The 288358-nt window shown below is 42.6% G+C and overlaps 2 protein-coding genes across 2 annotated transcripts; one reads left to right on the top strand and one right to left on the bottom strand.

The window, feature by feature from the left end:
* The first annotated feature begins 55421 nt into the window (after positions 1 to 55421).
* VANGL1 (VANGL planar cell polarity protein 1) lies at positions 55422 to 128365 on the top strand. The gene is made up of 8 exons (XM_064282380.1): positions 55422 to 55534; positions 67689 to 67885; positions 77247 to 77379; positions 83965 to 84572; positions 113704 to 113837; positions 115237 to 115369; positions 117143 to 117377; positions 120697 to 128365. The coding sequence occupies exons 2-8, from the start codon at positions 67815 to 67817 to the stop codon at positions 120955 to 120957; spliced, it is 1575 nt and encodes a 524-aa protein (XP_064138450.1). The 5' UTR covers positions 55422 to 55534; positions 67689 to 67814; the 3' UTR covers positions 120958 to 128365.
* A 3518-nt stretch (positions 128366 to 131883) lies between these two features.
* On the bottom strand, positions 131884 to 237055 carry CASQ2 (calsequestrin 2). The gene is made up of 11 exons (XM_003409607.4): positions 236729 to 237055; positions 179573 to 179657; positions 176409 to 176509; positions 174849 to 174960; positions 167800 to 167873; positions 160685 to 160815; positions 159144 to 159189; positions 152638 to 152692; positions 138448 to 138548; positions 133552 to 133626; positions 131884 to 132430 (listed from the first exon to the last, which is right to left on the bottom strand). The coding sequence occupies exons 1-11, from the start codon at positions 236960 to 236962 to the stop codon at positions 132233 to 132235; spliced, it is 1212 nt and encodes a 403-aa protein (XP_003409655.1). The 5' UTR covers positions 236963 to 237055; the 3' UTR covers positions 131884 to 132232.
* Between the last annotated feature and the right edge of the window lie 51303 nt (positions 237056 to 288358).

The following is a 288358-nucleotide window of genomic DNA, read 5'->3' as shown; positions in this document are numbered from 1 at the left end:
TGAAAAAGGACAAATATTGTATAAGACCACTATTATAAGAACTTGAGAAATAGTTTAAACTGAGAAGAACACACTCTTTCTTGGTTACAAGAGGGGGCAGGAAGGGAGGGAGGGAGAGGGTTGTTTACCGATTAGACAGTAGATAAGGACTACCTTAGGTGAAGGGAAGGACAACACTCAATACAGGGGAGGTCAGCACAGCTGGACTAAACCAAAAGCAAAGAAGTTTCTTGAATAAACTGAATGCTTCAAAGGTCAGCGGAGCAGGGGTGGGGGTTCGGGGACTATGGATTCAGGGGACATCTAAGTCAATTGGCAAAATAAATTCTATTACGAAAACATTCTGCATCCCACTTTCAAGTGTGCCATCTGGGGTCTTAAACTCTAGCAAGCGGCCATCTAAGATGCATCAATTGGTCTCAACCCACCTGGATCAAAGGAGAATGAAGAACACCAAGGACACAAGGTAATTATTAGCCCAAGAGACAGAAAGGGCCACATGAACCAGAGACTACATCAACCTGAGACCAGAAGAACTAGATGGTGCCTGGCTACAACCGATGACTGCCCTGACAGGGAACACAACAGAGAACCCCTGAGGGAGCAGGAGAACAGTGGGATGCAGACCCCAAATTCTCATAAAAAGACCAGACTTAATGGTCTGATTAAGACTGGAAGAATCCCAGCGGTCATGGTCCCCAAACCTCCTGTTGTCCCAGGACAGGAACCATTCCCGAAGCCAACTCATCAAACATGGATTGTGCTGGACAGTGGGTTGGAGAGAGAAGCTGATGAGGAGTGAGCTTCTTGCATCAGGTGGACACTTGAGACTATGCTGTCATATCCTGTCTGGAGGGGAGATGGGAGGGTAGAGGGGGCTAGAAACTGGCAAAATGGTTACAAAAGGAGAGTCTGGAAGGAGGGAGTGGACTGACTCATTAGTGTGAGAGTAAGTGGGAGTATGTAGTAAGGTGTATACAAGTTTATATGAGAGAGACTGACTTGATTTGTAAACTTTCACTTAAAGCACAATAAAAATTATTTAAAACAAAAAAGTCAATATAATATAGGAGGTTAAAACCATACTAGGAACAACAGTGACAAAAAAAAATAACCATGCATTTTTGTTTTTCGAGGGAAACAGAAGAGTTTTTTTTGTCCTGAACTGTCAGTTTGTTCCGGTCATAATGAGAAAGCGCATATCAAAGGACAAAACTTCAGGAAAATGCATTTTATTTGGTTTGGTTTAAAACATCTGAGTCTGAAAAGAAACTATGAACTTTTAAAATTTTGGTAAATTTTGGTCAGTTTTGATGGGTTTACTTCCTTGACTTATTGCTTAATGCCTTCATCTACCATGTGAAAAGTTATTCTTTACCATCTGTGTGATCTGCCCAGAGATCAAAGATTTTGTGTCTTAACAGAATCGACCCTTTTGATTTTGCTCTCCCAAGATCAGATCCTAGATTTAGAAAATATGAAGTAAAACTTCCAGAATATCATTTATACCTAAAGCTATTCTGAGATAACTTAGAAGGCTCATGAAAAATGTCAATGACTTAATTTACCTTATAAGGGGAGACATGTTAGAAATAATTAGGTTTGTTTGCTATGTTCCATATTCCTTAACTAGCTTAACATTATTGTAAGAGTTGGATAGGAAGAATCATCAAATTATAAAAAACACTCAGTCTCCCCTGAATTAAGTTTGAATAGGTAAAATATTGCCAATGTAAACATTTCAAAAATTGCTTGCTTCATGTGAAGGCCCTGGAGATTTCTCAGTGATCTCACTGTCCATAATATATTTTTACCCTCGGAGAAAATGTTGATCAAACACTTATGAAATAGTTACATATTGCACCCTGTCTTAGTCTGGGTTCTCTGTTGTTGCTGTTAGGTGCTGTGATGGTTAAGATTGTGTGTCAGCTTGGCCGGGCCATGATTCTCAGTATTTATATGTGATCACCCCCATAATGGGATCTACTGTGAATAGCCAATCATTTGAAAGAGTTTCCTTGGGCATGTGGCCTGTATCCAAATATAAGTAGACTTTCTGGATCCTGCAGCTGCCTCCTGTTCGTCTGACCTCCAGTTCTTGGGACTTGACCTGACAGCTTACCTGCTGATCTTGGAATTCGTAGCTCTTCAGAGCCTATGAGCAAAAGCCCTGCTCTCCGACCTGCTGATCTTGGGCTCGTCAGCACCTGTGGCTACTTGAACCAAAAACTTCTATTCTGATCCATGGACTTGGGACGTTTCAGCCTCTAAAACTGTGAGCCATTCCTTTGATGTAAGTCTCTTTCTATATGTATTTATACACTTTACTGGTTTTGCTTCTCTAAAGAACCCAGCCTAAGACAGGTGTTGTTGAGTCAGTTTTGACTCATAGTGTTCCTATATACAACAAAACAAAACACTGCCCAGTCGTCTAGAGGAGTAAAACCAGTGAAACATATATAGAAATATATAGAGAGAGATTTACTTCAAGGAGATGGATAACATAATTGTGAGGAAATTGCTTACCCAACGGTGGGGGCTGGTAAGTTCCAAACCCATGGGTCAAGTGGTAGGCTGGTGTCCTCTGCTGGCTCACAGGGTTGCAGGGGCTGACAAATCCAAAATCTGCAGGTCAAGAGTCAGGCTGGAGACTGCTGCAGGCTTATGTCCCAAGCCCTGGAGGTCAGACGACAAGGAAAGTATAGTGGAGAGAAAGAGAGAGAGAAGAGGAGGGAGGAAGTGAAGGAGTAAGGAAGTAAGGGAGGGTTGGAGGGAGACAGTAAGTTTTGCCAGAACATCCTTTTGTATACTAGAGGCAGGCCACAACCCCAAGGAAACTCCCCTTTCAACCGATTGGCTGATCACATCAAATCACATAGTGGAAGGTGATTACAATATGGAAGGTCACCCAGTCCAGTGTCTACCAAACCGCTGAGATTATAGCCTAGCCAAGTTGATACATAGCATTAACCTACACATATGCCAATAAAGAATTTTACATTCTCTACATTCTGATACTACTGGTTACTATAATAAGTTAACCTTAACCTCAGCCTTTCAGTCATTGTCATCTACAAATAATTTTTCTTTTATTCTGATGCTTGCCTGAAGACCCTTTAATAAGCTACAAGCTAGGGTTTGTGTCTTCATTAAAACACAAGACTCTCCTACGAGGTCTTCACAAAGGAGGAGAGTCTCAGAGCTTTGAGGAAAGGAGTGCATCAGGGACTTCCAACTATTGATACTTCAAAGATACACCCTTGGGTACAGACTTCCCAGCTCAGACTACTTTCCATTCACAGTTCTGTGGGTCAGGAATCTTAGCATAACTCTGGCTCAAGATCTGTCACGAAGGTGCTGTCAAGATGTTGACCAAGGTGGCAGTCTCACATGAATCTTGACTAGGGAAGTTTCCACTTCCAAGCTCACTCATGTGGTTGTCAGAGGAATTTGGTTCACCACAGACTGTCAGAATATGGGCCTGCTTCCTCACTGGCTGTTGGCCAGATGATTCCCTCAGTTCCTTATCACATGTGCCTTTTTATAGAGTTGCTCATAACACGGCAGCTGGCTTCCTTCAGAGTGAGTGAACCAGAAAGAGCACCTCCAAGAAGGAAGTCACAGTCTTTTTGTAACCTAATCTCAGAAGTGAAATCCCAACACTTCTACCACATTTTACGCTTGAAGCAAGTCGGTAAGCCTAGCCCACTCTCAAGAAAAAGTGATCATGCAAAGGCATGAATACCAGGAGGTGGGATCATTGGTGATCATCTTAGAATCTACCTACCACAGACCTCAGAAAGCTTTTATACATTTGAGTTATACCTATCAATATTATCTGTATTAAAAACTGATAAGGAAATTTTAATATATTTATTTATTAATTGATTCATTTGAAGATAGCAATAGTAAATGCATTGCACTTTATCATAAATAATATCTCAGCATTATTCTGAAAATAGTTTTCATCTCATGGGCCCTTGAGAGAGAATAAAAAAAGCCAAACCAAACCCACTGCCCTCGAGTCGATTCCGACTCATAGCGACCCTGTAGGACAGAGTAGAACTGCCCGATAGAGTTTCCAAGGAGTGCCTGGCGAATTTGAACTGCCAGCCTCTTGGTTAGCAGCCGTAGCACTTAGCCACTACGCCACCAGAGAGAGAATAGATATCCTAAAGAAAAGCATCAGTTTGTTCCAGAATATGAAAGAGCATAATGAAGGACAAATTTGGAAACTTAAATTTATTTGCCTTAGTTTAATACATCTGTGTCTGAAAAAAAAAAAACAACAACTATGAAAGGTGTTTAAATTATAACAAAGTTCACTCAATTTTCATGGGCTTACGCCATAGTTTACTGGTCAGTGCATTTTTCTACAGTATAATGATAGAGATTCTGCATCTGACCGAAAGAATTTTCTGAACTTTATGTGGACTTTATTAAGACTTTTATGATTTAAGAAAAAAACAAAACAAAGCAAAGTTTCTTCACTTAAAATTCTTTTTGGTAATGTTACCTTCTATGTTTTATTTATTCTTAAATGTTTTATTGATATTTGGATTAAACAGGTCACGAAGAACTTTTTCTTAGTCACCGATGATTCTGTCTTCAAATGTCCACATCTCCTCTTACACCTTTTTTTTTTTTCACTCTCAAAACTGGATCCTAAATATACGAAAAACATAAAACTTTTCAAGATCTCTTTTATTCCTGAAATTATCTTTTCAGTTCCCTAGAAAATCACAAAGATTCATTCTTTTACCTTATAAAAAGGAATACTTAGACTAGGCAAATGTTAGGGGCGACGGTTTAACAGTGGTTACCAGAGGTGGGAGGGAGGGAGGACGGAGGAAATCATTGACTAAGGAGCAGTGAGTTTCTGTCAATGGTTCTACAACACAGTTGATGTGACTGGTACCACTGAGTTGTACACGTGGAAATGTTGAATTGGCAAACATAGTATTACCTATATTTTAAGAACAATGAAAAAATGTGTTTTTAAAAAAAAGAGTACTAGAAATAAATAGGTGTATTCGATGTGCTCCAATTGTCAGTTACATGGGAAGAAGAGTTGTCAAGTCAGAAAACACACCCACACACCCAGGGTTGCATTTATAGAGGTAAAATGTTATTAATATAAATATTTCAGAAATTATATGCTTTATGTGAAGTCCTTGGATATTTGCCAATGTCTTCGCTGCCTATAATACAGAATGCTTTTTCCCTCAGTGATAACACTGATCAAAACTCTAATGAATAGTTCTGCTGCATTTTCCTATATTTATCAGAGTCCTAGAGGTACTTTGCCTGATATTAGGCAATAACATCATGTTATCAGCAATATGTTCACATATTAAAATTTTTCATTGGCCACAAGCTTAATTCTCTAATCTGCATTTAGCCTCTTCTATCAGTGAAAAAAAAAAAAATTTTTTTTTTTTTTATCAGTGGCTCTTGGAGCCCTGGTGGCACAGTGGTTAAGTCCTGGTTAAGTACTATGGCTGCTAACCAAAAGTTCAGCATTTCGAATCTACCAGTCGTTCCTTGGAATCCTTATGGGGCAGTTCTACTCTGTCACTATGAGTTGGCATTGACTCGATGGCAGTGGGTTTGGCTTTTTGGTTATCAGTGGCTCTCAACTGGGGATGTACATGACTGACTTACCCATGGAGTTCAGCAAAAATCCAGGTGTGTAGGCCCTACTGCAGTCTTACCAAATCTCTTAATATTCTTGGAAAAAATTATGCTTTGGGATTGTTATAAGTTAACCTCAGAATTTTTTATCTTTATGTGCCACTAAAACAATCAAATTTACTTGACAGTTGTGTTTTTCATATTATGAACCTTCATCAGACCTTTCACATTTGAAAGTTATCTGTTGTAAATTAACCACAACCATTAATCTCTGTCATCTAGAGATGGTTTTGTTTTCACTCAGATACTGGCTGAAAGTCTCTGCTGTAAGGTATAGCAGAGTCTGTGTCCTCAACAAAGTATACCCTCAGAGCCTGACTTATACAGAAGGACTGGACCAGGTCCTGCAAATTATTGACCCTTCAAAGACTGGTCTCTTAGGTACAGGCTTCTGTGCTGACATTGCTAGATAACTTTCAGTCCGTAGCAACGGGCTGAGTCAGAATTTCCAAACTGTTTTAGAAACAGATGACTTCACAAAAGCAGACTGTTAACTCAAGATCCAGCAGAAGGAGAATTAATTACGTAAGATTGAATAAGCGATGAGGCAGCTTTCATTGTGGCTATTTTGGATATTGCTGATATTGTTTTAAGCGTCTAGTTTTTTACATATATGGGAAGTGCTTCCTCTTCCTAAGCTATCTGTAATCCAAAACAATTTAGTAAACTCTACCTTTGTAAACTGAAATAATACATTTAAAAGTGATATCCGATTATCCTTGAACCCAAATCAGAAGTTTTAAATTCCAAATCTCTTTATTGTCATGGCAATATTGTTATTTACATAGGTCCTACCAGGATATAAATGGACAAAGTGATTGTACAACCAAGGCCTTAGCTGCCCTACTGCATTTGAGAATAAGCCTCACTGAACTAGTATGATCAGACAGTTTTAGGAACAAGGGTTGAGTTTATTTAAGGAGCTGATGCCTACAAAGATTTCCTGGGAATATGGGCTGGGTTCCTAGCTTATAGGGTCCCATTCTCACAGGTGGTAAAATTTTCACAAGATCAAAATCGTGTAGGAACTCACAAGCTTTATCTGCAATTCATGAATTGGGAAGCTTCTGGTCTGGAAGTCAGACCAGAGAGAGAGCTCGGAGATTGGTACAAAGCACAAGGGTTTTATAGACACAGATACACAGGAACGAGCAAGCTACACTGGGCAATTTCAGGTTGGCTGATGGGCATTCCCTTTCCTTATTTGGGATTAAGGGGAAATTTTGAACCCGGTAAAGTTGAGCAGGCAAGTCCTGATTGGTTAACTTCGGTTCGGCTTCTGGGAAGGTCAGGCATTTACAGGAAATGCCTTAATTAGGTTTCAGTTTGCTTAGCACAAGTGACTCCATCTTGGGCCTAGTATAGTCAGGTTAACAAAGGTCAATTCCCTGAAGGCCAGAGCCCTTCGCAAATTCAGGGGACCTTGAGAAGAGAGGGATTTACTCAAAGTTATAAACAAACAACAACAACAAAACTAAACCCATTGCCATCAAGTCAATTCTGACTCATAGCATGCCTATAGGACAGAGTAGAACTACCCCATAGGGTTTCCAAGGAGCACCTGGTACATTCGAACTGCCAACCTTTTGGTTAGCAGCTGTAGTTCTTAACAACTATGCCACCAGGGTTTCCACTCAAAGTTATAAGTACTGTGAAATCTGGTGGAGAGTTTCTCTCCGTGCCGTTTTCCCTACTAAAATCCCTACCTCCACTTCTCTGTCTGAAGAATCCCACGCCAAACCAAGCAACCCTAGCATCCAAGCTCAAACATTTCCTCCTCAGGGAAGACTTCTCTAGGCAGAAAAAACATCTTTGTCCCATATTCTCAAAGCACTTGCAAATCTTCATGCCCAGGGCAAAATCCAGAGTGTCCACAACATGGAAGCTGAAAACATAACTACTGAATGAACCATTAAGTGATAAATGAATGAATGAAGAAATGGCTTGCAACTAAGAGGTAATAGCATTTGAATTGAGATTTCAGAGATAGCAGATTTTAAAATCAGGGGTGAGGGTGGTCTTGAGGACGCTACTTAACATTGGCCCACCCCTGTCCATCCCAGAGATGGGGGTGTGAAGCCCTAGTGTTAAAACCTTGGGAGACAAATCTGATCAGGAAACCTCCATCCCTTATTCTTATCTGAGCCAGCAAATTACCTAATCTTTCTTAGCCTTCATTTCTTCTACGGATTGAGAAAAACAATATCCATATTCTAGGACGGCTATTAGGATTAAGGCAGATAATGTCTGTAAAACATTTAGCCACTGGCACCAAGTAAATGGTAGCTATTGTATTGTTATCATCATCATTTCCTCCCTCAAGGCTTCCCAGCAAGCACTATATTAGCAAGTTAATAGGTTGCCTGACCTAATTGCTCTCCCTTAACACATTCTTAATCCCTGGTGGCTGCATGTACAAACCAAGGCTTTTACCTCTGGAGGTCAGCGTTCACAATTAGTAATTCCTCCCTGAGAGGGTTGTGTGTTTCTGGGACTCTGTGAGGCTCTGGATGCTCAGGGTGACCTCACCCAGCCTGCGAGTTAGTTCCCTGAAAAGGTCTCTTCAGCGTCCCATGCCTGCTCCATGTTTGTGGGTTTTGGCAGCTGCTGCTGAGGCCAGAGAAGCTAAGCTGTGAGGCCAGGCCTCTCTTGGGTGGATCTCAGGCTCAGTCCAGAGTGCTAGAGAAGAGCTGGCCCACCCACCTAGAGGAAACAGAGGGAAGGCTGGGGAGCCCCTCGAAAACTCTGCTTCAGACAGAGCAGAATTTACTTTGTAGGCTTCTCCTAACTCAAGAGATTCCCTTGGAGAGAAGGGAAGGGGATGGGATGGGAGGTAGAACTCAGGGATACCGGCACCTACATTGTTTTAGATACTCTTGATCCTCTTGAGCAGGTCGTTTCAGAGTTTGAGAGAGATCCAAAATCTTGACACTTTCTGAAGCTTCTTTCTGTTTCTTGAAGCTTCCGATAAAATTAAAAATAAATATAAACCTGACTATACTAAACCCAAGATGGAGTCACTTATGCCAAGCCCCACATCAACAAACTGAAACCTAGCTAAATTTCTATGTTTTGTGAATGTCTAACCTTCCCAGGAGCGAAAACCCAAGTCAATCAACTGACTCTCCCAGAAACAGAAACCTAAGCTAGCCGGTTATGACCAGCCTGCTCAGTTTAACCTAGTTCAAAATTTCCCCTTGATACCAAATAAGGAAAGAAAATGCCTGGCAGCCAGCCTGAAATTTGGTCCAGGCCAGTATAGCTTCCTTGTTCCTGTGTGTCCTTCAGGGCCGGATTAAGGCATGTGAGGGCCCTAAACGCTGGTAATGTGTGGTGTCTCCTCATCTGCTTACTCACGCATTCCAAAGGGATATGTGTGTTATGTATATACATGTGTATAGCTATAGGGTCACTATGAGTTGGAACCAACTCCACGGCACCTAACACTAACAACTATGTCTATATCTATCTATCTATCTATATATGTATATGTATGTATGTAAATGTATTTTTTTGGGTATTCGCAATGTTAGTATTGTTGTAGGGTAAAAAAAATCACAAAGTTTAGTAAAGCAAGAAGAAAGTTTTATTCAGCATGTATTCAAAAAGGCAAAAGTGGAAAGTGGACAAGCATGCTGCTAGAACCATGTCTGCCCAAGTCCAAGAAATATTACAGAATAAGCAAGAATGGGAGAATGGACAGGCACACGGCCACAGCCATGTCTGCCTGAGTGCAAGGATGTTACAGAGACATTAGTATATATCAACATTACAAAATGAACAAAACCATTGAAAGGTTCATCTTTTCACAGATTGGCTAGAGACTGTCATCCTACATTTTGAATTGCCTTTCTTAATCATTACTACAGGTTTCAGTAACAACAGTCAGGAGGGTCTTCATTGGTCCAACAATTTTCTATTCACTGATAGAAAAAGGTAAGAGTGGAAAGTCTTTTGTGTTCTGGCTTATGTGAAAGTTTCCCCAAAAGATATTTCCCAAGATTATCCTATCTATTGTCTTCATACCTCAGGGCCCAGCTGATGTGTCCTTGTGAGTCCTTGTGAGCCCAGCTCCAGCTAGGTCACGTTCTCTACGCTCAAGCACAGAGAATAATGACTCCAATATTAGTTCCTAAATCAGTATTATAGTAAATATATGCTAGATTGTGTCCGCATATATGCCAAATATATTTTGAAGTTAAAATTATAAGTATTATTGTTTATAAAACTTAAGACATAACTCTATGTAAATGCTATACATTTAAAAAGTAACTTGATTGAATTTGTTGCATTGGTCAACTTATTCAGGTTCCCTTGCTTTTGTGTGTCATCTGGAATAGGAGTTCCCGTTGGTTGTTTACCAGGATGTGCATACGAGCATACCCTTGTGTTTGTATTATGTGAGAGCACTTCAAAATACGGGGTGCTTGCCATAACTAAATGGCTAATTTCAGACCTAAATTAACTTCATTTGAAATTAAACTGCAGCCTGACCAAAGTCTCTGCCTCTACTGTCCTGAAGAGGCAATTCAGCTTCTTGTAAAAGTTTAACACAAAAGAAGTAAGGGTCAGAATTTTTTTTAGCTTGTACTAAGAATTGTTTGTTAAAAGGTGTTTGTCAAGGATGTTTACGCAGCTTGTCCTAGGGAAAAATAGTTCAGTCAACATGAGGTTAGAAAATAAAATTTGATAATGCTAAGTAGAGATGAAGCCCTGAAATTGTTTCCTAACTGTAATGAAGATGAAGTAAAAGCCAGTTAACCAAGTCATAATCTAATCTACTAACCCTCTCAAACCAGACTTTATTCACTCACTGAGACCTTGGCCCCATTTCTACTGACTTCTTGTAAAATCTATAATTAAGGTAGAAGTATAGCTTGTTTTCTTTAAGATAAGAGGAAAAAGTAAACATGCAGAAAGCTGACTCAGTTGTTCCCCAGGATGTTAACTAATAGACTTGCTGGTGTTTAAAACAATGTTTTGTTTGGTCAAACATATTCCAAGAAGTTAGAGATAAATGTTAAGTTACAGATTGATGTAAAGAAAGGTTGCAGTTAACAAACCTCTTTGTAACTTTTTTTCCTCCTTTCTGAAACCCTGCCTGCAAGCACTAAGTCTTCGTTTGCTCCATCTGATAAAAATTTCACTGTTCTTCCTCCAATTTGGAACACTGTAGTATCCTGCCTGGATACTTGTGTGTCTCCCAGTTTTCCAAAGGTTTTTATCCTTTAATAAAACTCTTGATTTTTATTTCTCGGAGAGTGTAAGTCTGATGTTTCACTACAACAATACCATGGCAAAGAGCATTGCTAGCCCTTCCTGGCTGGATTTGCCGGATCAGCAGTCGTGGATGTACAAACGGTTTTCTCAAAATGGATTAGAGGCCCGTAATCTGTTAATATAATCCACCCTTGCCCAGTAACCGCTCATGTTGGATCCAGTTGCGTATTTGGAGAATGTAGCAAGAGTTAGACATGACAGCCCACCTCTACCTCTTGTTTATTAGAAAGAAAGAGCATGCTCCCAAGGGACCAGCCAAGATAAGGAGTTTCAATTACACAGGAGTGGATCATAGGAGACAGATGCCGATGAAAGTGTTGAAGTGGTAGGGGCCTCATAGTTTAAAACACCTGGTGCGTGGGCACCCTCGTGACCCCAAGCGAACTTTATTTCGGGCCGGCACGTTCTCACTTACCGGACAGCGTCAGTACCAATTTCATTTAGTGCCCTGCCAGTTCCCTTCCACTGTGGCGCTTGTTTATCCTTGTGTCCTGTCTGCTTGGCATCTATGGGTCTTTGTTTTGAATAACCAGTGCACCTGTTTTGTTGCTGGCCTAACCACATGCTTATTGGGCAATTCATCCCCAGTATCTGTGCTTTCAAAAACCCCTCCACTTTGTACCACACTTCTGAACTTTTATCTGACTCTCAGACCAGATGTTCCCCAATTCATGAATTGAAAAATAAAGCTTATGAATTTGTACACAAATTTAATATCCTGGAAATCTTTTAACATGCCTATATGGAATAAGAATGTCAATTTATAAATTTTGCATTAATGCTTTTAACAAAAGTAGCGTAACAACTGAAGAACCACATTTTGAGATAATATCAGAGTCAAATATCAGGCTTTTTGTGAACAGGAAACCCAGGCCCTCCTGATCCCACCCCACCAACCCCTCACCCCCTCATTGTGCCTTGCTGGTCTGGTGTGTGGTGTGTGTCCGAAGGGAGCAGACTGAATATGAAAGGAAGTGAACTGGTGTTCAAGTCCAAGGCTGGTGCTGGGTATGGAGACACAGTTTCCCCTGACCTGGGTATAAGGAGGACCAGAGGACCCCAGTTCTTCCTTCAGTGGCTCTAATAGCCTTGGAGCCAATCCAATCGAGTCTCCTGGCACATTCACAATGACCATTGTGGATGGTCATTTCTTCGACCCTGGGAGCACTGCCAAGTCCCCTTGCTGCAGGGCCAGTTTCCCATACTCAGCCCTGGGCCCCAGGAGTACTGCTGGGCCTGCCTGGGCTCATGGGGGTACTCACTGGGCCTGAGAACCGAGGACAGGAGTGGGAAGGCACTGGGGGAGGGGGACGGAGAGAACACTACAAAGATAATCATAAAGATTCAAGGCTGCCATCTCTGGAGGAACAGAACTAAAGCCCTTGGTCTTTGTGTTAAAGAAACAGGTTGGGCACAGTTGTGCGGAGCCAGTCTAGTTTGTCCAGGCTGAGAGCTGACCTGCTGCCTCAGTCCCTGCAGCTGTCCTTGGTCCAGAGAGTGCAGCAAGAGCCCTTGTGCTTGTCCTGGGGCCCAGTGAACAGGCTGAGGGCCGGCTTGGGTGGGCTTCAGGCTGCTGGGCCTGGCCACGGGAATAGAAGCCTCTGGCAGAACCATTGGATTCCTGGGTGTCTAATAAGTACAGGGCAAGAAGAGGGACTCTGCCCAGGGTTCCTGCATCCCCCCATGGCTGAGACCAGGGTAACGCCAAAGGGCCATTAATTAATTCATGTATCAAATTGTCAGTGAGCACTGCCTCTGGGCAAAGGTTTTGTATTTTGCTTATCACTCAGAGAGGTGAGGCTGCTCCTGGGTTGAGGGACATGTAGAAGGAGAGCTTAGACTTCGCTGCCTGATTCTTTCCTCCACGCCTGGAAAAGGGATGTCAGCTGTCTCCTCAGCCTCACGAAACCTCCATTCTACTTTTCAAAATAGGACAGGAAAATGCGGCCTGAAGGGAACCTAGCTGCTGTCTCTCTGGAGAGGCTGAGGGGTGAGAGACAGCCATTTGTTCCCTTAGAATAGCAAGGCACAGAATGGACGGGCCAGGGTGTGAGGAAGGGAGGCCCAGACAAACCATCTCCCAGACTCCCTATATTTATTGTAAATCACAGAAGCAAGCAGAGGAACAAGGAAAGGGAAGAAAGGGAGAGGTGTCTAACATGGACTGAACACCTATTATTCACTGTATGCAACTGCTTTTTTTGTAGCTCAAAAACAATCAGATATCAGCAATTTCATATGGTTTGAACTAATATGCACCAGACCCATTATTTCCCTGAATCTGTACAAAACTTGGAAGCTACGCGCTGTTATTCCCATTGGTCCATGTTAGGCATTAAGGAATCAGCCCAAAGTCCACAGTGGAGGAAGTTGTAGAGCTGGGCACAGGTCCCTCTGGCTCCAAAAGCCCAGAGCTGGCCCCACTACAGCAGAATGAACTTGTGAAAGACTGAATATTAAAGTCTCTTTCATGGTTCCAGCTTCCTACACTACATATTCTCTACCTGTTCCTCCAGATGCCTAGTCCTGCCTTCTCCATTCTGCTCTCTGCCCCAAGCTGAACTTCACGTGGGTCTGGCCAATGGCAAGCGCCAATGGAGGATGCTGAGATGGGGGATTTACTCCTCTGGATCCCTCCGGTCTTGCTCCTGTAGCTATAGCTCCCCCACCAGATTCCAGTAAATGCTTCTCCACTTGACCTCTGGGCCCAGGGATGGCAATGGCTCTCTTCTCCCCTCTTGCTAGCACCATGGTGATTCATCACCTCTTGATGGCTTTCCTCGTCCTGTCCATTCCCTTGTACCTTGTTTCTTCAGGAAACTCTCATCAGTCACCCTGTCAAGTATGGCTTCTTTTTCTCATAGGGTTCCCAACAGATACACTCAATGTTTTTGCTCCCTTTCCCCAGCTGTGATACTCTTGCCTCCCCACACCCAGTACCCAGTGGCCTTCCAGGTCTCTTCTTCACTTCCCAGTACCCCTCTTTTAATAATAATAATAAACAGTTATCATCAGATAGATCCAACTCATGGTAACCCCATGTGTTTCAGAGTAGAACTGTGTTCCACAGGGTTTTCAGTGGCTGATGTTTTGGAAGCAGAGTGCCAGGCTTTTCTTCCAAGGCTCATCTGGGCGGGCTTGAACCTCCAACAGGGGCTCCAACAGTCTTTTGTACCGCAGGGCACAGAAGATGGAGGTTCTTGGATGCTAAGCTCAGTGGTTGAGACTTCTGAACAGTAGAACTTAAAGAAGCTCTAATAGCTGGATGTAGGCAGGCTGGAAGGGAGATCATGGAGAGTACATTCAAGTATGAGGCACCGAAGACCTAGGGTGACTGCACGTGGGTGGAAAGGAAGGGATGGTTCCTAGTTGTGTTAGAGGCTTGCAGGACTGTGTGGATATGGAAACAGAGGTAGGAGGTGTGAACGTTTTGAGCCTGGATATTAGAGAGGACTGTAGTATCATCCGGTCCCCTAGGAAAGGCAGAAGGAGGTACTGTTTCTGAGAAGAGGACAGGGTGTGTCTGGTTCTGGGAGTACAACCCAGGATTTGTGTCTGACCCCCAGACTTAAAGCTTCACCTCTGCCGGAGGCACATGCCCACGCTGACTGGGTGGGCTGGCAGTCTGGGAAAGGAGCCGGACCCCTGAGTTCTCCACCATTCTACGTCTTGACAGGGTCACACCATTACTTCCCAGAACTGCCTGGTGAAACAATGTGTGGGCCAAGAGAGCCAATCAGCAGAACATTTTACTTATTTGTTCCCTGCCAATATCGTTAGCCTTCTCTGGGCGGACCTTAATTGGGGTGACTGAGAGTGCCAGTACAGCCGTTGCAGCCAGCCTGCGGTCTTTGTCTTCCCCTCAGTGTAGGAGGGATTGGAAGAAATCCTGCCTTTTACAAACCCTTTTTAATTCTGATGGCGAAATTGCAGAATTACTGTGAGTCTGGCGCCATCTATTGATTGATTCAGGGTCCACCTGTCACCCCGTCCAACTGCTCTCCTCAGCAGCTGGTTTGCCTTCTTAATGCGCAGAGGTTCTTAGACTTTGGTGTGTGTGAAAATCACCCGGGATGCTGGTTAAAAATGAAGGTGCCCATACAGATCTCAAGGTTTTAATTTACTTTGTCTGAGGTGGGATCCAGGAATCTGCTTCTCTAACTAGCTTCTCAAGATGATTATGAGGCAGGATGCTGGACCGTATTTAAGAATGTATCTAATGTGTCTTCTGTAAAGTGACCTGTTCTGCATGGATAATTATGTACATTTGCGTGGTTCTGAGAACGACACTCCTCACTCCTAAATCTGTATCTTCAGGCCAAATCACAAGGGTTTTAGGTTATTTGCTTAATATTTCCAGAAACAGACCCCACATACTCAACATGGCCATTTCTGAGTCTTAATCTCTATACCTCATTCCCAGCCCCCAGATAACTCTTTATTCCTGATTTTAGTTCTTTTAGGCACTACCATCTTTCTAGACACCAAATCAGAAAACTGGGACATATCTTTAGTCTGCTGTCCTCCATACTCGCCCATAGCTACTCAGTCAGGATTTTACGCTGATTTTGCCTCATAAATTTAAGTCCTCTCTTCTGTATTCCTACTACTACTTGGGTTCAGGCCCTTATCTACTCTTTTGTGGACAATTCAACAGCCTACTAAGTGATTTTATTGGTTCTCTCTTCACCGCTCTTAAATCTATTCTAGATACACCAACTGGAGTGATGTATGTGTTGCCTCTCTGTTTAAAACCCCTCAGTTGTTTCCCATCTCCTAGATTGCAGTTTGGCAAACTTATTCTATAAAGGGGCACACAGGAAATATGCTAGCCTTTGTGAGCCATATGGTCTCTGTCACAACTACCCAATTCTGCCATTTTAGAACTAACAAATACAATATTTGAAAAAGAAAAACTCGCTGAGTGGGCTGAATGAATGGGAGAATAGAGACAACAGGGGAGAGAATCAAACTTGAGAATCATTCTGGAGAACTGAAAGAAAACAGATTTTATAAAATGAATAGAGTCGCAAGTACTGATGAGACAACTTAAAAGGCCTAACATTTGTATCATTGGAGTGACAGAATGAGGGAGAAAGATTGAGGAGAAAAATGAAAAAATAATGGCCAAAAACATCCCCAGTTTTGTGTGTATGTGTGTGCTTTAGGTGAAAGTTTACAGAGCAAATTAATTTCTCATTAAATAATTAACACACAAATTGTTTTGTGACATTGGTTGTCAACCCTGTGATGTGTCCACACTCTCCCCGTCTCTACCCCGGGTTCCCTGTTTCCATTAGTCCAGTTTTTCTGTCCTTCCTGCCTTCTCCTCTTTGCTTTTGGGCTGGTGTGCCCCTTTAGACTCGTATTTATGATTGAATTATGAAGCATCCTCTTCACACGTGCTATTGTTTGCCCTATAACCTAACCTAACCTAACCCATTGCTGCCCTATAGACCTGTCTAATCTTTGGCTGAAGGATGAACCATGGGAGTGACTTCAGTGCTGAGTTAAAAGTGCATCCAGGGGCCATCCTCTTGGGGTTTCTTCTGCTCTGTGAGACCAGCAAGTCTGGTCTTTAAAATGTCCCAAATTTGATGAAAGACAAACCTTCCGAAAGTCATATGTTGAGTGAACATAAAGAAAAATATGCCCAGACACATCATTATCAAGCTCCTGAAAGCCAAAGATTAAAAAAAAAAAAAAAAATCTTGAAAACACCCAGAGAAAAATAGTATATTATCTATAGGGGAACGATGGTTTAAGTGACTACGAATTTTTCATTAAAAGCCACAGAGCCCAGAAACAGGGGAACAACATCTTTGAGTGGTAAAAGAAAAGAACTGATAACCTGGAACTTTATATAGAGTAAAAATATCCTTTAGGAATGGTAGCAAAATAAAGACATTCTTAGGTGAATAAAACAAAGATCTCTGTCACAAGCAGACCTGTTCTAAAAGAAATGCTAAAGAAAGTTCTTCGTGCTAAAGGGTAATGATAACAGAAGGAAATAAGGAAGAACAAAAATAGAAAATATCTGAGTAAACACAAAAGATTATTTTTCTTAAGTTCTCTAACATGTACATGACTGTTGAAAGCAAAAATTACAACACTGGCAATCTTGTATGTCATTTAAATATATATGAAAAATATAAATGATGGTAAAGAGATATATGGTTATTAGGCTCCTATGTTTTGCTTGAAGTAGTAAATACGTTAACTCTAAGTAGGCTTAAAAGGACATTTTAAATATATATGCTATATGTGTTTCTATACACACACATACATACATACATATATATATTTCTAGAGCAACCACACAGAAAAAATATAAAGAGACATAGCTAGACGCGAAAGGTCATATATTGTATGCTTCTAAACCCCATTGCCATCGAGTCGACTCCAATTCGTAGTGACCTGATAGGACGGAGTAGAACTGCCCCATAGGGTTTCCAAGGAGCATCTGGTGGATTTGAACTGCTGACCTTTTGGTCAGCAGCCATAGCTCCTAACCACTATACCACCAGGGTTTCCATGTATGCTTCTAGCTATCTGAAATGTCCAGAATAGGCAAATCCTTAGAGACAGAAAGTAGGTGAGTATTTGCCAGGGGCTGAAGGAAGTGGGGAATAGGGAGTGGCTGCTAATGGTACAGGGTTTCTTTATTTGGAGTGAGGAAAATATTCTGGAATTAGATAACGGTGATTGTTGCATGACCTTGTGAATATATTAAAAACCACTAAATAGTTAAAAAACAAAAGTTGCTAAAAAAAAAAAAATACATCACAATCAAGCAGAACTTATCCCAGGAACACAAGGTTGGTTGAACATTTGAAATTCATTTTAATGTATCATATTAACAGATATCATAATTAATCATATTAACAGACTAAAGAATCACATGATCATCTCAGTACATGCAGTATAAGCATTTGACAAATTCAAAACACATATATGATTTTTAAAAAATAATAAAACTAGGAATAGAAAGAAATTCACTTTACTTGAAAAAAAGGTACCTACTAAAAACAAAAACAACCAGTAACATCATACTTAATACTTTCCTACTAAGATTGAGCACAATTCTTGTCCTACAGGATCTCCAGAATCGACTCAATGGCAACGGGTTATTAAAAAAAAAGACACCTTTTCCTCAAGCACATGTAAAATCAATTTTAAGAAATGATGGCTTTAAAATCCATATATTTGAAAACTTAGAAACATGCTTCTTAATAATTCATGGGTCAAAAAATTAATCATACTGGAAATTAGGTATTACTTATATTTTGGGAAGCCAATCTGTGTGTCTTCTCAGTCTCTTAACTATCTTCTTTCTCTTTCTTGGTCAGTGGCGCACCCACACCAGTTTGCCTCTACATTTTGGGCTTTGTTGGAACACCTCACTGTGGGGTGTGGGATTAGAATCCTGAGCAGTCAGTGAATGACCTGGTGATTTACCCTGGAAATGTATGGTAATGAATTTCCCATGAGATGAATCTTGACCAGTTGGAACTGGGAGATGAAAGGGAGCTGGGAAGATAAATTCCTCTTCTTTTTTCTTTCCTACAGACTACCCTCAGGTGAGGCTCCTCCTTGTAACCTTTCTGGAGAAGTCCAACACACTGAATGAACACCGCTGCTGAGCAGGTAGCTGCCTTCACATTGTGAAGTAGTATGTGGCACAAGAATGTATTGTTATCACATTTCGTTGTGTGTTCCCTTGTCTCATTTCTTTTTCTCTCATCTTTCAAAGAACATGTTAACATCTTAATCTTTGCCTCAGACTCTTGCTTTCTAAAGGGCCTGGATTAAGACAACTTAAATGTGAATAATAATAAAAACACAATATATCAAAACTTTTGGAATACAACTCAGGTTATTTAAAAGGAAACTTTGTGCTTTATCTATATTAAGAAAAAAGACTGAAAACTAATGAGTTTTCTTTGCAATTGCCTTATACACCTACAAAAGCTGGACAATGAAAAAGGAAGAGAGGAGAAAACTGTATGCATTGGAATTGCTGTGTTGGACTGTCAGAAGAATGAACGAATCAGTCTTAGAAGAAATACAACCAGAATGTTCCTGAGAAACATTCTGAGACTTTGGCTTGTTTACTTTGGACACATCATCAGAAAAGACGAATTGTTAGAAGAGGACATTGTGTTTGCTAAAGTAGAGGGTTGGTGAAAACAAAGAAGCCCCTAATGAAAGAGATTAATACAATACTCACAACGATGGACTCAAACTTACCAATGATCATGAAGGTGACTCAGGACTGGGCAATGTTCTACTCTGTTATACATAAAGTCACCAAGAATTGGAGCCAACTCAACAGCGAGTAACAACAACTGCCCAATTAAGATGGTTGTTGTTGTTAGTTGTCATCGAGTCAATTCCAGCCTAAGAAGGAATAAAAGAATAAATCCAAAGGAAACAAAAGGAAGAAAATAATAGCTAAGAGAAATAGTTAATAAAATAAAAAGAAGATGGAAAGAACATACAGAGTCACTGTACCAAAAAGAATTGGCTGATGTTCAACCATTTCAGGGAAAAGCATATAATCACAAACTACTGGTACTGAAAAAGTAAGTACAAACACACTAAAAAAAAAAAAAAAAAAACACTAAAGGCATTGGCAATAAACAGAATACCAATTGAGATGCTTCAACAAGCAGATGTAATGCTAGATGCGCTCACTCATCTATGTTAAGAAATTTGGAAGACAGCTACCTGGCCAACCAACTGGAAGAGATCCATATTTGTGCCCATTCCAAAGAAAAGAGAGCAAACAAAATGCAGAAATTATCGAACAATATCATTAATATCACATGCTAGCAAAATTTTGCTGAAGACAGTTTAAAAAACAGTTGTAGCCTTATACCAACAGGGAACTGCTAGAAGTTCAAGCCTGATTCAGAAGAGGACATGGAACAAGAGATACATTGCTGATATCAGATGGCTCTTGACTGAAAGCAGAGAATACCAGAAAGATGTTTACCTGTGTTTTATCGACTATGCAAAGGCATTAGACTATGTGTATCATAACAAATTATGGATGACATTAAAAAGAATGGGAAATCCAGAACACTTAATTGTGCTTGTCCAGAACCTGTACTTGAACCAAGAGGTAGTCATTTGAACAGAGCAAGGGGATACTGTGTAGTTTAGAATTGGAAAATGTGTGTGGTAGGGCTGCATTCTTTCACCTCACTTACTCAATCTATATGCTGAAAAAAATACTCAGAGAAGTTGGGCTACATGAACAAGAACACTGCATCAGGATTGGAGGAAGACTAATTAACACCCTGCGATATGCAGACAACACAACCTTGCTCGCTGAAAGTGAAGAGGACTTGAAGCCATTACTGATGAAGTTAAAAGACTACAGCCCTCAGTATGAATTGTGCCTCAACATAAGACAAATGAAAACCATTACAAATGGACCAATAAACAACATCATGGTAAATGGTGAAGACACTGAAGTTGTCAAGGGTTTCATTCTTCTTGGATCAACAATCAATGCTCATGGAAGCAGCAGTCAAGAAATCATACAACGTATTGCATTGGGCAAATCTGCTGCAAAAGACCTCTTTAAAGTGTTAAAAAGCTGTCACTTTGATGACTAAAGTGTACCTGACCCAAGCCATGGTCTTTTCCATCACCTCATATCCATGAGAAAGCTGGACGATAAAAAATGAAGACAAAAGAAGAATAGATGCATGAGAATTGTGGTATTGGTGAAGAATATTGGCTATGCCATGGACTGCTAGAAGAACAAACAAATCTGTCCTGGAAGAAGTATAGCCAGAATGCTCCTTAGAAGCAAGAATGCGAGACTTTGTCTCACTTAGCCTGGGCACTTCATCAGGAGAGATCAATCACTGGATAAGGACATCATGCATGGAAAAGCGGCCCTCAATGAGATTATTGACACAGTGACTGCAACAATGGGCTCAAACATAGCAATGATTGTGAGGATGGTGCAGGACCAGGCAACATTTCATTCTGTTATATATATGGTACTATGAGCTGGAGTCAACTCGATAGCACCTAAGAACAACAGATGAATATACCCAAAAGTTGGTTCTTTGAAAGTAAAAATACTTTAGAAAAACCTATGATAGGATGACTAAGAAAAAAATTGAAAATCCAAAAATTATAACTCTGTCAGTTATGTATGTCATTTAAATATATAAAGGCACAAATAACCAAAATAATAATGAAGAGAGGGAAAAAACTATAGTAAAGATTTTTTTAATAAGCTAATATTTTTAATAAACTTTATGTCAGTAAACTGTATTTCAAGATAGGACAATTTCCTGGTTATAACTTCAATACTGACTCAAGAAATAATATGAAACTGCAATAGAAGGTGAATCAGGATTCCCATAGGATAATGGCAGCCACCAAAAAGAGGATCTCTACAAACAACCTCCAAAAACCATACAGAAAAGTAAGGAGAACTAATAAGATTACCCTCAATCCACATGTATAGGGAAAGACAATTTACATATAAATGAGGAATAAACATATGCCATGAGCAGTGCCAGCTTTAGAGGCCACTCAGGAATGAAGAATCCAGCAGGTATTTTACAGAAGAGAGATGCAACAAGATCCAGAGAGTGGCAGAAGATGAAGAACCTCAATAGGAGTACATCATCAGAAGGAGAGGTTTTCATCCTGAGTGGAGAAATACTAGCAATAAGTTTGAGATCAAGTGGATCAGAGCAAAACAAAGGTCCCACTTTAGGAAGAGAGGGAGGTAACTTGAAAGGAGGAGAAATCGGTATGCTCAGAAACAAGATAGTATCACAGGAACGCAAGGCATGCCACAGACGCTACACTCATGGATGCCCACGTACACCTACACACACAAACACACACACATTCATTAAAGAAATTGAAATTCATCATTCCAACAGAAGAGGGCACTGTTGAATTAAGAAATCCAGTAAGCCAGCAGTCCCTTAGCCTGGGTTTTCACAAAAGCGGAGCTTGGGACAAAGGGCTTGCATGCTGATAATTTAACTTAGGAAGTGATCTCAAGAAAAAGGACTGAACAAAATCTAAAATGATAAAGATCATGGAAGAAAAAATAGGGACAATGCTAGGAGCCCTAACACGTGGCATAAACAGAATACGAACCATAACTAACAATGCACAAACCCCAGAACGAAGTTAGGTAACTGGGAGTTACTAAAAATCAAACATTCATGCTCGTCAAAAGACTTCATCAGAAGAGTAAAAAGACAACCTACAGACTAGGAAAAAAAAAATTGGCTGTGACATATCTGATCAGGGTCTAATCTCTAAAATCTACAAGATACTGCAAAACCTCAACAACAAAAAGACAAATAACTCAATTAAAAAATGGGCAAAGGATATAAATAGACACTTCTCCAAAGAAGACACCCAGGCACTAATTTAAAAAACGCAAAATAATAAATGTCGTAGAAGTTGTGGAGAGACTGGAACACTTCTACACCACTGGTGGGAAGGTAAACTGGTACAGCCCCTTTGGAAATTGATTTGGTTCTACCTTAAAAAGCTAGAAATAGAAGTACCATACAATCCAGCAATCCCACTCCTTGGAATATATCCCAGAGAAATAAGAGCCATCACATGAATAGATATATGCACCCCCATGTTAATTGCAGCACTGTTCACAATAGCAAAAAATGGAAACAACCTAGGTACCCATCAACAGACAAATGGATAAACAAATTGTGGTACACACACACAATGGAATACTATGCAACAGTAAAGAACAATGATGAATCCAAAAAACATCTCACAACGTAGATGAATCTGGAAGGCATTATGATGAGTGAAATTAGTCAGTCACAAAAAGACAAGTATTGTATGAAATCCCTATTATAAGATCTCAAAAAAAAGGTTTAAACACAGAAGGAAACATTCTTTGATGGTTATGAGGGTGGGGAGGGAGGAAGAGGGAACTCACTAGCTAGATAGTAGATAAGAATCATCTTAGGTGAAGGGAAGGACAACATACAATACAGGAAAAAAAAAATATACAGGGGAAGTCAGCAAAACTGGACTAAACCAAATACTAAGAAGTTTCCTGAATACAACCAACATTTTGAGGGAGAGTAGCAGGGACTGGGGTCTGGCAACTGTGGTTTCGGGGAACATCTAGGTCAATCAGCATAACAAAGTTTATTAAGAAAATGTTCTGCATCCCACTATGGGGAGTGGCGTCTGGGATCTTAAAAGCTTGTGTGCAGTCATCTAAGATACATCAATTGGTCCCAACCCACCTGGAACAAAGGAGAATGAAGAACACCAAAGACACAAGGAAAATATTAGCCCAAGAGACTAAAGTGCCACATAAATCAGAGAGACTCCATCAGCCTGAGACCAGAAGAACTAGATGGTACCCTGCCACCACCAGTGACTGCAATGACAGGGAACACAATGGACAGTCCCTGACAGAGCAGGAGAAAAGTGTGGAGCAGAACTCAAACTCACATAAAAAGACCAGATTTAATGGCCTGAGACTGGAAGAACCCTAGAAGCCATGGCCCCCAGGCCTCTGTTAACCCAGAACTAAAACCATTCCTGAAACCCACTCTTCAGACAAAGATTAAACCGGGCTATACAACATAAAATAATACTCGTGAAGAGTGTGCTTCGTAAATCAAGCAGATACATGAAACTAAATGGGTAGCTCCCGTCCAGAGGCAGGATGAGAAGGCCAAAAGGGATAGGAGCTGGTTGGATGGACACCGGAAACATGGGGTGAAAAGGGGGAGTGTGTTGCCATATTGTGGGGGTTGCAATTGGGGTCTCATAACAATATGTGTAAAAATTTTTGTATGAGAAATTAACTTGAGCTGTAAACTTTCCCTTAAGGCACATAAAAAGAAAAAGGGCTGAGGGGTGGTGAAAGGTCAAAACAGAAGGAGGGAAGTCAAGACAAATGTATATTACTGAACTGCTGTGGGCAACTAGGGCTTACTCTTGCTGGGGACCCTTTATGGAGCTGTGCAGAAGGCATAATTGTCTGCCGTAGGGTTAGAAGCAAGAAATCAAACCAGCTGCTGTAGAGTCGTTTCCGGCTCATGGTGACCCCATAGGTTTCAGAGTAGAACTGTGCATAGGGTTTTCAATGGCTGTGACTTTTCAGAAGCAGGTTGTCAGGGCTTTCTTTTGCTGTGTCTCTGTGTGGATCTGAACTACCAACCTTTTGGTGAGTAGTCAAGCACTTAACCATTTGTACCACCCAGGGGCTCCTTGGGAGAGAAGAGGGATAGAAGAGGGGAGTATTTAATCCACTGGTTCCACCTCCACTGGTTACTAGCAGTCATGGAGGTGTGCTGCTGGAATCTTCCTTCAAGAAAGAACTTGCCACTTAGCTACAAGAAGTACACTTAGCCAAAAGTCTCCAGCTTCAGTGCCTTCAGGATATGCCATATCCTTTTGGGCCAAGGTCATATTCTTCTGGGGCAACACCCAGTTAATGAATGTGAATGGCGGGGATCCTAGAGCCTTGCCATTTCTGCCCAATATGGGGTTCCTCTAACAGGCAATCTTTGCTCCAGAACTCCCTGTTGAGTGGGCTAAGACTGTCAGATCTGCATGGCCATTTGACGTTCTCCCTGTCCAATCCTTCTCCCTCCCCCTTTCCTTTCACAGGTGTCAGATCAGTAACGTTGCCTGAAGATTTTTCCTGGCCAATTCTGCTCCTCCGTTTTTACCTTTCATAGGAGTTATATGGAAATAACCCAACTGCGCTGCTAACTCCATCTCAGCTTTGCTATCTGATGGAGTCAAGGATTGCCCCACGGGGTATTAATTCCCTCCTACTTCCAGGTTTGTACACGTCTCAGAATGGCTGAGTGGGTTCACCCAGGCAAATCACATGGTGGTGCCAGAGAAACCCCCAGGGAGAAAACTGCAGAGAGGCAATGCAGCTAAGGCAAGATTTACACCTGTGCTGGGCTGGTCACTGCAGCAATGGCTAGAGTAAAAAGGTGAGCTGAGATGATGTGAAGCCAAACATAACAGGATCTGATACAACCAGCCACCCTTTGCATCACACAGATATGTGCCTGACATTAAGCCCAAACTGTTATAGAGCCTACAGGTTGTGGCCGGACTTAATACCCAAGATTCAGCAACATAAACTAGAGTCATCATGTCCCTCTTCCTGCACTCATTCTAGATTTTCTTTCTGCTCAGCCAGGTCTTCAGTGGGTCTGGGTTGCTTGCCTGGTGTGGTGATTCATCTCAGAGGGGTTAGAGCCCTTGTTGAGCCATGGTTATCACTAGGCCTGAGAAGGATACTCCAGGAAATCCCCTGGTTTCCAGATGCACTTCCTCCCACCGCCACCATGTAGCACCAACCCTAGCTCTTCATGGTAACTGGGGCCAGTCATACCAACCAACATTGCAACTCCTTTCTTTGCCAAAAAAACCCGTTGCCATCAAGTAGATCCCAACTCATAGCGACCCTATAGGGCAAAGTAGAACTGTCCCATAGTGTTTGCAAGCCTGTAAATCTTTACAGAAGTAGACTGTCCCATCTTTCTCCCTCAGAGTGGCTGATGGGTTGGAACCACCGATCTTTCAGTTAGCAGCTGAGCATTTTAACGACTGCACCACCAGGGTTCCTTTACTGGCACAAAGACACCAAAATGGCCAGGTATTAATTATAGTTTCATTTGCAGTGGAACCTTACTGTGCCCCCTGGTGGAATTCACACAACCCTTTCTCTATCATCCACCCCCTTAGTAAACAATCAGCCAGGTTAGTAAAATGTCACTCAGTCCTCCCCATTTTCTAAGAGTGGCATTCTTTGGGCTCCTCATGTTTGGCTTGGTGGTAAGGGACTCCCCTACTCACAGGGAAGAGGAGAACCCTTGTGATGTTCTCCATTCCTATCAGTTCCCTTTTAGGATCTCCTTCCTTCTTCACTGACTCCCTGCTGTCTCTGTTTACACAGGAGATGGGAGGGAATCTCTGTACCAGTTTGCCCAGCACTTAGCAAGTCCTGGAGGACCTGTCCTGTGCCTCTCTTTAGGATGCGGTGGCATTTGTCACCTGTTGTTTTTAGCTTTGAGGCTTCAGCAGAAATCTTGAGACCACCGGAAACATCTAATTCAACACGAAAAGATGTTCAACCCAACTGTAGTCATGGAAATCTGAATTAAAGCTTTAATGAAATGTCACTTCTGCCTCATAAGGTTGACAGAAATGAATAAGAGCAATAATACAGGCAGCCCCCTTAAAGGCAGCCTGTGTCTTTAAGTCGAATTTGTAGGTAAGTCAGAACAGGTTCACACTGGTCTTTTCTAGCCTTTTCAGTGATTCAAAAGCTGCACGTGCAGCAAGTGAAGGTGATTATGATGAAGAATTTATTGCAAGTAGGGGTTGGTTCAATCATTTCAAAGTGAGAGCAAATTTACATAACATCAAAGGACAAGTAGGAGTTGTCTGTAAGTCAGATATCAGTAACCCAGTGTAGCCAGCGGTGGGCAGGACCTGTAGCAACTCTGCCAGAGCTCCCGAACATGTGGCTATATTTATTTTCTTTCTTTTTCTCATATGGGGAAAACCACTAATTATAGTTAATTGTTTTTTTTATCTAACATGCAAAATGTTCAAGTTATAATTTTTAAAACCTAATTTATCTTAAGCCTTTAAGTTCAACGTCCAAACCTTCTTGCTCTGTTTACAAATCTAGTCATTAAAATGAATTTCAAAAATTTCTACCTACTCTTTGATCAATGTTCCACTAACTTTAGTTCAATAGATTAAATCCTTCTTAAACATTCACTCCGCTTATCTTTTAATTCATCACATTTTCTTAGACACTAAAACCTACAATCACAAACTCAACGTATGTGATCCTTTCAAGCAATCTAATGCCTGTGGGGGTAAACTTAACAATCAAAATTATTCTTGGCAATTATACTACTTTTGTAAATCAATAAATCAAATTTGTAAATGTGACAAGGCAGATTCTCTTCCCATTTCAAACATTATAAAAACAGAAAAGGGGAGAAAGCATACACAGAGCAGCCCAATGATTTCAAGCTTTGTTACCACTCCCATATAAACACAACCCGCTTGAAAGAATCAATTCTGTATTAGTTTTTTATCATCTCCATTCTTATTCCTATACCTGCCTAGCATCCTAAACTACTCCCCCAACCAAGGGAAACAAAATTACAATCTCAGCAGAACGATCCTATCCTAGATGAAGGTTGAAGTTGCCTAATTTTACTACCTTTTTTGAGAGGCTTCTGCACCCTCAGTCTCTTATTACTTGTTCATCGATCTCATTGCCTACTTCTGCTTTTTTCTACAGTCCTGTGTTACCATGCACAAGTGAAAAGACTGTACACGGAGCGGTCATACAAGCCAACTAGGCCTCTTTAGTAACCACAGCCTGGTTTACAAACCTTGGATTTACACATCCTCATGGTTAGAACGTAACCTCTCCTCCACACCAAAGATTAAATGGGAATATGTTAGCCCACCTCTCTAGAAAGCATCTTCCTATCTAGAGTAACAAGGTTCCAAAACAGGTTTCCGTCTTTATAAAATGTAACTCTCGCTTCAAAAACAAGTCCTTTTGTACTCAGCCAAGAAGCACCAGGTAGTGGTAACACTTCCATTAATGAATCTTCTGGAAACAAAACCCTTTCATTTCAAAATTAGTCATGCTTGAAGCACACACCTACCCCACACCCAAACACCTCATAAACTGTGTTGCCTATCATATAGTTTGGAAACTCTGGTGGCATAGCGGTTAAGTGCTACGGCTGCTAACCGAGAGGTCGGCAGCTCGAATCCGCCAGGTGCTCCTTGGAAACTCTGTGCGGCAGTTCTACTCTGTCCTGTAAGGTCGCTATGAGTCAGAATCGACTCAGCAGCAGTGGGTTTGGGTTTTTTGTTTTTTTTGTTCCCGATCATATAGTTCAGCAGCAAATTGTCTGCTTCTCCCTTTTCTGTTTATCCCAGATAGAGTCACAGATACCCTCCTCTGCCTCTGCTTCTTCCTAGCTGTCCCACTCCCTTGCCTAGAGAACTGAGAGTATGTTCTGTTTACATGGACCCAACAGTTGCCCACCGTGAAGAGCTTGCACAGGCACAGTTGAAAATCTGCTCCTACTGCTGCCTTAAACCCTCCCTTAAATTCCAGCCTCCATGGCTGGCATCCTCCCCTCCTTAACCAATGTTTCTTCAAAGCTGGTCCATGGATCACTTGAAGCAGAATCACCTGAGGTGCTTGTTAAACCAAAGCGTTCCAAGCCACATCTCAAACCTGCGGAATCTCTTGGGATGGACACGGGAATCTGCCAGTTTAAAAGGTGACACTTAATTCATAGCCGAATTTGAGATACTTGCCCTTTATCATTCTTGTCTACACCTTCCCTTACTTAGGAAAATGAAGGCTGCATCCTATTCCTGCTGTGAAGGAGTTAGAGCTAATACCTTGTTGACCCTCTGATTGTGGGCTTCATCTCTTATGAGTGCGACCGTTGCCATGAGCCACTCATTGAGTGTAATTCTCAACCATTTGTATTTAAATCCCAGCAAGCACTACATCCATGCCCTGACTTATATTCAATTTAACTTGACTATTTTTGTTTTTTATTTAATGACTATTTGTTCCATAAGTCTCTCTTTTGACAACTTGAAACACTAATAACACTCTTTAATGTCTTTCTTGGATAAGTGAAGTTTCCACCTCGTCAGTATTGGGGGCCACCAATCACAGAGTAGAGAGTTTTGGGTCCAAGACCTACTTCCCTCTGTTAGCTGTAGAACTGGAAGACTGCACTGAATTGTGCAACTCCGATTGTGATGCAAATAAGGAGACAGCCCCCTTTAAGAAAGGCAGTGATTTCTCTCAGGAGGCTGGAGCTTTCATGTTTGAGCTGCAAAATGAACAGGGTACACAACTGCTGGCATGGTCAGGCTTATAGAACGTGAGCCTGGGAAGCTGACTCCAAGAGCAGCTCCAGGCAGCTCTGCGGCCCATCTTCTGCCCTCTTCCCCTCTAAAGCGCAGTGCTCCACATGCTTCCATATGGGCCCTCACCCATCTAACACTGTGAAAACAAAAATCATGCTAAGCCAATAATAGAAATTGATTGAAGTTTATTTAAGATATGATTTGCAAATCCTCACTCCACTCCAGGTATCCTGACATACTTGTTGTTCCTCGGGAGGTATAAGTATGCTACAAGCTCAGGACCTTGATGTTTGCTCTTCCCTCTTCCATCAACTCTCTCTCTCCAGATCTCTAACACATGCTCCCTGGCTTCCTTCACGTCCCTGCTCAAATACCACTTCATGAAAGTGGCCTTCTTGATTACCCTATATAAAATTGTAGTAATGACCCTTCACCTGGACTTCCTTCCTCTGCTTTTTCTCCAAAGCACATAGATAGATCAATAGATAGAGCTGCCATTGAGTTGACCCCAACTTGATCCTATGTACAACAGTACAAAATGTCAGCTAGTCCTGTGACATCTTCCCAATTGTTGCCATGTTCGAGTCCATCGTTGCTGCCATTGTGCCAGTCTACACCACTGAGGGTTGCAGCAGTGTGATAGATCACTTTTGTGTGGACCTTCTCGCCATAGTCTTGTAACTCCCACCCAGGTGGTTGGGCAGGACTGTGTAGATAGGGTAATTGTCGCCCACCAAAGGGATTGGTCAGTTTTGCCATTCCACAGGACTTAAAATAAGCCGCCCCAGAGATGGGAAGGAAAAGAGCCCACCACCAACAAGGAAGAATAGCCAGGAGCCAGCATGTACTTTGGACCCTGGTTCCAGCTCTGAGAAGCTACTGGAACCAGGAGACACAGAAAGAGAGAGCTGTGGCCCTGAAGATGGCAAGAAGTGGTGACAGGAGAGACCAGCAGAGATGGCATGGTGGGCTTCTCGGCCCATGGAGCAAGAAAGCTGACTGCCTGGTTGCCTCTGGGGACTAACTGGCAGGGGCTTATTATAGAAGGGCTTTGTAACACTTGCCTAAGCAGGGCAGAGGCCTAGGGCCAGACAGAGGTGAGCCTGTGAGCACAGCTGAAAAGAGGCTTTCCTGATGGAAGAACTATATCCTGAGATTTCCTGAGCCTGAATTGTAACCTGCTACTTCCCTAATAACCCCCACAATTGAGTACTGTCTGTGAGTTCTGTGTGACCATTGCAATGAATTATCGAACCCGGCACAAAAGTAGAGAGTGCCGCAGGAGGGACGGTTGGTGTCAGAATTGGTAAAGATGGCAGAGAGAGGAGGCATGTCTGACCTCTGCCTCACAGGAATCAGCCTTGGGCCGTTGATCTTGATTCTCCATCTCCCTTGTGAAGTTAGAGGAGGTCAGACACCGCCCCATGCCATATTTACAGTTGCCTTCTCCCTTGCTGGCACTCTACTTCACCAAACATGATGTCCTCCTCTAATGATTGATCCCTCCTGATGACGTATCCAAAGCAAGCAAGTCAGACAGTGTTTTCTTGTGATCTATAATGTTTTCATTGGCTAATTTTCTGAAGTAGATCACCAGGCCATTCTTCCTAGTCTGTCTTAGTCTGAAAGCTCGGCTAAAACCTGTCCACCATGGGTGACTTGCTGGTATTTGAAATATCAGTGGCGTATCTTCCAACATCACAGCAATACCCAAGCCACCACAGTGCAACAAGCTGACAGACAGGAGGTAGTCAAAGCATTTACCATCTAACATACTCTGTATTTACTTGTTTATTTATTTTCTAACATCCTGCTGTAGAATGGTGCCGTGGTTAAAAGCTCAGCTGCTAAGCAAAAGGTTGGCAGTTCAAATCCACTGGCCACTTCTTGGAAACTCTATGAGGCAGTTATACTCTATTCTATAGGGTCTCTATGAGTCAGAATCGACTCAATGGCAACAGGTTTGTTTTTTTTGTTTTGGGTTTACTCTGGAATATGAACTCCATGAAAATGGGGAATTTTCAGCATGTAGAATGGCACCTGACACTTAGTATCTGATCAATAAATATTTGGTGAGTGAATGAACAAATGAATGGTTCTTGTGGCAGACACTGTGCGAGGCATTTTATGTACATTATCTCATTTATTCACAGCAAACCTGAAAGAGGGTATTATGGGTTGAATCGGGATCCCCAAAAGAGATCTTGAATCCCATCCCCTAGCACCTGTCGATGTACAGGATGGAATTAGTAACATGAGGTCATACGGGAATAGATTGGACCCTAACCCAATGGCCAGTATTCTTTTAAAAATGGAAGAGGAGACACAGACAGACACAGAGGGAAGCAGGCCATGTAGAGACAGCAACAGACATTGGAGTTATGCTGCCACAGCCATGGAATGTCTGGGGCAACCAAACGCTGGATGATACAGGGAAAAAGTCTGCCCTAGAGCCTTTAGAGAGAACATAGCTCTGCTGACACTCTGATTTCAACCTCCAGAACTGAGAGAGAATAAATTTCTGTTGTTTTAAGCCACCCAGTTTGTGGTAGTTTGTTATGGTGGCCTGAGGAGACTAACACAGATAGGTGTTTTTATCCTCACTTTACAGATGAGGAAATGAAGTCTCAGAATGGCTAACAACTGAAAACAAAGATTCACAGTGCTTATGGCTGGTAAGTGGTACAGGCAGTGATTGAACTCAATTCTGGGCTGTTTGAACTCAATTCTAATAGCCTATGCTGTTAACAGAAACTCAGCCCAAAGGAATAAAGCATATTACCCTTTGTCTTAGGCTGGGTTCTCTAGAGAAGCAAAACTAGTGCAGCATATAAATATATATGTAGAGAGAGATTTATATGAAGGAAATGGCTCACAAGTCCATGGGTCATGCTGGAGGCTTCTCCAGACTCACATGGTAGCAGGTGCTGGCAAATCAAAAGGTGAGATAGCATGCCTCTCGTTCACAGGCTGTGGAGGCTGATGAATCCCAACATTGGAAGGTAAGATGGCAGGTAAGCTGCTAGCTCAAGTCCCAAGAATCAGGGGTCAGATGAACAGGAGCCAGCTGCAGGATCCAGTGCAAGCAAAAGCCCAAGAGCCTTGCCAGAAAGTCCACCTATGTTGGATGCAGGCCACACCCTCAAGGAAACTCCCTTCCACCCGACTGGCTGCTCACAACAGATCTCATCATGGAGGTGATCACATTAGATCATATTTCATGTTGTAGGTGATTACATCATTTTGAAAAAGCTGTCAAGCTACATCATAACTGCCATACCACTGAGGGTTATCGCCCAGCCAAGTCGACACACAACCTTAGCCCTCGCATGCTTCTTAAGTAGATTTGCATTTGAAAAGACACAAGATGGAGAACATGCTAAAGTACGGAATCTCTAATGGTGGAATTTCATATACTCTGGCACTAGACCTTCCCTGGCCCCTCAAGCCATCTCACAAAGGTGCCTCCACCCTTTCTTCTCTCTCTGTCTGCAGAGTGGGGAGCTTCAACATGCCCTTCGTCATACAGCTAGCCCAGATGAACATTCCTCTTCATGTGGGCAGATTTCTGCAGGATATCAGAGACACCTGGGGCTATGAAAGGAGCACTGGATAGATCCATACTCAGAACATATAGACTCAAGGTTCTTCTCTACCATGTGTTCACAGGGTGACCTGGGCAAGACATGAAACTCCTCTGAGCCCAGCCTTGCTCAGTCCACTTCATAGGGTGGTGATGAGGCTAAAAAGAGGACACCTGGGCAGATGTCGTGCAAAGCATTGTCCCAGTGCAGGCTGCTATTATACCCTACTACAGCAATTCTGTTTCACTTGTACCTTACCTGAAAAATGAGTGCTGAGAGATGAGACGCTTCTTTCCAGTTCCTCTAAAATTGCAATAAAATTATCATTTCTATTTGTGCCTACCTTTTTTTTTTCATTTGAGTGCCCTCTGGGGTTGTCTCATGGTTTCCTTCGTTGGTGTACTCTCCTTCTGCCTCTGACTCACTCTCACACCCTTTCTGTTATTTCACACACATTATACGCATGGTTGCTGCCTCTTCCTCCTTCATTTCTTCAGTCTCTTGCTAAGTCTCTCTGGCCATGTTTTTAGTTCATTTACATGCCTCTATTTCTCAGAAAATTCCACTACTTGATGCAGCTTGCTTGGCACAATCCGTAGCTTTACCTTAAAATTCTGGTTCCCTTGTCTTTAACTGTTGCCCAGAACAAGAGGAAATTTGGGGAAACTGGTTTAGGTGCCATGTTGACATTCAGGATAACCTTTCAGACCTAATACATAGTAACTTCCCCACCTCTGGGTAGAGTTCAACTGCCATTTTCTGAACACACAGTGCATGAAGTTATATGCAAACCCCATTGTGCCTGCATGGTATGATTAAGAATGTTGTTGATGTAACTTGTATGAACTTTCTACCTGTAAACCGCTTAAAAGTAACCTTTCCCCTCGCCCTCGCTGAACAGTCTTGGCGGCAGTAGCTCCCACTGTTCCCTTTCCATGCACAATGAAATAAAGGTGCCTTTCCACTCCCACACCTTGGTCTCTCATTTATTGGCTAAGATGAGTCTCACTGAGCAGAACCTGGGGTTTCCACCTGGCAACAGTGGTGCAGTGGTTAGGCGCTTGGCTGGTAACCAAAAGGTCATTAGTTCAAACCTACCAGCCACTCTGTGGGAGACAGATGTGGCAGTCTGCTTCTGTAAAGATTAGTCTTGGAAACCCTATAGGGCAGTTCTACTCTGTCCTATAGGGTCACTATGATTTCATATCAACTCGGCAGCAATACAGTTATACTGTCACACAGACACGCAGACACACACAGAGCTTTTATCCCCCATCCTCTCCTTTGGGTAGGAAGAACTGCTGGGGAGAGGGCAGCCTTGTGGAGGTAGGATGGGCATTAGAGGTGAGGGAACACCTTAAAGAAGGCCATAATGGGAGGAAAGGAAAGGCGTGTTTAAGAAATGGCTAGTAGGCTATCGTGCCTGCATCATGAATGGCAGGGGTGGAAAGAGTTGGGAGTACGGTGGAAAACACAGGTGTAAGGTTTGGAGAGCCAGATGGTGGAGGGCGAAGCATTCATCCTTTATCCTGTATGCAGTGGAGAGTCTTTGTCCTTTATCCTGTATGTGGTGGATCAGTATGGCAGATAAACCCATCAGAGTAATCTAAAAAAAAAAAAAAAAATTGCTGTCGAGTCAATTCTGACTCATGGTGACCCCATATACGTCAGAGTAGAACTGTGCCCCATAGAATTTTTAATAGCTGATTTTTCAGAAGTAGATTGCCAGGCCTTTCTTCCAAGGTTCCTCTGGGTGTACCGGAACCCCCAACTTTTTGGTTCACAGCCAAGTGTGGTAACTCTTTGCACCAACCAGGGATTCCACAGTAATCTTATAAATCCTCCTTTCCCTATCCTGTGTGGTTAAATTCCCAGCCAGGGATGTTTAAAAAAGATCCAGATTAAAAAAAAAAAAAAAAAAAAGCCTCAGATGCTTTTTCTTGGTTGATCACCAGATTTTTCCCTCTGGTAGAGCTGTGAATGTCTCACCCCCAAGGCAGTCTCTATTTCCCATGCTCTCTCACCTCCCAGGACCCTCAGGCTTTCTGCTTGTAAACCCACCTCCCCCATCCCAGTTAAGACCTCACAGTTTCAGTAGCATGGGAATCCTAGTTTCATCGCCAACCAGTCGAGGAGTATAACCTCTCCTGAGTCCTTAATTTCCTGTGTATAAAATGGGAAACACAATTCTTGTCTTTGAGAAAAAGAGAAACTTCAATGATAAGAAAATGGGGCTTCCTCTGAGGATGAAGAAAGCTGGAAAGAATGTTGTTCCCACCCTAACAATGAGTAAAAGCTGGATAAGCTACAAAACTGTAACTTTCATGGAGCCCCTGAGAGAACTGAGATCACAAGGCAAGCCAGTAAACCAAATTCCAAAGAGGGACAAGCCCGTCAAGGGAGAGATGGGGCATACCAACTGTTTCTCCTTTGTCAGAGTATGGGAGAAAGAGCTGCCTGCCAAACAAGGGAGTAAGAAGAGCTAAACTAAAATGTTAACAAATTCTTAAAGGCCAAGCAAGTATGGGCTAGAATGTCAGTTCGGAGTAGCTGGGAGTTATAGTCACAAGGAACACTTGCACTTGCAAACTCTTTTTCATGAGCCTCCACTGGGTGCTCACAAGAAAGATGGGGGGAGGAGGGAGTGGGGGAGAACCTCATACCACCAAGAAAGCAGCACCAGGAGCAGAGCACATCATCTGAACACGGAGTCCCTGCCCCTGAGAGGCTCCTCGACTGGGGGAAGATTGAGGACAAGGACCTTTCTCCAGAGCTGAGAGAGAGAGAAAGCCTTCCCCTGGAGCCGCATTTGGACTTGTAACCTACTAGGCTGGAAGAAAATAAATTTCTCTTTGTTAAAGCCAAAAAGATGGGGGCAGGGCAGGCAACTGAAGAGTGGCTGGTACAAGAGGGAAGAAGGTAATGGATGGCTGAGGGAAACAGGCACGAAGCCCTGCTTGCTTCTCTGGACCCCTCTCTCCTGTAAAGCAAAAACCTCAAGCCCTTGAGGGAGAGGTAGCAAATCCTCTAGATTCATAGCTTCTGGGAGAAGAGCAGAAGTAAAACCTTTCTGCCTCTGGAGAGGGTAGGACACTCTTTTTCAGGACCAAACCAAAAACCCACTTCCATTGATTCCAACTCACAGCAACCTTATAGGACAGAGTACAGTTGCCTCATAAGGTTTCCAAGGTTGTAAATCTTCACAGAATGGCTGGTGAGATTGAACCACTGACATTTGGTTTGCAGCTGAGCACATTAACCACTGTGCCAGTAGGGCTCCTTTCTTTCAGGATGCAGGCAAAGATTCATTGCTGCAGAATGAAGTTGTTGTTTGTTGTTAGGTGCTGTCGAGTTGGTTCTGACTCATAGTGACCTTATCTACAACAGAACGCAACACTGCCCAGTCCTGTGCCATCCTCACAATCTTTGCTTTACTTGAGTCCATTGTTGCAGCCACTGAAGAAGGATAGAAGCAAAAACTCTCTACCCTTAGGGGAACAGGAACCTTTTGAGCCAAGAGTCTTGCATCAATTCCTAGAAGAGGACTGCACAGCTACAAAGGGGCAGTAATTTCCACCCAAGGCCAACAACAGATACAAAGCAGAGTTTGGCTCTCACAGTGAGGAGAGCATGACTGTTGATATAAGCCTCCCCTCTGGGCTCAGAAATGAGCCTAGGTGCACAGGGCTCACCTCAGACTGAGGATGGAGCGGGACAAGAGAAAATATCTCCTGCCCCACCACTAACCCAGCATTGAATAACAAGAAATCTATTACTGGAGAAGAGGGAAAATCATGGGGAGAGATTTCCCCCTGAGGCGCAAACACTCAGAAACAGAGGAAAGTTGAGGGGGAAACAGAAACACTGAGAAAAACTCTTTAGCACTCCAGTCCCATTCTAATCCAAGGGTAATGGTGGTCCACTGCTAGGAATTTAAAGCCTGAATTAGCTCAAATCCTGCTTGGCTCAACTCAATCTGCACCTCCACCACCACTATTTATTTACCTTAGTCTCTATTATTACTCTATGCATAATGTCTGGAATGCAATAAAAAAACTGAGATAAGCAAAATAGCAAGAGAAAACATCCTATTACCAAGAAATACAACAATAAACATAACCAGAATCATAGATGATCCAGATGTTAGAACCATCTGACAGAAATTTTAACATAACTAAATAATATGCTAGAGACTCTATGAGAAAAGGTGAATAACATGAATGAAGAGATGGGGAGCTTCAACAGAGAGATGGAAACTCTAAGAAGGAGTCTCTGTTAGAAATTAAAAGCATGATATCAGAGATGAGGAAGTCCTCTGATGTGCCCCTGAGTAGAGCAGACACAATTGAGAAAAGAATGAATGAACTTGAAGAAAGGTCAAAGGAAACTATCCAAACTAAAACACAAAGGGGAAAACAAGTGAAAAAATTAGTATATTTAAGAATTGTAAAACAATATCAAATGGTCTAACATACATGCAATTCAAGTCCCAGAAGGAAATGAGGAAGAGAACAGTGCACAAGAAATATTTGAAGACATAATTGTCAAGTATTTTTCAAAAATAATGAAATACATGAAACCATAGATGTAAGAATTACAGAGAACCCCCGACAGGATATATACTTTTAAAACACCTAGACACATCAGTGCCAAACTGCTAAAAACCGATTCTAGGGAATCTCAAATGCAGCCAGAGAAAAAAAGAATAACGTATAGAGAAACGATTAGAAATACAGAAATACTCTTGTCAGAAGCTATAAAAGCCAAAAGAGAATGGAGTGATATCTTTAAATAATTGAAAGAAAAACCTGTTAAGCAAGAATTTTGTACCCAGAAAAACTATATTTTAAAAATGAAGGTAAGATAATGATTTTTCAAAAAAACAAAAGCTAGGAGAATTTTCTTCAGACATGTTTTACAAGAAATGCTAAAATTAATTTCTTCATGTAAAAGGTGTATGATAAAAAATGGAATCTTGAATACATTCAAAGAATGGAAAAGCACATAAAAAGATAAAACCACCAAACCTGTTGCCATCGAGTTGATTCTGACTCAAAGCGACCCTATAGGACAGAATAGAACTGCCCCATAGGGTTTCCAAGGAGCGCCTGGTAGATTTGAACTGCTGACCTTTTGTTTAGCAGCCATAGCTCTTCACCACTATGCCACCAGGATTTATAACATTAAGGTAAATATGAAAGACCTTCTTCTATTTATTTTTAATTGTGTAAGATAATTGGTTGACTAAAGCAAAAAAAAAAAAAATACATTGTATGAATTGTAACACATATTAAAATAAAATATGTAACCAAAATAGGACAAAAGGTTTGGAGGGAAAAATCAGAAGTATATTGTTACAAGTTTCTTATACTCTATGTGAACTGGTATAGTATTATTCATAGGCAGATGTGATAAGATACAGATGTATATTGTCAACCCAGGGCCAACCACTGTAAAACAATTTTTTAAAATAACATTTTATTGTGTTTTTGGTAAAAGTTTACACAGCATACTAGGTTTCATTCTATGGCACAGGACCAGGCAGTGTTTTGTTCTGTTGTATATAGGGTTGCTATGAGTTGGAACCAACTCGATGGCACCTAGCAACAACAACATGCATATTGTTCAGTGACATTGGTTACATTTTTCACAATGTGTCAACATTCTCATCATTTTCATTTTGGTTGTTTCATTTCCATTAGTCTAGCTTCCCTGCCTCCCCTTAACATCTCATCTTTACTTTATGGTAAATGTTGATCATTTGGTCCCATAAGGTTGGTTGTTTGTTTTTAACAGCACAGTGCTCATGGGTGATGTTTATTTTATGAGCTAATTTATCTCACTGAAAGGTGAAAGGAGAGGTTTCAGTTCCAGGTTTAAAGGGTGTAAAACAATTTTAAAAAAGTATGATTAATGAACTAACAATGGGTATAAAGCAAAATCACAAAGAAATAATTAATACAAATGAAAGCAGGAAAAGAACAAATTGAATAGTCAGAAAACAATTAGCAATGTGATAGATGTAAAGCCAATCACATCAATGATTACATTACATGTAAACAGTCTAGGATTTCTGCTCTCAGCCAGGATGGAGTAACAGTGACCAGATTTACCCTCCTGCCTGAAACAACCCCAAAATTAGGCAAATTATACAAAACAATGGCTTTTAAGACACTAATCATTAAGCAACAGATGACAGTGATCTCTGAGAGACAGGAAACAAATGAAGTGAGACCTATGATTGCCCAACATGACTGCTGTGCAGAGTTTTAGGTGGTTCAAGAAGACTACCTGAGTTGAGGACGCAGAGTTGAGATTTCAGAGAGAGTAGAGTAGTTAAAATGAGCCCTGGTGATGCAGTGGTTAACCACTCAGCTGCTAACCAAAAGGCCAGCAGTCTGAACCCACCAGCTACACCATGGAAAAAAGATGTGGCAGCTTGCTTCTGTAAAGATTTACAGCCTTGGAAACCCTATGGGGCAGTTCTACCCTGTCCTATAGGGTTGCTATGAGTGAGAATTGACTCCACGGCAATTTTTTTTTTTTTTTTATGGTAGAGTTCACAGGACAGAGTACGCGAGAGAAGTGAACTGCATGGAGAGAGAACCTCAGAGATCTGCAAAGGATCCTGTGAGTATTCTACAGGGAGAGTGCTGATGAGTGCATGAGTGTGAATCTGAGAAACTATCCTGAGACTGGGGAAAGAACCAAACAAAAGGATTATAGGGAACAGTGCCCAGCCCTTGCACTACCGAGGAATAGCGCCTTTTCCTATTAGCCAGCTTGGTAAACCTTATAATCCAAGGGGCATGGAGTAGAGTAATCAGAAAGGTCTTCCTCAGTGGTGGGATGTAATAAGCCTTAGAGTATGTGTGCCTCTAATTCTACCTAACATATCTTAAAAGTAAGACCTAAAACTATCGAACCGATTTCAAGTAACTTGCTGCATCCCAGAACAAAGCTCAAGAATATTTATAGGAATACAAAAATATCCGGTAATCAACAATGTAAAAACCACAATGCCTACCATCCAGTATAAGATTAGCAGGTATACAAAGAAGCAGGAAAATACGACCAATAATGAGGGGGGGAAATCAATCCATCATTCAAAAATGATCCAGAATTGACACAGATGCTAAATTTAGCTGATAAGGACATTAAAATACTTATCATAATGGCATTCTATATTTTAAAATTTTTGAGTAGAAACATGGAAGAGATTCGAATCAGATTTTTAAAGATGAAAACTATAATGTCTGAAATGAAAAATACACTGGATGGGATTAACAACAGATTAGACATTGCAGAAGAAAAGATCAATGAATTCATTGTGGAGAATTCTTTCCAATTTTTTGCGTCTAAAAAAAAGTATTTCACCTTGGTTTTTAAAGGTAATTCCATTGGGTACAAAAGTATACTGTATAGAATTCTACCTTAACAGCTTTTTCTTTCAGTACTTTGAAAACATTACTGCACTATCTACATGATTGCATTGTTTTCGATGAGAATTTTGATTTTGTTATTATCTTTGTTCCTATTTTTTCTCTGGCTAGTACTTTGAAGATTTTTCTGTTACTGGTTTTGAGCAATTTGATTTTGATCCGTCCTTGATATAGTTTTCTTCATGTTTCTTGTGCCTGAACCTTTTGTACCTGAGAGCTTTCATCATATTTGGAAAATTTGGAGCCACTGTTTCCTCCTTTATTTATTCTGTCCCCCTCCTGGGGGACTCTTAAGCCAAACCAAAATCCTTTTGCCATCAAGTTGATTCTGACTCATCGCAACCCTATAGGACACAGCTGAAATGCCTCATAGTGTTTCCAAGAAGCAGCTGGTGGATTCCAATGGCTGACCTTTTGTTTAGCAGCCGAGCTCTTAACCACTGTGCCACCAGGGCTCCAGGGGACTCCTAGGACATGTATATTATGTCACTTGAGGTTGTTCATGTTTATTGATGTTTTGTTCACTTTTTATTTTTAATTCTTATTTCTCTTTGTGTTGCATTTTGGTAGTTTCTATTGTCTTTAAGTTCACTAATCTTTTCTTCTGCAATGTCTAATCTTTTGTTAATTCTATCTGGTGTATTTTTTATTTCCAACATTGTAATTTTCATCTCTAGAAGCTTGATTTAGATTTGTTTTATATCTTCCATTTCTCTACTATCATATTTAACCCTTCCTTTAGTTTTTTAAATATATGAAATACAGTTAAAATTACTGTCTTAAATGTACTGTCCCTACTAATTCTATCATCTGTGTCAGTTCTGGTGAGGTTCATTTGATAGATTTTTCTCCTTATTACAGGTCATATTTCTTCTTGCTTCTGTACATGTATTTCTCCTGCTTCTGTACATGTCTTTTTTTTTTAATTGGATTACAGTTATTGAACATTTACTTTGTTAGATGTTCGGTATTTTTGTTTTCTATAAATAGTCTTAAGCTTTGCTTCAGAAAACAAACTACTGCAACGGTTTGACACTTTGAGGCCTTATTTTTGGCACAACCAGAGCAGCATTTAATCCAGTGCTTTTTTTTTTGCTCTATTCCTGAGGCAAGAATTTTCTGGTTACACCACCAAATGCCCCAGGATTATGAGATATTCCAGTCTGGCTGGTAATATACTTACCTGTATGAGCTCTAGGTATTGTTCCTTGTAATCCACTCAGGTGATTCTTTCCTCAGGCACATGTGTCGAGCAGTATTGGGTTGAATACTTGAGGGGGACCCTCTGCAGATTTCTAGAGTTCTCTTTACCTGCAGCTTTCTCATCTGTTACTCTGCCCTGCAAACTCTAGTCTCCTTGGCCTTCCTGGACTCCTAGCTCTCTCTCTCTTCAGTGCAGAGAGACCACTAAGCTCTCCTTGGGTTCTTCTTCCTGCATTACAAAAATAAATAAATGAATAACCAAACCCATTGCCATTGAGTAGATTCCAACATTACTAAACCCATGTGTTACAGAGTAGAGCTTCTCCATACAGTTTTCTTGGCTGTAATCTTTATGGAAGCAGATCCCCAGGACTTTCTTCCACAGTGCCACTGGGTGATTTCAAACCACCAGCCTTTAGGTTTAATGAGCACAAACTATTTGTACCACCTAGGGACCTTATTACAAGCTGGGGGAATTGTAGGGATCATCTCATCTGTTCCCTGTCTCTCAGTAATTACTACCTTTTGTTGCCTGATGTTCAATTTCTTGAATCCTGTTGTTTCGATGGCACTGGGTTTACTGGGTTTGGGTTGCTTCATATGTTTTGTCCTAATCTTCAGTTATTTCAGGTTGGAGTGTAAATCTGGTTCTCTTACTGTATTGTATCTGATGTTTTTAAAAAACATTTAAAACAAAGCACATATTTGAAGATTTTATCATTGAACTTAAAATGCAAAAAACATAAGTTTAAAACTTAAAGTCCTGTTTGTTTTTATAACCAAAAGAAGAAATTTTGTTATATCCTGAAATTTATCTGTCTTTTAAAAGAAAGACATTTGGGGGAAAGGAACACAACATTGCAAAGCAATAATTTTTTGAAGAAGGGGAAAGGTAGGAAGAAAGAAGAGTGGTGGGGGGTGGGATAGTCAGTGATCAACAATCAAGGAAAAAAATAAAAAATAAAGGGAAGAGGAAATAAACAACAAAAAGAAACCTGTCTCAGTTATCTATGATCAGTGTGGTGGAATCTCCTAGACCGGGTTTAGCCTTAGTTTTGTGACCTTGGGAAAGTCGCTTAACCTATTTGATTCTTTCTTGGAGTTTCTATCCCTCTGCTTACATTACCCATCTGCTGTTGCACATGGTTCCCCTTTTCCATTAGAGCTCTTTGCATTTGAATCATAGATATTTTAAATTCCCCAGTCTGATCAGTTTCTGTAAAATATCTGTGTCATAGTGTTACTAGGAAAATACCATTAAATAAAATCATAGGTAAAAGACTATCACAATGCCTGACACATCCCAAACCAAACCAAACCAAACCCATTGCTTTGAGTTGATTCTAACTCATAGCGACCCTATATCCAAAAAACCAAACCAAACCCACTGCCGTCGAGTCAATTCTGACTCACAGCAACCCTACAGGACAGAGTAGAACTGCCCAGTAGAGTTTCCAAGGAGCGTCTGGTGGATTCAAACTGCCAACCTTTTGGTTAGCAGCCATAGCATTTAACCACGACGCCACCAAGGTTTCCCTACAGGACAGAGTAAAACTGCCCCATAGGGTTCCCAAGGAGCAGCTGATGGATTTGAACTGCTGATCTTTCGGTTGGCAGCAAAGCTCTTAATTGCTGTGTTACCAGGGCTCCTCCTGACACCGAGAGTGCAGTAAATATTATTTTCTTCTATCTGGCTATTTAAATAGCTCACAACCAGTAAAGGTTCAGTAGAAACCCTGATCCCTAACATGAGCTGTGTTGTCCCACTATGTCCAGACTTGGCCTACCACCACGAAGGCTACCATTCCATAGCGCCCTTGGAGGCCATTTGGGGCTCGGGAGGGAGAGTGGATCTGCTTGTGGGCCAGAAGCATAGGCTTTCCTTCCCAGCCTGCATCTCCTCCACAGCCAGGAACCTAGTGTGCCCCGGCCAGCAATGCCAGAGGCTAGCTCACCCTTGGGAAATAATGCTACCTGATGTGAGTCCAAGTAATTAATTTAACACTGTATGTGGGGTGGGTGGGGTTTTATTAAAGTGTTTCTCATAAATAGTTCATGAATTACTGATGATGCCTCTACAGATTAAAAACAACACTGAAGAAGGACTTTCCAGGTCCCAAAAGGTATTATTAACCTAGTGCAGCCCCACCCATGACTGGCCCTGAGTGTGATCCTTTGCACTCCTAGGCAAGTGGGATGTTTTTTGGAGGAATCAAGAATCCCCGAGGCCATGTGCTCTGGTCAGTGTCCTTGTCAGGCTCTCTGCCCCTCATTGCATATCCCTTTCACTGATAACAGGGCTGCAGAAGTTCAGGGCTTGACTGTAGGCTTGGCAGTACCCTGCATCTGAGATCTGCCTGACATTAAGCGCCCTCCCAACCCCAAGATAATCACAGCCACTGGACCTGGGAGTGGGCCTGCCAAACTAGGCCTGCAGAGCTGTGTGGCCGAGGACCAGTGACCGGCTCAAGAGGGGAGTTTGTTCAGGCCCCTCCATGGGCCCGGTGGCTTTACCTAGAGCCGTGCAAAGCTATTTAAACAGAAAATACCATCTTTCAACAGCTCTTTTGAAATTTCCCCTTGAAGATTTCACCACCATTTGAATATGATCTATAATGAGGAGAACTCAACGCATCCAAGATAAAAATTCTTACACGTATAAGAGACTTTAGAGATCATGATGTCTGGATTCCTGGAAGGGCTCCAGGCTCTGTGAACAGATTCAAATTGTTTGGAAAAAAGCTTGGGGGATGTGCATTTTTCCTGTGGTTTCCATCCCATTTGCAATCAGATTCTCTAAGGGCCCCTGAGAAGCCACCTAGCTATATCTCCTTTCTCTGGTCTGAGACATCTGGTCCTGGCCTCTCAGTTTCTGTCTGAGGTTCTTGCCTTCTACTTCCTGGAGAATACCGAGATGGTCAGGGAGAACACCGAGATGGTCAGGGAGAACACCCTTGATTTCCTGAGCCCACTCAGTCAGCTCACCTCTACCTGCACCTACACAGGGCTAGTCCCTCCACCTGTGCTCTTGATCACACATCCTCCTTGTCCCCCAAATCACCCCTTCTTTCTTAAATTTTGAACCTCTCTCTTCCTGGTTTCTTCTCCCTAATCTATAAACAGAAGCCCTGGTGGCACAGTGGTTATGTGCTACAGCTGCTAATCAAAAGGGCAGCAGTTCGAATCCACCAGGTGCTCCTTGGAGACCCTATGGGGTGGTTTTATTCTGTCCTTTAGGGCTGGGAATCTATAAACAAGTTACGGGTTTCCCCTGTCCCATGCTGAAACAAAGGGACACCACCACCTGTCTCACCTCCGCATGTCTCTGTCTTATCTCTCTGCTTCACAAGTCCTACATTTCTCTACCTACCTCTTGCTCCTCTCTCTCTGCTGCATCATCAGCTACATGTACTCTCCCAAAACTCTATTTATCATCACCAGCCTACTTTCTCTCAAGTACTAAACCCAAGCTGCCAAAAAGTAGTAGGGTTTATGGATTAAAGATGTGGAATCTGTGGTCAGCCAGCCTGGGTTCAAAGCCCAGCCCCACCAGTTAGTAGTTGTGTGATCTCAGGCAAGTTACTGAACCCCTCTGTGCTCCAGTTTCCTTGTCTGCAAAATGTAGATACACACCATGAGTTGTAGTGAGGAATAAATCATACATGTAAAATACTTAGCACAGTGCCTGGCACAAAATAAATGCTCAATAAATGGGAACTGCTATTGCCTTCACCTGCACCTTCCCATAGGTACCTTACATTCAATATGCCTAAAACTGAACTTACCTTTCCTCTTTGACCTTCTTCCTCCTGGTTCCCCATTTGCGTGATTGAGGTTTGCCTAGAAGGGCAGCATTTACTCACGCCCTGGCACAGCTTCCAGCTCCCTATGTCTCACCAGCCTCCTAGTTGGTTCCCTGCCTTCACTTCCCCCTCCACCAATCCACTCTCCACACTGCAGTCAGATGGGTCTTCTGAATCCACAAGTCTGGTCAGCTCATTCCTCTCCGTAAATTACCATCAACGGCTCCCTGTTGCCTATCAGGGAAAATCCAAACTTGCAAGCCTGCCATATAAGGCCCTCTGGGCTCTGGTCTCTGTTTGCCCCTCTCTTCAGGCCCATCCCCACTCGTCTCCCACCTCCAGCCCTGCTTCTTCCCTTCTGCCCTCCATATGCCAAAGCCCAGGCAGGTGCTTTAGGAACCATCCTGTTTCAACGCCCTGTGCCTTCCTTTCTTCCTGATAACACCATATGCGTTTTAGTTCTCCTCCCTCCAGACCTTCCGTTCTACAGCAGCCTCCTGTGTATCCTCAGGGCCCCACTCCCCCCAGCTCACCAGTACTGCATACTGTCATCAGATATGCCTTTCTGGACAAACTCTGTCACACTTCTGTGTTGCTGCACGGAACGCTTCCTCCCACTTTATCTGTCAAATGCTCATCCTTCAAGTTCTGGTCCCCAGGGTCAGGGTCCAGGTGAAGCCCAGCCACCTCCGCGGGCTGAACTGGCCCTTCTCTCTATGTGCCCACAGCGCACCCTTCCTGCCTGTGGTCTCTGTCACAGCACTCTCCTCTTTGATGGCAAGGCTTAGTTTACATGGCTATCTCATCCAGTAGCATCTGAGCTCCTCCAGGACAGTGCTGTACACCCCCTACTGCACTCCCCATCTCCTTTCCTGCTTTATTCCCCCCCCGCCTTTTTTTTTTTTTAGCACTCGTCATAGTCTGACATACTGCACGTTACTGGCGCGTCTGTCTCTCCCCACTAGAATATAAATGCTCTGCAGGTAGAAACTTTTGTCAGTTTTGATGTATACCCAGAGCCTAGAATAGCAACTGACACATAGTAAGTGCTCAGTAAATATTTGTTGAATAAATTGTAGAATCACTGAGCAATGTTACGTTATCTGGCTCTGTACCCCTGGTACCTACACGTTGTCTGGCATGTGCTACCAGTTAAAGAGGTTTTAACGCTACCAGTTGCCTTTGAATCGATTTTGACTCATGGAGACCCCATGTACATCAGAGTAGAACTGTGCTCCGTAGGGTTTTCAATATTTGTTTTTTTGGAAGTAGATCACGAGGCCTTTCTTCCAAGGTGACTCTGGGTGGATTGGCACCTCCAACCTTTCAGTTAGCAGCTGAGCACTGTAAGTGTTTACAACACCCAGGAACTGTCTGGCATGTCATAGGTACTAAATGTATGGTTTTGAATACAGTAAATGAATGGATGAGTGAATACAATGTTGCTAGTCTGTTCACAACAGTTCAAACGCTAGTGTTGGAATCACAGTTCTCTACCTTCTGATCCTAGTCACTCAATTTTGAATCCCCTATGTCTCAGCACAAAGAACCCTCAAAGAACCCTAGTGGTACAGTGGTTAAAGTGCTCAGTTGCTAACCAAAAGGTTGGCAGATCGAACCCACCAGTCACCCCTCAGGAGAAAGACCTGGCAGTCTGCTTCCATAAAGATTTACAGCCTTGAAAACCCTATAGGGCAGCTCTACTCTGTCCTATAGGGTCACTATGAATCAGAATTGACAGCAGTGGATTTGGTTTTGGGTTTTATGTCTCAACATGAGCCCCTATCCTGAGTGTAACTGCTCTGTGCTGTGCCCACTGCCCATGATTCTATCCCTGGCACTGCTTTCGTTACACTCTTGCCCACACGCCAAACAAAACACTATTTACCCATTTACTCAACACAAATTTATTCAGCACTTGTCATCTGCCAGTCATTGTTCCAGTCACTGTCTTCCGTCTATGTCTATTCCATTCTCTCTGTCTTCAAGGTGAGGACAAGCTAACCCTCACCTGGGAACTTTCCCTGTCCTGTGAGAAAGTCTCCTTCGGCATTAATGACCCATAACTTAGTACCTTATCACTGGCATTATTAACCAATAAACATTCATTGCACATGTGTAGATTTACAGAATATTGACCCTTTAAAGAGTCAACACTTTTCAACATTCCAAACATTTTGGATAGAAATCTTTCTAATGTTTATTTCACACCGTTGAATAGGAAAATTAATAACAGACATCTTACTTTGATTTTAAGCTTTTTCTTTCCAGGAAGCCAAACATTTTAACCATAAAAACTCTAACCCAAATAGCAAAAGCCTGCCAGAAACTGCTCTATAGCAATGTAAATTTGTCTTATCCAGCTAGAAAAAGGATAGTTGTCAAATCATTATCTCCTAATTTAAATCTCAAAAAGCCTCAGGGGATCATTAGCCATTAGAGAAATGCAAATTAAAACTAGGATGAGATTCCATCTCACACCAGCAAGGCTGACATTAATCCAAAAAACACAAAATAATAAATGTTGGAGAGGCTGCGGAGAGATTGGAACTCTTATACACTGCTGGTGGGAATGTAAAATGGTACAACCACTTTGGAAATCCATCTGGCGTTATCTTAAACAGTTAGAAATAGAACTACCATACAACCTAGAAATCCCACTCCTCGGATTATACCCTAGAGATACAAGAGCCTTCACACAAACAGATATATGCACACCCATGTTTATTGCAGCTCTGTTTACAATAGCAAAAAGTTGGAAGCAACCAAGGTGTCCATCAATGGATGAATGGGTAAATAAATTGTGGTATATTCACACAATGGAATACTACGCATCGATAAAGAACAGTGACAAATCGGTGAAACATTTCATAACATGGAGGAACCTGGAAGGCATTATGCTGAGCGAAATTAGTCAGAGGCAAAAGGACAAATATTGTATAAGACCACTATTATAAGATCTTGAGAAATAGTAAACCTGAGAAGAACACATACTTTTGTGGTTACAAGGGGGGGAGGGAGGGAGGGTGGGAGAGGGTTTTTTATTGATTAATCAGTAGATAAGAACTGCTTTAGGTGAACGGAAGGACAACACTCAATAAATGGAAGGTCAGCTCAATTGGGCTGGACCAAAAGCAAAGAAGTTTCCGGGATAAAATGAATGCTTCAAAGGTCAGCGGAGCAAGGGCGGGGGTCTGGGGAACATGGTTTGCGGGGACTTCTAAGTCAATTGGCAAAATAACTCTATTATGAAATCATTCTGCATCCCACTTTGAAATGTGGCATCTGGGGTCTTAAATACTAACAAGCGGCCATCTAAGATGCATCAATTGGTCTCAACCCAACTGGAGCAAAGGAAAATGAAGAACACCAAGGCCGCACGACAACTAAGAGCCCAAGAGACAGAAAGGGCCACATGAACCAGAGACCTACATCATCCTGAGACCAGAAGAACTAGTTGGTGCCCGGCCACAATAGATGACTGCCCTGACAGGGAGCACAGCAGAGGACCCCTGAGGGAGCAGGAGATCAGTGGGATGCAGACCCCAAATTCTCATAAAAAGACCAAACTTAATGGTCTGACTGAGACTAGAGGAATCCCGGCGGCCATGGTCCCCAGACCTTCTGTTGGCACAGGTCAGGAACCATCCCCGAAGAAACTCATCAGACATGAAAGGGACTGGTCAGCGGGTGGGAGAGAGACGCTGATGAAGAGTGAGCTAATTATATCAGGTGGACACTTGAGATTGTGTTGGCAACTCTTGTCTGGAGGGGGGATGGGAGGATAGAGAGAGAGGGAAGCCGGCAAAATTGTCAAGAAAGGAGAGACTGAAAGGGCTGACTCAAGAGGGGGAGAGCAAGTGGAGTAGGGAGTGAGATGTATGTAAACTTATATGTGACAGACTGATTGGATTTGTAAACGTTCACTTGAAGCTTAATAATAGTTATTAAAAAAAAAAAAGCCTCAGGGCTGCAGGTGGGTGGGAGGCCAAATTATCAGCAGCCAGGCCAGAACTAACCTGGTATCAGTTGACCTCAGTAAAGGGAGAAGGCAGATGCAATCAATCCTGTTAAGACAGCCAGTGGTTGATCTCGATTTCTCCCTCTTTATAACTAGTTTCTTTGAGCCATTCATTTTTCCTGGAATCAAAATGGTCTTCCTATATGCATATAGAATAACTGCTCAGAATAAACCTTATGTTCAAATTTTGGTTATTTTTTTAACAACACTTTCCCTGTTTCCTTAAATACAGTACTGTATACAGAATATCCAGGAACCCTGGTGGCTTAGTGGTTAAGAGCTATGGCTGCAAATCAAAAGTTTGGCAGTTTGAATCCACCAGGCACTCGTTGAAACCCTATGGGGCAGTTCTACTCTGTCCTCTAGACTCACTATGAGTCAGAATCCACTAGACAGCAATGTTTTGTTTTGTTTTTTAAATACAGAATATTCATCTAACCTTTTACAACTCAGGGTCATCAGGATGGACACTAACTGTTTCTCTGTAATGTGGCAGTGTGCCTAGAGGAGGAGCAGGTAAAAGGAAAGGCATGAGGTTTGGAATGAAGCAATCTTCCCAGCAGCCCCCTTTGCAGTCCCTGCCGGCTCCCTGAGGTGATTCCTTGATTCTCCTTTAATGTGTTGTTTCTAATCTACAGTGGGTTTAGGAATCAGATGATGATGTTTATTAGAACTGTATGTTGTAAGGAAAAATACAAATAGAAAAGAAGATGCTTTAATTCTCCCTGTTGAAAATAAGGGAAGAGACTCCTATCCTCCCGTGTTCTTTCAGAACTCACTTACGGAACTTGTAACTGTAAAAAAAGAAAAAAAAAAAAGTGTTTAACTCTAAAATGCCTCCTCAAGGATCTCACAGCTACCTCTTTGAAATATAACTTCAGGTCATCTTCCCCTACCTTCCACTTAACAGGAAGCAGATTAGCAGGGCCTCAGATGGCCCAGCCCCAAATTGCAAATTACCTCCTGCCAGGATTTTTTAGAAAGATACTGGAAAACTAACAATATTATCTTGAAAACAGAAGAGTAATGGGTTATATCCAGTTAGCTATATAAGGGGTAAGTTTCCTTTCTGTCTTTGCAATCTCTTTAATAGGTTGCCTGTGCTGCCTCCTATTCTGGTTTAATGCTTATTCAATAGTAAAACTTTTCTTACTTTTCTATTTTTGTGGAGAGGTTTTCCTGGTTGGAGCCCTGGTGGTGCAGTGGTTAAAACTTCAGCTGCTAACCAAAAGATTGGCAGTTCGATGCCACCAGCTGTTCCTTGGCAATCCTATGGGGCAACTCTACTCTGTCGTATAGGGTCACTATGAGGGTGAATGGGCTCACTGGCAACAGGTTTGCTTTTTGTTTTTCATGGTTGGGAGTAGGTTTTGTTTTCAACAACTTTCCTGCAACAATGTAAACTGAGATTAAACAGTATCTAAGGGAATTTTAAGGGAGCTAAGGGAGCGCCTGAAAGATTCTCCTAGTTATAAAGTCTGTAAGCTTTAGGCTGCTACCTGAAAAGCTGGAAGTTCCAAGTCCAACCAGAGGTGCCTTGCAAAAAAGGCCTGGTGATCTACTTCTGAAAAATCAGCTATTGAGAGCCCTATGGAGCTTAGTTGTACTCTGACATACACGTGGGGTTGCCACGAGTTAGAGTCCACTGGATAGCAATTTTTTTTTCTGTTATTTTGTTAATCTAGGAGGAAAGGCCTGGCAATCAACATCTGAAAATCAGCCAGTGAAAATTCTATGAATCACAAGGGTCCGATCCATAATGAATCACAGGGATGGAGCAGGACAGGGCACTGTTTTGTTCCACTGTGCATTGGGTTGCCATGAATTGGAAACCAACTCAACGGCAGCTAAAATAAAAACATTTTGTTGATTAGAGGCTTTTCTCACTTAATGCACATTTTGGGTGCATTCAGGATTCTTGAGGTTGGATAAGTGACTTAGTAAAAAGTGTGCCCTGAGTACATTTCACATTTTATATGTTATCTTTCATTGTTAGGTACTTTTTGTGCATAGGTTTGTCTTTTCAATTAGATTGCTCTCTGCTTAGATTATTAACTTCCCAAAGGTAAGATATAGTCATTCACCCATTTGCTAGATATTTTTTAAAGCAACTACTATATAGAAAGTTCTATGATAGAAAATAAATAAATAAGACACAGCATTTCCAGATTATTGAGGAGGTAAGGTGCAAATAACTAAGACAAGGTAAAAAAGTGAGCACATGCGGGTCATTTAGGTCAACTGGCACAACAAAGTTCATAAAGAAAATGGTCTACATCCAATTTTGGTGAGTAGCATCTGGAGTCTTAAAAGCTTGTGAGCAGCCATCTAAGATACATCTACTGGGATCAAAGGAGAATGAAGAAAACCAAAGACACAAGGGAAATATTAGTCCAAAGGACTAACGGACCACAAGCACCACAGCCTCCATCTGCCTGAGCCCAAAAGAACTAGATGGTGCCCAGCTACCACCTAGCAACTGCTCTGACAGGGGTCCAGGACAGAGTGGGAGAAAAATGTAGAACAAAATTCAAATTCACATACACACACACAAAAAAAGACCAGACTTACTGGTCTGATGGAGACTGGAAGAACCTCTGAGACTATGGCCACTGGGACGCTCTTTTAACTCAGAACTGAAGCCACTCTGAAAGTTCACACTTCAGACAAAGATTAGACAGGTCTATAAAACAAACAATAACACACATGAGGAACATGCTTCTTAGTTCAATCACGTATACGAGACCAAAAGGGCAACACCCGCCCAAAAGCAATGACGAGAAGGCAGGAAGGGACTGGAAAAACAGATGGATGGAAATAGGGAATTGGGGTGTGGAAGGGGAGAGTGTTGACACACTGAGGATTCTAACCAATGTCACAAAACAATTTGTGTATAAATTGTTGAATGAGAAACTCATCTGCTCTGTAAAGTTTCACCTAAAGCACACACACACAAGGTATAATTTAGCTAGAAAGCCAAAAGAACAGAGTCACTGTTAACTACAAAAGTCAGTGACACATAAATCGTAACTGTTATAAAATGCAGGGGGAAATTACAAAATCATGAACTCAGATTTCTAATTTAGAAGCCCTAAACTTCATAGGAGCCCTTTGAAAATGGAATTTGCATAGGTCACATATCAATTAAATGTGATTCTTAGTTGCAGAGTCCTTCAACGAACTTTATGCATAATATCTTTCTGGTTGTATCTTGAGGAATATTCACACGGCTTCATAATTATGCAGAGAAGAGAAACCTTAATTTGTTATTCTTGAGTGCCTTTTCCTCCAGGTGGCTGCATGTGTTTTTGGTTCTGATTTATAGATGAAACGAGATGAGGGTCGCAGAAAGCTTTATGGTAATAGAAAATCCTCTCATCTCTCTTTTTTTGATAAAGATGTTATTTCCCCAAACCATTCATTTTCTAGGTATTTTACATAATAAATAATCCTTTTCAATCTTTAATTTTAAAAAAAGCAAGCACAAAATGCAGCGTGCTATGGGAATTCAAGTAGGGCAAAGAGACCACTTTTGGGTTTGAAGAACTGGAGAAGGCTTGGTGTAAGAGATGGCATTTAAGTTGGGTTTTGGTAGACAGAAAGAATTTTAGTGGGTGGCTTTCCAGGGATTGGGAAAGCTGTGAGGATGGGCAGGGAGGGAGAAACATATGCATGTGTTTGTGGAACATACAGTCATGTTGGAGTCTTGAGAGGACTCAATACATAGTACCCCGCTTCCCCACTTGAGTTTGGAATAAATGGATAAGTGAGAGAAAGGAGTGGCAGATGGAGCCCACAATATTACATATACTAAAAAAAAAAGGCTAAGCTGGAGGACTCTAATTTAGCTGAAAGCTAAATGAGCCTGCTCACTGAAGCCCAAAATGAGGTGACCCGTTCTGTGATAGGCAATGTGGGCCAGGGCAGGCTTTCAGGTTATACAGATTGTTATTCAGTTTGTAAGACATTGTCCAACACTTACCTTTTAGGCTTGAATACTTAACATCGTTGGATAGACAAAAAGAGCGAATGGCATTTAATGGCAAATTTATTATTTTAAAATAAGAGTTTATTTTGCACTACCCCTCTCGGCCACAAATGCCCTATATAGCCAGGTAGCTAACATAATAAAGTGAGATGAATTAGAATTACTTTCTGTGCAAATTCATCAAAGATCTGTACATCACACTGGAACTCTTATAGGGGCATCACTGAAGAGTTCAGGGAATCCCAGGCCTGTATTAATTTTGAAGGGTCTTCATTTTAAAGACGAAACCAAAATCCAAAACCGCTGCCGTTGAGTGGACCCCAACTCAGAGCAACCCTATAGGACAGAGGAGACCTGCCCCCATAGGGTTTCCAAGGCTGTAATTCTTTATGGAAGCAGACTGCCACATATTTCTCCTGCAGAGTGACTAGTGGGTTCCAACCACGGACCTTTCGCATAGCAGCCGAATGCTTTCACCACTGCACCACCAGGGCTCCTTTAAAGATGAAAGAGACGTTTTAATAAAGGTCTACATTCTCCTCCTGAGTACTGATTTGGGAGGGAGTGTAGACAACTAGCTTTACCTTCAGGGAGCTGGCTCTCTGTGGGGTTAGAGATCTCTGATTAAGGGTAGTTGGAGGGGTGTGTTTTCCCACCCTGACTCCCCACCATGCTCTTGTACATGACCCTGAAAAATTCAGCACTTCATTATATACCACTCTCACTTGAGAATTCTGTCCTGTAGGCAGCTTTGAGACCCAGCCAGACAGAACTCTCCACATGGATCTCTAAACCCTACCCACACAAGACTCTTCACACAGGCTTAACAGACAACCAAGTGTGAAGAGTGCAGATACTCATGACAATAGTTGCCAATTGTTCAGTGCCTTCTAGGCACCAGCCACTTTCCATAATTCTCACCACAATCCTGCAAGGTTGGCATTATATCCTCTCCACTTTACAGGCAGAGGAAACCCTGGTGGTGTAGTGGTTAAGAGTTCAGCTGCTAACCAAAAAGGTCGGCAGTTGGAATCCACCAGTTGCTCCTTGGAAACCCTATGAGGCAATTCTGCTCTGTCCTATAGGGTCACTAAAAGTTGGGATCGACTTGATGGCAATGAGTTTTTTTTTTTTTTTTTTTTTTGGGTTTATAGACAGAAACAATGGCTCAAAGAGGTAAACAGACCTGGTTGAATTAGGACTTGAACCCAGGTTACCTACCTTCAGAGGGATTCAAACCCAGGGCTGCTTGCCTTCAGAGATATGCTCCTCTAGCAGTTTTTTCAGACACTGGGGGCTGTGGAGGAAGGGGCAGTGTCTAAAGGGGGTCAGTCAGGGGAGGAGGAGGAAGAGGGTTGGCTGTGGTGGCTGGCTGTGGTTGCCAGGTAGGGGGTCTGTGTGTGTGTGGTTATTTGTGGGGTCATATGTGGGGTTCTGGTATCCTAGGCTCTGTGTGAGTCTGTGTGAGTGAGTGTGTAAATGGGTTGAGGATGGGTGTGTGCAGATATTTGTGGGTCAGTTCTTCGTATGTGTCTAAGAGTGTGTGTATGCGGATTTGGCCCTGGGTCATGTGAATGGGACTCCGGTGAGGGCAAATGGGCTTGAAGTTTGTGCACCTTGAGGGGGGGTATGTGTGTGTACGCATGTGTGTGAGAACTTGAGGGTACAAGCATGTTGGGATGCTGGGTGTGGTCAATCTGTGGGGCATGTGCTTATGACGTACTTAGTGTACGTGTGTGTCTGTCAGGAGAGGGTCCGTTACTGGACTGTGTGCATGTGTATAAGTGAGTGTGTGGTGAGGGTATTAGCGTGAGGTGGGAGTAACACCCTGGGTCACGTCAATGTGTGTGTTGGGGTACAGATGGGACAAGCTGGCTTGGGTTGTGTGTGCATGCGAAGGTGTGTGCCTTTGAGGCTGGAGCACCGGGTGGGTGGGGATCAGTCCGTAGGCCATGTATGAATGAATGTATCTGTGTGTGTTAGGGCACCAAGAGAGGGTCAGTCCCCGGGCCATGTATGTGTATGAGTGTGAGGGTGCATGCACATCTATGTGTGAAAGTGCGTATGTGTGTGAGCTTCAGGGTGCAGTGTGTTAGGGTGCTGAGTTGGGGGGGTGAATCCCTGGGCCATGTGTTAGTACGAGTGTGTTTGTGTGTGCGTGTGTCCCAGAAAAGGGTCATCACTTGAGTGTGTATGTGTGTGTGTGGTGGTGGGTGGGAGGGTCAGTCTCTGGGTCTTGTGTGTATGTGACTGTGACTCTGCGCGCATCTGTGTGTGCGCGCGCGTCCAGAGAGTGTCGGTGCAGGGGGAGACGCAGGCGGGGCCCCACCCTCCGCTGCAGGTGGGCCGGACCCGCGGCTGGGGCGGCAGCGCTCGCTGCTCTTGGCTCGCGGCCGCGCCGGGCTTCAGGGCTGGGCTCGAGCTGCGGGGCGGCGCCGGGACAGGAAGCGGAAAGCAGCAGTGCAGCAGCGGCGGCGGGGCTCTGCCTCTACCGGAGCCCAACGCAGGCCGCAGAGCCCGGGCTGCTGTGAGCCGAGACCTCGGGCCGCGGAGCCCGCACCGCCGGCGCAGAGGTGAGTCCCGAGAGAGGCCGGGTGCAGCGGCCCCGAGCGGCGGACGCCGGGTGCAGACCTCCCGCAGGGAGACGCCCCCACCTGGAGCTCGCGTACCCCTGCGCCCTCCTCCCGCACCGCCCGGACTCAGATCCCGGGTTCACCGCCCTCACACCGCTGGCCGGGAGCCCCCTCCCCTCCTGAGGTCCGCACCCCGTCTCGCGCTTCCCTGGACCCCACTCCTTTTCCACCTCGGCATGGTGCGCCCCTCCTGCTCCTTGCTTGCGCTTTCGGCCGCACCCCACTTCCTCGGGCCCCAGGATTCCTTTCCAACGCCTGGATTTGGGGTGCGCCCCTCGGGCGTGTGCATTCTGGGGCTCCGGTCGTGCGGCTGGCCGGCCGGCAGGGAGTGGCCGAGCGTTCCTGGAGGGGCCCGGAGCGCCTTTATCTGCCGCTGCGGGGCGGGGGCCGGGCTGCCCCTGTGCTCGGCCGGAGCACCGTTGTCCCCACCTCGCTGCGGGGCTCGACCCGGGTTAACCGCCAGCGCCCGGGGGCTGCGTGGCCCTTCGCCAGAAACCGAGACAGAGCTGGCCTGTGTTCCCACTTCGTTTTCCAAATTGAGCCGGCTCTGAAGGCCGGGGGGTGCGTCGGGTTGCGCATGGGAGAGCGCAACAGGCAGGTAGGAGTTTACTTTCAAAAACGCCGTGGCGGAGCAGAAAGCGTCCGGCAAGCCTGCCCCGAAATGTCCCTGTTTGAGGAAACCTCTCCACGCCAGGCAGCTTTAACCACGGGTGGGACCTGATTTCCTCCTGCAGTCTTTGAACTGCCCCCCAAGCAGTGCGCCCAGAGAAGTGTGAAGCTTTATAAAAATTTAAACGCGTCGGTGGTGGAGGCTGGAGTGGGGCGGAGCCGCGCGGCCTGGCGGCTCGGTGAGGAGCTGGTGAGACTCGGAGCTGGGAAGTCTTGTTTCTCACTTTTCACATCGCCAAACCTGAGTTATAAAACCCACGCCGCAAGCGTGTTGTGAGCTCGTTTAGCTGCTTGTTAACAGGCGTTTTGTTGCCGTTTGTTGTTAGTTGCTGTCCAGCCGATTCCGATTCCGATTCCTGGCGACCCCGTGTGGGTTTTCAAGGCTGTGACCTTTGGGAAGCAGATCCTTAAACCGCACTATTATGATGGTCTTGAGGATGGCATGTGCATTTTGTTAAAACCCTGGTCGGGGCTGTGGTTGGAAAGGCATGTATTTTTAGACACTTATTCCAAAAGCTAGCAAGCTGTAAAGAAATCGGGCATTTTCGCTGACATGTTTATAAATTTTACAGGGTTACTGAAAAAATATTGTAACTTGTGTCACCAATCAACAATGCTAATTAGTATTCTCCTTTCAGTGGGTGGGTTGTTTGATTATAGGGCTCCTGGGCTGTTTAAGTGAGATGGCAGAAACTGTCTGAATGAGGGAGACCTCGTTAGCCGTTTTATGTAACCACTAATTAGAGTTTTTAGAGTTGAATTAAATCAATGTCATATAGTTGGGGGCTTTGATTTGTGGGAGGAAACTGTTTTATTCTACAGTTCAAAGAAATAACACACTTTACCAATCCGTGAACATCTAGCATTCCATAATATGTCTTTCCATAATTAGTGAAAACACCTAGTGTGAAATTTTCACTGTGAGCTGATAACAGTGTTGGCAGTGTGACTGGTTGCGACTTAATTTGTAAGTAAAATGGGACAAGAATTTTTGAGAATGGCATATTTTTAAGGACTGCTTGCTTGCCAGGCAGTGCATTTTTATTGTCTCACATGTTTGAGCAATAGGATGGAAGCCATAAAGGAAATTTAAAGTTTTCTTACCAAGCAGCAATTCCATGTCACCCTTGTCTATTGAAGAATAAACAAGTGTTAAGTAAAGAAGGTGTCCACCCTGCCCCTTCTTCTTCCCCCCAACACACACAAACACTGTTTGCTGCACTAAATCTCAACAGCTGTTTGGGTTGAGCCTTTTTCACATTGTGTTTCAATCCACTGTCTTCACACTTGGGCTCTGAGCTCCTTAGGAGCTAGCACCATTTCAGGTTCATTTCTTTTCTCCGTAGACTGCACAATGCTTAGAACACCAAGCCTGTGAGCAGGATTTGAAATTGTGGAATTCTTTGGAGGTTATGTATGGCTAGGAACAATTATGATTGTTGCCTACCCCTATGCAAATAAACAATTCTGGTAATTGCTGCATTGCTATAAATTTTCCGTACTCAAGAGCCCACAGGTTCTGGAGGTAAACTATCAGAGTTCAAGGCCTAGCTCCCGCACATACGAGGTGCGTGACCTTGGTTTCCCTAACTGTAACATGAGAATAATATTTTACCTCTGTAAACAGCTTTTTTTAAACAGCTTACTGGGAACCCTGGTGGCTCAGTAGTTAAGAACTCGGCTGCTAGCCAAAAGGTCAGCAGTTTGAATCCACCATCCGCTCCTTGGAAATCCTATGAGGCAGTTCTACTCTGTCCTACATGTTCACTATGAGTGGGAATGTACTCAGTGGCGGCAGGTTTAATGGCTTATTCTAAGAATTAAGTGGAATATTACATACAAATGACTTAAACTAGTGCCTAACACATAGAAAGCACTCGATAACTGTAAACTGTCCGACTGTTAACAGCCATCATCTCTGTAAAGTGAACTAGCTATGGTTAGGGGGACTAAGCTGTGCGTAAAGTGTGATTTGGGCATTTTCTGTAAGGTGGACTAGGCAGGGTTTAGTGGACTTGGGGCTGGACCATGTTTTCAGCAGCTCTCTTGCTATCCCTGAAGCCTGATGAAAAGGTCCGCCCACACTCATTGTGCTGCTTCAGTCTCCATCAGTATCCTTCTTACTCTCACTTATTAGATGGAGCGGTCATTGGACCCAGCACCATGGGATTTACAGAGGAGGTAGTCCTCATGAAATCTATTTTTTCTGAAGCTTAGAAATCTAGCAGGGGAGAAAGGGGTCACTTGGAAACAAATATACATCATAAAACTGCAGACACCTTAACCATTACACAGCTCTTCAGAAATCCACACCCAGCTGCTGGAGGTGCTCCCGAAGTAATTAATGACTTGAGCCAGGAGCAGTTATTCTGGGAAGGTGTGTTGAAATCATGGGCAAGACAGGTAAAGTGAGGTTGCCATTTTCTTTCTTTGCAGATAGTGACCCAGGATCATTCATTGGTAAGAGCTCTGTTGTAATGAAAGAATCATTGGGTTTGTCACAAATGCCACCAGACCTGCTGATCCCCACACTGGTGACTCGGATGAGTGTTTTATGGTTTATAGGCCACCAAACCAAAACCAAACCCAGTGCCGTTGAGTCGATTCCGACTCATAGCGACCCTATAGGACAGTAGAACTGCCTCATAGAGTTTCCAAGGAGCGCCTGGCAGTTTCGAACTGCCGACCCGTTGGTTGGCAGTCGTAGCACTTAACCACTATACCACCAGGGTTTCCTTACAGGCCACAGGTTCGACAGAATGTTTTGGAGATCTTACCTCACTTCTCTGTACCCTGCCTTCCAACTCTATTGTCCTCCAAATAAACCCACTAAAACACAGTTTTCTCCGATCTCTCTGACATTCACTTATAAACTAGGAACAGTAAAAAAAAAAAAAAAAAAGGCCTGCAAGGAACAGAATGGAATCACTAAGTAACTTAACCTCAGTCAATGGTAATTAGTTAAAGGTAGCCTTGAAAATTAACCGGCATAGGCCAAAAAATACTTCTGTTCAGTTAAGATGGTGCATATGTTACTTGTGATACAAAGGTTTTCTTCCTGACTAAAGAAATTTTACTTTGCAGAATGATAATAATGGCTAACAGTTTTGAGTGCTGATTTTGTGTGCCAGGCATCTAAGTGATTTTAAAAAATTATCTTGTTAAATACTCACCACAACCTTGTATGGTAGGTAAAATACATTATTGTTGTTACAGTTAAGGAAACTGAGTCACAGAGAGGTTAGGTAACTTGCTCTTATCACAGCTGATAAGTACCTGAGCCAGTATTTGAACTGTAATAGAAAGGCCTGTTGAGCTACTTCTGAGAAATCAGCCAATGAAAACCTTGTGGAGCGCAACGGTTCCATCCCCTTGGGTTGCCATGAGTCGGGTGGGGGCAGGAGGTGACTTGAAAGTAGCTAAAACAAGTCTTAATTCCAGAACCTGTATTCTCTAGGAGAAAAGTTGATTTCTAAACAAAATTATTTAAACTGTCATTTTCCCCTTGAGTACCATATAATTAAAAATGGGTACCTTGAGAAAAAGGTTAGCTTCAAAATGCAATAAACTTTTTAATATTCTACCTGTGATAAAAATCTAGAGTTCAAAGTAATGTACACAGTACAGATCATATGTAAAAACAGTTGTACCAGAACCTTTCCTTGGGAAAATATCGGCTGGAGAGGGAGCTGAACGACTTCTTAAATTTAGCGTGTCCTGCACGCTTTGCAAGGTAACTTTCCTCCCTCTGAACTAAAAAACTTAAATAGCTCTAGGCAGAGCTGCTGATGTTTTTTATAATTTCCTTTTGGTGAAGGGTAGCTCATGTTTACCACTATCATTACCGTAACATATTATTTCCCTCATATGATTTTTCTGAAGACTGTTTTTCTTTTGAGTAAAAGTTGGTCATATTTTATATGAGCAAACATGACTTTAGGGGCAGATTCTATTTGAGGCCACTGATGTTCACTTTGCTTTCAATAAAGGGCGGTGAAGGAGGTTCTTTCTGACATTTTGCCTGGGAATTCCAGGATTTAAGATGCTGTCACTCAGATGGAAGTGTACTGTGCACCTGTGTCCACAGTGGTCTTGCTCGCCTGAGATGTGGTTTGACAAGCTCCAGGCTGCCCCCCAGGCAGTGTCTGTAGGTCTGCAGGGGTGGGTGACAGCAGAGGGAGGAGGAGGCAGCTGGTCAGGGTGTCCTTGGGCGGTGGCTGGGAGAGGCTGCTGCAGGTTTTTACTTAGCGAATCTGTAATATAAACTCGAACCACTGAATGAGGCTGCCATGCAAACCATGAGTGCAGTTTCACTCTTCGTACTTCTGACGTCCCTGCTGAATCAATCTACTCTCTCTGTATCTTTTCCCTCACCTATAAAATTAAGGAATTGAAGTAGATAATAATCTCTAACCTTTCTTCCATGGTGAATCTAGGGCCTCCATGTGCTGAGGGCTGCCACAAAACCTTTCACTTATTCAACAGTCATTTACTGAGTCCCTTTTATGTTCTGGAAGCCCTGGTGGTGCAGTGGTTAAGAGCTCAGCTGCTAACCAAAAGGTCGGCAGTTCGAACCCACCAGCTGTTCCTTGGAAACCCTATGGGGCAGTTCTACCCAGTCCTGTAGGGTCACTATGAGCCAGAATCAACTCAGCGGCAATGGGTTTAGTTTTTTTTAATGTTCTAGGAGTCCCTAGGTGGGGCAAACAGTTGATGCACTCGGTTGCTAACCAAAAGTTTGGAGATTCAAGTCTTCCAGAGACGTCTTAGAAGAAAAAGTAGCCATTGAAAACCCTATGGAGCTCAGTTCTACTCTGACACACAGGAGGTTGCCGTGAGTTGAGGTTGACGCCATAGCAGCTGGTGGTGGTGGTGGTGGATTTTGTTCTAGGTACTAGAGAGACTAATAACTGTGGTCCCTGCCCTCATGGAGCTTACAGTCTATTACAGGAGCCAACATTAAGTAACTGCACACATAAATATATCATTGGAGATTGTGATATAAAGGAAAAGTGGTGTGGAAGGGCGTAAATTTAGATTGGAGGATCAGGGCAGCCTGTTAGAAGCAGTAGTGAAACTGAGAGGGATGGGTGGTAGGAATTAGGCAAAGTGGGGTGTGTGTAGAGTATTAGGCAGATACTGGACTCTGCACAGGCGCCCACGCTGGAAAGAGTCTGGGGCCTTAGAAGAACTGGAGTAGGAGGAGGAGGAGGAGGTTGCTGGAGAGATGGCAGGGCCTTGCAGACCAAATGAGAGATTCTGTATTTTATTCGAAGTACAGTGGGACATCATATACCTACCTACCTGTTGTCAAGTCGATTCCGACTCATAGCGTCTCTATAGGACAGAGTAGAACTGCCCAATAGGGTTTCCAGGGAGTGGCTGGTAGATTTGAACTGCTGACCTTTTGGTTAGCAGCGGAGATCTTAACTGTGGTGCCGCCAGGGCTTCAGGACATCATAGAAGAATTGATTTTAAATAGGGAAATAACTCTGTCTTGTGATTTAAAAAGATCACCCTGGCTGCTGCCCACCCTGGGCCAAACCCAGTGCCGGTCATGTCAGGGGTCAGTATGAAAGACACTTAGCTTCTGAGGTCCACATTTACACCTTTATATGATTCTTCCTTCTGAGGGCAGCAGCAACATATCAGTTTATTACCCAGGGAACCTGACTCCTTTTCATTACTTTATTATCTTTGTTGATAAGGGCTCCCTTCTGACCTTATCTGAGTTCTGTCAATTTCTTGTGTATACAAAGGGGGAGGGGAGACTATCTTGTCAGTATATCATCCAGGTGGTAAGCTTCAGGGTGTGTTTTCTGTTAATTGTATGGAAGCTGTTACCTTGGCTCAAGCCCTCTTTTAAAATGAGTTCACCTGGGTTTTATTATTTTGCCTCTTATTGCTCCACCTTAATCCTCACTCAGATCTTGGACAAGAGTTGATGGCTCTGATAGACGGACATGGTGTGAATTAGTAGAAGGCGCCTTAGCTCCGCGTAGATTGGATTCTATTAGGAAACCTGGAGGCTTTTGTAATAGCTCAGCCCTGTACTGATGGGAGCCTGGAGGAAGTGGCTGAACTGAGAGAATGAGAGGAGGATCCCTGAGGCTGGGCAGAACTTAGTGATGGTTAAGTGTGTGAGTGAAGCGGCCAGGAGAGTATTGAAAATGGCACAGGGTTGGATCTATAGGATCAATGCTGTTATTGTTAGGTGCTGTCGAGTCGATTTTTGACTTATAGTGACCCCATGTGACAGAGTAGAACTGCCCCATAGGATTTTTTTTTAAATCTATATGGGGGAGTCCTGGTGTTGCAGTGGGTAAGAGCTCAGCAGCTAACCAAAAGGTCAGCAGTTCATATCCACCAGTTGCTCCTTGGAACCCTATGCGGCAATTCTACTCTGTCATGTAGGCTTGCTTTGAGTCAGAATTGACTCAAAGGCAATGGGTTTTTTTTTTTTTTAATCTATATGGGAGCAGATTGCCAGGTCTTTTTCCCATGGAGCCCTAAGCTGGCCTTGAACCATGGACCTTTTGGTTAGCAGCCAAGCGCTTACCCATTGCACCACCAGGGCTCCTTATAAGATCGATTAAAAAACAAGTCAATTCCCCATAGGGTTTCCAAAATGCGGCTTGTGGATTTGAACTGCTGACCTTTTGGTTAGCAGCTGAGTTCTTAATCACTGCACCACCAGGGCTCCATAAGATCTATAGAATGATTGTATTGACCTGGAGGAGGGACTTGGGAAGGGTAGGCCCAGACACTGTGAAGCAGTTGTGGCAGGTAATGGTAATCCCAAGTTCATCAAGAGGCATCTGAGTAGGAAATAGAGATTTGGAATTTATTCTTTCCATAAGTATTCGTTGGGTACCTACTATGTTCAGAGTATCCAGTAAGCCATAGATCCTATCTCCAAGGAGCTTATAATATAGTAAATCCACAGATAGAGAAGAATTGCAGGGTGAGTTTTGAGTCTTAAGAGAGAGCTTGATGGGGGCAGGAGGAAGAAGTGATGGGGAAGTAGTAGCAGGAGTGGTAGGTAGCATGAGTGTCATCAGATAGGATGGTAGCCAGCTGCGGAGACCTCTGTGCCTGCAACATTGCCCTGCCCCTCCCATGGGTGGATGAGTGAATATGTGGGACCAGGAACTGGATTTGGCCTTTTGTCTCTGGTTTCTGAAATTAGCTTTTGGAATTCCTCAGCGATCCAAGGTTCTCTTAGTTTTTCTGAAACAGCCAGGGGACACTTAAGCTTGTGCAAATGAGGTAGGAGCCCTAGGACCACACTTAGCTGGAGCTAACTTCAGGAAAAAGGCCTCCCCCTGCCCACCATGATGCAGTCATGCATATTCAGTGATTCAGTTGAGATCAGTGACTATGCTATCGGTGACTATGCATTCAGGCACAACTGAGGCCACAATGACTGTTATATAGACCCCTGGACCTTGGAGCTTCCCTTTGCGCTTCCAGATTGCTGACGCGTGTGGGAGGGCCAGCATGTCCCTGGGCACATGCAGCTCCACGCGGAAAACTCCTTCCAGACCTCACCTGTGCACAGGGGTGAATTAACCAGTAAGCAAGGTTCTCACATGCTTACTTGTGTTTACTTACTAATATTTAGTGCACAATTTCACATGGGTTTCACCACATCAGAGATGTGAAATTGTGCACTACGGATTAGTAAGCACAAGCTGGCCAGTGCGTATTGTTTCTTGAGTAATCTGTTCCTGCCTGTGTATCTGCTTTTGTGGTTATATTAAAAATGTTACAGTGAGTATACCCCTTTCTGTGAGTCATTCTAGCAAGTTATCAAACCTACCAGGGCCCGCGGGGGCCAGCTGGGCTTGGTGTCTACCTATTTGGGAGTTAATTTAAAGGACAGAGTCCTAACTTGTGAAGACCCCAGCCTTGGGTGGCTGGCAGACAGAAGGAGGTTGTGCAGGCATTCATTAAGACTAACTCTGCATGGTTAGGGTCAGAAGGAGAGAGAAAATGCCACATGGGTGGCTGCTGTCAGAGACGGAGAAGTCAAAGCGGGGATGTGAATTATCTTTGCATTTTGGGGATTCGCCTTGTGTCGATTATTATTAATGCAATGAATCAATGGGATAAGGAGGTCTAGGGGAAGGCGGACAGGGATGTGACCTTTGGATTTGGCTCACAGCACTCTCTGGCCAACCTAGAGTTGTTTCAGTGGAGTGTTGAGGTTGAGGGTTCAAGGTGACGACCACGAGGAAGGAGTGGCAAGGATAGGCAGGACTTATGGGAGAGACCAGACAAGGGTGGTTGGAGTTCAGTAAAGCCTTTTCTCAGAGGGCACTTGGAAACCCACGCCTTTCCTTTAAGGAACGTGCCTGGAATTGCCTTAATGGATGGCCATGGTTTTCATGAGGACAAGGAATGACATCCCCTTGGTTCGGGGGAGGTGGAGAGATGACACTCGGTTACCATGTGCCAGAGTCTTTACATAGGGAGTCTCTTTTAATCCTCATAACAACCCTAAAAAGAGATAGTATTAAATGACCTCATATTATAGGGAGAGAAACAGAGGCTCAGAGAAGTAAGTGTCTACCCCGAGGTCTCACATGTAGAAAGCAGGAAGGTAGGACCAGCCCAGGTCCTACCACAGCAGCTTCCACAGTAGCATTTAGCTGGAGGTGCGGAAGTAAAAGGAATTGGCTAGAAGTTGGAATGGAAAGGGAAATCGAGTTATGGGTTGCACTGAACTGTACATTTAGAAATTGTTGAATGGCTGTATGATCTACTGTAAGTAAATATTAAAAACAAAAGTTGGGGTTGGAAGGCAGCAAAAAGGGTAGGAATTATGAAGGGTTAATGATGAATCTGGAAGAGGGCAGTCATTTGTCTGGGCCAAGAAGTTTAGAATCTGCGTATCAGCGCTGGGAGAGGGCGAGTCAGGGAAAGCGGCTCTGGTCAGGGCAGGCAGGGCTGGAGATCTTGGCTGTACCTCTTCGTGTTGGTATCTGCCAGGTATGAAGCAGACCAAGAAACAGCAGAGCCAGGAACAGAAAGGAAGTGAGAATCTAAGGTGCTGAAAGTTCATTGGTACCCTTGTTGAGGTTGCCTGGGGACGCGGTGGGAGACCAGGTAGGGAGAAAAAAGATGAGCCAGCTCTTGAGGTCTTCTAGGAAAGTGGAGGTAGGTCTGAGAGTAAAAGGGACATTTTAAAAAATGCCTGCTGTGTTTGTTCTCACATTTAATCCTACCAAGGAGGTGGCCTTGTTCCCATTTTACAAATGAGGAAACCTGAGGCTCCAGGGGGAAAACTGAGCCGCTCAAGTACACAGCCAGATAGTAAGCTGTAGACTGAGATGTGAGCCCAGCTCTGCTGACTGCCAGCCTCATGTTGTGAAGGCCAGCACAGACACTGGCTCTCTGCCTCACTCTTTCCCAAACCTTTCTCTTATTGAGAAAGACAAGGAGAACTTCAGGGTTTGGAGCTGGCAAAGGAGTACAGTACTGATAGCCACCATTTTCATTTATCCAGCTGTTAAATGAAAGTGTTGCAAAGATAATATGTTCTGGAGCAGGTGTGGTTGCTTTCACAGTCGTTTGAACTTTTGATCCTCACCAAAACCCTGTTATTCACATTTTACAGATGAAGGTTCAGAGAGGTTGAATAATTTGGCTGAGATCACATAGCTAGTAAGTGAGTAAATTACAGGATTGGAACCCAACTCTGGATACCACATGCCCTTATATCTTCAGGTCAACCCTCTGAGGATGATGGCTGGTTGATTTATCCCCATTTTACAAATGAACAAACTGAGGCTCAAGAAGGCAAGTGGCTTATCCAAGATTGTACTCTCAGGTCTCCCTCCGCACTGCTGGCCTTGGGCTCCTGAGAGCAGAGGAGAAACAAAATGACGAGTCAGACATCCAGGACCAGGGAAGTTAGCCCTGGGTCACAGACCTTGTAAGTGAATGTTCCTCACTTCCAGGCAGAAAGAACCAGGAAGGGCAAACTCATCCTAACCGGTATTGGAGGGTGAGGAGGCTGTGTTGGTGTGATTTGCAGGCACAGTCAGTGTCCTGGCCTGATTTCCTCAAGACTTTTTGCATGTCCTTGTCGGGTTCAGGGAAACTTGTCTCCCTCCCCACAGGGGCAGGAGCATGCATTTTGCAGCTCCTTTGTTTTTTCTTCATGCTAATCCTACTGGTTGTGTTTGCGGTCACAGCTTCCAGGTGGGGTGCAGGGAGAAACTGAACTTGTGAATCTCAGTTTTCTAGAAGTAAAGGTTTAGTATTTGGGGCTCAGGTGAAACGAATGTACTTGGAAATATTTTCAATTTATTTTTATTGCAAACCAATATCCAATGAAAATGGGGAGAAAAGCCCAAGATCCTGCCACAAATAAATCACCTGCTTTCATTTTCTGATGTTTTCTTCTAATCCTCATCCTTGCAAAAGAGTTGTTAATATGACTGTAAGTATAACATAGATTCAGGGTGCGTCTACAATCTTGTATCCTCCTTTTATTTACCATTGTATCATAAGAATTTCCATTCTTCATAATTATAATTTTAAACAACTGCATAGTATTTCTTTGGGTGGGTGAACCATGTTTTTCTTACCTGTTCCTCTGTTTTTTAGGGGCATTTAGATTGTTTCTAGTTTTTCACTATTACAACGTGGTGATAAATGACTAGTTGATGTTAAGTCATTTCCAACTCAGGGGGCCCCATGTGTGTCAGAGTAGAACTGTGTTCCATGGGGTTTTCAGTGGCTGATTTTTGCCAGGCCTTTCTTCTGAGGTGCATCTGAGTGGATTTGAACCTCCAGCCTTTCAGTTAGCACCTCAGGGATTCTGTAGCATTAATAGTTGTTCTTTGAAAAAGAGATGAGACCTCTAAGATATATTCTCAGGAGTTTGGATTCCCAGATCAAAGAACTAAGCACTTCATTTTTTAAAAAATTGGCTTTTGGAAACTATAGTAGGAATCTACTCAGCAGCATCAGGTTTGGAAACTATGACCAGATCCCACAAAGGTACTTCTCCGGATATTGTTTTTACAAATCAGCAAACGGGCAGTGGGTGGCTGGGCAGTGTCCAGGGCTGTCCGTGTGGGGGGTCCCATCCTGCAGTCTCAGAGGCAGTGAGGGGTGAGGCTGTGGCCAGGAAATGGACAAGGGCAGGGGCTGGCTGCCTCCCATTTTCCTCCCGCTGTGACAGGATTGGTTTGCTCAGCTCCCATCCTGTCCCCCTCCCAGACCCCTGGGGAAGCTCACTCCTGCACTAGTGGGCCTTTAGAGTCAGATGCTTCACTCTCGCGGTCATTTGTTCATAACGGAGACCCCAGAAGAGAGGTTGCTGTGTACAGAACACTGCTACCATCATTTATATTCTGGCCCCATTTAGATTGGCTTTGAAGATTGATACATACTTTTTTCCTCTTCCCAGAATTTGTTCCTGTTGAAGAGTGGTGCCTCCTCCAATTCCCAGGGTCCTTGTGGTTTAAGAAGTCTAGTGGACGAAGTTCTCTATCTCTGAGGAGAAACAGTACCTGGTCCTTTGTTCTCCTTTGCTATGGATACCGAATCCACATATTCTGGATATTCTTACTATTCAAGTCACTCGAAGAAATCTCACAGACAAGGGTATGTAAGCTTTTATATTGTTCTGCTTTTTGTTGTGGGGAAACTTGCAGATTGGCCGTGATTTGGGCTTTCTCAACTCTTTTTACAAAAAACAGTTCCAGCTTGCAGGGCTGCTGATGGCTGGAAGTTCGAGTCCATTGGTGCGTGAGAAGCTGAGTTTAATGGCATTTAACACGCGTTGGGAGTAACTACACCACCAATTTACGTTTTATAGCTGCCATTAGAGTTGATGACCTTAATTTCTCACAATTGATTTGAAATTAAAGTTTCTGCCTGTAGTCGGTATGTTTTTCCTTTCTGAGTACTTCCCATAGATGACAGCTCTCCCGAAGCTTTACCAAGAATGCAAATGAAAGTTTTAAAAAAGAATGTCAATTTGTTGTTTTTCACCCAAAGCTACTGACTCATCGTCCATTATGCATTTGCGGTGAGGCTGGTACAGTGAACTGGTGGGATTGGCCTGCCGCCTTATTTCTCTCTGATGAGTCTTCCTGGTGAACAGGCCTGGGTTTTGAAAAGCTGCCCTGGGTGATGGGGACCATCAAAGCTTTGCAAACAAATTCCCCCTCGTCTGCACTAGTATATATCGTGCTGACTGTAGTGCAGGCCTGTAGAATGTTTGGTGAGTAGGGGAGGAAGGGAACAAATGAATGAATGAAGAGGTGGTGCTATGTGGGTTAGGACTGCCGTTGGTGAAATTTCAGTGCTACCACTCACCTAGCCTCATCTGTGAAATGAGTACAGCAATGCTCACCTTCCAGGGTTGTTGAGAGCAGTACCGTATATGAGATTATCCATGTAAAGTATTTAATACAGACAGAGTCGACAGTGTATTAATGCTGTTAATGGCTTTGGCACTTTAACACCATGTTCATAGGCACGAGCCAGCCCCAGCCCAAAAGGAAGGATCAAGCCACTCCTGGCACCCCTGTAGCCACAGCTCAGTGGGGATTCACTTACTGAGCCATGCCCTTTACAAGCAGTTGAATGGCGGGTGGGGTGGTGGGGTGAGGGTTTGTTTTGTAAAACAGCAAAAAGATCTGTATGTCTAATTTATTTATCTACACATCCCTATGGATGTACCCAAACGGAAAGAGGTGTGGAAGTGTTTTCTCCACACTGCTTGGAGCAGTCAGCCACAGGGAAGGGGCTTGGCAGAAGACGGTGACTGGCCAAACTTTCACTTTGGACCCTATTTCTGTACTGGTTCAGTTTTTTATAAGGTCGTATTTTTTTTTTTGTAATTAAAAAAATGGAATAAATGAGTGTAAAGGAAGAGTTTTCAAGGGTTATTTGATGATGTGAGAAAATGTCCTGAGACCATGTTATGAAAAACAGGATTCAAGACTTTGTACATTATAATAGTTATAATGTTATATATATTAAAAAAAACAAAAACAAAAACCCACTGCCGTAGAGTTGATTCTGACCCATAGCAACCCTATAGGACAGAACAGAGCTGCCCCATAGAGTTTCCAAGGAGTGCCTGGTGGATTCAGACTGCTGACCTTTTGGTTAGCAGCCCTAGTTTTTAACCACTACCCCACCAGGGTTTCCAATGTTATATATGATTTTATATATATATATATAAAACATATATATATATATAAAACATATATATGTGTTATATGTATTTTTTATATATGCCTATTATAATGTACAAAGTCTTGTATGTTGATATTCATCTTATCATGTATATGTATATGATAAGATGAATATCAACATATTGACCATAACTCTGAATATGGGATTATGGGTGGTTTTGCTTTAAACTGTCATTATTTTCTAAATTTGTATATAGTGCTCTTATAAAAATTTGAGAAGATGTAATCGAGCTTATGCTGGAGCCCAGGCAAGGCTTTCTAGTGAGGATGGGAAATGGAAAGGACTCAGGTGTAGGCAATGCTGACAGTGCTGTTGAGGGGGGCTGTCATGGATTGAATTATGTCCTCCCCAAAAATGTGTGCATCACCTTGGTTAGGCCATGAATCCCAGTAGTGTATGGTTGTCCTCTATTTTGTGATTGTAATTTTATGTTGAGAAGATCAGAGTGGGATTATAACACCACCCTTACTCGGGTTACCTCCCTAACCCAAGGTAAAAGGAGTTTCCCTGGGGTATGGCCTGCACCACCTTTTAGCTCTCAACAGATGAAAGGGAAGCAAGCAGAGAGTTAGGGTCCTCATATCACTGAGAAAGCAGTGCCAGGAGCAGAGCGTGTCCTTTGGACCAGGGGTCCTTGTGCCTGAGAAGCTCCTCGACCAGGGGAAGATTGATGAGAAGGCGGACAGAGAAAGAAAGCCTTCCCCTGGAGCTGACGCCCTAAATTTGGACTTTTAGCCTACCTTACTGTGAGAAAATAAACTCTTTGTTAAAACCATCCACTTGTGGTATTTCTGTTATAGCAGCACTAGATAACCAAGACAGGGGCCTTAAGTCACAAACCAGAACCAAGATCCTCAGAAGGTCAAAAACTTGCTGGTGGTGAAAATTTAGTCCAACAAGTTTAAACCGGTTGGTAAACACATCAAATTCACGATTAAGTACCAGAAACAGCTGTTTTTCAAAATATCACATCGTTGGACCTGCCTGGAGAAAGCAGTTCTCTTGTCAGTGTGCCCCGCTTCCCTTGCCCACAGCACAGTGACAGAAGTCGGAACTCAGGGTACTCTGGTGCTTGGGGATGAACGGAGGAGGGTTCTGGGAAGGAACCATCTCTCGCTCCATTTATCTATACTCACGTCCCAGCTGTGGTGCTTCAGGGCCCTTTGCTATGCTCTGTTGTTTCCTCAGGCCTCTTGAGGCCTCCAGAAATTGATACTCCAATGCTCTTGTGGTAGCTTTAAGAGACTGTAACTTTCAATTAAAATAGTGTGTGGAACTCTTAGTGCCTTCTTGCATCCGTGTGGAAAGTGCTTGGCAAACGATAATATGAGCTGAGACTTTGAATCAGTTAACAGAGGAATATTACCGCATGCCTACTCTCAGCAGAGCTCAGAGGGTGGGCATTAGATTTAGAGGTGCACTCCATGGGCTCTTTAAAAAACAAACAAACGATCCGTGTGTGGTGAATTCTGCCACTGAAGGGCATGACCCAGGCAATGTAGGGTATAGTAATTGTCTGAGTTTCCTAGTGCTGCTCCCACACAGATACCATGAGTGGGTGGCTTCTAGAGAAAAGAAATTTATTTCCTCACAGTTCTCAAGGCTAAAAATACAAATCAGGGTCTCAGCCAGGTGGATTCCTTCCTCGTTGTTAGTCCTGGGTGTCTCTTGGTTCCTTGGCTTATAGATCATCCTTAACATGGTACCTCTCTCCAACTCCAATTCACTTGTCTGTCTATTCTGGTCTTTTTATAACTAGGAAGTGATTAGATTTAGGATGCACCCTGGCATGACCACATTACCATAACAAAAGGAAAACCCTGTCTTGGCCATCTAGTGCTGCTGTAACAGAACCACCACAAGTGGAGGGCTTTAACAAAGACAAATTAATTTTCTCCCAGTGTAGTAGGCTTGAAGCCCAAATTCAAGGCAGCAGCTCCACGGGAAGGTTTTCTCTCTTTGTCGGCTCTGGAGGGAGGTTCTTTTCATCAGTCTTCCCCTGGCTGAGGAGCTTCTCAGTGCAGAGACCCTGGGTCCAAAGAATGTACGCTCCTGCTCTTCTTTCTTGGTGGTATGAGGTCCCCATGTCTCTTCTGCTTGCTTCTTTTATATCTCAAAAGAGATTGGGTTAAGACACCATCTAATCTTGTAGATCTCATCAATATAACTGCCTCTAATCCATCTCATTAACATCGTGGTGATAGGATTTACAACACATGGGGAAATCACATCAGATGACAAAATGGTAGACAGTCATACAATACTGGGAATCATGACCTAGCCAAGTTGAGAGATACTTTGGGCGGACACAGTTCAATCCATCACAACCCTATTTCCAAACAGGATCACATCCACAGGTTCAAGAGCCAGGAATTCAACACGCATTTTCTTTTGAGGGGCACAGTTCGATCCATAACGGTAATTGTGGGGTGAAGGATGTAATTTGTAGATTGTATGTGCATGGAATACTTGGTTGGGGCCCCCATAAGGATATTAAGCAATAACAGTACCCCCTCAGCAGGCTTGTGTGCAGGTCCGTAGACCCAGCCAAGCGTGTATTATATCACCCAGGAGTGACCCAGTGAAAGCAACTTTGCTTAATGATGTATCAGGAATTAAAAAAAATATTTTATTATGTTTCCCATGAAATTTTACTCAGCAAATTAGGTTCCCTTTTGACAGTTGCTGTACAGATCGTTCATTGGCATATGTTACATTTTTCACAATGTGTCCATGTTCTCTTTAATTCTTCTGGTTAGTCTGTCTCCATTACTCTGGTTTCCCTGCCCCCTTATCTTCTCATATTTGCTTTAGAGTAATTGTTGACCTTTTGGTTGTGTCAGGAATTTGAATGGAAGAGTAGGAAAGGGGAGGGACCTTGCTTTCAGAAATTTTAGTAGTAATCTGACTCAGAGGAATGATAAATTGCACTTAATTTGATATGCCTAATGACATTGTGATCATCTTTGGAGGACTGGCCGGGTTCCAGGCCGATGACAGGTGGCTCTGTTTTAACAGAGAGCTTGGTGGCCTGGTTTTATGATGCCTGCAGTCTCCAGAGAGTGTCCAGCTGGCTTGCTGGGAAAATGGTGCACCCTCCAGCAGACCTTTCCTGGAAAAGAGCACCGGTGCCCTGATTTAAATACAGCTGCTGCTGGACCCTCACAGTTATCACGTGCTAACCTCAGAGCAGTCCAGAAAAGATGGGTGGCATCCCCATTTTACAGGTGATGAAGCTGAAGCACAGAGAGGCTGCAGCGTTTACCTGCAGTTACAAGGTCAGTCAGTGCCTTAGGCAGGAATCAGGCCAGACTTCTAGCTCCTTTGGAAGCTCAGGCTTTTTCCCCTGGGGCCTGTGTGGGGTGGAGAGGACAATGGAGGGTAACTTAGGTGATGCATGTGTTTAAATACATTGTCCAAAATAGGGTTGCCTGTGGTGTGGTGGAATGGGTGCTTTTGTTCGGAGGCTGCTTTGGTTTGCCCTGTGCCCAGCCTTCCCGCCCCAGTCAGTGCTGGAGGAAGCAGCCAGCCTTCGGCAGTAGAGGGAAAGGAGAGGTAGTGGGTGGGGTAGGGGAGGAAAGGGAGGAGTAACCGGTGTGGCTGGCTTTCCCCAAATAGACAAACAGCAGAAACAGGAGTAAATAATCTTCCCAGGAAGTGCTGAGTTTATGTGAGGACCCTGTGGCAGTGACAGGGATTCTGGCTGGGGCGAGGGGGGTTTAAAGCAGCCGCCAAGGGCTCAGCTCTGGACTCATTTAAATAGAGGCACTGACACACACACAAGCAGCACGGGCGCATGCCTCCTACATGCTGTCTCTCGTTCTTGCCTCTTTCGTGTGTGCGCACATGTGTATAAATAAAAACTTATCTTTACTCATACGGGCAGATGTTATGTGGAGACAGATACAGAGATAAAAATACAGAGCTTCCTGTGCTCAGCACCCAACTGCCAAGCAAAGGCACAGAGGTGAGCTAGATAGACCACTTAGCAGGTTTGAAAACACACACGGATGCATATGTTTCTAACAGCCCAACCCTTTTGGCGGTTTGATAGCCCTTTACTCCTCATCTTCAATTTCCGTACTTTTAGACACCAAGAACTAATTGTCTTCGTCATCAGGGAACCTTCTTCCAGAGGACACTGGCAGCTGCAGGTTTTCCTTTGTGTTATAACATCTGGAGCTAGGGGGAGGAGCATTTGGGTACCTGTTGCAGCAAAGTGGCCATCCTCAGACTCAGAGCTCTGCAAACTAGAAACACTGAACAGCAGTGTTTTTATTGGACTTCACTGTTTAAGTCCTGGCTTGGCTCACAGGCCTTCCTGGAGCAGCCAGCCATTCAGGACTAGTGATTTTTATAACAGCCATATTACAGAGCTTGCTCCCAGGACCAGTACAATAAGCAACGCACTTGGGTGCTGAGTCGATAGGACCCGCCTTACATTCAGCACTTGCTGGACAGCCAGTGGAAGGTTCTTAGCGCTGGGCATCGCTCAGTCATGATTGCCAGCTATCCTGAGCCCTTCCCCCAGCCTCATCCACTTAATATTTTTATAAAGAACCCATGTCACATGGTACTGCTCAACATTATGTCCGTGGGTCCCATTATTGAGCCCCCACTCTGTATAGAGCATGGTGCGTTTTACAAACAAGTGGACATCCCAGGCAACCACTCCCAACACCCCATCCCTCTCTCCACCCAGAGTAGTTGGGTGGGGAACATTTTCTTGGACCAACTCTGCAATCTGGGTACTGATGAAAATGCGGATTCCTATTGTCACCTTTCTAGACTAATTCTTTGGTGTGGGGCCAACAAATGAATCTGTACTTAAATCCGCTCTCTCCCTCTCCCCCCATGGTTTTTCTGCATACTCAGGTTTGGGAAGCGTTAGTTAGGGTTTCAAGCTCTAGAGGGTGAGAAATGTTGGATTATCAGGTAGTAGGTCTTCTCTGGTTTGCCTCGGATGTCACCAGAAAAATTATGTAGATAATTGTTTTGTATTTGGTTGTTGTTGGCCCTTTAAGAGCTGGTTCTGGGAGTTGGGGGTTGGTCAAGAGTGGTGGCTGGCTCTGGAGGGGCTGTATCCAGCCCTAGGGGGGGCTCCTCACCTGTTCTTCTGCCCTGGTAGTGTTCAAGCTCAAGGAATTGATACTCAGTAAAGGAATTTTTGATTTCCTGTGGAGTTTTTGCTGTGACAGGATTTGACCCTATGGGGTTGGAGAATAGATAGATGTGTTAGTGAGCATGTAACTTGGCTGATGGCAGAGGAGTGGTAATTGTTGAGAGTAGTTGGGGAGAGGGGAAGTGGAGTAAGATAGAAGGCAAACCCCCATTGTCTGGCTGGAGGAGGTGGGGCTGGTGGAGCAGCAGTTCTTGACTTAGTCTAGCACTCATCCTAAAGGCTGACCGAGCAGTGGGAAATCACTCCCAAATAGTTTCTGACAGTGAGAGCCTTTTGAAACAGTGGTAGTTGGGCCCAGAGTTTTATGCTGTCTAAGGTCACTGTCCAGTTGTGACTCGTAACGGTAGCTTCAGAGGCATATTTCATAGCTCTAGTACTTTGTCAAGTATAAGAGTGTGAGGGTGAGCATTAGGAATATTTATGCTATAAAATCTTCCAGCTGCTCTTCAGCACAGCATTGTTGTTGCCATCCAGTTGATTCCAACTCAGGGCAGCCCTATGTGTGCAGAGTAGAACTGCTTTATAGGGTTTTCAGGACTGTGAAGCAGATTGCCCGGCCTGTCTTCCAAGGTGTCTCTGGATGACTTCGAACCACCAGCCTTTTGTCTAGTAGTTGAGCACTTAACTGTTTTGCAGCACCCAGGGACTCCTACACCCCTGTACTGAGCATCACATACATTATTTGTGTGGTGTTATTGGCCCCATTGAGGAAACTGAGGTTTTCAGAGGTCGAATAACTTGTACAAGGTCACATATTTGTCTAGTAGGGGAGAGCTGAGATTTGACTATAGTCGGCCCTCTACATCTGTGGGTTCTGGTTGAATCCGCGGATTGAAAATATTTGAGGCAAGTAGAAAGTTCCAAAAAAGCAAAACTTGAATTTGCTGCTTGACAAGCACTACGCTGAATGCACACGAATGAAGTAATGTGTGGGCACAGCCTGCTGTAGGCTCCCATCATTTCATAGACCCTCAGTCTCTCTCCAGCACTCCTTGTTGGAGCGTTGTTCACCTTGCATCTGACGTGTGCCGTGTAGCTAGGACTACGATGGTTGCACCTGTACTGAATATGTACAGACTTTTTTTTCTAGTCATTATTCCCTAAATGAAATAGTATAACAACTATTCACATAGCATTTACGTTATATTGGGTATTATAAGCAATCTAGAGATGATTTAAAGTATATGGAAGGTTGTGCGTTGGTTTTATGTGGATACTACACCATTTTATATAACAGACTTGAGCATCCTCGGATTTTGGTATCCCGGGGGATCCTGGAACCAATCCCCCATGGACACTGAGGGACGATTGTATTTGTCTCCAAAGTCTGTGTGTGTAATGCTTCTTCTACCCTGCCTTGGAAACCTTGGTAAAGAGGGCAAGTGATTGTAGGAAGGATATCTGATGTAAAGGCAGCCTGTGGGGATGGGGGACTGAGGGCCCTTAACTAATTCTTGGACACCAAAGCATTCCTTTGGTGGAGTCTCCTGGGTTTGCTGTTAGCTGCTGGGGGCAGGAGTGCCAGTTTCCATGGGTATTTAATGCCTAGGTTGTGACCCCTAGGCTTTGCCACAGTAATGGGTTCCTTTTTGTAGTTTCAATATTGACCCATAGAAAGGTGCTTTCACAGTCATCCAGGAAGACCACCCAGGAAGTTCATCTGGGGTAAAATGGTGCAGTAGCCTGCTTTTAGGAGTTGTGAATACCACACACACACATACACACCCCCGCCCCCCCCCCGCCCCGTGTCTTTTGTCCTAGCTTTGTTGTTCCTATGGGTGTCTTTGAGTTCAGCTAGAACCCTATGGGAATGACTTCTAGTTTTGAAGTTGTGGGAACCAAAAAGTAAATTCTCTGTACACGTTTAGAATTTCCTTTCTTCTCTTGTCCAAAAGTATAGGGTGACAATGTGTCCCAGATTTTTTTGGGCAGACCAAAGCTTTAATATTCTGTGTTTAGCATTGTCCTAGTGAAAAAGTCCTAGAACATTAGTTTCAGCAAATGATAACCAAACCACGTCAGTAGTTTTTACAATAAAGTGTGCTTTAACTACAGAAATTCTAAAATTCACAGTTTTAGACTTTGAAAAAAGAGTATCACTGTTAACAGAGGAGTGAGACAGGCTTTGTTTGCGGTCTTGGAATGAAATGGTAGAAAGAAAATACTAAGTAGGGAGGAAACATCAGCTTACTGTCCTTGCCAGGGGGCTGGGATGGGTGGGTATTGGTGCCGTGTGTGTACGTGTGTGTGTCTGTGCGCACAATTGCCTGGACTTGTAGAATTTTCATAAATTCAAAATGAAGTTTATAACATTTTGATGAAACCCACTGCCATCTAGTCGTTCTGACTCAGCGACCCTGTGGGACAGAGTAGGACTGCCCCATTGGGTTTCCAAGGCTGTAAATCTTTACGGAAGCAGATTGTCATAACTTTCTACCTCAGAGCGGCAGGTGGGTTCGAACCACTGACCTTTCGGTTGGCAGCCGGGTGCTTCACCACTGTGCCACCGGGGCTCCTTAGAGAATTAATTATCGTAACATAAATGTGCCAGCTGATTATCTTTTTTTTTTTCAGGGATAGAAATAGAGAGAGACACAAATCACCCCGGAATAAAGATGGCAGAGGGTCAGAAAAATCTGTCAGCATCCAAGCACCTACTGGAGAGCCCCTATTGGCAAATGATTCCACTCGGACAGAGGAAGTTCAGGTAAGGATCAAAGGTGTTCTGGAAGCATACTGCCACTTGACCAGTGCTCCTTTTGGGTAAATGTTTTCCTAAGTTTTGCTGCCATAGGTTCTCTAGGGTTTTTATCTTTGTTTTTCTAGCATGTTAATTAGTTTATCTATGTCCAGTGGTTTCTCTTTGGTCTAAAGACATTCTGTGCTGCCATTGGCTAGCTTGGGGATTTTTCTCAAGTGTTACTGGTTGGCTCTCTTTGAATGGTGTTGAAAAGAAGCCAGCAAGGTTGACAACAGGGCAGGGAAGGGAAAAGTTACGGGCTAGAGTCTCCAGAGACTCATTCCAAAATAGAACAGTATAAGAGAGGGAAGGAAACTCCCTCTCCAGAGAACCTAAATCAGTGTTGGGAAGAAAAGGAAAGAGTTGGGACAGCCCAGACTGAGCATCATTAATAGACAGATGAAATAAATCAGGGGCTGTATACTCAGATGCCTGGTTAAAAAAATCAGTTGCCATTGAGTTGATTCCGACTTATGGCGACTGTCAGCCTTTCAGTTTGGGAAACATATAGGTAAATGAAAAAGGCCCTGGGTAAAAAAGAAGGAAAAAAATACAGCAGGCAACCTTGGGGGTGAATTACAATCGGTGCAACACCTCGGTGTTTAGGGACATGGTTTATGGCAAACTGGAGACTATTTTTCCTATGTAAAGGGAGCAGTGGCCCCTTAGCTCCAGACACTTGTTACCACAGGCATGCAGGCTTAGTGTTACTGGGTCTTGCAATTTTTAAGGAACACTGGAAATTAGGATTTTATGTGAAATCATCAAATTTTAAAAATATTGACAGTTTATTAATTAAAAAAAAAACCGTGTGGGTTCTTCTCTCAGTTTCAGCTGGCTGGCAGCCCACCAGATTTAAATAAACATCTGAGCTACACTCAGAAGCATGTTTGCACACCCTCCACAGCTCCTGAAATAGGTGCATGTCCTGCCTTGCCCCTAAGTAAACAAAGTGATTTATGCAGCTACAGCTGTAAGGATATAGGGATATATAGATAAGCATACATTGGTACACAGCTGGAGGTGTACACAGATCTGCATTTTTAAGCAGAAATATGGACTGGAGTTAGAATTTTCAGAACACACAGGTGCTACTGGGACCCAAACTGCCATTGTGGGTCGAAGGTGGGGTTTGTTCAGTGATGAGCAAATGTCTTCAGTGCTGTTGCAGTACCTGCATAGGCGATGGGTGGAGGGATGGTGAATGGATGGGGCCAATTCTAGGATTGTGTGTTTGGACCACCAATAAATGGTTCAGGAGGTCATTTCCTTCTAGATGTGGAGTTGGAGGTACTTCTGGCCCATTGCAGAGGGATCTCTTTCTTTGCAGCGTCTATATAAGTTGCAGCTCACCGGGAAGCTGCGTTGGAAGCTCTTATGTTTATACCAGGATGATGTGGTGGAAAAAGCATTGAAATGGGCATTTAGAGGCTGTACTTCCTCAGTAGCTGTGTGACCTCGGGCAATCACAACCTTTGCAGGCCTCAGTTGCTTCTTCAAAAAACTAGGGGATTGGATTAGAGGATTTTAGATCCTTCCTGTTCTAAGAGCTTCATGCTTAAGAGGACCTTTTGGACCTTTACATTTTTTTAGTGTAAATCCAACCAAATATCCATTACGGTCGAGTTGATTCTGAGTCATAGCAACCATATATAGGACAGAGTAGAATTGCCCCATAGAGCTTCCAAGGCTGTAATTTTATGGAAGCAGACTGCTACGTCTTTATCCCGTGGAGTGGCTGATGGGTTCGAAGTGATGACCTTTGAGTTAGCAACCGAGTGGTTAATCACTGCGCCACCAGGGGTCTCCTTTTAGGCACAGATGTGCACAAATTCTTAAAATGAATAACCCAAATAAACCCATTGCCATCGAGTCGATTCCAACTCATAGCTACCCTATAGGACAGAGTAGAACTGCCCCATAAAATTTTCAAGGAGTGCCTGGTGGATTTCAACTGCCAGCCTTCTGGTTAGCAGCCACAGCTCTTAACCACTGTGCTGCGCAGCTCTGCTTGCAGGAAAAAGGGTGATTGGCTAGATCAGGGCAGTGTAGTGGTCACAAAAAGTGACCACAAGATACTAATGATAATGACTTTAACATTGATAATCAGTTGAATGCTAGGCCCAGTATAAAACATGGTATCTAGTACTTGACTTCAGTCAAAACGTTACAAAGTAAGTAATTTTATATGGCCTGTGAGCTCACCTTATAGTAAACGATGTTGTATATCTTTGGGAGCCCTGATGGCGTAATGGTTAAGAGTTCAAATGCTAACCAAAAAGGTCAGCAATTCAAATCCACCAGTCGCTGCTCGGAACACCTAGGGGACAGTCTTACTCTGTCCCATAGGGTTGCTGTGAGTTGGAATCGACTCAACGGCAATAGGTTGTTTTTTTGTTTTTTTAGTACATCTTTGAGTTTAGTTTTAAACTCCCTCCTTCCTCTCCCCCCTCCATTTATTTTTCTTTTTAAATTGAACTAAATGTACGTATGAAGAAATGAACAGATCAGAAGGGTATAGTTTGATGAGTTTTAAGAAATGCATATGCCCATGTAATGCACATCCATATCAGGACACATATTTCCATCAGTCCAGAAAGTTCTCTCATGCTCTTCTGGGTCCATACTGCCCCTACCTACCTCTATCCCTCCAAGACAACTCCTCTTTTGATTTCTATCACTGTAGGTTAGTTTTAAGGAGCCCTGGTGGCACAGTGATAAAGGTGCTTGGCTGTTAACCAAAAGGCCGGTGGTTTGAACTCACCAGCCGCTCCACAGGAGGAAGATGTGGCAGTCTGCTTCAAAAAAGATTTATAGCCTTGGAAACCCCACGCGGCAACTCTTTGTCCTAAGGGGGTCACTATGAGTTGAAATCAACTCGATGGCAGTGGGTTTGGGTTTTTTTTAGATTAGTTGCCTGTTTTAGAATTTAATATGGTTGGAATTATAAATGGTATTCTTTTTAGACATTTTCTCCCTCACCATAATAATTTTGAGATTTATCCATGTTTTGGTGAGTATCAGCTGTTCACTGTTTGTTTTCACTGGGTAGTATTCCCTTGTATGAGCATACCACAATTTATCCATTCCCCCGATGATACTTGGGTTGTATAGCTTTGGGATATTGTGAGTGAAGCTGTGAGAACGTTCTTGTACAAATTGTTTTGTGGACATATATTTTCATTTCTTTTAGGTGAAAACCTAGAAGGGGGATTTCAGGGCCAAAGGTATAGATAATTTAAATTTATATGAAACTGTCAGACCATTTTCCAAAGGGATGAGTGTCCTGGTTGCTTTTGGCTGTTGTCCTAAATAGCAGTGTCTCTCGTGGTATGGGATACTCCTGACTTCCCAAGTTGAAGAACTATTATTGTTCATAGGTTGAGACCTTCACCACTACCACCATCCCTTGCCACAGCCTATACATCTCACAAATCTATCATTTTGAATATTTCTGGATTTGAGATCATTATCCTGTTATAAGAAATTTCTACTTTGCCGATCCAGCTATTACTAACTTAAACGAAGTTTTCCTAAGTTGGTACCCTAGTCATTAATTTCACCCTACTTGTCACTACATCTGGATTGTTTTTTTCCAAGTTAAATCATATACACAAGCCTCTGAGGCAAAACCTCTTTGGACCCCATGTGAACTTTTTAGAACCTTCTTGCTCTGGTGTAGCTTTGGAGTAGTCATAGTTGCCAGTGAAATAGCAAAATGGTTTCAAATCCTAACAGTTGGATCTTGTTAAATGAATAGATTCATTGCTCCAACCAGAAACTACTTAGAAGTTTCAAAAGAGAGAGAAAGCAAGAGAAGATACATTATAGTAATCCTGGTTGTTTGTATGCCCTGGATGTTTTGGGAAACCTTTTTGAGCTATTTTGGTCACAGGTAGTTGTTTTTTTTTTTAAATTGTGGTTTGGGTGAAAGTCTATGGAACAGATTAGTTTACCATTCAACAATTTATACACACATTTTGTTTCATGACATTAGTTGCATACCCTCAATGTATCAGCACTCTACCCCCTTCCTCCCTGGGTTCCCTGTTTGCATTTGCCCATCTTTCCTGCCCCTTCCTGCCTTCCGAACTTTGTTTTTAGGCAAATGCTGCCCTTTTGGTCTCATGTAGTTGATTGTTCTGAGGAGCACATTCTTCATGGGTGTTATTGTTCACTTTATAGGCCCGTCTATTGTTTGGCTGAAGAGTGATCTCTGGGAGTAGGTTCAGCTCCAGGCTTGAAGGGTGTCTAAGGGCCATAGTCTTGGGGGTTCCACCAGTCTCTATCAGACCAGTAAGCCTGGTCTTTTTCATGAATTTGAATTTTATTAGACATTTTCCTCCCACTCTATCCAGGACCTTCTATTGTGATCCTGATCAGAGTGGTTGGTAACGGCAGTCAGACACCATTTAGTTCTTCTGGTCTCAGAGTAGTAGAGGCGGTGGTTCATGTGGTCCGTTACCCCTTGGACTAATTGTTTCCTTGAGTTTTTGATTTTCTTCACTCTTCTTTGCTCTGTGTGGGAAGGGACCAATAGTTGTCTCCTAGATGACCGCTCACTATAGGTATATTTTTGAATTCTCTTAACTTGATTAATGAGAAATGCTGTCAAAGAGTGATACTGGTATTTTATAAGTGGGTTTTGACTTCTTGAAGAGATTTTAAAAAATATACGAACTAGTTGCGGGTAAACCATTATTTGTACAATTGATTCTCATTATTCTCAGTAGTTATGTTCTATTAAGTTGCTGTAAGCATTGAATTAACAAATACTCCAAGGAATAATACAGGGTTAGTTTCTTGCAAGTCTCTGATTACAACATTTTCATGAACCAATCAGTACATTACCTTGTTTTATGTGTCTTTAAACAGAAACACACATAAAGCAAGGTAATGTATTCATTAGGAAACCCTGGTGGTGTGGTTAAGAGCTACAGCTGCTAACCAAAAGGTCTGCAGTTCGAATCCACTGGGCGTTCCTTGGAAACCCTATGGGGACAGTTCTACTCTGTCCTATAGGGTCGCTATGAGTCAGAGTGGACTGGACAGCAAAGATTTTTTTGGTATTGATTCATTAACATTGAACTCACCACCAACAGCACTATAAATTGAACAAAGCTTATTTAACACATGCATTTTCTCTGAATGGTACATCGCAGCCTTCTTGCACTTAAGAGCACTGGATAGCACTTCAGCACTATGGCTGGGGACCATTTTAAACAGCAGAATCACCAAAAAAAGAAAAAACAAACAAACAAAAAAAAACGGACACTTGTTGAAAGCTGAAACAAAAAGTTAGAGTGTCAGCTTGTTTGACCTCAGCTGGAACCATGTGTACTGGGCAAGTAAAATTTTTTGCTGCTGTGTACTTGACTGTGAAAGAGTCTGTCATGGACTGGATTATGCCCCCCAAAAATGTGTGTATCAACTTGGTTCGGCCGTGATTCCCAGTATTGTGTGGTTGCTCTCCATTTTGTGATTGTAATTTTATGTTGAGAGGATTAAGGTGGGATTGTAACACAACCCTTACTCAGGTCACCTCCCTGATCCAAGGTAAAGGGAGTTACCCTTGGGTGTGGCCTGCACCACCTTTTCTCTCTCAAGAGATGAAAGGGAAGCAAGCAGAAAGTTGGGAACCTCATACCTCCAAGAAAGCAGCACCAGGAGCAGCGTCCTTTGAACACGGGATCCCTGTGCCTGAGAAGCTCCTTGACCAGGGGAAGCCTTCCTCCAGAGTCAGACAGAGAGAGAAAGCCTTCCCCTGGAGCCGACGCCCCGAATTTTTGGATTTGTAACCTACTAGACTGTGAGAAAATACATTTCTCTTTGTTAAAGCCATCCACTTGTGGTATTTCTGTTATGGCAGCACTAGATAACTAAAACAGAGCCTGAGTATTGATTTGCAGGATACAAATCAATCTTATTGAGTAGGAGAATTAACAAATACAGAATCTGCAAATAATGAGAATTGACTGTGTATAGCCATACGTATACGTAAGTTCCTTTGTTATATGTGCCGTTAGCTCCTCAGAGCTACTGGAGGGTACAGTAAGACTCCCCGCTTACAGAAGTCGGACTCTGTAACCTTTTATAACCCAGCCATGAGTTGAGAAGAAAACGCAGAGTTTTATTCCGCAGGTGAGTTCTCACGTGGTTATTCGAACAACAGGATTGTTTATTGCAGGGCCAACAGCCCGAGGTCCCTCGGAGCTTCTCAGGGGATTTCAACACAGCAAGATGGTAATGTTATAGTATATATAGTAATGAATTGCCAAAACAAACAAACAAACAAACAGGTTATGTTATGTTTTCTCTGTTTGATCAGGTAGATACGTAACACATTTTGAAAAATGTCAATGAATATTGTTAAAGTTAAAAAAATTGTATATTTAAAGAGTTAAGCTTCCATTTTCTAGAAAGCCCCTGCTTGTGGGTTGGTTAAGTGAGGCGGGCCCTCCGTGTTCTCCTTGTCTCCAAGTGCTTGCTTTGGGGTTTTTACGAGTGACCTGCACGAGTCGTTCTTTATCCTCACTGTTTTCTCCTCATCAGGATGACAACTGGGGAGAGACCACCACAGCCATCACAGGCACCTCAGAGCACAGTATTTCACAGGAGGACATTGCTAGGATCAGCAAGGACATGGAGGACAGTGTGGGACTGGACTGCAAACGCTACCTGGGCCTCACCGTTGCCGCCTTTCTTGGACTTCTAGTTTTCCTCACCCCTATTGCCTTCATCCTGTTACCCCCGATCCTGTGGAGGGAGGAACTGGAGCCTTGTGGCACAATTTGTGAGGGACTCTTTATTTCCGTGGCTTTCAAACTCCTCATTCTGCTCATCGGGACCTGGGCACTTTTTTTCCGCAAGCAAAGAGCTGACGTGCCACGGGTATTTGTGTTCCGTGCCCTTCTGTTGGTCCTCATTTTTTTGTTTGTCATTTCCTATTGGCTTTTCTACGGGGTCCGCATTTTGGACTCTCGGGACCGGAATTACCAGGGCATTGTGCAATATGCAGTGTCCCTCGTGGACGCCCTCCTCTTCATCCACTACCTGGCCATCGTCCTGCTGGAGCTCAGGCAGCTGCAGCCCATGTTCACGCTGCAGGTGGTCCGCTCCACCGACGGTGAATCACGCTTTTACAGCCTGGGACACCTGAGGTAAGGGGAGATACTGGGGAGGCGGCAAAGGGCCACCGGTGCCTTGATAGAAGATAGCTGGTCCTCATCACATGGGGCGTGATGACTCATGCACATGCTGGGATCACCGGTGGACTCTTTCTCTTCTGGTTGTGGGAGGAGCTGTGTGGGTGTGTCTGGAGAGGGTGAGTGCAGGGGGCTGTTTATGTGCCTTGACTCACCTGACTCGTGAGTGGAGCAGGGTGGTTGCTGGCTCTCATCTAGGTTGGGGTTTTGCTGGGCCTGTTCTCAAAGTTGTTGGCAGCTCCCCAAAATGATGGCAAATAAATCTGTAGTGATGACTGCTGACCTTGCTCATGAAATTGGCCTGTTGATGATGGATAAGGTCATCGGCAGTTCCATTTTGCCCCAAATGGTACACTGGGTATACCCTGGTGTCCCAGTGTAATTTTTTTTTCTCCAATGTAATTCCTAATCACTCTGTTTTGTCTACTTTTAGGGGTGCCCTAGTTTGATCAATAAATTATATAATCACTTTAGAGACCCACCAGTAAAAAATTAAGTGCACGTTAGAGGCGCTAAACGTGCAACAGATGACTGTTTTGAAAATGTATGCATGAGAAAATGTGGTGATAAATTGGGATGCCATACTTTATGCATAAATCTAATTTTTCTTTTTTTGCTTAATTAGAAGAGTGCTAATCATTTATCCTTATTTACCCTGGGGTAAGCACTTTGTATATATTGTCATATTTAGTCGTTACAGAGCCTCGCGATGTAATCCATATGTTACAGGTGAGGAAACTGAGGTTTGAGGGATTTGAGGATTTGTATAAAATAATATGCCTAACCTCATTTAGGATTCATCCCAGATGTCATGAAGCTATGGCTGAGTTAAAGTGCCCCCAGTATATCATCTCTTACGTTGTATTTACTGATTTATTTTTTTCATCTGTTTCCCTTTACAAATGATGAACTCCCTGAGGATACAGGCTGTGTCTTCCTCCTCACTGCATCCTGTGGTGCAGTGAATTACTTAATATGGCCCTTCTAGCCATAGTCTTTGTAAGTCCCACCAAATGACTGAGTGGGACTATGCAAATGAGGTGCTTGTGGCCCACGAAGGGGATTAGATAACTTGGTAATAATGTAAATAAGATGCGTGGCACCCTTGTGGGGGAGTGGGACCATACAGATAAGGTGTATAGAACTCTAAAGAGGGGTCTGGTCAGTTTCACCTTCTGGCCAGGCTTAAAATGAGCCATATCAGAGGTAGAAAAGGGAGGATCTCACCACCACCAAAAAAGAAGAGCCAGGAGTGGAGCGTGTCCTTTGGATCCAGGATCCCTGTGCTGAGAAGCTCCTGGAACCAGGAGATAGAAGGAAAGAGCTGTAACAATGTAAGACAGTGAGAAGCAGTACAGAGAAATGGTGGAAGCAGAGGCAGAAGACAGTGTGGTGGGCTTTCCAACCCACTGAGCACGAAAGCTAAGTGCCTTCAGGCAAGAGACTTGCTGGTGGAATAGGATACCTCTAGGCACCGATGGAGCTAGGTTTGCTGACCTGCTGAGCTAGGGCTGAGCGCCTTCTGGCCGAGGTTTACTGGTGGGGGTGGGTGCCATTGGGCACTTTTTTATCAACAGTGCTAAGAGACCTTTGTAACACTTACGTGAGTAGGGCAGAGGCTGGGCTGAGACACCTACAGACCAAAGAGAGGTATGCCTGCAGGCATAGCTAAGGAGAGGCTGTCCTGATGGAAGAACTGTATTGTGAGTGTTCCTCAACCTGAATTGTAACCTTTACTTCCCTAAATAAACCCCATAATCATGAGTATTTTCTGTGAGTGCTGTGTGGCCATTGCAATGAATTCTCGAACCAGCAGAGTAGAGAGTGCCATGGGAGGGACATTTGGTGTCAGCACTGGTGAAAAGGTTAGAGGATGGAGGCATGCCTGACCTCTGCCTCATAGGAATCAGCCTTGGGCTGTTGATCTTGATTCTCTTTCCCCCTAGTGAAGTTAGAGGAGGTCAGATGCTGCCTCCAAGTCATTTTTACACATCTCCAGTGCCCTGTACAAAGTATGGCTCAAAGTCGGCACTCAGGTGGCCACTGGAGGAATGAATAATTTGGAAGGTCTGACTTGAAAGCCTTCACCATTCCTATAGGGCTCTTCTGCCTCTTTAGGTAGTATATGCGGATTTGTGTAACCTGCTTGGCATGCAGTAAGCACTTAGTAAATCGTAGGTATTACTGCTGTGATACCGTAGCAGACAAAGCAGCCAAAGTCGGCAAGGGCACTTTACTGGGTATCAGAGCAATTTGCTTTGTTGTATTTTTGGCTGGAACCCAGGAGGTGGAGTCAGGTCACACTGCCAAACCATCTCTGTGTTGGCACATACCAGCTTTCATTCCTCTGGCTCTGTCTGCACCACTTGAGGACTGAATGGTTTAGTGTTCAAGGGAGCTGCCATGCTAACCAATCCACAGAGGTAATAGGTTTTGGATTCACATGGTCTCTGCAGCAAAATCTGGTGTTTGGAGTCCTTCGCAAATGCTCACAGGGCTCTGAAGGCAAGTCAGTGCCACTTACTCGTCTCAGACACCATTCTTTCCCTACATTGCACGTTGGAGAATGGCCAGCAGACTTGTGTTAGATATCTCCTAACTGAAAGGTGAGGTGGTTCAAGTCCACCCAGAAGCAACTCGAAAGAAAGGCGTGGCAATCTACTTCCAAAAAATTAGCCATTGAAAACCCCATGGAGCACAGTTCTACTCTGATACACGTGGTGTCTTGGTCATCTAGTGCTGCTATAACAGAAATACCATAAGTGGATGGCTTTAGCAAAGAGACATTTATTCACTCACAGTCCAGTGGGCTAGAAGTCCGAGGTCAGGGTGCTGGCCCCAGGGGAAGGCTTTCTCTCTCTGTCAGCTCTGGAGGAAGGTCCTTGTCATCAGTCTCCCCTTGGTCTGGGAGCATCTCAGCACAGGAACGTCAGGTCCAAAGGACACATTCTGCTCCTGGCACTGCTTCCTTGGTGGTATGAGGTCCCCATGCCTCTCTGTTCCCTTCTCTCTTTTATATCTCAAAAGAAATTGGCTTAAGTCACTATCTAATCTTATAGATCTTATCAGTATAACTGCCACTAATCCATCTCTTTACATCGTAGTAATAGGATTTACAACACATAGGGAAATCACATCAGATGACAAAATGGTTGGCAATCATACAATACCAGGAATCATGACCTAGTAAGTTGACAGACATTTTTTGGGGACAGAGTTCAAACCATGACACATGGGGTCACCATGAATCAGAGTCAACTTGGAGGCTACTGGTACTCTGGGCATCTGGCTGGGGCTGTTGAAACACAAGGATGGCTGTCTTCAAAGCTCTTTATTTCGCAACTTGTGGAGCTCACAGTGCACTTGGTGAGCAAAGCCCAGCGCACTGCTGTGGGGGTAAGTACTAAAACATACCTGGGTACAGGGCCACAGGAACACATGAGGACGGGTGAATTTCAGACAGTGGCAGTGATAAAGCCTAGTGGGAAATAATCTGTGTCAGGTTAGATTTTGCTGAAAGTTAAGGTGGTAGAGAGAAATCCAGCTCTGGCCACGGTGAAGATGACTGATACTTGGACTCTACGTCAATATAGTGAGGACACTGGCCTATAGCGAGACCTGCTGTGTTTCTGAGCTTCAGTCTTAGTTGTGTGAATCCAGAGCTGTGGAGGTGGGAGATGGAAGAGCGTCTTCTCACCTGGTGGTTCAGGGGGTGGGTCTGACTCCATGACTCCCTTCTCCATGGGCGTCCACTTTGGTGGGATGAGGACTCTGTTGCCCCTCTGAGCCTGGTTGATTTGCCCGTGGATCAGGGTGGGGGCAGGGAGGAGAGACAAAACAGCCCCAGGAAAGCATGCTTGTGGGATGGTGTTGGCAGCAGCCTGGCGTCTCACCACGTAGCTCTGCTGGAGGAGGGAGAAGCGGGCGGGAGAGGCGGACTGGTTTTGCAGTAGGAGCGCTTGTGGTTCAGGACTTGTTGCCAAGCTCTTGGTCTGTTTGCACCATGACCGGCAACTGCCCAGTCCCTGCTTTCAAACACCAAAGCCAGCAACTCCTGATTCTGGGAGACCTAGATGGTGGCAGGCTCCCAGCAGCTGTGGGGGAGAGCGTGTGAGGGGCCCTCAGTCCTTTTTTTTTCGGCTCCTCTTTGGGGCTGTTTGTTTTTCTCCTCCCCCAGCCTTTTAATAAGGCCCCCTTTGTCCCTCACATATGGACCCTGGTGGGTTATGGGGTGGAAAGAAGACGTCACAAATGGAGCCCTCAGGCAGGGTCGGTGCCTGTGGGGCAGCTAGTCTGCGGAAGCTAGGACAGGCTTGGCATCATGCCGTCCTGGCATTGTCTTGGCTCAGGCTAAATCTGGTCTAAACCCAGCGGTGGCTGGAAGAGTCACTGGGCCAGAAATATAACTTCCAAGCACATTTTGTAAAGTGTAGAGACTGACAGGAGTGAAGGGGAAGTCGTGAGAGACAAAGGAGAGTCTTGGGAGGATCAGAATAGCAGATCTTCATCAGACCCAGGCAGAGTCGGAAGCTGCTCTTCACTGCCTTTATGTACAGCCATCCCTTGAGCAGCAACCTATTGGGCTTAGGTGCAGACCTCTGGTGAGTTCCTTTCTTCTATTTTCAAAGACGATTTTGTTGAATTGACTGAGCTATTTTTGAGAGTTGTCAAAAGAATGCCTGCTTTTTGGGTTCTTAAAAGAAAATGTGCTTCTTGTTAGCTCTCATAATGGGTACTTACCATGGCTCTGCTTGTTGGCAGGAAGTTTGGGCTTATTTGAAAATTTTCAGAAACGGAAAGGTTATTGTTATAGAAAGTCAGGTACCATGAATAGATGATGCTAAGTACTAACCTTTGCACAGTGCTTTAGGGATTACAAAGGGCTTTTCATATGTTTGATATCATTTCTTCTTTTCTGCTGCCCTGGGAGGGTCAGGGCAGGTGGTGTCCCCGTTCTACAGTTGAGGGTCCTGAGCTCCAGGTTCAGGGGCCTGCTCAAGGTCACAAGATACCAGCACCATCCTGTTCATCACACCCTGGTGTCTCGGCGTGTTTGGTGCATAATCCCCTACACACTCCTCACCTGGCATTTTTCTTGGACCTGTTCTCAAACTGAGTTGTGAACTTTTCTCAGATTGCATGTAAGACTAGTGATTTACACAGATGTTAGAAATCTGACTGTATCTGGTGCTTGGAAATGGGGAGGAAGCCAGAAGAATGGTGAGAAGAGACTAAAAATGACAATTAATTATCTTAATTTCTTGGTTTTGAAATCTTTAAAGGGAAAGAATGTGAATCCTGGAGCATAGATGCTCCTGTAATCAGCTGATTGAATCTGAGATATACCACAATAGAAGAAACAAAGAAAAGCTTCACAACTAACAGTTACGTAGTCCTTACTCCATGCCAGGTACTTGCTAAGCTCTTAACATTCAACTCATTCAACCTTCAGAACAATCCATGAGGGATACCCATTTTCATATGAAGAAATTGAGGTACAGAAAAGTTCAGTAAATTGTCCAAGGCCTCACAGTTTGTCGTTGTGGGAGCCAGAACTTAAAACCAGGCTATCTGGTTCCAGAGTGAGTGTAACCATTTCACCTTCCTGCTTCTGAATAGTTCGCTGCTTTAAAAATTCCTGAACAAGTGTGTAAGCATGTTTTGGGTGCTTACTATGTGCAAGGCTGAGTGCTTCCTGTTTTTTGGTACGTTTTCTTATTTAGTCTCACAACTTCAGGCCTGGAAAGGAGTGAATGAAGATGACTGTCAGAGGTGGCTGGCTTTGTACTCTTCAGTTCATTCCTTAGCTCCATTAGCTCTTTAATTCAATCAGTCAACAAAGCCTGGTCCTTATCACCATAACAGGAGGTATTCTGCTTTGGTCAGTGGCCTTAGACAACGGACCTCTTTAAGTGTATATACTTACACATGTCTCATAGAAGACCTCCATTATCTGTTGCTGTGTAACAACCAGCCCAAAACTTAGTAACTTAAAACAACAACCATTTTATTGTTTCTCACAGTTCTGTGAGCTAGGCTGAGCTCAGCTGGGAGGTTCTTCTGCTGGTTTTACCAGTGGTCACTGTATGATTGCACTCACTTGTCGAGTCAACTGTATTCTGAGGTTCTCTCCCTTCCCCCATGGCCTCTCCTCTGGGTTCCTTCATTAGGGTAGCTGGCCTTCATACATGGTGTCCTAGTAATCTAGTGCTGCTGTAACAGAAATAACACAAGTGGATGGCTTTAACAATCAGAAATTTATTCTTTCACAGCGTAGGAGGCTAGAAGTCCGAATTCAGGGTGCTAGCTCCAGGGGAAGGCTTTTTCTCTCTGTCTGTTCTTGGGGGAGATCCTTGTCTTCAATCTTCCCTGATCTAGGAGCTTCTAGACATAGGAATCCCGAGTCCAAAGGATGCACTGTGCTCCCAGCTCTGCCTCCTTGGTGGTAGGAGGTCCATTCTTCTGTCTACTCCCTTTCACTTTTATATCTTAAAAGAGATTGACTCAAGATACAGCTCAATCCTATAGGTTGTGTCCTGCCTCATTAACATAACTGCCTCTAACCCTGCCTCATCAACATTATAGAGGCTAGGATTTACAACACATAGGATAATCACATCAGATGACAAAATGGTGGGCAACCACATAATACTTGGAGTCATGGCCTAGCCAAGTTGACACACATTTTTGGGGGACAGTTCAATTTATAAGACAGCAACTCAGGGCTCCCAAGAGCACAAAAGCAGAGGCTCCCAGGCATAATGCTTCCAGTGCATTCTTTTGATTAAAGCAAGTCACAGGCTCAGCCTAGGTTTAAGGAGAGAGCACTACACAAAGGTGGTAGGAATACTGGAGGGCATAGTTCATTGGGGACCGAAGATTTGTGACAGACTGTTACAACCTCCTCAGGTTCTCCTCCTCAAAGTCTGTTTGTTCTTACTTTGCATGTAGTTCTAAAAAATTTAATTATTCATTTCCAGAGGCACCATTACAAGTCGGGGAAAGAGCTGCTCTAAGTAGGTGCATGAGCGTCAATGAAAAGTGATAACTGAGAGTTGTCAGCAAGGAGAGAGACAGAAAGCGCAAAAGCGGATTCAGTTCTCAGCCCTCTGGAAAACTTGACTATTTACAATGACCCATTCTCTAAGATTTTCATATTGCTAGAGCTCCATTGTTCCTAATTCAGCCAAAAGGTTTTCACTGTTTGGGTTTTCTAGGCATGCTTCATTCATTGAGACTAAGAGTATCTTATGAACTGGTAGTGACCATGGGCCTTTTTAATAAAGGTTTGGTAACTGAGCACAGATCCACCTGTGCTTTAGAAGAAATGGCTCTTGGAATGCCTGTCAAGCACTCTAAGTTTATGATTGTGCGTGACTGTCACATTGTCGTGTTGAAAAAAGAGCGTAACACATACCAGGAAACCATGGGTCAGGAAGCCCAGCTTGACCCTGCTGAAACAAATCACATAATGTCCCCGTGCTCACCCATGCGTCCTGTCAGCTTGAGTGGGGACCTTGCTTCTTTTACTTGCACGTTGGTTTCCCAAACAGAAGTGAGAGTCTCCTGGGGAGGCTAAAGTGACTTCAGTAATTCTTGGGTATGACCAGCTCGCCTTGAAATCTTGTGTCTGTGATTCTGGTCAAGTAATAACCAAGCTGGCTTGGCTGTCTCATTGGGCTGTGGCCCCCCTCTCTCATGTTCAGGACCAATACCAACGGTCCTGGGAGGGCCCAGAGCCATTAATCTTGATGTCGGGGAGTGCTTCTAAATGACCATCAGAGGTTTGGGTTCATGTTATTTACGATCCTGGTTTTATATAGTCTCATTTTCAGCAATGTGTGTTTTTACTAATGTAACTGCTTTTCAATAAAGATATTTTGCCACTCACACCTCCTTAAAAAAGCAAAGGATAAAAACTAGTAAGAACTAAAAAGTTAAGAGTGTAAGGATTTTTTCCTCAGACTCTGCTGTGGGAGAATTTCTAAGGCAGGAACGGAGCTGCCGTTTGTGGTTTGGTCCTGTGGTGCTTGTTAAAATTGGCTTTAATGAGAGTGTAAGGTGCTGGACACTGGACCCTTGTGTTTATACAGCTGCCTGCTGGCAGCAGTCGCAGCTGGGAAGGCCTCCTTTGCATGCGGTCTGCCCACAAGCCTCACTAAGGCAGTGAGGAGCCGCTGCCTCACAGAGCACTGGGTGAAGAGGAAAGAGCCAGTTGGGGTAAATCTAGTTTTAACGGTCTTCCTGAGGGGCAGACAGACAGCTGGAGGTGGGTTATGCACCCTGACTGGTGCCCTTCCATTCCCTGCAGGATTTACACTGTGGACAGGGCCCGGCGCTCTGTGCACTCACCCAGGAGTTGATGAGTTTGAGGTGATGAGTGTGATTTGAGGTGTTAAAATCACTTGAGAGAGCAGATGGACAGTGTTATGGATTGAGCTGTGTCTCCCTCAAAAAGGTGTGTCAACTTGACTAGGCCATGATGCCCAGTATTGTGTGGTTGTGTACCATTTTGTCATCTGATGTGATTATCCTGTGTGTTGTAAATTCTCCCTCTATGATGTTAACGAGACAGGATTAGAGGCTGTTGTGTTAATGAGGCAGGACTCTAACTACAAAATTAGGTTGTGTCTTGAGTCTATCTCTTTTGAGATATAAAAGAGAGAATGAATTGAGCAGAGAGGAGTGGGACCTCATACCACCAAGAAAGTAGAGCCGGAAGCAGAGCTTGTCCATTAGACCTGGGGTCCCTGCACTGAGAAGCTCCTAGACCAGGGGAAGATTGATGACAAGGACCTTCCCCCAGAGCCAGCAGAGAGAAAGCCTTCCCCTGGAGCTGGCACCCTGAGTTTGGACTTCTAGCCTCCTAGACTGTGAGAGAATAAATTTCTGATTGTTAAAGCCATGTACTTGTGATATTTTTCTGTTATAGCAGCACTAGATAACTAAGATAGAAATTGACCCCTTTACCTGTCCTGGAAAACCACTCCCCAGCTCTGCTCTGCGCCTGGCCTGCTTTGGCCCCTGTGAGCAGAGGTCCGGTTGGACAGGCTGGTTAGCAAGGAGGGTTGCCTCAGACTTCAGACTCCCATTGTGTGCTCATGTAGATTTTCCCAAAGCCGGAGGTTCTGAGGTCGAGGAGTCCGAGGCTGGATTAGGGGAGGCCAGTTGGGCATCCTGGGATGGTCTAGAGTGCTCTGACTCCACATCTAAATGTACTTCTTAGAGAACCCACATCATCAAAAGTTAAGAACAGGCGGTTGTCTTTCATACCCGTGTCTCTGGTATTTATCTTCGTGTGATTCAGCACAGTAATTTAAAACCCTGAGAAAGCAGAGTTCCCACCCCAGGTTGGGGAGGCACAGCCCAGGTTGGGCTGTGCAGGGAGGTGGTGGTCCTGTGCTGAGGCCTGGGAGCGGGCTGCGAGTTCCCCAGGCAGACTGTGGTAGTGGCCAGACTGTCTACTGAGCAAAAGCATCTCTGCAGGTACCCATGGTGGGAGAAGTCGACCAGCATCTCTCTGCTGTGGGGAAGGGAGCAAGAGGGATGGCCAGCTATGGCTGGAGCACCGATCTGCTCAGAAGGAGGCTGTCTTGTCAGTGTTGCCTGTGATGACAGACACTGCACAGAGAATCCCCCTGGGGGATCACGGTGGTGTGCCCAACGGGGATGCACACAGCTGGCAGCTGTTGTTTACCACCTGAGACTGAAAGAAGCAGGTTGTTGGATGTAGCTGTTAGCTACTTCCAGTCCTCCAGACTCCTCCCAATGTTGGTGGAGCAGGCTCATCTGGGCACACTCTGTATCATTTGAGTGGGCATTTTCCAGGGTTATACTATACCTCATTATCAGAAACTTAAAAGTAGGGGCAGTAAAAAGCATGGGGAAGTCCTCTGGGGTATGGTTTCCTCCGGACTACATTTTGGGGGCCATTCCATGATCACCAACTCCTGTTGATTCTAACTGCTTTGAAGTTTGGAATTAGATATAAACCAGTTGCCATCAAATCGATTCCAACTCATATGGTGACTGATGTGTGTCAGAGTAGGGTTTTCAATGGTTGATTTTTCAGAATTAGATTGCCAGGCCTTTCTTTTGAGGCATGTGTGGGTGAATTTGAGCTTCCAACCTTTTGGTTAGCATCTAAGCCCGTTAACCATTTGTACCACCAAGGGATTCTGGGATTAGATATACTGGGGCTCAAATCCCAGTTTTCTCATCTTCCAGTGGGGATAACCTGCTTTTCCTGCAGCCATGATATTCAAAGCATAGGCAGAGATACTTCCCAGCTTGTGAATATTGATGAAAAGAACTTAGTTCCTGAATCTTCCAGGTACTGGCATGGGGCCCTGGTGAATTCATTCTCAAACTTGGGGTCTGACATGTCTGGAATCATGAGTGACCCAGGAGAAGGGCCTTCTCATGGGCCTTTCCAGCAGTCTGTCCTGAGAAAGTCCCAGAAAATCCAGTGTCTCTCCCTAGATCTTTTTGCAGTTTAACTCAAACCTGTCAGCAAACACAAGGTTATTCCAGTTTTTGCCCTTCCTTGTTCTCCTCAAGTTTCAAGGTGATCATTGCCTGTTATCTGTGTGGAACTTGTTTATACTAGCTTCCTGAAGGCAGCTGTGAGACAAACATTTTAATTAAAAGGCAGAAGGGCCAGGAGATAAAAACACTTGTGTCCTGGTTCTCAGCAGAGGCAGCGGTGTTCAGGGGGTAATTATATTTGCTTCTCTGGGTTCACGCACATATTTCTGTAAATACCCAGTTTATCTCCACATCCAGGGAACAGTGAAGCCTGCTCATCCAGGTGGATTTAGCTCTTGTTGATTTTTCTTGAGGAGAAGTAGCAGTCAGGTAAAACAGAAGTCATGAGGTGTCTCTTGTAAGTAGGGGGCTTTCACAAACAGTTGAGTCAGCTTTCATTTTGGGTCCTCAAAGATCTGGGTTTGGGCCCCAAAATGCAGTCACCTGAGCAGGCACGCCTTAAACAGTAGGAGACTGTGACCTTAGTATTCAAGCAGCGTTTGCTGCCTGCTTCACTGCCAGCTCACCTTCTCTTGGACCCACAAACTCCCAGCCCTGTTCCCACCCTCTTCCTCCCCCCACTCACTTGTCCTCTCTCTTTCCTCACCTTTGCCATTTGTCTAGAGCCTCAGTTACCTTTGACTTTAGTCCAGCCTTGCACTTTTTCTACTCCATTCTTTCCCCGAACACATGTATTAGTTTCCTAGAGCTGTGGTAACAAAATACCACAACCTGGATGGTTTAAAACAACGTAAATTTATTCTCTCATAGTTCTGGAGGCTAAATGCCCAAAATCAAGGTGTTGGCAGGGCCATGGTCCCTCTGAAGGCCATAGGGGAGATCCTTTCTTGCTGTTTTCCAGCTTCTGGTGGCTCCTAGCAATCCTTGGTATTCCTTGGCTTGTAGCTGTATCACTTCTCCAATCTCTGCCTCTGCTGTTTCCCTTAGTAACAACATCAGCTTCTTCTGATCCTGAATATTCTATTATCCATGTTGTCTTTTTATATGTATACAGGATTCCCCCGCTATCCGAAAGTAAAGTGTTTCTATGACACATTTCGTGAGCTGAAATGGCATAAAGTGAAGAACCAAAAAACCAAAGCAAACCTGCTGCTGTTGAGTTGATTATAACTCGTAGTGCCTCTATAGGACAGAGTAGAACTGTATCCATAGGGTTTCCAAGGAGCAGCTGGTGGATTTGAGCTGCTCACATTTTGGTTAGCAGCTGAGCTCTTAACCACTTCATCGTCAGGGCCCCACTAAAGCAAAGAAGCAATTACCATTAATTTATATGGGAAAAATTTTGAGTGTTCCCAGACCCAAAAAATAGCATACCAAATCATACCAAATAACACATAAGATCTGAAATAACAGTAATACATAGTAAGAGTGAGAGTGCTATGATAAATACACAGCCTATATAAAGTAGAAATAATGTTGTACGGTGTAGTTTCACTTAACCAGAATATCTGACCGCTCATCTGCCAGTTTGTCATACTGTGGTGGCTTGCGTGTTGTGATGCTGGAAGCTGTGCCACTGGTATTTCAAATACCAGCAGAATCGCCCATTGTGGATAGGTTTCAGCAGAGCTTCTAGACTAAGACAGACTAGGAAGAAGGATCTGGCGGTCTACTTCTAAAAATATTGGTCAGTGAACACTTTATCAATAGCAGTAGAACATTATCTGATATAGTGCTGAAAGATGAGCTCCTCAGGTTGGCAGGCACTCAGAATACGATTGGGGAAAAAGCTGTCTCCTCAAAGTAGAGATGACCTTAATGACGTGGATGGATTCAAACTTTTGGGACCTTCATTTGCTGATGTGGCACAACTCAAAATGAGAAGTAACAGCTGCAAACATCCATTAATAATTGGAGTGTGGAATGTATAAAGTATGAATCCAGGAAAACTGAGAGCTTGTCAGAAATGAAATGGAACAGTAAAGTTCGATATCTTAGGCACTAGTGAGCTGAAATGGACTGGTCTTGGCTATTTTGAATTGGACAATCATACCGTCTACTGTGCTAGGAATAATAAATGGAAGAGGAATGATTCCATTTATTGTCAAAAAGAACATTTCAAGATCTCTCCTGAAGTGCAGTGCTTTCAGTGATAGGATGATACCCATACATCTTCAAGGAAGACCAGTTAATACGACTATTATTCAAACTTATGCACCAACCATTAATGCCAAAGATAAGTTGACGATTTTTACCAATGTCTGCAGTCTGAAATTGCTCATACATGGAATCAAGATACATTGATAATTATTGGTGATTGGAACATGAAAGTTCGAGACAAAGAAAAGGATCTGTAGTTGGAAAATATGGCCTTGGTGATAGAAATGATGCCAGAGATTGCATGATAGATTTTTGCAAGACCAATGATTTATTCATTGCAAATACCTTTTTTTCAACAACATAAATGGCGACTATACACATGGACCTTGCCGGATGAAATAACAGGAATCAAATCGACTACATCTGTGGAAAGAGATGATGGAGAAGCTCAATATTGTCAGAACAAGGCCAGGGGCCAACTGTGGAATGGACCATCAATTGCTTATATGTAAGTTCAGGTTGAAGCTGAAGAAAATTAAGTACAGGAGATCCAAAGTTTGACCTTAAGTGTATCCCACCTGAATTTAGAGACCATCTAGAGAATAGATTTGACACATTGGACACTAATGACTGTAGACCAGATGAGTTGTAGGATGACGTGAACAACATCATATGTGAAGAAGGCAAAAGGTCATTAAAAAGACCTGAAACATGATTTCAGGGGACATCTAAGTCAATCAGCATAATAAAATCTATTAAGAAAACATCCTGCACTTTGGAGAGTGGCATCTGGGGTCTTAAATGCTAGCAAGTGGCCATCTAAGATGCATCAATGGGTGTCAACTCACCTGGACCAAAGGAGAATGAAGAACACCAAGGACACAAGGTAATTACGAGCCCAAGAGACAGAAAGGACCACATAAACCAGAGACTACATCAGCCTGAGACCAGAAGAACTAGATGGTGCCTGGCTACAACCAATGGCTGCCCTGACAGGGAACACAGCAGAGAACCCCTGAGGGAGAAAGAGAGCAGTGGGATGCAGACCCAAAATTCTCATAAAAAGACCAGACTTAATGGTCTGACTGAGACTAGAAGGACCCTGGTGGCCATGGCCCCCAGACCTTCTGTTAGCCCAGGACAGGCACCATTCCCAAAGCCAGCTCTTCTGACAGGGATTGGACTGGATAAGGGGATAGAAAAAGATGCTGGTGAAGAATGAGCTTCTTGGATCAAGTAGACACTTGAGACTGTGTTGGCATCTCCTCTCTGGACGGGAGATGAGAGGGAAGAGGGTGTTAGAAGCTGGTGGAATGGACACAAAAAGAGAGGGTGGAGGAAGGAACGAGCTGTCTCATTAGGAGGAGAGCAATTAGGAGTATATAGCAAGGGTATATAAATTTTTTGTATGAAAGACTGACTTGATTTGTAAACTTTCACTTAAAACACAATAAAAATTAAAAAAAAAAATGAAAGAAAGAAAAGACCAAAATGGATGTCATAAGAGCCTCTGAAACTTGCTCTTGGATGTAGATAAGTAGGTGCTGAGTTCTTTTCCTAGGTAGTCAATAATGTATTGAAAAAAATAAAGTTAACAACAACAACATCATCCTACATCATCAAAAAGTGTTAAATCATATTCCATTTACTGTCTTTAAAAAGGCAAAGAAAGGTATATAAAAGATTTTAATCCAAAATATCACAACCACTTTTTTTTTTTTTTTTAAAGTCAGGCACTTCAGTTATGTGTCACTGCATTTTTACTTAAGTGGAAACTCTCATTCCCTGATACTGCTAGATATGCTGAGTGTTAAACAGGCCATTTACTCTGGGTGAGGGTGCGAACAATTCTTAATGGCCTTTATAAACTTCACCCAAGACCTGTTCATCTCTGGTGTTAGCTGGTCTGCCTGGGAGGCTGGCCAGGTCCATTGTGGGTTCTGAGTCATTTGATTCCTCAGTTGAAACGAGAGCGCTGAAGAGAGGGACATCTGAACTTTTTCCCTTGTTGGGTTTTTCTGGGCTAAGGTTCTCAGGCTTTGGGAGGACTGTGAGACCCATGCAGGCAGTATCCATGGTTTCTGTCCGATGTTCCTGGTCCAGTCCCTGAACACTTGCTGGGTCTTTGGTCTGAGCTGGGCTGTGAGGTGGGCTGTAGACTTAGAGCTCTGGGCTTATGGTGCTTGCCCAGTCTGGAGACCCTCTGCCTGGGAAGGGTGGTTGGGTGTGGGACATACCCTGTGTAGGGGAAGCCTGGTGGGAGCTGGGTGCCCCTCCAGGAAGCAGGGGCCACTCTCTCTGACTGCAGACTGGAGAGGTTGAGATGTGAGACTCCAATCCAGCTATTCTCTGTCTCATCTCCCAAATCCCTGCTGAGTTAGGATGATTTCCTGGGATCCTTCTAGTGGCCTGGCTGGATAGAACAGCAAAACCCACCAACCAAAAGTGGTTTTGCTTTGAAGACAAACCTGAGAATAACCTTTGAAAACTGCCTTTTTAGTTTTTGCTTTTGATCAAGGAAGTAATTTTCTGCTGGAATTCAGGCCCCTAGAGATGTTGGCTGGATGTTTCCATGTCAGTATTTATGAGTGTGGGATAATTTTTTTTTTCTAAATATTTTATTTTTGGTGAAAATATACACAACAGAACATAACCCATTCAGCAATTTCTACATGTACAGTTCAGTGACATTGGCCACATTCTTCACATTGTGTCACCATCCTTGCTCTCTCTTCCCATATTATTATGGACATTGCCCCATGAACTGTTCATCTATGCTGTAGAGTTACTGTTGATTTGATCTGATATAGATAATTCTTTAAAACAGAGCACATGCTCAAGGTGAAGATTCTTTACTCTTTCCATTAAACTGTTGTTTAGTTTGAAGATGACTTCAGGGAATAGTTTTGGTGCAAGGTTTAAATTTTTCCTCAGGGCAACAGATTTGTGGTCCTTCTAGCCTCAGTGGGTCCAGTAAGCTTGGATTCTGTAAGAAAGAGATGAAGTAGTTTGAATCCCGTTGTGTCTCTGTGTGTAGAAAACGAGACTCCTTTCTGTGTGGAGGAGCTACTAGTCTCCCAAAAGCCAAAAGGATCTGGAAGGGCAACGTGAGGGAATGTGTGGGGGGAGGGAGTTGGTATACGTGTGTAAAACAGTATGTTGGTGATGCGTTATCAGGGAGAGGGTGGTGGGGAATCTCTCGATGGAGCAGGAGATGAAGTCTCACTTGCCCTGTTTCAGAGTATGCCACAGAAAGGGGGGGAAGGGGGCGATTGGGCCTGTGCCAACAGGTGGGGTCCACCTGGTGAGGCCATTGAAGCTTCCACAGAGGACACCTGCACAAAGACATGTAAGGACACACAAATCGCCTGTTCCTGGAAGCTACTCCTGTACCACACCGAACCTTCAACCCCCTTCCAGGCAGTTAAGATCTCTTCTCAGTGCTTACCCAGCGTGAGGGCACGTGGTCACATAGCTTATGTTCCAAGTTGTGCCTGGCTGAGGAGAAACTCCCTCCTCCTAATCTCTGTATCCCTAGTGCTTGGCAAACAATGTAGGAACTTAAATATGAGGACAATGAGTGAGCAGTTGAGTAAGTGAATGACTAGGACTTTCAAAATCTGGATTTGCTCTTAGGAATTTTATACTTCCACTCTACAAGGTTGGCCTCTCCAGATTTCTCCTGACAATGTTAATCGGCCTTGCGTGAGTGTACACAGCTGGCTTGATACTAAACTAAACACCAACTGCATGCAGATTATTAATGGAGGCACTGTTGGGTGTGTATACCTGAGAAAGGACGTTTTTCTTAAGGAAGTCAATGGATTGACTTCTAGGAAATTTTTAGACTTCATGGTAAACTCTGGAGGCAGAGCCCTAAGGGAAGGTCAAGTTGATAGTGTGTCCAGCTGAAAATTCTGGCGCTGTGCTGTTTTGGTGTGGAGGGAAGCTCCCTGAATCCCTCTGAAAGCTGTGGATAGCAGTGTGGTTACCCAGGAATCAAAGGTAGCCCCATCTTGGTGCTCAGGCCATTATAAACCAGCTTTACAAATAATCTTTGTAAACTCATCAATGTAGCTGGGAACTAGGAAGGAAAAAACTAAAATTAAAAAAGAATGTGTGGTGCTTAGCACAGTGGTGGTTGCTGACCAGCTTGGAGAGCAGGAGGCATCACTGTGCACGCTCTTAGGCAGAGGCCACGCACCACGGGGGAGAGGGCACCAGTGGGAGGTTTGTGAGCCAGACTGGAGTTCTAGCTCTGTGCTTCATTAGATGTGTGCTGTTGTGTAGGTCTTAGATTTCTGAGCCTCAGTTTCTTGTCTGTAAAGTGGGAGCGATGATAGTATCTACTTCACATGATTGTGATGGCCAAAAGAGGTGATATATGTACACACTCTGGTTGTCATTGCATGTAGCTCTTTGAAGTGGCAAGTGTCCTGCATCTAAGACCAAGACTGTGTTCTTTTGTCTGCCATACTCCTTTCTGAGGCCTGACCACCCTTCCCATGTCTACTCTCCTGTTTCCTACCTCTTTCCTGCTGTCCCAGGCTCTCCCCCAGGGCTCCAGGAGGGCATGTGGGGTCTATCTGCCATCTCAGCAATGCTGTTCAGACCCCAGCTATGTCATCCCAGCCTGGGGGGGCTTCCCAAGGTTCGGCTTCAAAGCGGACTTGCCCTAAAGGTGGCCAGCCACGCATTTGAGCAGTGGACAGAGGGCCTGAGGATAGAGCTGGGAATGCCCATCTGAAGAGGGCAGGGTGATGGAGGAGCCGTGTGTCGTTCTCAGTTTTGAGCACCTTGGTTTCAGGCTCCTCTCTTACCTGCTCCACCTCTCTGTTCTCCAGACAGGCAGCTCCTTGGTCATCTCTTCCTTCCCTCTGGCTCCCCAAGAGTGGGAATTGGGGAAAGATCCTCTCCCATTGATTGCTCTACATCAGGGTTGAGTATTGTCTGTGTCCAGAATAGAGTCAACCTAGGCCGATGGGCGCAGGGAGCCCACAGACAAGGGAAGTCAGCATTAGTGTACAAGCTGAAGTGTATTTTACAAACATGACCACTCATTTGAGCCTTTGGAATTATTCTGGGTTGAATTTCGCCTCCCCGCAAAATATGTGTAGTACATCTTAACCTCTATGCCTGTGATTGTAATCCCATTTGGGAATGGGTTGTCTTTGTCATGTTAATGAAGGAGGATTAGTGTAGGATGTATCTTGAGTCAATCTCTTTTGAGATATAAAAGAGATTAAACAAGCAGGCAGAGCAGACATGGGAGAAGAGAGATGCCAGCCCTGAAGATCACCCAGGAGCTGAAGAGACAAGGACCTTCCTCTAGAGCCAACAGAGAGAGAAAGCCATCTCCTGAAGTTGAACTTCTGGTCTCCTAAACTGTGAGAAAATAAAATTTCTGTTTTTTAAAACTATGATTTGTAGCATTTCTGTTATAGCAGCTGTCTTAGTTATCTAATGCTGCTGTAACAGAACTACCACAAGTGGATAGCTTTAACAATCAGAAATTTATCCTCTCACAGTCTGGGAGGCTAGAAGGCCAAATTCAGGGTACCAGCCCCAGGGGAAGGCTCTCTCTCTTTTTGGGCTCTGGGGGAGGTCATTGTCATCAATCTTTCCCTGATCTAGGAGCTTTTCAGCACAGGAACCTTGGGTCCAAAGGACTTGCTCTGCTCCCAGCGCTGCTTTCTTGGTGGTATGAGGTTCCGGTGTTTCTCTGCTCACTTGTCTTTTTTATATCTCAAAAGAGACTGACTGAAAACACAACCTAATCTTGTAGATTGAGTCCTGCCTTATTAACATAACTGCCCATAATCCATCTCATTAACATCATAGATGTAGGATTTATAACACATAGGAAAATCACATCAGATGTCAAAATGGTGGACAGTCACAGGATATTTGGAATCATGCCCTAGCCGAGTTGACACAGATTTTTGGGGACACAATTCAATCCATAACAGCAGCACTGGACAACTAAAACAGGAATGTATCCTACATTCTACCTCCTTCACTGTTCTTCAAGGGTCCGAGCAGGGAATGGGTTGGAGATCATAGGACATTGAGGCAGAAGTAGTCCGCCTTCATGCACCTCTGCTGAGGGCCAGAGACAGCAATCCAAGAGGTAGGAGTGTGGACCAAGAAAGAGAAAACAGCCTCAGCTGAGACTGCAGGGAGCTCCTGAGGTCTGGAAAGAGGGAGCTCAGGCTGGCCCAGGGAGAGATAGATGGGACAAAGAAGAGGAGTCAGGGCTGACTAATATCTAATGTCTGCATAAGGTCACTGGGTGGGGCAAATGGTTTATTCTCAGCTACTAACCGAAAGGTTGGCAGTTCAAACTGCAGAAGAAAGGCCTGATGACCTGCTTCTGTAAGGATTACAGCCAAGAAAACCCTTTGGAGCAGTTATTTGTAACACATGGGGTTGCCATAAGTTGAAATTGATTCTATGGTGTCATGGATTGAATTATGTCTGCCCAAAAATGTGTGTATCAATTTGGCTGGGCCATGCTTCCAGGTGTTGTATGATTTTCTTATATGTTATAAATCCTGCCCCTATGATGTTAATGAAGGAGGATGGGCAGCAGTTGTGTTAGTGAGGCAGGATTCAATCTACAAGATTGGATTGTGTCTGGAGGCAATCTCTTGAGATATAATGGAGAGAAGGGAGCAGAGTGACAGGGGGACTTCATACCATCATGAAAACAGTGCTGGGAGCAGAGCATGTCCTTTGGAACTGGGGTTCCTGCACAGAGAAGCTCCTAGTCTGGGGGAGCATTGATAAGAAGGTGAACAGAGAGAGAATGCCTTTCACCTAGAACTGACACCAAGAATTTGGATTTCTAGCCTCCTAGACTGTGAGAGAATAGATTTCTCTTTTTTAAAGCCACCCACTTGTGGTATTTCTGTTATAGCAGCACTAGATGACTAAGACATATGGCAATGAGTTTTTTTTTTTTTTTTAATTTTTATTGTGCTTTAAGTGAAAGTTCACAAATCGAGTCAGTCTCTCATACAAAAAATTTATATACACCTTGCTATATACTGTTAATTGCTCTCCCCCTAATGAGACAGCATGCTCCTTTCCCTCCACTCTCTATTTTTGTGTCCATTCGGCTAGCTTCTGACCCCCTCTGCCTTCTCATCTCCCCTCCAGACAGGAGATGCCAACATAGCCTCATGTGTCTCCTTGATCCAAGAAGCTCACTCTTTACCAGTATCATTTTCTATCTCATCCCAATCCCAGTGCCGCCGAGTCAATTCTGGTCGAGTCGATTCTGACTCATAGCTACCCTATAGAACAGAGTAGAACTGCCCCATAGAGTTTCCAAGTAGTGCCTGGCGGATTCAAACTGCCGACCCTTTGGTTAGCAGCCGTAGCACTTAACCACTATGCCACCAGGGTTTCCTTCTATCCCATAGTCTAGTCCAATCCCTGTCTGAAGAGTTGCCTTTGGGAATGGTTCCTGTCTTAGGCTAACAGAAGGCCTGGGGACAGTGACCTCTGGGGTCCTTCTAGCCTCAGACCATTAAGTCTGCTCTTTTTACGAGAATTTGGGGTCTGCATCCCACTGCTCTCCTGCTCCCTCAGGGGTTCTCTGTTGTGTTCCCTGTCAGGGCAGTCATTGGTTATACACAGGCACCATCTAGTTCTTCTGGTCTCAGGCTGATGTAGTCTCTGGATTATGTGGTCCTTTTTGTCTCTTGGGCTCATAATTACCTTGTGTCTTTGGTGTTCTTCATTCTCCTTTGATCCAGGTGGGTTGAGGCCCATTGGTGAATCTTAGATGGCCCTTTGCTAGCATTTAACACCTCAGAAGCCACTCTTCAAAGTGGGATGCAGAATGTTTTCTTAATAGATTTTATTCTGCCAGTTGACTTAGATGTCCCCTGAAACCATGGTCCCCAAACCCCTGGCCATGGTACGCTGGCCTTTGAAGCATACAGTTTATTCAGGAAACTTCTTTGCTTTTGGTTTAGTCAAATTGTGCTGACCTCACCTGTATCATGTTGCCTTTCCTTTCACCTAAAATAATTCTTCTCTACTATCTAATAGTGAAAACCCCTCTCCTGGTCTTCCTCCTTCTCGCCTCTCATAACCATCAAAGAATATTTTCTTCTCTGTTTAAACTGTTTCTCCATTTCTTATGATAGTGGTCTTATACAATATTTGTCCTTTAACACCTAACTAATTTCACTCAGCATAATGCCTTCCAGATTCCTCCATGTTATAAAATGTTTCATGGATTCATCATTGTTCTTTATTGATGGGTAGTATTCCATTGTGTGAATATTTTAAAATACACATAATTTATTTATCCATTCTTGCGTTGATGGGCACCTTGGTTGCTTCCATCTTTTTGCTATTGTAAACAGTGCTGCAGTGCACATGGGTGTGCATATATCTGTTCGTGTAAGGGCTCTTCTCTAGGATATACTGCAAGGATTGGGATTGCTGGATCGTATGGTAATTCTATTTCTAGTTTTTTAAGGAAGTGCCAAATCGATTTCCAAAGTGGATGTACCATTTTACATTCCCATCAGCAGTAAGTGTTGCAGGCTCTCTACAACCTCTCCAACATTTATTATTTTGTGTTTTTGCTGAATGCCAGCCTTGTTGGAGTGAGATGGAATCTCATTGTAGTTTTGATCTGCATATCTCTAATGGCTAATGATCGTGAGCATTTCCTCATGTATCTGTTAGCTACCCAAATGTCATCTTTAGTGAAGTGCCTGTTCATATCCTTTGTCCATTTTTTATGTAGGGTTATTTGTCTTTTTGTAGTTGAGTTTTTGCAGTATCATGTAGATTTTAGAGATCAGATGCTGATCAGAAATGTCATAGCTAAAAACTTTTTTCCAGTCTGTAGGTAATCTTTTTACTCTTTTGGTGAAGTCTTTGGATGAACATAGGTGTTTGATTTTTAGGAGCTCCCAGATGTCTAGTTTTTCTTCTGCATTGTTAGTAATGTTTTATATACTGTTTATGCCATATATTAGGGCTCCTAATGTTGTCCCTATTTTTTCTTTCATGATCTTTATCATTTTAGATTTTATATTTGGGTCTTTGATCCATTTTGAGTTAGTTTTTGTGGATGGTGTGAGGTATGGGTCTTGTTTCATTTTTTGCAGATGGATATCCAGTTATGCCAGCACCATTTGTCAAACAGACTGTCTTTTCCCCATTTAACTGACTTTGGGCCTTTATCAAATATCAGCTGCTCATATGTGGATGGATTTATGTCTGGATTCTCAATTCTGTTCCATTGGTCTATATATCTGTTGTTGTACCAGTATGAGGCTGTTCTGACTACTGTGTCGGTATAATAGGCTCTAAAATCAGGTAGAGTGAGGCCTCCCACTTTGTTCTTCTTTTTCTGTAATGCTTTTTTACTTATCTGGGGCCTCTTTCCCTTCCATATAAAGTTGGTGATTTGTTTCTCATCTCATTAAAAAATGTTGTTGGAATTTGAATCGGAATTGCATTGTATCTATAGATCACTTTTGGGAGAGTAGACATTTTTACAATGTTAAGTCTTCCTATCCATGAGCGAGGTATGTTTTTCCACTTACATAGGTCACTTTGGTTTCTTGCAGTAGTGTCTTGTAGTTTTCTTTGTACAGGTCTTTTATATCTCTGGTAAGATTTATTCCTAAGTATTTTATCTTCCTGGGGAAAACTATAAATGATAATTGATTTGGTGATTTCCTCCTCAATGTTCTTTTTGTTGATGTAGAGGAATCCAACTGATTTTTGTATGTTTATCTTGTATCCTGATACTCTGCTGAACTCTTCTATTAGTTTCAGTAGTTTTCTTGATTCTTTAGGGTCTTCTGTGTATAAGGTCATGTCATCTGCAAATAGAGATACTTTTACTTCTTCCTTACCAATCTGGATGCCCTTTATTTCTTTATCTAGCCTAATTGCTCTGGCTTGGACTTCCAGCACAATGTTGAATAAGAGTGGTGATAAAGGGCATCCTTGTCTGGTTCATGATCTCAATGGGAATGCTTTCAGGCTCTCTCCATTTAGGATGATGTTGGCTGTTGGCTTTGTATAAATGCCCTTTATTATGTTGAGGGATTTTCCTTCTATTATATTTTGCTGAGAGTTTTTATCATGAATGGGTGTTGAACTTTGTCAAATGCCTTTTCTGCATCAACGGATGAATCATGTGATTCTTTTGTTTTATTTTGTGGTAGATTACATTAATTGTTTTTCTAATGTTGAACCATCCCTGCATGCCCAGTATGAATCCCACTTGGTTATGATGAATTATTTTTTTGATATGTTGTTGAATTCTATTGGCTAGAATTTTGTTGAGGACTTTTGCATCTTAGTTCATGAGGCATATAAAACCAAAAACCAAACCTGTTTCCGTCGAGTCGATTCCTACTCATAGCAACCCTATTTGTCAGAGTAGAACAGCCCCATATAGTTTTCAAGGAGCGCCTGGTGGATTTGAACTGCCAACCTTTTGGTTAGCAGCTGTAGTGTTTAACCACTGCACCACCAGGGTTTCCATGAGGGATATAGGTCTGTAATTTTCTTTTTTTGTTGTGTCTTTACCTGGTTTTGGTATCAGGGATATGCTGGCTTCATAGAATGAGTTTGGGAGTATTCCGTCGTTTTCTGTGCTCTGATATACCTTTAGTAGTAGTGGTGTTAACTCTTCTCTGAAAGTTTGGTAGAACTCTGCAGTGAAGCCGTCAGGGCCAGTGCTTTTTTTAAATAATTTTTATTGTGCTTTAAGTGAAAGTTTACAAATCAAGTCAGTCTGTCACACAAAAACTTAAATACACCTTGCTACATACTCCAGTTACTCTCCCCCTAATGAGACAGCCTGCTCTCTCCCTCCACTCTATCTTTTTGTGTCCTTTTCTCCAGCTTCTAACCCCCTCTACCCTCATCTCCCTTCCAGGCAGGAGATGCCAGCATAATCTCAAGTGTCCCCCTGATCCAAGAAGCTCACTCCTCACCAGCATCCATCTCCAACCCATTGTCCAGTCCAATCCATGTCTGAAGAGTTGGCTTTGGGAATGGTTCCTGTCCTGGTCCAACAGAAGGTCTGGGGGCCATGACCACTGGGATCCTTCTAGTCTCAGTCAGACCATTAAGTCTGGTCTTATGAGAATTTGGGGTCTGCATCCCACTGGTCTCCTGCTCCCTCAGGGGTTCTCTGTTGTGTTCCCTGTCAGGGCAGTCATCGGTTGTAGCCGGGCACCTTCTAGTTCTTCTGGTCTCAGGATGATGTAGGTCTCTGGTTCATGTGGCCCTTTCTGTCTCTTGGGCTTATAATTACCTTGTGTCCTTGGTGTTCTTCATTCTCCTTTGATCCAGGTTGGTTGAGACCAGGTAATGAATCTTAGATGGCTGCTTGCCAGCGTTTAAGACCCCAGACACCACTCTTCAAAGTGGGATGCAGGATGTTTTCTTCATAGATTTTATTCTTCCAATTGACTTAGGTGTCCCCTGAAACCATGGTCCTCAAACCGCTGCCCCTGCTAGGCTGGCCTTCGAAGCATTCGGTTTATTCAGGAAACTTCTTTGCTTGTGGTTTAATCCAGTTGTGCTGACCTGCCCTGTACTGTGTGTTGTCTTTCCCTTCACCTAAAGTAGTTCTTATCTACTATCTAATTAGGGGATACCCCTCTCCCACCCTCTCCTCCCTCTCGTAACTGGTCTTACACAATATTTGTCCTTTTGCAACTAATTTCACTCAGCATAATGCCTTCCAGGTTTCTCCATGTTATGAAATGTTTCACAGATTCCTCACTGTTCTTTATCGATGCGTAGTATTCCATTGTGTGAGTATAACATAATTTATCCATTCTTCCGTTGATGGGCACCTTGGTTGCGTCCATCTTTTTGCTATTGTAAACAGTGCTGCAATAAACCCAGGGCTTTTTTTGAGGGGGGAGTTTTTTGATTACCTTTTCACTCTTTTCTTTTGTTATGGGTCTATTTAGTTGTTCTACCTCTGTTTGTGTTAGTTTAGGTAGGTAGTTCATTTCTAGGAACTCATCCATTTCTTCTAGGTTTTCAAATTTGTTAGAGTACAATTTTTCGTAGTAATCTGATATGATTCTTTTAATTTCAGTTGGGTCTGTTTTACCCATCTCATTTCTTATTTAGGTTATTTGCTTCCTCACCTGTTTTTCTTTTATCAGTTTGGCCAGTGGCTTATGAATTTTGTTAATTTTTTCAAAGAACCAGCTTTTGGTCTTGTTAATAACTCTTTGAATTGTTTTTCTGTTTTCTATTTAATTCTGCTGTAATTTTTATTATTTGCTTTCTTCTGGTACCTGACAGTTTGTTTTGTTGCTCTCTTTCATTTGTTCATGTTGTAGGGATAATTCTTTGATTTTGGCTCTTTCTTTTTTTTGTATGTGTGCATTTACTATAAATTGACCTCTTAGCACTGCTTTTCCTGTGTCCCAAAGGTTCTAATAGGGAGTGTTTTCATTTCCATAGCATTCTATGGATTTCTTTATTCCATCCTTAATGTCTTGTATGACCAAGTCATTTTTGAGCAGGGTATTGTTCAGTTTCCAAGTGTTTGATTTCTTTTCCCCTGCTTTTCCTGCTATTGATTTCTCCTTTTATGGCCTATGGTCAGAGAAGATGCTTTGTAATATTTCAGTGTTTCGGATTCTGCTAAGGGTTGCTTTATGACCTAATACGTCTATTCTAGAGAATGTTCCGTGTGCACTAGAAAAGAAAGTATACTTGGCTGTTGTTGGGTGGAGTGTTCTATATATGTTTATGAGGTCCAGTTGGTTGATTATGGCATTTAGATCTTCCATTTCTTTATTGAGCTTCTTTCTGGATGTCCTGTACTTCACTGTAAGTGGTGTGTTGAAGTCTCCTACTATTATTATGGAGCTGTCTATCTCACTTTTCACTGCTGTGTTTGTTTTATGTATCTTGCCGCCCTGTCATTGTGTGCATAAATATTTAATATGGTTACATACTCCTGGTATATTGTCTCTGTAATCATTATATAGTGTCCTTCCTTGTCCTTTGTGGTGGATTTAACTCTAAAGCCTGTTTTGTCGGAAATTAATACTGCCACTCCTGCTCTTTTTTGATTGTTATTTGCTTGGTATATTTTTTTCCATCCTTTGAGTTTTAGTTTGTGTCTCTTGTAGGCAGCATGTAGACATATCTTGTTTTTTTAATCCATTCTTCCACTCTCTGTCTCTTTATTGGTGCATTTAGTTCGTTTATGTTTAGCGTAATTATAGATAGGTGTGAGTTTAGTGCTGTTATTTTGATGCCTTTTTTGTGTGTTGTTGACAGTTTCTTTTTCCCACTTAATTTTTTGTGCTGAGTTGTTTATATATTGGCTTTTCCTCTTATTCATTGTTGATTTTGTTTCTGCTGAGTCTCTTTTTTTTCCTTGTATTTTGATGAGTTAAGATAGTCTCCTTTGTGGTTACCTTAGTATTTACCCCTATTTTTCTAAGTTTAAACCTAACTTTTATTTCTTTAAGTCTCCTTGTCATCCTCTTCCTATGAAAGATCTATGACTACATTTCTTAGTCCCTCTTTCTTGTTTTAATGTTGTCTTCTTTTTTGTAATAACATCGTTGTTTCCCTGTTTTGAGCGTGTTTTTATCTTGATTTTTTTTGTGATTTCCCTGTCTGGGTTGACATCTGATTGCTTTGTCCATTGTTCTAGTCTTGGGTTGATACCTGATATTATTGATCTTCTAACCAAAGAACTCCATTTAGTATTTCTTGTAGTTTTGGTTAGGTTTTTACGAATTCCCTAAACTTCTGTTTATCTGGAATGTCCTAATTTCATCTTCATATTTGAGAGACAGTTTTACTAGATATATGATTCTTGGCTGGCAATTTTTTTCCTTCAATGCTTTATATAAGTCATCGCATTGCCTTCTTGCCTGCATGGTTTCTGTCGAGTAGTCCGAGCTTATTCTTGTTGACTCTCCGTTGTAGGTGACTTTTCGTTTGTCCCTAGTTGCTCTTAAAATTCTCTCTTTATCTTTGGTTTTGGCAAGTTTGATTATAATATATCTTGGTGACTTTCTTTTAGAATCTACCTTATGTGGAGTTCAATGAGCATCTTGGATAGATATCTTCTTACCTTTCATGATATCAGGGACGTTTTCTGCCAACAAATCTCTCTGTATTTTCTGTTATCTGTCCCTGTTCTGGTACTCCAATCACTTGTAGGTTATTTCTCTTGATAGAGTATCACATGATTCTTATGATTTCTTCATTTTTTAAATTCTTTTATCTGATTTTTCTTCAGATATATTGGTGCCAAGTGCTTTATCTTCAAGGTCGCCAGTTCTGCCTTCCACTTGCTCAATTCTGCTCTTCTGATTTTCTATTGAGTTTTCTAATTCTGTAATTTTATTGTTAATCTTCTGAATTTCTGTTTGCCGTCTCTCTGTGGATTTTTGCTGCTTATTAAATTTTTCATTATGTTCTTGAATAACCATTTTAATTTTTTGAACCACGTGTGTGTTCCTTGGCTTGTTCTGTATATTGCCTGATCTCCTTTCGAATTTCGTTCCTGATGTCTTAAAGAGTTCTGTATATTAATCTTTTGAATTCTGCATCTGGTAATTCCAGGAAGGCACCTTCGTCCAGAAGAGCCATCGATTCTTTGTTTTGAGAGCTTGTTGAGGTGATCATGGTCTGTTTCTTTATGTGACTTGATATTGACTGTTGTCTCCGAGCCATGTGTAAGTTTTTGTATTAGTTTATTTTATGTTTGCTTACTGTATCCCAGCTTCTTGCTTTGTTTTTGCTTTGATATACCCAGATGGGTTGCCTGAGTGAGCTAGCTTGATTATTTTTACCTTTAAAGCTCTGATGTCCAGTTACCAGATGGCTTGAGCTGTTATCAGGTATTTCAGTCTAACAGTCCATTTGCTTTTCTTGTATGAATTCAGCTCAGGTGTCCAGGTAGCTGGTAATCAAGTGTGTGGTACAGACTCTGTCCAGCAGCCTTAGAGGGGCAGGGGTAATTGGTGTAGGTACCGGTGTCTGGTTGCAGTAGGGGATCACACTCTGAACAAGGCCGGGGGCTGAGAACCGTCCCCTGAATGTGAGGAAAGTGCTTCCCTCTTCCCTAAAGCGTACAGGTGGGTGCCTTCTGCAGACGGACCATGGGCACGTAATGCTTTTGTTTGTAATGACTGGGAGGTACCAGTTATTCTTGGACCCCTGTTGCAGGTGGCTGGGTGACCTGAGTGGAGCCACTAGTCCTTATGCCCCTGATGTGGGTAGGTGAGGACCGTTTTTAATAGGCAAAGCGGTACATATCAAACACCCACCTCTTTACCGTGCAGCTGAAATGGTTACAACCTGCCAACAAGGCCCCTAGTTAGTGGAGCTGACAAATTATCTTTTCCCCTAGTTGTGAATTTATTCCTACTCCAAGGCCAGGAAGATGGCTCCAGACACTCAACATAGCCTATCTCAGGCCCAGGGAAATCAACAGCCACCGAAGCCATCTTGGGGGCTGTGGGGGCGTGGTAAAATATATGCATGTACTTAGCTTTTGCCGAGAGCACCATTCTGCTCTGGTTCCAGAGGTGTGAGTAGGCTGTGTGGCTGGCTGCTTATCCCTGAGGAAACTGTGGTGGAACGCTACCACCAGCCCGCCACAGCCACTCCCAGGAATGGTGTCTGAGGGATCCCAGTGATTCAGGTCTGGAAACTCCTCTCCACTTCTGAACCGTCTCTTCCTGCCCCTTCCACTTAGTCCGTTTTCTACCTCTGCCATTGATGTTCAGGGCTCCTAGCTTATCATAAATATAATCATTTCACTTGTTTTTTCTGGTCTTTGTTATAAAAGGGATCACAGGAAGTATTTGGCTATTCTGCCATCTTGGCCCCACCCCGAGTTTGGATTTTTTTTAAATGTCTTCATCCTGCTTATTTTAAGTGAGCCCTGCCCTGTGTGGTTGTAATTGTCCTGATCAATATAAAACCTAAAACCCAGGATTCCTTATGCCAAGGGACAATGAGGTATAGGGGAGAAAACACTGAAGTAGAACCTAAGAAACTTGAATCTACTGTTTGTTCTTCCACTCATTAGCTCTGTGACCATCATTAGATCTCTTGACCTCTTTGGGGGCCTCAGTTTCTTCTTTTGTAAACTGGGGAGGAAATAAAGCCCATGTCATCTATACAAATGTAAGTAAGTCGTAATTTCTTCCTTTTGCATCTATAGGCTGGATGAGATGTGGCTGATGATATGTCCTGGGAAGGACTTGGAAGCCACTTGGCCACAGAAATTTTTTTTCATCTTTAAATTTTCATCCTGGAGACAGGTGTGATGAGAGACCCATTAGCCTTCTCTGTGAGAGATTATCTTTGGTATTTTATGACTTTAAAAAAAAGAAAAAAAAATTTTTTTTTTTTCTTTACCTGCCACAAAAAGGGGATTTATCATTTTGAACCAGCTTCTTCAATGGCAAAGCTTTGCATTAATTTTGTCCTCTTTTCTCAGTATCCAGCGAGCAGCTTTGGTGGTTCTGGAAAATTACTACAAAGATTTCACCATCTATAACCCCAACCTCCTCACAGCCTCCAAATTCCGAGCAGGCAAGAACATGGCGGGGCTGAAAGTCTACAATGTAGACGGTAGGTGCCTTGAAACAGTCCTGTGGTGGAAGTAGGGGGCGCGGTTCAGATGGTCACTTAGCTTAACTTTGTGGTCTGTTTGGTTCTGCCTCGTCTCAGTGTTTGTCTTCATGGTACATTCTCATTTCAGAACAATTTCTGTTTTGTTGCAGCCAGGCAGATTTTCAAAGGAATGTTGATTTACAATCTGCATATGTGGGAGGGTCCTTCATTTGGGGAGTATGTGGTTGAAAACAATAGTGGTGTGTGTCTCTCGCCTCCTACTAGGAACATCTTATTGAAAGCTATTAGGAAAGGGCTGCTTTTCAAAATTTGGATAAACTGCCCAAAGATTCAGAAAGCTATCCAAATTAGTTAAGACTAGAAATCTCTGTAGCTCTGGCATCTGGTGAGATACTTACAGGCGTTTCTCAATCCTGGCTAGGAGCTGGGTTTGAGTGGGTGACAGAAGGCCGGAGGCCAGGCGGGGAAGTCAGAGCGTTGTTTCAGGGTATCAGATGGTTTAGTGCAAGAAACAGGACACGGTATCATTTCTTCCTGGACTGTTTGGGTCAGGGCAAGAGCTTTGCAAACCGTAGAAGAGGATCATGTTGTCAGCAAGGCAAGTGATTTATAGCCAGTGTCAGTTCTGGAGGTGATAACTTCACCATTGTGTTTTTGTCTCTTTGCGGTGCGTGCTCCTCCTGAATCCTGAAGGGTTGGTAAATTTCACCAGTCACCAGAAACCTCAGTGAAAATTTCCACTAGCAAAACCAAGTCACTAGGTAGACGAAACATAAGAATGCATAAAATGTGCCTTGTCCTTCCGAAAAGTTTAGATGATGAGTATTCAGGGAATGAGAGCAGGAGTTACGAGTGTGGATTAATATATGGGCCCCTTGGCATGTTCTCAAGTATTGGTGCTTTCTGTTAACGCTGTGGCTGCCGTGATGTTCCAGCATAGCTTGTTGTCCTGTGTGTGAGCTGTGTCTCCACCTCCCTTGACATTCTTTTTTTCTCTGTCCTTGTCCTCCCCACCCCTCTCATTCTTGCTCATTGTCTTATTGCTGAAATGTAATGTTTCAGCTTGTCTTTATGGCCAAACTGAAACTTTATGTAACAGATGGTAAGTAACATCTTCAGGTCACTCTCTGTTATTTTTGGCCCATATTTTAATTGTCGAGCATTCTCCCTCCCCTTCGGGGTCCTGTTTCCGTTTCTGCAGGTCACATTGGGGCTTAGGAAGATTTACTTCCTCTCCTTGGGCATAGCGAATGTGGAGCCAGGCTATGGCTCTCCTTCCTAGGAAGTTACTTTGAGGATTTGTTGTGTGTGCTAAATGGAGATAGGTGGATGATATTGACAGACGCTGGTACTAGTTGGCACTCAAACTGTTCTTCCTTCACCATCCTTCCCAAAGGCCCCAGTAACAACGCCACTGGTCAGTCCAGGGCCATGATTGCCGCAGCAGCTCGGCGCAGGGACTCAAGCCACAACGAGTTGTATTACGAAGAAGCGGAGCATGAACGTCGGGTAAAAAAGCGGAGAGCAAGGTATGTCCCATTGCCCCCCTGCCTCCTGGACATTAACACCCTCATGGATTATACTTTTTTTTTTTTTAATGCCAGAGTGAACTATCAGTTTATAAACGTGACCTGCTAGAGTCTTTGGACTGTGTCCTGCTCCCGTGTTGCTGAAACTTCAGTATGCGTAAGCTCTGCCTGGAAGGCTTTTTAAAATACAGATCACAGGCCTCAGGCCCCACCTCCAAGATTAGTATTCAGTACGTCTGGAATGGAGCCCTAGTGGCGAAGTGGTTAAGAGCTCAGACTGCTAACCAAAAGGTCAGCAGTTCAAATCCACCAGCTGCTCCTTGGAAACCCTATGGGGCAGTTCTACTGTGTCATATAAGGTTGCTATGAGTCAGAACCGACACAACAGCCCACAACAACAACAGTGTCTGGAGCTGGGCCAAAGACATGGTTCTAACAAATCCCCTGGCGATGCTGAAGCTGCTGGTCCCTGGTCTGCACCGCCAGGCCTTGCTGGTTTTCAGGATCTGAGCATATTAGTTGAAGTGGACATGGTGGCTTTCACCATGTGTGCTGTGTCTCTTTCTTCCCCTCCTCGTTCCAGGGACTGGTGGGTGAGGGGTTGCTTGGATCAAGGGGGTTACAGCTCTAGTCCTTTTTTTTTATTTTCAGCTCTGGTTCTTTATAAGCCTGCTTCTGCACCACTGGAGGAGCCCTGGTGGCACAGTGGCTAAAGCTCTTGGCTGCCAACCAAAAGGTTGGTGGTTCAAACCCACCAGCCACTCTGTAGGAGAAAGTTTTAGCAATCTGCTTCCGTAAAGATTTACAGCCTTGGAAACCCTGTGGGGCAGTACTACTCTGTCCTGTAGGGTCGCCATGAGTTGGAATCGACTCCATGGCAGTGAGTTTTTGGGATCTGCATCACCGACCCTCTCTCAGTGGGTGCAGAGCCTTTTTTAGCAGAGTTTGAGGGCACTTAGAACACTTTTTATCTAACCACTTTATTGTAGAGATGAAAAAAAGGGTTGATGTAAGCTACCCAAGCTCATTAGCAGCAGAAATGAGACTTTATCACCCAAAGTCTAGGGCTCCTTTCCTGCTACCCTGTAGCTCCCATCCCACAGGTTATTTTTGCTGTTACTTTTCTGTCTTAGTTACTTAGTTCTGCCGTAACAAAAACATGGGAGAGTGGCTTTAAAGAACAGAAATTTTTTGTCTCACAGTTTTAGATGCTAGGAGTCTGAATTCAGGGCATCAATAAGCCTCTGTTCTTTTCTCTCTTTCTGTCAGCTCTAGGGGAAGATCCTTATCTCTTTCAGGTTCTGTAGCCCTGAACATTTCTTGGCATTTCTGGGCCTATAGGTGGATCCTATGTGGTCTCATCCCCGAGTGAGTGAGTGAGTGAGTATGTGTGTGTGTTTTTCCAGGTCTATCTACCCTTTTTATAAGACCCATTCAGAAGTGATTAGGTTTGGAACCCACCCCACTCTGATATGGCCTCATTAACATAATAAAACAATTCTATTTCCCAGCCAGGGTCACCCTCATAGGTGCAGGGGTTAGGACTTCAACATATCTTTTGGAGGACACAATTTAACCCATAACACTTCCTTTGTCACTTCCCTTCCTCTCAACCAACTGGACTGACAACTAAGGAAGCGAGCACCATAACTGGGCCTTGTGTGAGGTGGTCAGGGACTAGAGGCAGCAAGTTGATCAGGAATCATGATAACTTGTTTTTCAAGCCTGTGGTAGGCACCATGCTGATGACTGGGTTGCCATTCACCTTCCCAGGCTGGTGGTTGCAGTGGAAGAGGCCTTCATCCACATCCAGCGTCTCCAGGCTGAGGAGCAGCAGAAAGCCCCAGGGGAGGTGATGGACCCCAGGGAGGCTGCCCAGGCCATCTTCCCCTCCATGGCCAGGGCTCTGCAGAAGTACCTGCGGACCACTCGGCAGCAGAACTACCACAGCATGGAGAGCATTCTGCAGCACCTGGCCTTTTGCATCACCAACAGCATGACCCCAAAGGTGAGCTTCTCTGGGGGGGCTCTGCCGACCCCCGCCAGGTTTGTCATAGAGCTTGACAAATCACATTTTTGAGTGTTTCCACAAATGATAAAATCTAAGGCTTCTCTAAAACACCAGTTAATAAGAATTCGTGGTTCTCACTTATTTTATATTATCTTGGTACATTTTTTTAAATATGTCTTTTGAAGGCCTCTAGATTCAAGCAGCGCCCTGGTGGCGTAGTGGTTAAGAGCTCCACAGCTAACCAAAAGGTTGGCAGTTCAAATCCACCAGCTGCTCCTTGGAAACCCTATGGGGGAGGTCTACTCTGTCCTGTAGGGTTGCTGAGTTGGAGTCGACTCAACGGCAATGGGTAAGATTGAAGCAAAGGAAAGACTTTCACTTAGAGACAGTATGAGTAGTGGTTCAGGCATTCTGGAGCCAGATTGACTTGTTCCAACCTGGCTCTGCACCAACTAGCTGTGTAAACTTGGGCAAATAGCTTAATGGCTCTGTGCCTTGGCTTTCTAATCTGTAAAATGGGGCTTATACTTAATGCCTACTTCATTGGGTTGCTGTGGGAACTAAAAGAGTTAATTTATGTGACATGTTTAAAAGAGCTCCTGACTCTGGTAAGGATTCAGTAAGTGGCTATTACTATTGGCAGTAGAAATAATGCTGTCACTTTGTTAGACATTTTGAATGTTATAAAATTAGTTTTATGGAATGGTCATTTGGCTTATGATGTTAGAGATATTACAAGAAATGGCCATATTGCTAATAGAGGCGTGTGGTCAAGGAGGCAAAATAGAGTAAGGGTTTAGCAAATAATCTCTCTTCATACAAAAACCTGTTGTCGTTGAGTCAATTCTGACTCATAATGACCCTACAGAACAGGGTAGAACTTCCCCATAGGGTTTCCAAGGAGCTGCTGGTGGATTCGAGCTGCCTACCTTTTGGTTAGCAGCTGTAGCTCTTAACCACTGTGACACCAGAGCATACAAAGGTGGGTTCAAATCTTGGCCCCACCACTTAATGGGTTTGTGAGTTTGAACAAGTTACTCTACGCTTGTTTCCTCGTTTGTAAAATGGAAATAATGATAGCAGTACCCGACAAGGTCATTGTGTAAGAATCATATTAAATATGGCAACATGGCACATAAATCACCTGGTGGGGACTAAATGAACTTGACATAAGTAAATACGTAACCATTCATACATAACACCATGCTGGTGAGGTTGAAGGAGTATACTTGCGCACTGCTGGTTGCGTTGTCAATCATAACAACAACTTAGGAATATTCAGGAAGAAACCATAAAGAGTTCCATTTTCTTTGATTCAGCAGAATCTGACTCCTAGGACTCATCCTAAGAAAAGTATTCAGCATAAGCAGGTAATATCCATGAATATACATGAAGGTGGTTTTTGCAAAAAAACTGGTAATAACGCCAAACTGGAAATAACAGAGCAGTGGCTTAAAAATTGTATGGTATCTCACCTGTTGAAATGTGAGAAAATATCTGTTAAAATATTAAATTCAAGAGCAGCAGAATACAAAATAGTATGAATAGTATGGTTGCAAGTAGGCAAAATGTGTCTGAATATGCAGAAGATAGTATGTTCCATATAGAACTATACTTTAGACTGTTTCTCTGCATCCTTGACAGCATTGCGTGTTATCGTTCTTTTCTAATCATTGCCCATTTGGCAGGAGGAAAATAGAGATTTTTAAAATTTTAATTCATATTTCTCTAATTTTTATTTTTTTAATTTCCATTAATATTATTAGTCTAAAGTTTATCTTATTAATTTATTTCTCTATATTTGGAGTTTTTTTCTTACCGATCCCTAAAAATTATTTTTACATTTGACATGTTTATATGACAGATACAGCTCTCCTTTCTGCCTTAGAATCTGCCCCACAGATCAGAAATAATGTAAGTGGAAGTAGCAGTGAGGTGTGCACTGAAGGCGATACCACTAAAAAAATTATCCTTGGCCTGTGCCTAGGACAAGATTGATATAGCCCAGTATTTTTCTGTCTGTGTTAGTGGTTCATTCTTTTTCCCTCACCCCATGCTAAATCTGTGTATTTATTGATTTAATGCACATGCTCTTGAATGCCTACTATATGCAAGGAAGGCACACTGGAAATTCAAATTAAAAACAAAAACAAAAGCATGGTTCCTACGCTCAATGCTAATAAGAACTAGTGTCAGGGACGGACAGGCAAATCAGTAGTAAATGTTCAGGAAGTAAGATCTCCCACTAGAGTCATGCCCAGGGATCACAGGAGCTTAGAGGAGGCCATGGTAATCGGTCTGAGAGACTCAGGGAGGTGATGTGAGCGAAGACTTAATGGTAAGTAGCAAGAAGAGCAGCATACGTGAAGGCACAGGGCTGACAGAACTCCAAGGAGCTCGGTGCTGTTGGAGAAGAGAACTCATGAGAAGGCAGGTGGATGTTGTCTGCTCATCCCTTGGACTTGCTATGTACACACTCAGTTCAACCTGTAATAACCATCATGCAGGTTGATTGCACAGTTACTGGGTGCCAGGCATGACTGTACATGTTTTATAAGAGTTCTCCCATTTTATCCTCACAGTGGCCCTCTGAGTTTGGTACTGTTAGTATCTCCACTTCCTGCTGAGGAAACCAAGGTACACAGAGGTTAAATACCTTGTCCAAAGTCACACAGCCAGGAAATGATAGAGCATGCATTTTGAGGTGTGCAAGTATATTTGTGTATTTGTGCTCGAAGGAACTTTCAGTTTAGTAGGAGGAGACAGACCTACAAGCATGTAAAAGCAGTGATAGGCGCCCATATGACTTGAGCGTAGGTGCCAAAAAACCCATTGCCATCAAGTTGATTCCAATTCATAGCAACCCTATAGGACAGAATCCTGCCCTCAAAGAGATTCGAACTACCAATCTTTTGGTTAGCAGTCTGAGCTCTTAACCACTGCACCACCAGGGTACAGTGGGGTTCATACTGTTGGAGTGGGCTGGTGGATCAGGGAAGGCTTCTGGGCAAACATTGATCCCTGCCGTCCTACCTTCCCATTCCTCTGTGGTTACCACCACCTTCAGCCTTTAACTTGGAAAATGGCAAAGGAGACTGAGGAAACCTAAAAAGTCTTCGCTCCGCAATAATGACTCCACTGAGAGAATCCATTGGGAATTTAGTGTGATAAGCTGGGCTCTGGTATAAAGTCTCGATTTGTTTGAAAGTCATTTGTTGTCAGCATAAGAATGGATAGCTCTCTGGAAGAGATTGAGGCAGGGCTCTGCTTGGAACTGGGTGCTTATTCCTTAACCATCTTTCTCCTCTGTTTTCAGGCCTTCCTAGAACGTTACCTCAGCGCTGGTCCCACCCTGCAGTATGACAAGGATCGGTGGCTCTCTACACAGTGGAGACTTGTCAGTGATGAGGCAGTGACTAACGGGCTAAAGGATGGAATCACTTTCGTCCTTAAGTGCCTGGACTTCAGCCTCGTTGTCAATGTGAAGAAAATTCCTTTTATTATACTCTCGGAAGAGTTCATAGACCCCAAGTCTCACAAATTCGTCCTTCGCTTACAGTCTGAGACGTCGGTTTAAAAGTTCTATATTTGTGGCTTTATAAAAAAAAAAGAATATATATAGAAATATATATGTATATCAGAGGGGTGTCTTTTTTTTGGATTCTTGATTGCTGACTGAAACTGGCAGATGATAGACCAGTACCCTTTGACCATCTGCACTTTATCTGGAAGGAAGCAGGGGACATCTGCCCTGGAAAAAATGACTGACATCGTCTGACTGTTGTCAATGGGACTTCTCAAGAAGCTGTTCCCTGCAGTTTCTCTGCAGCTGTAAACCAAATTAGAGCTGGTGCATTCTTGGGAACCTTGCCTTACAACTAGTCCCTGTCTTTGCTCCATGGCCACGTCTTCCCATTGCTTCTTTTGGACCCACCCGTAGACGCCTAGGGCACACGTCTTTACTCTTTCAAGAAACCAGACACTACATGTCCACGTATATCGGTGTGCAAATGTCCAGTTCCACAGCACCTTTATGGAGCCATGGGCAGTTCAGAAAATGCCTTCCTTTATCTTTGTTCTTTGTTGCCTTAGGTTCTTCAGAGAAATATCACAAAAAAAATGTGCACTATCAGTTTATTTTTTTCCCAAAGAGAAAACCTACGTGCCCTGTTTCTTACCCCATTTCCCTACTGACAAAACAAGTAGCCCCTCCCTGTGCCTGTGACTGTCTACCACGTCTGTGCTCCATCCCACCGTCCCTAACACACGCCCCACACAGCCCCACCTGGCTAGAAGGTCTGACCAGGAGGGGTCGGTCTTTCAGGGCCTGTTGGGACCTGCCTCTTTGTGCTCTCAGGCCCTTTGCACAGGTCAGTCCTCCATATGAGAAGTGTGGAGTGCCTGCCAGGAGGACAGTGAGAGCAAGCCAGCAGGAACCCCAACCAACCCAGTTCCCCTCCCCACAGCCTACACCAATCAGGGGGAGACTAACACTGTGACCTTGGGATTGCCTGGTACAGCTTGGTGCTATCTAATTTTCCAGGGAGATAAGCTCTCACCAAGTTTAATACCAAGCCACCCTGTCAAGAGAGACCAAACATTGCCTACCACAATGGCAACTGCTGATGTCTAGTCCCTGCATTTTCTGACCACCATCATTGTGCGACCCGTCACCCCTGCTGGTTACTACCAGTGAAGGAGCTGGTTCAGCCTCTGACATTTAAATTACTTTGAGGAGCTGGTAGAGTGGGGAGAAGGAAAATGTATAGGCCGTCGAGTTTAGAGAAGGGGAAGTAGGGAACAAAGGTTTGGGTCCAGAATGATTTATACATGGTCTGTTTCTGTAATGCAGCTGGTTTCATTATGCTCTCCCCTGGCCCTGGGGGACAGAGGCTGCCCGGGGCCGGAGCCGTCCCAGAGTCCAGCAGCCACCTTGCGGGGGGCTGTCTTTGCCTCCCGCCTCCACAGCAGACCTTGAGAAAGTATGCAGTCTCGCTTTTGCTAGGTATTTAGGGAAATCAGTTACCTTGCTTTAGCGAAGGAGGGCACTGTCAAAATGCTCTGTATGTGTGCATACTCTCACTGTTCTGTGTTTTGGACGTGGTACAGTATTTATCATTTTTAAAATCAAAATTGGCTTTGGATATTTGTAATACACCTGTACCTGAAAAAGTAAACACCCTTCTTGAATAGACAGCCTACAGCTCACAAAGATATGTTGGGAAAGAAGGAAGAGGAAGTGAGTGGCTGTGGCAGGGAGCCAAGGTGTACATTAACTGCATGTTTCCGTTGATGAAAAATACATGCCATCTAACTGTGGTGCTTTTCTTCTTAGTTTTTGCCTGAGGTCCCTTCATACTGGAAGTTCCTTATGATGATGCTTTCTCAGGAAATATATTTTGGAAGATAGGGTGAATGATGGTGGAGGATGGTGAATGTGTATGAGACTTTGGCTGCATAAAGATGATAATGTCCAGACGAGAGAAGGCGTTGATGGCTGCTGCATCATGAACACAGTGCAGTTGGAAATGCCATACATGTATCTTTGTTGTTGTTGTGTGCAGTTGCGTCAGTAGCGACCCTATGTGACAAAGTAGAACTGCCCCATAGCATTTTCTTGGCTGTAATCTTTATAGAAGCAGATCGCCAGGTCGTCCCCCCACAGAGCCACTCACTGGGTGGGTTTGAACCACCAACCTTTCAGTTGGCAGCTGAGTGCTTAACCATCGCATCACCAGTTAACTACTTACAGTTAATTGTGCCACCAACTAACTACATATAGTTACTTGAGCGCAAGCATATCAAAGATCGTGACGATGGCTCAGGACCAACCAGCATTTCGTTCTGTTAGACCTAAAAGCGTCTTGAATTTGAGTGGCCTTGACAGCAGCTAACAACAGCAGCATAGTTACTGACACTGTTCATCAGTGTTTTAAAATTCTGTGCTTCAGACCCTATCTTAAATTACCAGTCCAGAAGGGGTTGAGTTGGAGCCATCTGCATTCCCGGCCTGGTGGAGAAAGGTTAAATTAAGGAATTTATTTTCTCTCTCCCCCCTCCCATCCTTTGCGTAGGAGATTGTCAGACTTTCTAAAGTTATTGTTCTGCTTTTAAATTGAATATCGATTTTTTTTTTTTTTACACTGACAATGTATTGAGTCCTTTTTGAAAGAATAACAAAATAAAATACAGGATCTTTGTAAAGCCTTTGCGCTTTCAACCTCTTAATAGCTTGAGTTACTGGTGCGCTGGGAACAGTGTAAATGGCGTTTAAAAATTTCAGGTTTCAGAAAGCTGCATCACACAGTTCAACACAATGCATTTTTATTTTAGTTCTTGAGACCAATAGGCTGTTCTTTTTAAAAGGGGGTAAACTGCCCCGAGGCTAGTAGAATATACGATCACTTTAGAGGATACAGGATTGCGTTTGCCTTAAATGTTTATAGATTTTTCCATAACTTTCAGCCGAAGTTATTAAAATCTGAGCATGAAGTGTTAGCGTAGGTGAGCTTTATGAAGAGTGTATGTCTGCAGTTGCTCTCTTCCCTGGCGATGTTCTAACCAAGAGTTTACTTTTTGTTCCTAAGCATATAGTTTAGTGAAGGTGTGAGTTTTTAATAAGCCATAAGCTGAATGTTAAAAAAAAAAAAAAAAAAAAGTCTGTGTTCCTAGAGTTGGAAAGAGTTTTAAGATTATTCGGTTCATATGCCCTTTGCATTATCAGTTAAGTCAAAATGCAGAACACTTTTGCTCAAGTTTATAAAGTAAGCCCCCTGAGAAAAACTCAACAGCTATTGTGATTGCTTGACCTCCAATTTTTTATTTTTGTTTTGCCCAACTATTGTCTCCCTTTCTCCCTCTCTGCCCTCCCCTTCTCAATCTATGTAGAAGGCAAATTTTGTACAGCAAATGGTATGAGGTAGGTGGCCCTGTTGTGTTGCGGCTCACTGGAAGTCCTTGTCAAGGGGGAGATTGCAGCTGTGCTGGTGTGTTGGATGGGAACGGGGTGCTCGCCCTTCCCCTCTGCCGTGGTTGGTGGTAGTTGAGTATTCGCATTGTTACATCTCATCTTCACCCTTGGGTGCCGCATGTATTTAGATATGGCTGTACCTCTGTGGGATGCTGTGAGCCTATTGGCTGACCAAAATTGATTGCCCTCTCCCTCCTAACCCCCAACCACAAATCCTGCTATGTAAGGCTCCCTACATGGGGACATGTATTTGTTTCCATACATGTGAACATTCTGAGTGTATGTTACCAGATAGCACATTTATACGTTAGACATCCTGACATCCTAGTTATCTGTAGCAGGTGGGCGTGTATGCCAGCAGATATTTGTGTATGTGTTTATATAGGTGAGTGTGAGGGTGTATAATTGTGTTTCTATGTATGCGCTATGTTTTAGAGACTTCTCAATAGTGCCTGTCTTTTGGGAGGTTACTCTAAAGCCAGAGCCAGTTACTTCTCCCTCCCCTCCTTTATTCTTCAGTTCCATTGGTTCTCAGGAGTAAATGGCTTTAGCACAGAAATACTTTCTGGTGAGCCAGCTACCCTGCAAGCAAAATCCATTTATAATCTATCTTTCTCCAAGACCCTACCCCCAAACAGCAAGTAACAGAAAGAAAGGTGAAGCTCTGTGATAATTACTGCTCAAGCTTGGCTACCCTGAAAGCCTTACTATATAAAATCTCACAGTATGACTTAGAAATTGTAAAAAAGCAATGATCGCTTACTCAAAGCACGGAAATGTTAACATATTTATTTAAAGTCCTGCGGTTGTAAAGTGATGTAAGTATTTCTCTGCAGAGTTTGGGCTTTTTAGGTCTTATTATAAAAAATAAATCACTACTGTGAATACTATGTAACCTCATAGTCATATTCTATTATAAATAGAAAATATCCTTAAGCCCATAGCACAGTTCTTGAATGGTGTTCAGTGCAATAGTATTTGAGATAGCTTAGACACGTCACTGAAGTTCATTGTATTGAGCTTTAACCAACTGGATGTGAAGAAAATTAGGTTTTTGAGTCATGTTTTTGACAAAGCATATTTTGGTCAAAGAGGGGATGGCTACTCACATCAGGCATTGTATGCTAGGCACTGTTGTAGGCAGCCATATTACCCTCCCAGTCCCTTCAGATAGGGGTTAACTCTTTTATGGGTAATAAAAAAAGAAACATCAAAGAGGGAGAGACTTGTCCAATGCCTCCTGGCTAGTAAATGAAATTAAAAAATCAAGGTGTTTGATTCTGAACCCTCTTCCCTCGGTACCTAGAGGTATGAACCAAAGGATATAAACGAGTTGGCATTTCGGGATGAAGTAGAGGGACCTAGCGACACTTACCATTGAGCCAGAACCTTGAGTGGGATGTTTGATGAGGGTAGAATCACTCTGGTCTTATACTTTGGGTTTGTGTGAGAGCTGTGGCCTTACTTCATAGTGCTGGCTGATTCCTAGGAGATTTCAGTTGAAAGAATTCAGAATCGCCTACTCCCCCAGGCGAACCCAGCCCTGCCAGGGTTGCACCTGATGTAGAACACAGGTGCATTGTTCCTGGCAGCTCCCCTTTGGTTTTGCCTCTACTTTTTTTACCCTGGCGTGGAAACCCTGGTGGCATAGTGGTTAAGTGCTACAGCTGCTAACCAAGAGGTCAGCAGTTCAAATCCGCCAGGCATTTCTTGGAAACTCTATGGGGCAGTTCTACTCTGTCCTATGGGGTAGCTATGAGTCAGAATCTACTCAGAGGCAGTGGGTTTTTTTTATCCTGGGCGCAGTGCACAGCAGGACTACCCCGCTGGAGTCTTGGCCACAGTGAGGTGTGCAGAGGCTTGCCCTGGCCTTCCTGGTACTGTGATAAAATCACGTCCAGCCTCTTAACTGCTAGGGGTGGGAGAGGGTCTGTGTGCAGGCCCAGCTCTAGGGAAGTTTGGAACTAGAGTCCTCTCCTCAAAATCGATGTTCTCAGCAGGAGGCTCACATTTTCACTGCTTTTCCCTACACTTGGAGTTGTGATAGAAAAAAAAAAAAAAGACGAGACATAAAATAGGACTGTAAAATGCGGTGTTTTTCTCTACTTCAGTGCCTTTGAGTTTTGATCCATGTGCATAAACTCATTTTCTCTCCCACTGTTTGCTTTCATTGGAGGACAGGAAGGGAAGGTGGCATTCACATCCCTGTGTTGCCACTCTAGGAACTAAGATAGACTTCCAAAGGGTGGATAAAAAATATCAAACTACTGAATAATATTAGATTTCAGGACACGGGTGGTCCCTTCTGCCAGGCCCTGCCCATTTTTACATGTGTGCTGTTTAGTCCAGTCCAACTCAGTGACCCCGTAGGACAGAGCGGAACTGCCCCATAGGGCTTCCAAGGCCAAAATCTTTATGGGAGCAGATCTCCAGGTCTTCTGAGGAGCCTCTGGGTGGGTTTGAATCTCCAACCTTTAGATTAGCAGCTGAGTGCTTAACCATTGTGCCACCAGGGGTCCTTTATTTCTACTTAGATAACCCAGTTGGTTTTGTTTCATTTGTAAAATAAATCTCATCAGTGGGTTGTTTTAGAATTTCTCCAACACAACAACAGATTATTAAAACCTGAAGCAGCACATTGAGGGGTAACTTCCAGTATGGCGCCAAGAGTTTACCAATTTGAAGGTCTCTCTCAGACTAGGAACATCAATATTTTATCCTGCGCCTTAGTGAAATAAAACACTTTAGTCCTAAGCCTTGAGGGCAAATGTGATAAACCCTCAGCCTTTTCTCTTAAGAGTGTCTTTGGCACTGAAATAATATTTGGATAAGAAATATTTGATTATGCAATTGTCTGGTTTTGTATGTCCCTTAGCATATCAAAGCTTCATCTCTGAGGACCAGAGACCTGCTCAGGGAATTAGTAATGGGACTCGGGGCATCTGATCTGCAGGCGACAAGTTTAGTTCAAATCATGATGATGGGGAACTTTAGAACAGTCGCACATGCCATTCCAGGGACCAGGTGGAAAGAGGCAGCAGTTGCTTTTCATTTGCCAGTGCCTCTCAGTTACAGAAGTAATGGACTATTCACTTAGTGTTGATCATAATTTTGCGTTTTTTTAAGGAACATAAGAAGACCCAAACTTTGATGATTTCTTATTTTTATAATGGATTTACTATAGGGTTTCATTAAATGACAAATTTCTTCTGGGACCCCTAAATTATGATGAACCAAATTTGATTTCCAAGCAATTGTTCATGAGTATATTGCTTAGAGCGAAGGACATTTGTCCTGGTCCTAAACCAGCAAGGATAGGAGTTAGAGACGGATGGATACTGGCTCACTGAGATGGTGAACTCAACTTGCCATGAGGACGGACCACTTCCTCAAAAAAGATGCTAGGGAGTGGGCCAGAGAGGCCTGGGCCAGGTCTTATTTGAGAGAAGTTTATTTGACAATTGCTTGAGTTGAAAGGACTTTATAGCTTTGTATTTAGAATCCAGCATTAACCTAGACAAGTTCAGTAATGAAGTTGTTTGTCTGATGGAGTCATAACTTTTTGTGCAAATACGTGACCAGGGACTTTTGTGTTCTCTCTGATTAGTTAATACTGTACTTGGTAACCAGGAGGGACAATTTTGCTAACCAGCCTCTACTCATGGCCACTGTGTGTGTATGGCAAAGCCTGAGCATGATGTCCTGCATTAAGTGGGTGATGGGCTCCATGGAGATGTTTTAAAACATGTAAATGAATGAATTATACAACCAGCAACCATCTGCACATGTATGTTCACTTACCATCCTAAGATTTATGCTATGAACCTCTTCACTGTAACTTAATAGCAATGTTAACCTCTATGACGGACATACAGCAGACCTGCATCCAAGTTATTTTGTTCTCTTTTCGGTCTTCCAGTTATAGCCCTCCTCCGTCCCAATTGACTGTAAAACATTTCACACTTTACATTTTTTATACTGTAAAACTTGGAAAATAAACTGAAATCCCAAATCATATATTGTGTCTTTTTTTCGTATGATTATTTCAATCTAAAAAATTATTTACTTTTTAGGGAACATTTTTACTCTTGCATAATTTTGAAACCCTCTTCAAGGTAACTGGTCAACTGTCTATGAGAACCATGACAATGGTTACGATAGTTGAAAGGGAAAGTTTAATTGCCATTGTAACAAAGACTACTAGGTTGTCAATCATTTTGTGGTCAAGAAACATGATTTAAATGAGTAGATTACTAAAAATTAAACTCTTAGGCTATGAAACTTGGAAATGGAGCAGGCTTTCTGAGAAAACCAGCAAGCAAAAGATCTTATGAGTTAAGTAGGGTGGGAGAAACATACCTGACACCTGGATTTGGAAGGATATTGGATCATTTTTGTGGAAGGTTTGGTAATTAAGTTATTGATTTATTTTAGATGTTTAGATATTTTTGATGCATCTATTTTAGATAAATTTATTTAAAGGGATTTTTTTTTTTTTTTTTAATGCCCTATAGGGTCACTGTGAGTTGGAATCGACTCGTTGGCACTGGTTTTCTGGGATGCTCCATAGAGGAAACCCTGGTGGCGTAGTGGTTAAGTGCTAGGGCTGTTAACCAAAGGGTTGGCAGTTTGAATCCACCAGGTGCTCCTTGGAAACTCTGTGTTCTCCTCTGTCCTATAGGGTTGCTATGAGTCGGAATCAACTTGACGGCAGCGGGTTTGGTTTTTTTGGGGGTAGGTTCCATAGGGCTTTCAATGGCTGATTTTTTGGATGTAGATTGCCAGGCCTTTCTTCTGAGGTGCCTCTGGGTGGACTCAAACCTCCAACCATTCAGTTAGCAGCCAAACATTCAACACCACCCAGGAACTACTTACCCATGATGGGGCTATAGAAATTTGGAAGAGTTTTTAATACCTCAGATGATAAGCTATCAGATTATGGAAGTGGAGTAAGGGATATTGACATGGTACCAGTGTCGGAGATGGGGCCACCCAGCAGTAGTGTGGGCATGGGTGATATCCCTGCTTCAGGAGAGACTTGGCGATTTCATATTGGTGTCAGTGTGACATACAAGCATCTTCTAGTTATAGAGGCTAATGTTGGCATGGATAACCCCAAACTGTATTTGACTTTTGGCTGTGTTCTCTGTGTTTACTCTGGACATGTTTTTGTGGTTCAAGCAGTAAAGAGGATTATGGGAAACTCACTTGAGTCCATCTCCGGACTTTCTGAGGGAAAAAAAAAAAAATCCTTTGGTTTAAGTGTAAAAATGGGGCTACATTTACATCCTTTAAAAGTGTTTGTGTGACCCTGGGAAAATTACTTGATCCTTCTCTGTCTCATTCATTTTCCTCATCTGTAAAATGGGGATAATAATAAGACCCACCTCATTAGATCTTTGTGAGGATTAAATGAGATAATATATATAAAGCATTTAGCTCAGGCATATAAAAAGTGTTCCATAAATATCAGCTTAAAATGTTTTAGATCAATAACTAACATCACTACTACTTACAGATAGTCCCAGCTTAACATCCAGTCCTTTTAATATAGAAGCACGATGTGTGATTTAGACTTAATGCATATCACTGAGGCCCCTGAGAATGAGTGAATGCTCTCACTTTCCTGATGGGCTACAGTCCTTGGCTATTTGTAAGATTAGCTTCAAGATGGCTTTGAAAATTTACTTTCCCAAGATCTTATTTAAGGTGCAGCTGGGCCTGGCTGGCTGGCAACACAGCCCAGCTTGGGAAGCATCTGCCTTGTTTTGTAAAAAAAAAAAAAAATTTTTTTTTTTTTTAATAAGGAGACACTGTAAGCTCTGATACCTGGCAGTGCAGGTGAATTATGGATATTCTGATTAATCGAATATCCACCCACCTATATCCATCCATACTCAATAAAAGAGTAATTTGTGCTGGGCAAAGTACTAGGTGCTGGGGATACAAAGATATATGTCTTGCCAGCAGGGAGCCTACAGTTTAGTGAAAGGACAGGCATACAAATGTATGTTACAGTTCAAATGATAAATGCCACAATTCAGGATATGCACAAAATGCCATGGGAGCAGAGGTGAAAGGCACACCTTCAGATAACCTAGGCAACTGGATAGATAATGATATGACTCATTCAAACTGGGACTCCGTGAAGAGGAAAAGCATGAGTTTAGCAGAAAAGATAACAAGTTTGGGTTTTGTTGTATTGAGTTTGAATAGCTTGTGCAATATGCAAGCCAAGATGTCCTGAGGCAGTTCAATGACTGGGTCTAAAACCAAGGAGAGATGTCAAGATCAGAGACCCAGATTTGAAGGTCATTAACACATAGGTGATAATTGATGCCCCATGGATGATATTGCCATGGAAGTGAGTATAGAGTTGAAAGAGACATGGAAATGGAAATGCCGAGATGCCCTGAGGTAGTTGAAAGATGGTCTAAAACCAAGGAGGGATATCAAAATTAGAGACCCAGATTTGGAGGTCATTAGCGCATAGGTGGTAGTTGATGGCCATGGAAGATATTGCCTTGCAAATGCATTGAAAGAGAAACTGGAACACTAACATTTCAAGGACAGTTGAAGGAAGTGGGGTCAGAAGGGAAACCAGAGAAGGAACAATCAGAGGTAGAAGAGGAGCCAGGATCTCTCTGAATGAGCAGGATCAGAAAAACTGAGAGAAGAGCTTCAAGAGTCTCAATGTTTTCAAAATATGAGTTTAATGGTGGAGTTAGCTACTATTCTATAAAAGGATTGCCCTATTTTCAAAGAATTTGTGCAGTGCCCTACACATGTGTTAAAAGAAAGAGAATAAATTAGAACATTATCTCAGACTACGGAGCATAATATAACTTTTATGGCAATTTAGAAGGCACTTAGGGATTTTTTTCAGCACCTCAGGGCATTATTATGAACTCCGATTATTGTTGTACTAGTCAACAGTGGGAGTGTTGGTAAATGGCGAGTGAATCGACCTCGGGGTAAAACCAACATTTACTTGAAATGGACTGGCTCACTAGCAAGGACAGAAGGGAAATCCAGATCCCAGCTCAGGCTAGTAACCCAACTGACCAAGTCAAAGACAAAAACTCATCAGCAAAATTAAAAGCCTTTAATCCTTCCAGCTCCCACCCCCTCATGTGTATATGTGAAACTTGTCATCTAGAGAGAAATTCAGAGAGCAAATCAACCCCCCCATCCCAGTATCCTAATTTGCTAGAAATGATGGTTACACCTGTACACAGGTGTTTCAAAGCCCTTCAAAAGCCATCCAAAGGCTTGGATCTGAGCTCATAATGGCCTGGCCTACATTATAAGTAATATGTTTAATAAAGCTAGAGAAGTTGATTTATAAACTTGTTTCCAAGGTTGAGCCTCCCTAAGAAGGATCTTCTTAGCTTGAGGTGGGATCCTAACTGATGTTCCAGGTGCAGGTGCTAAATGGATTAATCGTGTTTCTTTCCTGGGCTCTGATTATAAGGTCATGGCTACTTGTGAGTTAGTAAGATGTCAGTTCTGTTACTGTCATAGTCAGAAAAAAATAAATTTGAGTAGAGGTATCACGGGACTCTTCTCAAACTGCCAGACCTGGGGACTGCCATGACTCCTGATGGTCTGGCAAAGAACAAGAGCTGTTTCATGGCAGTCAAGACAGTCAACATGGGAGTAATTCCCTTCTGGCCCCTGCTGGGTGGGATTGCCGGATTTAGCAAGGCATTATTTGTTGAACTGTACTGCTCCTGATGACAGGGGGGTGGGAAAGGAGATGTTAGAGGAAAGAAAGGAGCTGGCTGAGCGTGGGGCATGGCCACCTGCTGCCACCCTTTGCTTTCTGCATGATAGTGGGTAGATGTGATTGTGTTTTCATCAGAATCATTTAAAGTCGGGGCTATTCATCATCATCACTGTCATCCTCTTCATCAGAATTATCATTGTCATCATCATCATCATTGTCATCATCTTCGTCTTCATTGTCATCATCTTCAGTGTTTATCTTTCCAGAAAGCACATCCTCAATCCAGTCTTCCAGCTCCTCGGCTGTGGGCAGGTCGTCATCATCTGGAATATCCATCCAGACACTGTCGGCCTGCAGTGAGGGACAGAATGAGAGAGCGAGTGAGTGCGTGCGTGAAGGACGAGCCAGAGTAGCGTGTTGAGTGGGCCCTGAGGTCACTTCATTTTATCAGGAATGTGTGCACATTGTTAAATGGAAATGTCAAGTTGAAAAATGGTATGTGTAGTATCCTGTTTGTATAATACGAAAGGAAATATGCATTCCGTTTTAAATATGTGAAATTTCTGGTAAGACACCCATGAAACTCCCACAATGGTTCCCTTAGGGATGGAGTTAGGGCAGCGGGAAAACTTTTCCTTTTCATTTTATATCCTAGAGTCTTGTTTTAAAATGTTCTATCTTGAGCAAATTTTGTTGTTGTTGTTATTGTCATTCTTATTAATTGAAAAAGTAGTTTACAAAATAAATGAATGGAGAGTTCTCCAGGTGATGAAGCACTGCTAAGAGCGAAAAAAGATAATGCTAACCGGCCCCCACTCACAAGAGATTCCATCACAATTTATTATGGCTCTAGCAGATCCCCTGTGACCATCACTTTCTGTCCCTCATTTGCCTGGTTGTATCTGTCATGCTCCTGTTTTGTTATCATGGACCTGCATCAGGTGTGGGGACTGAGGTCTACAATTCCTCATACTCTGCCAGCCCACCTCACTAGCCTTACCCACCCTCAGTTCAATGGTGCCTGAATGGTGGGGAAAATGCCCTTACCCTGACTCCCACATTGTTTTCTTCCTCCTTTTCTGTAGGCCTACTCTCCTGCCTGGTGTTCTGGCTGGGGGGTAGTTGTCTGTGTGGGCTTCTGAGCCACAGCTGACCCAGTACCCACTGTGTAATGACAGCTCCAGGAGCATTTACTTGGGTAGAAAGTCCCAAGTAGTCAGTGAGTTGGGTTTAGCTGGCCACATAAGTATGGAATGGTGCCCACGGAAGAGAGTCATGGAATCAGATGGGGACTGGCAAAGAGACCAGGCATGGGCCACACTAGCAATTTGCCTGAGCCTCAGGCAGGGCCAAGGGTCCTGCTGGTGTCATAAGGGGCTGAACTCTTCCACATGATCTCACAGTCTAGGCCACATGGCAGAAAACAGGGCAGGCTGACGGTGCCTAAGCAACCTTTCATGGGGGATACTCACATCTGTCACATTCACCACCCCAATCTGTGGCCTGAACAGGTCAATCTTGAAAGTCTTTTCCCAATAGGCAACGAGCTGCAACAATAGAGAATAAGGTTACATAGCAGGCCAAGAGCATTTCCAGTTAAAACCACTTTTTGTGGCTGGACCCACCTGCCATCCCATCACAGTGACTAGGTCATCACTGGGCAAAAGTTTGCAATACAGCTGTAGGCACTTAGGAAATTGAAGACTTGGACTCAGCCCTCAAGCACTTTAAACAAGTATTAAAAAAAAAAAGATGTCAGAACACAAACTCTGAAAACATGTAACATAAATACTTCTACAACTGCAATGTAAGTAAGACCATTACAGAGATAGTCCAAAGTTGTTTCTCAAATTACTAGTGGCCCTTTTATAGTTTATATATTGTGAAGGAGACATTCCTCTCTGCCTCTTTTTCAGTATCCTATTTGAAATCCTTTACTTGAATCACTCTGCTACATGAGATTGCTGGAAAAGCAATTTTGTGCCAGAAGTTGGCATACGAGTAAATAAGGTTTGTTCCCTTAGTCAGGTTTGGGTTCCACGTGGATAAATTTCTGACTGGGGCAGGACTAAAGGAGCAAGGGGCCCAGGGGCTAAGAGAACGGGAATGTTGAGTGGTAGAAAGCCTCCCAAGAACATATATGGCCTGATGAGGACTAGTGTTATTTAGGAATTTGTAAATCAGAATAATTTGAGAATTTCTTTCTTGCAAACTAAGGCAAATATGTAGGACAGGAAAACTGCAGCTTACTTAATAGTTCAGATGCACTAGAAACACAACCAAGCATAATTGTACTGTATGTGGTTTTTATGGCCGAGGCTTTGTTATGATTACCTAGAATTACAACATTGGTTTCAAGTGTGATGGAAGTCTCTGCCTTTGATTCACCACCCTTTACAGAGGATTGGGTAGTAGGACCCCTGAGATCACTTACCAGTTGCTGCTGAGTCGAGTCCAACTCATGGTGACTCCATGTGTATCAGAGTAGAACTGTGCTCCATAGGGTTTTCAATGCCTGATTTTTTGGAAGTAGATCACCAAATCTTTCTTCTGAGGCTCCTCTGGGTGGACTTGAACCGTCAATCTTTCGGTTAGCATGTTAACCGTTTGCATCTCCCAGGGACTCAAAGGAAGTAACCACAATGGGATCACTGTTAGGTACTGTCGAGCCCACTTCAACTCATAGTTTGTACAACAGAATGAAACAGTGTCTGGTTCTGCACCATCCTCACAATCGTTGTTACGCTTGAGCCCATTGTTGCAATCGCTGTGTCAGTCCACCGCACTGAGGGTCTTGCACTTTTTCCCTGACACCCTACTTTACCAAGCATGATGTCCTTCTCCAGGGACTGTTCCTCCTAATAACATGACCAAAGTTATGTGAGACAAAGTCTCACAATCCTCACTTCCAAGGAGCATTCTGGCTGTACTTCCTCCAAGACAGATTTGTTCATTCTTCTAGCAGTCTATGGAATACTCGATATTCTTTGACAACAGCATAATTCAAAGGCATCAATTCTTCTCTGGTTTTACTTATTCATTGTCCAGCTTTCACATGCATATAAGGCTACTGAAAGTACCAGGACTTCGGTCAGGTGCATCTTAGTCCTCAAAGTGACATCTTTGTTTTTTAACACTTTAAAGAGGTCTTTTGCAGCAGATTTGACCAATGCAATACATTGTTTGTTATCTTCACTGTTGCTTCTATGGGCATTGATTATGGATTCAAATAAAATGAAATCCTTGACAACTTCAATCTTTTCTCCGTTTATCATGACGTTGCTTCTTGGTCCAGTTGTGAGAATTTTTCTTTTCTTTATGTTGAGGTGTAATCCGTACTGAAGACTGTAGTTTTTGATTTTCATCAGTAAGTGCTTCAAGTTCTCTTTGATTTCAGTAAGTAAGGTTGTGTCATCTGCATATCAGGGTTGTTAATAAGTCCTCCTTCAACCCTGGTGCTGCATTTTTCTTGATACAGTCTGGCTTCTTGGATTATTTGCTCAGTGTCTTAGTTATCTAGTGCTGCTCTAACAGAGGAAAACCTAGTGGCATAGTGGTTAAGAGTTTGGATGCTAAGCAAAAAAGTTGGCAGTTTGAATCCGTCAGGCATTCCATGGAAACCCTATGGGGCAATTCTACTCTGTCCTACAGGATTGCTATGAGTTGGAATTGACTGGACGGCAACAGATTTGGGTTTTGGTTTTGCCTGTAACAGAAATACCACAAGTGGAGGGCTTTAACAAACAGATTTATTCTCTCACAGTCTAGTAGGCTAGAAGTCTGAATTCAGGGTGCCAGCTCCAGGGGAAGGCTTTCTCTCTCTGTTCGTTCTGTGGGAAAGTCCTTGTCATCAATCTTTCCCTGGTCAAGGAGCTTCTCAGTGCAGGAAATCCAGGTCCAAAGGACGAGCTCTGCTCCCCGTGCTGCTTTCTTAGTGTATGCAGTCCCACTCCTCTCTGCTTGCCTCTCTCTTTTATATCTCAAAAGTGATTAACTCAAGATATCCTGTAGATTTAGTCCTGTCTCTTTAACATAACAGCCTCTAATCCTGCCTCATTAACATCATAGAGGTTAGGATTTAAGATACATAGGATAAATACATCAGATCACAAAATGCAGGACAACCACACAATACTGGGAATTATGGCCTAGCCAAGTTCACACACATTTTGGGGGGACACAATTCAAACCATAACACTCAGCATACAGACTGAATGAGTATGATGAAAGGACACAACCCTGATGCACAACTTCCCTGATTTTAAATCATGCAGTATCTCCTTGTTCTGCTTGAATGACTGCCTCTTGGTCTATGTATGGGTTCTGCATGAGCACAGTTAAGTGTTCCAGAATTCTCATTCTCTGGTCTTGTTCTAATGGGACCACTAAACCCCCTCAATTCTGTTTAATCACAGTATGACAAGTCATGATTAGTACAACTAGTGATCATTCCTGGCAGAAGATGAAGTTATCATGTATAACCTAATGATAACTGTCTTAGGCTGAGTTGTGTAGAGAAGCAAAACCAGTGAAGCTTATATATACGAGAGAGAGAGAGATTTATCCCAAGGAAATGGCTGACATAGTTGTAGAGGCTGGCAAGTCCCAAGTTCATGGATCAGGCATCAGGCTGGAGGCTTCTCCTGACAGCTGACAAACTCAAGATCAGCAAGTCAGATGGCAGGCTGCTGTCTCAGCCTGTGGAGGCTGCTGAATCCAAGATTGGCAGATAAGACAGCAGGCTGCTGGCTCACAGACTGCAAAGGCTGATGAATCCCAAGATCAGCAGGCAATATGGCAGGCGACTAGCTCAAGTCCCAAGAACCAGGGGTCAGATGATGACAAGCTGGATGCAGGATCCAGAGCAAACAAGTGAGCTTTGCTAGAAAGTCCATGTATATATTGGATGCAGATGACACCTCTGAAGAAACTGCCCTTATAACTGATTGACTGATCACATCAGATCACATTATGGAAGATGACTACATCATGACATAACTGCCATATTATATCATTACATAGTTGTCAAACTACATCATTACATAACTGCCAAACCACTGAGAATCATGGCCCAGCCAAGTTGACAGACAACCTTAACCATCAAAATAATTAAACTTGTACTGGCTACCAGCTGTTAACGCTTACCTAAAGCAGTCAATTGATTAAGCTTTGGCTTCATACAGACCAGGGCTGGAATATTACATCCACTACTTACTAGCTTTAACCTCTCCAGCAATTAGGGTTTTCTTCATCTGTAAAATGAGGACTGTAATTGTACCTACTTCATAGGTTGGTTGTGAGGATTAAATGAGACAATGCATGTAAAGTGCCTACACTAGTTCCAGACATAAAGTATATACAGCAAGGCGTATTAGTTTGTTCATTATTATTACCACTGGGCTCATGTATTATACAAACTCTGTTTTTTCATTTTTAAAACAAAGTATAATCAAAATTTTCTGGCCATTGATGGTGGACATGAGCAAGAGTTTGGACTTTAAGTTTCTTGCACATTCAACATGTGCTAGATGCTATGCTAGGTCCAGGGAACAACATGATGAACAAGACAGACATAATGTCTGCCCTTAAAGAGCTTACTCCTTCTCTCCGTGAAGTTCTCTTAACTCTAGGCAAAATGTTCATCTTTGGTTTTGAGTGCTTAGTAACTCAGGTTGCCTCAGAATTATAGTTTCTACCCAGAAAAGGAGGGGGCAGTGGTGGTTCAGAGGTAGAATTCTCTTCTTCCATGCAGGAGACCCAGGTTCAATTCCTGGCCAATGCATCTGATGTGCAGCCAACACCTGTCCATCAGTGGGTGTTGAACAGGTTTCAGTGGAGCTTCCCAACTAAGATGGACTAGGAAGAAAGGCCTAGTGATCTGCTCCTGAAGATCAGCCAATGAAAGTCCTGTGGGCCACAATAGTCCAATCTGCGACTGACCATGGGGATGGTGTTACACTTGGTAGTATTTTATTCCTTTGTACATAGGGTTTCTCTGAGTTGGGGCCAACTCAAAGATGGCTAATAACAACCCAGAAAACAAAGAAGGTTATAGGAAGGGGTTGTGGTGGAGGGAGGGGTAGTTATGGAGCTGTTGGCAGAAGAAATTCACCCAGCTTACTTGGCTGGGCCCTTCGGAGAGTCCACACCTTCTGGTCTCCAGGGAATGAGAACTGTGACAAGGCCTTAAGTTCAAGGCTGTCCCTATGGCCAAGATTTCGATCCACAGTGGGTGAGGGTGCCCACCGGGTTTCTGCCAGCGCCCCTACCTATTTCACCTCCTCTTCCATGCTTCAGGGTCTCACATGAAACACAAACATGGGGCTGTGGAAAGAACCAAGGATGGGGCCCTGGCCTGAACCACTCACCAGAGGAAAGTCATCCGGGTCGATCCACACGATGCTCAGGTCAGGATTGTCAGTATTGTCTCGGGCAACCTGTTTCAGGATCTCCAGAAACTCGTAGCCATCTGCAAGAGGGTTTAAGAAGGTCAAGTAACCCCTGTACCCACACAGCTCCTAACGTGGAGAGCAGAGAGTACTGTTGTCTCTTGGAGGCTTCTGAGGCATACATGCCCTCAGTTATAGGATTATTTTATAAAAGGAGTCAGATGAGAACCCCAGCCACAAAACAGCTTATGCCAAGGAAATAATAACATTTTCAGTAAGAAGATTAAAAGCCCACAGAAACAGGCTGGTTCTAACTTGAAGGCATGTGAAAGCTGACCAGCCTTGGGTCAGGAAGCTCAACCCCAGAGCAGAAGAGTCCTGCCTGGGCCTCATTGCTTCTGTGCCATCTCTTGAGACAGTTAAATTACTGTTCCCTTGAATTCCCCATAACATTCACTCTATGGACCAATGGTTATGTGAGCATGTAAACTGGACCTTTAGTTTTCTGCGACCTGGAATTCTAAGACCTTCAAGCCAAGCGAGCTTCTGATTTAGTTGGTTTCATGGTAATCCCTTCCTTTGCAAGAGTGGTTAGAAAAGGCTTTGAGATAGTAACTGAGGTTTCTACCCTCTCTCACCAGTTCTTTGTATACTCTAAACCGAAACCAAACTTGTTGCTGTTGCATTGATTCTGACTCATAGCAACCCTTATAGGCCAGAGTAGAATTGCCCCATAGGGTTTCCTAGACTGTAATCTTTACAGAAACAGACGGCTGCATCTTTCTCCAGTGGAGTGGCTGGTGGGTTGGAACCTCTGACCTTTCAGTTAGCAGCTGAGCGCTTAACCATTGTGACACCAGGTCCCCTATTCAGTCAGCAATATTCATTGCCCCCAGGGGAGGAATGATTCATAGGAAAAACAGAGACAAGCCTTGTAAGCTTCAAGGACACAGACTTTTTGCTTTCAAAAGCCTAAATCTTGAATAACTGGGAACATAAAATTTATGCCAGAAAGAAATATTTTTGAACAATGTTTAGTAAGAGAAAGCATACTGTAAACCCTCAGCACTGCCCCCATCTCCCAACTAGAAACAGAGAAAAGAGATTAGATTCTGAAAGGTACCAGAGAATAAGTTCTGTGCCTGTGTGTGTGTGAGTGCATGAACCCCAGCCACGTGTGCACGTGTGTCCATATGCAGAAACTCCATAGTTTCAGGGAATCCCTGAGTAGAGGGGACTGATACTTTCAGAATCAAACTCGGGAAAATTGAAAGGCCCCAGGATACCTTAAAGAACCCCCGCAGTGCAGGAGCATGATGGCAGAAATGTCTGCCAGAAGATTTTGGCAATAGGTCCAAGAGAACTTCATAGAGGCCCTTTGCCCCTGAACACAGCACGGAGGAGGTGAAGAGTCTTAGCTCCCCCCGCCCCCACCGTGTTCTCTTGTTCTGAGAAACATGGAAGAAGCTGGGTGGGGGGAGGGCAGATCTGAAGAAGCCCTGAAGTTGGGATGGAGAAAACCAGGACATCTACTCAGGACCAGGGTTAGAGGTCAGACAGAATGACAGACTTCTTTACAGATGCCAGTGTGGATAAGTGACAGTGACTCCTACCAGATACACACACCCCACCCCTATCTATGGGCCCTGGGGATGGAAAAGCATCAATTGTCAGATGCAATTCCCACCATCCAGTGGTATACAGCTCAAACTAGAAATTAAGATTTAGTTCTAAATAATAAAGAAAGTAACATTTTGTGCACTGTTGAATTTGTGGCCTGAAATTTATACCTTCTATTATTAAGTAGTTTAAAGCGCCTGGGTGGCACAAATGATTTGTGCTTGACTACTAACCTAAAATGGAAACCCTGGTGACATAGTGGTTAAGTGCTACACCTGCTAACCAAAAGGTTGGCAGTTCAAATCCACCAAGTGTTCCTTGGAAACCCAAAAGCATCATGTAAAGAAAGGCCTGGTGATCTACTTCCATAAAGATTATAGTCAAGAAAATGCTATGAAACAGTTCTACTTCGTAACACAAGGGGCTGCCATGAGTCTGAATTGGCTCAACCGCAATTTTTTTTAAATCTATTTTTGAGAATGCAGTATGACAATTGCTCTTTCTTTGCAAAGTTTACTTCTTTTACATTTTGATCAAAGATTCCATAGAAGAATCCTGATCAAAAGCGGGAACATGTAGAACGGAATTTTAAATTCTCGTGCACTTGACTTTCTGGAGCCATGGAGACTGGATGAACCACTGACATTATTACCCTGAAATAATATTTCAATCTTAAACCGAAAATATCACCTGAAGTCATCTTAAAACCAAACAATAGTTTAGCTTAACCGGTAAAAAAGTTCTGCCTTTAGCATTTTGCTTTTTTAAGAGCTATCTAAGTGGGATCAAATCAACAACAGAAACTCAAAAGATTAGATAGGAACCTTAGGGGGCAGTGAGTTTATGTCGATGAGGAGGAAGAACGCAGAAAATGACAGTGAGAATGGCCGCACAACTCAAAGAATGTAATCAATGTCACTAAAGTGTACGTGTAGAAACTGTTGAATTGATGTACGTTTTGCTGTATATATTCTCAACAACAAAATAAATAAAATTTAGAAGGAAAAAAAAAAAGAACTCATGTGACAACCAGAATGGAATTAATAAGAATGTTGACACATTGTGAAAATTATAATTAATATCACTGAATAACTTGTGTAGAAATTGTTACATGGGAACCGAATTTGCTGTGTAAACTCTGGCCAAAAACACAATAAAATATTATTTAAAAAAGTTTCCTTCTTTAGCTGGGGTCTCAGAAAACTTGAGCTTCTTCCTGTGGCCTCTGTTTAACAATCCCCTCCATTCTCCTAGTGCAACAGCCAAAACTTTCGGCATGCTTGTCTTTGTTTGGCCTCTGGGTCAAGGTTTGTCTCTGTACTTCCTCATCTCTAATGTATCCCACACAATGTGCGTGCTACTTTTAACAGCTCATTTTTGAGTCAATGAAGTCGCCACTTCAGTTGTTGCTCATTTTTACAACATATTGTTACAATACCCGCCCCCCGCCCCCACCCCAGGTATTATAACCTGGAAAGCAGAGTAACCTCCAGTGGAGAAGGTCTTCATAGCCTGTGGCCCCTTCCTGCAGAGATGCTGGGCCTGCCTGCGTGATTTTTCAATCTATGCTCTGAGTCGTATTGCAAATTAGATTGTGTGACAGACACCGGAGATTGAGAGAGACCTGTGCCTTGGAGATCATTAATCTGTCACTGAGGGTGGAGGCCACTCCTGCTGCCACTAGGTGTGGCTGAGAGGTCCAAGCCCCTCCAGAGTGTCACCAGTTGCTGCTCTGTGGATATATGGCTCCTTTTCTGGGCACGCTGCTGAGCTAAATCCGACAAAAACCAAACCTGTTGCCGTCCGGAGGGAAATATGGCTCCACCTTTGTAACCTGCGCTCTTGTGTATCATAATAGGCCACAGGGAGCTTTCCTCTAAAACATGTATAGTTACTGCTTTCAACAGAGAAAAAAGCGATGATATTAAGTGAGGCAAATGTCAACAGTACTCTGGAGGATGAGAATCAAATCTGAAAGTGACCTCGACAAATCAGAAATTCATGAAGAGAATGACATTCAACAACACAGACACAAATTCAAGTAGAAAGTAGACTTAAGGTGCGAAAGACCAATTCACCTAAAGAAAAGGGAGAAAGGCACATATGTACAGGGGTAAGATCTGCGATCAGAATTATAAGCTGAATGTGAGGTAGCATTGCAGGTCTCTGATGGGACACACACACACACACACGCACACACACATGCAAAAAAACCCCAAATAAGTAATTAAAACACATAATGTTGGGATGTTACATACTGTACAAGAATCTTTTCTATTCTACATCCAGCAGCAGATTTAAAGATCGAAAAAGAAAAGATTGAAGGAATAAAAGGTGGGTTCCACAAGGAACAGAAGGAGCCACTGAGTGGTGCGAACAGTTAAGCACTCGACTACTAACTGAAAGGTCGAGGTTTGAATCCACCTAGAAGTACCTTGGAAGAAAAACCTTTGGAGAAGCGTAGTTCTACTCTGCACACATGGGGTCACCATGAGTCAGCATTAACTCGACGGCAACTGGTTGTTGTTGTTAATTTTCCTGCAAGAAGATTGAATGGATTCAAATTTTTATGAAAATAAGAGAAGTCAAGAGTGGAGCTTAATGCCTATTTTTAAGAATACGAAAGGTTTGCATGAGGAGAATATCCCTTGTGTCTACTGAGTAACAAGGAAAGCTCAAGAAACATTCATAGAATAACTTGATAAATGAGGTTTACATTAAAGCTGGAGAATTTTCTCCAGATCCTGGGGAAGCTTTTTGACTCTTAAGATGATGAATTCTGTAACGGGCAACTGCCTGAATCTGCAGGTAGTTTCAGGAACCCCATTCAAGCGCTCCGTTCTCCAGAGAGGCAGCACAGCAATGACTGTTAGGCACATGGACTCTGGGGCCACATGGCCTTGGTCCAAATCCTGATTCTGCCACTTATGGCGTGACTTAGGGCAAGTTGTGTACCATCTTTTTTCCTAGTCTGTAAAATGGGGATGATGATAATAATAGTACCTACCTCATTGGGTTGTTGTATTAAGTGTTTTAATATCTTTAAATTGCCTAGACAGCACCTGGGATATAGTAATTGCACATAGTGAGGGTTAGACATTATTCTCCCTAAATGATCTGACATTCTTATGCCTGAATGCAAGGAGCTGCGTGAAACCCTCTGAAACCGACCGTTTACCTGCTCATTCATCTCATATAAATTAGGTCCAGTGTTCTGGGCACAGGGGGTGGGTTAGATACAGCAGTCCTAGACCCATGAGGTAGAGAAGATACAGTCATCGAAAATCACAAGATAGTCCCTCATTGGGCGGTTCCTACTGGCTCCTGTTTCTGATTTATAGCTGAAGGCTTCAGGGATGGTGTGCCAGCTGGTGTGACTATGAGAACCTTGCTTCAATATATGGATTAGACCCAGGTTTAATTCCGTTGGTTTTAAATCATTACGCTGACTTGGATATTCCTGATTCAAGCCTCATAGGCTCTCCCCTCTCCAGTCCCCAGGTCTTGAATGAAGACCTGTTTGAATAGAATCTCATTCATCTGGGAAAGCTGAGTTAAGGCAGCTAAACAGGTCTCATGTGCATTCCGTTGCTAAAATTGAAAGTTCCAAGTTCATTTTCTCCTAGAGAGAGCTTCTGTTCCTTTTTAAAACTGGCAGCTGTGCTTGACAAGGGAAACATTCACTGTGCATCCTCCCTTTTTGACCAGGAAGGACATGTGCAGGAAATTGTATTTCACTCTGGTAATACAACGTTAAATACAGGACTAGTCCACAGTTGAAATTACATGAATGAATGGATGAAATGAATGAGTTTGAAATGAATAAACATTTTCTTTATCTGTGATATACTGAGGTTAGAGACCTTTGAAGATTGTGACCATGTGTCTTTCAGAAGAAATACCCCATAATTCAAAAAGTAGGTAGGGAGAAAGAGGGAATATTATTCAGAGATTTGTAGGCTAGATGTTTAGTCATAGCAACTAAAGGACCGTTTTCTACAATTATTAGTCAGAAAAGCATCAGTCCCCAAAGGCAGACATAACTCCCAAACATTCCAAATATCCAGGCAGGCGACTAGCTCTCCATCCAGGAAACATGCCTACCTTGGCCCTTGAATATTTCCAGGGCTGAGACCCTTCAATCTCCCTAAAGGCCCATTGTTGTTGTTGTTAGTTGCCGTTGAGTTCATACAACAGAAGGAAATGTTGCCCAGTCCCGTGCCATCTTATGATGATTGGTATATTCTAGTCCATTGTTGAGGCCACTGTATATGTGAGTACCTTCCAACTTAAGGGGCTCATCTTTCAGTAACATATCAGAGAATATTCTGTTGAGATCCATTGGGTTTTCATTGGAAGTAGATACCAGCCTTTTCTTCCTAGTCTGTCTTAGTATGGAAGCTCTGCTGAAACCCGTCCACTACGGGTGACCCTGCTGGTGTTTGAAATACTGGTGGCATAGCCTCCAACATTGTAGCAACATATAAGCCACCACCCAAAAACCCAAACCAAAGCCATTGCTGTCGAGTTGAATTCCGACTCATAAGCAACCCTATAGGACAGAGTAGAAATGCTACATAGGGTTTCCTAGGCTGTAAATTTTTAAGGAAGCAGACTGTCACATCTTTCTCCCATGGGAGCAGCTAGTGGGTTCGAACCGCTGACCTTTTGGTTAGCAGGCAAGCGCTTAACCACTGCATCACCAGGACTTTTTTACAAGCTACCACAGTATGATAAACTTACAGACAGGTGGTGGCAAGGCCGCTTAAAGTGTTAATAACCCTACCAGTCAAGAATCTTCTTATTGTATCTGACTCTTTCTTCTTTTTCACAAGAAGTTCACTTTCCAGACTTTTTCCTTTATGGACACAGGACATTGTCCGTTTTGTGCAGCCTGTAGTCATGCCTCCCCAGCCTTTATTTTATGACTATTTATTGAGAACTTACTGGGTGCCAAGTACTTTGGCTTTAAGTCTTCACATCTAGTGTTGATGGAAGTAAGAAAGATTTCATTATCTCCATTTTAAAGAGGATGGGATTGAGACCCAGAAAGAGTAAGTGACTCGCCCAGCATCACGTGATAGCAAATGGTAGAACCAGGGTGACAACTCAGGTCTTCTACCTACTCATCTAGAGCCATTTCCACCATCCTTCCTCCCTCCCCACTCCTACTAATGTTGGTTCCGTCTTCCATCTTCAAGTTTATGCATGGAATCCCCAAGCCCAGTGTGAAAACTTTGCCATCAGGGAAGCTGAGGTGGGGCACCAAGGAATAGGGGGTGCAGCTCCGTGCTGGGTGGGCTAGGCTGCTGCCTTTCCCATGGAGCAGTTGGGGTAGAACCATGTTGCTGGGCCCTGTCCTCCCACAGCCACAGTGGGATCGTTGGTTAACTCAGCAATGGTCTGAATAGAGCCTCAGAGACTCAGAGACCAACCTAAATAAGAAGAGGGACACAGAGTTGTGAGAATTGAGATTCCTTCACTGCCCCACAGGCTTTGAATCTGGAGACTCCATTACCAGGGTGGAGGGATGCACACTGAGCCAAAAGGTTTCCCACAGCAAGAGAGAGGCCTCTGGGAATTGCATCTCTGTGGGAGGGTAAACCGGTGATTATGCTGTCCTCATTCCCACCAGCTCCTGCCTGGGAACAAGACTGCACCAAGCCCTAGGGCACCAGTTCCACGCCAGTCCCAGTCATTCCAGGAGCCAAGGGCTTGCTTGGCAAAGGCACATATGTCTTAGACCAAGCAGTAGCCCAGGAGCAAACGGGGCGCTGCCTGCCCTGCCCTTGCCTCGCCTCCTTGTGACCTAATCCTGAGGGAGCTGGGTGTGCTCATTCCATTAAGGCACTGGAGGGAGCCCTCCCTGACTCCACCCCACACTGTGTTATGAGACTCAGTGACTCTTGCTCTGGGAAGAGAGGCTTGGGTTTGGGGGAGCCAAGCTCTTAGAGTGTGGTCCTGCTGTTGCTTGTGTGGTCAGCCTAGGCAGTGGGGGGCACCATTCAGTTTGGGGGTTGTGTGTGGAAAGAACACCAGGTTTGGAGTTTGAAGACCTTGCACAGGCTGCTTAACCTCACAGGCACTTCCTTTTCCTTTTCTGAAAATGGAGCTCTTGTTTACTTCTCAGACCCACTGACAATAATGAGATACTATTATTATTATTATTAATATTAAGGAGCCCTGGTGGTGCAGTGGTAAAGCACTTGGCTGGTAACCAAAAGGTCAGCGGTTCAAACCCACCAGCTGCTCCTCGGAAGAAAGATGTGGCTGTCTGCTCCCGTAAAGATTACAGCCTTGGAAAGCCTACTGGGCAGTTCTACTCTGTCCTATAGGGTTGCTATGTGTTGGAATTGACTTGATGGCAACGGGTTTTTTTTTTTGCTTGTCTATTATTATTATTATTATTAAAGACAGTGAGACACACGCAAAAAAGTCTGTAAAGGTTTCCTCTGTTGTCTTCTTTTCCCTCCTCTACCCCTAAAAAACAAAACAAACAAACAAAAAAACCAGTTGCTGTCGAATCAATTCTGACTCATAGCGACCCTATAGGACAGAGTAGAACTGCTCTACAGGGTTTCCGAGGAGCAGCTGGTGGATTCGAACTGCTGACCTTTTGGTTAGCAGTTGAGCTTTCAACCACTGCGCCACAAGGGCTCCCCTCTATCCCTATCAACCTTTTATTCATTTTAAATGTTTTTCATGACTTATATCATTCGTTGATGGGAATGATTTATTTTTTCATCAGGCAGGTGTATTTTGAGTGCCCACAATTTATCAGCCTAGGGCTAGGTGCTGGGACACAAAAGAGTGTAGGACAGGTGACTGCCTTCAGGCCTCCTCTCGGAAAGGTCCAGTTGGTCCTCAGGCCAGAGTCCACCCAGCAAGTGTGGAATTCTCAAAAAGCAGCATCATAACATCTGAATTTGAGCCCCTGGGGGAGCCTCAGGGAAGACAAGGCCAGAGGCTGTCCCTGACACTGCAGAATATCTCAGAAGCCACCTGTAAGAGTGAGACAGCTGTTTAAAACAAGGGGACATTGTGTGGGCTCCATGTCTTGTGATGGCACTTGAGACATCTGAACACTCTACCACTGCTTGTCACAATCCTCTTTCTCTGTCACCTTTCTTCTAGTCTTAGGATCCCAGGATGAGTGAAAAGGCAAATTATATGGTGTTGTGATGGAGAGGAACACAAGATAGTAGCTAGAGAGCCTGGACTTGGAGCTGGACTGCCTGGGTTTGATCCTGGTTCTACCACTTATTATCCATGAGACCTTGGGAAGTCATTTAACTTCTCTGTGCCTTTGCTTCCTCAGCTGTACAATGGAGATGATGATAATAGCAGTACCTACTGCATGGGACTGTTGTGAAGATTAAATGCTTTGATATTTGTTAAGTCTTTGGAACAGCATTTAGCACTTTGTAAGTAACGAGTGTTAAAATGGATAAATCAAATTTAAATTTGAAAGCTCAGATACACAGCGCTCCTTTCTGAGGCAAACGAAGGAAACAAGACAAAACTTCTGCCGTGTAGTCTAACTTATAGTGACCTGAGAGGACAGAGTAGAACTGCCCAAAGGGTTTCCAAGGAGCGGCTGGTGGATTTGAACTGCTGACCTTCATGGTTAGCAGCTGAGTTCTTAACCACTGCGCCACCAGGAATCATATTTGAGACAATTGGTCTCTAAAACACTCACAAGAACCTGGGGCAGCTGAAGCTCGGGCAGAACAGGGCTGGGAGCCGTTCATCCCAGGGCCTGTCACCGAATTCTGTTGCTCACGCACACACTGCAGCCCAGCCCTGCATCTCCAGCTTGTTAGCGCTAATATTCTCAGTGCCCTTGGAGGATAGCCATCTAGCGTGCGCTCATGTAGAAACACCACTTTGCAAACCTTTCATCAAGCCTTATAAAGAAGATGTCAGCTTACTGCAGGCACATCTGGAGGCGGCAGGGAAGAGAGTTGTTCATTTTCAAACCTGTCAACCAAGCAGTTCCTCCAGCCGACATCCTGGGTACAGGAGCGGAGAAGACCAGGAAGCACGACCAGGCAATGACAGGAGCAGATAGTGGGGGACACGGCCTTCCCAGCCAGGCCTACCTGCCAGGCAGCTGGGATGAGCGCTCACAGCAGAAGAGACTGACGAGTATGGATCTGGGGTCAAGGCAGGCCTCTCTGGGAGAGCAGACACTGCCCGCTCCCAGCTTTCTGCAGTCAGTAATTACCAGCTCCTGGCTGCAAATGTCAGAACCCCTAAGAACCCAGGTCACTAAGACTTAGATTCCAAATCTAGGAACATCAGTGGACAGTGGGGAGGAAGCTTGACTTTTCTCCATTAATTGTGCTCACACCCTTCCAGGTGGCTTCTCTCTCCTCTCACTTCCCTCCTCCTTCCTCCTGCCTTCCCTGCTCCTCCCTGCCTTTCATTGCAGGAGCACTGTACATGCTCAGACCCTGCAGCTGGCTGGGCCATCAGAGAAGTCATGTGATATGATGGAGGGTGTCCAGAAGGAGCAGTCAGGAAATCTAAGCTTGTGTTTCTGCTGTGCCTTTAACCAACCAAGTGATGACTAATGCATCATTGAACTTCTCTGCGTCTTAGTTTTCTGTTCTCACTGGAGGTGGAGGGGTGGTGAAGGACAGCAGAGAGGAGGGAGGGCAGACTGAGAGGTCACTGGGATATAGTCACAGGTAGTATCTCTGAGCAGCTATACAGCAGGGCCTTGCAGGTAAGGCCAGCCCTCAACTTAATTCCAGCTTCACCTCTTCCAAGCAAGTTAATCTTTCTGAGCCTCAGCTTCCTCAGTTGTAAAATAGAAATAAACAGGACCTACCTCGTGTGGTTGTTATGTCACATAAGCATGTAATAAGTGACGATCATATTCATCATAGTCATGGTGAGTTTAGAAGTCAAGAGAGCCTGCTTCAATCTGAGTCTTGATTTAACTGTAGTGAGTGATTTGGGCATGTTATTTAACCTCTAAGACTCACGTTTCTTATCTGATATTATGATAATAAGTTATTTGCTGCTGTCTAGTCGGCCCCTACTCAATGATGACCCCACGCACAGCAGAGTGAAACACTGCCTGGTCCTGCACCATCCCCAGGATTGGTTGTGGATTGGGCCACTGTGACCCATAGGATTTTCATTGGCTGATTTTCAGAAGTAAATAGCCAGGCCTTTCTTCCTAGCCTGTCTTAGTCTAGAAGCTCCCCTGAAACCTGTTCAGCATCATAGCAACACCCAAGCCTCCACTGACAGATGGGTGGTGGCTGCATATGAGGTGCACTGGCTGGGAATTGAATCAGGTCTCCCACACGGAAGGTGAGGATTCCACCCCTGAATCACCAGTGCCCCATGGGATGGTAATAATCATGCATCTATCAGAGTGGCTTTAGAGACCAAATGAGATAATCTATGTAAAGCTCCATAAAGTACAGTTCTCAGTAATGTTCTCCCTCTAAGCGGAGCTGAATTACTTTCCTGGATGTAGGGGGGCCTTCTTGGTTTGGTGGCTGAGTAGGAGTATGGTTGGAGCAATAGGCAGTTTATAATGAGTCAGCAAGGGCAAACGTATAGGAGGAACTGTTGCCTGTGCAGGAATGCAGGAATGCAATTCCTCCTCCCGCAGGCAGCTGGTGGTCTCCTCCACCCCAGGTTACCCACCAGTGACCGGCTGGTAAATGACTGACTAACCACAGAATCCGGGACTTCCACAGATAAGTCTGTCCCTTTCCCAGCCCTGTGCTGGCAAGGTCCTCCCTCGCTGAAAAAAAAGATGCTTCAAGATCCTACCTCCCCCCACCCCCATCTCAGAGCCTTTCTTACAGCTTCCATGTGACAAGCCCTAGCTTGGACTCTTGGGAAAAGGTACAGCTTCGGGCCCAGGGATATTTGTACAGGGAGGAGGTGGAAAGAGTTTCAGGAGCTGGATTCGTTCTAGCAGCAATCTCGGTCAAACAGGTTCCTGCAACTTCAGGGAGGCCTCTTTGTTCTATTGTTCCAGAGAGCCAGACAAGCCTCCCCACAATCCTGGAAGAGGGCAGCTGGGGTGGGGAGGAAGTCGCCTGGAGTCTGGCCAGCAGGCAGTTGTGATGGCAATTTTATCTCTGTTCACACAACACTAGGGACAGATTCTGTTTGATTACAGCTTGTAAGCCTTGGGCAACTGGCTTCCTTTGCCATTTTCTCCCCTAGTTAAGGCAGAGGGGTGGCCAGAGTTGGTAGGAAGAAGCTGGAACTGCACTAGCATTTTGGACAAAGATGAGATATCCTTAAAGGGTTTCTCCGAATCTGGAATATCAGTGGATATTTGAAAAAGTGAGTAAAAAACAGGAAAAAAGGCTTTCATAACTTGGAGCACAAATTTGGGTTCATACAATGGAATATTACTCGACTATTAAAAGGACTGAAGTACTGACTCGCTACAACATGGATGGACCTTGAAAACATGCTAAGTGAAGGAAGTCAGACACCAAAGGCCACATATTGTATGAATTCGTTGATATGAAAAGTCTAGAATATGCAAATCTGTAGACACAGAAAATAGATGAATGGTTGTGAGGGGCAGCAGGAATGGGGCGAGACCGATAATGGTTTGGGGATTCTTCTGGGGTGATAAAAATGTTCTGGAATTAGATAGTGGGGATGGCCGTCCAACTTTATAAATATACTAAACCACTGAGTTATATACTTTAAAAAGGTGGCTTTTATGGTATCAAATTATATCTCAATAAAATTATATGAGAAAAAAATTTGGGTTTGTGTCTGTAAGGAACTATGGAGGCTGTATAATTCATTATTAAAAAAATAAATAAATAAAAAGGCTGATCTGATAGTAAAAAGTTTGGCTCAGACTTGAGCCCATCAATCATCTGATATCTAAAATAATCTGTCCATCTAATCATCCAGCAAATATTTATTGAGTATCCGCTATGTGTTAAAGCACTGTGTGAGAACCAGGTATATCATGATGAACAAGACATTTTTTCCCTGTTGACGGCCTTCCACTAGCTCACTGTGTCCTCTTGGAGTTTGTTTAACTTCTCTGAGCCTGGGTTTCCTCACCTGTCCAGTAGAGGTCATCTCTAGATTCCTCCCTTCTAGCCTGAGTGCCCAAGAGGAAGAGGCCCTAGGCGAATACTCTATGGTTCTGCGGTGCTTGGAGAAGGGGTTCTCAGACCTAATGATGAATCAGAATTTGCCTCACAGTTCTGTGAAATCACAGGCTCACAGGATTCGCTCCCAATGGTTCTGGGTTCTGATTCAGTCAGCCTGCAGTGGCTGTGGTGCTTGTAGGTCTGGGCACTGTCAGGTTTTGGAACTAATGCCCCAGGCACCGCATGGCCCAGAGCCTGGCTGCTAACCCATCCTAAATGAAGTACCATGCCTTCTCTGGTTCATTCTGGAATGTCTCAGCCCTCCCCACATGCTTTAGCATCTTTGCTTACACTTTCTCCTGGGGACAATACATATTGGCTGCAAAAGGAGCCAATGTTTTCCACCTACAAAATTCATTTTTCCTGTGCTTCACTCCCACTGGTGTTAAAAAAGAGTGAAAGGAGAAAAAAAAGTTATCCAAGTTCCAAAAATAAAACAAAATTGCTCATCCATTTATAGAATCATCTTGCACTTTAGAAATAAGCTGCTTTTTTTTGCTTCATTATTTTGACGGATACTTTTCTATTCAGGTTCCTAAGCGCTGACACTGCTTTACAGATCAAAGCGTCTTGTTGTTAGCTCCTGTAGAGCTGGCCCTGACTCGTGGCAACCCCCCGTGTGTCAGAGTAGAACTGTACACCACAGGGTTTTCAATGGCTGATTTTTTGGAAGTAGTTTTCCAGGCCTTTCTTTTGAGGTGCCTCTGAGTGGACTCAAACTACCAACCTTTCAGTTAAGCCTATCGCTTAACTGTTTTTACCACCTAGGTACTCCAGATCAAAGGGTACACTTGCTATTTTACGATAAGGACTGCGGTTTATTTGGCAAGATCACAAAATTGGCAAATAAACTTTTAATGTGAAAGGAAGTTCACACACACACACACACACACACATTCTGTAAAGCTAAGATGTTTTAATACTCTTCCCAGTGCTCAGTGCTTCTCCTTGTTTTGGCAGCTAAGCTGAATATTTTGAAGTTCTGACATTTCTCTGGTGGCACAGTGGTTAAAGCACTCGGCTGTGAACCAAGAAGTCGATAGCTTGAACCCACCAGTTGCTCCACAGGAGAAAGATGTGGCAGTTTGCTTCCGTAAAGATTTACAGCCTTGGAAACACTATGGGGCAGTTCTACTCTGTCCTGCACGGTCCCTATAAGTTGGGATCCACTCAATGGCAGTGGGTTTTGTTTGTTCTTAGTTCTTCCCTTAGCTGTTGTGCACAATTGAAAGCTGACAAGATACCTAACAGGTGACCACCAGGGGGTGCCCAGTATCTTACAGTTACATTGTGAATGGGCAGTGAGGAAAGAGAAAGGGTGAGGGATGACAAAGGTGAGAAGTCAGTTCTTGCTTAAGGTATAAAAGAGCAGATCAGGGATTCCTACCTGGATCGCTCTTCTCTGCAAAGGCCACAATGTGGATCCCGTTCAAATCATCTTCCTGTGGAAGAAACGAATCAGAAGTTACACTCCCAGGTGGAGCGCTTCAGAGGGACACGGACAGAGAAGGTGGAAGGGCAATAGGAAAGGGGGAGGCGTGGAAGGGGCAGTGGACACAGGCACAGAGAAACAGAGCCGGTGTGGGCACACGCTTAGGACGGGGATGCTGATGAACGTCACTGGGGTGGTGGAGGCGGAGGGACACGTGGAGCGTTGATTAAAAAAAAAAAAAGATGTGGATAAATGGGTTTGCAAGACAGGAACAACTACACACAAGACATTAGCACTAAATGGATCTCACTCCCGTGCTCTGGAGGGTCCAGGAAAGCTTCAGGAAAAGACAAAATGAGGAAAAACGTTGAGTCCGGTTTCTCAGCGTCTCTTAAAGGCAACAAGCACTCTGAACAGAGCTCAGCGATTGCAGTTGTCCATTTCTGTTTCAAGAATTCATCAGCAGCAAATATAATCAGGGATGTACCAGCTTATGGAAACTTCTGAGTGCTACTGGCAGATCTTGAAACTATCCCCAAACAGGCACCAGATAGGAATTTTTGAGGTAAATTAGAATGTAAAGGCTGTTTTGTTCATACTAGAATCATGTACAAGTATAGTGCTTCTTTGTTAAGACTCCATCAATACATCTTATTGAATAAACAGAACCTATGGGGGCATTTAAAAAAAATTTTTTTTTTATGGGGGCATTATGGGGCATTTGTTGTTCAGTGGTTGAATTCTCACCTTCCATGCAGGAGACCAGGGTTCAATTCCCAGCCAATGCACAGCCACTACCCTTCTATTGGAGGCTTGCAAGTTGCTATGATGCAGAATAGGTTTCACTGGAGCTTCCAGACCAAGACTGACTACGATGAGAGGCCTGACAATCTATTTCCAAAAATCAGTCCATGAAAACCCTATGGATCACAACTGTCTGATCTCCAGCCCATGGTGGGGATGGTGCAGGACTGGGCAGTGTTTTGTTCTGTTGTACATGGGGTCACCATGAGTTGGGGCTGACTCTATGGCAGTTAACAACTGACAACATGTAGTAAGTAGGGGACACCTTGTGATTGGGATCTCCAGGTTGTTTTCTTGGTGTCCTTTCTGCCTCTGGACCCAAAGCTTGCCAAAGCAGTGTGGGCCTCAGAAGCATTTCTGTGAGTGTGGGAGCTCCTGGAAGAGTCTCAAATTTGGGCCTGGAGAAGGTTGAGGGTATGGGACAGGGATAAGTGGGTACAGCTGTGGGTGATGAGGGAGGAGAGGGCCAGACAAAGAAGCCAGAGAGAGTATTTCAAAGCCATGGGGCAAGCAGGAATCATTTCATGTTCCTACATCCTGGGCAGAGAGAGCCACATGCTTTGTGTCTTCTTTGCAGTGATTATTCGTGGAGAACCAGGGAGAAAGCTTGGAGGGGGCTCTGTCATAAAGAATGCAGTCCTCAGGAGACTTGGAAAGGAAGAGGTGTGAGAAAGAGGCACCAGAGACAAAGCTGAGTGAACACTGATTATGGCTGACGTGGGGAGAGGGATCCATTGGGCACACTGAATGTCACAGCAGAGTCATTCCATGGAAAAAACTCCAGGCGTCTCAACCCTCCCATGATCCCCGTTTCCATTTCAATTGATTTTAATGCTGGTGCAATCCTATCTAAATGCTAATTTTTTTTCCCTTTGAGTTTGGAAAGGACAAAACCTCCAAAAACTCAGAGAGAGATTAAATGGAAAATATTATTATTGAAAACAAGAGAGTGGGCACTGTCTGTCAGATTCTCTGGGAAATTGAATTTTACATATGTGTATGTGTGTGTGTGCCAGTTTATTATACAAATCAGACAGCAAACAGAAGGGGAGTCTGAGGTTTCACTGTTTTACATTTGCTATTATCGCCAGACAGAATCTCCTGAGCAGTCCTCATTAGGCTGCCCAGTGTCTGTCTCCTGCCATCAGTGGAAAGTGAGCCTTGCTAACTCTGCGAAGTAGGCTTCATTTCTGTGTGCCTTTCCAGAACCCATTTGAAAATTGGCTTCAGAATGAAGAATCCATATTTGTTTTCTAAGAGGCTGTCACTTCCCAGGCCTGAGATGGCCCCAGTGTGGAGAGGTGTAACCAAAGGAAAGAGGCTCTCTCTTTGTATGTCTGGAAGATTCAATACACCAACCTTTACCGGACACCTGCTAAGAAACAGACACTTGCTAGGTGCCAGGTATTTTCATGTAATAAACTCAAGGAGTAAGGGCCCATGGGCAAGCTGGTGAGTTGAGGTTACTCAGTGAGAATGCAAGGTGCAGGAGTAAGGAAGAGCGGGGCTGACAGCCACAGACTGAGCACAGCCCACGGGGAGCTCTCTGAACCCCATGACCTTTGCTGCCCAAATCACCCATTTGGTCTTTACAACATATTACCTCAGAAATTACCTTTTTAAATTGCATGATTCTTGCCATCTCAACTAGATGGTAAGCTCTCTGAGGGAAGGGATTATGCCTTAAAATTATAACGATAATTTAATTCCATTCATGGTATAAGTACTTCGTAAGTACGTTATCTCTAAATCCCAAATGAAAGCCTAATTTCTATTTAATGCTGAAAGAATTGAAGGAACTTACCTAAGGGCACACAGCTAGTAAGGGACATTCAAGGAACTGGGAGTCAGGCCAATTCTTTCTGGTCCCAAAGCCCACATTCTTTCTTTCCCACCAACAGCAGCACCCTGGGCCCCTTGCACCAACTGTCAATCTGCAGGTTTGCGGAAGATATTGACACTCAGCACAATGGCTCTTACTTACGTTGAAAGAGGCTGAGAAGGGGTCTGTATGTAAAGTGAAAAAGCATCAAGCTCCCCAAAGAACTGGTGATTTGGGAGTTACTTTGGTGAGTATCTTCTGGGTTCCCCAGCACTTCGTACAACTCTCTGTCATAGCAATGGGCATGCTAGACTGGCGATGTATGTTTTGAAACTGTTTCATTTACTCCACCCCTAACTGCTAAGGACAGGACAGCAACATTCCTTTTCATAACCTCAGCCCTTAGCCCAATGTGATAGGCTCTTATTGATACTTGTTGACTTAAACATAAAAAAAAAAAAAAAAAATACGATGATAAAAATCTTACATACTTACTGAAGAAAATTAGAAATATTGGAAAGACCAAGAAGAAACTAAACATCTCAATTACCCATATATAACCACAGCTTAACATTTTCCTCTATGTCCTTCCAGTCTCTGTTGAATGTTTGCTGCTGAATGGAGAGACACAAAGAAAAGAGGCGGTCAGAACAAGCAGGCTCCCTGATTAGGGTGCAGTAAACGGAGTGACCCCAGGGCTCATCTGGGTGTCTCCGGCCGGTCCTATGAAATACTTTGCTGTTGTAACAGAGGGAGGGTTCCTTTAGAGGAACCACTGACTGCCACCCTCTGTGGGATTTGCCCAGGATGGTGACTGACTGCTTGCTGGGACGGAGAGTGGTCTGTAGGGTGCAGCCCCAAGGGGAAGGAAAGGTCAGTACTAGGTCAGCATTGCCTGCCTCACCTTCACATTCTTTGAATATTCTAGAAAAAGAAAATTAAAAGCGAATCAATTTTCACACAGCAAATATGACTAGGCACGGCTTTCTCTAGTAATAATAAATAATGTATTTTCTATGCTTTGGTGCTTTAAAAAAACTGCACGACTGGGCAGGAAAAGGGTAAATAGTTCTTTTAGCCCTAGCTTACTTTCCTATCTTATTTAAATATTTTGCAATGTCTGGGAAGTAGATGTTGAAGATAAAGGTTTGTAAGTGCATTCGCTGATGACTTCCCGACGTCTGTGCTCTGTTGTGGCCACATGGCCCATGGAGATTCTGCTTAGGAGCAGAGCCCTTCTGGGTGGGCTGGGCAATGGGGAGGAGGTTGGGGAGTAGCTCCCAGAGGTCCTCCTGATAGACTGATTTCTGTTTCTTCTTAAGGATGTGAAGATGACCCAGAGGCCCTGTCCTGCCTTCCCTCCCATGTTGGAGACTTAGATGAGGGAGCTCACCAGGACTGGTTCCGGCTTCTGGGAGTCATGCGGTTATTCCAGAATGGGGTGTTGGAAAAGTGTAACCCATTCCAGTTGCTCTTTTCTCTACCTGGTTAAATTCAATACAAAGCCCTTCCCCAATTAGAAAACAAAAATTGAATGTATAATAAGGTGGAAAATATGAGCCCTCACAGTTATTTTATATTGCAGCAAAAGGCTATAACTTATTCATTAAGTGAAAAGAAAGCAGAATGAGTTCCAATGAGGCCAGACATCTGTTCTCAGTGCAATTGGCAATGCTCCCTCTGAGATGACGAGTGGGAACATGTCTGTAGGGCAAAGTGGGGTGCCGGGGGTGTCCTGGGGGAGGGGAAGGAGGCTGGATGTATGCTTTGCGGCTATGGAATCTGTTGTGTCAGTGAGGAAAGCCCTGGGTGAATAGGTGCACAATTTTGTATTTCTCTGCCTTCCAGATATCCAGATGATTGAGTGTTGTCTCTTAGGGAGAAAAAAACAAAAAAAGAACCAAGGATCAAGGCATAGCAGAGGAGGACAGCAATAATCATTCTCAATTTAAAATGTTATTTAAGAAAAGTGTCATGAAAGACCAAGAAAGACCAAGAACTTGTTCCAGATTAAAGGAGACTAGAGAAACATAACAATGAAATGCAACTGTGAGATCCTGGACTGAATCCAGGGCCAGGGGGAAAAAAAATTTATCTCTTGCTTTAAAGGACATTAGTGTGACAACTAGCAAATGTAAATAAGATCTATAGATTAAACCCACTGCCGTTGAGTCGATTTTGACTCATAGCTGCCCTATAGGACAGAGTAGAACTGCCCCACAGAGTTTCCAAGGATTGCCTGGTGGATTCGAACTGGCGACCCTTTGGTTAGCAGCCGTAGCACTTAACCACTACGCCACCGGGTTTCCGATCTATAGGTTCGGTAACCAAATTGTGTTGGTATTAATTTCCTGATTTTGATACTAGTACTGTGGTTATGTAAGAGAAAGGCCTTCTTTTTAGGAAATACACTGAAGTATTTAGGGGGAAAGGAGAATTATATCTGCTACGTAGTCGTACAACAGTTGAGAAAAAATATATACACGTAGAGAGAGAGAGTGTGATAAAGCTAAGGTGGTACAATGGTAACATGTGTGGCATTTGGGTGAAGATATAAGAGAATTCTTTGTACTGTTTTTCCAAGTCTGAAATTATTTCAAAGTAGAAAGGAATATTCTGTTTAAAGCACCATTATAACAATTCGTTATTATTTAAAGTCTAAGACGAGATCTTTTAAAGATTAATTTTTTGAATGGTTTAAATGTTAAGAAGATATGTTTCTATTGTGCTGGGTTGTTCTTAAATAGTCCACTCTTCTAGGCGGGATTATTTGCCCTTCGGTGCCTTGAGAAATGTTTGTTCCATCTTCAGACATCCAACTAAGTTACATGCCAGGAATGTCAAGTTACTCCATGGCTCTGTGCATCCCTCACTTCAGGCTCTGAATTAAAGAATTAACAAATAAATGCTTCTGTGTCAATCCCTTTCCTTCCTTCCTCCCAAATGGTGCCTTGTGGGGTCATGGCCCACTCTAGGCAGGCACACTGTAAAGAACATGAGATTTGGCACCAGGTGACCTGAATTTAAGTCCCAAGAAGAAATGCTTACTAGCAATGTGTCCTTGAGTAATTAACTGAATCCATATGATATTGGTAAAATGGGGCTAAAATACTTGTTCTAGACCACTTGCTAGAGACATTCAAAGGTCCAAGGAGAAGGATCTATGAAATGCTTTGAAAAATGCTCCACAGACTTTGATTGTTATTGATTATGGAAATTTATATAAAGCTTGTGTATGTGTGGGGGGAGGTTAGTTATCTCTAAGGCCCTCTTTCTAATAGGAATTGATCCAACTGACATACGGTTCTGACACAGACCTAGAGGACAAGAAATGTAGCTGCCTTCCAGTGCCTTGAGTTGATATTTTTTAAAAAACAGTTACCATTCATTGAGCAGCTTCATGTCCTGGGCTCTTTACAAAAGCACCAATTTTAAATGGGGAAACTAAAGCTCAGAAAGACCATGTGACTTAATATGGGACACAAAGCTAACAAGGTGGCAGATTTCAGATTTGAGCCCAAGTCTCCATAGCCTGAACTATGTGACCCTGGGTCTCTGGCGGCCAGTGAACAGAAGCCAGTAGTCACTTTGGGAAATGAACTCAGAGATGGAATAATTTTGCTTATAGATAGTACCAAAGAGACTTAAGTTGGATCCATGGATAATTGAAATTTAACTGAGTGTGATATTGTTCGCGTTTCAATTACCGTACCATCCAGACATTTACCCCAGCAGAATAAGGCTTAGTTTGAATTTAAGGAATTATTCAAATCGGCATCCCTCTTGGGGAATATATTCATCTCCACAAGGCAGAAAGGGTTTGCCACCTTCTTACCCATGTTTCAAACATATCTTCTGGGCGCAGGCGCCGTAGCGTAGGTCTGGAAAAAAAAAAAGAGGAGTTTCTTTACCAGGCCTTACATTGCAGACATTGCAGCCTTAGTCCAATGATATGGAAAATGAGAGGCTAGTTCCTTTTCAGGAACATGAATTGCTCTAGAACCTGATTCGCCCCCAAGGAGATGGAGCTACTCTACCCTCTTTATCACACAGAGACCTGGGTCTACAACCACACCATCCTATGGACTTCCTTTTTCTCAGCATTTTCATAGACCTATTTGATCCAAGGATTATAACGTCTATTGTAAATAACAGGCTGGAGGGCATAGCATTAGCTCATTCCCAGGGCAAGAAGCCATTTCCTTCCTCACAGACAAATATCCCTCCCAAAAGTCTGGAGTAGGCTCAGAGTAAGGAGACCTGAGAGAGAAAACAGGATGTCTTGGCAACCCCAGCCCAGAACTGCAAGAATTTATCATCAGGGTCATCCATCAAAGGCCCGTTAAAGATGTTTAGGGGAGCAGATAGGATCTATATTTTGCTCATAGTTTCATTTTGTTCTGAATGTTGGTAAAGGTGCCAGACATTCAGAAGACTAAAACCCATAATTCAAAGAAGAATTGACATTTGTTCCCCGACGTGTTGCCTCCTTGCAGGGCTAGGACTGTGGTGGTGATGGGATCATGTGCTCCAAGCTCAATGAACTTTAGTGTGCATGTGTGTGGGAGGGTAGATGGGTGAGGCAGTGATTGCACTCCCATGTTCTATGTTCCAATATTGTCCCTCTAGGACAGGGATTGGCAAACTACAGCTCATGGGCCAGATCTGGCCAGTATCTCCTGTTTTTGTAAATAAAATTTTATTAGGAGACATCCACATCCATTTGTTTACATATTGTCTATTGCTGCTTCCATTCTACAACAGTAGAGCTGAGTAGTTGCAACAGGAACCATCTGGCCCACAAAGCATGAAATACTCATTATCTGGTCCTTTACAGAAAAAGTTTGTTGATCATGCTGATCATACCACTCTAAGTGGTATCAAATATTCCTTCCCTTCCCAGAAGTTCTGTGCGTAGAATGTTTATCCTGGCTAAGTGACTTAACTTCTCTGAGACCAATTCCTTTATCTGTATAATTGAGATAGTGATAATTACCCACACAAAGCTGAAGATTAGATAAAATACCTTCCATAAAGCACTTAGCATGGTACTTGGCATATGGGAGACTGTCACTAAATGGTTAACATTATTATTGCAGAATTTTACCTGAATGCAGCTCTGACTTTGAGGGGATTTGCTGATTGGGGTGAAGTGTTCTAACCATGGCTGTAAACATAAGCCCATGTTCAGAAAATTGTAGCAATATTCATGGTCAATTTATCATTGACCAAGAAAGTCATACTATTGAGCCCAGCTCTGCTGGGATACTAACAGTAGACTGTTGCTCTTGGCGAGTCTGAAGTGTTAGGACTGAGAGGCTCTCTCCATTCCCCAGACCCTGGACCACCCTAGCCCCTGCATGCCATCTAGGGCACCTTTGATGTTCCTTCACAAACTCCACGAGTTCCTCTTCTGTATAAGGTTTGTTGGGGATGGCAACGGGCTCGTCCATAAATGGCTCATAGAAATCAACTTCATTCATCTTCAAAGATAGTTTCTTTGCAACCTATAATAATTAGAAATCAAACAATAGTTTCCTTGAATGGTAGTCTAGAGTAGCAGTGGGCTATCCAACTCCGACAAGTGTGTGTGTTTTCTGGCAAGTGCATGGGCGGCTTTAACTTAAATGCTGAGGTGATAGACACTCATCACCTAAGGCCTGGGCTGGATTGATCTTTTGCGATCAAAGAAGGGCAGAAGGGAGAAAAAGACCTATCTGGCAAATGAGGGCCAAGCAGGGGCAGGGAGCAGTTGACATGGAAACTGGGACATTTAATCCTATCATCACCATTGTTCCATTGCATTTGGCAGGGCTGAAGGATGAAGCAAATGTCAATGGAACACGCTCAGTGTCCTGGGATGTGTGGATTTGAACCAATTTTCATGGAACAGGTACTCAAAATCAGAGGCTAAGCCATTATCTATCCTCAATCAGCTCATAAACCCTAATCCTTATTTAGGTTGAAGCTCTGGCCCTGGGGTTAGGTATTCTAAGGCTGGGCTTACTTGGTGGTTTGTCAGCTGCAGGGAACTGACCCATTTGCAGCTGAACAACTCGGATTACAACTCGGATTACTAGTCATAAAGTGACCAACAGCCCCGGTTTGCCCAGAACTAAGGGGTTTCCTGGAACACCGGACTTTTCAGTGCTAAAACCAGGCAAGTCCCAGGCAAACCAGGACGAGTTGGTCACCCTATCACTGATAAAAGGCTTGAGGAACGAGCCATAGTTTGAAAACATTCTTCTCTTGAATAAAGCGGACACGTGATCTGTTGTCAGGCCAGAGTTACTGCTGTTTGCCTGAAGGGTGGCTGAACCCAGGACCTTTCTTTGTGAAATGATGTGAGAGGCCTGGAATGTGCAAAGCTCTATAGAAAACCGAATGGCATTCTTTTCTAGTTCAGAGCTGTGGTCCAAGAAAGCACAGGCATGAACAGTGGTTCCCTTGAAACTAAAGAGGGATTGCCTAAGCACTGACGCTTTGTGGTGGTAACCAAGGAAGCAGTAGCCCAGGGCTGCCGTGACTAATTGGGAAGGAGAGGAGCTGGGTGTTGCACAAGCAGTTACACAAGGAGGTCCATCATAAGGAAACTGGTGTTCATGGGAGATTGTTATCAATTGTTTTTAATTTCAAGTCACTGTCTTCCAAAAAAGGAGCCCTGGTGGTACAGTGGTCAAGCACTGGGCTGCTAACCTAAAGGTTGGTGATTCAAATCCACCAGCCACTCTATGTGAGGCCGATGTGGCTATCTGCTTCCATAAAGATTTACAGCCTTGGAAACCCTATGGGCCAGTTCTATCCTGTCCTATAGTGTCACTACAACATTTCTTACGGTACTTTAAGGGAAAGAAACCTCAGCATCCCAACTCACAGCTAAAGAAAAGAGGCCAGGTTAAGAGCTATAGTTGGGCAAAAGAGACTTAATCATCATATTGTTTTGAGAGACAGGGAGGTATAATTTTTTTCGCTTACATTTTCCCCACTTATACGGGGGCAAGGGGAAGGGATAATGGATGGTGGAGTGGGAGCAAGGAGGTGAGAAACAACAAACCTACCAGCAGGGTCTGAGTTTACACACAGTTCTTTACAAAACAGGCCTATCACAGAATGGGCTTCAAAAATGACATTGGATTCTAGTGTTTTGAGTTCACTTACTACGTGTTCTAGGAACTAGGATTATTGTATGAAGTGGGAATAAGGGGGACTGGTTGACCAAAAACAGTCATAACAACAAGACATGGAGTGCTTACTAGGCCAGGCACTGTTGCAAAGTGTTTTATGTTTACTCCTTTTTTCAGTCTTCACTTTTATTACATAGGAGCCTTAGTAGCACAGTGGCTAAAAGCTCGGCTGCTACCCAAGAGGTTGGCAGGTCAAATCCACCAGCTGCTTCTTGGAAATGCTGTGGGGCAATTCTACTCTGTCCCATAGTGTCGCTATGAGTCAGAATCGACTTGATGGCAATGAGTTTGGTTTTTGGTTTTGGTTCATTACATAAGGCAAGAAGTATTATTATGCTTACTTTACAAATGATGAACCTGAGACACAATGTGGGTAATTTGTAAATACCTTGAGGGGGTAGGGCCAGAATTCAAACCCAGGCGGTGAAGTGTTGTAAACTAACAATTTGCCTGAATTCTAATTTTCCTATCATCTGAGAATTACCTTCTCCTTGACATTGTAAAGAAAGGAATGGATCTCTCAATAAATGTTACATTGGCACACACCATGTTTTAGTGCGACGTGTCCTTGGCTCTTATAATGTGCTCTCATCAGTTCTTCCTCCATCACAGTTGGCTATAATTGAGGCTTCCTGAAGGTGAGAATGAGCTCATCAGACCCACATGTCAAGGTAAGCAGTGTGTATGGGAGAGGTGTGGGTCTGGGAGTGGGGGTAGTCTCTGGTGTCTGAACACCTGTGTCTGAGTCCACACTGTTAAATCCACCAGTGTGAAGTTGGCTTGTCATGTCCTTGAGTTTCAGTCTTGGGAACTCTAAGTTTCCCAGAAGCTCTTCACAAGACTCTACCACCATTACTCTGAGTGCCCTTTCTTTCATTCTTTTAATTGTGTCTTGGATGATAGGCAACTGAAGTTAATGACTGAAGGAGATTTGATTGATTGAGGAACTTTGTTAATTCATTTATTCAGTAAATATTTCCTGGGCCCACTATATCCAAGGCACTGTTCTAGAAGCAGACCTGGCTCGTCAGCTTTATAATTATATTACAATTATGCAGGGATGGATTATACAATTGAAAAGTAAATAACCAGGTGCCATAGAGACAACTGCAACTCATGGTGACCTCATGTGTTGCAGAGTAGAACTGCACTCCATAGAGATTTCACGGCTGTGACCTTTTGGAAGCAGATGGCCAGACCACCGTGTGTGTGTGTGTCTGTGTCTGTGTCTGTGTGTGTCTGTGTGTCTGTATGGGACTCCCTGGGTGGTCCACATGGCTAAGTGCTACTAACTGAAAGGTTGGCGGTTCAAATCCACCCAGAGTTGTCTTAGAAGCTTTTATTAGCTTTACAGTCTTTGCTATAAAGTTATTTTCAGATCTTTTCTTTCTCTTTCAACTCATCAGTGGTCAGGTCCTCTCACCAGCTCATCCTTTGCCAGTTATTTTTTCCATCTTTTGGACTGTAGCTAGTGCTTCCTTGGCCCTTGCTCACCAGGTCTGAAACATCTACAGAGTACTTCCCCTCCCCTAGGTCACTCTGGGATTCCCTAGGGAGTGTCTCACAAGTCATCTTTGACTTTTTAGCCACCACATGACTGACACCCATTACTTTTCCCCGCTCTTCTCTAGCACTTCACGATGGAACCACTGAGGCTTCTCCTGGGTGCAGCCACGCCTTCTGGACCCCACATCTCCCGCTGAGCATTGTTGACCCCCCTCAAATGGGTGCAAGCTTTTAAGTGCCAAATGGCACTGGGGTCCCCTCAGTGCAACAGCCCCTCCCTTTGGGTTCCATGCAGTGGTAGAGAGAGGGTCTCTTTCTCTTCTTAAGTGTTATGAAATCCCACGAGGCTACATGAACAGTGGTGGCACTTATGACTCAGTGTCTTACGGAGTTTTAAGTGAAGCAGCTTTTTGAATTTTTAATTATAGCCTGACTTTACCTTCTTCTAGGAGCCCTGGTGGCACAGTGTTAAGAGCTTGGCTGCTAACCAAAAGGTTGGCATTTTGAATCCACCAGCTGCTCCCCGGAAACCCTGTGGGGCAGTTCTACTGTGTCCTATACAGTGGCTATGAGTCGGAATGAACTCAATGGTAACGGTTTTTTTTGTTGTTGTTTATTTAACCTTCTTCATGAGCTACAGACACGAAGCCATGCGGTTGGGCTGGGAGGCACTTCTGAAAACAGTCACTACCCTGAATTTAGAACTAGACCATCCCTCTGAGAACTAAGGCTTTGCTGATTGACCAAGCTTGTCCGCCTGACCCTCTTCCCTTTAGAAGAGTTCTTACCAGGGAGCCATGTTAGTCACACCTGACCAGGAGCGGGTGACCTAATAAACAATGTATGCACGGGCTTATTTGTGCTTACTTACTAATCTGTAGTGCACAATTTCATCTATTCTTCATCACATGAAAGATGTGGTGAAACCCATGTGAAATTGTGCACTACAGATTAATAAGTAAACACAACTACGTCTGTGTGTACCTTGCTTACTGTGAGCTGGTGCGCACCTTGCTTACTGGTTGATCTGCCCTTCTCCTGACCCATCATGAGTAAACTTCAGTGATGGATTCAGTTTAGGCTTCTCCTTACTTCCCCTTTTCTAGTGATATACCAACCTCCTTCCTTGGAGGCCTAGAAGACTCCCTCCTTTGTCTTTTTAAATTAAATTAAACAGAATAACAGTTGCCATCAAGTTGATTCTGACTCATGGCAACCCAGTGTATATCAGGGTAGAAATGTGCTCCGTAGGGCTTTCTTTCTTTTTCTGAAAATTTTATTGTGGTTTAGGTGAAAGTTTATAGAGAATATTAATTTCCCAATCGGCAATTTATACACAGCTTGTTTCATGACATTGGTTGCAAACCCCTGAATGTGTCAGCATTCTCTTCCCTGCCTCCTTGGATCCCCTGTGTCAATTTGTCCAGCTTTGCTGCACCTACCTTCCTTCTGAACTTTGCTTTTGGGCAACTACTGCCCTTTAGGTCTCCTATAGTTGATTGCTCTGGGGTGTACATTCCTCACTGGTGTTACTGTTCATTTTATAGGCTTGTCTATTGTATAGGGTTGTTATGAGTCAGAACCGACTCGACGGTAACGGGTTATTTTTTGGATCTATGGTATGACTACAATGTGATCACCAGAAGTGATTTCAGTTCCAAGTTTGAAGGATGTCTAAAGGCCATAGTCTCAGGGATTCCACCAGTCTCTATCAGACCAATAAGTCTGGTCTTATTTATGAGTTTGAATTTTGTTCTACATTTCTCTCCCACTACATCCATGACCTACTATTGTTGTCCTGGTCAGAGTGGTCAGTTTGATCTTTGGTTTTCTTCACCCTTCTTTGTTCCAGATGGGAAGAGACCAATTGTTGTATCTTATATGGCTGCTCGAAGGCTTTTAAGACCCCAGTCACCACTCACCAAGGCAGGATGTAGAACATTATCTATATGGATTATGATATGCCAAAGACTCCCTTCTTATTAACAAGTTTAATAACTAGCCAACATTTACTGGATGCTTACTGTGTGCCAAACATCAGACGAGCATTTTATATATACATATCCTTTCTCTGGAGCGTAGTAGCACAGAGCATTGACTTAGGAGTCAGGCTGACCTGTGATTAAACCAAGCTTCATTACTAACTAGCTGGGTGATCATGAAGCAAATCACTTAACCTCTTGGTGCCTCAGCTTCATTCTCTGTAGAATGAGAATACAAATCCTTTTCTAATAGGAATGTTGAGAGGATTCAATGAGAAAACCTATAGAATGCTCTTAGCATAGAGTCTGGCATATAATGTGTACTTAATAAATGATAGTTGTTATTCTTTTGTCAACTATAACCAATTAGAGTATATTTTGGCAAATATAACCAATTAGAGTAAATTTTCTCCAGCATTACTGGTATTATAGATCTCCCCTCTGAGTTATAGGCTTGAAGACAGGAGCCATATCCACAGAGGATGTTCAATATATATATGAATTAAATGTGAACTCTTTTCATCATGCCATTTCCCCCCTCCAGCACCTAGAGGCTTCCTCTCATTTTGCAGGGAAGTCCTGAACTCTTCTTAGTATAAAGGGCCTTGAGCACTACCTGTCACTGTCTTACTCCTTAGTAGGCCACTCTCTGACGAGCCTTTACGTGACTTTGATCAAAGACTTATTTTGTCCTAGATTTATTTGTTCTAACAAATCTGGTAATTTAATTTGGGGTGTGTGTGTGTGTTTGTGTGTCTTGAATCTCAATGGCAGGTATAGGGTCTTCTATTTAATAGTGTGGTACAGAATAAAGGGCACAGGTTTTGGACCCAGATTGTCCTAAGTCAGGATTTCAACTCTACCATTAATTCTCTGGAAACTTTGAATGCTACTTAACCTCTCTAAGTCTGTTTTCTCATCTGAGAACTGGGGATAATGATTCACCTTCAGAGTTGTTTAAAGGATTGGAAATAATATAGATGTAATGCACGGAACTGTGCCCAACACACAGAAAGCACTCAGTAAATAGTTGTCATTTTAATAGTAACCGGAACCAGAGTAGAATATTCTATCCAGAGTAGCCTCAGACAAATTAGCCATTGGTTCAAGGTCCCTCTATCTCTGCTGTTCTTTAGTTTGTAAAAGTATTTTCCATGTCCAGAATATAACGAAACATTGAATTATAGGAGAGTTTTACCTGAAGAGGTAGGAAATTTCCAGAGCACCCAATGCTTCAGGTGCTCAATGCTTTTCCCCATCCCATTATTCATCCTAACCCAGAGGTGGAAGTATGCAAGCCCAGGAGTGGAGAGGTTGCTTCCTAAAGAACTAAGAAGCAGTGACTCAGTGGCTGGGCACAGCTTGGGCTCACGTATTTCTCATTCATAGTGTATGAGAAGATAAGAAAAAAAAAAAAAAAACCACTGCAGTCTATTCGATGCCAACTCATAGTGACCCTATAGGACAGAGTAGAACTGCCCCATAGAGTTTCCAAGGAGTGCCTGGCGGGTTCAAACTGCTGACCTCTTAGTTAGTAGCTATAGCGCTTAACCACTACACTAGCAGGGTTTCCTGAGAAGATAACGGGCACGCCAATACTTTTCATTGGGCATTTTAAGAAATATCTTTAGATTCTCTGAATTAACCATCTTTGTACTCATCTCTTATTCAACAGTGATTTATTGCCATATCTCTAATGCTTCTGGAGAAAGATGCGAAGGAAGAGATGATTAAAAGAAAAGGAAAATTGGAAAGTTCTCCAAAATTTATTCCTTTCTGCCTACAAAAGTGTTCAAATTGGACTTTTATAGGTACTTACTCCTTTGTCGAAGGTGGCAAAAAATTTAATGTAAGGCTGGAAGTGTTCAGCTGCCTCTTCAAAAGCCTTGTAATCTAACAGGGAATAGATGAAAGGGTGAAATAGTTTTTGAAGATGCACAATCAAGAAATATTTCTTTTTAAATTATGTAGAGAGAGTAGCAAGCCAATTAATCCTGAGCAATTATTTAGTACAATTGAAACCCAGCATTGCCCCACCCTGCAAGCAGTTTGACTCAACTGACATTTAGTAACCCAAGAGAAGACCTCTTTATCACACTTTTATGAAGTTCATAGGTGGAAAGGAGAAAAAGACAAAAACTGAGAGAGAACAAAGGAGAGAAAAGAAAATGAAAAACTCCAAACTCACTGCTGGTTATAATTGTGCCCTGTAGAGAAAGTGTAGCTTGCTGTGTAATGGGGCCCTAAGTAAGAAGAAAATCCACTTAGTCAAAAATGACATCATATAAATATCATATAAGTATTTTGCAGTTCTTAGCATCAGTATTCCTGTTGGTGAATTCTAGTTTTTCTCATTTTTTTTCTTCTTTTAAAGTGTTTTTTTTTTTTAATTCTAATTCTTTGAGAGAATGATTCAAAGTTAATCAAGCCTGAACCTGACTCTGTTCCCACACTTGAGTCCAAATTGGCCAAGGTGAACACAAGACCTTGTGAGTATGACAATGTTATGTGCTGGTAGATCTAGACAGGTACTTGGTAAGAGATTGCTACTTAAACCTTAGATGTGAGGGTGATGGCAATGGTGATAGTTGTGAGTGGAGGTGTGGGAATTTGTTCTTCTGAATAAATTATATAATCCCGAGAGTCAATAATCCTATGATTCATTCATAACAAGATTTTTTTTTTCCATTTCATAGAATTCTGTCTCTCTTAATCATAATTGGGGCAAGCTTTTAATAGAATCCTCTTTTCCCTGACTCTGATATCCCCGATGAATCTCTTCCCACCACCACGAACTCCTACCCTGATGGGAACAATGATCTGAACTGTGTCAGGAGCTTCTCTTTGTCTCTTGAGGAACTAGTTTACATGCCTTTTAGGGTGAGGAAGGTTGGAGCAAGCTGGTTCCCTAGTTGGTGCGTCAAAATGTGACTGTACCTTTAGCTTCACTCCAACAGTGAAAGTAATATTTATATTTTGTCACTTTTGAATCAAATGAAATTTAACATTTAAATGCTTCCTCTATGCTTGTTTTTTTTTTTAATTTACCAGTCTTAAAATGCAGAAAATACAAATTATTTAAAAAGTCAATTTCTGAAGTAAAAAATATTTATAATTTCCTTAAGTATTTTCATTTAAATAGATTTCATTTTTAAAGTTCTTTTATTTTTCCACAATAATGGACTTACTGGAAAGTCATAGTCACAAGTAAAATAGTCCAAAAACACCTGGGACTAATTATGCCTCATTATGAGTACTCATTTTAAGTACTATATCAAATTAGCATTGCAGCATCTTTCTTTTCCTTGGCCTAAACATCTCATTTGTGTGGAAGCATTAGAATAAGAAATTGTGCCATGATGTAACCCATGCTCGCCCCTTAACACAAAATATTTATCTCAAGGAGAAAAAAGATTTCAATGTATTAAAGCCTGTTGTTGTTGCCGTTGTTAGTTGTTGTCGAGCCTATTGTAACTCATGGCGACCCCATGTGTGCAGAATAGAACTACTCCATAGAGTTTTCAAGGCTGTGACCTTTCAAAAGCAGGTCACCGGGCCTGTCTTTCAAAGTACCTCTGGGTGAGTTTGAACCACCTACCTTTTGGCTAGCAGTTGAGCATTTAACCATTTGTGCTACCCAGGGACTCCTGTATTAAAGCTTAGACAAGTACAAAAAGAACTAGAAATTAAATTTTTTAAAAAATGAATTTGATTAGAAGAGAACCAGATCAGGTATAAGAAACTGGTTAAAACATAGGGCATCTAAACACTAACCGGTAAAAATGCCTCCCACAATTGTGGAGTCACTTATTACGTATACTTCCACGGAAACTGTCAATACAATGTTTGGGATAAATGAAACAAAGAAAACAGAAAAGGGGCTATTTTGAATGATACTGTTAGATAATGTTCCCATGATATGTTAGGTATCACAGAGATGGTGCTGACCCAGAAGATGACCACATCAAAACCATCCCCACTGCAGATCGGTGAGTCTACCGATATTAGTAATGGGTGTGTTTGATAGCATTAGCGAAAGCAGTGAAAAGAAACTCAGGGAATAACAACGTCATTTGTCTTGCAAAGAAGAACCAGACAAAGCTGTTGGGGATAAAATATTCCAAGAAATAGATGAGCATGTTGAAACAGATTATGGAAATACTCCTCAAACTTGTATACGGGTGGTACAGCTGCCATGACAAGAGGGTGGGAAGACTTCACATTGAGTTTGTTCTGAGAATTCTGAGATGCAAGTAATATTTACTCACAGAGACGCTCTGGTTTATAAAGGTTTGCCTGTGGATCTGAATTCCACATAAAAGGTTGTTATAAAAAAAGGCGATTTCAGTAGCATCTAAACCTTCATAGCCCTGTCTCTTTAGCTTTAGGTGAAGAAAATAATTCAGAATACCAGTCTCCACTGTTTCACATTAAAGTAGGCTAACCATCCAATGCTGAGTTTATTGAGTTTATTAAGTGCTTATGAATTTATTTTTTTAATGAATAATTGTGGATTATCCCCACTTTGAAAAATTTTTTGAAAGATAATTACTGACTTCAAAAAATGCTGGATCTTGCTGAGCACTGAATGAACTTAATTGAACATTGCAAGGACCATACAATGTACTGGCCAATTTATGAATTTAAAGCAAAAATTGAACTTTAAAAAGGAGATTATAATGACTTAGTAGCAATTCTATCATTTAAATCTTAAGAATAGTTTTTAAGGCCAGTACAGCAATATCAAAAAAATGATAACCATAAGTTTTTCACAGGCTGATATTTTTCAGAAATAGTTAACTAGGTCTTTCTTGGTAGTCTGTCTTAGACTGGAAGCTCCGCTGAAGCCTGTCAACCATGGATGACCCTGTTGGTATTTGAAATACTGGTGGCATAGCTTCTGGCATCAAAGCAACACACAAGCCACCAGAGTATGACAAGCTGACAGACAAGTGGTGGCCAGTTTGAATGGGACAATCATATGGTCTACTATGCCAAGAATGACAAATTTAAGAGGAACAGTGTCACATTCATTGTCACAAAGAACATTTCAAGGTCTATTCTGAAGCATAGTGCTGTCAGTGATACGATAATATCCATACTCTTCTAAGGAATATCAGTTAATATGACTATTACTTGAATTTATGCACCAACAACTAATGCCAAAGGTGAAGAAATTGAAGATTTTTACCAACTTCTGCATTCTGATTAAACATGTAATCAGGGCACATTGATAATTATTGGTGATTGGAATTTGAAAGTTGAAAACAAAGAAGGATCAGTAGCTAGAAAATATGGCCTTGGTGATAGAAATGATGCTAGAGATCATGTGATAGAACTTTGTAAGACTAATGACTTATTCATTGCAAATACCTTTTCTCAACAACATAAAGGGTGACTACCCACGTGGACCTTGCTGGATGAAATACACAGGAATCAAATTGAATACCTCTGTGTGGAAAGAAATGATGGAGAAGCTCAATATCATTAGCTAGAACAAGGCCAGGGGCCGACTGAGGAACAGATCATCAATTGCTCATATGAACGTTCAAGCTGAAGCTGAAGAAAATTAAAACAAGTCCATGAGAGTCAAAGTACGACCTTGAGTATATCCCACCTGAATTCAGAGACCATCTTAAGAATAGATTTGACGCATTGAACACTAATGACCAAAGACTAGACGAATTGTGGGATGACATCAAGGACAGTGAAGAAAGGAAAAAGACAGGAGAGAGAAAAGACCAAAATGGATGTCAGAAGAGATTCTGAAACTTGATCTTGAACTTAGAGTAGCTAAAGCGAATGGGAGAAATGATGAAGTAAAATAGCTGAACAGAAGATTTCAAAGGGCGGCTTGAGAAGACAAAGTAAAGTATTATAATGAAATGTTCAAAGACCTGGAGTTAGAAAACCAAAAGGGAAGAACATGCTCGGAATTTCTCAAGCTGAAAGAACTGAAGAAAAATTCAAGCCTCGAGTTGTAATACTGAAGGATTCTATGGCAAAAAATTGAAAGATGTAGGAAGCATCAAAGAAAATAGAAGGAATACACAGAGTCACTGTGCCAAAAAGAATTGATCGACATTCAAACATTTGAGGGGGGTAGCATATGATCAAGAACCAATGGTATTGAAGGAAGAAGTCCAAGCTGCACTGAGGGCATTGGCAAAAAAACTAAGGCTCTAGGAAATGACAGAATACCAACTGAGATGTTTCAACAAACAGATGCAGTGTTGGAAGCGCTTATCTGACTATGCCAAGAAATTTGGAAGACAGCTATCTGGCCAACTGACTAGAAGAAATCCATAAACACACCCATTCCAAAGAAAGGTGATCCAATGGAATTTGGAAATTATCAATCAATATCATTAATATCACATGCAAGTAAAATTATGCTGAAGATAATTCAAAAACAGTTGTAGCAGTACATCGAAAGGAAACTGCCAGAAATTCAAGCCGGATTTCAGAAAGGACATGGAATAAAGGATATCATTGCTGATGCCCAATGGATCTTGGCTGAAAGCAGAGAATACCAGAAAGATGTTTACTTGTGTTTTATTGACTATGCAAAAGCATTTGACTGTGTGGATCATATCAAATTATGAATAATATTGTGAAAAATAGGAATTCCAGAATACTTAACTGTGCTCATGAGGAGCCGTATATAGACTGAGAGGCAGTCGTTTGAACAGAACAAGGGGATGCTGCGTGGTTTAAAGTCAGCAAAGGTGCGCATCAGGGTTGTATCCTTTCACCATTCTTATTCAATCCGTATACTGAGCAAATAATTTGAGAGGCTGGACTATATGAAGAAGAATGTGGCATCAGGATTGGAGGAAGACTCATTAAGAACCTGTGACAAGCAGATGATACAACCTTGCTTGCTGAAGTGAAGAGGATTTGAAGCATTTACTGATGAAGACCTAAGACTACACACTTCACTATGGATAACACCTGAAAACACACACGCACACACACACACAGCCTCACAACTGGATTGATAATCAACATCATGATAAATGGAGAAAAGATTGAAGTGGTCAAGAATTTTGTTTTACTTGGATCCACAATCAACATTCATGGAAACATCAGTCAAGAAATCAAACAGCATATTGCACCAGGCCAATCTGATGCAAAAGACACCTTTTAAGTGTTAAAAAGCAAAGATGTCACTTTGAGGACTAAGGTGCGCCTGACCCAAGCCATGGTGTTTTCAATCGCCTCATATGCATGCGAGAGCTGGACAATGAATAAGGAAGATGGAAAAAGAATTGATGCCTTTGAAGTATGGTGTTGAAGAATATTGAATATATTGTGGACTGCCAGAACCAAAAAAAAAACCCAAACCCATTGCCATTGACTCAATTCCAACTCATAGCAACCCTATAGGACAGAGTAGAACTTCCCCATAGGATTTCCAAGGAGTGGCTGGTGGATTCAAACTGCCGACCTTTTGGTTAGCAGACAAGCTCTTAACCACTGCACCACCCAGGCTCCAGACTGACAGAAGAAGGATCAAATTTGTCTTGGAAGAAGTACAGCCAGAATGCTCCTTAGAAGCAGGAATGGTGAGACTTCATCTCACATACTTTGGACGTGTTATCGGGGGGACAAGTCCCTACAGAAGGACATCATGTTTGGTAAAGGTTCATCAAAAAAAGCAGGAGACCCTCAACAAAATGGATTGACACAGTGGCTCCAACAACGGGCTCGAGCATAACAATTGTGAGGATGGCACAGGACCGTGCACTGTTTTGTTCTGTTGTACATAGGGGTCGCTGTGACTCAGAACCAGCTCAATGGCTCCAAACCAACAGAGCATTATCTGTATATTCCTCAAGAAGAATCTTCATTATTTTGAAATACATAATATGAGAAAGTTCAACTGGATTTGAAATCCATCCAAATTAGTATAAAAAGTGTCAATATTACACTTGTCAATGAAAAGTAATAGCTGTTAGGTGGAAAGAACACTCACGTCCTTGAAAGATAATTTATAGATTGAATTATCTGAGCTCTGTTTGATAGCAAGGAAGGAAAGTTCATTAATTAAAGCAAAAGCATAGAATGTTGTCCTGCCCTTTGCCACTGTCCGCGTGTGCAAGCAAAGCTTCTTGTCAATGGTGTATCAAGAATTTGAAGAGGTCATCATTTAAAACTTTGATCAATAATTGCATGTTGCTATTTCAAGCATAGGAGTCCTGCTACCAAAGCAATTTAAAAAATGTACTCAAGTAGTTACCCTTCCTGGTCTTTTTTCCCTGCTGTCCTGATGCCTACCCACCATCTCCTCATCCCTCTACGGACTGTGGTGACCCAATGATATGTCCTGGTGGCCACCCAAAACCTCACCACAAAGCTTTCAAAGGGAACATGCCCAAGGGCGTGGCTGGGGCACAGCAGACAGCCTCAGTGGTCAGCTGTTGGCTTGGCCGGCAATTTTTGACATTGTACAGCAGCTGCGGAGCCCATCCTTACCCCAATTTTCCTGTAGTGCTTTCCAAGTGACTGAGAAGCTCTCCAACTGGTGACCATGGAAGCTGCCAATGTCAGGGAGAGGGCCCACTGTTCACTCCATTTTAGGGGAGAATCTGACTGGGAGGTGGGCCAGTAGGAAAAGTCGAGGGAGTACTTTTCTCTCTCTATAAAACACCGCCTCTCTACTCTGTCACCCTCAAGGTCAAAGAACATGGCTCAACCTTGAAGTTCTTTACACTCCCTGGCAGGTTTTACATAATTTTTGTATGCTTGTTTCACTGCTCAGGGTGTAGGCGATGCTGATGATGCATCCCCTTTGGGGATACTCTAACATCCCTTATTTGGAATCTAGCCTTCAGATTCACAGGCTGGAACTGAGACACAACTTACATTCTGAGTCCTCGCTCTTGAAATAGCCAATGAGTTTGATCTGGTCCTCAATGCGTTCAAAGGCTTGGACTTCTAATTTGCTATTGATGATCTCCACTGGGTCTTCAATTAGCTGAAAAGCCAGACACACACACGCACACACAAATATCCAAATAAGAGAGCTATTCTTTTTCCAGCCAGGAAATCGGACACGTATATAGAATGCTTCAGATGGACATTATAGTGAGTTTTGTGGTTGGCGCCTCAGCATCCATCCCACCCCTCCCCCAATGAGCAGCATCAGCAGTGCCTTTTGAGGAATTGGCCTGAACTCAAGAGGGGGGCTGGCTGATCCGTAGGCAATTCTATTTCTTTTGCCAGTTATTGATTCAAGAATGGGCATGTGATCTGATTTTGACCAATGAGACTTCAGGACAGATTTGCTGAAGGGCTTTGGAAAATTGTTTATTCTTGAGAGAGCACGGGAAGCCACTACATATAAATGAGGGAATACGATGTACCTGCTGCTGGCCACCTTGTAACTAGCTTGAGGGCAAAGCCAACCTACTGAAAACAGCATTTTCTTGGATTTACAGAGAAAAATGGAGGTGGAGCCCTGATCAAGTCTAAAATCTGACCGAAGTCTGATCTTCAGCCTATGTAGGTCAACCACATTGCTTATTGTTTAAGGTAGTTAGTGTCTGGTTTCTGTTACTTGCATCTAAAAGCCTCTGAGTTGACAGAATTGGGACAGCACCGTGTTGTCCCAGAGCTGCTCTGGTGCCCCCTCGGTTTTATTAGGACTTGAGTATGGGTCAATGAAATAACAAAGCAGGGTCTATGGGCACTTTTACACAAGAGATGGCCTTCAACTCACTTCTAATCTTCTCACTGGGTTTTGGAGGCTCTGAAGAAAAGCAATAGGCCACTGGGTACCAGCTGGTCAATAGGAATAACCAGTATGGATGTTCAACAGCAGTTTCTTTGTCTGTGCAGGGACCTGTATTCACAAACATTTAGCTTCACAGTTGCTATTAAAAGTGTGAGTTTATCTATGGGGAAAGTATTTTTATTGTGTTTGTTTCTCTGTTTGAGCATATAGATCCGAGGGTGTGTATACCTCCATGGCTGAGAGTGAGTGAGATATTGGGGGGCTCTTTAGTCCTGTCTTTTCTTTATTCTGCTCTGAGGGTAACTCAGAGTAACTTAGCCGATTGTTACTCCTCTCCCTATTCTATCTTCAAATCTCTTTCCCACACTCTCCTTAGTAGTGCTGGAATAAAGCCAAGGGAATTTTGGTGGATGTCATTGTATAACTGGTAAGAAAATTAGCATGTTACTACCACACAGTCCTGATTTGTGACCCTCTGGTCACTAATAAAAGGTGACTTAAGGGTCAGCTTCCTAGTAGAAGGAAATAGCACAGCGATGTAGGAACTCTGATTGTTCTGTGAAGCCTGAGAAATCTGTCTCAGACCAGGTCAGGGTCTCCAGTTTCCCTGCTCTTACATTGGGGTTTTACCTTCCACCTATATTTGAGCCTGAATAGCTCTATGCAGGCCATTGTGCATATATACTCACATCCAAGAGAAATTCCACCAAGACATCGGCTGCAAACTCGCCATCAAACTCAATTGTGCGATCACCCTTAAGAATATACAGGCTTCCTTCTTCATCGAAACCTGGAAGAAACAAAAAGATTCCAGGACAAGGTTGTCCTGATGTAGGAGTAGCCATCGTGTTGTCTGAGGCCTGGCTCTGGGTCTTCGATGACAGTGGATCAGGATCAGAGGAACTAGCATTAACCTAAGGACCAGTTCCCTGGAAACACCACCACTGAAGAGCTCCCAGACTGGGAATTGAGTTTGAAATAGTCAAGAACCAACCTGAATTTGAACTTCAAAGAAAAATCTCTTCTCCATACCACCACTACTTTGCTTTTCCAAAAACACTGGTGACCCCATGTCACTCTCCTTATTAAAAAGGTTTAATGATTCTACTGCCCACCTGACTCCTAAATCTGACAGTCAAGCCCCTCCACATTCTAGTGCCAACCATATCTCCTGCATCCTCCCTTGGGTAGGCCTGCTTTCCTTTGAAAAACACTCCCTTAATCCTTTGTGCCACTCCTTATGCTTCTTGTACACGTGCTGAGATGTAAGGGCAATAAAAGGAAACATGACAGAGCAGAATTCTCTGTACTTACATTCTCTCTGTTCCCAAACCTGGAGAAGCCTCCACCCCTCCACAACTGAAGGAGCTCAGTTGGCTCCTTCAGACCTCAGCTAGGACTCATCTTACTAATGAGGCCACTCCAATAACACTGGGGTCTTTATTGATAGTCCCCAGCTCCATTTACAGGTGTCCACTATAACAGAAAGGGGGCAGTGGTGGTTCAGTGGTAGCATTCTTGCCTTCCATGTAGGAAACCCAGGTTCAATTCCCAGTCAGTGCAACTCAAGCATAGCCACCACCCTTCTATCAGTAGAGAATTGGGTGTTTCTATGATGCGAACAGGTTTCAACGGGGCTTCCAGACTAAGATGGACTAGGAAGAAAGACCTGGTGATTTATTTCTGAAAAACCTACCAAAGAAAACCCTATGGATCTGATTCTGTTGTGCATGGGGCTGCCATCAGTCAAAGTTGATGTGATGGTAGTTAACTGTAACAGAAGGCTCTCTGAGAGTGGGACCACAGTCTTCTTGGTATCCTAGTTCCTTGCCCAGAGCCTGGACATAACGAATGAGTGGACAGAATGAATTCCTTGTTTTCCTGTTCTAGCAGAATCCTGTATATCTGCTTTTCCACTTAGCCTGTAAACACTGCAAGGGCATCTTCTCCTTTCCTACCCTCCACTGCCCTTGGTGTAAGTCTGTGTACTTAACAAATGCTTTCTGGAAAACCACATTTTCCCCCAGGAATGCTAAATAGCTGAGGTTGGCATTTAGTCCAACTGCCTGGCATCCTAACTCCTTAGATTGATTGTTTTCAAACTCTCTATTGCTGGAGAATGCTTTCTCCAAACGAATTCTTCTGCAGAACCTCCAGGGAAAAGGCAGCTGGACTGCTGCCTGCTATGCCTCAAGGCAACTCTGAGGATCCCCTGGCACACTGGGGATCATTGGTTATAAATCTAAAGGAGCATCGTGCCCGCACTGCTTGAAGTCAGCAATGGCCAATCTCAATAGACACGTCACTCAGTGCCCACTGTTAGATTTTTTCTGAGTGAGACCAGTTAGGAGGCTGTTGCACTAGTTCAGGCAGAGCCTGATGGGAGCCAAACTAAGGCAAATGGAGAAGAGATAAACATGAAAAGAGCAAGTTCACAAAATACAACCACTGTCCAGTAAACTCCAAGGGTCAAATAGCCAGAAAGACGCTACTCCAATTCCTCTAGGCTGAGCTTGGAGAAAAGTTCCTGAAGACGTACCAAGCCCCATCATGTCTTTGCTGGAAGAATACCCACTGGTCCATTCTTATGAGTGCTTTCCCCAGCTTGTTCTACCCAAACTTTTAAATCACTGGAACACCACTGTTTCCCTGCAGCTAAGTTTACTGGAAATTCTCCCAAACTGAATTTCTCACTAAAACAATGGGAAGGGGGACTACTAAGGAATCAATAGGCTGCTAGGGGAGAAGGCAGAACTCACTAAGCTGCTTTTGACTCTACGGAAAGAGTTTAACATACTTTGCTTCCCTGCTCAAGGGAAAGAACACTCCTTAATTTATCTCCAGGGAAGGAGATACCGCAGACATTCGTATTAATAATTCATTACCATTTTACAGTCATGAGTTCTTCCTCTTGTCTAACCTAAATATTGACTCCTGTAGTTTAAATCTTTTTGAAAAAATCTGGACTTCTTGAAAATAAAATAGAAAACAGTTGTCTGTAATTCTCCAGGATAATGAACTTTCACGGGCCTGAAAATATTTATTGAATCACCACTAATAATGTTTTTTTTCCCTATGCTTACTACTCCGAATCCAATCAACCTTTCTTCAAAGGTCCTGTTTTATAATCTGCTGCTATTTTTTTAAAGAGCCTCTCTTCACTGACCATGCAGAAAAAGGCAAATGCGCAGAACATGTGTGTGGGTGTTTGAAAACTGGAGGAGTTACCTGTACTCTCTGTGCTTGGGATTACAGGTACAAGAATCTTAAAGAGCACTGGCATTTAAGTATGACCTAAGGACACAAGAGATTACAACTTCCACTGCGTAGTCACTTACCCGTTCCTCTCCTCAATGCTCCCTGTCATCCTTTGTGATAATGCCCGGCTGGGTTTTAGCCTTAAATTTAGAAGCCACTTGGGACCCCAGAGTCACTACTATTAAAGCTATCTTTTGTTGCTTGCTTCAGCCAAGAGACAAGGAGATAATAGGTGATGGAAGAAGAGATCCGACATCTCTCAGAGAGATCACCATGGTGGAGAAACAGAGAATCTAGCCTTTGAGCTTGCTCTAGTTGCTGAAGAATAAAGGCTTAGTTCTTTAGTGTTATTTTCTCTAGGAAGGAACTGCTCATTGTACAGAAACAAAAATATTATCAGATGATTAATGTGAAACTATTCAGATCAGGCTGGGACTTATATTTATGAACTCTTTCCAACCCAAACTAAGCTATGCACCATCATTTTATATTTATCTTAAAAATAGTCCAACTATCATTGGAGAATAAATGCAACTGTCCTTTTTTGGCAAGAGATATTTGTTTTTTCCTTGTATATCCCAAAAGTCACACTTACCTAGTTTCTTGGCAAGCTTGGCTTCTTTCTTGGAATCCACCATCACAAAGCCTATATCTTTATGCTCTAGGACCTGGGCCACAAGCTGAAGGGAAAGACAAATAGGAGGGTAAGTGGGCTGAGGGAGAAAGACGGTAGAAAATATCACAAAACAATATTTTGATGTATTGACAGGATGGTTCTCCTCCATACTTCCTGTTAGTCTGGCCAATTGAAGCAGCAGCTAAGGAATTCTGTGCTTATTATCTCAGGTGAAGGATGACTCAGCAGAATGCTGAGAACCAAGGAGATCAAATCTGAAGACCAGGCCTAAGATAAAAGAGCTGAAAGAATATATCCAATGTGACACCCTCCTCTGCCTTTGCCATAGGTAAAATTGAACTGGGAGAAGGGAGAATCAGAAAGGAAGCAAAAGTACCTGAGAAGTGGCTCTGAGCCTTGCCCCTGCTGTCAGGTCAACCTGGAATAGGGTGGGGACGCAAGAGGACCACAGATAGTTTGAGGGATCTTAGAATAAAGGAGGCCCAAATCCCCTATATCCTAGCATAATCCTCCAGTCCCCCCACCCAGTGCTTGTGGCATAGAAATGCTCATTTGGTGTATCTGGCAAATAGGCCTGAGAGGGCCTCTCCAGATTTCCTGAAGCCCATTGACAGGAAGGAGTGGTAGAGTGTCTCCTGTGTGGCCAAGAGTGACACAGTAGGAAGTATAGTTGGGGAGGGAGGAAAGCACAGAGAGACTTCAGCTCCAAAGGTAAGGTGGATGCAGCAGTGTCCTCAGTGGGCAGATGGCTGAAAACTACTCTGGGCTGATACCAGTTTTGAGGATGCCACAGAGCACGAGATTGGCACCATGCTAAGCTCCCTGAAACTTAGATATGAGGAGATAGGGAGACCCTCAGTTGCCTGAGATCTAATCCCTGCCATATGGCTGAATGGAGGCTTGAAATAGAAATAGAGTGGAGATGCTACTGGAGAGATCATGAGACACTAATCTTACTTTTTTAAAATTAAACTTTTGAAAAGACAATTGGAGATTAGAATGCAGTTGTAAGAAAGAATACAGACAGTACACTTTACCTTATTTCCTACAATGGTAGCATATTGCAAAACTACAGTATGCTATCACAGCTGGGATATTGACATCAACACAGTCAAGACATAGAACTTTTCCATGACCTTAAAGACCCTTTGTATTGCCTTTTTACAGCCACCTTCACTTACTCCAGTTCCCACCTCCACCGATCTCTTCTCCATTTTTATAATTTTTTCATTTCAAGAGTGTTTTATAAACAGGATCATACAGCATGTAACTTTTAGGACTAACTTTTTTCATCAGCATAATTCTCTCCCTGGAGGTCCATCCAGGTTGTTATGTGTATCAATAGATCATTCCTTTTTATTGCTGAGTAGTAGCTCATGATATGAGGTACCACAGCTGGTTTAGTCTTCACCTGTTGAAAGACATCTGGGCTATTTATATTTTCGGGCTATGATGAATATACCCAAAACCCATTGCCAGTGAGTCAATTCCGACTCATGGCAACCCTATAGGACAGAGTAGAACTGCCCCATAGAGTTTCCAAGGAGCGCCTGGTGGATTCGAACTGCCCACCTCTTGGTTAGCAGCCGTAGCACTTAACCACTACGCCACCAGGGTTTCCATGATGAATATAGCTGTTATAAACATTCATGTACAGGTTTTTGTGTGAATGTTGATCTTAACTTCTCTGAGATAAATGCCCAGGCGGGCAATTGCTGGGTCACATACTAGCCACATATTTAGTGTTTAAAGAAAGTAACGAGCTTTTCCAGACTGGCAGTAGCATTTTACATCCCCACCAACAATGTATGAGTGATCCAGCTTGTCTGCAAACCTGCCAGAATGTGGTGGTGTCACTATTTTTATTTCAGCCATTCTGACAAGCATGTGGTGGGATCTCACTGTGGTTTGGGTTTGCATTTCCCTAATGGCTAATGATGTTAAAGATATTTTTCATGTGCTTGTTTGCCATGGATTGTGCTTTTGGTGTGAAGTCTATGAACTCTGCCTAGCTCTAGATCTCAACGTTTTCTCTTATTTTTTCCCTAAAAGTTTTATATTTTACGTTCAAACTCATGGTTCATCTTCAGGTAAATCTTGCTTCAGATGTGAGATTTAGATTGAGGTTTGATTTTTTTTTGCCGGCGGATATCTGATTGCTTCAGCACTATTTGTTTCCTCCATTGAATTGCTTTTGCACCTTCGTCAAAAATCAGTTGGCATATTTGTGCGCATTTATTTCTGGTTTTTCAATTCTGTTCCATTGATCTATGTGCCTATCCCTCCACCAATACCTCGTAGTCTTGGTTACAGTAGCTATATGATAAGTCTTGAAGTTGAATAGACTGATTTCTACCACTACATTCTTTTTTTTTCAAAATTGCTTTAGCTATTCTAGATCCTTTGCCTGTTCCTATAAATTTAAGAATAATCTTGTGTAAAACCTGTTGCTGTAAGTCAATTCCAACTTACAGTGACTCTATAGGACGGAGTAGAACTGCCCCATAGGGCTTCCAAGTTGCTGCTGGTGGATTTGAACTGTTGACCTTTCGGTTAGCAGCCGAACACTTAACCACTGTGCCACCAATCTTGTCTAGAAGTATAAAACTTCTTGCTGAGGCTTTGATAGGAATCGTGTTAAATCTGTGTGTTAATTTAGGGAGAATTGAAATCTATTTTATGTTGGTCTCCCAATCCATGAACATGTTATGTCTCTCCATTTATTTAGATATCATTTGATGTCTTTCATCAGCATTGTATAGTTTTCAGCACACAAGTCCTATACATGTTTTGTTAAAGTTACACCTAACTAATTTTAAAAAAAAATTTAAATTGGCATCATATTTTAAATTTTGGTGTCCACATGTTCATTGCTAGTACATAGAAGTACAAGTGATTTTTGTATGTTTATCTAGTATTCTGTTACCCCGCTGAGCTCACTAATTCCAGTTTTTTTTTATTGTTTGTTTTCTTTCTTATTTTTATTTATTTTGCTGTTGTTGAGAATATACACAGCAAGTCATGCACCAATTCAACAGTTTCTACATGTACAATTTAGTGACATTGATTACATTCTTTGAGTTGTGTAACCATTCTCACCCCGCTTTTCTGAGTTTTTCCTCCTCCATTAACATAAACTCACTGTCCCCTAAGGTTCCTATCTAATCTTTAGAGTTGCTGTTGTCAATTTGATCCCCATATAGGTAGTTCTTAAAAGAGCATAATACTCAAGGCAGACTTTGTTACTAGTTAAGCTAAATTATTGTTCAGTTTTAAGATGACTTCAGGGGATATTTTTGGTTTAAGGTTTAAAGATTATCTCAGAGCAATAGTTTCAGGGGTTTACCTAAACTTCATGGCTCCAGGAAGTCCGGAGTGCATGAGAATTTGAGATTCTGTTCTGCATATTCCCCCGTTTGATCAAGATTCTTTTGTGGAATCTTTTATCAAAATGTTCAGTAATGTAGCCGGGCACCTGATCCAGTCCTTCTGGTCTCGTGGCAAAGGAGGTGATTGTTCATGCAGGCAATTAGCCACACCTTCCATGTGCTCCTCTTATTTCTGACTCTCCTTCTTTCTCTGTTGCTCCAGGTGAATAAAGACCAATTGTTGTGCCAGAAGGTTTTTTTTTTTTTGTAAATTCCTTGGGATTTTTTACATAGATAATCATGTCATCTGCATATAGGGACAGTTTTGTTTCTTTCTTTCCAACCTGTATGCTTTTTATTTCTTTGTGTTGCCTTATTGCATTTGCTAGAATGTCCGGCATTATAGTAATATGAGTGTGAGAAAGGACGTCCTTGCCTTGTTCTCAACCTTAGGGGGAAAGCATTCAATCTTTCACTGTTAAGTATAGTGTTAGCTGTGGGTTTTATGTAGCTGCTCCTTATCAAGTTGAGGAAGCTCCTCTTACTCCTTGTTTGCTGAGAGTTTTATTTTCTGGAAGAGATTGTGTAGGATTGGTATTATTTAAAAAAAAAAAAAATTGTTAGAGTTTTCCAGTGAGACCATGTGGGCCCAGATATTTCTTTTTTGAGAACTTTAAAATTACAAATTCAAATTCCTTGAGAAATTAAAATGATTTGTTTCATATTGGATGAGTTGAGGTAGTTTGTGTTTTTCTAGGAACTGGTCCTTTAGAGCCAATTCATCTGAATTCAGTTTTTTTTTTTTTTCCTTCAGTTTACAAAGGCAATATGGTACAAATATCAAATACTACATAACCCTGATCACAGTCTGGGCAGGAAGTGTCAAACACACTAATATTTCTATAGCATATTTGTACTAAGCAGGATAAATAAAGACTGTAAATATCCTCATATCACTTCAGTTAGGTTTTGTCACCAAATAAGCTTCCAGTAAACTGACAAAAGAGCTTTTGGTTTCCAGCTTTTGGTTTGGCATTTTGGATTTTGGAATTGTGGATAAGGGATTGTGAACCTGAAGTAAGTAGTAGAAGATTGATTAGAGTCTAGGTCTATTTGGCTCTACAAGGTATGTTGAAAAACCCTCTACTTTCTCTTTTATGTTTGCTTCTTTCTTCTCACTCCCACATCTTTCTTCATTTTTCCCAGCATCTGTGGCCTCTCTCCTTGGATTTATTCTCTTGTTGTTAATGTCTCTGAGGTCTTCCTTTGGCTATTTATTCTTTCCTCTCTAACATTCTCACCTGGTCCTCAGTCTCTTTCTCTCTACCTCCCCAAAACCCCTTCTTTGAAGGCTAAGGGTATTGGGCAGAAACACAGAAAGCTGCTCTGTGTAGTGTCTTGGTGGCTCGGGGGGAGGGGGATGTACAAATGATACCCTCCCCTCTACAGCTTTTCTTTTTCTTGGATTTTGGCTGGGATTAGGGAAGGCTTAGAATGAAAGGCATTATCATTAATATTTATGCTGTGACTCATCTTGAGCTTCCCTACAATGCCTGCACATGTCAGTTGTTATGAAACTCACTTGGTTTTAGAGTATTGCATTAAATTTGTTAGAAAAGATCACTTCTGAATGAACTTCCTGGATTTCAGTGTAAGTCATTCTGTCCTATCTAGTGCTGTCAAAATTTTACCTTAAATGTCTCCTTGTCTATCATTCAAAGCCAATGATGTTGAGACCTAATGGCTTGGTGATTATCTTAGTTATCTAGTGCTGTTACGACAGAAATACCACAGGTGGTTGGCTTTCACAAACAGAAATTTATTCTCTCACAGTCTAGAAGGCTAGAAGCCTGAAATCAGGGTGCCAGATAGAGGGGGAGTCTTTCTCTCTCTGTTGGCTCTGGGGGAAGGTCCTTGTCATCAATCTTCCCTTGGTCTAGGAGCTTCTCAATACAGGGACCCCAGGTCCAAAAAATGCACTATTCTCCTGGCTTTTCTTCCTTTGCAATTTGAGGTCCCTCTCCTTTCTGCGTACTTCTTTCTTTTATATCTCAAAAGAGATTGAATCAATATACAACCTAATCCTATAGATTGAGTCCTACCTTATTTAACATAACTGCCTCTAGTCCTGCTTCACTAACATCATTGTCATTGTTGTTAGGTGCCCTTAAGTCAGTTTCAATTTATAGGTTAGGATTTACAACACGTACGATAATTCTATCAGATCACAAAATAGAGGACAATCATACAGCACTGGGAATCGTGGCCTAGCCAAGTTGACACAAGTTTTTGTGGACGCAGTTCAATCCGTAACAGTAATATTATAAACAGTGCTGCAATAAACATGGGTGTGCATGTATCTGTTTGTATAAAGGCTCTTATTTCTCTAGGATATATTCCGAGGAGTGGGATTGCTGAGTCATATGGTAGTTCTATTTCTAGCTTTTTAAAAAAGTGCCAAATCGATTTCCAAAGTGGTTGTACTGTTTTACATTCCCACCAGCAGTGTATAAGTGTGCCAATCTCTCCACAGTCTCTCCAACATTTATTATTTTGTGTTTTTTGGATTAATGCCAGCCTTGTTGGAGTTAGATGGAATCTCATTGTAGTTTTGATTTGCATTTCTCTAATGGCTAATGATCGAGAGCATTTCCTTGTGTTAGCTGCCTGAATGTCTTCTTTAGTGAAGTGTCTGTTCATATCCTTTGCCCATTTTTTAATTGGGTTGTTTGTCTTTTGTGGTTGAGTTTTAGCAGAATCATTTAGATTTTAGAGATCAGGCACTGGTCGGAGATGTCGTAGAGGAAAATATTTTCCCAGTCTGTAGGTGGTCTTTTTTTTACTCTTTTGGTGAAGTCTTTAGATGAGCATACGTGTTTGATTTTTAGGAGCTCCCAGTTATCTGGTTTCTCTTCGTCATCGTTAGTAATGTTTTGTATTCTGTTTATGTCTTGTATTAGGGCTCCTAACGTTGTGCCTATTTTTTCTTCCATGCTTTTTATCGTTTTAGACTTTATGTTCAGGTTTTTGATCCATTTGGAGTTAGTTTTTGTGCATGGTGTGAGGTATGGGTCCTGTTTCATTTTTTTGTAGATGGATATCCAGTTATGCCAGCACCATTTGTTAAAAAAGCCTATCTTTTCCCCAATTAATTGACACTGGGCCTTTGTCAAATATCAGCTGCTCATATGTGGATGGGTTAATGTTTGGATTCTCAACTCTGTTCCATTGGTCTATGTGTCTATTGTTGTACTAGTACCAGGCTGTTTTGACTACTCTTAACAGTGATATTAGAAAGTTTCTGTACACTAGGGTAGGAGCTTCTAATAGTGGTTCTTAAACTTCCAGTGTGCAGGAGAATCACTGGGGCTCTGAAAGTGAAGTAGAGGTGGGGTGGGGCTCAGGAATCTGTATTTTTATAAACCACACAACCGCACCCCATGATTCTGACACAGCACATCTCATACCACACGCTGGAAAACACTGCTATAAATGGTTGTCAATTCATCCAAAAGTAATCTGGCCTAGTGTTCTTCCAACTGTGACCCATGGGGCCATGCTTGGCTCTCTCATCCCCTCTGCCTTTCGTGTAGGTAAAAAGAATTAGTAACAGTGAGAATATAAGAAATGAAAGAGCAAATAAAAAATTTAATCTGAGAATTAAACAGAGAATTTAACTGTCATCTCTCCTTGCATACACAGACATGTTTTGATTTTTTCAGGTAGATGCAAGTGGTGTGCCTCTCCTAGTCATGTTAAGCATGGCCTTCTAGTTACCTAACTGGTATTCAGGTGACTTTTGAAGATATGGAGCCTTGGTGGCATAGTGGTTAAGAGCTCAGCTGCTACCAAAAAGTCAGCAGTTGAAATCCACCACTCGCTCCTTGGAAACTCTATGGGGCAGTTCTACTCTGTCCTATAGGGTCACTATGGGTCGGAATCGACTCAACAGGGTTTTTTTTTTTTTTTTTTTTAGGATATATGAGTGGAAGGTAATATCTCAGACTAACTAAATTCTGTTTTCCTTTTTAACTAAGTACAACCAGTCACTGTCCTCTCCCACGAATGGATAAAACAGCCAGCAATCAGAGATGTACCAGGAACTGGAACTAGCTGAGACCTGCCCCGCCTCCTCCTTGGCACCCTGCCTCACAATTCCTGCAGCACCCTGTCATTCTCGCCTCCCACACTGACTAGGCCCAAAGTCTGCCCACTTGAGCCCCGTCATCACTTTCAGCAGCCCAGCAAGCATGCCGATGGGTATATGCCAGGAGTGGCCTGGGCTACTAGTGACCAGTGGCATCACAGTGAGACTGCGTGGGAAGAAAATGACCGTAGCGAAAGCCTAGAGCCTTCTGGGCTGACTCCTGGCATTATCTAGCCCCCTCAGGACCAGTGACCCCTGCTGAGCCAGTGAGGCTGGCATGACATTGTCTGCCTCTCACATTTGACTAAGTCTTGCTTCTACCTCTGCTCAATCTCTAACTCCCTAGCTCAAATGTCACCTTCTCACCTCTTTTCAATCCAAACTGTGCAAAGCCCAGCTTCAGTCTTATGTTATACCCTAGTCCCCATAGATTTCTCCTTTCTGTTAATCCCCACACCCTATCACAAGGACGCAGTATTCTAGCACGTATTTTGGTGCAACCCAAAGCTTGGAGGTTTGAGTCTGCCCAGAGATATCTCGGAAGAAAGGCCTCATGATCTGCTTCTGAAAATTGAACCAATGAAAACCCTATGGAGCACAGTTCTGCCCTGACACACATGGGGTTGCCATGAGTTGGAATCAACTGGACAGCAACTGATATAAACAACAACAACAACAAAAAACCAAACCCAACCCAGTGCCGTTGAGTTGATTCCGACTCATAGTGACCATATAGGACAGAATAGAATTGCCCCATAGAGTTTCCGAGGAGTGCCTGGCAGATTCGAACTGCCAACCCTTTGTAGCACTTAACCATTATGCCACCAGAGTTTCCAATGGATATAAATCTCTTCTGTGTTGTGAATCTTTCCTCCTTTAAGGAGAAGGACCCCGTTTTCTGCTTCTTTTGTATCTTGCACAGTTCCTTGGAAACACTCAACATTCTTGTGGATGAATAAAAGCACTGACCCATGTACTTCACAAGTTCTAGGTTCTTGTGAGCCAGTGGGAAAGGTGGCAATTTTATCAATATATAGTGACCGGAAGTTGTAGATACGAGAAGAAAAGGTAGAGTCACATCAGCTTCCTAAGTTCCCAGAAAACAGGAATACTCTTACTAATTCAGATTACAATTTTCTCCTTTTGAATTTTAATCTCCCCCCTGCTGATTTTGTTTGTTTGGTTTCTTCCCAGATGGTCACGCCTGTTGTCAGTCTCTCCTAGGGAATAGGGGTTATCTCTTATTGGTTGGTCATGTGGCATCCCCTGAGCACTGGTGCAATGCTCATCCTTTCCAGAAACAGTAGAATTTGCTTTCACTATTGCAGGTTCCATTGAGTGTAAAAAGAACTTAAAAAAAAAAAAAGTTCTAGGTAAATAATATGCATAATTCAAAATTCAAGAAGTGGCTATTTATAGCATATTGTTACTCTTTCTCCTTTTATATTGTATTGTGCATATACTTATTGTACTTTTACTAGCATTTTACTTCTGTAATGATGGGATCCAAGTATACCTCATTGTTAAGGGAGTAAATGACCCAGGGGTGCTGTGTCCCAGTGGTTAAGAGCACAGGTCTTAGAATCGGAGATCTGGACTCCTGGCTGGATCATAAGCCTGTGCTGTGGCTCAGTTTAAAATGTGGACAATAACAATATCTACTTCATAAAGCTGTTTGAAGATTAAATGATATAATGCGTGTAAAGTACATAGCACAGTTCTTGGCTTATAAAAAGTGCTTAATAAATATTAGATTTTCTCTTAATATTATGACAGCTGGATAGAGTTCAGGGACTTAACGTCAATTCAGAAACACCAAAGCCTAACTTACTAGAATGGAAATAGAACAATAATTACTAATAGAGGACCTACTATGTTCAAGATACTGTGCTAAACAAAAATGTGCAAGACATGTCTCAGCTCCGAGGACCCTATGACTTAGTTAGGGAGGCATGGCATGCACACCTGAGGAAGCTAATGAAAACTTATAACAATACACAGAGATTCTGGTATGTGTGCAAGGACTAGGATAGGACACAAGTGCTATGGGAGAGAGCGGGAGCTCCGTAGGCAGGGAGGTCAGGTCATGCAGAGCCCAGTGGGCTGTGTTAAGTACTGTGGATTTTATTTCCATTGCACTCAGAATGGAGTCTCAGATCCCTAACATGGCCTACAAGAACCTACATGATTTGCCCTCCTTGCCTCTTCAGCTTCATTTGGTGCCACTCTCCCCCTCACTTAATATACTATTTTTCGGTTCCTCAAAACATCAAGCCCTTTCCTCCTTAGGCCTTTGCACAGGATCACCTTGTTCAATTGTGCAGGTTGTTTATCACACAGGTGTGATGTAAGACCTGAAACTAAGGTCCAATGTTATGTGTTACATTGACATCTGTTAAAATCAGGAAGGTTTCAAATAGCTTAACAGCAAGGCCACCTAACCACTTTACTCCCATAGATAAAATCCCCAAGCCAAACAACCCTCCTTATCATGGGGTCCAGGCACAGCGTCTGCTAATCCTAGAGTAGTGGGCTTTAGTTCCCTGACAGCTCACAGAATTATTCAAACAAGTCAATCTTATCCTCTCACAAAACCCAGGGGTCACCTCACCCTCTTGTTACTAAAAACCTACCTCCCACAGCCCCTGATTGTTCACTCTGTTTCCAAGTGCAACTGCCATGTGACTCTGTGTGGTGTGGTTTCCCTTTCCTGACTGTGAGCATGTGTGAGTAATAAACTACAGTCAATTTCATCCCTTCAGTGTTAGATGTTGTGTATTGACCATCCCTATAATCTTAAGCTCCCTCACCAAAGGGGTAAAGAGGAGGTGATCAAAACAACTGGGTACCTAACAAAGAGGGAGGTGAAAGTCAGTCATGCTCTGCTCTCAAGACCCAGGCCTGGCACAGGCTGCAGCTGCCTGAAGGGTACACTGTGTTCTAACTCACACAAAGGCACAAAAACATGGCTCTGTTTCCATATACATATACACTTTCCTTTTTTTTTTTCCTCTGTCTAGAAGACCCTTTCCACTATTCTTCACAAACTCTTATGTATCCTTGAAATCTTCACATCAATGTCAGTTCCTCAACAGGCATTCCCCTGCCACCCAATCTAAATTGGGGTCCCTTCTTCATAGCTGTCTTAGTCATCTAGTGCTGCCATAACAGAAATACCACAAGTGGATGGCTTTAACAAAGAGAAATTTATTTCCTCACAGTAAAGTAGGCTAAACGTCCAAATTCAAGTCTTCAGCTCCAGTGGAAGGCTTTCTCTCTATCAGCCCTGGAAGAAGGTCCTTGTCCTCAATCTCCCCTGGTCAAGGAGCTTCTCAGGCACAGGGACCCTGGGCCCAAGCGATGCACTCTGCTCCTGGTGCTGCTTTCTTGGTGGTATCAGACCCCTAACTCTCTGCTTGCTTCCCTTTCCTTTTATCTCTTGAGAGAGAAAAGGTGGTGCAGGCCACACCCCAGGGAAACTCCCTTTACCTTGGATCAGGGAGGTGACCTGAGTAAAGGTCGTATTACAATCCCACCCTAATCCTCTTTAACATAAAATTACAATCTCAAAATAGAGGATAACCACACAATACTGGGAATCATGGCCTAACCAAGTTGATACACAAATTTGGTGGGGGGAGGGGACATAATTCAATCCATGACAATAGCCCTCTGTGCTTTTCCTTCACAACCCTTTCTCAACTTGTAATTGCATACTAACTTATGTGATCATTTGTCTACCAACTATCCATTTGATAGTCTGTAAGCTCTAAGAGGGCAGGGTTCATGTCTGTGTTTCTCCCCATGCTATCTCTAGCAAGTAGTATAGTACCTGGGTAGAGTAGAGCTCAAAAAATATTAGATGAATGAAAGGTAAGACTGAATAGAAGAAAGGAGGCCAGCTAGATCTTAAAAGCAGAGTATGTGGATAGGCAAAGGGGAGCAGCAAGGTGAGCCCAGGAAGGGGAGATGGCTTAAGCAAAGGTTTGGAGGTACAGATGTTCAGGATGGGTATAGGAGAATGGGCTAGCTTATTTGAGCTGAGAACTTATTTTAGGGAGCTGAAAGCAGTAGTGATTTTAAGTCATATTAGAAAAAGAATGTGAAGGACCTTGACTATTAGGACTAGAAGTTCTGATTTGGCAGATTTTTGAGAAGAGGAACAATAGGATTGATTTGAGTTCAGGGAGGGTTAATCTAATGGCATACGTCAGACAGAGAGAAAGAGAGTGGAGAGGAAAGAAGGCCAGTTTGGAGGCTGATGCCATGGTCTAGGTGGGGCATGACCCTAAGACTAAGGCATTGGCAGTGGGTAGAAAACAAGTAACTCACGCAGGTAATGTTATGTGAAAGGAATCAGTCAGAACTGCTAGCTCTCCCTGCTTTTGGACAGAGAATGGAGGGAGAACAAGGTAGAGGAGGAGGCAAGATGATCTGAGGGTCTCCAGCCAGGGAACAGAGGGAAGGACAGAACAGTGGCACCAGGTGGGCATGCCAAAACTTGGGACAAGGTTCTCAGGTTCAATTTAGGTGTCCTGAGTTCATGGTCATGGGAGTCTAGCCAAGAGCTGGAGGTGCTGCTCTGGAGCTCAGGGAAAGGTACTGAACAGAGCTATGAAAGTGAGAGGTGAAGGACTGAGAGAGGTGACATCTTCAGGGAAGACTGTGTACAAAGAACACCACAGGGTCAAAGACTGGTTGTCTAGTAGAAGCAAGAGCAAGAAGAGGGGCCCGCCTGAAGCCATTCCCGGAGACTACCTTTCAGCCAAACAATAGACAGGCCCATAAAATAAACAACAACACCTCAGAGGAATGTGTTCCTTGGAACAATCAATTATACAAGATCAAAAGAACATTTGCCCCAAAACAAAGACGAGAAGGCAGGAATGGGTAGAAAACCCTGTTGAAAGGAATCGGGCACCCAGGACAGAAATGGGGAGAGTGGTAACACATTGAGGGGAATCTAACCACCGTCGTGGAACAGTTTATGTACAAACTATCAAATGGGAAACTAATTTGCTCTGTAAACTTTCACCTAAAGCACAATAAAAGGTTTTAAAAAATACAATTGTTTTTAAAGTGTATCTTTTTATAAGCAGGCAATAGTTGTTGAAGCTGGGAGAACATGGGGATTCATTGCACTCTTTCCTCTACTTTTTGTGTTTGAGATTTTCTGTAACAAAGTTTTTTGTTTTTGAACACTCTCACAGACTGACACACACACTCCCACGCACACACACACACACACACACACACACACACACACGAAGAGGGGCCTGCACAGGAGGCAGAGAAGTTGCCTTTGGAGAAGTAGGAGGATGAAAACGATCATAGTATTTTGACTCCAAAGTCGTGGGAGAAGAGAACCTTATGAAGGAGAGGGTGGTTATGTCAAATGTTCCAGGGAGCCAAGGAGGGGTGGGATCACCAGAAGGGCTCTCATTTCAGGACCGGTAAGTCATGGCTGACCTTTCACGGAAGTGCTGGAGAAGAAGCCAAAGCGCTGGGAGTTGAGCAGTTGAGTGGGTGGCAAGGACATGTCAGAGCAGGTGTGGATCACTTGTTCAAGAAGTGTGCCCCTGAAAGGAGGGAGTCAACTAGCACAGCAGTGAGAGGAGCATGCTCCCTGTGCTGCGTGACTGCCCCTGGGCAGAGAGGACAGTACATCAGTGATGCTAAACCAGTTGCCGTCTAGTTGATTCTGACTCATGGCGAACTCATGTGTGTCAAGATAGAACTGTGCTCCACAGGCTTTCTTTTCTTTTCCTTTTTTTATGGTACTTTAAGTGAAAGTTTGCAGCTCAAGTTAGTTTCTCATTCAAAATTTATACACATATTGTTTTGAGACATTGGTTGCAATCTCCCTGGGTTCCCTGTGCCCATTGGTCTAGTTTCCATCCCTTTCTGCCTTCTCATCTTGCCTTTGATTGGGAGTTGCACATTTGATCTCCTATATATCTGATTGAAGTAAGAAGCACGTTCCTCACACGTGTTAATCTTTGTTTTATTGGCATGTCTAATCTTTGGCTGAAAAGTAGGCTATGGAAATGGTTTCCGTTCTGGATTAGCAGAATGTCCGGAAGTCAGCCACAGGGTTTCAATGGCTCATTTTTCAGAAGCAGATCACCAGGCCTTTCTTCTGAGGTACCTCTGCGTGAACTTGAACCTCCAACCTTTTGGCTAATAGCCAAGTGCGTTAACCATTTGCACCACCCAGGGACTCCTTGGGGCCCTCTATGTCTATGTCTGTCCTCCAAGTCTAGTCTTTTCATCAGGGTTTTATCAGCTCTTATTCAGGGAAGTATAGGAAGAAAGTTACATTTGTTCCAGTCCCTGAGAGCCACCTTTTTAGAGAAAGACACTTCCTGGCCAGAGGGAAGGTGGAGGAGAAGTGGGGTAGTGGAGGAAAAAGGAATGGTTACTTGTTGAAGGGCGTGAGTAACCCCCAACACAGACATGCTTAGGGCGCAGAACCCAACCCCTCTCTGAGGAAGGAGTCTTACACAATATTTACTGCAGGGTTCAGAACCTGAAAAACAAAACAAAACAAACAAAAAACTGAGAACTGAGGACCCTGGGGGAAAATGTCACAAATCTTTGCTCCAAGCGAGTGTCTCTCAGGCCAGCCATTAAAAATGCTCTGGCTGTACTCCTGCTCCCTCCGTGTAAGCCAAGAGTCAAACGCGGCTGTTTTTCTTACCCACTGTCCCTGATACAATTGGGCAACACGCCAAGCAATTCAACAACTGTATGTCCTCCCCTGAAATCAGAGAGCTGGCGTTTATCTCCGGTAATCTCCTGTCACTTTCCACTGCCCTCAAATGAGGCCTGGGCTATGTATAGCTGGGAGGTAGCATGTGATGTGTCCATGGAGGAGGAGGCCAAGGGGATGGAACAGCTCTTTTATGATACTAAAGAGAATATTGGGGGTCATGAAGATGGTTAATATGCCTGGCTACTAACCAAAAGGTTGGTAGTTTGAGTCCACCATAAGTGCCCTAGAAGAAAGGCCTGGTGACCTACTTCTGAAAAATCCATTGAAAACCCTCTGGAATACAGTTCTACTCTCACACATGGTGTCACCAGGAGTTGGAACTGACTTGATGTCAGTTGGCTCTGGAGGCTGGATTGGGTGGCCTCTGAAAGAGCTGTGTGGGAGAGGGAGGTTGTTTATATTGGTGCTTTTGGGGAGAATGATTTGACTTCAGTGTTGGTCAATGCCAAGGAAGAGACCCCAACAACCAATGTTCCTTCCACTCCACCAGGCTGAGAGACAGTATAACAACAACAACAAAACCAGCATTTGTTGGGTGTTTTCTAAATGACTGGTACTGCTCCAACTACCTCACACGGATTACCTTATTGAATCTTCACAAAAACCTCATCAGATGGATGTTTACAGATGAGGAAATGGAGGCACAGCGAGGTTCACCAACTTGTTCAGGGCCACACAGCTCTTTAGTAATAATGCTGGGGTCCAATAAGGCACTCTGGCTACAAGCTCTCATCCATTACATTCTACTCCCAGCACCTGGACCTTAGAGGGACAGGGTCCAAATCCTGGCTCTGAAACTTATCAGCTGTGATAATCTGATCAGGTCACAGTTTTTTCAATCTCAATTTTCTAATCTAAAAAATGAGGTCTAATTTTTGTAGGAGTAACAGTTATGAGGAAGACCCTCAATGAGATGGATTGACACAGTGGCTGCAACAATGGGCTCAAACATAGCAGTGATTGTGAGGATGGCACAAGACTAGGCAGTGTTTCATTCTGTTGTACCTAGGGTCACTATGAATCAGAACCAACTTGACAGTACCTAACAATCACAAAAACAGTAACTATGTGAGTTCTGCTAATGGAAAGATCCACAGCAGGGCTTTGAATTGGTTTGGTCTGGTTAGAAATGCAAATTCTCAGCAGGGGTCTGGTTTGAAGCCCTGGTTGAAAGTTTGAGTCCACCCACAAGTGCCTTGGAAGAAAGGCTTGGCAATCTACTACTCAAAGATAGCCATCGACAATCCTACAGAGCACAGTTGTACTCTGACACTTGATGTCGCCATGAATCAGAATTGGCTCCATGGCAACTGGTTTTGTTTTGAATATTTATGCAAGTACTTAGTGAATGCTCCCTATAAATCCTCTATGGGGCAAACTCTATTACTGTAAGCCAGAAACTCTCAAACCTGAGCATGAACCAACATTCCCGGGAGGGAAGGTTTATGAAAACACAGGTTACGGGGCCTACCCCAGAGTTTCTGATTCAGAATTTGTGACAAAATCCCAGGTGATGCTGATGCAGATGCTGCTGGTCCCAGGACCACAGGTAGACAACCACGGATCTACAGCAAGCTCTGACATATAACCCATAATCTTTGTGTAGCATTTTGAGATGTCTAAATTGACTTCACAAGGGAGATTGCTCCTTGAGGCCAGATTTTTTTAAATCCTGAAACTAACATTGCAATTGAAGTTTTTAAAAGTAGATTTGACTGACAAGGGGTTAGGCCATACCTTTTTCTAAGTTTTCTCAAAAGTAGTCTGTGCCTGAGAACTGGTGAAAATGCAGTCTGGTAGCCCAAGCCCTGATAAATATCTTCTGGTAACCCTCACAAGAGGTATGCTCAAGGGCAGAGCCAAAGCCTTCTCTGAGGAAGGAATCCTATCTGGTATTCACTGGCTTCCTGAACCCAGACAGAGATCTCTCCCTTTCTAACTAAGCCCTCCTTAGGCTGGTGCTTTTTATTTAAAAAAACAGGGGGAGGGCTTCAGCTCGTGTTGTTGTTGTTAGGTGCCATTGAGTCCATTTTGACTTAGCGACCCTATGTGACAGAGTAGAACTGCCCCATAGAGTTTTCTAGGCTATTTGTAATCTTTACAGGAGCAGATGGCCAAGCCTTTCTCCCTTGGAGCTGCTGAGTGTCTTTGAATGGCCAACCTTTCATTTAGCATCTGAGTGCTTAACCATTATATCATCAGGGCTTCTTTCAGCTCCTGAGAACTCCTAACTGTAAGACAATGACAATGCGTGGAAGAAGAGATCTTTGACTTGTCCCTCCCACCCTGCACATTAAAAATCAGAAGAGGGACCTGTTTCCGCTTGGCTGAACTTTATGAAATGTCTGACTAATGTTTATCAAAACTAGTTATCAAGGCCCCAGATAAGTAAAGCACTATTGAAGAAGAAGAATAGAGTAGGAGGACTTGCGCTACCTGACCTCAGAACCTACTATACAGCTACAGTCGTCAAAATAGCCTGGTACTGGTACAATGACAGATACATTGACCAAGAGAACAGAATTGAGAACCCAGGTGTAAATCCATCCACCTACGGTCATCTGAATTTCGACAAAGGCCCAAAGTCCATTAAATGGGGAAAAGACAGTCTTTTTAACAAATGGTGCTGGCAAAACTTGCTGTCCACCTGCAAAAAAAAAAAAGAGACAGGACCCATATGTCACACCATACATAAAAAATAACTCAAAGTGGATCAAAGACTTAACTATAAAATCAAAAACTCTAAAGATCATAGAAGAAAAAACAAGGTCAATGCTAGAGGCCCTAATACATGGCATAAACAGAATACAAACTATAACTAACAACAAAAAAATACCAGAAGATAAGCTAGATAACTGGGATCTTCTAAAAATTAAACATACATGCTCATCAAAATATTTCACCAAAAGAGTAAAAAGACAACTTACAGATTGGGAAGAAATTTTTGGCTACGACAAATCTGACAAAGGTCTAACCTCTAAAATCTATAGGAAAATCTTACACCTCTACAACAAAAAGACAAACAATCCGGTTAAAACATGGGCAAAGGATATGAACAGACACTTCACCCAAGAAGACATTCAGGCAGCTAACAGATACATGAGAAAATGCTCATGATCACTAGCCTTTAGAGAAATGCAAATCAAAACTACAATGCGATACCATCTCACCCCAACATTACTGGCACTAATCGAAAAACAGAAAATAACAAATGTTGTAGAGGCTGTAGGGAGATTGGAACTCTTTTGCACTGCCGGTGGGAATGCAAGATGGTACAACCGTTTTGGAAAATGATATGGTGCTTCCTTAAAAAGCTAGAAATGAAATTACACTATGATCCAGCAATCCCACTCCTAGGAACATATCCTAGAGAAATAAGAGCCATCACAACACCAGACATATGCACACTCATGTTCACTGCAGCATTATTCACAATAGCAAAAAGATGGAAACAACCTAAGTGCTCATCAATAGATGAATGGATAAACAAACTATAGTGCGTACACACAATGGAATACTACTCAATGATAATGAACAGTGAAGAATCTGAGAAACATCTCACAACATAGATGAATCTGGAGGGCATTACACTGAGTGAAATAAGTCAATCACAAAAGGACAAATATTGTATAAGACCACTACTATAAAAACTCATGAAAAGGTTTACGTACAAAAAGAAACAATCTTTTTTTAAAATAATTTTTATTTTGCTCTAAGTGAAAGTTTACAAATTAAGTCAGTCTCTCACACAAAAACCCATATACACCTTGCTAAACTTGCTACACACTCCCAGTTACTCTCCCCCTAATGAGACAGCCCACTCTCTCCCTCCACTCTCTCTTTTCGTGTCCATTTTGCCAGCTTCTAACCCCCTCCAGCCTCTCATCTCCCCTCCAGGCAGGAGATGCCAACATAGTCTCAAGTGTCCACCTGATCCAAGAAGCTCACTCCTCACAAGCATCCCTCTCCAACCCATTGTCCAGTCCAATCCAAGTCTGAAGAATTGGCTTCGGGAACGGTTCCTGTCCTGGGCTAACAGCAGGTCTGGGGGCATGACCACAGGGTCCTTCTAGTCTCAGTCAGACCATTAAGTCTGGTCTTATGAGAATTTGGGGTCTGCATCCCACTGCTCTCCTGCTCCCTCGGGGGTTCTCTGTTGTATTCCCAGTCAGGGCAGTCATCGGTTGTAGCTGGGCACCATCTAGTTCTTCTGGTCTCAGGATGATGGAGTCTCTGGTTCATGTGGCCCTTTCTGTCTCTTGGGCTCGTAATCGCCTTATGTCCTTGGTGTTCTTCATTCTCCTTTGATCCAGGTGGGTTGAGACCACTTGAGGCATCTTAGATGGCTGCTTGCTAGCGTTTAAGAGCCCAGACACCACTCTTCAAAGTGGGATGCAGAATGTTTTCTTGATAGGTTTTATTATGCCAATTGGCTTAGATGTCCCGTGAAACCATGGTTCCCAGACCCTGCCCCTGCTAGGCTGGCCTCCGAAGCATTCAGTTTATTCAGGAAACTTCTTTGCTTTTGGTTTAGTCCAATTGTGCTGACCTCCCCTGTATTGTGTGCTGTCTTTCCCTTCACCTAAAGTAGTTCTTATCTACTATCTAATTAATGAATGCCCCTTTCCCACCCTCCCTCCCTCCCTCCTTTCGTAACCACAAAAGAATGTTTTCTTCTCAGTTTAAACTTTTCTCAAGTTCTTATAATAGTGGTCTCCTACAATATTTGTCCTTTTGCAACTGACTAATTTTACTCAGCATAATGCTTTCCAGGTTCCTCCATGTTATGAAATGTTTCACAGATTCCTCACTGTTCTTTATCGATGCGTAGTATTCTATTGTGTGAATATGCCATAATTTATTTATCCATTCATGTGTTGATGGGCACCTTGGTTGCTTCCATCTTTCTGCTATTGTAAATAGTGCTGCAATAAACATGGGCGTGCATATATCTGTTCATGTAAAGGCTCTTATTTCTCTAGGATATATTTGAAGGAGTGGGATTGCTGGATCGTATGGTAGTTCTATTTCTAGCTTTTTTAGGGAGCGCCAAATCGATTTCCAAAGTGGTTGTACCATTTTACATTCCCACCAGCAGTGTATAAGTGTTTCAATCTCTCCACAACCTCTGTAACATTTATTATTTTGTGTTTTTTGGATTAATGCCAGCCTTGTTGGAGTGAGATGAAATCTCATTGTAGTTTTGATCTGCATTTCTCTAATGGCTAATGATCGTGAACATTTCCTCATATATCTGCTAGCTACCTGAATGCCTTCTTTAATGAAGTGTCTATTCATGTTTTTTGCCCATTTTTTAATTGGGTTATTTATCAAAAAGAAACAAGCTTTGATAGTTACAAGGGAGGGGTGAGGTAGGCGGGGAAAAACACTAACTAGACAATAGATAAATGCTAACTTTGGTGAAGGGTAAAAGAGTACGCAATGCTGGGGAAGTCAGCGCAACTTGACCAAGGCAAGTTCCTGGAAGCTCCGTAGATACATCTAAAATCCCTGAGGGACCAAATTACTGGACTGAGGGCTGGGGACCATGGTCTCGTGGGACATCCAGCTCAATTGACATAACAATCTTTATATAAAAAAAAAATGTTCTACACCCTATGTGGTGAGTAGTATCTAGGTCTTAAAAGCTTGTGAGTGGCCATCTAAGATACTCCACTGGTTCTACCCCATCTGGAGCAAGGGAGAATGAAGAAAACCACAGACACAAGGAAAAGATTAGCCCAGGGGACTAGTGGATGACAAGTACCACAGCCTCCACCAGACTGAATCCAGCACAACTAGATGGTGCTCAGCTACCACCACTGACTGGTCTGACAGGGATCACAATAAAGGGTCCTGGACAGAGCTGAAGAAAAAATGTAGAACAAAATTCTGATTCACAAAGAAAGACCAGACTTACTGGTTTGACCAGAGACTAGAGAAACTCTGAGAGTATGGCCCCCCGGACACCCTTTTAACTCAGTACTGAAGTCACTCCTGAGGTTCACCCTTCAGCCAAAGATTAGACAGGCCCATAAAACAAACAATAATACATGTGTAGTTCAACCATGTGTATGAGACTAAATAATCACACCAGCCCAGGGGCAAGGACAAGAAGGCAGGAGGGGACAGCAAAGCTGATAACGGAGAACCCATAGTTGAGAAGGGGAGAGTGTTGACACTTCATGGAGATGGCAACCAATCTCACAAAACAATAAGTGTATTAATTGTTGAATGAGAAACTAATTTGCTCTGTAAACCTTCATCTAAAGCAAACATAAAAAAAATAGTTACCAAAATAATTTATGTCGTCATTACTGACGACAACAAATCTACTGATGACAACAAATACTATGGGTAACTAATTTGAGTGGAGATCTGAAGTAGCCTGCAGGAATTAAGTCATTGGCCTGAGCTCAGACAGCTAGGATAGTGCTAGGACTCAGACTGAGGTGGGTCTAACGGCACAGCCTGAGCTCCTTACACTGCTATGTGATATTGTGGGCTAACAAGTGTATTGTAGCCACTTTTTCCTTTGTGTCCTGGGGATGCTTTCATTTCCTTCATAAATAAACCAGGTATGTGTGGTCAGGATGGGAGTCCCTGGGGGGTGCAAATGGTTTGTGCGCTTGGCTACTAACTGAAAGGTTGGAGGTTGGAGTCCACCCAGAGGCACCTTGGAACAAAGGCCTGGCAATCTACTTCTGAAAAATCAGCCATTGAAAATCCTGTGGCACACAGTTCCACTCAGACACACATGGGGTCCCCATGAATTGGAATCAACTCCCTGGCAACTGATTATTGTGTGGTCAGTCTACTAAAAGATTTGAGCCAGGGTGGCTGTGTGTGTCGGTGTAAGGTAGAGGCAGGTGAGCATGGGAGGGAGTACCTGTTGGTCGGCCTTGCTTGTCTTTCTGCCCAGCATGCAGCAGATGGTGAGGAGAGGCCTGCCTGGCATAGGGCACCCAGGCAGAAGGTGGGAGCCCCTGGAACAGGCATTCGGGCACTCAGAAGTGGCTCTGGCCTGCCCAGCCCATCACACTGCAAGATGGTGTGCTGGCTCTTTTCCTTCATGGCTGTCCAAATAGAAACAGCTTATCTGGGTAATTCTGGCCTACCACATCCAATTTGTAGAAGAGGGAGGCCTCAAAGCGTCTTTGAACAGGCTCAGTACTTTGCGGGGAGGGGCAGGAGGGAGTGGTGCTGGCTTTCTTGGTGGGACAAGGCATTTTAGATGTGTGCTCAGACTAACTTGATAATTATACGAAAGTACCCTGCACCATCCTGCACCATCCAGTAAGTTCAAACTGCAAAAGAGCAGGGCTGTTGCTTTTAAAGAGAATTACTGTGATTCTGAGACAAATTTTATTTCATACTTTTTATCTTACTGCTTAACATTATAATAGTCCTTATAATAGTTCTATAATGATGACTTTCATGGTATTTCATGTTCCCACTTAAAAATGTATAGCTTTGGGAGAGGGTCAGTGGCTCAGGGCAACAATGACTTGATATTCCATTTGAGCTAGAGTATTATTGAGGACTTTTGGGGGTGAATAGTGAGAGCAGAAAGTTCAAAATGTCTAAAAACCTCTGAATCAACAGCGCACTTTCCATTTTTTAAAATCTCTATTTTCCTATTTATTATATAAGTGGAAGGAAGAATTTAACTACAATGAACTCAATCCATGCTCTTAAAATAGACCTTCTTGTCCTTTCACCAAGGTCAGTCTTATTACTGAACAGTACACAGCAAACTCATCAAATAGTCCACTGGCACTCGGGCGTTAGGGTGAACTACAATAGTGAGTACGGGTATGTAAAGGAGCCCTGGTGACACAGTGGTTAAGTGCTCAGCTGCTAGCCGGAAGATCGGTGGTTAAAATCCACCAGCCACTCTGTGGGAGAAAGATGTGGCTGTCTGCTTCTGTAAGGACACCATATGGGGAAGTTCTACTCTGCCCTATAGGGTTGCTATGAATCGGAATCAATTTGATGGCAACAGGTATGATATACTCTTAAATTGTAGTTCTCCTTAGGGTGCAAAAGTGGATGTACTATTTGATGAGTTTGCTACAATTTAAGAGTACTTGTATGGGTATACAGGAGCCCTGGTGATACAACAGTTAAGTGCTTGGCTACTAACAGCAAGGTTGGTGGTTCAAAGTCGCATAGCAGCTCCATGTGAGAAAGACCTGGCCATCAGCTCCTGTAGAGATTACAGCCTAGAAAACTCTATAGGGCACTTGTATTCTGTCACATGGGTCGCTATGAGTTAAAAATTGACTTGACAGCACCTGACAACAACAACAACAATATGGGTATTCAAAAGAGCCCTGGTGGTACAATGGTTATTAAGCTGTTGGCTACTAACTGAAAAATCGGTGGTTTAAACCTGCAAGTCACTCTGCAGGAGAAAAGGCCTGGTGATCTGCTCCCATAAAGATTACAGCCTAGGAAACCCTATGGGGCAGCTCTACTGGGTCATATAGGGTTGCTATGAGTCGGAATCGACTTGACGGACACAACAGCCGCATGGGTGTATAGGAGTCCCTGGATGCTGCAAACAGCTAATGTACTCAGCTACTAACTGGTTGGTCGCTTGAGTCTTCCCAGAGGTTTGGAAGAAAAGCCAGGCAATCTACTTCCAAAAAATCACCCATTGAAAACCCTATCGTGCGCAGTTCTACTGACACACATGGAATTGCCATGAGTTGTAACCGACTCACGGGTATGGTATGGGTATGTCCTTCTGAGATAATGCTGGTCATATGCGAGCATTGATAATGCTGGTCATATGCGAGCATTATTCCCAAAGCCAAACCAAAATAAGCCTGACCTCATCTGATTTTTCAGAGGGAAGCAGGTGTGAGTTTGGAGAGTGCCATCTTTGGCAGTGAACAGTTGGAAAAAATACCTGGAATCCTGTTTGTGTTGCTATTCTCTGTTCAGTGTTCCCACATCACTCCATCTGCAGATTTACTTTGGTCCAGAAACTTGATTTTGGCTTCCTCTCTTAGGGTTTAGAAAGGCAACCACTGGGACATTTGCCAGGGCTAAAAAGGTTTGGAATGTGGATCAACCTTAGAGAGTCCAGAGGTTTCTATTCAGGCAGTGTAGATATTTCAAACTGAGAGACCCGTGGTAAAAAAGAAAATGTCAGTTTTTAGCTACATTTCAGGACACTAAGGAGCCCTGGTAGCACAACCCTTAAGCGCTCGGATGCTAACTGAAAGGTCAGTGGTTTAAACCCACCAGCGGCTCCGTGGGGGAAAGATATGGCAATTTGCTCCTGTAAAGATTACAGCTTAGAAAACCCCATGGGGCAGTTCTACTTTGTATCACATAGGATCACTGTAAGTCAGAATAGACTTGACAGCATCTAACAGTAACAACAAGAAGCAAGGGTGACAAACAACAGCTCCCTGAATCTGAGACTCAATCTAACTCTTCGTTAAAAAACAAACAAAAAAACGTTGCCATGGAGTTGATTCTGACTCATAGCGATCCTATAGGGCAAAGTAGAACTGCCCCATAGGGTTTCCAAGGAGCAGCTGTTGGATTTGAACTGGCGACCTTTTGGTTAGCAGCCGAGCTCTTAACCACTGCGCCACCAGGGCTCCAACTCTTTATTTACTCCACCCAATATTAAAAGTAGTAATAATAATATTAATTAAAAAGGAGATCTATTTCTTCAGTTAGGCAGTGTTTATAACTCCTTGGCTTCTCCTCTCTCCATCCATCCTTTCATTCAGCCATCTGTCTAGCAAACATTTAGTAAATACTAGTAGGTGCTAAGCATGAGCCTATTTACTCACCCTGGTGATTTCAATTCAACACATGCCCCAGCTGTACAACTCAGCTTTGCTCCAGTGTAAGTGAAAATCCAGAATACAAACTAGACACTTGTCCCTTAGTAAATTGGCACTGTTTGCAAACATGAAACAATCCCTTCCAGCTCTTCCTTGTTGTAGTGGAAAGAACATGGCATTTGGAATCAAATAGACATGGGCTCAAATCCTGCCTCATGCTCTGCCATTTTATAGCTTCATGACTTGGGGGCATTTTACTTAAATCTCTGGGATAATTTCTTTGAAATGTGAATGTATGTTATAGGATTTCTATAATATATGTAAAGTGCCTATGATGGGTATGGTTTATGGTAAATTTGTGATAAGTGATGTTTCCTTTCTCCTTCTTCCTCTTCTGTTCATTCAACATTCATTCAGCAAATACTGTTTGTTATTGAATTGTGTCCCCCTAAAATGGGTGTCAATTTATCTTGTCCATGATTCCCAGTATTATGTGATTGTCCACCATTTTGTCACCTGATGTGATTTTCCTACGTGTTGTAAATCCTATCTCTATGATGTTAATGCAATGGGATTAACAGCAGTTATGTTAATGAGGCAGGGCTCAATCTACAAGATTAGCTTGTGTCTTAAGTCAATTTCTTCTGAGGTATAGAAAAGAAGCAAGCAGAGAGACAGGTGGACCTCATTTCACCAAGATAGCAGCACCGGGAGAAGTGTGTATACTTTGGACCTGGAGTTCCTGTGCAGAGAAGATCTTAGGCTCAGGAAAGATTGACAACAAAGACCTTCCCCTAGAATGACAGAAAGAGAAAGCCTTTCCCTGGAGCTGGTGCCCTGAATTTGGACTTGTAGCCTCCTAAACTGTGAGAGAATAAATTTCTCTTTGTTAAAGCCATCCACTTGTGGTATTTCTGTTATAGTAGCACTGGATGACTAAGATACTGTTGAGTGCCCACTATGAGTAAGGCACTGATATACATGCAATGAATAAAACAAAGTCCTTGCCTTTCTGAAATTTACGTTCTGTAGGGGGATAGGGTCACTATGAGTTGGACTTGAAGGCAATGGTTTGGTTTTTTTTATTTTAGGGGGATGTCAGACAACATGCAATATGACAGTTAAGTGCTATGGATAAAAATAAAGCAGGGTAGGAGGATAAAAGAAGTGCTTGGACAGTGTGATTTATATAGGTGGCTGAGGAGATAACTTCTTTGAAAAGGTGACATTTAAGCATAGACCTGGAGGAAGTGAGTTCTCATCATGCCTAAAAGGACATCTCCTTCAATATCAGGAGGCATGTCATCTGAATCTTTGTAAGAATGCAGTGATTGAATATTTGGTGAATAAATGAAATAGTGAATACTTCTATTCAGATATTTATAAAACTTAGGTTCACGTTATAAAACACTCACCAGCTTGCTCAAACAAACTTTCGCAGTTTTCTTTTAAACACAATAACATCTTAGTATTCTACATTCATACTCCTCTAAGGTTCTCAGATTTACCATCGCTTTGGAGGAAAGGGATAATGTGACACAACAACCAAATAGGCACCCTCCCTTTCTTTCTGAAAGTAAACCCTATACCCTGGCCTAAGAGTGGAGTCCCTGGAAGGTACAAAAAGGTTAACATGCTTGGTTGCTTACTGAAAAGTTGGCAGTTTGAGTCCACTCAAAGGCACCTCAGAAGAAAGGCCTGGCCATGGAGCACAGTTCTACTCTGCACATATGTGTTGCCATGAGTTGAAATTAACTCCACAGCAACTGGCAGTGTGGTGGACCTAATGGTACGTAGAAGGGCACCTTCTGATTTGGCCTTAGGAATCTGGGCCATTCAACTGGAAATCTCTCAAGTAGGGTAAGCCTTCTCAAGGACCCAGATCGCACTCTTCCAAGGATGCCCAGAGTGTTCATCAGTGACTGTGTGAGTGAGGGTTCAGTGGGAAGGACCCTGGGAAGATGGCTAAGTCCCAGAGCATACCCGAATGAATCCCTGCAGCTCCAGAACCATCTTAACATTTCAGCAGTTCTCCAAATCAGAGGTTTGCTAAGAAGTCCAAAATCATTCGGTTGATTTAACAGACCAAAGATCAAACAGGTACAACATGATTCTGGTCATCCGGAAAATTTATCCAACCCAGTAGGCTGGAACACTGCTTCTTAAACCTTAACTTTCCTGAATCACCCGGGTCTTCTTTTTAAATGTACATTCTGATTCTGTTCTGGGGCCTGAGATTCTTCACTTCCGTTAAGCTCCCAGGTGATACAGTTGCTGATGGTTTCGGGCATGCATTTTGAGTGTGAAGGCTCTAGTTGTACTCAAACTTGACTGCACATTAGAAGCACCTCAAACCAAATCAAACCCATTGCCATCAAGTTGATTCTGACTCATGGCAACCCCATAAGTTACAGAGTAGAGCTGAACTCCATAGGATTTTCTTGGTTGTAATCTTTAAGGAAGCAGGTCACCAGGTCTTTCTTGTGTGGCATTAGTTGGAGCAAGTACAAAACATTTGCACCACCCAGAGACCTAGAAACACCCCAGGGACTCTTAAAAATTGTAGTACCTGACAAGAAAGTAAGAGGAACAAAGAAAACATCAGCACCACAAAAAAAAGCAAAACAATATGACAACAATAAATTCACACATGTCGATAATCACACTGAATGTAAATGGCTTAAATGCACCCGTAAAAAAACAGACAGTGGCAGAATGGATAAATAAACATGACTCATCAATATGCTGTCTACAAGAGGCACACCTTAGACATAAATACATAAATATATTAAAAATCAAAAGATGGAACAAAATATATCAAGCAAGCAGTAACCAAAAAAGAGTAGGAGTGGCAATACTAATCTTAGATAAAATGGACTTTTAGGCAAAATGACCATAAAAGACAAGGAAGAACATTATATGATGATTAAAGGTACAATCCACCAAGAAGATATAGTCCTAAGAAATATCTATGCACCCAATGACCGGGTTCCAAAATACATAAAGCAAACTCTAACAGCACTGAAAAGAGAAATAGTTCCACAATAATAGTAAGAGACATCGACACATCACTCTCAGTAAAGGACAGAACATCTAGAAAGAAAACACAGATACAGAAGATCTAAAGGTCGCAGTCAACCAACCTGACCTCATAGATACATATAGAACACTCCACCCAACAAGCAGCAAAGTATGTATTCTTTTCCAAAGCACATGGAACATTTTCCACAATGTACCACCTTTTAGGCCACAAAGCAATACTCAATAAAATTCAAAGCATTGAAAGAATACAAAGCTGTCTTTGTGATCACAATACCATAAAAACAACAGGAAGAGCAAGGAAAAAAAATCAAATACATGGAAACTGAATAACACCTTGCTTAAAAACAAACTAGGTAATACAAGAAATTAAAGAGGGAATAACAAATTCCCAGAAACAAATGAGAATGAAAACACATCACCTGAGAAACTAGAGGAAGTGGACAAATTTCTAGAAACACACTACATACCTAAACTAACAAAAACTGAGATAGAAAATCTCAACAGATCCATAACAAGAGAAGAGATTGAAGAGGTAATAAAAAAATCTTTCAACAGTTTGGTACTGAAGGAAGAAGTCCAAGCTACATTGAAGGCATTGGCAAAAAAACAAGCCTCTAGGAATTGGTGGAATACCAGTTGGGATGATTCAACAAATGGATGCAGTGCTAGAGGTGCTCACTTGCTTATGTCAGGAAATTTGGAGACAGCTCCTGGCTAATGAACTGGAAGAGAACCATATAGCTGCCCATTCCAAACACAGAAGATCTGTCTTAGTCATCTAGTGCTGCTATAAAAGAAATACCACAAGTGGATAGCTTTAAAAAAGAGAAATTTATTTCTTCACAGTAAAGTAGGCTAAAAGTCCAAATTCAGGGTGTCAGCTCTAGGGGAAAGCTTTCTCTCTCTGTTAGCCTTCTCATCAATTTTCCTCTGGACTAAGGGCTTCTTTGAGCAGGAACCCCTGGTTCAAAGGATGCTCTCTGCTCCTGGCACTGCTTTCGTGGTGGTATGAGGTCCTCCTGTCTCTCTGCTTCCTTCTATCTTTCATATCTCAAGAGATTGCCTCAAGACACAATCCAATCCTGTAGGTTGAGTCCTGCCTCACTAACACAACTGCCATCCATCTTCCCTCATTAACATCATAGAGGCAGGACTTACAATATATAGGAAAATCACACAATACTGGGAATCATGGCCCAGCTGAATTGGTACACACATTTTGGGGGGACATAATTCAATCCATGACATTCCACCCGTTGGCACTCCCAAAATTACACCCTTGCAACGTGCAAAACATATTTACCCCATCGTATCATAGCAAAAGCCTTTACTCCAAGTCCAAAATCCAAAAATTCCTCTTCATCTGTGAAATTTAGAATACAAGTTATCTGCTTCCAAGGGTACAATGGAATAACGGGCACAAGCTAGACATTTCCATTACAGATGGGAGAAACTGGAGGAAAAGAAGGCATACAGGCACCAAACAAGTCAGCAGAACACGTTACATTAGCCCTCAAAGCTTTAAAAATAATCCTCTGTTCTCTGAGACAATTTACACAATGGCCCTGCCCTCTAGACTCTAGGTATTGGCCACACTCTTCAGATTCTGACTGGAATCTGGGCTTCTGAGTGAATATCTGGGCTTCAGCTCTGCCTTCCAGGCCCACCGGGACAGCAGCTCTGCTCCCTCGGCTTTAGGCACACCACTCTCCTCATCCATCTCAGTGGCAACCCCATGCTTAGAAACACCAGAGGCCATGGCTCCATGCTTTGAAACCCCTGAGGTCACAGCCATACCTTTTGAGAATGAGGTAGCTCTACTTCTTCTGTTGTATCTGTGGCTTCTTCTTCCTGGTTTCTTGGCCTCTCAGCTCCTCGGGCCTCATGCCCACATCTGCCTGCTGGGGCAAGCGTTCCAAAGCTCTGTAGTTCCACTGATAAGTTCCTGGAGGCACCCACTCCACCAGGAAGCCTTCTGCACACAGGCACTCAGCTATCTTTTTCTGTGGGTAGGCTCCAACACTGTCTTATGCTGGTCTCCTGGTTCTGCTACTGCTGTTTCTCTGCTGTTGCTGGTTCTCTGCTGCACTGGTCCTCTGCAGCTGTTGCAACTCTATCCATTCACAGTTTCAAAACTGCTTCCACATTTTAGGTATCTGTTAGAGCAGTACCCCACTCCTGGTACCAAATTCTGTCTTAGTCATCTAGTGCTGCTATGGCTTTAAAAAAGAAATTTATTTCTTCATAATAAAGTAGGCTAAAAGTCCAAATTCAGGGTGCCAGCTCCAGGGGAAGGCTTTCTCTGTCTGTCAGCCTTCTCATCAATCTTCCCCCAGACTAGGAGCCTCTTTGCACAGGAACACCTGGTCCAAAGGATGCTCTCTATTCCTGGCACTGCTTTCTTGGTGGTATGAGGTCCTCCTGTCTCTCTGCTTGCTTCTATCATTTATATCTCAAAAGATTGCCTAGAGACACAATCCAATCCTGTAGTTTGAGTTCTGCCTCACTAACACAACTGCCATCCATCCTCCCTCATTAACATCATAGAGGCAGGATTTACGACATAAAAGAAAATCACACAATACCGGGCATCATGGCCCAGTTGAATTGATACACACATTTTGGGGGGATATAATTCAAACTATGACACGATCCAACAGAATGTGGACATAATCAAACAATATCATTTGTATCACACACAAAATTTTGCTGAAGATCGTTCAAAAGCGGTTGCAGCAATACATTGACAGGGAACTGCCAGAAGTTCAAGCCGGATTCAGAGGAGGACATAGAACAAAGGATATCATTGCTGATGTCAGATGGATCTTGGCTGAAAGCAGAGAATACCAAAAAGATGTTTACCTGGGTTTTATTGACTATGCAAAGGCATTCAATTATGTGGATCATAAAAAATTATGGATAACCTTGTGAAAAATGAGAATTCCAGAACACTTAATTGTGCTCATGCAGAACCTGTATCTAGACCAAGAGGCAGTCGTTTGAACACAGCAAGGGGATACTGCCTGATTTAAAGTCAGGAAATGTGTGCATCAGGTTGTATTCTTTCACCATACTTATTCAATTTGTATGCTGAGCAAATAGTCTGAGAAGCTGAACTATATGAAGAAGGAGGCGGCATCAGGATTGGAGGAAGGCTCTTTAACAATGTATTGCATTGGGTAAATCTGCTTTGAAAGACCTCTTTCAAGTGTTAAAAAGCAAAGATGTCACTTTTAGGACTAAGGTGTGCCTCACTCAAGGCATGGAATTTTCAATTGCCTCATATGCATGTGAAACCTGGACAATGAATAAGGAAGACTGAAGAAGAATTGATGCCTTTGAATTATGGTGTTGGTGAAGAATATTGAATACACAGTGGACTGCTAGAAAAAAGAACACATCAGTCTTGGAAGAAGTACAGCCAGAATGTTCCTTACAAGCAAGGATGGTGAGACTTCATCTCACATACTTTGGACATGTTATAAGGAGTGACTAGTCCCTGGAGAAGGACATCATGCTTGGTAAAGTAGAGGGTTAGCTAAAAAGAGGAAGACCCTCAACGAGATGGATTGACACAGTGACTGCAACAATGGGCTCAAGGATAACAATTGCGAGGATGGCACAGGACTGGACAGTGTTTCATTCAGCTGTACACGTGGTCACTATGAGTTGATACCTAACAACAACATCTCTCATGAATATAGATGTAAAAATTCTCAACAAATTGTAGCTGTAGAATTCAGCATTATGTTAAAAAAAATACACTGCGACCCTGTGGGATTCATAGCATGTATGCTAGGATGGTTCAACATTAGAAAATCAGCCAATGTAATCCACCACATAAACAGAACAAAACAAAATAATCACGTGATCATCTCAATCAACAGAGGAAAAACATTTGATAAAGTCCAATACCCATTCCTGATATAAAATCTCAATAAAATAGGAATACAAGGGAAATTCATCATCTACAAATTCAACATCCAACATCATTCTCAATGCAGAGAGGCTGAAAACATTCGCCCTGAGAACAGGAACAAGACAAGGGCGCTTTTAGGGTTTTCTGTGTATAAGATCATGTCATCTGCAAATAGAGATACTTTTGGACCTTTATTTCTTTATCCATCCTAATTGCTCTGGCTAGGACTTCCAGCACAATGTTGAATAAGAGTGGCGATAAAGGGCATCCCTGTCTGGTTCCCGATCTCAAGGGGAATGCTTTCAGGCTCTCTCCATTTAGGATGATGTTGGCTATTGGCTTGGTGTGAATGCCCTTTATTATGCTGAGGAATTTTCCTTCTGTTGCTATTTTGCTGAGAGTTTTTTTTTTTTAATCATGAATGGGTGTTCAACTTTGTCAAATGCCTTTTCTGCATCAATTGATAAAATCATGCAATTTTTGTCATTTGTTTTATTTATATGATGGATTGCATTGTTTTTCTAATGTTGAACAATCCCTGCATACCTGGTATGAATCCCACTTGTCCCACTTGGTCATGGTGAATGATTTTTTCAATATGTTGTTGAATTCTATTGGCTAGAATTTCTTGAGTATTTTTGCATCTAAGTTCATGAAGGATATAGGTCTGTAATTTTCTCTCTCTTTTTTTTTTTTTGTGGTGTCTTTACCTGGTTTTGGTATCAGGGAGATGGTGGCTTCATAGAATGAGTTTGAGAGTATTCTGTCCTTTTCTATGCTCTGAAATACCTTTAGTAGTAGTGGTGTTAACTCTTCTCTGAAAGTTTGGTAGAACTCTGCAGTGAAGCCATCCGGACCAGGGCTTTTATTTGTTGGGAGTTTTTTGATTACCTTTTCAATCTGTTCTTTTGTTATGGGTCTATTTAGTTGTTCTACCTCTGTTTGTGTTACTTTAGGTAGGTAGTGTGTTTCTAGAAATTCATCCATTTCTTCTAGGTTTCAAATTTGTTAGAGTACATTTTTTTATAGTAATCTGATACGATTCTTTTAATTTCAGTTGGGTCTGTTGTAATATTGCCCACCTCATTTCTTATTCAGGTTATTTGCTTCCTTTCCTGTTTTTCTTTTGTCAGTTTGGACAATGGTTTATCAATTTTGTTAATTTTTTCAAAGAAGCAGCTTTTGGTCTTGTTAACTCTTTCAATTTTGTTTCTGTTTTCTATTTCATTTAATTCTGCTCTAATTTTTATTGTTTGCTTTCTTCTGGTGCCTGACAGTTTTCTTTTGTTGCTCTCTTTATTTGTTCAAGTTGTAGGGGTAATTCTTTGATTTTGACATTTTCTTCATTTTGAATGTCTGCATTTATTGATATAAGCTGACCTGTGAATATGGCTTTCGCTTTGTCCCAAAGGTTCTGATAGGAAGTGTTTTCATTCTCACTGGATTCCATGAATTTCTTTATTCCGTCCTTAATGTCTTCTATAACCCAGTCTTTTTTGAGCAGGGTATTGTTCAGTTTCCAAGTGTTTGATTTCTTTTCCCTGCTTTTTTGTTACTGATTTCTATTTTTATGGCCTTATGGTCAGAGAAGATGCTTTGTAATATTTCAGTGTTTTGGATTCTGCTAAGGCTTGCTTTATGACCTAATATGTGGTCTATTCTAGAGAATATTCCATGTGCACTAGGAAAGAAAGTACACTTGTCTGCTGTTGGGTGGAGTGTTCTGTATATGTCTATGAGGTCAAGTTGATTGATTGTGGCATTTAGATCTCCTGTGTGTTTATTGAGCTTCTTTCTGGATGTCCTCCCCTTCACTGAAAGTGGTGTGTTGAAGTCTACTATAATTGTGGAGCTGTCTATCTCACTTTTCAATGCAGTTACAGTTTATTTTATGTATCTTGCAGCCCTGTCATTGGGTGCATAAATATTTAACATGGTTATATCCTCCTGGTATACTGTCCTTTTAATCATTATATAGTGTCCTTCATTATCCTTTGTGGTGGATTTAACTTTAAAGTCTATTTTGTCAGAAATTAATACTGTTACTCCTGCTCTTTTTTGTTTGTTGTTTGCTGGATATATTTTTTTCCATCCTTTGAATTTTAGTTTGTTTGTGTCCCTAAGTCTAAGATGTGTCTTTTGTAGGCAGCATATAGATGGATCATGTGTTTTAATGCATTCTGCCACTCTCTGTCTCTTTATTGGTGCATTTAGTCCATTTACATTCAGCATAATTATAGATAGGTATGAGTTTAGTGCTGTCATTTTGACGTCTTTTTTTTTGTATTGTTGACAGTTCCTTTTTCCCACTTAATTTTATGTGCTGTGTCGTTTATCTTTATATATTGTCTTTTCCTCTTATTCATTTTTGTTGATTTTGTTTCTGCTGAGTCTCCATTTTTTCTTGTATTTTATTTTGATGAGCAGGATAGTTAGTCTCCTTTGTGGTTACCTTAATATTTACCCCTATTTTTCTAAGTTTTAACCTAACTTTTATTTCTTTATATCACCTTGTCTTCCTCTCTATATGAAAGATCTATGACTACATTTCTTAGTCCCTGTTTATTGTTTTAATGTTGTCTTCTTTTATATAATAACATCACTATTTCCCTGCTTGTGTATTTTTTTATCTTGATTTATTTTTGTGATTTCCCTGTCTGGGTTGACATCTGATTGCTCTGTCCAGTGTTCTGGTCTTGGGTTGATACCTGATATTATTGATTTTATAACCAAATTACTCCATTTAGTATTTCTTGTAGATTTAGTTTGGTTTTTATGGATTCCCTAAACTTCTGTTTATCTGAAATGTCCTAATTTCACCTTCATATTTGAAAGACAGTTTTACTAGATATATGATTCTTGGCTGGCAATTTTTTTCCTTCAACGCTTTACATAAGTTATCCCATTGCCTTCTTGCCTGCATGGTTTCTGCTGAGTAGCCTGGGCTTGTTCTTACTGACTCTCCTTTGTAGGTGACTTTTGTTTATCCCCGGCTGCTCTTAAAATTCTCTCTTTATCTTTGGTTTTGGCAAGTTTGATTATAATATGTCTTGGTGACTTTCTTTTAACATTTATCTTATATGGAGTTTGATGAGCATCTTGGATAGATATCTTCTCATCTTTCATGATATCAGAGAAGTTTTCTGCCAACAAATCTTCAACAATTTTCTCTGTATTTTCTGTTATCCCTCCCTGTTCTGGAACTCCAATCACTTGTATGTTATTTCTCTTGATAGAGTCCCACATGATTCTTAAGTTTTCTTCATTTTTAAAAATTCTTTTATCTGATTTTTCTTCAAATGTATTGGTGCCAAGTGCTTTACCTTTAAGCTCACCAATACGGCCTTCCACTTGCTCAATTCTGCTCTTCTGACTTTCTATTGAGTTGTCTAATTCTGTAATTTTATTGTTAATCTTCTGATTTCCTGATTGCTGTCTCTCTATGGATTCTTGCAGCTTATTAAATTTTTTATTATGTTCTTGAATAACCTTTTTAATTTCTTCAACTGCTTTTTCTGTGTGTTCCTTGGCTTGTTCTGCATATTGCCTGATTGCCGTCCTGATGTCTTGAAGGGTTCTGTATATTAATCATTTGTATTCTGCATCCAGTAATTCCAGGAACGTGCCTTCATCTAGAAGATCCCTTCATTTTTTGTTTTGAGAGCTTGATGAAGTGATCATGGTCTGTTTCTTTACGTCATTTGATATTGACTGTTGCCTCAAAGACATCTATAAGTTATTGTATTAGTTTATGTTTTCTTACTGTATCCTAGCTTCTTGCTTTGTTTTGTTTTGATATGCCTAAATGGGTTGCTTGAGTGAGCTACCTTGATTATTTTCACCTTTGAAGCTCTGACGTACTGTCCCCAGATGGCTAGAGCTACTATCAGGTACATCAGTCTAGGAGTCCATTTGCTTTTCTTGTATGGATTCAGACCAGGTGTGCAGGTAGCTGGTCAACAAGTGTGTGGTACAGGCTCTGTCCTACAGTCTTAGAGGGACAGGCATCATTGGTGTAGGTATCAGTATCTGGTTGCAGCAGAGAGACACACTTTGAACAAGGCAGGGGGCTGAGAATCATCCCCCAAGTGTCTCTGAGGAAAATGCATCCCTCTTTCCTAGAGCGTATAGGTGGGTGGGTTCTGCAGATGGACCACGGGCACCCAATGCTTTTGGTCATAAGGTCTGGGAGGTACCAGTTATCCTTGGACCCCTGTTGCAGGTGGCTAGCTAACTTGAGTGGAGCTACCATTCCTTAGGCGCCTGATGTGGGTAGGTAAGGACCCTGTTTAATAGGCAAAGTGGTGTCAAACATCAAACACCCACCTCTCCACTGCAGAGCTGAAACAGTTTGCAGTCTGCCAACAAGGGCCTATTCTCCTGAAATAGGCCCACACAGGTCCATGCAGGGGGAAAGTTATTCAAAGTCCATGAACCGTTTATGCCTGGACAAGAGCCACTTCCGTTCTGAGCTCCCCAGTTTAGTGGAGGTGGCAGATTATCTTTTCCTCCAGTTTTGAATTTACTCCTTCTCTAATGCTGGGGGAATGGCTCAGAACATTCAGTAGAACGTATCTCAGGCCCAGGGAAATCAACAGCCACTGAAGCTGGCCTGGGGGCTTGGGGCACAGTAAAATATATGCAAGAACTTAGCTTTTGCCGAGAGCGCCATTCTTCTCTGGTTCCATGGTGTGAGTAGGCTGTGAGGCTGGCTGATTTTCCCTGAGGTAACTGCGGCAGAACGCTACTACCAGCACACCGCAGCCACTCCTGGGAATGGTGCTGATGGATCCCAGTGATTCAGGTCCGGCAACTCCTCTCCGCTTCTGAACTGTCTCTCCCTCCCCCTTCCACTCAGTCCATTTTCTAACTTTGCCTTTGATGTTCAGGGCTCCTAACTTGTCATAAATATAATCACTTCCCCTGTTTTTTCAGGTCTTTGTTGTAAAAGGGCTCACCGGAAGTGTCTGGCTATTCTGCCATCTCGGCCCCACCTCTAAGATAAGGATACTTTTATCACCACTCCTATTCAACATTGTGCTAGAAGTCCTAGCTAAAGCAAAAAGGTAAGAAAAAGAAATAAAGGGCATTGCAATTTGGAGATGATATGACCTTGTACATAGAGAACCTGAACAACTGCACAGAAAAAGCTACCGGAATGGTTAGAATGATTCAGCAGAGTAGTAGGATACAAGATTACCATATAAAAATCAGTTTGATTTCCATACACCAAGATAGAGAACTTTGAAAAGTATCTCAGGAAAACAATGCCATTTATAATGGACCCTAAAAAGATAAAATACTTAGGAATAAATCTAACCAGGAATGTAAAAGACCTATACAAAGAAAACTATAAAACGTTATTGCAAGAAACTAAAAGAGACCTGAAAATCATGGTGGTGTAGTGGTTAAGTGCTATCGCTGCTAACCAAAAGGTTAGCAGTTCAAATCCACCAAGCAATCCTTGGAAACTCTATGGGCAGTTTTGCTGTGTCCTATTGGGTCACTATGAGTTGGAATTGACTCAATGCCAACAGGTTTAAAAGAGACCTGCATAAATAGAAACACATACCATGCTCATGTTTAGGAAGACTCACATTGTGAAAATGTCAGTTCTACCCAAAGCAATCTACAGATAAAATGCAATAACTATCCAAATACCAACAGAATTCTTAAACAAGATGGAAAACTAATCACCAACTTTATATGGAAAGGAAAGAGGACGCAGATAAGTAAAGCCTTATTGAAGAAAAAGAACAAAGTAGGAGGTCTCACGCTACCTATCTCAGAACCTACTATACAGCCACCATAGTAAAAACAGCCTGGTACTGGTACAATGACAGACACATAGACCAATGGGACAGAATCAAGAACCCAGACCTAAATCCTATCCTCCAGTGGTCAGTTGATCTTTGACAGGGGCCAAAGTCCATTTATGAGTGCGGGAGGAGAGTCTTTTCATTTTTTTACATAGATAGATAGATGATGGAGACGGAGACGGAGACGGAGACGGAGACGGAGACGGAGACGGAGACGGAGACGGAGACGGAGACGGAGACGGAGACGGAGACGGAGACGGAGACGGAGACGGAGACGGAGACGGAGACGGATATATAGGGCTTTAGGTGAAAGCTTACAGCTCAAGTTCTCATAAAAAACTTATACACATATTGTTATGTGACACTAGTTGCAATTCCCACAATGTGGCAGCACACTCCCCCTTTCCACCCCGGGTTTCCCATATCCCTCCAACCAGCTCCTGTCCCTTCCTGCCTTCTAATCCTGCTTCCAGACAGGACCAGCCCGTTCGTTCTTGTGTATTTCCTTGAACTAAAAAGCACACTCTTCACGAGTATTATTTTATGTTTAATAGTCTAGTCTAATCTTTTAAGAGTGGGCTTTGGGAATGGTTTTTGTTCTGGCTTAGCAGAGTCCCAGGCGCCATGGTTTCAAGGATTCCTCCAGTCTCAGACAGGCCATTAAGTCTGTCTTTTTACATGAATTTGAGTTCTGCTCCACACTTTTGTCCTGTTCCGTCAGGGACTCTTTGTTTTTTTCTCTGTCAAGGGTGTCATTGGTGGTAGCCAGGCACCATCTAGTTCTGATCTCAGGCTGAAGGAGTCTCTGGGTTATATTAGCTTTTTGTCTCTTGGGCTAATATTTTCCTTGTGTCTTTGGTGTTTTTCATTCTACTTTGCTCCAAGTGGGTTGGGACCAATTGATGGCCACTCACAAGCTTTTAAGACCCCAGATGCCACTCACCAATGCGGGATGCAGAATATTTTTTAAATAAACTTTGTTATGCCAATTTGACCTAGAAGTTCCCCAAAACCATGGTCCCCAGACTCCAGACCCAGCTACTCTGTCCTTCAAAGTATTTGGTTGTGTTCAGGGAACTTCTTAGCTTTTGGTTTAGTTCAGTTGTGCTGACTTCCCCTGTATCGTGTGTTGTCCTTCCCTTCACCTAAGATAATTCTTGTCTACTATTTAGTTAGTGACTTCCCCTGTCCCTCCGTCCCCACCCTTATAATCATCGAAGAATGTTTTCTTCTGTGTTTCTTCTTATAATAGTGGTCTCATACAATATTTGTCCTTTTGCTATTAACTAATTTCACTCAGCATAATGCCTTCCAGATTCATCCATGTTGTGAGATGTTTCTCGGATTCATCATTGCTCTTTAACATTGTGTAGTATTCTATTGTGTGTCTGTACCATAATTTATTTATCTATTGATGAGCAATTAGGCTGTTTCCATCTTTTTGCTATTGTGAACAGTGCTGCAATGAACATGGGTGTGCATATATCTATTTGTGTAATGGCTCTTATTTCTCTAGGATATATTCCAAGGAGTGGGATTGGTAGATTGTATGATACTTCTATTTCTGGTATAATGACCCTTTAATCATTATATAGTGTCCTTCCTTATCCTTGGTGGTGGATTTTGTTGAGATTAACTTTGTCAGAGATTAATATTGGAACTCCTGCTCATATTTTATTGTTGTTTGCTTGATATATTTTTTTCCATCCTTTGAGTTTTAGTTTGTGTCTTTGAGTCTAATGTGTGCTTCTTGTAGGCAGAATATAGACAGATTGTGTTTTTCTTTAAATGTATTCTGCCACTCTCTGTCTCTTTATTGGTGCATTTAGTCCATTTATATTCAGTGTAATTATTGATAGGTTTTTTTTTTTTTAATGAGTTTAGCACTGTCATTTTGATTTTTTTTTTTTTTGTGGTGTTAACAGTTTCTTTGTTCCACTTAATTTTCTGTGCTGAGTTCTTTTTCTTTTTTTTTAATTTGTTTTCTTTTCTTATTGATTTTGTATTTGCTAAGTCTTTATATTCTTTTTTATTTTAATGTGTAGGTTTGTTAGTTTCCTTTTGGTTACCTTAAACTTTATGTCTGTTTTTCTAAGTTTAAACCAGTCTTTTTTTTTTTTATATTGCCTTAACTTCCTCTCCATATGAAAGTTTTATGATTACACTATCTAGTCCCTCCTTTTTGCTCTAACGTTGTCATCTTTTACATATTGATGTCTCTGTTTCTCTATTTTCAGTGCTTTAACTTTGATTTATTTTTGTGACTTCCCTATTTAGGTTGATATGTGGTTGTTCCGTCCTGTGTTCTAGTCTCAGTTTGTTATCTGGTATTGAGTCTCTAACCAGAGGACTCCTTTTAGTATTTCTTATAATTTTGGTTTGGTTTTTGTAAATTCCCATAACTTCTGCTTATCTGAAATGCCCTAATTTCACCATCATATTTGAGAGACAGTTTTGTTGGGTATATAATTCTTGGCTGGCAATTTTTTCCTTCAATGCTTTATGTATGTTATCCCATTGCCTTCTTGCCTGCATGGTTTCTGCTGAGTAGTCTGGGCTTGGTCTTATTGACTGTCCTTTGTAGATGACTTTTTGTTTATCCCTAGCCACTCTTAAAATTCTCTCTTTATCTTTGGTCTTGGCAAGTTTGATTATAATATGTCTTTGTGACTTTCTTTTGGGATCTACCCTGTGTGAGGTTTGATGAGCTTCTTGGATAGATACCTTCTCATCTTTCACTATATAGGGAAGTTTTCTGCCAACAAATCTTCTACAATTCTATTTCCTGTTATCCATCACCCACCCCCCATTCTGGTACTCCAGTCATTCATAGGTTATTCCTCTTGGTAGAGTCCCACATAATTCTTAGGGTTTCTTCATTTTTTAAATTCTTCTATCTGATTTTTACTCAGATAAATTGGTGTCAAGTGCTTTATCTTCAATCTCACTCATTCTGACTTCCATTGCCTCAATTCTGCTCCTATGACTTTCTGTTGCATTGTCTAATTCCGAAATTTCATTGTTAATCTTTTGGATTTCTATTTGCAGTCTCCCTATGGATTCTAGCAGCTGGTTGAATTTGTAGTTTTGCTCTTGTATCGCCTTCCTACATTCCTCTATTGCTTTATCTGTGTATTCCTTGGCTTGGTCCATGTTTTGCCTGATCTCCTTCCTGGTCTCTTGAAGAGCTCTGTATATTAGTCTTTTGAATTCTACTTCCAGTAATTCCAAGGCCTTCTCTTCCTCTGGGAGGTTTCCTGGTTCTTGTTTTGTTAGCTTGCTGGAACCATCATGGTCTGCCTTTTCATGCAATTTGATATTGACTGTTGTCTCCAAGCCATCAAAAAGTTATTATATTGATTTATTTTATGTTTGCTTACTGTGTCCTAGCTTCTTGTTTTGTTTTGTTTTGATATGCCTAAATAGACTGGTTGTGTGAGCTACTTAGATTATTGGTGGCTTTGAAGCTCTCATGTCCTGTCACCAGGTGATTACAGCTGCTATAAGTGTGTGTGCCCAGGAGTCCATTTACTTTTCTTGAGTGGATTCAGCTCAGATGTCCAGGTCATTGGTCACTAAGTGTGTAGTGCAGGCTCTCACCTACAGGGGTAATTGGAGCAGGCACAGGCATCTGGCTGCAGTAGGGGCTTGTGTGCTGAGCAAGTTAGGGGCCTGATGGGTGCTCCTGAGTGCCTAGGTGGAAGGCATGTCCCTTTCCCTAGAGTGCATAGGGGGGTGGGTTTTGCATCCAGATTTTGAGCACCCAATGCTGTTGGATGTAAGGACTGGGAGGCACCGCTTGTTCTCAGACCTTTGCTGTGGGTGTCTGGGTGGAGTGCATACAGCCACCAGTCCTCAGGCCCTTGATGTGGGTAGATGAGGACCCTGCTTAATGGGCAGGGTGGTGTCAAATATCACAAATCTGTCACTCGCCCTTAGCCATTGCAGTTGAAAATAGGCTCCAGGTATATACCCTGTTGTACTATACTAATGAGGGCCTATGCTGCTGAAATGGGCCCAAGCAGGTCTAAACAGGATTGAAAGGCTTTTGAAGTCAGTAGATCCCTCCTGCCTGTACCTAGGAAAAGAGTTAATGCCTGTCCTGAGTTCTCAGCTTAGGGGAGCTGGAAGTTTCTTTTTTCCTGTTTGTTTGTTTGTTTCTTCCCCAAAGCCAAGAGGCTGGCATGGGCATGACAGGTCCCACTTCTGGCCTACAGGTCACAGGAACTGCTGAACGCTGATGGACCTAGACCAGAGCAGAGTGGGGCAGGGGCAGGTGATGGAGAGAGAGGCACTTCCCAGAGAGGGAAGGGTTATTTTGATCCTCCACAGTAGGCTAGATGCTTGCACTTAGCTTTTGCAGATACGGCGCCACTTTCGCCTGGCTCCAGAGGCTTGGGCAGACTCTCTGCCTCTCAGTTTCTCCCACTGTAGAAAACCCATCCTGACCACTACTGCTTGCCTTAACTCGAATAAGCCAGCTGATTCAACCTGCAAGGTGCCAGCCAGGTCAAGTCTGGCACTTCCTTGTTGCTTCTGAACTGTCTCTCCCTCCCCTGTTGCTCAGTCCAGCTTCTTGATTTTGTCTTTGATGTTCAGGGCTCCTAGATTGTCATATATAGTTGATTCATTTGTTTTTTTTTCAGGTCTTTTTTGCAAGAGGGACCACAGAAAGTGTCTGACTATTCTGCCATCCTAGCCCTGCCTCTCACAACAGTCTTTTAACAAATGGTACTGGCAAAACTAGATGCCCATCTGTAAAAAAAAAAAAAATGAAACAGGGCTCATACCTCACACCATACACAAAAATTAATTCAAAATGAGTCAAAGACCTAAATAGAAAACCTAAAATGACAAAGATCATTGAAGAAAAATAGGGCATGCTAGATGCCCTAATATATAGCATAAAGAGAATATAAACCATAACTAACAATGCGTGAACCCCAGAAGATAAATTAAACAACTGGAATCTTCTAAAAATCAAACTCTTATGCTCATCAAAGGACTTCACCAAAAGAGTAAAAAGAAAGTACAGATTGGGAAAAAATTTTTGGCTATGACATATCTGACAAGAGTCTAATCTGTAAAATCTATAGAATACTTCAACACCTCAACAACAAAAAGAAAAAAAATCCAGTTAAAAAATGGGCAAAGGATATGAACAGGTACTTAATTAAGGAAGATATTCAGGGGTCTAACAGACACATGAGGAAATGCTCAAAATCATTAGTCATAGAGAAATGCAAACTACAATGTAATACCATCTGTCTTAGTTATCTAGTGCTGCTATACCAGAAATACCACAGATGGATGGCTTTAACAAAGAGAAATTTATTCTTTCACAGTCTAGGAGGCTAGTAGTCTGAATTAAGGGCACCAGCTCCAGGGGAAGGCTTTCTTTCTCTGTTGGTTCTGGGGGAAGGTCCTTGTCATCAATCTTCTCATGGTCTAGGAGGTTCTCACCACAGGCACCCAGTTCCAAAGGATGCAGTCTGCTCTCAGAGCTTCTTTCTTGGTGGCAAGAAGTCCCTCTTTTCTTTGTTTCTCTCTTTTATATTTTAAAAGAGATTGACTCAATATACAACCTAAATCCTGTAGATTGAGTCTTGCCTCATTAACATAACTGCCTCTAATTCTGCCTCATTAACTTTATAGAGGTTAAGATTTACAACACACAGGGTAATCACATCAGATCACAAAATGGAGGACAACTACAGGATATTGGGAATCATGGCCTAGCCAAGTTGGCACATATTTTGGGGGGATACAATTCAGTTCATGACACCATCTCTCACTCCAACATTACTGGCACTAATCAGAAAAAAAAAAAAATATTGGAGATGTTGTGGGGAGATTGGAACTCTTCAATACATTTCTGGTGATAATATGAAATGGTATAACCACTATGGAAAATGATATGGTGCCTCTTTAAAAAGTTAGAAATGGAAATACCCTATGATCCAGTGATCCCACTCCTAAGAATATATCATAGAGAAATAAGAGCTGTCACAGGAATAGAATATGCACACCCATGTTCATTGCAGCATTATTCACAATAGCAAAAAGATGGAAACAACTGAAGTGACCATGAAAAAATGAATAGATAGACAAATCGTACATACACACCATGGAATACTACATAATGATAAAGAACTATGATGGATTTTTGAAATATCTTACAACATGGATGAATCTGGAGGGCATCATGCTGAGTGAAATAAGTCAATCACAAAATGACAAATATTGTAGGAGACCACTATCATAAAAACTCAGGAAAAAATTTACACATAGAAGAAAAATCTTTGATAGTTATGAGGGAGGGGAGGGGAAATCACTATATAGTAGACAAGCGTTGACTTTGGTGAAGGGAGACAACACAGAATATAGGGAAAGTCAGTACTACTTGACCAAGGCAAAGTCAAAGACGCTTCCTAAGCACATCTTATTACCTTGTGGGACCGAGTTACTGGGGCTGAGGACTGGGGACCATGGTCTCTGGGGACATCTAGGTCAATTGGCATAAGATAGTTCATTAAGAAAACCTTCTACATTTTACTTTGTTGAGTAGCATTTGGGATCTTTAAAGCTTACAGCAGCCATCTAAAATACATCTATTGGTCCCATCCTGTCTGGAGCAAAGGAGAAGGAAGAAAACTAAGGACACAAGGAAAATATTATTCTAAAGGACTAATGAACCACAGCTTCTACCAGCCTGAGCCCGGAAGAACTAGATGGTGCCTGGCACCACCACTGACCGCTTTGACAGGGATCACACTAAAAGGTCCTGGAGAGTGTGGGAGAAAAATGTAGAACAAAATTCAAATTTATAAAAAAAAAATACCAGGCTTACAGGTCTGACAGAGTCTGGAGGAACCCTGAAACCATGGCCCCCAGGTACCCTGCAAACCCAGAACTGAAGCCACCCCCCAAGTCCACCTTTCAGCCAAAGATTAGACAGTCCTATAAAATAAACAATAACACAAGTGAGGAACGTGCCTCCTAGTTCAAACAAGTACAAGAGACAAAATGGGTAATACCTTGCCCAAAAGCAATGAAGAAAAGGTAGGAAGTGACAGCAGAACTGGACTAATGGACATGAGGAACCCAGGGTGGAAAGAGAAAGGGGGAGAGTGCTGACACAATGCAGGGATTGCAACCAATGTCACAAAACAATTTGTGTATAAATTTATGAATGAGAAAAAAAAAGAAGAGAGAAACCCCTGTGGAGTATAGTTCTATTCTGGTACTCATGGTTTTGCCTGAATTGGAGTTGACTCCACAGCAATTGTTTTTTGTTTGTTTGTTTTAGTCCCCTCTCATCGCTTGTCTTCTCTTAAGGGTTTCCTGGCTATTCTTGATTTGGGACTCATTCATTGATTCATTGAGCCCTGGTGGTACAGTGGTTAAAGCACTTGGCTGTTAACTGAAATGTCGGCTGTTCGAAACCACTAGTGGCCCCTCTGGAGAGGATGTGGCAGTCTGCTTCAGTAAAAATTTATAGCGTTGGAAGCCCTATGTGGCAGTTCTGCTGTGTCCTACAGGGTCACCATGAGTCAGAATCGACTCAGTGGCAGTGCGTTTGTTTTTTTGTTTTGTATCCAATCACTGGTTATGCATCATCATTTATTTGCATATAACATCATTTACTTAACCATTCCTTTTCCTGAATATTCTGATTGTAGTTTTTCTCTATTGTAAATATGGCTGTGGTGAACATACTTGTATATACATCTTTGTTATAAATCTCTGATTATTTCCTCAAGATAAATTCTTGTAATGTGGGATTTCTGGGTAAAGAGGTAGAGACCCTTTTAAGACTTTTGGTACATTTTTCCAAATTGCTTTCTTCCCCTGCTTCTACCACTAAAAATTGTTAGCTCTTTGATCTAATTCTTTATTTAACATCATCTGCACATTTCTAGTTTGAACTTCCTTCTTTTGCATATTAATATTTGGATTATTAAGGAATTGACTTGATGGCAACAAGTTTGGTTTGGGTGGTAAATCCAATATGGCTGATGTCCTCATAAGAAGAGGAAAATTTGGGCACACAGGCACACAGGAAGAGCACCATGTGACAACAGAGGCAGAGATTGGAGTATTGCAGCTGTAAACCAAGGAAACCTAAGGGTTATGGGCAACCACCAGAAACTAGGAGACAGGCATGGAACAGAGGTCTCCTTCAAAACCTCCAGAAGAAACCAACCTTGCTGACACCTCGATTGTGGACTTCCAGCCTCCAGAACTATAAGAGACAATATTGTTGTTTATTTAAGTAAAAAAAAAAAAAAAAAAACAGAGAGAGAGAGAGAAATAATTGTAGTACTTGGATCTCATCTCTCACCCCAAGACCAATTAAATCAGAATCTCTGGAGATGGACCCCGGCATCAGTATTTTTTAATAACTCCCTAAGTGATCCCAATATGTAGCCAAGGTTGAGAATGACCACAATTGGCTAAAAACATGTTTTTAAATTTCAAGTGGCAGGTGAAGGGAAAGAGCATTTGATAATACTAGCTATATTTCGAGCCCTAGTGGTGCAGTGGTTAAGAGTTTGGCTGCTAACCAAAACGTCCACAATTCGAAACCCTATGGGGCAGCTCTACCCTGTCCTGTAGGGTCCCTATGAGTGGTGGAATCAACTCGATGGCAATGAGCTTTTTGGGTTAGCTATATTTCAGTCACTGGAATAGGCATTTTATATACATTAATTTCTTAAGTCCACCTCCTGTCTGTCAGTTTGTTATACTGTGCCGGCTTGCATGTTGCTATGAGGCTGGAAGCTCTGCCACCAGTATTACAAATACAGGCAGTTCCTGGGTTATGAACATCTGACTTACAGACACTCATACTTGGCCTTTAACATCATGTAAATTTGCCTTCACTTTGAAAATGATTGATCCAACCCCTAAAAAAAAAAACCCTACTCGCTACAAATTCTTTATCATAATCACCTTCACTTGCTGCATATGCAGCTTTTAAATCATTGAAAAGACTTTGAGCCTTTTCTTGCACTAAGTAAGGCTAAATAAGAATCGTGTGCACCTGTTCCAACTTACCTACAAATTCGACTTAAAGACACAGTTAGGAGCAGATCTCGTTCATAACCCGGGACTACCTGTAACAGCAGGGTCAGCCAGGTGGACAGGTTTCAGTGGAGAATTCCAGACTCGGAAGAAAGGCCTGGTGATCTACTGCCGAAAATTAGACAATGAAAACCTTATGACTTATAAAGAATATTGTTCAAAATAGTGCTGGAGGGATGAGTCCCATCGATTGGAAGGCACTCAAAATACACAGTGGCTGCAAAAATGGGCTGAAATATACTAATGATCATGAAGATGGCACAGGACCAGGCAATATTTTGTTCTCCTTGGGGTCGCCATGAGTCAGAACCAGCTTAATGGCAACCAACAACAGCAATTTCCTAAGTAGTAACTGACAGAACCAGAATAATAATACCTGATACTTGTACAGTGCCTTAATTCTTATTCACTTCCACCCTTTTAATTCCCTTAATTCATTGAGGTAGTTGATTTTATAGATAAGTCAAATGAGATGAATCTCTATGAATTCCCAGGATCAAATCTAGAGCAAGTAGAAGAGAAGCACCTCAAGTTCAGGTGCTCTGACTTTCTAGTCCTCTGCTATTCCCCAGCACTGCTACTTCATCTGAGGTCAGATGTATGAGGATTGTGATCTCGAAGTGCACACAAGAGCCAAGCTGATGATGATGGGTGTATCACAGAGCCTGAAGAGGCTGCAATCAGTCCCAGCAAAAGACTACTTTTCGCTGATATCAACTTCGCTCTGATCAATTCAGAGACTGAAATGGTAAAAAAAAAAAAAGGGAGCTCAGTTCTTTAGGGATCTTGGCAGATGAGAGCAGTGATAATAAGACATTTACCAAGCAGAGGCAGAACCCAGAGACCTACATTGCAAAGCGTTCTGATTCCTGATTCTGCATAGACGATGGAACCAGTACCCCCCATCCCCCGCCCCATAGGTCTAATGGGTAATCCAAGCTAGGATCACCACCTAAAAGTTATTGGAAAATAACCTGTCTACTGGCACTGGAAAGTTGGCTGTAACAACAAGCCTTCCTGCTGGCGGACAGGCTATTTTCCAATCATTTGTAGGTGGTGATCCTGTCATTTAATATCTAAGAGGCCTTGGGAGAGAGTGCCTGGGCAGGTTGTGAGTGAATGGCAGCAGAGTATTCCCACATCTTTTATGTGGTGAGCTGAAGTGAGACCTCCTTAAGCAAGAATTGCAGAAGGCAACTTTTGAGGGAATGCCAAGGAGCAGTCTCAGACCTTGAGCCCCGACTGATGCCTGTTGAAAAAGAACAGTCAGCCAGGAGTGCAACTATCAGGGACGATGGGGCTATTTTTGTGCCAAGGACCCAGACTGCTTGCCAGTCCAAGGGACTTGGCTTACCTTAAACAAACTAACCAATTTTTATCATTTATGATGTGGAAGATATTGCTCATTCACCATTCATCCATCCATTCATTCATTTCTTCATGCTAAGATTTCTGAGTGTCTGCTGACTGAAATAAATATTTAATGAATGGATATTTCTAATAAGGAATTCACATACTTACTTTCATGTTATAAAACACTCACCCACGTGTTCCTTAAAAGCGAGGTTGGTGAGACTTTGTCTCACGTATTTTGGACATGTTATCAAGAGGGACCAGTCCCTGGAGAAGGACATTATGCTTAGCAAAGTAGAAGGTCATTGAAAAAGAAGAAGACCCTCAACAAGATGGATTGACACAGTGGCTGCAACAATGGGCTTGAGCATAACAACGATTGTGAGGATGGCGCAGGACCAGGCAGTGTTTTGTTTTGTTGTACATGGGGTTGCTATGAGTCAGAACAAACTCATTGGCACCTAACAACAGTGACAACATGCCCTGAGAAAATCTTCTGTAGCTTTCCTTACTCCAATAAATGTATATTGGTAGCAGATGGCCTATTTAGTTGCTCTACCCCTTCATCCTCCAAAACACACATACAAAGGTAACAAATAGCATCCACTCTGAAAACAGAATGTGACATACAATGCCCAGAAATCGTAAAACTGAGCCCTGAGGGCCACGCATGTCTCTTTTCCCCTTTCCTTCTAGAGATGGCTTAAGCTGCCATGAACTTGAGCCTATGTAAGTGTGAAGCTGACTGTGAAGAAGATTTTGTCCTTCTCCTTCCTTCTTTTTCAGGTTGGAATGCTGCTTCCCTAGAGGTGGAGTTGTGTAGAGGAAAAGATATGGGCATTGGAGTCAGGGATAAGATCTGTGTGAAGACAGGAGGGGGAGGAGGAAGGAGTAAATATTCTCCATCCCTGGCTTAGGTGTTTAGGAGAAGGGTGATACTGTTCCCAGACACCTCAGGAACTGGTAATGTGGATGCCATAGAACTTATGCACAGTCAGCCCCAGCACCTTCTAACATCAAGGTACCTTCCTGCTACATTTTTATATCAGTATCACCAGTTCATTCATTCAGTTGTATTTTGACCCATAAGCAATTACTTAATCCTTGCCCAGTGTGAACTTGATTCAGTTTTTTTTTTTTCCCCTACTCCCTATTACTAGTTTTACAGAGTCTCTGGGTGGCACAAACAGTTATGTGCTCAAGGCTAATCAAAAGGTTGGTGGTTTGAATCCACCGAGAGGTGCTTCAGAAGAAAGGCCTAGTGATCTGCTTCCAAAACATCACAGCCACTGAAAACCCTAGGGAGCACAGTTCTACTTTGAAACACATGGGAACACCATGAGTTGAAATTGACTTGTTGGCAACCAGCTTTTTGGTTACTACTAATTTGCTTTAAATTTAGGTTGGCCTCAGGATACTTCCAGTTTAGAGGGGAATATCCAGCACATGTCTCCATTGGAAGAAAGAATAAGTTAAAAGGAGCCTGAAGGAAACTGGAAACACTTCTCAAAGTGAGTGAGACTGAACTGTGACTTAAAATGTGAAGGGAGCATAATATAACAAATGGTATTGATGAGATTGTTGAATATTTCAGACACAGGCTGAACAAAGCCTCAGAGACCAGAGGGAGAGTTGAACATGGGGGAAATCAAGAAGCTGTGATCATGGGCAAGTCACTCCTCCTCTCTGGGACTCATCTGACCATGGGAAAGCAATATGGCATCAATATCCCAAGTCCCTGAGCTCGCTGAAAGTGGCCTGGTTTCCTCAGTGTGTAAAATGATGGGTTCGGGCTGGGTCGTGTCAAAAGTCCTGACTGAAATGGAAGGTGTGGGGGTCAAAGCAGCCTCCACTTGTTTGAGTACACTCCCTGTGCCAGAAGCCATGTCATTTACCCTTGACAGCAACACTGTTATCTCCACTTTACTCATAAGAAAACCAGACGCAGAGAGGCTTTTTCATTTGGGAATTGAACCCAAGTCTATCTGAGGAAGCCCATGTTGGAGCACACCATCTCTCAAGCACTTCAACTCAAGACAAGATTGGTGATGTTGGAGGACTTTCTCTGCTAATATTCATAGAACATGATATGAACAGTGGCTTGCCCAGCAGGTTCCAGGGGAACGAGGAAGCAGGAAACAAAGGAGTCGAGAGGAATTGAATTCATTGCCCAGATCCCCCTCTTGTGTCTCTGAGGCCTCCAATGCTAATAGGATTTGGCCACTGTGGTATGACTAAATTTGCTATATGAGCTGAAGCTGAAGGAGACAACATGCAAAATTACAATTCCTTTTATAGTTTGTGTTGGCATCTGTCATGGATTGAATTGTGTCCCCCTAAAGTATCTGTCAACTTGGCTCGGTCATGATTCCCAGTATTGTATGACTGTCTACCATTTTGTCATCTGATGGGATTTCCTGTGTTTTGTAAATCCTATCACTACGATGTAATGAGATGGATTAGTGGCGGTTACATTGATGAGGTCTGCAGGATTAGTGTCTTAAGCCAATCTCTTTTGAAATATAAAAGGGAGAAGTGAGCAGAGAGCATGGGGACCTCATACCAGCAAGAAAGCAGTGCCAGAAGCAGAGTGTGTCCTTTGGATCTAAGATTCCTGCACTGAGATGCTCCCAGGCCAAGGGAAGACTGATGAAAAGGACCTTCCTCCAGAGCTGACAGAGAAATAAAACCTTCCCCTGGAGCCGGTACCCTGAGTTTGGACTTCTAGCCTACTGGACTGTGAGAAAATAAACTTCTCTTTGTTAAAGCCATACACTTGTGGTATTTCTGTTACAGCAGCACTAGATGACTAAGACAACATCCCAATAGAAAAATGGGGAAAAGGTATGGAAAATAATTCAAGGAAGAAAATAAAGTAAATGACAACTAATTTTATGAAAAAAAAATCCAATCTAGCTAGTAATCAAAGAAATGGCCATTAAAACAACAACGCAAATCTAAATACACAAAGATTTCAAAAACCATGAAAATTGTGTCAGTATCTAAAAATAAGGAAATTATTTTGAAAATATGTATGGTTATATAGTGAAATGCTATGCTGGCATTAAAATTATTTTTTAGCTAGTTTAAACAGAGAAGAAAATATTCTTTGATGGTTATGAGAGTGGGGAAGGATGGAGGGAAAGGGGTTTTCACTAATTAGATACTAGATAAGAACTATTTTAGGTGAAAGGAAAGACAACACACAGTACAGGGGAGGTCAGCACAAATGGACTAAACCAAAAGCAAAGAAGCTTCCGGGGGTTTGGGGACCACGGTTTCAGGGGACATCTAGGTCAATTGGCATAATAAAATCTATCAAGAAAACATTCTGCATCCCATTTTGCAGAGTGGTGTCTGGGGTCTTAAACTCTAGGAAGCAACCATCTAAGATGTGTCAATTGGTAACAACCTACCTGGAGCAAAGGAGAATGAAGAACACCAAAGACACAAGGTTATTATGAGCCCAAGAGAGAGAAAGGACCACATAAACCAAAATCTACATCGGCCTCAGACCAGAAGAACTAGACAGTGCCAGTCTATAACTAATGGCTGCCCTGACAGGGAGCACAACAGAGAACCCCTGAAGGAGCAGGAGAGCAGTGGGATGCAGACCTCAAATTCTCTTAAAAAGACCAGACTTAATGGTCTGAGTGAGACTAGAAGGACCCCGGAGGTCATGGTTCCCAGACCTTCTGTTAGCCCAAGACAAGAACCATTCCCAAGGCCAACTCTTCAGACAGGGATTGGACTATGGGTTAGAAAATGATACTGGTAAAGAGAGAGCTTCTTGGCTCAAGTAGACACATGAGACTATGTTGGCATCTCCTGTCTGGAGAGGAGATGAGAGGGCAGAGGGGGTCAGAAGCTGGTGGAATGGACACAAAAAGGGAGAGTGGAGGGAAGGAGTGTGCTGTCTCATTAGGGGAAGAGCAACTAGGAGTATATAGCAAGATGTATATAAATTTTTATATGAGAGACTGACTTGATTTGTAAACTTTCACTTAAAGCACAATAAAAATTAAAAAAAAAAGTAAGGAAGCTTTGTTGCCATTGAATCAATTCTGACTCATGGCGACCCCATGTGTGTCGTAGGGGATTCAATGGTTGATGTTTTGGAAGCGGATTGCCAGGACTTTCTTCCAAGGTGATGCTAGGTGGACTCGAACCTCCAACCTTTTGGTTAGCAGCTGAGTGCTAACTGTTTGCACCACCCAGGGACTCTTTATTGCCAGAAGCCCACAGGAAATCTCTCCTTGTGTTTCATTGGCCCAAACTGGCTTGGGCCTTTCTAGCTCTGATGCAGTCATCATAGGGAGGCATGGCGAGGGGGGTGATTTTGGCCCCTCAGGGACATTTGGCAATGTTTGGAGACTTTTTTTTTGTATTTAGATGAAGGTTTATAGAGCAAACTAGCTTCTCATTAAACAATTCATACACATAAAAATTTTTTTTTTGCAAAAAAAAGACTAATGACACAGGAACACTCACAATACAAAGAAAATTTTTAAAAAGCAGGAAACAAAACTGTATAAATGAAAAACTGAAAAATATAATGCTTATGCATAGGAAAAAATACTGAAAAGACATCTATCAGAAAATTAGCCATGTTAATTTCTCAGTGGTTATTTTTATTGCCTTCTTTATTCTTTTCCACATATTCTAGCATTTCTACGTTAGTATACACTGTGTTGTGGATTAGGATCACCAGTCATGTAATCTTAGGCAAATCACGCCTCTACAGGGCCACATCTATGAAACGAGGGGTCAGAACAAACTAGATGATTCAGAAGATTCTTTTGAGCTCTAACATTTTATTCATTCATTCAACAAACATTCATAGAACATCTGTATTGAACTTTGTACCATGCACTGACCCTAGGGCCCTCTGGAGCTAGTGCGAGACCAAACTGGGATGCAAGGTTGGAGCACGGGGTTTCTTAGAGTCATTTTACTTGCTCCTTTTCTGCTTAAGTTTTAGTGGCCTTACATCCTCTTCCCCTTATCAAACCCTGTTCTCACGACAGATTTAAAACTTGGCCACATGGAGGCGTAAATGACTGGTAACATCTTAAAGTACTATCTCTCCCAGACAGACTTGTTTATGTGGGGATCAAAATTTGATACTATAGGAATGAGGCTCATATGGTCAAATTTGAAGAAAAAGCTGGTGGGTGGGAAAATACTTGAAACACTGGGTGGTGTAAATGGCTAATGCTTTGGCTGCCAACCAAAGGGTTGGAGATTCAACTCCAACCAGAGGTGCCCCAGAAGAAAGGGCTGGTGACCTACTTCTGAAAAACCAGCCATTGAAAACCCTGTGGAGCACAGTTGTTCTCTGACACACATGGGGTCGCCGTAAGTCCGAGTTGACTTGATGGCAACTGGTTTATCAGAACTTTGCTCTTGTGGTTCCCTCCCCTCCCCTTGCTTATTTACCTGGTAAATTCCTACCCATTTTCACAGACCAGTTCTTCCCTGTCACACCTTCCACGTCACTCCCAGAGTCAGCTCTTCCTCTGTTGTCTGCATTCCCAGAGAACCTTATAAACAGCTCTACTAATGCAGTGACCCCATTGCGCTGTAGCTTTGTGCTTGTATACCTTCTTCCGTATTAGGCTGTGAGCCACCTGAGGTCTCATTCTCCCTGTATCCACGGCATCTACCCAAGGCCCAGCACAGAGTCAGTACCTGACACGTGTACAACTACTTGAACTGAATTTCCAGGGCCCCTAGCAGACAATAAGGAGCCCTGGTGGTACAGTGGTTAAGAGCTTGGCTGCTAAAGGAAAGGTTGGTGGTTCAAATCCACCAGCTGGTCCTTGGGAGAAAGATGAGGCAGTCTGCTTCCATAAAGATTACAGCCTTGGAAACCCTATGGGACTGTTCTACCCTGTCCTACAGGATCGCTATGAGTCAGAATCAACTCCACAGCAACGAGTTTTGGTTGGGTTTAGCAGGCAGTGAACTCCTCTCCCTGTGGATGGGGCTGTTTCTGGGCCCTTTCACTGCCGTCCGTTAAAGCAGACAGAATGTTCATGACCCACCACAGTTGCCTTTGGGTTTTTATCAGAGTGGGTTAGCCCTGCATGATGATTAATGAACTTTTAATCCCTAAACCAGTGTTTTTCAGACTGAGGGGAGCAGCTCACCATTGGAAACTGAAATTGATTTAATGGATCAGGACCAATATTTTTTCTAAAGTGAAACAGAATAGAATAGAACAGGAGGAAATAGAAAAGAAAATAATAATAATAAGCCCAAGTGTTCTATAAGTAATAAAGCTAAGTATTGTTCCATGAAATTTTGTTTCAGTTGTGTCTGTGTGTATATGCGTATGCCCATGTGCTTGTGTGCCCTGGGTCACGGTGGGTTATGATAAAAAAAAAATGTTGAAAGCCACCTTCCTAAACTACCAGGAGGGAAAGGAGCCCTGCCTCTCCCTGTAGCTGCTTGGCCCATGGCAGAGAGCACGTTGCTATGTGGATGTACAGTTCCGGGAACTGCTTCTTCTCCATCCACTCCTGCAACACAACCGTAGCCCCTGGAACTGGTAGAGTACTTTTGTTAGAGTAGGTTTGGGACCCAGGGGAGTAAGAGGGCAAAAATACTTGTTTTGACAATGAAGAAAATTTTGAAGTTCACGCTTGCCTTCTCTTTCCACCCATGGGATTCCTGGAGCCATTTTTGTCGTGGATTCTGAGAAACACAGCTTGCACCTGTATCTTGACAAATGCTCCCCCACCCCCAACCCTCACTAAGGGGCCCATGCCCCCTTTTGAGTTTGGACATATGCATGAGCAGTGCCTCCAGGGCTATGTGTTTCAGCCCGAGGGCTCAGTAAAACCAAACAAAACTAAACCCATTGCCGTCGGGTCGGTTCCGACTCACAACAACCCTATAGGACAGAGTAGAACTGCCCCATAGAGTTTCTAAGGAGAGCCTGGCAGATTCGAACTGCCAACTCTTTGGTTAGCAGCTGTAGCTCTTAACCACTACACCACCAGGGTTTCCGAGGGCTCAGTAGCTCTATTTAATCACGACTCTTGCAACCCTTCTGGACAGGGTATCCAGCAACTCCATGCACATGGGTTCATTTGATTCCAGGAGTGGTGCAGTGTAGGGGCGAAGGCTACCTTCACCAGCACTAGTGAGACCTTCAGCAACTTAGCCTCTTTGTGCCTCAGTTTCTCCATCTGGAAAATGGGGAATGTAACTGTGCCTACTTCATAGAATTATTGTAAGGATCAAATCAGCTAACATGTATAAAGTACTCAGAACAGTCCTTGCACATAGCAAACATTCAACAAATGTTAGTTGTCATTATTTAATCATATTTAAACCTTATAGTTATTGTTTTTTCCATATTTGTAGGTAAGAGAGAAATCAAGCAACCTGCCCTAAGCCATCTGTCTAGGAAAGGCAGAGCTATAACTTAAATCAGGATCTCCTCGCTCCGAGGGTGGTATTCTTTTCCCTTAATGATGGCTCGTTCCAGCTTTAGGAACCTGTGGGGCAGCAGACTACCTGCTGTGCTAATCAGTCTGCCCAGCCAGGTGGCCACCTGCAAAAGGGGCACTCTTAGAGGTGTCTGGAGGAATGGCGAGGCCCAGGGCAAGCCCCTTCTTGTCATTTTGCTTGGTCTTTGGGGGAGATATGTTTTTAGAGGATACACACACACACACACATACATACGAACATGTGTATGTCGTTGTTAGTTGCTGTCGAGTTGATTCTGACTCATGGAGATCCCACGTGTGCAGAGTGGAACTGTGCTCCACAGGGTCTTCAAGGCTGTGATCTTCTGGAAGCAGACTGTCCGGCCTTTCTTCCAAGGTCTCTGGGTGGGTCAAACCACCAACACTTCGTCTAGCAGTCAAAAGCTTAACCGTTTTAGCCACCCAAGGGCCTGTGTATGTATGTACATACATACATATATATATGTATGTATATATAGCCCTGGTGGCACAGTGGTTAAGAGCTTGGCTGCTAACAAAAAGGTCAGCAGTTCAAATCCAGCAGTTGCTCCTTGGAAAGCCTATGGGATAGTTCTACTCTGTCCTATAGTGTCACTATGAGTTGGAATCGACTGGATGGCAACAGGTATACGTATTTTTTTAATATGAGAGAGAATCAGAAATGGGAGTCATTGCACTGGGCACCCGAAGGCATTCTTTTTGAGTTCTAGGCTAACTGAGCAGTGATGAACAGGTAGTCCTTATGCCCTCAATTAACTTTTCTATAAAAATCTCTCTCAGTAGCTGAGTCCTGCAGTTTGAGACAGGTATGGTAAGGTAACTGACGATTCCACAGGCTAAGCAGCTGTTATATGTCCTATTTTTTTCCAGCTTAAGATTTTTCCCATTTGCATAGTGCAAAGACCTAATAGCTGTCCCTGCTTTGTTTCCCATTTGCAACTCGCAGAGGGAACTGAACTGTCACAGTCAGCCCTCAGGCTGGAGTCTGGGGCGGTGGGGGGAGGGGGGATGGGGGGAATATAACCTTGTAGTGGTGATATTTTTAAAACTTTTAGCATTATGTCAGTTAGAGCTCCCTCTAGTTAGCACACAACCATGTATAAATCCTGTAAAAATAGATGTTTGTACGATGATCAGGAGACACTTACGATTCCGAAGTGCTTTTAGAATCATCAAAGACATGTTTATATGTTTGGTATGGTTTTTCCGGATTTTATTACAGTCAAAAAAAAAAAGATTTTTTTTTTTCAGAATTCAAATCCACATGAGTTTTATATAGTAATTCTGGCAATCTAAGTATTTGGCTAACCTGAGTTCTCTGGTTGGGCTGGTCAATAAATTGCTGTGATTTTCAAATAACCCCTTTTTATAGGCTTGCCCTGAGCTGGGCTGGATGTAGGGGCTGCTGAGGAATCCTTGGCCCCCATAGAACTCCTAAGTGTAAACGATCTTAAGCTGTCCAGGAGGAGATATGAGAATCATTCCTGGAGCATGCACACAGAATGAGGTGACAGGCCCCAGTACCAGGTTATAAACGGACCATTCAAACAGATAAAATAAGAACTGACTTCAGCATTTGCCCTAAACCCACACCAAGAACTTTCTGAGAAAAAAAAAAAAAAGTCCCATTAATGAAGGTGCAGTAAAGACCTTCACACATTTGTACTGCGTAATGTGTGATGCTCCCCACCCGACCCAGAAAGAGATGCAAGGTCAAATGACTTTTGTTTCTCCAGGATCATGGGGGATTTAAGGGGTTGAGGCGTGGGGGATTAGTACCCTGTGTGAAATCCATAAATGATCCCTGAGTTTTATTTCAGCCAACAGTTTTAACATTCAGAAAAACAAGTGACTGGGACAATAACCAAAACAACCTATTGCCATCAAGTTGATTTTGGCTCATAGTGACCCTATAGGGCAGAGTAGAACTGCCTCACAGGGTTTCAAGGAACAGTTGGTGGATTCGAGCTCCCGACCTTTTGGTTAGCAGCAGAGTTCTTAACCACTGCACCATCAAGGCTCCTGGGATGATAGCCCTTGGAAAATCAAGAGATTGTAATGTGAAAGACTTTAAATGACATTCATGCATTGTACAAAGTCCAGTTATCTCCATTTTAAGAGTACAGATCCACCTTGCATTGCTTGTTTGTCCCAGCTTTGCAGCAAGAATACCTTCAGATATATGTGAGACTAAAATGCAGACAGACTTTGGTACATATTCCCGCTGCTGCACCCCATATCCCAAGCCTTGGCCAAAGACGCAACTAGGCCCCGTGCTCACTTAGACAACTCAGTCAGCATGCCCCCTGCTTACCTCAAGGACAATCTCTTTCAGTTGGAACTGTTTTTGCACCACCTTATCTGAAGACACAGGCTCATGGTAGTAGAGGCAGAGCATGTTGTATTTCTTCAGAACCTGCTTGAAGTTCTTCTCAGTGAGACTTACCACGCGGTCCTTCCCGTCGTAGGTGGGGAAGTTCAGCCCCTCTTCTGCCCTGCAGGAGGACAACAAGTAGACCCCCAGAAGAAACAGGTGAGTTCTCTTCATTTGGGAAAAGTTTTGTTTTTGTTTCCCAGGAGAGAGGAAAGAAGACTGTTGGAGGCCTTGCTGAGTTGTAGGGGGAACAGAGAGAGGCTGATTTTGTCTCTCTTCTTTGCCCTTCCAGACTCTTCACCTCCGTGGGTCCAGCTCGCTTTGTAATCACGGGCTCAGGACAAAGAGCCCAGAGGCTCACACACACACATGCGTGTGCGGAATCAGAGCCAGGCAGGGGAGGCTGGGAGGCCAAGCCCTAGATAACTTACATAGTTCTGCCCAGCCCCTGTCTCATTAGGAGCTCCATTTTTAGGAGGCAGTTGTTTCAGGCTAAAAATAAATCATGCAATGAATAAAAAAGATAGATATGACACTGTTGAGGGATTCGCTGATACAGTCTGTCAGCGTGGTGGAGAAGAACGAGGCCGGAGGGAAAAGAACGGCATGTGTGCACAGGGACTAAAGAGGCTGGAAAGGTCAGAGAATAGAAATACACTCACGAGGGGGAAGAGAAAATGAGAGGAGAGAGATTAGGGAGCCTGACACCAACGAGCAAACGGAGAGGTTAGAACATACAGAATGCCACGCCTATATTATTGAACTGTTAAATTATTCTAGGGAAGTAATTCAGCCCGTGCCCCTCTGGCAGGCTGCTCATTCTCTGCCTGCTCCCTGCTGGCATGAGAACAAAGCTCAGCCCCGAGGTGGACTTCTGCTCACTAGATACGTGCCATTCCCATCTCCCATCCTCTCCTCTTAGAGACTGAGCTCTGATGGTGCTGCTGTGCCAGGCACATGGGGCTCTGCCAGTCACTGGGTGAGGGATGTGAGGACATCTCTCCCACCAGGTTCAAGTCCTTGCACATATAGGGCTCCACAGACCCAGTCCGCCCTGGGCCATCGCTGAACTCTGCTGCGTCCGGTCCCACTTGAAAAGAAAAATTCTATAGGCCCCCTGAGAAACCCTTAGGTTTTTCCCTATTGTCCCTGTCATATTTCTTTTTTACACTAATTCCTAATGTGATCATTTTTAAAAAGCCCTAGTGGTGCAGTGGTTAAGCGCTTGACTGCTAATAGAAAGGTGAGCAGTTTGAACCCACTAGCCGCTCCTCTGGAGAATGACGTGGCAGTCTGCTTCCATAAAGATTTACAGCCTTGGAAACCCTGTGGGGCAGCTCTACTCAGTCCTACAGAGTTGCTGTGAGTCGGAATCGACAGCAACGAGTTTGGCTCTTTAGCGGTCGTTTTTGCCCCTTTCCTCTTCATTCGAGACAGGTTGGTGTAGAGTCAAAGCCAGGCAGACCAGAGTTCAAATCCTTCCTCTGCATTTTAATAGCAGAATAAACATTGAAGAGTTACGTACCCTCTCTGATCCTTGGTTCCCTCCCATGTAAAATGTGGATAATTACAAATGTAATTGTAAGGTTTGGGAAATAGGGATTGAAAGCACGACACAAAGAGGTGCTCAAAAACAGTAACCTAAAACCAGCTGCCGTGGAGTCAGTTCTGGCTCACAGTGACCCCACATGTGTCAGAGTAGCACTGCACTACACAGGATTTTCAATGGTTGATTTTTTGGAAGTAGATTGCCAGGCTTATCTTCTGAGGTGCCTCAGGTTGGACTCAACCTCCAACCTTTCAGTTAGTAGACAAGGGGGCTAACCATTTACACCACCCAGGGACTCTTCAAAAACAGTAGCTATTTTAATTATTTCGATGACAGAACTTTTGTTATTATAATAATTAGGTGCCCTTTTCTATCCATTTGCCATGGGCCATCCATTGTTATGAATCAGAATCAACTCCATGGCACCCAACAGCAACAACAATGGCTCTCTTAAAGATACCATGATGATGCAAATGTCTAAGCACTCAGGTACTAACTGAAAGGTTGGAGGTTTGCGTCCACCCAGAGGTACCTTGAAAGAAAGGCCTGGTGATCTACTTCCGAAAAAGCAGTCATTGAAAACCCTGTGGAGCACAGTTCAACTTTGCCACGTACAGGGTTGTGATGACTTGGGATCGACTCCACTGCACGCGTTTTTTTTTTTTTTTTCTTATGGCTCTTTTATGATTTGAAATCAATTCAATGGCAATGAGTTTGGGTTTTTTCTCTTCTTATGATCCTGGCCAAGTTTTTACCTTCCTTCAGTTGGAAAATCAGCTTTGGAGATAAAGACGATTCCATCACTCACAACTTTTGCAGGGGACAGAAGAAGAAGAGGAGCTCAGAGGCCTACATGAGTGAGGTGAGGGTGTTCTATCGCAGCCAGAGTGCTTTACACTGAGATTCAGACTGAAGAGAAGTTGTTTGGACTGGAAAGCTCTCAGGACAGCAGAGAACCCATCACTGAAACCCTTGACAGCATTCGAATCTTTCCAATGGTGTAATCTCTCTGTTTTTTTAAAGATATAGCCAAGAAAAACAGCTCTCAGGTGCGGTTGGCTTTCTTGGTCATTGGTAAGCATTTGAGACCTCTGCTTTCTTTAGAACATCTGGGGGGAGGAAGAAGAGATTTCTGAGTGAAACAATGTATGTCTTTTCTTTTCCAGGTCAGCCTCCCAAAACCGTTGCCAATTGTCTCAATCTCATTGAATTGCCTTTATTTAGAATTTGCTCCACTTTTCTTAATATACAAATTTCTTTCTTTCTTTTTCTTTTTTTACTATTAGTGAAAAACTGGGAGACTTTTAAAGACAGAGTCTTTGTACTTCCCACTGATTTACAACTGAGGAAAACTACCAGGACAAAGGGATCATTCTTGAAAATTTAGTTTAGTCCTCAAGCCTAGCTTACAACCAAAAGGAATTAATAGAAAAAAGCCCCCATTGTGCAAATCCTGCGTCCCAATGCTGGCCTCTATTTGGGGACTTGTGGCCCCACCCTGAGGACAGCACACCCCTGACATATGCTGCAGTAGTCTGGCTTCTCTCCGTGTCCACAGGCAGACGTGAGAATCCAAATGTAAGTCCCACTCTTAGTAAGACCAAGGTTTTCATGGTCTACTTTTTATGTACCAGCTTTTTATTTCTTCCTTTTTTTTTTTTTCCCCTTTTACCGCTCATCAACTTTTATTTATTTACAGTAAAACCTGTTTAAGCCAGAACCTGTGTAAGGCAGAAACCTGTCAGGGAAGGAAAATTCAAACATTTTCCACTAATAGAGAGTAATAGAAAAGTGCACCCTGTCCATGGTGGAAAACTCCCAAGACCTGGAAAAACAAGGCAGCCCCGTTGAGTTCTGGCTCTCACAGGTTTCGCTGTATCTTGTCTTTGCATCTTTTGAGTTGGCTGTCTCCTCTCAGTTTTAGCTGCTGCGCAAGCCAGTGTGGCAGCTCCTTCTAATTTATGTGATCTTGTTGAAGCGTTATGTATGTTTACGGGCCGCTATTAGAGTTTTTCAGTTTTGTTTTTTTGAACAAGAAGAAGGATAAAACAAAATAAACAAGTCAATACAAATAAGAGTTAATTTTTTTCACAATATATGAGGTAGGTCTCTTATTCTGCTAACAATTTCCAGTCCTTTGTTCTGTGAATGGACACCACCTAGAATCCCTTAATCTCATCTAAAAAAAAAACCCAATTGCCATCAAGTTGATGCCAATAAATGGCTCCCAGTGTGTGTTATAATAGAACTCTGTTTCCTAGAGTTTTTAATGACTGATTGTTCAGAAGTAGATTACCAGGACTTTCTTCCAAGGCATCTCTAGGTAGACTCAAACCTCTAACTTTCAGTTAGTAGCTGAGCACAAACACCGCTTGCGCATCCTAGGGACCCCTAATTTCACCTAGCCCTTTTCATTTGTCTACTCTCGAAAAGTGGCAGAATGATTTTTCATATATTATTTCATTTTACTTCACAATTACTCATTTTAGAGCCAGGATTTGAAGCCATGGTCTCTCATTTATTTGTTAACTAAGCAGATTTTTATTGAGCATCTTCTATGTACCAGATGCTCTTGTAAGCACAAGGGATAGATGCTAAACCTGAACTCACTGAGCTTTTATCCTAGAAGGGAGGCAGACAACAAACAAACAAAATGCATATATGCATGGTGTGTGTATGTGTGTGAAATATGGTGTCAAGTAGAGGAACCCACTCTACTTGAGCAGGGCGAGGGGGAGCGAGAGACAACGGGTAGCGGTGGCTCTACAGATGGGGCGGTCAAGGAAAGCATCTCTGAGCAGGAAACTTTGGAGCAGAGACCCACAGGAGATGGGGGAGTGAGGCCGAGAGCAAAATACTGAGGAACTGAGTCCCAGGGAGAAGAGCTCAGTGCCTCTGTTCTCAAGCCCTCAGGGGATCTCACAGCCCTGCCAGGGAGACAAAGCCTGAGGAGGTTTTATCCACCTCTTGCCTCCTCAGGTGTCAAGATTAGTTTTCTCTCTCAGGCTTTCTTATTTTTAAATGAAGGAATGTTTATACTTGCATTCTAAGGTTTACAGGGCAAGAAGCCTATCTGAGCAACTCTGAGGTAATTGTGTGAGAGAATGATGACCAGGAAGCCAGGAGAGCTGGGTGGGTTCTGGTCTAATTCTGACACTACCTACATCTGTGGTCCTAGTCATGCCTCCTTACCTCTTGGGTCCTCATTTCTAATTTGTGAAAAAGGGTGTCAGGCTCACTGATCTCCTGAGGCCCCCTTTCTGGCTCTAAATTTTTTAAATGTATTGCTGCCATAGAGGATTTTCTTTTACCAGGACGGACCTTGGTGCAGCCCTCGAGCTTGAGGAAGTTTGATGAATGTTACTGCGGAGGAGGGTTTGACAGTTGGGCACTCTGGACAAGTCGAAGCTTGCCCCTTCAAGCTAAATAGCTCTTCCTAGGACTTTTCTGCCTCCAAAGAGGTCCCTTCTTTGGCTAGAATACTCCACCCAGTGGACAAAGCACAATATGGCATCTTTCTTTCTTTGATAGATGGCTCTCCCTGGTGGCTCATGAAGTCATTTCAGACAAGCCAGTAATTGCTTCAGAATAATAATGGCTGCCCACCACGTGAGAATGCCCAGGACAGGCCCTGGTTTTTGGCCCTCCACTGAATCACCTGATACCATACGTATGGGCTTTCTGTATGCATAGGAGGGAAGCAAGGAAAGGAACTAATGTTTTTGATGCTTACTAGTTGGAAATTCTGCTGAGTTAAGAACTATGGCTGCTAACCAAAAGGTTGGCAGTTCAAATCCACCAGGCGCTCCTTGGGAACTCTGTAGGGCAGTTCTACCCTGTCCTATGAAATCGGAATCTACTCAATGGCAATGGGTTTGGTTTTTTGGTTTATGAACTAGTCACTGGGCTCATTACGTTTACACATCACCTCATTTAAAGCCCATCAAGCTAAGTATTATTTCTACATTTCACAGATGAGGAAATTGGGGTTCGGCGTGGTCGAGTAACCTGCCGCAAGTCACACAGCTAGTAAGTAACACAGAACTCTGGTCTGACTGGCTTGTCATGCCCCCAGGCTGCTCTGCTTAAGGAACAGGAGTCTCCTCTGTCTCTTTAAGGGAAAAACAAAAATGGACAAATTTAGATTAGCAGAATTTACAGGACAAGAAAATAAAGGGAAACCAGGTGTTTTGACAGGAGGGAACATATAAAAGAGAAGGAAAAAGAAATGTAGCTCAGAAGAAAATTTTAACAAGAGCAGATAAGTGGAAGATTAGGGTTTATTTGTCCTGGAATTAGTGGGAGAACATAGACTTCTCAGGGAAAGCAGCAAAAGAATAGAAAAAGGCCTGGATATAGAGGCCATATCAAGGTGTCCAGATAGAGGGTGTGGTTAGCAGAATAATGGCCCTGCAAAGATACCCAGCGGCTAATCCCCAGAAGCTGTGACTATGTTATCTTCTATAGCAAAAGGGACTTGGGAAATGTGATTAAATTAAGCATCCTGAGGTGGGGAGATTATCCTGGATTATCCCAGTGGGCCCGATGTAATCAGGAAGGTCCTTAGAAGAGGGAGGTAGGAGTCAGAGTGAGAGGAGATGTGATTATGCAAGCAGAGGTTGGAATGATAAGGGCCCACAAGCCAAGGAATGTAGGGAGCCTCTAGAAGCTGGAAACATCAAGGCAATGAATTCTCCTCTACGATTTGCAGAAGGCACACAGCCCTGCTAACCCATTTTAGACTTCTGACATCTATAACCGTAAAATAATAAATTTATATTGTTTTAAGACACTAAATTTGTGGCAATTTGTTACAGCAGCAATAAGACACTAATACAGAGGGAAATCAATGAAAATTGACCCCTGGAATAAATAAACCCTGCTTATCCTATGACCTTAGCTGTTTTACCTGTAAGAATAATTTGCATCTTTATCTAGTCCCATGGCCTGTAACAAAAAGTTATGAGAGAACGCTTTAGCACAAGTACCATTGACCAGGTCTTTTTATATTTATGTTTCTTTTTGATCTCTATGGAGTCCCTGGGTGGTACAAATGGTTAACACACTCAGCTGTTAACCAAAAGGTTGATGGTTTGAATCTATCCAGAGGTAGCTTGGAAGAAAGGCCTGGAGATCTATTTCCAAAAACTCAGCCATTGAAAATGCTGTGGAACACAGTTCTACTCTGATACACGTGGGGTCAGCATGAATCAGAGTCAACTGTATTTTTTTTTTTATCCACATTCCATGAGGAAGCAGGACATGTGTTTGTTCAGGAAAGTCACTTCCCTCTAAAGAATTCTAAAATAAGAGAGATAAACTGGATCAGCATTCACCTACCTTTTTGATTTACCTTCTTACCATGATACACAATCTCTCAATACCTTTCAATACAAATTAAAAAAATGTCACTGTGGAATAATATATTAAAAAGAAATGGTTTTCAAGCATTTTAGATTGGTCTATTTTGTAGACTGTATTAAAAAGTTCATTTAATATCATTCCTAGTAATAATCATTACATATACAAAACATAAATCTTAATTTCTCTATTTATAAATTATCTATTCTGTTTAATTGAAATAATTATGCAAGAAAAAGATTGATTTGTCAACAATTTTTTAAATAATAAATTGGTTTGGGAGACACATGTATACAAGAAAAGAAGGTTGAAATTTTTAATTTATTTTTTTAACTGAGGTATAATTGACATGCTTGTTTCGCGCTTGGCTGGTGACAGAAAGGTTGGTGGTTTGAACCCACTCAGTGACTCTGCAGGAGAAAAGAAGTGGCAATCTGCTTCCGTAAACATTAGAGCCAAGAAAACCCTATGGGCAGTTCTACTCTGTAAAATGTGTAGTCTCCATGAGTCAGAACCAATTCAATGGCATACAACAAAAAAAGATTGTGCATATTTAAAGTATAAAATTGGATAAGTTTTGACAGGTTTATATATCCATGAAACCATTACCACAGTCAAGATAATGAATATATCCATCCCCCACAGAAGTTTCCTCCTGTCCTTTTGTAATTCCTCCCTTCCACCGTTCCTTCCCACTCCCCACACTCCACCCCCAGCCCCTAGGCAACCACTGATCTGCTTTCTAGCACTCTTGGTTAGTTTTCATTCTCTAGAATTCTATGTAAATGGAATCATTCATTATGTACTCTCTTTTTGATCTGGCTTCTTTCACTTGGCATAATTATTTTGAGATTTATTAATGTTGTTGCATGCATTAACAGTTCATTTTTTATTGCTAACTAGAATGACATTGTATAAAAAAACCCATAAATATGCATAATTTTTTATTCATTCCCCATTGGTAGATATTTAGGTTGTTTCCACGTACAGGCTATAGAATAAAACTGTGCTTGGTTGCTAACAGAAAAATTGGCAGTTCAGACCCACCCCGGCAATCCACTCCCGTAAAGATTACAGCCTAGAAAACCCTATGGGACAGTTCTCCTCTGTTGCATGGGGTCGCTATATGTCAAAATTGACTTGACAGTACACAACAACAACAACAGACATTAAATTTATGCATCTTAACAGCAAAGAGACAAATAACCCAATCATAAAATGGGTAAAGGACTTGAATAGATATTTCACCAAAGAGGACACTCAAATAGCCACCAAACACATGAAAAGATCCTCAACATCATTAGCCATTAGGGATATGCAAATCAAAACCACAACGAAATACCATTTCACTCCCACAAGGACGGCTAAGATTAAAAAAAAAGAAAACAACAAATGTTGGCGAGAATGTGAGGAAATCGGAACCCTTATCCATTGCTGGTGTAAGTGCAAAATGGTACAGTGATTGTGGAAAACAGTGTGGCTGTTCCTCAAAAACCTAAAAATAGAATTACTATATGATCCAGCAATTCCAGTCCTAGGCATATACCCAAAAGACTTGAAAGCAGAGACTCAGAGACTTGTACACCAATGTTCATTGTAGCACTATTCACAATAGCCAAAAGGTGGAAACAGTCTAAATGTCTATCAGCAGATGAATGGGTACATAAAGTGTGTACATACACACAACGGAATACTACTCAGCCAGTAGAAGAAATGAAGTCTTGATACATGCTACAATATGGATGGAGCTTGAAGGCATTATGCTGAGTGAAATAAGTCAATCACAAAAAGTCAAATATTGTATGACCTAAATTATATAAAAACACAAGAACAGGCAAATGTATAGAGATCAAAGTTTATATAGTGGTTGTTGGGATGAGGGATGGGGGGTGAGGGAGAGAAGAAGGGGAGTTAATGGTGATGCAAAAATCACATTGATTAAAGGTAGGGTTGCAAAGCTGATTATTGTAAGTGCTGTCAGGAAGTTGTAACCTATAAAAAATTGAACTTGGAAAAGTTGTGTGACAGATATATTTACAGAGAGGTGGGGCCAAGATGGCAGAGTAGTCAGACACTTCCGGTGATCCCTCTTACAACAAAGACCTGAAAAAACAAGTGAAACGATTATATTTATGACAAGCTTGGAGCCCTGAACATCAACAGCAAAGTTAGAAAATGGACTGAGCAGCAGGGAGACGGAGAGATGGTTCAAAAGTGGAGAGGACTTGCTGGACCTAAATTGCCAGGAACCCTCAGGCACCATTCCCGGGAGCGACTACTGTGGGTTGGTGGTAGTGTTCAGCCACAGTTTTGTCAGGGAGAAAAAGCCAGCCACACAGCCTACTGTGGAAGCAGAGGATAATGATGCTTTCATTAAAAGCAAAGCACTTGTGTATATTTTACCATGCCCCTAGCCCCCAAGCCAGCTTCAGTGGCCGTTGATTTCCGCGGGCCTGAGATAGGTCCTGCTGTGCACTCTGAGCCATCTTCCCAGCTTTGGAGAAGGAATAAACTCACAATTGGGAGAAAAGATAATCTGTCAGCTCCACTAACCTGGGGAGCTCAGGACAGAAGTGGTTCCTGTCCAGGCATAAACTGTCTGTGGACTTAGAATACCTTTCCCTCCAGCATGGACCTGTGTGGGCCTATTTCAGGAGAATAGGCTCTTGTTGGCAGACTGCAACTGTTTCAGTTGTGCAGTGGAGAGGTGGGCGTTTTACTTTTTGACTCCACTATGCCTATTAAACAGGTTCCTCACCTACCCATATCAGGGGCCTAAGGACTAGTGGCTTCACTTGGGTCACCTAGCCACCCACGACAAGGGTTCAAGGATAAGTGGTACTTCCCAGTCCTTACAACCAAAAGCACTGAGTGCTTATGGTCCATCTGCAGAACCCACCCGCCTGTGTGCGCTCTAGGGAACAGGGATGTGCTTTACTCACAGACACTCGGGGGATGGTTTCCAGCCCCCTGCTTTGTTCAGAGCATGACCCCCTGTGGCAACCAGATGCTGGTACCCACACCAATCACCCCTAACCCTCTAAGACTGTAGGACAGAGCCTGTACCACACACTTGATGACCAACTACCTGGACACCTGAGCTGAATTCATACAAGAAAAGTAAATGGACTCAGGCTCGTATACCTGATAACAACTCTAGCCATCTGGTGACAGGACGTTAGAGCTTCAAAGGTGAAAATAACCAAGCTAGCTCACTCAAGCAACCTATTTGGGCATATCAAAAGAAAACAAAGCAAGAAGCTAGGATACAGTAAGCAAACATAAACTAATACAATAACTTACAGATGTCTCAGAGACAACAGTCAATATCAAATCACATAAAGAAGCAGACCATGATCACTTCAAACAAGCTCTCAAAACAATCAAGGGGTCTTCTGGATGAAGGTGCTTTCCTGGAATTACCAGATGCAGAATACAAAAGATTAATACACAGAACTCTCCAAGACATCGGAACAAGATCAGGAAGGAGATCAGGCAACACACAGAATAAGCCAAGGAACACACAGATAAAGCAGTTAAAGAAATTAAAAAGGTTATTTAAGAACATAATGAAAAATTTAATAAGCTACAAGAATCCATAGAGAGACAGTAATCAGAAATTCAGAAGATTAACAATAAAATTACAGAATTAGACAACTCAATATAAAGTCAGAGGAACAGTACTGAGCAAGTGGAAGGCAGAATTGGTGAGATTGAAGATAAAGCACTTGGCACCAATATATTTGAAGAAAAATCAGATAAAAGAATTTTTAAAAATGAAGAAACCTTAAGAATCATGTGGGACTCTATCAACAGAAATAACCTACAAGTGATTGGAATACCAGAATAGGGAGGGATAACAGAAAATACAGAGAGAATTGTTGAAGATTTGTTGGCAGAAAATTTCCGTGATATCGTGAAAGATATCTATTCGAGATGCTCATCGAACTCCACATAAGGTAGATGTTAAAAGAAAGTGACCAAGATATATTATAACCAAACTTGCCAAAACCAAAGATAAAGAGAGAATTTTCAGAGGAGCTACCAAAAAAACCACTGCTGTTGAGTCAATTCCAACTCATGGCCACCCTATAGGACAGAGTAGAACTGCCCCACAGAGTTTCAAAGGAGCACCTGGTAAATTCGAACTGCCAACCTTTTGGTTAGCAGCCTTAGTACTTAACTACTATGCCACCAGGGTTTCCAAGAGTAGCTAGGGGTAAACAAAAAGTCACCTACAAAGGAAAGTCAATAAGAATAAGCTCAGACTACTCAGCAGAAACCACAGAGCAAGAAGGCAATGGGATGACTTACATAAAGCATTGAAGGAAAAATAATTGCCAGCCAAGAATCATATATCCAGCAAAACTCTCAAATATGAAGGGAAAATTAGGATATTTCCAGATAAACAGAAGTTTAAATAAAAAAAATAATAAAAATGTTTTTTTAATTTAGGGAATTCATAAAAACCAAACCAAAACTATAAGAAATAGTAAAGGGAGTTCTCTGGTTAGAAAATCAATAATATCAGACATCAACCCAAGACTAGGACACTGGACGGAGCAATCAGATGTCAACCCAGATAGACAAGTCACAAAAATAAATCAAGATTAAAAAAAAAGCTCAAAACAGGGAAACAGTGATGTCATTATGGAAAAGAAACGTAGCCATAGATCTTTCATATGGAGAAGAAGACAAGGTGATATAAAAGAAATAAAAGTTAGGTTTAAACTTAGAAAAATAGGGGTAAAGTGTAAGGTAACCACAAAGAAGACTAACTATCCTACTCATCAAAACAAAATACAAGAAAAAAATTGAGACTCGGCAGAAACAAAATCAACAACAAATAAGAGGAAAAGGCAATATATAAACTATTCAACACAAAAACTTAAGTGGGAAAAAGAAATTGTCAACAACACACGAAAAAAAGACACCAAAATGACAGCACTAAACTCATAAAAAACTCATACCTACCTATAATTACGCTGAATGTAAATGGACTAAATGCACCAATAGAGACAGAGAGTGGCAGAATGGATTAGAATGGATTAGAGACACAAACAACTAAAACTCAAAGGATGGAAAAAAATGCATCAAGCAAACAACAATCAAAAAAGAGCAGGAGTGGCAATATTAATTTCTGATAAAATAGACTTTAAAGTTAAATCCACCACAAAGGATAAGGAAGGACACCATATAATGACTGAAGGGACAATATACCAGGAGGATATAACCATATTAAATATTTATGCACCCAATGACAGGGCTGCAAGATACATAAAACAAACTCTATCAGCATTGAAAAGTCAGATAGACAGCTCCACAATTATTGTAGGAACTTCAGCACAGATACATTTACAAAAACGACAAAAAAAAAAAAAAAAGGGTAGCTTCTGAGACTGCTTATGTACAACCAAAAACCTCATTGGATTTGGTGCCTTGGTTTTGAGGTTTAGGGTCATGGTTTCATGGTACATCCCAGTTAACTGGCCAAATAACTTCTTTAGGGCTTCTATTTTACCTCCTAGTTTGTTGTGTAGCGCCTGGGGTCTGAAAAGCTTGCAAGCGGCCATCCAAGGCATGATAATTGGTCTCTACTCGAATTGGTCTCTACTCGCCTGGAGCAACAGCGGAAGAAGGAGAACCAGGAATAGGAGCAAGCTATGAAATCTGTGGCTAACTGCCTCCATGAACAATTGCCTCCTTGGCCGTGAGACCAGAAGAACTGGATGGTGCCTGGCTACCATTGCTGAATATTTTGATCAAAAATTTTATTGACGAATCCTTATTAAAAGAGAGAAAATGCAGAACAGAATTTCAAATCCTTATGGATTTCAGACTTCCTGGAGCCATGGAGGCTGGATGAATCCCTGAAACTATTGCCCCAAGATAATCTTTAAACTTTAAACCAAAAATATCCCTTGAAGTCTTAAAACCAAACAATAGCTTAGCTTAACTAGTAAAAAATATTTGCCTTGACCATTATGCTCTTTTAAGAACCATCTGAATGGGATGAAAGTGACAACAGCAACTTGAAAGATTAGATAGGAACCTTAGGGAGCAGTGAGTTTATATTAACGGGAGAGGAGCAACTCAGAAATGAAGGGTGAGAATGGTTGCACAACTCGGAGAATGTAATCAGTGTCACTGAACTGTACATGTAGAAACGGTTGAATTTATGTGTGTTTTGCTGTGTATATTCTCAAAAGCAACAAAATAAATTTTAGGAGATTTATACATTTGTGATCCATTTTGAGTTAATTTTTTAATATGGTGTAAGTATGGATCAAAGTTTTTTTATTTTCGCATATGGATATTCAACTGTTACTGCATCATTTCTTAAAGAGGTTATTCTTTCTCCACTGAACTGCCTTTGTACTTTTGTAAAAAATCAGTTATCCGTATCTGTAGGTCAGTTTCTGGGCTCTCCATTTTCTTTCTTTGATTTATTTATCTTTCTTTATGCCAGTATCACACTGTATTAGTTACTGTAACTTTAAAAGTCTGGAACTCAGGTAGCGTTAATCTTCTAACTTTGTTCTTTTTTAAAAAGTTTGGGCTGTTCACATTTCCATGTGAATTTTAGAACCAGCCTGTCAATTTCTACCAAAAAAAAAAAAAAAATTGCCTGTTGGGATTGTGTTGCATTTATAAATCAATCTGGGGAGAATTTACAACTTTTCATGTTCTGTGACATGAACAAGGCATATCTCTCCATATATTTAAGTCTTCTTTAATTTCCCTCAGCAATGTTTTATAGTTTTCAGTATATAGGTGGGTCTCATACTTCTTCTGTCAGATTTATCCATTTTTCAGATTTTTGGTGCTATCAAAATGATAAATTTTTAAATTTTCAACTTTTGTTTGTTCCCAGTATGTAGAAATTAAATTGATTTTTGTATATTGATTTTGTATCTTGTAAATTTGCTGAAATCACCTATTACTTCTAGATGTTTTATTGGAGATTCCACTGGGTTTTCTACATAGTCATGTTGTCTGCAAATTAAGGTGTTTTATTTCTTCCTTTAAAATTTGGAAGTCTTTTTTTTGTTTTTGCTTGCCTTATTGCACTGACTAGAACATCCAGTATAATGTTGAATAGATATGGTGAAAGGGAATATCCTTGGCTTGTCCCTGATCTTAGCAGAAAAGAATGAAATCTTCCACTACTAAGTATGACGATAGCTGCGGATTTTTGCAGATGCCCTTTATCAGGTTGAGGAAGCTCACTTCTTTTCCTAGTTTGCTAAGAGTTTTTATCAGAAATGGGTGCCGAACCTTGTCGAATGTTTTTTCTACATATACTGAGGTGGCCGTGTGGTTTTTCTTTGTTTACCTTGTTAATTTGGTGCATCACCAAATTCATTGACTGGTTTTTGAAAGTTAAACCAAGTAGGATAAACCTCACTTGGTCATGACATATTACCCTTTTTATATATTTTAAGACGTGATTTGTTAAAACATTGTTTAAAATTTTGCTCCTATGTTCATGAGGTATATCGTTTTGTAGCTCTTTGTGTCCGTTCTCGTTGCCATCTGATATCATTTTCTTGCTGCCTGAAGGCCTGCCTTTAGCATTTCTTTCGGTGCAGCTCTGCTGCTGATGATTTTGTTGTTGTTGTTTGTTGCCATGGAGTTTATTCTGTTATATGTAAACTCATGGTGACATTATGTGTAACAGAAGGAAATGTTGCCTGGTCCTGCGTCACCTTTATGATTGTTGGTGTGTTCGAGGCCTTATTATGGCTATTGTATCAGTCCATCTCATTGAGGGTTTCCCTCATTTTCATTGGCCTTCTATTTTACCAAACATGATGTCCCTTTCTAGTGATTGGTCTTTCCTGATAATGTGTTCAAGATAAGCAAGTTGAAGTCTCACTTCTTCCTTTTAAGGAGCATTCTGGTGGTAGATCTTTGAAGGCTGATTTGTTTGTTCTTTTGGCAGTCCAGGGGATAGTCAATATTCTTTGCCAACACCAAAATTCTAATGCATCAATTCTTCTTCTGTCTTCCTTTTTTCATTGTCCAATTTTTAAATGGATATGAGTTGATCGAAAAGACCATGGTTTGGGTTAGATGTACCTTTTTAGTCATCAAAGTGACGTCTTCATTTTTTAAGATTTTACAGAGGTCTTTTTGTGGCAGATTTGTCTAATGCAATATGTCTTTGGATTTCTTGTCTGAAGCTTCTATGGTGTTGAATGTTGATCCAAGTAGAATGAAATCATCGACAACTTCAATTTTTTCTCCACATATCATGTTGTTGCTTATTGTTCCAGTTGTGAGGATTTTCATTTTCTTCACGTTCAGGTGTAATCTATATTGAAGGCTGTAGTGTTTGGCCTTCATCAGTAAGTGCTTCAGTGATTCTTTTAGCTTGTGTTTATCTAAAAGGTCTTTGTTTTGTTTTTGAAAGATTTTTTTTCTGGGTAACAGTTTTATGCTGACAGTTTTCTTTTTCTTTTAGTACCTTTAGGATGTTGCCTCACTATTGTCTTGATTGCATCGCTTCTTACAGCAATTGCGTCATACTTATTTTAGTTCTCTGTACATATCTTTTTCTCCCCTCTGGCTATTCATGAGATTTTTTTTTTTTAAATCAATAGTTTTAAGCAATTTGATTATGACACGTCTTTCTTTAGTGGCCATTATTTTTTCAAAAAATATTTTTATGTCTCCTCTCATCCTTAAGAACTCCAGTTACACATATGTAAAGCCCTTTGAAGTCGTTTCACAGCTCACTGCCACTTTTTTCTAAAATTCTTCTTTTCTGTTTCATTTTGGGTAGTTTCTATCACTGTCTTCAAGTTCACTAATCTTTTCTTCTTCAAAATGTAATCTTTTGCTAATCTCAGTCAGAGTATTTTTCAGCTCAGACTTTATAGTTTTCATCTCTGAAAGTCTGATTTAGTTCTTTTTTGTGTCTTCCATGTCTCAATTTAATTTTTTGAACATATGGAATACAGTTATAATAACTGTTTTCATGTCCTTGTCTGCTAATTCTAATATCTGAATCAGTTCTGGAAACCCTGGTGGCGTAGTGGTTAAGTGCTACGGTTGCTAACCAAAGGGTCAGCAGTTCGAATCTGCCAGGCACTCCTTGGAAACTCTATGGGGGCAGTTCTACTCTGTCCTATAGGGTCACTATGAGTTGGAATCGACTCGACGGCACTGGGTTTGGTATTTTTGGTTTTGAGTCAGTTCTGGGTTAGTTTCAATTATTAGTATTCTCATTATGGGTCATATTTTCCTACTTTGAGTGGCTGATAATATTTCATTGGGTGAGAGACCTTACGAGTTTTACCTTATTGGGTGCTGGATTTTTAAAAAAATGTTTATTCATCTTCTTGAACTTTGTTCTGAGATGAGTTATTTGAAAAGATTTTTATGCCTTCAGTTCTTAATTTTATTTTTTGCAGTACTAGAGCATCAGTTGGCATATATCTCATTATTCTCCACTATTGAGGCAAGGGAGCCATGGTGGTATAGTGGTTAAGAACCCGACTTCCAACCAAATGTCAGCAGTTCAAATCTACCAGCGGCTCCTTAGAAACCCTATAGGGCAGTTCTACTCTCGTATAGGGTCTCTCTGGGTTGGAATTGACTCGATGGCAATAGGTATTAAGGTAAGACTCTTCTAAGTATTCTACCCAATGCCGTGTGAATTATGAAGTTTTTCCATCTGGCTGGTGGAAACAGGCACCATCACTGGCTTTATGTGAGCCCTGGGTACTGTTCCCTCTAGTCTAATAATTTTCAATTGTTCTTTTCCCCATCCTTGTGTAGTTTCCTTACAAGATGCACTATGCAATCAGTACTCTCCTGAATCCTTGAGGGAAGCCCTTTGCAGATCTTCATCTTTATCTCTCTGTGTAGCTCTCTTCTCTGGTACTTTGGGCTGTGAACTTTAGTCTCCTTGGTTTTCCCCAACTCTCAGTTTCATCTCCTCAACACAGGGACTCCGCTGGGCTCCACTTGGCAACCCCTCCCTGTTCTGCCGTCTTGAAACTCCAGGTAGTAAGTTGGGGTAATTTCAGGACTCACCTCACTTGTTTCCTATCTCTCAGGGATCATTCTCTTTTGTTGCCTAATGTGAGGTGTCTTAAAAACTAGTTTCATGGATCTTTCTGGCTTTTTGGTTGTTTCAGGTTTGAGAGTAAATCGGTCCCTGTTGCTCTATCTTGGCTGAAAGCAGAAGTCTCAAAAATTAAAATTTAACTATGGATTATATCACCAAAAATAGACTAAAACTACTTTTTTGATCTGGCATTTGTCATTTTTGCAGATTTCATTTATTTCAACTAGTTCATATAATTTTTTAGTTTATTTCTGGATAATTATAAAAGCTAAAAATATGTCAGTGAGATTATGTTAGATGTAAATAACAAAAACCCAAAGCAAGGTGGCTTAAGCAGTAAAAGGGAATTACTGGCTTGTATAACTAGAGATGGAAAGGAATGATACAGTGTCAGTATGATTCAGCTGCTCAAAAATGTCCTCAGGGTCTTTTCTGTTTTTATTTCTGTGTTGTGCCTTCTTTTGTCTTAAACTCTCATTGTATCACGGGCTCTGCCTGGTTGTTGAAAGATGCCTGCAAACAGCTCCTGGGCTTCATGCTTTCTCTTCCACTTCCAGAAAGACAGCATGAAAATAATTTTTTCCTGGAAACAATCAGAAACCATCTTTTCCAATCTCATAAGCCCAAATGGGGTCACCTACCCAAGTCTGGAAAACAGAGTCCAGGAGATGCACATGGAGTGAATCACTCAGGCTCTGATAGACTCAGCCTCCTCCATAGCCCTGGGCTGCCAGGAGGAGGTGGGACGCTCAAACAACACTCAGATCGTGGTTACTGTTAGGGGTGTGTGGGGAAGCAAACACAAAGACCACTTGGGTGGATGTCAGACTATTTGTAAGTATTTTGGTAGAAATAACACAACACAGTGTAAATAGTCTCTTTATTCCTAATAAATGAAAAGCCAAATTCATTCTAATTATAATAATTTTTATATACGGAGTTTAGAAATTTTGTTGAAATCTGGATGTGTATATTAGTGTATGGGTCAGATAAATAATATGGATCGTGATGATTACCTCCAGCTGAATTTGCGGAGTTAATATTTATGCTTCCCCTTAACTTGGGGTTCAGCTCCAATGTTACTTGTATTTCTTGCCTTTATACAATTGTGTATTAAAGGCACAAATTATTGCTAAGAGGATATCATTCCTGCTCATGAAAACCCATAGGCCTCATGATGACTAAGAACGAAGATAATTGAAAGCTCTGCAATAGTTAAAACCACCATGGCAGCTGAGTGATAATCTGAGTTTCTGAGTTAGGAGCTGGCTCATTCGATCTCACTAATGGCCATATGTTGTAATATTTGATTAGAGGCTCTCAAACAGTTTCATTTTAAGAGGCAAGATATTTAAGTAAACATGTTAGTGATTTATAAAAAATATATAATTGCAAAAGAAGCCTTAGTGTCATTAATGTTGTGAACACTTGGGAGACTGTCACCAGCCTTCAGCTGAGAAATGCTGAAATAGATCATCTGCTGGGCTCACCATGTGCCAAGTGCTGGCCTGAGCACTTTACATGTGTCAACTAATGTATATCCTGTGAGGTAGGCACTGTGATTACCTACAGCTTGCAGATAAGAAATCCAAGGCACAAAGAGATGAAATTGCCTTGCCCAAATTCACCAAATTAATAAGCAATGACACTGGGATTCAAGAATTGCCAGCCTGTCTGGCTCCAGAATATGTGTTCTTCTTCTTTTTTTTTTTTTAATGTTGTTGAAAATATATATAGCAAAACATACAACAATTCTACAATTTCTACATGTAGCATTCAGTGACATCGATTATATTCTTCAAGTGGAACAATCATTATCAGCCTCTTTTTCTGAATTGTTCCTCCCCTATTAACATAAGCTCACTGGCCCCTAAGCTTCCCATCTAACCTTTCAAGCTCTAGTCTCAGAAAATATTATTAAAAAGACCGTCAGTTCCTCTGAGGCTTAGGACTGGAATGCTAAATCAGTGGTCCTCTTTTTGGCCCCCAGGAGATGATTTCGCAGTCCCAGGAGACATTTGGCGATGTCTGCAGACACTTTTGATTGTCACAACTCAGGGGAGGGGGAGATGTCACTGGCCTCTAGTGGATAAAGTCCAGGGATACTGCTAAATATTCTGTAATGTACAAGACAGCCTCCCACCCCATCACAGCAAGGAATTGTCCAAAACGTCCAAAACTGTCAGTAGTGCTGAGATCGAGAAACCTTGGGATAGACTGAAACAGAGTTCTCAGTGTGCTAACTGAGATTCCCTCTCTGTGGACATTGGGGTTACCTCATATGAAATCGACCCTGTTCATATAACCCAAAGAATATGTGACAAGAATATGTGACATACTTTCGTTCCTTGTGTGGTACATGAGCAGTGCTTTTGGCCTATGGCTCTAGCTCTGGCTATATAATTCGTTGATTTTTATACCTCTGTCTCCTTGCCTCCTAGGCTATGGGTAAGTTCAGATTGGGAAGGCTGCCCTACCCCTAACTGGTCCAGGACAAATGTCTGTGGCATGCCTGCTTCCTTTAGATTTCCTGGAGTTATGCTATAATATGGTCCTTTGACAACTCTTTTTTTTTTTTTTTTAATACAGTCTGTCTTGTTGGCTGGAGCTTCATGGTAGGAGCTCATTCTCTGAAATTCCCTGGTTATCCACCCTCTGCACACATCCAGCCTGATGGGGCTAAGGTACTCAATCCTCAAACACCAAGGAGGGCATGGACATATGACCAAAGTGAAACATGGGGCAGGTATTTCTGGCGTTGATACAGTGGGATCTCAGGAGCAGGGACGTTATCCTCTAGATCATCACCTCAACACTACTCCATAAATAGCCACTATATCTTGCAATGTGTGGTACGCGTTTGTAACATCTAGAAACATTCCTTTGCCACTCCCCTGAGGGCAAAGGGACTGCTAATCCCCCCTCTGACTCATAACCAAAGCCAGTTTCTAAAGCGGTGTGGTTATAGAGCTTGAGGGAGGGGTCTGAGGGCCCCAAAACTCCTCCACCTATTTGCTACTCCAACCAATTCCTGCACATTCGGTTGATATTATTATAACTCCAATTTTTACAGGTAGAAAATCTAAGACTCAGAGAGGTTAAGTGACTTTCCTGAGGTGACATAACCAATAAGCCAGTGATCCATGTGTGTAGATTTTGAATTCTCTAGTCTTTGCTGGGCTATTTCTAAGAGATTTCATGGTCTTATTAGACAGTAGGCAGAATTGGTCAAATTATCTAAGTGACAAGAGTAGATCTCAAATGAAAGAAACCCAAATGAAATTTTTAGAAATGAAAAATAAAATAACTCAAATAAAAATACACTAGATGAGATTAAAAGCAGGTTAGACATTGGAGAAGAATACATCAAAAGCCGGAAGATATGGCAATAAAAATGATCTAAAATGAAGTGCTGACAAAAAAAATTTAAACAAATAAATAAACCCAAAAAACCACAGAGCTCTATTGACCTGTGGGGAAATATTTAGTGGATAACAGTAGGGTCACTATGAGCTGGAATCAATTCAATGGCAATGGGTTTGGTTTTTACCACTGAAGCAGCAGTCAAGAAATCAAATGATGTATTGCATTGGGCAAATCTGCTGCAAAAGACCTCTTTAAAGTGCTGAAAAGCAAAGATGTTACTTTGAGGAATAAGCACACCTGAGTCAAACCATGGTGTTTTCAATAGCCTCATATGCATACCAAAGCTGGGCAAAGAATAAGGAAGGCTGAAGAAGAATTGATGCCTTTGAATTATGGAGTTGGCAAAGACTGTTGAATATATCATGGACTGCAAGAAGAGAGAACAAATCTGTCTTAGAAGGAATGCAGCCAGAGTGCTCCCTAGAAGCGAGGATGGTGAGAATTCAATCTCACATATTTTGGACATGTTATCAGGAAGGTCCAGCCCCTGGAGAAGGACAGCATCCTTGGTAAGTTAGAAGGTCAGTGAAAAAGAGGAAGACCCTCTATGAGATGGATTGACACAGTGGCTGGAACAACGGGCTCAAGAATAACAATAGTGAGGATGGCGTAGAACAAGGCAGTTTTTTGTTCTGTTGTACACAGGGTTGCTATGAGTTGGAACTGACTTGATGGCACCTAACAACGACAACACCACCATACATGTAAGAGTCCCTGGGTGGTGTAATAAGTTAAGTGCATGACTATTAATGGAAAGTTAGTAGTTTGAACTCGCCTATAAAAAATTATTAATGAGTTCATTGAGATCACAAGATACAATGTCAATACACAAAAAACACATATTTCTACATAACAGAACTGACTCGACAGCACATAACAACTACAATGAAAACTTAAAAATCGATATTAAAATACTACGTATAATAAATCAAAAAAGAACCAAACCTGCTGCCATCAAGTCGATTCTGACCCGTAACAACCCTATAGGACAGAGTAGAGCTGCGCCATAGGGGTTTCCAAGGAAGGGCTGGTGGATTCCAACTGCCAACCTTTTGGTTAGCAGCCAAGTTCTTTAGCCACTGTGCCACCAGGACTCCACTATATACAATAGCATAAAAATATGAAGTATCACGGATAAATTTAACAAGAGATGTACAAAACCTTTACACTAAAAACTACAAAATACTGCCAAGAGGAATTAAAGAAGACCTAAACAAATAAAGAGGTATACCAGGCTTATAGATTGGAAGACTCAATATTGTTAAGACCTCAACTGAACTATAGATGCGATGAAACCCTAATAAAAATCTCAGTGGTCTTTTTTGTAGAAATTGACAAGATGATTTTAAAATTTATATGAGAATATAAACAATCTTGAATAGTCAGAACAATTTTGAAGAAGAAAGTTGGAGAACTTATCCTACTTGATTTCAAGACTTACTATAAAGCTACGTTAATGAAGATAGTGTTAGATTGGCATAAGCCTAGACATATAGATCAGTGTAACAGAATAGAGAGTTGAGAAATAAACTCATATGAGTGATCAATATGATCAATGATCAATATGATCAATTGGTTTTCAACAATGTTATCAAGTTAATTCAATGGAGAAAGGGCGTTTGAGTCTCTATTTCCAGTTGTCTTTAGACCAGCTCCCCCATCCTTCCTGAAGTTTGGATGTGTAAGCCAATAAATTCTCTCTCTCCCTCTTTTGCTTAATCTGGGTCAAGTTTGGTTTCTGCCCTTGCAACCAAAAGGGCAGAACAGTGTGAACAGTACACCATTTTAACTTAAATTCTGAATCCCATAAAACCTGAGTTTGTGTGTAGAAGAGGAAAGGAAGGGACCACAAACCTTTTATAGTTGGATGCCCTACTGTTGGGAGGGGTTTAGCTCCAGTCTTTTATCCAGTCTCAGGGGACACTCTTGCACATGAGATGATCCCTGGGCCTTGGAACAGGAGGGACCTTTGAGGTTATTTAGGCCAGTGGCTTGCCGTGGTTTGCAAACTGTGTTCCAGGAGCTGCTGGCTTCCACGTATGTATCCCATGGAGGGTCAAGGGGGCTTACAGGGAGGTTCTAGGCCCCCCTGCTCCACTGAGTGCAGCTTTGCTTCTTATATTGGGTTTCACTGCTTAAAAAAAAAGAGAAAGAAAAAAAAAAAAAACAAAGCAAATGGATCTAGTCTAATTCCCTCATTCCCACATGGAGAAAGGGAGAGTCAGGTGGGTTCAGTAGCTTATCCAAGGCACCCAGTTAGGACTGGCACACAGCACTCGGGCCCACAGGCTCTGGCTCCCAGGTTGGTGCTCTCTCCTTTGACTTACTGAGTCCCCTTGTGCTTTGGCTTCACCTTTGTTTCTCATGGACTCTTCCAAAGCTAGTATCTTGAAGTCTATGTGCAAAGCACCAAGTCTCTCTTCTGCCCTTTATTTCCAAAAAAACAGAAGAGTATCTAGGAATAAAAATCCTATGGGGGCAGGGTGGGGGGATAGAAATGTTTTCCTTCAACCATATTGCTTTATAGTATCTATCGTTTCTAAGCATTTCACAACAAAAATAAAAAATCACATATTAGAAAGAATTGTATCTGAATTAGAAACCACACGTACAATCTAACTCTAGGCCAACAGCTTGAAGGCACACTAATGGTCCTCCAGTCCCAGTCCACACCTAGGCTCTTCATACCCTCAGATCAGTGGTTCCTTAGCCCGCTCTCCATGCCTTCAGTAGCAGGGAATTCAGTACATCTGAAAAAACCCATGTTTTTGCCAGACAGGAGTCCCTGGTGGTACAAACAGTTAAAGCACTCAGCTGCTAACTGAAAGGTTGACAGTTCAAGTTCACTGAGAAGTACCTTGAAAAAAAGGCCTGACAATCTACTTCTGAAAATCAGCCATTGAAAACCCTGTGAAGCACAGTTCTACCCTGACAAACTTGGAGTCACCACGAGTTGGAATCAACTCGACGGCAACTGGTTTGGTTTTTGGTTTATTGCCAGACAACTCTGGTTAGAAAGCTTTTGTTTTGGATTGAGCATAAATCACCTTCAGTAACTTTTCCCTTCTGTCCGCAGTTTCGTTCCTGAAACTATATGCATCCAGTCTTGATCTCCACCAAAGCCTGACAAACAACCCCATACCTTCCTTAACATTTTGATGTGCCTAAGATGACAGGCAGGAGCTCTGGTGGCACAGTGATTAAGAGTTACGGTTGCTTAACCAAAAGGTTGGCGGTTTGAATCCACCAGCCGTTCCTTAGAAACCCTATGAGTCGGAATTGACTTGATGGCAACAGGTTTGGCTTGGTTTTTGGGTAAGATGACAGTTTCATTCCCTCTGTAGTTTAGTTCCTAGAAGGAAAAGAACTTGATTTCCAAATTGCCTTGCTACTCAAAGGGTGATTGACAAACCAGCAGTATCAGCATTACGTGGTAACTTATCAAATATGCAGACGTCAGGCCCAGTCCAGGCCCACTGAATCTGCATTTTAACAAGATCCCCAACTGATTTCTACACCCATTAAAGTCTGGAAAGTTCCCTGGCAAGTAGAAACCGCTGGCTATAAGAAGAGGGGTGAGAGTCTGGATCCCCTCTGTAACACAGAGGTTGACGAAGCTTTTCATTTTTAGTGGTAAAGGCTGGGCTCCTCCAGCAGTCTCTCTCAGGAACAGGATAAGTATGCTTCTAACTTTCTAACATCTCATTTCTAAAATCAGAGCATCTGTGGACTTCACTTCCCTTGGCAGGACGTGAAGGCATGCCTAAAACCGGGGTTGTAGAGTTCTGCCAGGATGGTGGAAGCAACCGCAAATACTTAACGGAGGCTTATCTCCATGGTAGAGTCCCCGCATAGCACAAACGGTAAAGTGCTAGGCTACTAACCTAAAGGTTGACAGTTTGAACCTACCTAGAGGTGTCTCAGAAGAAAAGCCTGGCAATCTTCCAAGACCTGATGACAGCTTTTTTTTTTTTTTTTTTTTAATCTCGTTGGCAAGTCAGCTGGCAACATCTTGGTATAGATTGGACAGCACTTTGCATTTATTTATGCTGTAACTGGGCACATCGTGCACAGTGCAACGAAACCATGTCCTTATGAAAACAAACCCCAAAACCCTCCCAGGAGCGAGCAGAGAAGAATGCTGAAGGAGAACCCACTCCAGCGGAAGGGGCTGCTGAACAAGAATTCTTAGAAACTGTGCCCTTGGGTTTCATCACACACTTGGGATTCTCACCCCAGGGTATGCCAGTTTCTACTTAAAACTTGGGCTCCAGGGTGGATGAAATTGTTTTCCTTTGGTTCTCCGTAGCACAGCTGAGACAGCCTGACATTTTCAAAAAGAATTTAACTAAACACAAAGGGAGAACAAAAAGGAAATAATAGCAGACAGTACAAATAGTGAGTTTCTGATCCTCAGATAACCACATACCAGTCTTCAGGATGGTGCGATAATTTGAATTATTGTTCAGTAGATATTCATTGCCCTCCCATTTCTACCGTGAGTGGAATATACATCCCTGTCCCACTGATGCTGAGGATGGCCATGAGACTTTGGCCACTGGAATGTTAGTGGACAAGAAGTGAATGGAAGCCCTAAATGTGCTTGCATGGTTTGGCTAGCCTAAAGGGTCCAGTGACCCACCATGAGAGAACATGCCTTGGGTAGCACTGCCCCATCAGCCTGGCCTCATAGATGAGATACATGGAACAGACCTGAACCCCATGTGCAGCCAGGAGCCCAGCCTAGCTGACCTGCAGCTTGAGGAAGCACCTCCCAGGCAGCCCACCCTAGACCAGCTCAACTACAGAAAACCTGCAGACACAGGAGCATGAGCATACAGCTGCTTGTGGTGGGCCTCTGAGCTGGGCTGGCTGGCTTCTCGGCATTACTGAGGCACTAGCTGACTAATACAGGTGATGGAACATCATGAGACCTGTCTAAAGCCTATTTATTGGTCCGAATCCTGTCCACCTTCCTCTCTGCTGCCCAGGAGCTGTATCAAGACATCTTGACCCTTTTCCTACTGGCCAGACAGCTGAGTGAGACACAGGACCTGACTCCGGCCTCCTGATGAGGGGAAAGTTTACAATTCATACCCAGGAAAAGCCCTCGCTTCCTCGCCCACCCCCACAGTGGAAAACAAGCTTGCTTTCCAGTATTCTGTAGACTTACAGTCTACCACCCATCTGTCACTTTGTCATACTGTGGTGGCTTGAGTGTTGCTATGATGCTGGAAGCAATGCTTCTGGTATTTGAAATACTAGCAGGGCCATCCATGGTGGACAGGTTTCAGCGGAGCTTCCAGACTAGGAAAGACTAAGAAGAAAGGCCTGATGAAAGACTTCTGAAGATTAGCCAATGAAAACCCTATAGATGACAACAAAATCCTGTCCAATATGGTGCTGGAAGATGAACCCCCTAGGTTGGAAAGCACACAAAATACACAACGGTTGCAACGATGGCCTCGAGCATATGGCACAGAACTGGGCAACATTTTGGTTTTTTTTGTACATGGGTCGCCATGAGTTGGAGTTGACACAATGGCAAGCAAGAACAATAGGCTTGTTAGTATACAATGTCAGAACCAGACAATAATTGATGCCGTGCGTAAGACGTAGCACACCTGTAATGGCATAAGTCTTTCTTCGCACCTGCTGTTCCAGCAACTTGGAATGCCCATCCTTCCCTTCTTCACAGACTTAGCTCCACTTATGCTTTAGCTGTCAGCTCAGTTCTCACTTTCCCAGGGAAGCCTTCCCTGACCGAATCAAGTCCCCACTAGGCCTTCATATAATTCTTTGCTTTTTCACAATACTTATCAGAGGTACAATTTTACATTTAATGTCTACTTGCCATACAGTCTGTAAAATTCAGGTGGCAAGAGCAAGCTTCAGGTTGTTCTTTTGCTCATGGCTGCATATACAGTGCCCATCACAGTGCTGAGAAGTCAATTCTGTCTCATGATGACCCTGTGTATATCAGAGTAGAACTGTGCTCCACAGAGTTTTCAATGACTGATTTTTGGAAGCAGATCACTAGGCCTTTCTTTCAAGGTACCTCTGGGTGGACTTGAACCTCTAATCTCTTGATTAACAGCTGAGTGTGTCAACTGCTTACACCAGTCAGGAGCTCCACCTGGCACATAAACTGTCTAATAAATATCTACCCAATAGACCTGGCTCTCGTCTCTCTTCAAACTGCAGACCTGTCTCTTTCCTAGGCAATCCTTTGGTTTCCTGGGTTTTCCATTCTTTCTCTGGCACTTTGTATCCCACAGCTCATGAATTCATACAGTTTTGACCACGACTGCAAGGCCCCTTCCAGCCCCCCAAGTTCACAAATGCAGGCACAGAGAGGAATCTTCCCTCACAAAAAGGTCTTATCACCTGCATCTAGGATGTGAGGGCACATCCCCTTCAGTCAACAAAGGGGGAAACTGAGGCACAATGTCTGATCCGAGTTTACTCAGTCAGGCAGTGGCAAGTGTTAGAGCTATTGGCAGGAAATTGGTTCTGCCCCCTTTCATTATCCCTGTGGGTATCAATTCTTTTCCTCCTCAGATGATGACTTTGGCACCAAATACCTTTGGTCTGACTTACCCATCTCTTGTTAAGCAACCCTGGCGTTAGAGGGTCTGCAGTGAATAAGGATGGATTGGGAGTCGTCCACTGGCCAGGTGTTGGGTAGCAGCTGCCGCTTTCCTTCCTTTTGTTTTTTCCACCATCACTGGTTTTAACCCTCATCTAGAAGGCCACTCTATCTGGGATAGGGAGATAATTTAGTCTCCTATCTGTTTGGCAGCTCCCTGATCACCAGCTGAGCCTGATTACACAGTCTGTGTGCCTGTCCCAGGACAGACGCCGCTGCTGCTGCTGCCGCCATGCCGGAAAACGAAAACAGCTCCAACTGTGAAATTGCTTCCAACACCTCTCTGTGGCTAACCCAGGCCCAGATCCGCCAGGCAGTGGGGCTCCCTGGCCCATGGTTAATTTCAAAGCTACTTGTGCTCACTTTTTCCTTCCAGCAGGGGGTCCTAGTGGACAGACCAGGCTCTCTTCTCTCCCCAGACCTCAGATTTGCCCCTTTCTATGCAATCCTTGGATTCCCTGGGCTTTTTTTCTTTTCTCTAGCAAGAACAAGATCAAGTTCAACTAAAACACTTGGGTAAGCGTTTATTGAGGCACTTCTGTGCCGGGAACATGAGACCTAGGTTGAGTCAGGCACCGTTCGGACCCCAGGAACTCTCACATGAGAGATGGAGACAGGTTAGGAATTATCATAGTGGGAGCCAAGGAGAAGAGATTTGTTCTCTCAGAGAAGGCGTGGAGGGGAGTAGTTCTGAGAGACTGCACAAAATGGGTATGTATTAGTTTCCCAGGGTTGCTACACAACCTGGGTGGCTTAAAACAATAGAAATGTATTGTCTTACAATCCTGGAGGCTAGGAGCTCAAATTCAGGACATCAGTAGGGCCATACTGCCTCTGAAGCCTGTAGCAGAGGCCCCTTCTTTGCCTCTTCCTAGTTTCTGGCAGTTATCACAATCCTTGGCCTTCCTTGGCTTGTAGATGCATTGCTTCAGTTTCCGCCTCTGTCTTCACATGGCATTCTCTTCTGTGTGTCTCTCTGAGTCTCATCTAAGGACATCAGTCATATTGGACTAGGGCCCATCTTTATCTAGTATGACCTTATCTTGACTACATCTGCAAAGGCCCTATTTCCAAACAGTCAACTGAGGGTTAGGACTTTAACACACCTTCTTTTGGTGGGGGTGGCACAATTCAACTCATAACATGGTGCCATCTTGGTTTGGCCTTTACGAGAATAACTGATTTTTCCAAATTAGGGAGTGATGGAACGACAGAAAGAACAGTGTGAGTAACATAAAAAAAAACAAAAAAAACCAAACCCAGTGCTGTGGAGTTGATTCTGATTCACAGCAACCCTATAGGACAGAGTAGAACTGCCCCATAGAGTTTCCAAGGAGTACCTGGCGTATTCGAACCGCCTACCCTTTGGTTAGCAGCCATAGCACTTAACTACTACTCCACCAGGGTTTCCGTGAGTAACATAGAGGCATGAAAATCCATGGTGGGTATGGAGAAGGAACAGCAGGAGCAATTGCATTCATGTTCATGGTGGGCTGAACCATGGTGAGTGGTCTGATGTGTCTGGAAGACATGCTGTGAGAGGGCCCAGGGAAGGGGAGGGGTAAAAGATGAGACTGGAAAGTTGGGTTGCGATTAGAGGGTGAAGGTGTTATATGACAAGCTAGTGAGATAGGAAGGCAGAGTTGCAAACTTCGGCACCTGCTCTGAACACGGAACAGGTTGTCATAGATTGGATTTTGTCCCCCCGAAAGTTATTTTAAAGTCTTAACATCTGGTACCTGTGAACATGACCTTGTTTGGAAATAGGTCTTTGAAGGTACTATCAGTGAAGTAATATGAGGTGATACCAGAGTAGGGTGAGTCCTAATCCCATCTGAGTGGTGTTCTTATTAAAGAGAAGAGACACAGGAGGAAAACAGCCATATGAACACTTAGAAATGCCTGGATCTACCAGAAACTGTAAGAGACAAGGAAAAATTTTCCCCTAAAGTGAACAGAGAGAATGGCTCTGCCATTGCCCTGAATTCAGACTCCTGGCCTCCGGAGCTGTAAGATAATAATTTCTGTTCTCATGAGCCACTCATGTGTGGCACTTGGTTGCAGCAGCCTTAAGAAACTAACACACATGCCATGTAACTTCTGTGGGAAAATGCCTCTTTTGTATGACAGATGCAAATGCTTTTCCTGGCAACACCTTTTTCTGGAAGATAAAACATATGGTATAAATATGTCAAGAGTGATTATAAAGTGATTTTATAAAGCATATTTTATATTTCATAAAGCATATAATTACAAAGAGTAGAAAGTATTTTACAAAATACATTTTATAAGGTGATATCTTTAGGGGTAAGGTATAAGTAATTGTAAAATGATAAGCAGTGGCTGGGTTCCACTGAGTACTTACTGTGTGTCAGATACTGTGTAAACACTTTACATTTTGAAGCCAGTCTCACCAATTCCCGGGCCTATATGCTCTTTGGGAGACGAACCAAAATCCTAGACTAAGGAATGTTGATGTATCTATGGACAGTGGGTAGCCACAGAGGAGCAAAGGGGAGATCTAATCAGTCGATGATGACCCCTCTTTGTCAGGTAATATGTACAGTAATCTCAGGGGCGGGGCTTCAAATAATGAGACAGAGACAATGGGCCTTTGGGAAACTTCAGTCCTGGGAGAACAGGCTGGTGGATAGGGGCTGTTCCTAAAGAAGAGCTTTGTGCTAAGTGTGCACCTAAAGTGCCAAGCTACATAGAGTGAGAGGCTCCGAGAACAGGGCTGCTGTGCACATCAAGGAATGTCCTTCCATAGACCCCCACGGCAGGACCCTGGTTGCACACTGGCCTTCCAGTCATCCGTGGTACTTAAATCACCCTCAGCAATAACGCCTGCAGTGATGAAGTCAGGAGCTCTAACTTAATGTCCTTGTTTCTTCTCATAACTAAATTCTGTAGTCCAAGGACAATCTCATAAGGTTAGATGGAGAAGACATTTGTCTCATCAGTGCAAACACCCAAAATGGCGTGTGCGCCCCTCAACAAGCAGAGGTACAAGCTGCCTGTGTGCAAGGCCACTGCCAGGGCACTTTCGGAATTCCTGCAGCATGAGATTCCTTTCACCCACCACATCTGACTTCTTACCCTCGATGTCACTACTTTACGGCTTTCCAGCGTGTGTCTTCTTTGTTCTCTTCTGGCCAAGCGCACCTCTGAATTTCATTTCTGCTCTTCCTGGGGACTGCAAATCCTCTGTAATGAGTCGCCATCTGCAGGTTTCATTTTTATGTGGTTCCCCTCCCCCTTCAGATGGGTAATAAAAATATTAAACAGGACTAAACCCAGCACTGACCTCTGCTGCACCCTGCTAGACAATCCCTCTGGGGACTGGCTGCCTTTTATCAGTGGCCTTTTTTTCTTCCAGTTGTTTGGCCGATTTACTGTCATCTTCCCCTGTTCGGAGCCGAGTCAATCTGAACTGATTTTGAAAGTAAAAATGTTGAGAGATAGCCCAGGCTTTTCCAGTTAAAGTCTAAAATGAAATCTGTAGAAAAATCTAAAGCCTTTTTCTAGACAGTAGGAAACAATTTTGATAAAAAACTGAACAACAGAGCCAATTCCCCCTCTTCCCACAAGAAGCTGTTAAATATCAGCATATTATGATGTTATCCGGGTAGTTGACTAAATGTTTTATTTTCAAAAGGCTCTAACAAAGAATAAACATGCTAATAAAGAATAAACATTTCACTCCGTTTCTCCTTTTTGATCACAAACTCAGGCTTGGCGCATTTTGTGCCTCAGTTTCTCCAGGTGTAAATAAAGTAAGCTGGCTAATTTGTATTTATCACAAACGCCAAGGAAATATTTGCTACAGCTACAGAGACTGTTTATCACCTAGACATGCTTTTGTCTTTTGACACATAATTCCCTCGTTTGGGGATCCTGCCAAGAGAGATGCTGGGAAGATCCTTTTCATTTTTATATTTGATTTTATTCTGCATATTCTATATTTCTAGATGAAAAAGAATGGTGCCTCATTCCTCTGGAGTTTGCATTCTGAATGCATGGATCTACTATGGAATATAAATATGACTGCTCTTTGCCCTCCTGAGACTCAGGGCTCATGGAGTCAAAAGCTTACGTGGTAGCATCTGGCCATGAGAAGACACCTTTTCTGGCTCTGTTTATCTTTTCCTTGGTACCCTCATCAGAGCCATGAGGATGGCTGGAGATTTAAAAGCAAACATTATGTAACAAATTGGCCAGACCAGTTTTTAATCCAGCATCCAGAACAAAAGATAACCACATCCAGAATTTGCTCATCAGGAGTGTAACCCGCTCATCTAGTTCTGAAAAAGTTTCCCCTTTGTCTCACAAAAGTCTTAAACTTTTAGAAGGTCCCCTAAAAGAAAAGCCTTCAGTATTTGGACCTCTTTTAAAAATTTTGTGGCCTTTTTCTTGGTCAGGAATTCTTTCACACACAGCAACATCATCCAAGTGGGGGAACTTTAATAGTAATTTTTTCATCACAACTGAACAAAAGAGCATGAAATAATAGGAACCCCATGCTTCTGTCTATATTCTAGCTATTATATAGAGAGAAGATATGATAAAAGTGAAAAGAATTGCATAGTTCACAGAATATATTATCTCTATCTTTCATTACAAATACATTACACTCTTTACCATGCGTAGTTGAGATATCACTATACATGGTAAGGGCATTTCTGAAAATATTCCATAGGTTCACACATATATATATAATAATTGATTTATTCTATACATGTAAGATGGCATGTGTTGTATTACATAAGCACATATTTTTGTAGGTCTATTTATGAAACCATATATAAACGTAATTTCAAAATGAGACTCATAGAGCCCCACTGGTTAGGGATCTCATTGATATGGTGATGTAGGTCCTCAGCCAGCTTTCTTCGCATCTCCTTACATCAGATCTCAATGGCAATGGAGTGGGAGCTGTCCCTTGTCGGAGTCCCCAAAGCCCAGGTTTGTGTTTGTGTATGGGGAGAGTTAATGAGAACAGAATGGCTTTCTTTCCCTTGCTTCCCCAATCCCATCTGTTCAAACAAAGGCTGAAAGGGAAAGAGAACCGAGACCCTGCTGGTCAAGGGGGGAGGAATAATAACACATATCCTTGGGCAACATTTCAGCACATGCAACCCTTTTACACTGTGCTGAAGCTTTTGTTCAGACAAAAGGAAGTCAGGCCAATGTAGACTCCATTTAAAAGAAATAATCGTTATTTTTTAAAAAATGCATTAGGCCCAAAGGTTAGTTTTTTTTTTTTTTTCCAATGATTGCATTTGTAAGTCTAGATTAAAAAACGGAAAATATGAAAGGGAAGAAAAGTAATTTGGCTGTAGTAAAATCGGCTGAGTAACCCACCTGTGCAGTGTGAGTTATAGAAGACCAATTTTTCCCTTTGCATGAATTCAAGGTCCTGGTAATTAACACTATAACAAAAGGAATAAAAGAAGTCACTTCCCTCTCTTTCTAAGAAGAGTCCATGAAAATACTGTAATTTTTTTTTAGTGGTAGACAAGAAAACCCATTGCCCTCCTTCCCTCGGGTCAATGGCTTGTCCACAAAAGCGTGGCAAGCAACTATCTGGAAGGTCAAGACAACTTCCCCCCGCCCCCGCCCCCACCCGGCTGTTCACAGAGGTTGTCTGGAGAGACATGACTCCTAAATCCCAAAGGGACTCCCTCAAGGGATTATTTTACAAGGTTTGCAGACACTCTCATACATGCTGCTGCTCCTCAAGGCAGGAGTAAAGATTTCCTGAATATTATTCCGCCAAATTCAGGCTGGACATTTACCCTAGATGGGAAATTGAATTTGCCATCAGATTATTAATTTTTCTTTTGTCCATATTATAAACCTTATGTTTTAATAAATCAGTTATTCCAATAGGTGTGTTGCCATCATATACAGCAAACAAACGAACAAACAAGCCCATTGCCATCCGGTTGATTCTGACGCATAGCGACCATATAGGACAGAGTGGAACTGCCCCATAGAGTTTCCAGGGAGCGCCTGGTGGATTCGAACTGCCGACCTTTTGGTGAGCAGCGGTAGCTCTTAACCACTATGCCACCAGGGTTTCACATAGGTACATCCTGATTATTCTTTCAAAAGGGCATAAAATGAATTCCACCCACTCCTCTTGAGTTAATTCTGACATTATCAGTCCTGTGGAAAGGAAGATAAGAAAGGGATGAAGGGATTCGCAAACAGACTGCCAAGGAGTTACTATGTTTAGGTCACTGTGTATGTGGGGAAGGAAGGAGACTACGTCTTCAAATATTTTCCATAGAATAAAAAAGAGAAAGGAAGAGGAAAACAAAGCAAATGTGAGCTTTAAGAAAGGCATCTTAGGTGCTCTAAGAATTGTGAAAGCCCGAGAATAGTTGGTAATGAAATGTCGTTAGTGTTCACTAATGGAAGTGCCGAGAGCCTCACATCCCTTCCCTAGAAAGTGAATCCCCCCACCAAAAAAACCCAAAACCAAACCTGTTGCCTATGAGTCAATTCCGACTCATAGTGACCCTATTAGACAGAGTAGAACTGCCCCGCGGGTTTCCACGGCTGTAATCTTTAGGGAAGTGAACTGCCACATCTTCCTCTTTCATTTTACTGAACCTGGAAAGGTGGGTCCTTCTCTGGGCTCTCAGACTTGCCAATTATCTTGACGCCAATCTCTGAGAATGAGAAATTAATTTTATTGCAACGCGTAGAGCAAGAAGCTGGGAGGAAGTTCCTCAGATCAGGCTCCCCAAGCTACCGGTAAGCCGGGCTTATATGTGATTTGGGAAACAAGATGGTGGCCACACAGGCATATGAGGGAGGAAAAATTCTAGAAGGCAGCCAGGAAACAGGAGATGACATAGTTCTTGTCTCACGTTGGAATAGGGTCTGGGTGATGATTTTCCTTCTGATTTGTTCCTCCTGTTTCTGCGTCCTCTGTTGAGGTCAATTAGCAGTCACAGCTGGCCCTTCTGTGCACACCAGGCAGGCCAAGTCTGGCTTGATCTAGTTTAAGGACTAAAGGGAATTTACTGGTATTTGTAGGATCAGGTTAAACTCAGAGCGGTTAGTGTGTTCAAACCAATGATCTTTTTAGTTAGCAGTAGAGCACTCAGCCACTGTGCCACCAGGGCTTCTTGAAGGTCCATCAACTCCCCGAAAGAGACAAACCAGGCCTAAAATCTAAGGATGCATAGTATCTGAAAAAGGGAGAAATTTTCTGAAGGGGGCTTTGAAGTTTAACAGATCTTGATCATCTTGGTAGCTATACTTTCTCATAAATGTTGATTTTCATTGTGTAGTCAACACTCAATTATGCATGCAAATGAAGGGAAAGCAGGGATAAGACAGTCCCAAGCAGTGATTGATCAAAGCAGTATTTATATTGGGCTTTCACCTGCATCATATTATTCTTTTCTGCAATGGATTTTCTCTCCTCATTATTTATTTTTGCTTGGGATAATTTTAAAATGAGTTTGTATTCCCCAGGTAGACTGGCCAGTGTCGGCCCAGAATGAAAAACATGCCCCTGATAATCCACAGAGAATGTAATCCACAACATTAATAACTGGTGAGCTGAATGCCTTTGCCTACTCCGTTTCCCTTTTTTATCCCTAAAGGAAAATAGAAACATAAATATACCTACTTTACAAAAGAGATGAGTTCTTAAGAGGATGGCTTCAAGAAAATTTTTGGTTAACAGGATTATATTTTTTCCATGAGCGGACCTCTCAAAACTAAAGTTGTGTTACCATGTGAAAAATCTTGCTCTGGTTTATAATAGGAACCACATTTAAAAGATAATAAGGCTTTGAAGATCATACATTTAAAGGAAGGGTGGCCAAGGCTAACTGTTGGATGACCTTCATTAAACTGTCTACACTAAGTCACAAAACACAAATATGCCATGGCAGGGATGGACTTGTTAGGTATGACAAGGGCTCCCCCACTCGCACCCCCAACCCTATAGTTTTAGGCAACTTTTTTTTTTTTTTAATTAACTTTTATTAAGCTTCAAGTGAACATTTACAATTCCAATCAGTCTGTCACATGTAAGTTTACATACATCTTACTCCCTTCTCCCACTTGCTCTCCCCCTATTGAGTCAGCCCTTTCAGTCTCTCGTTTCGTGCCAATTTTGCCATCTTCCCTCTCTCTCTATCTTCCCATCCCCCCTCCAGTCAAGAGTTGCCAACACACTCTCCAGTGTCCACCTGATTTAATTAGCTCACTCTTCATCAGCATCTCTCTCCCCCCCAACTGACCAGTCCCTTTCATGTCTGATGAGTTGTCTTCGGAGATGGTTCCTGTCCTGTGCCAACAGAAGGTCTGGGGAGCATTGCCACCGGGATTCCTCTAGTCGCAGTCAGACCATTAAGTATGGTCTTTTTATGAGAATTTGGCGTCTGTATCCCACTGATCTCCTGCTCCCTCAGGAGTTCTCTGTTGTGCTCCCTGACAGGGCAGTCATCGATTGTGGCCGGGCACCAACTAGTTCTTCTGGTCTCAGGATGATGTAGGTCTCTGGTTCATGTGGCCCTTTCTATCTCTTGGGTTCTTAGTTGTTGTGTGACCTTGGTGTTCTTCATTTTCCTTTGCTCCAGGTGGGTTGAGACCAATTGATGTATCTTAGATGGCCGCTTGTTAGCATTTAGGACCCCAGACGCCACATTTCAAAGGGGGATGCAGAATGTTTTCATAATAGAATTATTTTGCCAATTGACTTAGAAGTCCCCTCAAACCATGTTCCCCAGACCCCAGCCCCTGCTCCGCTGACCTTTGAAGCATTCGTTTTATCCCGGAAACCTCTTTGCTTTTAGTCCAGTCCAATTGGGCTGACCTTCCTTGTATTGAGTGTTGTCTTTCCCTTCACCCAAAGCAGTTCTTATCTACTGATTGATCAATAAAAAACCCTCTCCCTCCCTCCCTCCCTCCCCCCTTCGTAACCACAAAAGTATGTGTTCTTCTCAGTTTTTTGTATTTCTCAAGATCTTATAATAGTGGTCTTATACAATATTTGTCCTTTTGCCTCTGACTCATTTCGCTCAGCATAATGCCCTCCAGGTTCCTCTATGTTATGAAATGTTTCACAGATTCGTCACTGTTCTTTATCGATACGTAGTATTCCATTGTGTGAATATACCACAATTTATTTACCCATTCATCCGTTGACGGACACCTTGGTTGCTTCCAGCTTTTTGCTATTGTAAACAGAGCTGCAATAAACATGGCTGTGCATATATCTGTTTGTGTGAAGGCTCTTGTATCTCTAGGGTATATTCCGAGGAGTGAGATTTCTGGGTTGTATGGTAGTTCTATTTCTAACTGTTTAAGATAACGCCAGATGGATTTCCAAAGTGGTTGTACCATTTTACATTCCCACCAGCAGTGTATGAGAGTTCCAATCTCTCCGCAGCCTCTTCAACATTTATTATTTTGTGTTTTTTGGATTAATGCCAGTCTAGCTGGTGTGAGATGGAATCTCATCGTAGTTTTAATTTGCATTTCTCTAATGGCTAATGATCGGGAGCATTTTCTCATGTATCTGTTGGCTGCCTGAATATCTTCTTTAGTGAAATGTGTGTTCATATCCTTTGCCCACTTCTTGATTGGGTTGTTTGTCTTTTTGTGGTTGAGTTTTGACAGAATCATGTAGATTTTAGAGATCAGGAGCTGGTCGGAGATGTCATAGCTGAATATTCTTTCCCAATCTGTAGGTGGTCTTTTTACTCTTTTGGTGAAGTCTTTAGATGAGCATAGGTGTTTGATTTTTAGGAGCTCCCAGTTATCTGGTTTCTCTTCATCATTTTTGGTAATGTTTTGTATTCTGTTTATGCCCTGTATTAGGGCTCCTAGGGTTGTCCCAATTTTTTCTTCCATGATCTTTATCGTTTTAGTCTTTATGTTTAGGTCTTTGATCCACTTGGAGTTAGTTTTTGTGCATGGTGTGAGGTACGGGTCCTGTTTCATTCTTTTGCAAATGGATATCCAGTTATGCCAGCACCATTTGTTAAAAAGACTATCTTTTCCCCAATTAACTGACACTGGTCCTTTGTCAAATATCAGCTGCTCATACATGGATGGATTTATATCTGGGTTCTCAATTCTGTTCCATTGGTCTATGTGCCTGTTGTTGTACCAGTACCAGGCTGTTTTGACTACTGTAGCTGTATAGTAGGTTCTGAAATCAGGTAGAGTGAGGCCTCCCACTTTCTTCTTCTTTTTCAGTAATGCTTTGCTTATCCGGGGTTTCTTTCCCTTCCATATGAAATTGGTGATTTGTTTCTCTATCCCCTTAAAATATGACATTGGAATTTGGATCGGAAGTGCGTTATATGTATAAATGGCTTTTGGTAGAATAGACATTTTTACTATGTTGTCTTCCTATCCATGAGCAGGGTATGTTTTTCCACTTAAGTATGTCCTTTTGAATTTCTTGTAGTAGAGCTTTGTAGTTTTCTTTGTATAGGTCTTTTACATCCTTGGTAAGATTTATTCCTAAGTATCTTATCTTCTTGGGGGCTACTGTGAATGGTATTGATTTGGTTATTTCCTCTTTGGTGTTCTTTTTGTTGATGTAGAGGAATCCAAGCGATTTTTGTATGTTTATTTTATAACCTGAGACTCTGCCAAACTCTTCTATTAGTTTCAGTAGTTTTTTGGAGGATTCCTTAGGGTTTTCCGTGTATAAGATCATGTCATCTGCAAATAGTGATAGCTTTACTTCCTCCTTGCAAATCCAGATACGCTTTATTTCTTTGTCTAGCCTAATTGCCCTGGCTAGAACTTCAAGTACGATGTTGAATAAGAGCGGTGATAAAGGGCATCCTTGTCTGGTTCCCGTTCTCAAGGGAAATGCTTTCAGGTTCTCTCCATTTAGAGTGATATTGGCTGTTGGCTTTGCATAGATGCCCTTTATTATGTTGAGGAATTTTCCTTCAATTCCTATTTTGGTAAGAGTTTTTATCATAAATGGGTGTTGAACTTTGTCAAATGCCTTTTCTGCATCTATTGATAAGATCATGTGGTTTTTATTTTTTGTTTTATTTATGTGATGGATTACATTAATGGTTTTTCTGATATTAAATCAGCCTTGCAAACCTGGTATAAATCCCACTTGATCAGGGTGAATTATTTTTTTTGATGTGTTGTTGGATTCTATTGGCTAGAATTTTGTTGAGGATTTTTGCATCTATGTTCATGAGGGATGTAGGTCTATAATTTTCTTTTTTTGTAATGTCTTTACCTGGTTTTGGTATCAGGGAGATGGTAGCTTCATAGAATGAGTTGGGTAGTATTCCGTCTTTTTCTATGCTTTGAAATACCTTCAGTAGTAGTGGTGTTAAGTCTTCTCTGAAGGTTTGGTAGAACTCTGCAGTGAATCCGTCCGGGCCAGGACTTTTTTTTGTTGGAAGTTTTTTGATTACCGTTTCAATCTCTTTTTTTGTTATGGGTCTACTTAGTTGTTCTACTTCTGAATGTGTTAGTTTAGGTAGGTAGTGTTTTTCCAAGAATTTATCCATTTCTTCTAGGTTTTCAAATTTGTTAGAGTACAATTTTTCGTAGTAATCTGAAATGATTCTTTTAATTTCATTTGGTTCTGTTGTGATATGGTCCTTCTCATTTCTTATTCGGGTTATTTGTTTCCTTTCCTGTTTTTCTTTAGTCAGTCTAGCCAATGGTTTATCAATTTTGTTAATTTTTTCAAAGAACCAGTTTTGGCTTTGTTAATTCTTTCAATTGTTTATCTGTTCTCTAATTCATTTAGTTCAGCTCTAATTTTTATTATTTGTTTTCTTCTGGTGCCTGATGGGTTCTTTTGTTGCTCACTTTCTATTTGTTCAAGTTGTAGGGACAGTTCTCTGATTTTGGCTCTTTCTTCTTTTTGTATGTGTGCATTTATCGATATAAATTGGCCTCTGAGCACTGCTTTTGCTGTGTCCCAGAGGTTTTGATAGGAAGTATTTTCATTCTCGTTGCTTTCCAAGAATTTCCTTATTCCCTCCTTGATGTCTTCTATAACCCAGTCTTTTTTCAGGAGGGTATTGTTCATTTTCCAAGTATTTGATTTCTTTTCCCTAGTTTTTCTGTTATTGATTTCTAGTTTCATTGCCTTGTGGTCTGAGAAGATGCTTTGTAATATTTCGATGTTTTGGACTCTGCAAAGGTTTGTTTTATGACCTAATATGTGGTCTATTCTGGAGAATGTTCCGTGTGCACTAGAAAAAAAAGCATATTTTGCAGCAGTTGGGTGGAGAGTTCTGTATAAGTCAATGAGGTCAAGTTGGTTGATTGTTGTAAGCAGGTGTTCCGTGTCTCTATTGAGCTTCTTACTGGATGTCCTGTCCTTCTCCGAAAGTGGTGTGTTGAAGTCTCCTACTATAAATCTGGAGGTGTCTATCTCACTTTTCAATTCTGTTAAAATTTGATTTATGTATCTTGCAGCCCTGTCATTGGGTGCATAAATATTTAATATGGTTATGTCTTCCTGATCAATTGTCCCTTTTATCATTATATAGTGTCCTTCTTTATCCTTTGTGGCGGATTTAAGTCTAAAGTCTATTTTGTCAGAAATTAATATTGCTACTCCTCTTCTTTTTTGCTTATTGTTTGCTTGATATATTTTTTTCCGTCCTTTGAGTTTTAGTTTGTTTGTGTCTCTAAGTCTAAGGTGTGTCTCTTGTAGGCAGCATATAGATGGATCGTGTTTCTTTATCCAGTCCGTGACTCTTTGTCTCTTTATTGGTGCATTTAGTCCATTTACATTCAGCGTAATTATAGATAAATAAGTTTTTAGTGCTGTCATTTTGATGCCTTTTCATGTGTGTTGTTGGCCATTTCATTTTTCCACATACTTTTTTGTGCTGAGGCGTTTTTCTTAGTAGATTGTGAGATCCTCATTTTCATAGTGTTTGATTTTATGTTAGTTGAGTCGTTACGTTTTTCTTGGCTTTTATCCTGAGTTATGGAGTTGATATTCCTTTTTGTGGTTACCTTATTATTTACCCCTATTTTTCTAAGTAAAAAGCTAACTTGTATCGTTCTATATCGCCTTATATCACTCTCCATCTGGCAGTTCAATGCCTCCTATATTTAGTCCCTCTTTTTGATTATTGTGATCTTTTACCTATTGATTTCCATGATTCCCTGTTATGTGTATTATTTTATTTATTTATTTATTTTTTAGAATTAATCTTAATTTGTTTGTTTTTGTGCTTTCCCTATTTGAGTTGATATCAGGACGGTCTGTTTGGTGACCTTGTATTGTGCTGGTACCTGATATTATTGGTCATCTGACCAAACAATCTCCTTTAGCATTTCTTGTAGCCTTGGTTTGGTTTTTGCAAATTCTCTAAACTTGTGTTTATCTGTAAATATCTTAATTTCTCCTTCATATTTCAGAGAGAGTTTTGCTGGATATATGATCCTTGGCTGGCAGTTTTTCTCCTTCAGTGCTCTGTATACGTCGTCCCATTCCCTTCTTGCCTGCATGGTTTCTGCTGAGTAGTCTGAACTTATTCTTATTGATTCTCCCTTGAAGGAAACCTTTCTTTTCTCCCTGGCTGCTTTTAAAATTTTCTGTTTATCTTTGGTTTTGGCAAGTTTGATGATAATATGTCTTGGTGTTTTTCTTTTTGGATCAATCTTAAATGGGGTTCGATGAGCATCTTGGATAGATATCCTTTCGTCTTTCATGATGTCAGGGAAGTTTTGTGTCAGGAGTTCTTCAACTATTTTCTCTGTGTTTTCTGTCCCCGCTCCCTGTTCTGGGACTCCAATCACTCGCAAGTTATCCTTCTTGATAGAGTCCCACATGATTCTTAGGGTTTCTTCATTTTTTTTAATTCTTTTATCTGATTTTTTTTCAGCTATGTTGGTGTTGATTCCCTGGTCCTCCAGATGTCCCAGTCTACATTCTAATTGCTCGAGTCTGCTCCTCTGACTTCCTATCGCGTTGTCTAATTCTGTAATTTTATTAATGGAGCCGCCGGGGGGGGGGAGGGATCAGAGAGCTAGGAGTGTAGCATCTCAGAATATAGCCAGAGTTGTTTGTCTTACTTGGAATGACTCTTAAATCTGAGATTTCCGCAGGGCGCGTCGCCTATATGTACTGGCTGTGTGGAGATTGCCCCTCGGGGGGTCTGGCCCCCTGGCGTCACGGTCAGATCCTCTGCTGTCAGCCCCACCCCCAAGGTTAAGGCTCCCCTACTGAGACGGTGCACTCCCGACTCCAAAATCAGTCGCTGCCTCCCGGGGACTCCCCGTCCCGCCAGCCGTGTCGCGCGCCACTCCTGCGAACCGGGTGGGCTCCCCCCCCGGGGTCAGCTCAGGAGAGCGGAGCAGCTCCCCGCGCCTGAGCTGTGACTGCATGTCCCGGCTGGGACTCCGCTCTCCCCGCTCCAAGACCAGCCACTGCCTCCCGGGGACTTCTTCCATCGGCTGCTCCGCCACGCTGCCCGCGCGAACCGGCTGGGCCCGCGCGAACCGGTTGGGACCGCCCCGGGGTCAATTCAGGGGAATGTAGCTGATCCCCGCGCTCACGCCCCGCCCGCGCCCGCCAAAATCCCAGCGGGACGGCTCCCCTGCTGGGACGCTGCTCTCCCCGCTCCAAGACCAGTCACTTCCTCCAAGGTACTTCTCCCTCCAGCGCGCCGAGCGGCTCACAAGAACTGGGTGGGCGCCGCCCACACGAACGGCTGGGCCCCCCCCCGGGTCAATTCAGGGGAATGTAGCTGGTCCCCGCACTCGTGCCACACCCACTCCCTGCCAAACTCCCGGCGGGACGGCTCCCCGGCTGGGATGCTGCTCTCCCCGCTCCAAGACCAGTCACTGCCTCCGGGGGACTTCTCCCACCAGCTGCACCGCCACGCCGCCCGCACCAACTGGCTGGGCTCCTTTCCAGGATGAGTTCGGGGGCTAGGGCTGGGCCCCTTGTCTGTGCCGTCTGCCCCCCTGGGCTCTGCCCCAAATCGGGCTCCGAAGGTCACCTGCCTGGTACGCTGGCTCCTGGCTCTGAAAACAATCGCTGTCTCCCCGTATTTGTTCGTTCTCCGTCTTTAAATCTGTGTTTGTTGTTCAGAGTTTGTAGATTGTTATGTATGTGATCGATTCACTTGTTTTTCCGAGTCTTTGTTGCAAGAGGGATCCGTGGTAGCATCCACCTAGCCTGCCATCTTGGCCCTGCCTCCCCTTTAGGCAACTTTTGAGAACGTTTTTCTGTTCATTGTTGCCACCATTCTGTGTAAGGTCATTATGCAGGTAAGTTGGACTCCTTTTCTCTGCCACCACTGACAAGGTGTATATACATTTGAGTGGAGGCAGTGGTGGTTCAGTGGTGAAATTCTCCTGGCCAATGCACCTCAAGTGGAGCCACTACTTGTCTGTCAGTGGAGGCCTGCGTGTTGCCATGATGCTGAACAGGTTTCAGCTATGCTTCCAGGCCAGGATGAACTAGAAGAAAGGCCTGGTGATCTCCTTATGAAAATCAGCCTTTGAAAACCGTGTGGATAACAAAGGTCTGCTCCACAATCAATCATGGAGATAATGTTGGACTCGGCAGCATATCATTCTGTTGTGCACAGGGCTGCCATGAGTTGAGGGTTGACTTGGCAGCAGCTAACAACAACATACAGGTAGTAAGTCTCAGTTATCTAGTGCTGCTATAACAAAAATACCACAGGTGGATGGCTTTAACAAATTGAAATTAATTTTCTCACAGCCTAGGAAACCGGAAGTCTGAAGTCAGGGCACCAGCTCCTGGGGAAGACTTTCTTTCTGTGTCAGGTCTGGGGGGAGGTCCTTGTCATCAATCTTCCCCATGCCTCCATTCAGGGACCCTGGGCGCAGAGGACAAGCTCCACTCCCTGTGCTTCTTTCTTGGTGGTATGAGGTCCTCCTCTCTGCTTGCTTCTCTCTCCTTTTATCTCGTGTAAAAGTTGATGCAGGCCACACCCCAGGGAAGTTCCACCTTACATTGGATCAGGGCTGTGACTTGAGTAAGAGTGTTGCATTCCACCCTAATCATCTTTAACATAACCTGATCTTGCCTCATAGAGACTCACAGCGACCCTACAGGAATTGACTTGACAGCAAAGCATTCTTTTTTCAGTGGGTTTAATCTTGCTTCGTTAACATCCTAGAGGTTAGGATTTACAACACATAGGATAATCACATCACATTACAAAATGGTGGACAATCATACAATACTGGGAATCATTGCCTAGCCAAGTTGATACACATTTTTGGGGGGCAGAATTCAATCCATAACATTCCACCCCTTGCCCCCTCAATTCATGTCTTTGTCATATGTAAAACACATTCATCCCATCGTATCATCCCAAAGGTCTTACATCAACTCCAAGTCCAAAATCTCACCTTCTGTAAAATTTCTCTTCATTTGTGAAGTCTGGAATACAAGTTATCTGCTTCCAAAGTACAATGGTGGAACATGTACAAGGTAGATATTTCCATTACAAATGGGAGAAATTGGAGGAGAAGGAATAACAGGCACCAAGCAAGTCAATAGAACACATTACATTAGCTCTCAAGGTCTGAAAATAATCCTCCGTTCTCTGAGACCATTTAGGTAGTTGTCCTGCCCTGCAGACTCTGGGTATTGGCCATACCCTCTGGATTCTGGGTGGAGGCCCCTCTGTCTTGGGCTTCAGCTCTGTCTTTCAGGCCCACTGAAATGGCAACTCTGCTCCCTTGCATTTGGGTAGCCCTATTCTCCTAGTCCATCTCAGTGGTGAGTCCACCCCCTTGACACATGCAGGTCCCATTCTTCTGCCCCTTGGGCATGGCAGCCCTGCCCCCTCATCTTTGGGCAGCAGATCTGGCCCCATCCTGCTGACACTCTTGAAAAGCATCCCTATACTCCAAAACTGAGTTGGTGAAGATCCGACTCTTTGAAACCTAGGAGGCTGTGGCCCCACCCTTTGAAACCCCAGAGGCCATAGTTCTATGCTTTAAGACCCCAGAGGTCGTGGCTCTACCCTTTGAGATGAAACAGCTCTGTCCTGTGTTCTTTGTCTCTTAAGTTTCTGCTTCCTGGTTCCTTGGCCTCTTGGTGTCTCCACTGCTTGGACAAGTGTTCCAAAGCTATTTAGCTCTACCAGTAAGTGCCTGAAGGCATCCAATTCTGCCAGGAAGCCTCCTGTGCAAAGGCTCTCAGCTCTTTTGATCCATGGGTTGGCTCCAGCACTGTCTCCTGGTTCTATTGCCACCATTCCTCTGTTTTTTTTTTGTCTGCACCATCTCCAGCATTACAGCTCTCCTCACCTTCTGAGTCTTCACCAGAATTGTCTTTGATGTGCATAATTCCACCAATGGCCTCTTCAAGGTAATCTAGGCTTTTACTATTAGGCAATTTAAAACTCTTCCAACCTCTACTCAATCACAGTTCCAAAACCACTTCCACATTTTAGGTATCTGTTAGACAACACCCCACCCCTTGTACCAAATTCTGTCTGTATTATCTAAGTGCTGCTATAACAGAAATGCCCCCAAGTGGTTGGCTTTAACAAACAGATATTTATTGTCTCACAATTTAGGAGTCTCGAAGTGCAAATGCAGCATGCCAGCTCCAGGGGGAGGCCTTTTCTGTCTTTTGGCTCTGGGGGAAGGCCCTTGTCATCAATCTCCCCTTGCTCTAGGAGTTTCTCAGCACAGGAATTCCAGGGCCAAAGGATGTGCTCCACTCCTGGTGCTTATTTCTTGGTAATATGAGATATTCAAGTTACAATGAACCACAGTTACCACCATCAGCATACCTGGAACATTGCATCTTCCTGGGAGGAAGTTACAGGGAAATGTATGCAGGGGATATGGAAAAAATTGCTGAGTTATGTGAACAGTATCCAAGCATTTGAGCAGGATTTTTTTAATATGATGGGAGAGACTCGTGGAAAAAATCATCCATATGGAAGAATGCTGAATTTAGAACTTGATATTGCCAATATGGAACAGCTTATAGGTCATGAAGAAGGGGAATTGATAGATCAGGACTTAATTGATTTTGAAGAGGAAAGAAATGCCGGAGAAGAAAGAAATAATGAAGAAGAGGAAAGAAAGACATCATCAAAAAAATTTTACAGTGAAGGGGTTAACTGGAGTTTTCTCTAACCTAAATCAGAAGCTTCAGTTGCTTGAAAACATGGACCCAAACTCTGATCACTTTGCTAAGTTGATAGGCAGATTCAGGAAGCACTGAGGTGTTACCACAAAATATATGAAGAAAAAAAAGAAAAGGACCTTACAGACTACTCTCACTAATTTTCTGACTAGAAATGCCATCCATATTCCAAGGGATAATTCAGATGATCCAGAACCTTCCACAGTGAAGTTACTACAACTGATAAAATGTTGACATTGTCCAACTCTTCATCATCTGAGTAAATGCTTTATGATTCGTGTATTTTTTTTATGTATGTATGCATAATGGATTGAATTTTGTCCTCAAAAAATATTTGTTGTAAATTCTAGCCTCTATGCCCGTGGTTATAATCCCATTTGGGAATGGGTTGTCTTTGTTATGTTATTGAGACAGGATTAATGTAGGGCGAGTCAATCTCTTTGGAGATATAACAGAGGTAAAACAAGCAAGCTAGCGAGCATAGATGGGGGAAGATTGATGTCCTGCCACATGGAGATCTCCAAGGAATCAGGAAACAGAAGTTGAAGAGACAAGGGCCTTCCCCCAGAGATGACAGAGAAAGACTTCCCCTAGAGCCAAAACCCTGAATTCAGACTTCTAGCCTTCTAAACTGTGAGAAAATAAATTTCTGTTTGTTAAAGCCACCCATTTGTATTTCTGTTATAGCAGCACTAGATAACTAAGACTGTATGTATGTATTAAAATATACTTGTAAGTTTATATGTAATGTTTCCAGCCCCCAAAGACAAATAAAGATAAGTTTATAAAGACACTGATAATAAAAGGCAATAATAACGAAAACTAAAAAAAAAAAAAAAGATATATTTTACTGACATCAGAACTGACATACGACAGAGCCATCAGAATGGAGCCCCATCATAAATCGGGGGCTAAGCCAAAACCAAACCAAACCCAGTGCCATCGAGTCAATTCCTACCCATAGTGACCCTATAGGATAGAGTACAACTGCCCCACAGAATTTCCAAGGAGCGCCTGGCAGATTCGAACTGCCAACCCTTCGGTTAGCAGCCATAGCACTTAATCACTACGCCACCAGGGTTTCCAAATAGGGGACTACGTGTATACAATTCAAGCCTCAAGTTGCAATAGTGAAGGATTCTATGGGGAAAATATTAAACGACACAGGAAGCATCAAAAGAAGATGGAAGGAATATACAGAGTCATTATACCAAAAAGAATTAGTCGATGTTCAACCATTTCAAGAGGTGGCATATGATCAGGAACCTGTGGTACTGAAGGAAGAAGTCCAAGCTGCTCTGAAGGCATTGGCAAAAAACAAGGCTCCAGGAATTGATGGACTATCAATTGCGATGTTTCAACAAACAGATGCAGTGCTGGAGGTGCTCACTTGTCTATGCTAAGAAATATGGAAGACAGCTTCCTGGCCAACTGACTGGAAGAGATCCATATTTATGCCTATTCCCAAGAAAGGAGATCCAACTGAATGTGGAAATTATAGAAAAATATCATTAATATCACATGCAAGCAAAATTTTGCTGAAGATCATTCAAAACTGGCTGCAGCAGTATATCGACAGGGAACTGCCAGAAATCCAGGCCGGTTTCAGAAGAGGACGTGGAACCAGGGATACCATTGCTGATGTCAGATGGATCCTGGCTGAAAGCAGAGAAAGCAGAAGGATGTTTACCTGTGTTTTATTGACTATGCAGAGGAATTCGACTGTGTGGATCATAACAAATTGTGGATAACATTGCGAAGAATGGGAATTCTAGAACACTTAATTGTGCTCATGAGGAAACTTTAGATAGATCAAGAGGCAGTTGTTCGGATAGAACAATGGCATACTATGATTAGTTTAAAGTCAGGAAAGGTGTGTGTCAGGGTTGTATTCTTTCACCACACTTAGTCTGTATGCTGAGCAGATAATACGAGAAGCTGGGCTACGTGAAGAAGAACAGGGCATTAGGATTGGAGGAAGACTCATTAAAACCTGCATTGTGCAGATGATACAACCTTGCTTGCTGAAAGTGAAGAGGACTTGAAGCACTTACTAATGAAGATCAAAGACCACAGCCTTCAGTATGGCTTGCACCTCAACATAAAGAAAACAAAAATTCTCACAACTGGACCAATGAGCAACATCATGATAAACGGAGAAAAGAATGAAATTGTCAAGGATTTCATTTTGCTTGGATCCACAATCAACAGCCATGGAAGCAGCAGTCAAGAAATCAAAAGACGCATTGCAGTGGGTGAATCTGCTGCAAAGGACCTCTTTAAAGTGTTGAAGAGCAAAGATGTCACCTTGAAGACTAAGGTGCACCTGACCCAAGCCATGGTATTTTCAACCGCATCATATGCATGTGAAAGCTGGACAATGAATAAGGAAGACCAAAGAAGAATTGACGCCTTTGAATTGTGGTGTTGGTGAGGAATATTGACTATACCATGGACTGCCAAAAGAATGAACATATACTGTCTTAGAAGTACAACCAGAATGCTCCTTAGAGGCAAGGATGGCGAGACTGTGTCTTATATACTTTGGACATGTTGTCAGGAGGGATCAGTCTCTGGAGAAGGACATCATGCTTGGCAGAGTACAGGATCAGCAGAAAAGAGGAAGACCCTCAACGAGGTGGTTTGACACAGTGAGCTCCACAAGCTCAAGCATAACAATGAGCTCAAGCATAACAATTGTAAGGATGGCACAGGACCAGGCAGTGTTTCATTCTGTTGTGCATATGGCCGCTATGAGTCGATGGCACCTAACAACAACAGATGTAAACATTTGAAAGAGCCAACATCTTCTGTGCATTTGACTTAAATTCAGATGTATCCATTTATTCCATAACCATTCATTTTGAGAGAGTGAACAGAGGCTGCAAGTGGTTTGGAAAGGCTGCATGTGATAGAGTGGAAGGCATGGTCTGCCATGCTCTGACATGGATATCTATCCTGTTTAGGATGCACTGGAAGTGGTAAACAGAGGCAGTGTGGGCAGATCACTGCAGTAGTAGTGATTATACTCTTTGTCTGATTTAACTAAGCCCTTCCTCACAAAATGAGTCAGCGGCATTAACGGATTCCTGCAAAGAAACAGCAGACTGAAGCCGACAACCACAGAATGGCTGAGTTCTTTGTCAGCCTCATTATATAGTAAAAACGAAAATGATATAATCAGCTGTGACAAAAAGTCAGCCAAAAAAATTCAAAATTGATTAAGACTTCTCAGAATATGGATTTGTGTCATGAACTATAAAGTATGGTCTATGTAGTATACACCGTGTCTTCTTATTTTTTTTATTTTTTGCCATGTCTGCCATCAAAACCTAGAGTGGAAATAAGCTGGGCTTAAAGCCAAGTCCTTGAATTAGGGCAGTTAACATGTTCAGCTGCTAACCGAAAAGTTGGTGGTTCTAGTCCATCCAGAGGCACCTTGGAAGAAAGGCTTGGCAATTGATTTCTTAAAAATCAGCCATTGAAAACCCTATGGAGTACAGTTCTACTGATACACACAAAGCTGCCATTTGTCAGAAGTGACTCGAGGGCAACTGGTGGTTTGGTTAAAATGTGAAACCAAGTTTTGCTCTTTTTTATAAGATAAAGTATATCTAAACTAAGGAACCCTGGTGGCACAGTGGTTAAGCACTTGGCTGCTAAGTGGAAAGTTGGTGATTTGAACCCACCAGTTGCTCCATGGGAGGAAGATATAGCAGTCTGCTTCCGTAAAGATTTTAGTCTTGGAAACCATATGGGGAAGTGTTACTCTGTCCTATAGGATCGCTATGAGTCAGAATCAACTCCATGGCAATGGGTTTTTATACCCAGCTACACTGATCTCTCTAAAAATATTATTACTGAACAATATTAAATGAGAGTATAAAGGTTTTTTATACCATCAATAAGATAAAATGTTTTTAAAATATTATTTACTTCATCTTTTTCATTTTTCCAGATGCTATGACCCAAAAAAAAAAAAAAACTCCAAACCTTGGTGGCTTACAACAACAATATTTATTTTGTCACAATTTTCCATTTGGGCATAGCTGACTGGGGACAGTTTGTCTTTGCTCCACATGGTATCACCTGGGCCAGCTGGATGGCTGAGACCTGGGATCATCTGAAGTCCAGTTCACTCACATGTCAAGAGGTTGATGCTGTCAGCTCCGCTCCACCTGGGCCATCTATTCTTATTTTGGTTCAGGGCACTCGTCCCAAGAGAAAAAAAGCCAGATGGAAGCAGTATTGCCTTTTTTGACTTAATCTCGGAAGTCATGCAGCACTCCTTCCACTGCATTCTATTGGCCGGTGCAGCTCCAAAGTTCTGCCCAGGTTCAAGGGGACAGAACACAGATCCCACCTCCCAATGGAAGAGTGTCAACATCAGATTACTAAAGTGTGTGGGATCAGATATATGTTGGTATGGCCATCTTTGGAAAATACAATCTCCCATGGTTATTCTTTCTTTACATTTTTTGATCTATGTTTTAGATTAAATGCAATTTATCAATACATATACACATTTTTTACCTAAATAAATATATACAAAGGGCCTCCAGTTTCCAGCCTGACATGTAAATAAATATGTATATAGTGATGACATGGTTAAGATGTTTTATAATAAGGATGATGAGGAAAAATGTTTGGAAGCCTCTAATTTAGGGAATTGAAGTAAAATAGAATAAAAAATGTGCACTGCCCAAATATTTATACATTGACACGGGAGACACTAGATATATTTTAGCTTCTTTGTACTTCCCCATTGGCTTTTAAACTAGAAGAGGGGTCATTACTTCGTAAAAGTAGTGCTACAGTAGAACCCCCCACCTTAATTAATTCCTCCTTTACCTGTATTCTGAGAGTGTATTATGGCTTTGGTTCCATATTTCTCACCTTTTGCTTTGCATTCAAGGTATTTACGTAGATGTCTTTCTCCTTCATTTTTGTGAGTTTATGAAGGACCAGACCAAGTTTTACTCATCTTTGTACCTTTAGCACCTAATAGGATGTTTTATACATGGAGGGTGCACCCCCAAAAAATATTGACTAGAATGTTTTAGGACCTTTCCTCCAGGGTGGAAGGTGGTGGTAGAAGGGCTGACTGACTGAGGCAGAGACCAGCAGCTCTCCCTAGCATGGTCTCCCTGGTTGACCTTCCAAGTCAATCAGGGGGCCATAATAGTGAGTAAGGAGAGGAAGATGCCTGGGCTCTTAATCCAAAGAACAGTAAGTATCTACTACCTATCTTCAGCCCAAGTGCCAAGGTCTCCGATCCCGTGGCTTGTGGTCAAGTGGAAACAGTTCATGACGTACGTCACTGACTGGGCGTAATCCTTGGCCAATTGACTTTCAGCTTCCTCATCTGTAAAGGGATGCAGTTGTATTACTAAACTCTCAAATTCCCTGCAGCTCAAAAAGGTTGTGATTCTCAAAACCCCTGAGATGTGGCTCTCTATATTGGTGGTCAGGACGATGAAGCAAGAATGATGATCTTGATTCATGGTCTGGATACAGCAATCTGCCAGGCTTTTGGTTTAAAGAAAGCAGCTGAACATATAAATTATTCTTCTTATATTCCCAATGCCTAACATAGTACCTGGCACAAAATAAGTGCTCAGAATGTTTACTGAGTAATATTCGCATGCTGCTGTTTTGTTGTTGGTTTCATTGAGTAGACTCCAACTCATGCTGACGTTATGTATAACAGAACAAAATGTTGCCCAGTTTTGCACCATCTTCAAGATCATTGGCATGTTTGAGCCCATTGTTGTGGCTATTGTGTCAGTCCACCTCATTGAAGGCTTCCCTTGTTTTTGATAACCCTCTGCTTTACCAAACAACACTCTTTTCTAGCGAAAAATGAAAATATTTGCATAGGTAATAATAAATCCCATTAATGAGCACCTGTTCTGTGCCAGGTACTGTTCTGAGGGTTTTACATGTATTACCCCCTTACATCTTCACAATAAAGCTATGAGGTAGATATTGTTATCCCGATTTTATATATAGAAAGCTGAGGCACAGGGAAACCTGTTGCCGTTGTGTTGATTCTGATTGCTGGCAGCCCCAAGTGTTACAGAGTAGAACTGCTCCACAGGGTTTTCTTGGCTGTGACCTTTATGTAGTAGATTACCAGGACTTCCTTTTGTGGCACATTTGGGTAAGTTTGAACTGCCAACTTTTAGGTTGGTAGTCAAGTGCAAACCATTGTGCCACCCAGAGCGGGTAAGAAATTTCAACGTCACACACCTGGTCAGTGGCAAACCTGGAATTAAAGCCCAAGCATTTTGGCTTCAGAGCCCATATACATACCACTACCCACACAGTCCTACTGTACACCTCCATCTACTCGATCTTGAGGTAGC

Source organism: Loxodonta africana, chromosome 3 (genome assembly GCF_030014295.1).
Source record: "Loxodonta africana isolate mLoxAfr1 chromosome 3, mLoxAfr1.hap2, whole genome shotgun sequence".
Classification (NCBI taxonomy): Eukaryota; Metazoa; Chordata; class Mammalia; order Proboscidea; family Elephantidae; genus Loxodonta; species Loxodonta africana.
This window is presented reverse-complemented; position numbering and strand designations above follow the sequence as displayed.

Coding starts and splice junctions, on each gene's coding strand:
- VANGL1 (XM_064282380.1), top strand. CDS start 67,815: ATGGATACCGAATCCACATATTCTGGATATTCTTACTATTCAAGTCAC. Junction 67,886..77,246: donor AAGAAATCTCACAGACAAGG/GTATGTAAGCTT, acceptor TTTTTTTTTCAG/GGATAGAAATAGAGAGAGAC. Junction 117,378..120,696: donor CCAACAGCATGACCCCAAAG/GTGAGCTTCTCT, acceptor CTCTGTTTTCAG/GCCTTCCTAGAACGTTACCT.
- CASQ2 (XM_003409607.4), bottom strand. CDS start 236,962: ATGAAGAGAACTCACCTGTTTCTTCTGGGGGTCTACTTGTTGTCCTCC. Junction 179,658..236,728: donor TGAAAGAGATTGTCCTTGAG/GTAAGCAGGGGG, acceptor CTTTCCCTTCAG/CTTGTGGCCCAGGTCCTAGA. Junction 174,961..176,408: donor TGGTGGAATTTCTCTTGGAT/GTGAGTATATAT, acceptor CTGGCTTTTCAG/CTAATTGAAGACCCAGTGGA.